Raw genomic sequence first — 288,358 nt, 5'->3', positions numbered from 1 at the left:
CAGAAGTTTTAAATTTCGATTAAGTCAATTTTCTCAATTTGTTTCTTTTATGATTAGTGCTTTGCGGGTCCTGACAAAGAAATATTTGCAAAGATAACCCCCTGTGTTTTTTTTCTAGAAGGTTTATGGTTTCTGCTTTTATATTAAAAGCTATGATCATCTCAATGTATTTTTTGTGTTCGGTGTGAGGTATGAGTTGCAATTGATTTTTTTTTTTTCCCCTAGATAGCCAGTTGTTTCAGCACCATTTGATAGAAGTAGTTTTTTCCCTTATTGAGCTTCTTTAGTACCTTGGTCAAAAATTAATACATATGGTTCTACTCTTATACAATGTTCTGATCCAGTGATCTGTTTGTCTGCCTTTATGCTAATACCACACTGTCCTGATTACCATAGGATTTTAGCTATCTTGAAATAGTGTATATCCTCCAATTTTTTTTTTTCAGAATTGCTTCATCTCTTTCAGACCCTTAAAATTTCCATAAAATTTTTATAGTCTATTTGTTAATTTCTACAGAAAAAAGTCCTCTGGGATTCTGATTACAGTTGTGTCAAATCTTTAGGTCACTTTTGGGGAATTGACATCTTAACAAGAGACAGTAAATATTTCTCTCCATTTGTTTTTGTCTTCTTTGATTCTCTTAGCAATATTTTGTAGTTTTCATGGTATATATCTTACATATGTTTTATTAAGTACATATCTGACTTTGGGGTTTTTATGTTATTCTAAATGGCATTATTTTAAGCTTAATTTTTCAAATGTTTATTAGCTAATATATAGAAATACAACCGAGTTTTGTATATTGATCTTGTATTCTGAAACTTTCCTAAATTCACTTAATAGTTCTAGTAGCTTTTGTTAAGTTGTCTAAGGTTTTCTATGTATAGGATGATGTCATCTGCAAAGATAGTTTTACTGCTTCTTTATACTTTTATGCCTTTTTTTTCTTGTCTTATTACACTGTTGAAGACCTCTACTAGGAGTGGTGAGAGTAGAATACTTGTCCTGATCTTAATCTTAGGGGAAAAAGTTTTAATCTTTCACTAGTATGTTGCTAGTTGTAGATGTCCTCTATTGGGTTAAGAAAGTTTCCTATTATTCTGTGTTTGCTGAGAGGTTTTATCATGAATGAGTGTTATATTTTGTCAAATACTTTTCCTGCGTCCATGGAGATGATCACATGATTTTTCTTCTTTATTCTGTTATTGCATCAATTTGTATTCAAATGTTAAACTAGTGTTGCATTCCCAGAATAAACCCCATTTGATCATGATAATTATTCTTTTTCCATGTTACTGGGCTCAATTTGCTAAAATTTTGTTAAGGACTTTTAAATCTATGTTCTTGATAATATTGGTCAGCAGTTTTTGGGGGTTTTTTTGTAATGTCTTTTTTTGGTTTTGATATAAGAGTAACTCTGATCTCATAAAACAAGTTTGTAAGTGTTCCCCCCTCCTCTATTTTCTAAAAAGGATTGTGTAGGATTAGTATTATTTTCTCTTTAAATGTTTGAGATAATTCATCAGTCAAGTTTTTTGTGTGTATATGTAACTTACCTTGTTTGTTTCCCTTCTTTCAGGAATTACAGTCCTCCCAGACTATTGTCCAGTGTCTATTTTATATACTGTACCTAGTTTTGTGGTTGTTTATAGTAAGAGGGCTGTGTGGTACCAGTTTCTCCATCATGGCTAGGTCAGAGGTATCTAGTAAGAAGCTTGTCTAAATTGATGTTATTATTAGGGAAATTCTAAATTCAGTAGATTCAGTATATTGCCCCAGTATTGAACCTCCCGCAATAGATTGTCGTAATTGCATTTCTATTGAATCTATCCCCAAATTAAATATTAATGTAATTAGTATAATTCAATATTAGCAAAGACTAGTACAATGAACAGAAGTCTAGATTCAATATTAATAACATTGCTTTTACTTACTTCAATATTGATATGCTTTCTTGTAAGGAGTGCAAAGTAGCAAAGTTATAGGTACAATTATTTTGTATAACTCTGATATGCTTCAGGAGAGTGTTTTGCATTCCATCTATTATGCTTATTAATAGGAGATTAAAAGTTTGAAAGCCATTATTTAGAGACTTATATGTTTCAGACAGGTTATTGCTTAAATGTGCTAAACTTTTCTAATAAAAAAGTGTGTATAATTCTGGTATCTTAGCAGAAACAAGGTGTTTCCCAGTAGAGAACTTTGCCATTACATCTTCTGCGTGGCTTTGTTCCTGCTGCTTCTCATCACGGGATTAGACCATGTAGAAAACATTTTACAAAATGATACATAATATTTAGGTTAAGTGGATTTTTTAGGCTCATATCTCTCTGCATAAGGAACCATGCTGGAAAATGAATACTTTGCTTATGAGGCCTATTTTGGGCCTAAATCTACCTTCTTAGACAATCAAATTACTTCATCTTCCTTTTTGGAATTAAGTGGCAATATTAAACAAATGATAAAGTAAAATTAAAAACTACTTGGCAATTGTGGTTCTTGCCTTCAGTTAGGATAGGTGAAATAGTTTAGCCTGTGCTTGCTTGAAGCACCCCACCCTTTGGACAGCCCCAGGGTCTGAAGTCTGCATCCCAAAGTGGGTCCAAAGGGAAATCCTCAGAACTAGGGGTCACCATAGCTATTCCAGTGGGAACTTAGAAGCAGGAGTAGATTAAAAAAATAAAACCCTGACATTACAGATTGTACATATTGTTATAGTGACACTGTAATTAAGGGTAATGTTACATCCTTTGAAAAATCTTCTATGATATTGCAACAGGGAGAACATGTAAGAACAGCCAACTGATTAGCACTGGGGAAAACTGTTTTTTAAAAAACACATTATAATGAATTGAAACAATATATCCCTTTGTTGATAGCACTGGTGAATTCCGACACTGGTAAATTTTAGCTACGATTACTCTAGACCTTTTCCTACCATCTGTCCCCATCAAAATTACCACTAGAGCCATGAGTTCAAAGAGTCTTGTTAATCTCTGCCAACAAATTCACAATAAAAAAAAAAAGACTGATGGTTTATTTAATCCAGTGGATTACAAACCGCTGGTGCTTCAGAATCACCAGGGTGCCTTTAAAAATTTAAATGCCCTGGTCTCATGCCCAGATATTTGGATTTAATTGATCTGACTAGAGACTAGTCATCAGTATTTTTTCATAGAATTTTTTGAGATATGATTTACATACCATAAAATTCACACTCTCAAAGTATGCAACTGAGTGGTTCTTAATGTCTTCACAGAGTTGTGCAACAATCACTACTCCCTAATTCCAGAACATTTTCATCTCCCCCAGAAGAAACTTGTACCTATTGACTCCCCATTCCTTCTCCTAAATCCTGGCAACCACTACTTTACTTTCTGTCTCTGTGGATTTGCCTATTCTGGACATTTCATAAAAATGGAATCATACAGTATGTGGCCTTTGGTGACTGACTTTTTTCACCTAGCATCATATTTTCAAGGTCATACTTAACTGTAGCATGAATCCCTACATCATTCCTTTTTATGACAGAATAATATTCTATTGTATAGCTACACCACCTTTTGTTTATCCATTCATCAGTTGATGGACATTTGGATTGTTTCCATTTTGGCTATTATGAATACTGCTGCTATGAGCATTCGTGTACAAGTTTTTGTGTGGATATATGTTTTCAGTTCTCTTGGGTATACATTTAGGAGTCAAATTACTGGGTCAGATAGTTACACTATGTTTAGCTTTTTGAAGAACTGCCAAACTGTTTTCTAAAGTGGCTGCATTATTTTACATTCCCACTAGCAGTGTATGAGGGTAATCGTTTCCCCACTTTCTCCTCAGTAACACTTGATATTATCTGTGTTTTCAATTATAGTTTCCTAGTGGGTATGAAGAAGTAGTATCTCATTGTGGTTTTGATTTGCATTTCCCTTGTGACTAATAATGTCAAACTTCTTTTCATGTGTTTATTGTGCATTTGTATATCTTCTTCTGAGAAATGTCTATCCAGATTTCTCATTCACTTTTCTATTGAGTTATATGTCTTTTTATTGTTGAGTTGTAAGAGTCTTTATATATTCTTGATACCAGAGTATAGATTTATTGGTATATAATGTCTAATATATGATTTGCAGATATATGATATATAAATATTTTCTCTCAGTTTTTGGTGGGTTGGCTTTTCATTTTATAGTGCTCTTTGAGGCACAAAAGTTTTTATTTTTATTTATTTATTTTCTGGCCGCGCTGCACGGCATGTGAGATCTTAGTTCCCTGACTAAGAATCAAACCGTGCCTCCTACATTGGAAGCACAGGGTCTTAACCACTGGACCGCCAGGGAAGTCCCAAAAGTTTTAATTTTGATGAAGTCCAATTTATCTGCTTTTTCCTTATTGGTTGTGCTTTTGGTATCAAATCTAAGAAACCATTACCCAGTTCAAAATCATGAAGATTTACACCTATGTTTTCTTTTATAGTTTTACCTCTTACATTTATGTCTCTGATGTATTGCGGGTTAATTTTTTATTTATTTATTTATTTTATTTATTTATTTTTGGCTGCGTTGGGTCTTTGTTGCTGCGCACGGGCTTTCTCTAGTTGCGGCAAGCGGAGGCTACTCTTCGTTGTGGTGCGCGGGCTTCTCATTGCGGTGGCTTCTCTTGTTGCAGAGCATGGGCTCTAGGCACGGGCTCAGTAGTTGTGGCTCGTGGGCTCTAGAGCGCAGGCTCAGTAGTTGTGGTGCAGGGGCTTAGTTGCTCCGCAGCATGGGGGATCTGCCCAGACCAGGGCTTGAACCCATGTCCCCTGCACTGGCAGGCGGATTCTTAACCACTGGGCCACCAGGGAAGTCCTGGGGTTAATTTTTGTATATGGAATGAGGTAGGAGTCCAACTTCATTCTTCTGTGTGTGGATGTCCAATCATCTTAAAATTCTGAATCTGGTCTTACTTTTGATCACCAACTACAATTCTGCACCTAATTCCAGTGTGTGAGTTTTCCCCCTATGTCACCAAGCAATTCTCTGACACCAACTGGGTGTCCTACAATTCAACTCAATATCAGACCCACAAGTTAAGGGCTCAGTCCCCTAAGACCGCCCCCTCCCTAATTTCAGATGCTAATAGCATGTCCGGATTATCACCTGGGCTCTGGCTATACATCAGAGATTCCCACAACGCCTGCTTGAGTTCTAGTAATTGCTGGAGAAGGTCACAGAACTCAGGAGGACATTTGCTTACTAGGTTACTGGTTTATTATAAAAGAATATGATAATGAAAAAAAAAGTCCTCTCCATCTGGTTCTATAAGAATTAAATCACTAGCCACTGTAGTCACTGACCTTTAACACACCCTGAAAGGAGTTCAGGATGGAGATCAGAAATGAGGCACTCTTTGCTCTGGAAAAACTGGCAGAACGGGCCTTTAGATAGTTAGATATTTTCAGAAGAAAGTTTTATGAACCCAATTTTTGCATCTTCTCATATCAAGAAAAGCACTAAAATCACTAACAGAGACATCTGCTCCTTGTTACTAGCAGCAGCTTTCCACCAAGATCTGTGCTTGATGGCATGTACCCCCTTCACCAAATCATGAATATACTGACCTCCATCCCTACCTCTTTGGAGCAGTTCCTCAGAGGCATCTGAGAAGCTGTCTCCACGGCTGTAGTCCTCATTTTGCCCCAAATAAAACTGAACTCACAGCTCTTGAGTTGTGCACTCTTTTTTCAGTCAACAGATATAATTCAGGAATAGCCAGATGGAAGAGATGCCTAGGGCAGGATACAAGTGGAAAAGGGCATGGAAATTCTGTGCCCTCCAGGCGTGCCACCCTCCCTGCTCTCTGGATTGATCCCTTGATCATCATGTAGTGTCCTTCTTGGTCTCTTGTAACAGTCTTTATTTTTAATTCCATTTTGTCTGGTATAAGTATTGCTACTCTGGCTTTCTTTTGATTTCCATTTGCATGGAATACCTTTTTCCATCCCCTTACTTTCAGTCTGTGTGTCTTTAGATCTGAAGTGAGTACCCTGTAGGCAGCATATATACGGGTCTTGTTTTTGTATCCATTCAGCCACTCTGTGTCTTTCGATTGGAGCATTTAGTTCACTTACATTTAGGTGATTATTGGCATCTATGTTCTTACTGCCATTTTGTTAATTGTTTGGGGGTTGTTTTTGTAGACCTATATTTTTTCCTTTCTTCTTCATTTGTTCTCTTCTCTTGTAATTTGATGACTATCTTTAGTGTTATGTTTGGATTTCTTTTTTGTGTATATCTATTAATAGATTTTTGGTTTGTGGTTACCATGAAGTTTTTATAGAGTAATCTATCTATCTATCTATCTATATATATATATATATAGGTGATTGTTTTAATTTCAAATGCATTTTTAAAACCCTGCATTTGATTTGTACTCTCCTCCCCTCACAATTACTGTTTGATAATCATATTTTTCATCTTATTGTTTTATCCCTTACCTGCTTATTGTGAATATAGATGATTTTACTACTTTTGTCCTTTAACCTTCCTACTAGCTTTGTGCATGGATTATTTCCTACCCCGTCTGCATGTTTGCCTTTACCAGTGAGCTCTTCCATTTCATAATTTTCTTGTATTTAGTTGTGGCCTTCTTTTTTGCCTAGAGAAGTTTCTTAACATTTGTTGTAAAGCTGGTTTAGAGAATTCTTTTAGTTTTTGCTTGTCTGTAAGGCTTTTGATCTCTCCATCAAATCTGAACAAGAGCCTTGCTGAGTAGAGATTCTTGATTGTAGGTTTTTCCCTTTCATCACTTTAAATATATCGTGCCATTCCCTTCTGGCCTGCAGAGTTTCTGCTGAAAAATCAGCTAATAGTCTTATGGGAGTTCTCTTGTATGTTATTTGTTGCTTTTCCCTTGCTGCTTTTGATAGTCTCTCTTTATCTTTAATTTTTGTCATTTTGATTACAGTGTGTTGTGGTGTATTCCTCTTTGGGTTAATCCTGTATGGGACTCTCTGTGCTTCCTGGACTTGGGTGACTGTTTCCTTTCCCAGATTAGGGGAGTTTTCAGCTATTATGTCTTCAGATATGTTCTCAGTCCCTTCCTCTCTCTCTTCTCCTTCTGGGACCCCTATAATGCAAATATTACTGCCCTTGATGTTGTCCCAGAGGTCTCTTAAACTGTCCTCGTTTCTTTTCATTCTCTTTTCTTTTTTCTGTTCAGTGGCAGTGATTTCCACTACTCTGTCTTCCAACTCACTTATTTGTTCCTCTATGTCATTTAGTCTACTACTGATTCCTTCTAGTGTGTTTTTCATTTCAGTTATTGTATTCTTCATCTCTGGCTTTTCTTATATTTTCTAACTCTTTGTTAAAAACTTCTAAATTCTTGCTTGTGCATCCATTCTCCTCCCAAGTTCTTTGATTGTCTTTATGATCATTACCCCGAACAGTTTCTCTGGTAGATTGCCTATCTCCACTTCACTTAGTTCTTCTGAGGCTTTATCTTGTTCCTTTGTCTGGAACATGTTCCTCTGCCACCTCGTTTTGCCTAAGCTGCTGTTTGCATTTTTATGTATCTGGTAGGTTAGTTACGTTTCCCAACCTTGGAGAAGTGGCCCTCTGTAGGAGACATCCTATGTGTCCTAGCAGCGCACTCCTCTCTCGTCCCCCAAGATACATGCTCTCAGCGTTCCCCCTAGGAGGGCTGCGTGGGTCCGTCTGTTGTGGCAGGCTGACTATGTGGGTGGTCTGGTAGGCTTGGTTGGCCCCTAGTCTGGTTGGTTACTAGGCCCTGCCTTGTGCAGATGCTGCTAGCTGCTGGGTGGCGGGACCAGGTCATGAGGTGGCTGACTGCAGAACCTCTGGGGCTAGTGCTGGCTCACTGGTGGGTGGATTCAGGGTCTAGAAGACTCCAGGACAGTTTCCTACCCACTGGTGGGTGAAGCCAGGTCCTGGGATTAGTGCCAGACTACTAGCAGGCAGAGCCAGGTCCTGGAGTCTGGCTGCAGGGCCCAGGGATCCCAGAGCTGGTGTCAGATCTCTGGTGTGGGGGGCTGATTCCTGACACAGTTGGGTGTGGAGTCCAGGGTGTCCCAAAGCTCGAGGCTATGGCCCAGCTGGTGGCAGGGCAGGGTCTGGCCTGCTATGGGCAGTCTGGGTCAGCAGGCTGTGGGACTGTGGTTTTCTTGTGGCTTGTGTCTACCTCCTGGTGGGCGAAGCTGGTCCAGGGGCTAGGGCAGGCTTCCTGGTGGGTAGGGCCATGTCTAGAGGCATATCTAGTGGTTGCTGTGGGCTCAAGAAGCCTTTGACAGCCTGGATGCTGATGTGGGATGGGCTGTGTCCCCTCCCAGTTAGTTGTTTGGCCTGAGGCATCCCAGCACTGATGTCTGCATGCAGTTGGGTGGGGCCAGGTCTTGGTGCTAATGAGTATTTCACAGTGGCGCCTGCCAGCACCAGTGTCCATGCTGTAAAAGAAGCTCCCAAGATGGCTGCTGCCAGTGTCCATGTCCCCAGGGTGAGCCACAGCCGCCTACTGCCTCTCCGAAGACTCTCCAATACCAGCAGGTAGGTCTGGCCCAGGCTCCTATCACATTACTGCTTTTGCCCTGGGTCCTGGAGAGTGTGAAATTTTGTGTGTGCCCTTTAAGAATGAAGTCTCTGTTTCCCCCAGTCCTTTGGGACTCCCAAAATTAAGCCCCACTGGCCTTTAAAGCCAAATACTCTGGGGGCTCATCTTCCAAGTGCAGGACCTTCAGGCTGGGGAACCCGACATGGGGCTCAGAACTCTCACTCCTGGGGGACAGCCTCTGTAATATAATTATTCTCCAGTTTGTGGGTCACCCACCTGGGAGTATAAGACTTGATTATATCATGAGTATGCCTCTCCTACCCATCTCGTTTTGGTTCCTTCTTTATGTCTTTAGCTGTAGAAGATCTTTTCTGGTAGGTTCTGGTCATTTTCATTGATGGTTGTTCTGCAAATAGTTGCGATTGTGGTGCGCTCGTGAGAACAGGTGAGCTCATGGTCTGTCTACTCCTCCATCTTGGCCCCATCTTTTCTCTACTCTCTGAATCCTGTCCTTTTGGGGTTTTATGGAGGCTTCATTGCTTAGACATGATGGATTAAATCACTGGCTATGGACAATCGATTCAACCTCCCTGGAGTTCAGGGGAGTGGGACTGAAAGTTCCAACATTCAAATCACAGGGTTGATTCTCCTGGCAACAGCCACCATCCTTAGGTGCTTTCCAAAAGTCTCCTCATTAACATAACAAAAAACCTTTATGGCTCTCATCACTTAGGAAATTCCCAGTGTTTTGGGAGTTCTGTTTTGTCCAGCAAATTATTCTCAGAGACTGAGATTGTCTTTGCCAATAATTTGTTTAACACAGGTTCAAGGCAGTAATATAATTTATAATAGTAATATTTCACAAGCCAATAGCATATAGGATAATGTCTCAATAAGCCAATAAAGAGATTTCGTACTTCAAACCAATGATAGATGAATTACAGTACTGCTCCAGGCAGAGGGGAGGTGAAAGAAGTAAGTCCAAATTTAGTTGAGGTGTACCTTTCTACAAGCTGGTTCTCAGTAGAGTCAGCTTAGTCACCCAAGAGCAGATATCCAGCTGCCAGCGCAAACAGAAAGTCCCTTTTGTTGCTAGAGCTCAATGCTAGTGGAGTGAAGGTGCCAGTGTTGGCCAGTAAGGTGGGCTGCTCCGGGGACCCTTACACGACTTGCACCAGTCCTCTGAGGAGCAGCCTCGCCAAGGCAGGAACAGATGTCCCTTCTTTTCCTGAGACTGCTGCATGGTTTAACACCACTGCTGACCAGGAGTGGCCATGGCAGGAGCCAGTGTCTTAAGCTCTTCGGAGAGCTATTTTGTTCAGCAAAGAATAGCCTTGCACAGACTGAATCCTCTCGGTAAACCTTCACAGATACTCGGTATTTAAAGTGTAAATGTCCATCACGTGTTAGCCACTCTTCCACATGTTCTGATCCATGACCCCTCAGCGACACCTCTCAGTAGCTGAACTACTGCATGCTGATCCACAGCAGACGTCAATGACATCACCTTGGCACAGCTTCCTCAAGATAAACAAAGTCACCCTTAGATCAAACGACTTCACTAGAGTCATAAACAAGTGGATTTGAAATCATAACCAATCCACAAGTTTTGTGCCAGAAATGGGGATGAAGACCAAACATATCTTAGTGTGAATCACAGTATCACACGTCCTATCACTATTTGTTGAAAAGACTATTCTTTGCCCACTGAATGTCTTGGCAGTCTTGTCAGCCGACCAGAGACACGTGGGTTTATTTCTGGACTCTCAGTTCTATCCCATTGATTTATATGTCTAACCTTATGCCAGTACCCAACAGTCTTGATTTCTGTAGCTTTGTAGTAAGTTTGAAATTGAGAAGCGTGAGTCCTACAACTTTATTGTTCCTTTTCAAGATTGTTTTGACTATTTTGGGTCCCCTGAATTTCCATATGAATTTTAGGATAAGCTTACCACTTGCTGTAAAATAGCCAGACTGGATTTTGATAGGAATTGCATTGACTCTATATATAAATTTGAAGAGTATTACCATCTTAACAGTGTTAAGCCATCAAAACCATTAACATGAAATGTTTCCATTTATTTACTTCTTCTGTAATTTCTTTCAATGGTGTTTTATAGTTTTCAGTGTACTGAAAATTTTGCAGCATCAATTTTTTTAAAGCTCTTCAGATAGTTATAATATGCAGCCAGTGTTAAGGATCATTGTTTAATGTCCTGAAGATTATCCCCCCAAATCACAAGTCTTAGGTTATATGTCCATGTGTGGCTGTGTTAGGCATAAGGAAGTGGGGTTTACTTTGACCAGGATGATCCACTTCTGAGAGATGTCCGTTTCATGACATTCCATAGGAAAAATGTGGTAGTAAACTTTTATTACACCCTATAGAGAATGATAGAGTTGCAAAATCTTAAGAGGCCTGAGAATTAATTTGTATTGGCCAAGTGGGGTGAGATTCTATCCTGTTTTAATGTCTGCTGAGAACAAATGTCCTTTGAACAATCTTCATCAATATAACCCATTCCAATGTTAACTAACTCTCTCCTCTGAAAATCTTACCCACTTCCCTATTTATCACTAGATTTTTAATCCCCTGGGCTCTCTGTCGCATCTGTACCAAAATTATGGTATGTCTAAATTCTGATTGTTAAAACTTAAGGCCATTTCTCAGTGATCTGAGGAACAATCTGTTCACCGTCTCTAGTACAAAGACTAGAAGGACTTTGTTGCTTGTTTTTGTGTTGTTGGTTTGTTTGTTTGGTTTAGTTTTGGTTTTTTCCTTTTGGCTCTTGATTGTCACCCTTCTGACACACACTGCCTTCTAGGCTTGACAAAATCACCATGAGATCTAAAGGGAATGAAGTGACCTCTCACTTTAATCCTACATCTTATGATCCCATCAGTGGCTGAGTTAAGCTGTGTATAGCTGGAGGTGTTGACTTAAAATGCTTTCCTGACAAATGGTCAGTCTATCTCTGGGGAAACTGGAACAAGTCAACACATCGACTTACTTGTGACTGTCATCTATTCCTGACTCCACACCTCTCTCCTTCCCATCACTCAGCCTCAGGGTCCCTCCAGGTCCTGACACCATCTGCACTTCCGAAAGTCCAGTCCACGTGAACTGCCTGGAGATTGAGGATCACTCTGGATTTCTGGGATACCGATGTAGAGATGATCTCTTCAGATGGGACTGAAATATAGGCCCAAGGTTCTCGTCTTTTTCCTACTGCAACATGAATGATGGGTGATGTTCACAACCATGCCGCTCTTTCATGATCTATCCAGATATTGAAAAATATCTGAAAATATTTTACAGAAAAAAAATAAGAAAGTAGTACTACCGACTTTTTCTTCTTGATTTGACATTAATACAATTTTATCCATCTGATAAATCAGTCATTTGGATTTTTAAAAATTATAATACAACATAGAAAACCACAGCGTTTGTCTAATTTTTAAACTTTATTTACAATGCAAGGTGAGTTGTTTTTCAGCTCATTTCTTTACATGTATATTACAATGGCAAGGAAATAATACAACTGAAGAATAAGCTTAGATAAAACTTATCTTAATATGCCATATGTTGATTTTTTTAAAAAATTAGCATTAATATAAATAACATGAGGGACTTCCCTGGTGGCACAGTGGTTGAGAATCTGCCTGCCAATGCAGGGGACACGGGTTCGAGCCCTGGTCCAGGAAAATCCCACATGCCGTGGAGCAACTAAGCCCTTAGTAGAGCAACTAAGCTCTACTGAGCCTGCACTCTAGAGCCCATGAGCCACAACAAGAGAAGCCACCGCAATGAGAAGCCTGCACACCACAAAGAAGAGTAGCCCCTGCTTGCCGCAACTAGAGAAAGCCCTCACACAGCAACGAAGACCTAACACAGCCAAAAATAAAAATAAATAAATTTATTTATTTAAAAAATTTTTTAAATAAAAAAACGGACCAAAGACCTTAACAGACACCTCACCAAAGGACATACACAAATGGCAAGTAAGCAAATAAAAAGATATTCCAGGGCTTCCCTGGTGGCGCAGTGGTTGGGAGTCTGCCTGCCGATGCAGGCGACGTGGGTTCGTGCCCTGGTCCGGGAGGATCCCACATGCCGCGGAGCGGCTGGGCCCGTGAGCCATGGCCGCTGAGCCTGCGCATCCGGAGCCTGTGCTCCGCAGCGGGAGAGGCCGCCACAGTGAGAGGCCCGCGTACCGCAAAAAAAAAAAAAAAAAAAAAAAAAGATATTCCACATCATATGTCATCAGGGAAGTGCAAATTAAAATAACAGTGAGATACCACTTCACATCTATCAGAATGGCCAGATTCAAAACACTGACACCACCAAATGCTGGTGAGGATGTGGAGCATCAGGAACTCTCATTCACTGCTGGTGGGAATGTAAAATGATACAGCCACTTGGGAAGGCAATTGGCAGTTTCTGAGAAAACTAAACATACTTGTACCATATGAGCTAGCAATCATGCTCCTTGGTATTTACCCAAAGGAGTTGAAAACTTCTGTTCAACAAAATTCTGCACACAGATGTTTTTGGCAGCTTTATTCATAATTGCCAAAACTTGGAAGCAACCAAGATGTCCTTCAGTAGATGAATGGATTTGTAAACTGTGGTACATACAGGCAATGAAATATTATTCATCATTAAAAAGAAATAAACTATCAAGCTATGAAAAAACATGGAGAAAGCTTAAATGCATGTTGCTAAGTGAAAGAAGAAAATCTGCAAAGGCTACATACTGTATGATTCCAACTATAAGACATTCTGGAAAAGGCAAAACTATGGAGACAGTAAAAAGATAAGTGGTTGCCAGGGTTGGAGGGTGGAGGGAGGGATGAATAGGCAGAGCATAGAAGATTTTTAGGGTAGTGAAAATTCTCTGTATGATACTATAATGTTGGATACATATGGTTAGACATTTGTCCAAACTCATAGAATGTGCAACACCAAGAATGAACCCTAGTGTAAACTATGGACTTTGGGTGATAATGATGCGTCAGTAGAGGTTCATCAGTTATAACAAATGTGCCACTCTGGTGGGGGATGCTGATAATGGGGAGGCTGTGCATGTGTGGGAACAGAGGTATGTGAGAAATCTCTGTACTTTTCTCTTAATTTTGCTGTGAACTTAAACCTGCTTTAAAAAATAAAGTCTTTAAAATTAAAAAAAAAAATAAAGCACACTACCTGTATAAGAACTGAGAGTGATAAACTGAATCTGCTCTGATTTTTAAAAATCCCAATCCAACTTTTTTTTGCACATACCCCTACCATTAAAAATGTGAGCATGAGCATCCCATATGTGTATGTATATTTATTTTAAAAGTACATTCATGTACCACTGTGTTGATGTAGCCTGTACACAGGGGGAATAGAAATTTTTAAAAGGTGACATGAAAGTAAATACATATCAAAACTCTAATATGTTCTTGCTCCATCTATATGGATTGTGCTGCACAAACCTTGGCAAGTTTATTTTCCCTCCAACTTTCAGTAAAAATAAAGCAGAGAGAGAGAGTTATTTACAGATCCACCAGGGAATACAGGCCTTAAATTTTGCTCTTTGATAAAGAACTTCCAAACTACTAAAGAGCAGGTCAGATGTTTGTTTCTTCTGTGTCATCTGTGTTCTGTGGGTGTCAGGAGGACTTTGGGTCCCATCCAGAAGCTTCCAGATTGGATTGGTTTTGACATCTCTTGTGAACTCTGGAAAGAAGATGAAAATGAGTCATTATAGAGACTTGGGATTTTTCTTTTATTTCCGCCTTTCTTTCCATTGTAGGAATAGCACAGAATTTTATGTAGCTTTCACAGTCTTTTCCTTTTGACAAAACATTGAAATGATGAGCCTTTGTCAATTGTCTGTAACACAAGGTGTGTCATGGGATTCTTCACAGATGTCTGCATTTGACTTTGATCTATCTGTACTTTGTTGTTTTTGTTATTTATGTCTCCAGTGTAAATTATATGGGAATTGCAGTTATTTCATCCTCAAAGGAACCGAACCAATGATATTTCTTTCCTAACTTACTTTTTCTGATTATAGATATCATAAGATATGTCTATATATCTACATATATCTTTTTATATATATTCTCTACGTATATAATCGTGATTATAAAAAATTTGGAAAATATAAGAAGTAAAAGAACAAAATAAAAATTTCCTATATGTTTATCAGCTAGAGATAATACCAAGCTAGTTTTTTTTATTATTTTCAAAATTAGTATCATGTTGAATTTCCCATTTTATTTCATCCTTATTAATTAATACCTAATGATTATGAGTATTTTTTCATGTAATAAATTTGTTAAAAACCTAATTTTTAATGATTGCAAACTATTTCATCAAGTATATATGTTAATATCTAACCATTCCCTTGTGATGATTACTTAGGCTATTTCTAGTTTTTTGTGTGTGCTTTATTTTTTCTCTGGCTTTATTGAGAAATAATTGACAAATGTAATTGTATATATTTAAATTATACAACATGATGCTTTGATATACATTTACATCTTGGAATGATTACCAAGATCAAAATAATTAACACATCCATCACCTCACATAGTTAACTTTTACAATTTTTTTTTTAGGGAGAATGTTTTGTTTAAGATCCACTCTCAACAATCTTAAGTATACAGTACTGTATGAATAACTGTAGTCACTATGCTGTACATTAGATCCTCAGAACTTATTCTTCTTTAGCTGAAAATTTGTACTCTTTGACTTATATCTTTGCAATTTCTAATTTATTGAAAACATTTTTGCAGTAATGAGCATCCTTATATGTATATGTTTTATTAAATCTCATATTATTTGCTTAGGATAGACTCCAGGAAATTCAATTCCTTCCTTAGTAAAGAAATTTAAGAATTATGAATACTTTGGATAATATTATAAAATTGCCTTATAGAAAGCATCCACTAATTACACTCCTATTAATGATGTACAGAAGTGCGTGTCACACAACATAATTACAAGTACCGAGTATCAGCTCCAAAACATTCTCAAGAGGGATTGAGTGGGAAGGGAGCATGAGAGAGTCTGCCACGGTTTTGGAAGTGGTCTGTATCTTGATTTGTGTGGTTTCACTGTGTGTGTGTGTGTGTGTGTGTGTGTGTGTGTTGCACATAGGGGTCAAAATTCATTGACTATTACATTCAAGATTTTGCCCTTTCCTGTATGTATATTATTTCTCAATATGGTTTTTTTACATTGTATTTATGTTTTAAATTTGACAACTTGATGGGAATAGTATGTTTGTTTGTTTGTTTGTTTGATCTTACTAAGTGAGTCATTATGCCTGAAAGAGGAATCACAAATTTCTTTGATTATCAATACATTTTTTTTAACAATTATAATTTCCCACTCTGGCCAATTAGTGAAAGTCTTATTTGTATTGTATCTGCAGATCAACATTAAATCTTCTTGGTGGATGCTACTTTTGAACGTTGTAATTCATTGTCTCTTTCCATCTTATTCATTGCTTTGTTCAAACATTGTTTTGTTATATTCTCCAGACCACATCTATAAAATAATTTTTAAGGGTATCAAAGCTTTGAAACTCTAGGTACAATTTCAGGGTTTTTAGAATGTAGAAGAATGCAACTCAAACTTGAATGCATGTACAAATCCACCTGGGTTTTTGTTTTCTGTTTTTGTTTTTCATAAAAGACATATAAAATTTACCATCTTAACCATTTTTAAGTGTACAGTTCAGTAGTGTTAAATATATTCATATTGGACAGCAAATCTCTATAATTTTTAATCTTGTGAAACTGAAACTCTAAACCCATTGAACAATAACTTCCCATTTCCCCCTCCCCCTAGCTCCTGGCAACCACCATTCTACTTTCTGATTCCGTGAGTTTGACTATTTTAGATACCTCATATAAATAGAATAATACAGTATTTGTCTTTTTTGTGGCAGGCTTATTTCATTTAGCATAATGTCCTCAAGGTTCACCCATGTTTTATCATGTGACAGGATTTCCTTTTTATTTTGGCTGAATAATATTCTATTGTGTGTATATACCACATTTTGTTTATCCATTCACCTGTTGATGAACACTTTGGTTGCTTCCATCTCTTGGCTATTGTGAATAATACTGTAATGAACATTGGTGTGCAAGTAATTCTTCTGGATATATTATCAGTAATGGGATTGCTGGATCATAAAGTAATTCTATTTTTAATTTTTTGAGGTACCTCCATACTACTGTCCATAGTAGCTCCACCATTTCGCATTCCCACCAACAGTACACAAATGTTCCAATTTCTCCACATTCTCACTAACACTTGTTATTTTCTGGTTTTTTGATAGTGTCCATCCTAATGGGTGTGAGGTATGGTTTTGATTTGCATTTCTTTGATTAGTGATGCTGAACATCTTTTCATATGCTTGTTGGTTGTTTGTATATCTTTGAAGAAATGTATATTCAAGTCCTTTGACTATTTTTTAATTGGGTTATTTGTTTTTTTGTTGTCGAGTTGTAGAAGTTCTTTATATATACTGGGTATCAACTCCTTATCAGATACATAATTTGCAAATATCTTCTCCCATTTTGTATGTTGCTTTTTCGTTATGAGAATTGTTTCCTTTGATGTGCGGAAGTTTTTAAGTTTGATGTAATCCCATTTGTCTATTTTTGCTCTTATTGCCTATGCTTTCAGTGTCATATCCAAGAAATCATTGCTATATCTAAAGTCATGAAGGTTTTCCCCTGTTTTCTTCTAGGAGTTTTATAGTTTTAGGTCTTACACTTAGGTTTTTTATCCATTTGGGTTGATTTTTGTATATGGGCTAAAGTAAGCATCCAACTTTATTATTTTGCCTGTGGATTCCCAATTTTCCCAAAGCCATGTTGAAAGGACAGTCCTTTCCTTTTCGAAGGGTCTTGGCATCCTTGTGAAAAATTCCTTGACCATATATGTGAGGGTTTATTTCTGGGCTCTCTGTTCTATTACATTGGTCTTCATATCTGTCTTTATGTCATTCCCATATTGTTTTGATTACTGTAACTTTGTAATAAGTTTTAAATTCATGAAATATAAGACCTCCAACTTTGTTGTTTTTTTCAAGATTTTTTTGGCTATTAGGGGTCCCTTGAGATTCCCTATGAATTTTAGGATGGATTTTTCTATTTCTGTAAAACACACCATTGAAATTTTAATAGAATTGCATTAAATGTATATATCGCTTTTGGATAGTACTAACACATTAACACTATTAAGTCTTCCAATCCATGAATGTGGGTATCTTTCCAGGCTTTCTCCCTTTTAAGAATAGTTTTTTTCATATCCCCTGCCTTTTCCAGGCAGTGTTAATATCTTTCATTTTTCAATGTTATTGAACTCTTTATATATTCAGAACATTAACCTTTTGTCATATTGTGACAAATATTTTGCCCAGCAGTATACTAATTTAGACTAAATTTGGGCTATAAATGAGGTCAAATCCTCTTTAAAATGTATTGGACAGTGGTATTTCCTTTTTTGCAAATTATGTTTGTATCATTTTCATTTTTAAGTTAGGGGGTGGCATTTTAAATAATTGATCTGAAAGAGTTAATTTTATATTGTAGCAGACACCTGTTAGCTTGTCTGCATAACACATCTCGTTAGTAATTGCCCTCTCCTCTGCCCATACGGTTGCAACAGGGAAGCCATGATTTCACGTGAACTTCTGACCCACCTCAGTCAGTTGGTCACCTGGCCACAGTCAGTTGGTCCTGGGATAGACATCAATCCAACCAAGTTAATCACAGCCTTCCCCAGGGAGTTGGAATAGAACCAAGAGAGTCAGGTCATCTTCTCCCCAAGTAGCTGGACAAGTTATGGTAAAACTTGGGTGCTTCTGGGGGCTCTTTGACCACAATGTGCTCTGGGAAACAGAGATGGAGACCTGCAGGGAAACATAAGTATGAAGCAGAAGAGAGAGAAAGAGAGCAGTCTCAGATTCTGAAAATGTTCTCATGCTGGTTCTAGTAACTGAGGTCTAGCTGCCTTCCCACCCTTAGTCAATTTTAACTTAAGGTAGCTCAAATGGTTCTCTGTTGATTGTAATAAAAGTACTAATTAATAAGTATATTTATTCTGAGTACTATATGCAGATACTGTTCGAGATGCTGGAAATAGAGACGTGATCAAAGTAGACACAACACCTGCCCTCACAGAGGGTATGTTCAAGAGGCATGTAGACAGAAAACAGAAGAACAAGTAAATATGTGGAATGTCAGTGAGGACTGGTGCCATGGAAGAAAATAAAGCAAGCCCCCAAGGAGGGGTAACCATTTTTAAAGTGACATAGGGGTCTGAAAAAAATGAGGGAGAGAGGCTTAGACAAAGGGAACAGCAAGAGCAAAGGCCAGGGAGTGGGACTGTGCTTGGTGGGTTCAGGGTACAAGATGGTCAGTATGGTTGGAGTGAGAAATAGAGGGAAAGAGTGGGAGGAGATGAAGACAGAGGTGGCACAGCCTTGAGGCCGCTGGAAGACTTTGGTCTCTGCTTGGAATGAGATGGAGTTCTTGGAAGGATTGAAAAGAGGGAGGTGGTCTCCTATGCTGTAAAAAGATCACTCCATCTGAATCTCTTTGTCACGTATGTTGAAGAAGTGCTTTTCAGTTCTGCCTTCATTTCATTTGGATGGTGGTGGTTTGATATGCAGAAGCAAGGCTGTGGGGCTGGGCAAGCTCCAGCAGTCACCATTCCTCCTTAATCATGTAACTCAGAAGCCCCGTAAAAGAGTTTTACTTTTTTCTATGCTCAAAACATAATCTTTCCTCTTATGACCTCTTTTTTGTTTATGTTTAGAATGTCCTTCTCTCTAAATATCAATTATATCTTAATCTACATTTTCAAATAAAAATTGTATGTCTTATGGTTATATGGAAATTTTGAGGCCAAAATTTCTGGAATTAGGCTTGGCTTTATCATTCTTTTCATATAGCCAATTAAAAATATATATCATCTGTTGAATAATCTTTCCTTTTGTCATTGGATTGTGATATTTATCTCACATACATATATTGATAGAACTGTTTCAGGACAGAAGTTCTATTCTGTTGTATTAATTCTTCTTTTCTTACAACAATACCACAACATTTAAAAAACTGACATTCTGTGTTATACTTTAATATGTAGTGGAACAAGAAAAATCTTAATTTTTCTCATCATTCTGTTCTTTCAAGTGAATTTTAGAATCATGTCCTCAAATTCCAACAACAAAACAAAATTCCATTGGGATTTTTTGATGGGATTGGCTTAATCTTGTAAGTTAATTTGAGAAGGATTTGTTCATCCTTTCCAACAGTTTGTTTTTTTTTTCACCCAGCAACATAATCTACCTCTCCATTTACATATTTCTTAATAAAGTTTTGGTCATATCATGCCTGTGTATTCTAGGATGCTTTATGCTCTGCTGCTGCTATTATGAACATAATTTTTTGCATTAGTGTCCTCCAATCAATAATTAATCGTATATTGGAAAACTAAGCATAGCTCTGGATAATTTACTCAATTTCACTTTATTCTATGGGGGGTTGGTTCTTACTTACTTCTAAGTTTACTCATTAAGTATGTCCCAGTAATAAAGGTTTTCAGAAAGAAAGTCTTAACAGTTTCATTTGGTTATCTGTTTTGTAGTCTCAAAACACCAACTAGTGGAAAACATGGTTTCTTAGTCTCAATAACACCAGTGGAAATTCTTCCTTGAGAAGTCTAAATTTCCTTAAGAATTTTTTGTTTTCTTTTTCCTACATGAATTTGGCAGATAGCTAAGTGAGATCCTCAGTAACCCTAAAGCCTGTTGTCTTTCAAGTGAACTTATATTTTATAATTAATACTAATTTATAATTATACAACAAATGCATGAATATATCTGCTTATAAAAACATTATAGGGCTTCCCTGTTGGCGCAGTGGTTGAGAGTCCGCCTGCCGATGCGGGGGACACGGGTTCGTGCCCCGGTCTGGGAGGATCCCGCGTGCCGCGGAGCGGTTGGGCCCGTGCGCCATGGCAGCTGAGCCTGCGCTCCGGAGCCTGTGCTCCACAACGGGAGAGGCCACAACAGTGAGAGGCCCGCGTACCACAAAAAAAAAAAACAAAAAAAAATTATAAATAAAACTGAAGACCCCACTTTGCCCTCACCCCCTATCCTGTTCTCCTCTCCAGAAGTGATCACTCATCCATTTGCTATGTATCTTTCCAGAACTTTTTCCAATACATTTACTCTCAGAAAAGATATAGCATTACTCAAAGTTAGTTTTACCTTCTCTTTTTTAATACTTAAAGGTTGTCAAACTGTCCATATTATCCTGCAATTTACTTTTTCCACTCAACTGACAAGGAGACTTAGCCGCCTGAGTACTTATTAGTACCCATTAGTACTTCCTTTTCCTCTTTGTATGATATTCCACAACATGACTACACATGGGTCATTAATCATGACCCATGATTAAAGGGTCTTCTCCCATTAATGGATATTTAGGTTGTTTTCTGGGTTTTTTCCAATCACAAGCAATGTTGTGGTAAGCATCTGTGCACTTGCTTCCTAGGGCAGATAGTAAGTAGCGGGATATCAACTGAAATATTGACTTCTCATTGAGTTGCTAACCTATTTTCAAGGTCTTGGATCATTTTCATTGTTTTTTCCATTGTTAAATAGTTAAACAGTGTTGAGGCCCAGAGTTATCTTCTCAGACTGGAATTGGTTAACAAGCAGACTGGGCCGTTGTTTATTGGGCAGGGTGATTCCTGGAAACCTCTGCAAGCAAGCTGCTGCTGTTTGCTTTTTACCCTGGGCGGTTTGACTTGGAACATTTCTGAAGTTGTTCAGTTCCTGCACATCTAAATGAACGGCTGTTTCTGGGTACAGGTTGGTTGGTGGTTTTTAAAACCTGGACATGGGCCTCTGTGTTTGGAGGACTCCGTTCTGTGTACTTGTGTTCTTCCATACAAGGGAGCCTTATGTAAGGAGCCATTCATCACGCCTCCCAAATGGGCCATAGGAGAGAAGCAATTTCCCTCCAACCAACTGGTTATTACTATAAGGTGTGGGCCTGAGTTGAAGTCAGTGGGGGAAGCATTAGTCCTCCTCATTTTGCATGGTTTAAATTCTGCTCACCCGTATCTCATCAGTACAAATCACCCCAAAACACCCCTCACCCTCTTCCCTGTACATCCTTCCTTTACTTGTTTCTTCATCCAACGCCATGTGTATCTGTTATATACCTACCAATCTAGGCAAAGCATAGAGCAGCCTATACACCTGGACATATGAGGAAGGGTGACAGAGAGGAAATATCCTAAAACATCTTTGATTAATACAGAGTTAATTTCAACTAAACAGACCTTAAAATTACCTGTTCTAGTTCTGGGTTCAAATTCCAGCTTTCTTTGTTCATAATAAACAAATATTTACAAGCAACCCTAAGACCTCGAGCCAGTTGCTTAAACGGAGTCACTTTTCTCATCACTAAAATGGATGTAGTAGTAGGTATCTCACTCAATGTCATGTGAGTGTATGAGTTTGTAGTGAGCACTCAACCAGCGATAGCTATTATCTTTATGGCAAGAGTTTGATAGGAAATACCACCAGGTGATAGACTAGTCTCTGTATTCATTTAGGCAAATCTCCTATATTATTCTCTTAAGGCCCTATAAGAGCTTGGATTCTCAAAGACTGACTCAGTTGGATTTCTCATACTTTTAGGACTAATGCAGGGAAATTGATCAAACATCTTAACAAGATCATGAACAATAATCCTAGAAAGGAAGACCTTACTTAACGCTCCCAAGCACTCCACTTCGGATTTGTGGGACTCGGGTACAGCATTCTCTAGATGAATCTGCTGCTTCAAACCCATCCAGCCTAAACCTGTTAGCCTCATTGATGAGATCTCCAGTGATCTGGGCTTGCTTCCCTCTTCAGCCTCTCTTGCAATTTCCCTACACACACCACACACTTGTTTCATATTCCATTCTGATTCACATTCTCTAAGTTACTCAAACCCAACCTGTTCTCATCACCAGGCCATTGAACACACTGCGTTTTCTGTCTGGTACACACTTTCTTCAACTTCTTGCCTAACTGCTCACTTTAGATGTCATTTTCTCTGAGTGATGTTCCTTGACTTCAGCAATGCTGGATTAGCCGTGGTTCTGTGCTCCCGTCACATCCAGTGCTTAATTCCATCCAGTGTTCCTTCTGTCATTGTCATGGTCAATTCATTTGGCTGTATCCTTGTCTAAAGAATAAGCTCTTTGAGTGCAGAAACTGTACACCATCCTTTATCATAGCACTGCCACACAGAAGATATCCAATTCATTCTTGACTAGATGAATAAATAGACTGGACATAGAATTTTAGCATAATAATCTGACCAATTTGAGCAGAAAATTTATAACGAGGAGTTGTGGGAAGAAAGATCAGAAAATAAGTTAATTCCAAATTTAGAAGCTCTTGATCTTGAGTTAAATTAAGAGTTTGATCTTTATCCTGTAAGCAGTGAAGAGCTATGGGAAAGTTTTAACTCCATGAAATGACATGATTAAAATGTTTATTTAGGAATCTTATTTTGGCCAGTGGAATGCTTGATAGAGAAAGTAGATGAGATTTCAGGCAGGAGATTCAAATTGGACCTTTAGTTTCTCACATGTGAGGAAAATACCTGAGAAATATTTGATAACTGTGACGCTTCAGAAGCTTTGTAAACTTCTTAATGGCGAGAACCAATTCTTCTTATTTCTGTCCACTTCTTAGTCTTATTTTTATCCACTGCAACCAATACAACGGTTTGGATTTCACTGATGCTTAGTAATTGTCACTAAGTAAATGAATGAGGTGTATAAAAAAGGACAAATGCACAGGCTTTGGAAAGGAAGACTTGATAAGACTTGACTGATTGCCTCTGGAAAGGTGTCAAGTAGAAAATGGTCCCTTTGCTAGAAACAGAGGAGACGGGAAGAGGATCCAGTTTATGGAAAAAGTGAGTCCAGAAATGCACACTTTTTGTGGATCTTTTTTCTAGAAGGGATGGACATAAAGCACTACATTCTCATAATATCCTTAGGCCTGAGAAGCCATTCGTAATATCCTCACTCTCCTTCTCACCTTTAATGGCAGGAAGAAAGTTGCCAGATGGTTGAGTGAGTCACCCACAATCATAAAGCCAGGAGAGGCTGTCCTCAGAACAGAAGCACGTTATCCAGGGTGGAGACCATGCCATCTCCTTGCTCGCACTAAAAAGCAAATTCCGTCTTTAAATAAGCACATCGTCATACTCTGGTTGTGTTACCTGCTCTTCAATTTTTCACCAAGGTTCAAGGAGATGAAACTCTTAACTGCCTGCCATCTTAGTAAATGGCAAAAGTTGGAAGGAAAAGGAAATAAAACCACTCACTGCTCTTAGCAGAATCCTCCGGTGGGCTGTTTTCAGGAAATGCTTTCTAGGGTAAAGAAGTGAAATGTGGTAAAAATAGCTAACTTATAACTAAAGGAAAGGGTGCAAGTGAAGCCTGGTGATGTGTAGTCCAAACTGGGATTAAGTAAATGGCAATCACCCTCGATATAGGTTCAATTAGGGGCGTTTCTTTTTCTTTCTGTCTGTCTTTTTTTTTTTTTTTTTTTTTGAGGCATAAAGATGTTAATTTTCACATGTATTTGACCAGGCGTCTGTGGACGTTGCCTGCCAGCTGTGAACCACCTGCAGCCCTCCCAGACTGCCTCCTTTTCTCACAAATGCCCCGGCTGGGTCCCCTCATGTCAGGGAAACTGGCTGCGTAATACACAGGGCAGGCCATGGTTATTCATTCACACACAAATATTTATAGAGTGCCTACTTGCCTGACACTGTGCTAAGTCTAGTGGAAATGGCAAAGAGCCATAACTTCCAATATGGGGAAAGCATTCCCTGAGCCTGAAAGGAGCTTACCATCTACTCTGGTAGTCAAAGGCATCCCCTGAGAAAAAAAACAGTATAAAATTGTAATCAACATTATAAAAACAAGGTAAGAGGTGTAGGTGGCCCAAGAGAATATGCTAGGACCTTACAATGTGTGGAAAAATCCAAAGGTAGTTTGAGTTTGTAGGACAAAGACAGAGCTTATTTTTCTGTTGGAAGGAAGATCTTGGGAGGAGGAGAGAGTTGAGCTGGACTCTTTTGCTGTTATTACCCAAACCTGGCCTGAGGCTAAGCTAAAGATGTATGAGTCACCAGAGATAAAACAATTAAACAACAGACTGCCTGGCTTGCACAGCCCAGCATCCGGGCCTGAAGGCTTTTCCTCTGAATGACCAGTTGTTCTGATATCACATAGCGTCAGCATACTGAGGCTATGCAGTATGCAATGCATATTGCATCCTTTACTATTTTAAGACTTTAAATTTACTGAATTTACTGTTTTAGGACTGGTACGAGCTTTTAGTTGTTGTTAGGAATGATTAGTCAAATCTCTGCATAGTTACTTAGCAAATGGAAGGCAGCTCTCCCTAGAATTCTGGACTGTCAAGGCCCATCAGGGAGAACCCCAGAAGCCAACAGAACATGCTCGACCTGATGAGTGACCCCAGTCTAAGACTCTGACAGCAGACAGGAGGTCCACTGCCCCTTCTGAAAGGGCCTTGGTTGGGAAGAAATGCTCTAAGGTGGGATACCCAGTGTTCCCTGCTCAGTCCCTCTACTGAGAAGTTTGGAAGGACAGTTTGGGGTCTTCAACTATGTAAAGTTGCTCAACTTCTATCTCAGTCCAGGAGCTGTGCGAAATTAAAACCCAATATGAACTTACACCATGGTTGTTATAGGACCTGGGAGCTCACTCAAGGCCTTTCTACTGCAAGCCTAGGGCTTTTCTTTTAGCCTAGTGAGAGGGGGTACCCCATCTAGATGGTGAGATCTGAGAGGTACAGGGGGAAGGGAGTGATTTCAAGGGCAAATCCTCAGAGACAGGTATCGCCAGGCCTCTTGTTCACCTGCAAACTCCTCTTCACTCAAGCTTCGTCTACTCCTGAAGTCTTTTCTGCGTGTGTCCCCTTTGAGCCACCGTGGTTCCCTGCCTTACCCTCTGTAATTGCACATCACATGTAATGCAATGCGATGAGTCATTCACCCACGTGAATCCCTCCTTAGTGAGTTCACGGAGGGAGGAGACTGTCTTAATCACCTTCCTTCATATGCTCAGTGCCTCCCTCATGCCTGATACACTGTAAGGGTTCAGTAAAGGTTTATTGAAAGAATGAGTCCTTGGGAATAATACTTGGCAAAGTTGTGACTGAGGGACATGTTTCTCCAACTAGGATTGTCAGAGTCCTAGAGCCCCAGAGAGGTGTCTTGGGAACCCTTGTGGGAATGTGGGGAAAGGTGTTCCCAAGGGCACCTTCTCCTCCTGTAACTGTCTGTGATCTGAGTGGTTCTGCTTTTGTCTGTTTTACATATTAGGGGTCTACATCTGGTTTTGCTTGAAAACCTCTAGAAAAATCCTATAGGTGGGAGGAGGAAGAGCTTTTGGGTCTATATGGGATATCAGCAGGATATCATCACAAGATAAAGAGGAATGAGGCACTCAGGTGCATCTGAGCATGGTCACAGCCTCAAGACTGACTGCAGGCCAGTAGAGAGAAGACCTCAGGAAGAGAAAAGTGGCCAAAGGGGTCTCCAGGTCACTTCTCAAGGGCCTCCTTGAGAAGGTCACTGGCCATGGGCCAGAATCCTTAAGACAGCAGACAAGGCCTCACTTCCTTCTCTTGCTGTTCCTGTTCTCTCGACACTGCAGCCACTCTTCCCTCAAATACAACACAGTCTTTCCTGCCTCAGGATCTTTGCACAGGCTGTTTCCTCTGCCTGGTAAACTTCCTTCCTTCTCTGTCCTGGGCCAGTCCTTCTTTAAGTCTCCACTGAAATGTCCCTGCCTGACATCCTACCTCCCTCAACCTAGACCGGATTGGAGCTTTTATTCCCTGTATTTCTAACTTAGTGTGTTTATCACCAATTGCAATAATCTATTGAATGTCTGTTCCCTTTCCCCCAGATAGGTTGTGAGTTGTGATGAGAGAAGGGTGGTCGTCACTATATCCCCGGCACCTGGCACAGGGTCATGAAGCTAAGAGGGGCTCAACAAATTCTTAACACATGTGATTGGCAACCTCCGAGATGGCCCCCAAATATCCCCACCTGCTAGTACTCACAGCCTTGTGTCTTCTCCTTACCTTGAGAAACTTGCTTCTAGACCATGGGATATGGCAATGTTGAGGGTATCTCACTTCCATTATAAAAGTGAGATATAAAAGAGTGTAACTTCCATCTTGCTAGTTACCTCCTCAGCTTACATGCTTTGATGAAGCAAGCTGCCATGTTGGAAACGGTCATGTCGCAAGGAACTGAGGGAGGCCTCAGGAGGAGCTGAGGTCCAGTCCAACATCCTGCAAGGAACTGAATCCTCCCCACAACCACACGAGCTTGGAAGTGGATGCTTCCTGACTGGAGACTCCCAGCCCTGGCCGACGCCTTGATTACAGGCTTGTGGGGAGACCTTGAAGCAGAGGACCCAGCTAAGCCACGCCAGACTCTTGACCCTCAGAAATCAAGAGGTCATAAATGCATGTAGTTTTAAGCTACTAAGTCTCGGGGCGTAATTTGTTACACAGCAGTAAATAACTAATAAGACAAATAAATGAATAAATCAGTACATGAATGTATGAAACTGAAGACCTCACCAAAAAAAGGGGAACTTCAGACTTGGGGGAATGAACTGAGGTGCTAAGTCAAAGACAATTGCTAATGTTTCCTGTTTGTTTGCTAATGTTTCCTGTTTGTTTCTCCCGGCTACAGAATCTGAAGGTGGGATTTGGGGGAAAACTCTTCCAGAGTTTTCAGGATCAGAAATTCACCAGGTCAATGGACATCTTATATGCCCAGATCCTATCTGACATCACTCACGAGAATTTGTGTTTGTAGATGAATACCAGAAATACATCCTCAGTGATGCCAGTTTGGATCCAATTTATGTCAAAATGAACAGTCTGGCTTGGAAGGCCTTTATTGTAAATGGTTGTATTTTAAATCTTGATCCAAGTGACCCTCTCAAAGCATCTCTGTCTCGTGTATTTGGCTGCAAGAAGAGTCTTGTGTGACTTTGAAAATGGAAACAGCACTAATTACCTGGAATGGATTAGTGGGCGTTGATTGTGTATATAGTCTAGATGTAAATAATATAAAATCCTTGATGGAGCTATAAATACCAGCTTTATCAATAGCTCTCATAGTTTATAATTTCCCACTGCATTTCAAGATGCCAACTCTCACCTTTTCCCTAGATTGATTTCCTTGCTTCAAAGTAATAAAAGGATGCAAAAATAAATAATAATAATAAAATAATGATATACTTTAAAGTGCATTTGGGTTCCAACATCTGATTTTAATAGAGGTGTACAAAGAAGTTCCTTTTCCACCTTCTTAAATCTCATATTTTTTCCTGCTCAGTTTCACATGGAAAATATAATTGCCTATTGAGTTTCCCTGGGTTAAGCTTATTTCAATAGGAACTACTAATTACTTGATCACCGTGGCACTGTAACATGCAACATTTAGAGTTTCTTTGCCCTTGGGCTTCCGTGGTGGCACAGTGGTTAAGAATCCGCCTGCCAGAAATATAGATCAATGGAACAGGATAGAAAGCCCAGAGATAAACCCACGCACATATGGTCACCTTATCTTTGATAAAGGAGGCAGGAATGTACAGTGGAGAAAGGACAGCCTCTTCAATAAGTGGTGCTGGGAAAACTGGACAGCTACATGTAAAAGTATGAGATTAGATCACTCCCTAACACCATACACAAAAATAAGCTCAAAATGGATTAAAGACCTAAATGTAAGGCCAGAAACTATCAAACTCTTAGAGGAAAACATAGGCAGAACACTCTATGACATAAATCACAGCAAGATCCTTTTTGACCCACCTCCTAGAGAAATGGAAATAAACCAAAAATAAACAAATGGGACCTAATGAAACTTAAAAGCTTTTGCACAGCAAAGGAAACCATAAACAAGACCAAAAGACAACCCTCAGAATGGGAGAAAATATTTGCAAATGAAGCAACTGACAAAGGATTAATCTCCAAAATTTATAAGCAGCTCATGCAGCTCAATAACAGAAAAACAAACAACCCAATCCAAAAATGGGCAGAAGACCTAAATAGACATTTCTCCAAAGAAGATATACAGACTGCCAACAAACACATGAAAGAATGCTCAACATCATTAATCATTAGAGAAATGCAAATCAAAACTACAATGAGATATCATCTCACACCAGTCAGAATGGCCATCATCAAAAAATCTACAAAAAATAAATGCTGGAGAGGGTGTGGAGAAAAGGAACACTCTTGCGCTGCTGGTGGGAATGTGAATTGGTACAGCCGCTATGGAGAACAGTATGGAGGTTCCTTATAAAACTACAAATAGAACTACCATATGACCCAGCAATCCCACTACTGGGCATATACCCTGAGAAAACCTAATTCAAAAAGAGTCATGTACCAAAATGTTCATTGCAGCTCTATTTACAATAGCCCGGAGATGGAAACAACCTAAGTGTCCATCATCGGATGAATGGATAAAGAAGATGTGGCACATTTATACAATGGAATATTACTCAGCCATAAAAAGAAGTGAGATTGAGCTATTTGTAATGAGGTGGGTGGACCTAGAGCCTGTCATACAGAGTGAAGTAAGTCAGAAAGAGAAAGACAAATACCGTATGCTAACACATATATATGGAATTTAAGGGGGAAAAATGTCATGAAGAACCTAGGGGTAAGACAGGAATAAAGACACAGACCTACTAGAGAATGGACTTGAGGATATGGGGAGGGGGAAGGGTAAGCTGTGACAAAGCGAGAGAGTGGCATGGACATATATACACTACCAAACGTAAAATAGATAGCTAGTGGGAAGCAGCCGCATAGCACAGGGAGATCAGCTCGGTGCTTTGTGACCACCTAGAGGGGTGGGATAGGGAGGGTGGGAGGGAGGGAGACGCAAGAGGGAAGAGATATGGGGACATATGTATATGTATAACTGATTCACTTTGTTATAAAGCAGAAACTAACACACCATTGTAAAGCAATTATACTCCAATAAAGATGTAAAAAAAATAATAATAAATTTTTTTTTTTAAACAACAACAAAAAAGAATCCACCTGCCAATGCAGGGGACATGGGTTCGAGCCCTGGTCTGGGAAGATCCCACATGCTGTGGAGCAACTAAGCCCATGCACCACAACTGCTGAGCCCGCATGCCGCAACTACTGAAGCCCGTGCGCCTAGAGCCCATGCTCCACAACAAGAGAAGCCACAGCAATAAGCCCGTGCACCGCAACGAAGAGTAGCCCCTGCTCGCCGCAACTAGAGAAAGCCCGCGTGCGGTGACGCAGACCCAATGCAGCCAAAAATAAATAAAATTAAATAAATAACTTTAAAAAGTGAAGTTTATTTGCTCTCAAGTAAAGGACATTTTTTTCCTGTTATTTATAATCATTTTCTTAATCTCCTAGCAGCCAAATCCCATTTCAGTTGCTCATTATGAAAAACTCATATTGCTTTGTGAAATGCCGAAATGCATCTAAAGGCATGATGTACCTTTGTGTGTATCCAGAGAGAAAAGGAGAGGGCTCATTGAAGAAATATGGATGGTGAAATCCTGAACTTAAAGACAGGTTACAGACTGCCTATTTGAGTAACAAACTTTTTATTTATTTATTTATTTATTTTTGGTTGCATTGGGTCTGCGTCGCTGCGTGCGGGCTTTCTCTAGTTGCGGCGAGCAGGGGCTAGTCTTCGTTGCGGTGCGCGGGCTTCTCATTGCGGTGGCTTCTCTTGTAGAGCACAGGCTCTAGGCCCGCGGGCTTCAGTAGTTGTAGCTCGCGGGCTCTAGAGCGCAGGCTCAGTAGTTGTGGCACACGGGCTTAGTTGCTGCACTGCATGTGGGATCTTCCCGGACCAGGGCTCGAACCCATGTCCCCTGCATTGGCAGGTGGATTCTTAACCACTGCACCACCAGGGAAGCCCTGAGTAACAAACTTTTAAAAATCATTATTTGCAGAGAAATGAGTTGCACTGTTGGACTATGGTTGCGAGACCATGATTCTTAAAGCTGCAGTTTTAGAGGCTACTGTCAAGAGGTAATAGATCAGAAATTAAGATAAAGTGGCTGTGAAGTTGTAATGGGAGTGCACCGGGGCTGGAGATTTATACACATTATGCTCAAGTTAGCTGAGAAAACAACTTTTGACTTCCTCTCAAGCTCTCGCCTACTGACTCACCTTAGTCTGCTGCAATAATTCAAACAATAATTGAAGGAAAATGCTTAGGCTTTCTTTCCGATTTTGTTGCCCTCACCTTTGTTTCCCCGAGATGGGATTGCGGGGAGGGATGTGCTGACTGAGTCATCATGGGACTAGGGTAGAGGGGTTCTACAATCCAGAAGTGTCCCTGGTGCTCGATCCCCACCATTGCCCATCGCCCCTCCCTGCTGACCTTTGCATACAGCCAAGTGGACTGCAGATGCACTCAACATATGGCCTCTTGGCCAGGGTTTGGGGCTGATTCCTGGCTGCCTGGCTTCTGCAGCCTCTTGTTGGTGTTAAACCCTCCAAGCCATGTCCTCTGTCCAGCCCCTGATCAGGGGATTAGCCCATGATCCCTGCTCTAGGGTCACCTCCCCTGGTCACAGTGGGCCACTCTTAACTCAGCTGCTTCTTCTCCTTCCCCTCCACAAGGGGACTTCTGGGGCCCCTCCATGCCACATGGGAACTGAAATAGTTGTGGTGCTACCAGGCTTACTGAGGAGTGGTTACCTCCAAGGTTTGGGGCAGGGAGGTTGCAAGGCAACCTCATCCCGGTGTCCAAGCCATGAATTGAAACAAATAAATGAAATGCCCCTGCCCTTGGCATTCCTCTCCACAGCTCCCCAGACCTCCCCTAAAATGGAGAGATGGAGAGCCATGTGACTCACTTCCTGCCTCACATGACTCTCTCCTCCTCCCTTTATCCATTCAGGTAAGAAGGGGAACTTGTGCTTCCCCTTTCTGAATACCTGAGATCTCCTTGCCAACCCCAGACTCAAGACTCAGACTTAATGACTGATAGACAGTGTATGAGAAAAACCCACTTACCCATAAAGGAACTACTCGGGAGGCATTTGAGAAAATTGTACCTCTTCTATAAGTCAATGGGAAACATATCATCTGATTTGGAATGAAAATTGTATCTTGGTTCTTTAAATCTACTTAGAAATGTATTGGATGTCAAGTATATGCCAACCTTTAAACATGATGAGTTTTCTCCTACATACTGTATGGTTCCATTTATATGACATTCAGGAAAAGGCAAAACTATAGGGACAGAAAACAGATCAGTGGTTGCCTGGGGTTAGGGGTGGGGAGAGGAGGTGATGACAAAGGGGCACAGAGGAACTTTGGGGGGTGATGCATCTTGATTGTGGTGGTGGTTACATGATTGTATGTGCTTGTTAAAACTCAGAAATGTACACCAAATGGGGCAATTATCGTACATAAATTAGACTTAAATAAACTTGATTTTTACCAAAAATGGTGAGCTTTCACATTCCCAGGGTTATAGTTGACATGTATTGAACATTTATTAAATAGTGTACCGTTCTACCACTTTGACTGCATTAGCTCATTCAGCCCTCAGAATAACTCTATTTGGAGGGTACTCTTGTTATCATCATCTCCATCTTACTGATAAGGGAACTGAGACCTAGAAAAGTTAGGTAACTTGCCCAAGACCACACAGTGAGTATAGCTGGAATTCACATTCAGAGCTGTCTGATGCCAAAGCCTGTGAGTTTCACTGCTATGTTATATATGGCCTCTCCAGATAAGCACGTTTGGGGACTTCTCTGGTGGGCCCGTGGTTGAGACTCCGAGCTCCTGATGCAGGGGGCCCAGGTGTGATGCCTGGTCAGGGAACTAGATCCCACGTGCTGCAGCTAAGAGCCCACACGCCGCAACTAAAAGATCCCACATGAGGCAACTAAGACCCAGCACAGCCAAATAAATAAATAAATATTAAAAAAAAAGTTTAGGCTGATAAATATTTAAGAAGTAAACTGGTAATGTTTATGTTTGCCTGTAACTTGCCTTACCTAGAGCCTTTTTCGGTTCAATCACATTTGCTCTCCGATCAGAAAGTACGTGGTAAGCCCCATCCCCAACACACACACACACAGACACACACAGACACACAGACACACACACACACACCAGGAATGTATTGATATTTCTCCAGTTGCCCCAATCCAACATCCTCAGTTAGACTGAGAGACCCATTACTGACAGTGAGCTAAGAATGTGTCAGGGGCTTCCCTGGTGCTGCAGTGGTTAAGAATCTGCCTGCCAATGCAGGGGACACGGGTTCGAGCCCTGGTCTGGGAAGATCCCACATGCCGCGGAGCAACTAAGCCCGTGTGCCACAACTACTAAGCCTGCACTCTAGAGCCCGCGAGCCACAACTACTGAGCCCATGTGCCACAACTACTGAAGCCTGCATGCCTAGAGCCTGTGTTCCGCAACGAGAGAAGCCACTGCAATGAGAAGCCTGCGACTGCAACAAAGACCCAATGCAGCCATAAATTAATTAAATAAAAAAGAAAAGAAAGAATGTGTCACACTGGGGGACTGTTGGTGAGGAAGATCCCCTGGAAAGTTCCAGGGTCTGTGTGGCCCACCATAGCTCAGACTCCTGACCAGGCCTCCAAACTATACTCTCAACTGGGGGTCTTGCAGTTCCAACCCAGATACCACCGCAGCCTGGTGTAACAACAGTGGCAGACTTCTCCTCTGCTTATAAGAGTTTCCTTCTCAAGTTCTTATTTGCTTGACTTGGGTCTGAGAACTCCAGCTTATGCTGCCTCTGACAGCAAATGACAGTAACTGTTCTCATTAGCTGCTGGTGCTAGCACAGTGGGATTTCTGAGCGTCTTCCCATCTGCTTTTCTCTACTGCAGAGTGCTTTCCATAATAAATTATGGAGCTTGATGTAGGACAGTGGTAAGATATGGCAAACTGTGGGAACTCGGGGCTGGTTCTTGCCAGGGGAAAGGGGCACCTGGGCCCACATCTGGTCTTCTGGTTCTCCCAGCCTGGTACGTATGGTGCAGAGCCCAGTTACCATTAGCAAGGCGGTCAGTCAGGGAGTGCACAGCATTATGACAGAGGCTTTGGGCATGTGCTGAATCCACTGCAGGGAGAATCTAACTGGTCATATATCAATTTGCTCATCCAGGGACCTTGGATCAGAAGTAGACAGTTCAAACATGCTGAAAGGGCAGTGATTCACCCCAGCAAATACCACCTTGTGTTTCTTCTTATCTGCTTTACTTAGGGAGCAATTTGGTCCTCTGACGCTCCTGGTGAGTCACCGATGTCCGTAGGGCCAGAGGAAGGTGCTGTGCAATTGAGGGAAGATCACGTAGGCCCCAGCTTCACTTACCTGTCATCAATCTTTATGGGGCCCATGGACCCAATGGCAGGGTTGCTTACATTGGGTCATTTGAAGGTCTATCATCTCAAAAATGCACTTGTCTTTAATTCTCACTATTAAGGGGCCTGTTGGTACATTTGGTCAACTTATGACAAAGATGCTGAAGGCTGGGGCAAGGTTGGGTAAGTTCAGATAGGATGGTGAGAGGGGGAGAGGTATGGGGGTCAGGGTGAGTCTGCAGGTCGGGAGCCTTCCCTGAGGTAATAGAGAGCCTCAGAGATGTGCTCTGGAGGCCAGAGACACCCTGACACTAAAAACAGAGGATCAAAAATAGTCAAGGAGAGCCTTAGGAGACAAATTGGTCTGCTCAGAGTTTGGCCTGGAATGCAACCTCTCTGGGCTACTCTAAACTTATCAGTTGTTCATACCTGCCTATAAAGGAGTTTTTCCTTTTTCTAGAGGAAGCCATGAAAATAAGGGACAACTGATTGGCAGGGTCGTGGGTCTAGGTCAACAAAGGACCCAGAGGAATGAAGACTGGAGACAAAAGAGCGAATGTCACTTACATTGACCTTTGCAGGATGAAGGGTATTCAAATCTGAGTAGGCCTGGCAAGAAAGCAGCAGAGAGATCGGCCAAGTTGGTAACAGAAGGCCAGTCTTCATTCCTGAACAGAGGGTTGAGGGACCTGAGAAGGCAGCCCTCCTATAATTTTATTTTCTCAAACATTAGAAATTACATGTGTGAAAAATATAAAGCCATCTTATATGTGTAAACATAAAAGAACATTGCTACATTTTAGAGCCAGCTCTTTTCCCGTTTCGTAGCAATCCATTTTGTTTTTTCAGACCTCCTAAATCTTGTCTCTTCAATATTCTTTTATTCTGTTTAACAAATAGGTATTGGTGACTGCGTATGTAAACCTCTCTGCAAAGCTTGTTGCTACCAGTGGGAAAAGATGGCAATTTCCTAAAATTGCTCTGTGCTTTATGCTCAGACCATTATGAAAGAAACATTAGGGTATTTTTTAAAAATGAGTATCTACTGTGTACAAAGCACCCTGCTGATAAGGAGAGGACTGTGTTTATCCAGAGTTACGTGCACTATCTCTTCCAAACATTGGGAATCCCTGAAGGAAAGGAAATGCCTTGGAAGGGAAACTGAGTTATGAAGTTTCCATTTCCGTGATTAATTCTACCCTCTCCAACCTCCCTACCCAACCTGCCTTTTCTCATCTATAAAATGCGCACGATCACAGTTCATTGATTTTGGTAGTCTGCTCATTGATTTGTAAACATGGATCAAAATGCCAGACCATCATTTATGCAAACTGGCCTTGCTCACAGACATAGAAACTAAAATAAATCAGACCTTGGGCCACAAGCAGTCAGCATGACCTCAGGAGGCAGAGGCTGGGTGCTCCCCACGCGCTGTCTCCCTCCCTCCTTCAATGCCAAATGGTGGCTCAACGCCCACCTGCCTTGCCAGCTTGATCTCCTCAACACCAGAAGATCCTAGCCCTCCCTCCATCCCCAAAGGTTCAGTTATCTGCAGAATGTACCTGTCTAGACAGTATCAGCTCTTGAATGTTAAAGATTCCATTCTAGTTCCCAGTACCAGGGAAAAGGCCTGTGCACTTCCACAGTCCAGAATGTTTCAAGCGTAGCCTTTAAAAAAAAAAAAAAAAGGAAGCAACATACGTTCGTTTGTAGAAGATTTGGGAAATACAGAAAAGCACAGAGAATCAAATTTGCCTTTAACCATGTTTTCTAGTCATTGTTATGCTTATATATCAGTCCAAGCCACCTTTAAGAATGTATTTTAGAGCAAAATCTGGTAGTTTTAATACTGTTGTTTCTGTTTTTTCTTTAAGATTGCCGGAGACTGTCCATGAAATCGTCTTCATCCTTTGCGCTACTCTCTGACCTGCTCTAGTGTAAGACCATTCTTGGTGGGCGGGAGCAGAGGGGACAGTTAAAACCCTAAATACCGTACGGCAGTCCTTTCCCAGTTATTTGGGGTCATGTAAGACACTTCCAGGAAATGCAATTCCCCGGTTTTATTTTAGGTTTTTGGCGGGGGTGGTGTGTGTGGAGGAGAATGCCAGGACGGTACAGGAGTATTTCTTAATCCAGAGGACAAGCCTCAGGGACACGTCGGAAACACAGACTCCCGGGCCCCACCCCAGAACTACTGGTTGAGAATCTGCATTTTCACGAGATTCCCAGCTGTTTCCAAACTGTGCCTCTGAACTTTGAGAAGCAGTGACCTGTGCAACCCCTTTCTGGCCTTCCTCAGGTGGTATTGATTGTCAGGATTTGTATGTAACGTTCACACCTCCTTGATGTTGAAACTAGCAATAAAAATCCCACCTCCAAGGGAGTAAACACCTTTTGCTAAGGCCACAGCCCACATTCTTCTGGGAAAACTCCAAGTGTGTTGCCTTCTCAATGCCCTGGAGAGTTGCGGAGTGCTCCAAATGGAACTCGAAGGAGGCGGCCAACCTTTTATTTTGCCCTCCCCTCAAAGTCCATTCCAGGGTCAGAGCTGTCATGGTAAGTCATTCACCCAGGGGGGCAAGAGAGATTCAGGACAGCGCTCTGTAAATTCTGTTGGAAAAAAATCCACTGTCCCCCGCCTTCCCCTCTGCACCACCACAGCTGCCCCATTTTCGGCCTCCACTGGTTCCTTTAACGTTGGTGCATCCACCAGGGGGCCCCAGGAGGCACAGGCAGGGCCCAGGGATTGTGACGACCCTAATCAGGCTGACTGGGATCAAGGACTTTGAGTGCAATGCTGCTGATAGAGGGAGAAGAAGAAACGACAGAAGCCCAAACAGTCGTGTCTGTCTGCGTCACCAGACACAACCACGTGTGTGCATCAGGATGTGTGTCAGCCCAGCCTGGGCAAAGCCCCCATGGGGCTGCTTCCCTTAGGTCTCTGCCTGACATCCCCAACCAGGAAGGTGTTCCCAGGTGGCCGTCTGAGCAGCATCCCCGCTCCCCCAGGACTACCTGCACCAAAAGAAGTGTCATTCTTCTCTCTCCTCACAGACATGAAAGGTGTCACGAAGCCTTTGTGCCCGGGCACTACAGTTCCCTCTGGGTTCTGGCATCGGGTTCTCCTCTACCTGTTCAGCAGCATCAGACAATCTCGCTGGCACCCGGCCCTGGCCTTGGCTATAACGCTCTCATCTGGCGTCTCTCCTCTCCCAGGGTTGGCTTCCTAAGCTCTGGTGTCAGATCTGCAAATCCTTCCGTGGGAGCACATGGGACACTTAGGATGAAGGATGGTTAGGAATGGCTTCTTCCTGAGCTTACAAATATCACCTGATCCATCCTGGCAACACCTGGTTTATAAAGCAAGCAACTACAGTGGTCATCTTCTTTCCAGAGGTTATGGTACATAAAGGGTCGAAAACTCAGGCCCTGATGCTGCAGAGGCCTGCACTCAAATCCTGGCTTCCCATCACTAGCTGGGTGATTCAGCTCTAAAATGGGGATCCCAAGACCTCACACGAGGATTAAATGAGATGCTGGATGGAAAGCACTTAGCACAGTGCCTGGCAATTACTGAGTGCTCAGTGAAAGGTAGCTGTCGTTGTTGTTGTTACTATTACCTAAAAGGGACAGCAAGTCAGGCCAGATAACCCAATGAGTCTGTGCTGTAACCCACAAGGCCTGGGTTTCCACTTCCACTTTCCACTTCCAGAATTGTGAAGTGAAAATTTTCTGTTGTTCTAAACCATCCGGTCTGTGGTACTTTGTATGGCAGCCCTAGGAGACAAATAACACTAAGATCAAGGGGGAGGAGGTGAGGCGAGAATGGAGATGAATGGGAAAGTCAAGGCTGACGATGGGTGATGAGAGGCTGCTGAGAGGGGCTCGACACTCCCACGTGTGCCTGTGTGTGTGTGAGCACAGGCGTGTGTACACTTTGACTGTGAAATCTGATCTGTGGGCTCACCAAGCCTGCAGAACTTTCCTCTACAAGATCACGGGTGAGGCAAAGCAAACATTAAATCTATTCCATCTCCACTGAAGCAGGTAGGAAGAGGAGTCTTCTCTGGGAGAGCATTTCATCGAATCCCACCCCTTTGTTCTGCAGCGGAGGATGTGAGAAGTGGGGAGCTGGGTTCCCAAGACCCTTTCAGCGGTGAACAGCAGCAGTGGGGTCGGAGCCAGTGTCGCTCTGCGCGTTGTGCTGCACTGACCCTCGGGGCTTATTTTTGGTTGGCACAGAGGAATTCACTGTTTTGCTGTTACAGGTTACTTCATAAGATTACATTCTGGTTGTGCGTGTGTGTGTGTGTGTGTGTGTGTGTGTGTGTGTGTGTGTGTGTTTAAAGCAAACGAAGGTTTATTTAGGGAGATACACACTCCATAGACAGTGTGGGCCATCTTGGAAGGCCTGGTTTTTGTGGTTTTTTTAATGAAACTTTTGAATGAAATATTACAGACATACAGACATGTCATAGATCCTAAGTGGACATCTCAGTGTGTCTCCATCTGTGTAAGCAGCACCCAGACAAAGAATGAGTATATCACTCGCACCCCGAAGCCCTCCTGCCCCTCCCAGGCACTAACGCCAACAAAGGAACCACTATCCCGAGTTCTAGCAACACAGATGGATTTGCCTGTTTTCGAGCTGATATGAATGGGATTCACAGGCCTCCTTTGTGTCTGCTTTCTTTCTCTCTACCTTATGTTTGTGAGGTTTCTCTGCATCTCGCATATGGAGCAGTTCATTCTCACTGCCAGAGAGTAATTCATGCTTCTTGTCTTTTGAATCAAATCAAGAGGTGCACAGAGAGAGAAGTGTCCTGAAATAATTCAAACTGGTCCTTTAAGAAAAAAGTTAAAACCATCCAATTGCTGAAACAACAGCAAAACAAATTAATCTTTACAAATTGGATCCAATTTATTGGCCATTTATTAAAAGCCACTTTCCCAGATCACTTCCAACCCACCCTTTCCTTTCCCCTTTCCCTGGATTCCCAAGGCCCAGTTGTGTCACCCTGGGCTGACCCAGTCTGGACCTAGGGGATGAGGTTGTGGGTTCACTAGCTGGGGTTTACCTGGGTGAACCCATCTTGACCCCAGAGTAACTGGGAGCCTGGACTGTTACTGAGTGCACCGTGGCCGAGAGTCACTCCCACAGCTAGCTCAGGCTCTGGCCTGCTCCCAAGAGCAGCTTGGCTGGAAAGGGGCGGCACCCCCTTCCCTCCTCGGTCCACGCCAGACCACAGTTGGCCCGATTTCTTTATGCTGACAAGCCTTACTGGGGTCTTCCCTTTTGCTGGTAGCAATGACCTAATCCCAAAATGCAATTTTCAGGGAGCCCCAATGCAAATCAGCGGGACTGCCGTCCTGAGCCTGAGTCCATATATGGTGCATTCTCTGAACCGGGACAGGGATAGTGCTGAGTGCAGTGCAGCACAGCTGATTCTCCAGCTGGCCCTCTCCCTCCCTAAGCTGTGCCTGCCCACTCCAGTTTCCAGTGATGTCAGCGCTGTACCCATAAGGCAACCTTAAGACAGTCCCAGCGCAGCACTTCTTTGTGCCTTTGGGAGGAGCAATCTAGTTGTTACTTCTTTTTAGGCTCCCCAGTTCCTGGGGGGGGGGGGCTGTACTTTCTGGAATGTGATAGAATAACAAGATGACTGGTGCTTTTTCTTCAGTACTGCTCTGGCTGTGGGTGTAGTCGGAGAGAGGACAGTTGCTCAAACCCAGTTGCCAGGACTGTTTTGAACTGGAAGCAGTCACAAGGCCCCACCCTGGCACTGGGCAGAGATCAGTTTTCACAGACCTTAGTTGGAGCCTTGGCTGTTCTTTGGTCTCCACCCTCAGCTAATTTTTATTTGTTTGGCCTTCTGTGTGAGCGGTGGAACTAAGGCATTCTCAGACATGGGAAGGAATGCTGAAGTCTGGTTACCAGCTCTGTTCCAAACTCATTAGTGGATGAGCATGTTCTTTTTATTAGCATACCCACCACCATCCTAGAACCAATTAAAAGCAAAGCCTCGGACTAGACTCCAGCAGTGCACGCTGGAGCTGGCTCTAACCAGTTAGGAACCTAATTGTTAAGTTTCCAGGAAACTTGCAAGCCGATTGTTAAACACAACAATTTTAAAGATTAAGTTACATAAAATTAAAATAGAAGCAACAGGATTTAAAACAAAGGTAATAAATGATCAAAACTCATTCATTTCCTAATGATTTTTACTACATTTTGCTGTTATCTGTGCTCTCTTTTTTAAAGCTATTAATTTTTTAAAATTTATTTATTTATTTTTGGCCGCGTTGGGTCTTTATTGCTGCACGTGGGCTTTCTCTAGTTGCAGCGAGCGGGGTCTACTCTTTGTTGCGGTGTGCGGGCTTCTCATTGCAGTGGCTTCTCTTGTTGTGGAGCATGGGCTCTAGGTGTGCGGGGTTCAGTAGTTGTGGCACACAGGCTCAGTAGTTGTGGTGCACGGGCTTAGTTGCTCCACGGCATGTGGGATCTTCCCGGACCAGGGCTTGAACCATGTCCCCTGCATTGGCAGGTAGATTCTTAACCACTGCGCCACCAGGGAAGTCCCTATCTGTGCACTTGAGGTTACTCACATCTGTTGTATATCTGTACGGTGGAAACATCCTATAACACTGTGCACTGTTCACTCTTCCCAGCCCCTGGTTCAGTAAGGTCACATTGGGACATTGAAATCAGCCACTATGGGGTATTTACCCCATGGAAAACACTACAAATCAGGGCTACCACCTCCAACCCCCAAGCCAGTTTTTGACCTTGACCTGCACACCACTGACTCTGGGGGTCAATAAGGAATGACTCACTCCTTGCCCTCAGGGTGTTTATAATACATGGAAGGGGATAAGTCCTTCATGACTTGAGTTGGGCAGTGTCTTCTCTAAAATGTCAAATGGAGGAGTCAGAGGACATGGACATTGAAGTCAGAGAGACCTACATCAGCATCCCAGTTCTGCCACTTGCTGGCCACATCCCCTTAAATACGTTACCTAATGTTTTTGAATCATTTGCCAGATGGGAATAATAGCATCACAAGATGGTCGCGAGGATTTAATGGTGAAAATATGAGAGTGTCGAAAGAGCATTTCCAGTTGAGGGACCAGCATGAAGGAACAGCATAGAAGCAGGAAAGTGGAAGGACTATTCAGAGAATGGCCAGCAGTCTAGGATGTTTGGATATTACGATACACCAGAAGCATCAAAGTGGGAAGAGCACAGGTAGGATGTGACCCTGGAAATGCAGGATTAACAGGGAGGAAAGAGCTGAGACTCCTTGGGGCAGGGCTGGGGAGACTGAGCCACTGGGAGGGCAGCCAGCAGTCCAAGCCACCAAGTTTGAAGGATACAGCAGGTTCAGGCATAATTCAGACAATCCTCTCAACCAGGAGGTGCAGTCTAGCAGGCAGCATCAGGCACTATGGGCAGTCTGTTCCTCTAAGACGAATCCCCAGCCGTAACTGGAAATGCAGGGTCCTCCTCCAGCCCTAAAGAGGGGGCCAGTAGGAGCCAGGTTAAATATGCTAGGTTGGCTCAGTGGCTCAACACTGTCATCCAAAGGCCAAGCACTCTCTTTTCACTCTGATATTCCCACTACTACTCTCTGTGTGTCAGCTTGTATTCTTGGTGTTGATGCCTAGTGTGGCACAATGATTGCCATAGCTCATAGCCCCTCAATCAAAGCAGGTAAGAGTGCGGCAAGCCTCAGAATCGTTATATCAGGGAGCGAAATCTTTCCCCAAGCCCCAGCAGATTTCCCCTTGTATCTCATCGGCCAGGGTGGGTCACATGCAGTAGCAGGCGGACAATGGCCTATAAAGACCCTCACACTCTTGTCCCCTGGAGCCCGTGAATTTCTTACCTTACACGACCACAGGGACTTTGTAGATTAAAGGTAGGCTCTCGGGGGCTTCCCTGGTGGCGCAGTGGTTGAGAATCTGCCTGCTAATGCAGGGGACATGGGTTCAAGCCCTGGTCTGGGAGGATCCCACATGCTGCGGAGCAACTAGGCCCGTGAGCCACAGCTACCGAGCCTGCACGTCTGGAGCCTGTGCTCCGCAACAAGAGAGGCCGAGATAGTGAGAGGCCCGCGCACCGCGATGAAGAGTGGCCCCCGCTCGCCGCAACTAGAGAAAGCCCTCGCACAGAAACGAAGACCCAACACAGCAAAAATAAATTAATTAATTAATAAACTCCTACCCCCAACATCTTCTTTAAAAAAAAGCAAAACGGTAGAGTCTTTCTCTTTTTCTTTTTCGTTTTATTTATTTATTTATTTATTTTTTGGCTGCGTTGGGTCCTCGTTGCTGCATGCGGCCTTTCTGTAGTTGCAGTACGTGGGCTTCTCATTGCGGTGGCTTCCCTTGTTATGGAGCACGGACTCTAGGCGCGGGCTTTGGTAGTTGCAGTGCGCAGACTCAGTAGTTGTGGCTTGCAGGCTCTAGAGCGCAGGCTCAGTAGTTGTGCCACTCGGGCTTAGTGGCTCCGCGGCATGTGGGATCTTCCCGGACCAGGGCATGAACCCGTGTCCCCTGCATTGGCAGGCGGACTCTCAACCACTGCACCACCAGGGAAGTCCCAGTCCCCACTTAAAAAAATATATTTATTTATTTAGCTTTACAGGGTCTTAGTTGTTTCGTTGCGGCAGGCGGGATCTTTAGTTGTGGCGTGCGGGTTCTTAGTTGCAGCATTTGGGATCTAGTTCCCTGACCAGGGATTGAACCTGGGCCCCCTTCACTGGGAGTGCTGAGTCTTAACCACTGGACCACCAGGGAAGTCCCAAAAGAAGACTCTTGAGATGGGGAGTTCAACATAATCACATATGGGACTTACCGGTGGTCCAGTGGTTAGGACTCAGAGCTTCCAGTGCAGGGGGCATGGGTTCAGTCTCTGGTCGGGAAACTAAGATCCCTCAAGCTACGTGTAGTGGCCAAAAAAAACCCCCAACAAAACAAAAAAAACAAACCATAATCACATAAACCCAGCTGAGTGACGGAGATGGCCGCAGGAGGGGGATTTGTCGCTGGTTCTGAGAGTGAGGGGGCTATGTGTAAGACCTGGAGAGAGGCCACGAGACACTAATAGAGGCCCCCTGCTGACAGCCAGCAACCTCACTCTTACAGCTGCAAGAAACTAAATTCTACCAATACCTAAAGAGCAAGGAAACCAGTTCTTCCCCGGAGGCTCCAGGAGGGAACTCAGCCCTGCAGACACCTTGATTTTAGCTCAGTGAGATATGTACCCGACTTCTGTCTTACACAACCATAAGATAATAAATTTGTGTTGTTTCATGCTCATTTGTCACAGCAGCAAGACTAAACTAATATACATGCCCATCCCTTAAGCCAGTAAAGGCAAAGGAGACTGAGATAACCTTGCCTGGCTTAATCCAGTTGGGGATTTTCCCCTGGGCCTGGGTGACAGGCCACGTTCCCTGAGGGTGCAGGCAACGGTCCATAAAATCAGGAAAGAGTACCACAACCAGGGTGGGGATCAAGTAAGCTCCAGGACAGACATGCCAGTGGTTTTCAGCCTTCTGTTTTGATTGGTCTAGTCATTAAACATTTTAAGGATCACCCGTGGTTGCAACCAGAGATCCATAAAGGCCCCCAGAAATCACCCCCATGACACCAGGACCCAGGCCTGATTGGGGGAAGAAGATGCAGAGAATGGGCAAGCAGCTTCCAGAGCTCAACTCTGGAAAATGCTACTTACCATACTTCATCAAACCCGAGATGCCTTCATTTGTAAGCTACGTCGTTATTCCATGAACCAACAAAAGAAAACAGTGCTGCCAGATAAACAACAACATGCCATCGATTGCATGATCAGTGTTAAATGAGTAAGATGTTAAAATGAGAAAAAGGGTGCATCTTAGATTCAACCAAATAGGATGCTACAAATCTGCCACCAACAGTCATAGTTAATTCTTTTTTTTTAATGAGACCTCTCTATTTTTATTCATTTTTACAAATTTATTTATTTATTTGTTTATTTTGGCTGCACTGGGTCTTCTTTGAGGCGTGCAGGCTTTCTCTAGTTGCGGGGCACAGGCTCTAGAGCTCGCAGGCTCAATAGTTGCAGCGCATGGGTTTAGCTGTGCTATGTGGGATCTTAGTTCCCTGACCAGGGGTCGAACCCGGGCCCCCTGCATTGGGAGCACAGAGTCTTATCCACTGGAACACCAGGGAAGTCCCAAGAGTTAACTCTTATGATGCTGCCAGCTCAGTCAAAATTGGCAGGGGTGGTACTTATGAGTTTCTAGGGAAGATGGAGGCCAAGGTGGGAGGGTGAGAGTGTGCCTCTGGTGTTCCTTGAAGCCAAGACAAAGGATGCGGGCTTCCCCCTGTAGGCAATAGGCAGTCACTGAGGGGCTTCTGGCAGGAAGGAGGGGAGTAGGACATCTCTGGTCACACGGCCCCTAGTTTCTGAAACGGTATTTACAACTCCATCTCATAGCAGAGCATGAGAGACCATTCCCCTTTTGCCCAAGAAACTTGGCCTAGAGCAACCTCTAAGCTCACCTTTGACTAGCACTGGTCACCCCTGGCACAAGTGAGGACGCATTCAAAGGATAGCTCTTTTTTAATAAGGAGCTTGGATTTACCCATCCTGATGTGCATGGTCTGTGTGTCCTCTGAGTTATTAGGTGACGGACAAACCCTCTTTTCCTCCACCCCAGGACTCTGGGGCCTGGAGGGGTAGGAGGGATTGCACCAGAGGCCTGGTCTGGACAGAGGGAAACATTGCAGATGGAGCCCTGAGGGGTCACCAAGCATCGGTTTTGCCACAAACTCCATCCCTTTACCTGGGGTTGGCCCCGAATCCAGAAAGTTTGGAGATCTTTCTGACTACCTTTATTTTATTTTAACTTTTTATTTCATATTGGAGTATAGTTGATTAACAATCTTGTGATAGTCTGAGGTGTACAGCAAAGTGATTCAGTCATACATATACATGTATCTATTCTTTTTCAAATTCTTTTCCCATTTAGGTTGTTAAATAATATTGAGCAGAGTTCCCTGTGCTATACCTGACTACCTTTATAATTAGGAAAAAAATCACAGCGTTACCACCTGAAAGTGCCCCAAGAAATCACCTCATTCTCTTAATTTTTCTGATTGGGAAAGAGTGCAGCTGGCCTGAGGTCACCCACCTGCAGAGTGGCAGAACCAGGCTGGAATCCAAATCTCCTGCCACCCCCAGGGCACGTCTGGAGAGGCAGGGATGGGGACAGGAGTGCCATCCCCAGGCACACCCTGCTCTGCCTCCTACTGGCCTGGGGCCTTGGGCCTGTTACTTAATATCTCTGGGCTTCTATTTCCTCGTATGCAAGTTGGGGCTACCAGCAGTACCTGTAGCCGAGGTTGTTGTGAGGATTAAGTTTAGAAGTTCGTGAGAGGTCAGAGACAATTGCCTGCCAGCTAGTAATTGCTCCACCCAGAGCGATCGCTGTTGCTATTATTTTTCTGTGCTATCTCAGGCCGCCTCCATCACTTAACTCCTGCTATCAAACTGGAGGTCTGAACTTTGAGACTTTGGAACTGAGGCATCCGTGGAATTTGCTCCCCTTGCTAATCTGGCAAAGTCAACAAACTCTTTCCGTCCAACCTGACGGGAGCCTCTTGGAGATGTTAGGTCATGGCATGGAAGAGTTTGGTGTGAGGTCCCAGGGAGCTGGGCGGAGGGAGAGTGGGCAGCCCCACTGGGGGAAAGAGGAGGCTTTCCAGGGGCTGGGGGAGACCAGCTGAGGGTGCAGGAGCCAACAAGCGCTGGGTGGGGCACTTGGCATGTGAACTGAGTGTGGAAGGCCAGGAAGGGGGGTGTGATTGGGCCTTCACGCTAGAAAGGAAGGGGACTGGAGTCGATGAAAAGAAGCATTTTCTGTGGCGCTCAGGAAGGGCCTCTCACTGGGGATTTCCTACCCGGGGCCGCAGGCCTTGGCCGCCTTCCCGGGGAAGGTGGCGCTGGTCATGAGGAGCTTGCACACTGCGAGGCTTCCGTCTAGGGACGGAGGGTGTCCACTCCTGTCTCTGGCGCTGCCGGGCTCCCTGGGCCTTGTTCAGCTGGGAACAAAAGGCTCTTTGCTTGAACCGCACACTTCAGACGTCTCCATGCAAGACAGGGACACTGAGGTCCAGGCGGAAGTGGAAGAGGGGACTGGAGACGATGAATAGTGGGGAGTAGGGGAGGTCAGGGCCTCGCAGGGCGTGCCTTGGAGGCTGAGCAGAGGGGCTGTTTCCAAGGAACAGGGCTTGGCACAGGGTCTAGCGTGGCCCTAAGACTGCAGGCCAGCCCCAGACCACTGGTCATGCCGACGTGGCTGGTCCAAGGAGCTCGATGTGGTCTAAGGCGAAACCTCCTTGGAGAAAAGAATTTCAAAATTAAAAAAAAAAAGAAAGCACAATCAACTCCCTTTTTCTCTTTTTCCCAACCGCAGTCAAAAAGTACTGTATCTGCTATTGAAAAATCACATCTCAGAAGCAGCACCACTTGCTGACAGCATCTGCCAAGATTTCCGATGAGGCTGATGGAAACTCGTTCCATTTTCATGCTGTATAATGAGTAGATAGAGTCCTCGCACATCTGCTCAGGCGAGATAATGATGATATTATTACTAGAAGCATTGTGCTGCAAAGAGAATCTATTTTTTTCCTCTCTCCTACCCCCTGCCTATATCTAGCCTCACTTTCTTTCCACTCTTCTCTCTTTACTGTCCTGTGTCTCTCTGCTTCTCGTGTTTATTTTCTTGCTCTCTCTCTTCCTGTTCTTTCTTTCTTTCCTCACCTCAGTGCCCCACCCAGCTTGTGGAAACCCAGGGGACAAAGTGAGGAATTCTTCTCCTATGGAGGAGGGACCGCTGAGAAGGCGCTGGGGCCAGGGGCTGGCTGCCGAGATCAGGGGAGAGGGGTCTTGGGTCCCTCCTCCGAACCCTGGGGCCGCCTGCATTGGAGGGCCCTCTCCCACTCCCCAGCAAGAGCCCTTCTGCCCTGTCAGAGAAACCTCTGGGCTTGCCCTGTGCCCAACCTCATCAGCAAAGAATCAAGTGAGACAGCAGTGTGACCAGCTCACTTCTGCCAGAGAGACAACAGATGGAAAGGGCTTCATGTATTTAGCATCCAGGAATATTTTGCATCATAACTGGACACTTTCTGGATACGTGACTGATTTACAAAGGGATGAAAATTTCACGTTGGAATATAGTAACAAAAAATCAGAATGTGGGGGGGAGTATCAGGGTCGGGGGAGCCTTCCTTGTGTTTCTCAGATCATTCATTCATTCATTTTTGTCAACAGTCTCTCAGCACCTATTCTGCGGTAGGGAATGAGCTGGTTGCTAAGGCACACAGATGGAAAGCTATGGCTCCCGTCTCCCAGGGCCATAAATCTACCCCACGGCTAAGTTCTACCCAACCCAGATATATCTTTGTTCTTGAACATGCCTCCTGTGTGGAAGCAGGATCCCCTTGGAGCCCCTTCACTATGCAGTTACCTTGGGCACCAGTATAAAGATGGAGTGGTATGAATTCCCTCACGTTGATCCATTAATCCATCCGTCCATTTGCTCATCTACCTACCCATCCAACCATACACCCTTCCACCCATCCATCCATCCATCCATCCACCCACCCTTCCACCCATCCATCCATCCATCCACCCACCCTTCCACCCATCCATCCATCCATCCACCCACCCTTCCACCCATCCATCCATCCATCCACCCACCCTTCCATCCATCCATCCATCCACCCACTCTTCCACCCATCCATCCATCCATCCACCCACCCTTCCACCCATCCATCCATCCACCCACCCACACTTCCACGCATCCATCATCCTTCCAAGCATGCAGTAGGAGGTCAATTAACAGCTCAGTGAGGAGCGGGGCACCCCTAAACCATTATTGTGGTTGGGAGCTAGGCAAAGACACACCCAGTAGTTGCATGTAGTGTTCATGATTGACAACTTGCAAGTGAATGGTTCCTGAATCCTGGGCTGTGATGTGAGAAAGAGAGATGGGATGAATTTCAAGGACTGATTACAAAGGTTCACAGGGAGCTGCTAAAATTTAATCAGAAGAGTGTCTGCCTTTCTCCCCAGACTGGGCGAGAGCTGCTCGGGGAAGGCAGAGGCTCGTGTAAACTGTCCTTCCACAGAGTTCTTGCTATGGAGCTTTTCCTCGCAGTGATGCCCACTGCATCACAGAGCTGCCATTCTGATAGTTCTTGCTTTCTTCTTAAACAAACTAAGGCTAAGTTCCCCAGAGAGTTTCCATTGAAAGATGCCCCCCAAATTGGAGAACTCGGTGGAAATCAAGATCTGAAATCATTCCTTTGCTCCCCAAATGTTGTATTCTAGTATTTTCCTGGTTGCAGGAATTCTGACTGAAATGTACTCATTTCTTTTCTTTTCTTTTTTTTTGGCCGAGCCGTGCAGCACGTGGGACCTTAGTTCCCCAGCCAGGGTTCAAACCCACACCCCCTGCATTGGAAGCACGGAGTCTTAACCACTGCATCGCCAGGGAAGTCCCCTGAAATGTACTCATATCTAATGTTAATTTGAGTTGTGTTTCTTTTTAAAAATGCCCCCCACTTCCCTTCTGAATGTCAGGTGGCACACTCATTAGTCGTCTGGAATAAGTCTGTCTCCAGCTGAATGAGACTTGGAAAGAGGAAATAGGGGGCAGTGGTTAGAGCCCTGAGTGGTCAGGAGTCCTGGTTCCCATGTCTTACTCTGCCACTGAGTCACTTGCTGCCACTGGACAAGCGACTTGGTTTTTCGGAGTTACCGCCTAACTGCCTAAGGTGAGTGAGTGTGGCAAGCAGGCATTTTGTACTCTGTTACTGTTGTCTTACTGTTTACATTTTAAACAAAAATAAGAGCTGCCAGTGGTCACAAAGAATGACAGAATTAAAGTAACAAGTTCTGTTTCTTCATCTATAAAATCACTGTTATCATTGTTTGTTTCCAATTTGTGGTTCAAACCCAAGCTTCTGTCACAATGGAGACCTGGCTGTGCTGGAAACGAGCTAGGCTGATTCCAGATGGGTATGAACTTACTGGAAACAAATATGTGCATCTGAGACCCTGTGTATTAGGAGTCGGCTGTATATATGAGAGTTACTAGAATTAACTGTCATGTAGGATGCAGTGTTTATTAAAAGATAAATAGTAAAAATGGGCAAGGTCGAAATTTACATACATATTATTAAAACTCAACAGCAACAACAATTGTTCAGAATTTAGACCAAAAGATTAGGGGAAGTATTTTTACCTCTAACATTGTTTAGAATTGCCATGGTGGTAATTAAAAAACAAAGAATTTTAGTCACTTTTGTCATTTAAAATTTGCTTCGAACTTTGAAATAATTTTGGATTTACGTGAAAGTTGCAAAAATATTATGGAGAGTCCTCATAAACCTTTCACTCAGCTTCTGTAACCATGGTACATTTTTCAAAACACAGAAATTAACATTGGTACCATACTATTAACCAAACTACAGACTTTGTTGGGATTTCAGCCATGTTTTCACTAATGTCCTTTTTCTGTTCCAGGGTTAAATCCAGGATACCACATTGACTTTAGAGGTTTATCATTGTTTTAAAATTCTTTATAGATCATGCAATGCCTTCATGCGTGCCCCCAGGGCTGACTGCTTCCACTGCCCTGACCTTAGTATACCACTGATTCCACTAAACCGCTGTGGTATCAGAGGCAAGAATGTTGTGCCTGATATGATATGCTGGACCATCGGAGCACCAACACTACACTTTGTCAAGCTGGAGCTCCATCAGTGAGACACTTCAACAGTGACTGGTAGGTGTGTGACATTTGCAAAGCTCATGTGTCTACTGTACGGAAACTAGAAAGCAAGACTCATTTTGGGCAAGAGTGCCATGAGTCCCTTGAGGAAAAGAGGTGAAAATATATAGAGTAAAAAGCCCTGACAAAAATTATGGTGCAGATGCTTCTGGATGCCTGCTCCATACAGTTCTCCACCTTTTTTCTTGCCAGGACCTAGTCAGGATCTTCAAAGCAGGCTGAAAGTCTCCTCAGCTCCTCTGAGGATGCCTTCCTGGTGAGGTTAATCTAGTCATGTCAGTTCCACTCACCTTGCCAATGACTGGTTTAGGAATGGGCATGTGATGCATTTCGGCCAATGAGGCATGAGGGGAAAGTCTGGGATTTCTGGGAAAGTTTTCTTCACTCTTCAAAATGCCCCCCTCTTTCTTGTCTGAATTTTGGGTCTTGTTGTATGAAAGATAGAATGCCTGGAGCTGTTGCAGCCGCTTTGTAACCATGAGGGACAAGTCTGAGACAAAAGCAAACACAGAGTGGCAAAATGGCAGGACAGTGAGAATCCAGGTTTGGATGAATCACTTACCCCTGGGAATGAACTAATTCAGGACTTCTTGTTATATGAGAAAAGACATTTTCCATTTCCTGGGGTTAGTGGTCACTCTTATACCGGCCATGGCAACAGCATCTCTCTTTCAATCGTTTATTCACTAAAACAACACTCAGTGAGAACACACCATGTGGGATTATTGTGTTTGGTGCTGATGGAATATGAGAGCGAATGGCTAGATTCCTGCCCTAAAAGGTGACACCATCCAAAGGGTGTGTAAAACTCATAGACAAATCCACTGATTGCAGGAGAACTTGCTGCTACCTGAGAGGTGTGCACAGGTGCTATGTGACCCCTCCAGCCTAAGTGCCCTGAAGACAGCTTTGTGAAGGAAGAGGTACACACCCTTTATCTTCAAGGATAGTTACCTTTATAGGCAAAGGGACATAGCACAAGGGCCTTGTGAGAGGAACAAAGACACAGAGATTGGAAACTGCAGGGTCTGTTCTGGAAAGAGGGGCTACTCCAATCTAGTTAAGCACTGGTGTTTCAGAATTATCAGCTGCCATGATGGGACAGGTGGGGAGAGGCAGATGGTGCTCACTTGATCAGTGCCATGCTCTAGGAAGCCTGAAAGGCTCCAGTTTGGGTGGGCAGAGGGGACCCTGTGCTGGTCTCTAGTCTGAGTCCTGTTTCAGCTACCTGCTAATTATGTGGCCCTTTGTCTTTCATGAGTCTCAGAACAGCTATAAGAAGGGGCTGGTAATCACTGTCTTTCCTCCCTCACAGGGTAACTGTAAAGCACAATATAAACATGAAAGGTTATTATCTCCTCCACGTCCAGACCTAACTATAGATTCACCCATCTTAGGTTGTTGCCCCAGCCTCAGAGGAGTGACCCTCAGGCCTCCTCCTTGGTTTCATCCATGATCTCCCATATTTCTAGTATTTTAAGTATTTCCCTCTCTCTCTCCTGAGTGTTTTTTCTCTGTCTCCAAATATGCTCTGATCTTAAAAAATAAAGATCCTTCCTTGGATCTTCTGTATCTCCTAAGACACTATCCATTTCCCTTGTTCTCACCAAACTTCTTAAAAGAATAGACTATTTTCTCACCTTTTCTCATCTTCTACCCACTGTTAACTATGCCTCCTCCAATGTCCAATTAAGAGTGGGCCCTCAGAACTCTCCTACAGTGTTGGTGGGAATGTAAATTGATACAGCCACTGTGGAGAACAGTATGGAGGTTCCTTAAAAAACTAGAAATAGAGTTACCATATGATCCAGCAATCCCACCCCTGGGCATATATCTGGAGAAAAACATGGTTGGAAAGGATACATACACCCCAATGTTCATTGCAGCGCTGTTTACAATAGCCAAGACATGGAAGCAGCCTAAATGTCCATCGACAGATGAATGGATAAAGAAGATGCTGTATATACACACAATGGAATATTACTCAGTCATAGAAAAGAATGAAATAATGCCACTTGTGGCAACATGAATGGACCTAGAGATTATCATACTGAGTGAAGTAAGTCAGACAGAGAAAGACAAATATCATATAATAACACTTATATGTGGAATCTAAAAAAATGATACAAAGGAACTTCTTTACAAAACAGAAATAGACTCACATACATAGAAACAAACTTATGGTTACTGAAGGGGAAAGGGGGAGCAGGGATATATTAGGGATGTGGGATTAACAGATACACGCTACTATATATAAAATAGATAAAAAACAAGGCCCTACTGTATGGGACAGGGAACTATATTCAATGTCGTGTAATAACCTATGATGGAAAAGAATCTGAAAAAGTATATATGTATATATATATATAACTGAATCACTTTGCTGTATACCTGAAACATTGTAAATCAACTATACTTCAATTAAAAAAAAGTTTTTTAAAAGAGTGGGCCCTCAAAGGCCATAATGCCAGCACCTAGGGGCTTCATCCTCTTATCCTGCCTGGTTTAACCTGCCCTGGTGAAATGCTTGCATTATGGCTTCCTCAACCCGCCCCCCTTTCCTTTTCCTTCTCCCCCCTTCTCGGAGTTGGGGGTCCCTCAGATTCTGCTGACCTCGGGCTTTTCCTCACTCAGCACACTCTGCTGGGAACACTTAGTTAACCTCATGGCTTCCACAGTCCTCTTGCAGATGAAGCACAAATACCTTTAATTCTGACTTTCTCTCCCTTAATCCAGTCCAATGGTTTCCAACTGACCTGTCAAAGCATCGATTTGAACATCCTGAGACTCCTCAGGCTCAGCTTGTGCAAAGCTGAGGCCAGCTTCTCCTCGCTTGTGACTGTTCTTTCTCTGTTGTTCCATATACGTGGTTTTTTTTTTTAATTTTATTTATTTATTTATTTATGGCTGTGTTGGGTCTTCATTGCCGCACGTGAGCTTTTTCTAGTTGTGGAGAGCAGGGGCTACCCTTTGTGTGGTGCGTGGGCTTCTCATTGCGGTGGCTTCTCTTGTTGCGGAGCACGGGCTCTAGGCACGAGGGCTTCAGTAGTTGTGGCTTGCGGGCTGTAGAGCGCAGGCTCAGTAGCTGTGGCGCACGGGCTTAGTTGCCCCATGGCATGTGGGATCTTCCCAGACCAGGGCTCGAACCCACGTCTCCTGCATTGGCAGGCAGATTCTTAACCGCTGTGCCACCAGGGAACTCCCCATATATGTTTTTTAATGGTCCCACCATCATTTATGTCATTGTAGCCTAAAGATTTGACTCCTCCAACTCCTATACATCATATATTAAAGTAATCACCAAATCCAATTAATTAACCCGTACAATTGTCCCTGAAATAATTCACCTCTCTTTTATTCTTATCGCCACTATTCTTTGAGAAGGGGTTTGTTTTGTTTTGCTTTGTTTTTAACTGGGCTGTTCTAATAGTTTCTCAAGTGGTCTTCCTGATACCACTCTTTTTACCTTTTTTTTTCCTGCGGTACGCGGGCCTCTCACTGTTGTGGCCTCTCCCGTTGCGGAGCACAGGCTCTGGACGCGCAGGCTCAGCGGCCATGGCTCACGGGCCCAGCTGCTCCGCGGCATGTGGGATCTTCCCGGACCGGGGCACGAACCAGCGTCCCCTGCATCGGCAGGTGGACTCTCAACCACTGCGCCACCAGGGAAGCCCAAGATACCACTCTTTTTAAATCAAAACAATCTTTCACATTCCTGATGGTTCTCTCTTTAAAGACAGATTTGGTCCTGCTTAAAAAATTCCCATTGTTTGCAGAATAAAGTCACAATTCTTTAAAAAAAAATTTTCAGCTTTATTGAGGTATAATTGACAAATAAAATTGTAAGGTATTTATGATACACTGAAAGTCACAGTTCTTTATTATGGCATTTGAAACCTGTTACAACCTAGCTCCATCTTAAGCCTCCAAAATTCATCTCCCACCCTGCTCCTGCATTCTCTATCAGTAAGATCCTACCAGATAAAGGTCCAGCCCAAATGTCCTCTTCCCATTACCCCAGACAGAATTAAGTTACCTTTTCTTTGCACTCATAGGGTATGTATTTCAAGTTGTTCTTAGAGTCACCATCATCACACTGAATTGTAATGATGTCTCTGTCTCTTCTAATAGATTGTAAGCTCCAGCATACCTCTTGCTGCATAACCAGTGACAACAAGATTCAGTGACTTAAAACAGCAGATATTTATTAGCTCACAGCTGCTGTGTGTCAGGAATTCGGGAGTGGCTACCTGTCTGGCTCTGGCTAGGGGGTCTCTCATGAGGTTGCAGTCAAGAGGTCAGCAGGGCTGTGGTCATCTGAAAGCTTGACCGGGGCTGGAGGATCTGCTTCCAAAATGGCTCATGCAGAAGCCTGGCAAGTTAGCACTGGCTGTTGGCTGGAGGTCCTGGTTCCTGTCCATGTGGACCTCTCCCTAAAGCTGCTTGAGTATCCTCGCAACATGGCAGCCCACTTTCCCCAGAGCAAGTGATCAAGACAAGAGAGAAAGGAGAAAAACAAAATGCCTTTATGACATAGTCTTGGAAGTCACACACCATAACTTATTCTATTTGTTAAAAGTGAGCCACTAAATCCAGCCCACGCTCAAGGGGAAGAGGGGAATTAATTGCTATCTCTTGAAGGTTGGAATATCAAAGAACTTGAGGACATATTTTAAAACCACCAACAGGGGTTGTCCTATCTTTGTCTTCAGTAACTAGCACAGCATCTGGCACTTAGCAGGTGCTCAGTAGATGTTTCTAATGGAAAGATGTGTTGAAGGGGGAGATACTGGAGGCAGTGTAACCATGGGTAATTTGTGTGGGCCCCGTGAAGAGTGGTGGAGGTGAGAGTTGGTGGGAGAGATTCTGAGGTAAGAATTCATGGGACTCCATGACCGATTGCATGAGAGGGGTTGGGAAGAGATCCATTTGGGGTTGAAGGTCTTGAAACTAGGACTTGAGAGATGGTTGCGATGGATGAAGTAGGCATCTAGGACTTCCTCCTTGGGGTTTCAAGGTAATGAAATATTAAATCATACAGCTAAGAACCCCGTGTCTTTGGGGTTCTTTGGAAGGGTCTGGAGCTGGCGGTCATCAGTATGAGCCCTAAGTCATCCCCTTTATTTCATGTTTCTCATTTATAAATGTGGAGGTTCTAGTACCTAACTATGTCCCAGGACTTCCCAACTAAACTCTTAATGTTAAGGGGATAGCAACATCCCACCTTTTTCTTTTCTTTTTAGCATCCCACCTTTGCAAGAAATTACCACCACCACATCCTCTACAAACGGTCATGTGGAAACACAAGGGAACTATTAGGTTGAACCATCTGAAATGCTAGTGTTCTAGTTTTGACCTATAAAGAAGTCAGTTTCATAGGGTTCAACCTAATAGATATGGCTGCAGTTTGAAGATTTGAACACCTTTTCACAGATGGAAAGTTGAGATGTTCCAGAGTTCTGGATCTTTCTATTCCTCAGGAGATTAAGGTCCAACTTTAAGAAAGGTCAGTCTTGAAGTTAAATTAGCTTTAGTCCGATATAGGCATTACTTTCTCATTTCCTTATGTCAGATAAAGGAATTAAAGACCAAAGACTAAATACTGGAGTCAAGAAACTTAAGATGGAAAATTTATCTCGGAACTCCAGATAAGTCCAGACTCAATCACATTTCATACACTGTGCCATTTCTAAGAAATTGTATTTACTTAGAAGTGAAATAGCTGTGGACCTAATAAAAAAGGGACTAGGAATTAAATAGTTCTTTTCTCATTTTGTACCTCTGGAAAGTGATTAGTTGACTCCTTCATTACTGGCAGGACTAAATCCAATATTTGCCAATTTAATTTATGAAAAATACCTTTCGTCCTCCATGAGTAGTTTTTTTTTTTCTTTAATTTATTTATTTTAGGCTACATTGGATCTTCGTCGCTGTGCACGGGCTTTCTCCAGTTGCGGAGAATGGGGGCCACTCTTCGTTCGGGCACTCAGGTCCTTCATTGCGGTGCCTTCTCTTGTTGCGGAGCACGGGCTCCAGGCTCCCGGGCTTCAGTAGTCGTGGCTCGGGAGCTCCAGAGTGCAGGCTCAGCAGCCGTGGCGCACGGGCCCAGGGCCCAGCTGTTCCGCGGGATCTTCCGGAACCAGGGCTCAAACGTGCGTCCCCTGAATTGGCAGGCGAATTCTCAACCACTGCACCACCAGGGAAGCCCTCCACGAGTACTTTTCAAACTTAATATTAAACAGAAACTTTCAATGAGAAAGTTCTTTTCTTCTTCAGTGTTTATTCTTCCACTTTTTCGGATCAATTAACATCGAAGGTAGACTTTGGGTAAAACGTGTAAAACTAATTTATAGTAGCACAAAGTTCTCAAAAGCTAAGAGAGCACAACTGCACCGATCCATCCATTCCCGCCCATTGGAAAGCAAGTTCCCCGAGGGCAGGGTCTTTGCTGCATATTCCTAGCAATCTGAACCGTGCCTAACCCTCTCTAGCTCTCAGTGAATACTTGGTTAACCGTCCATTCATTATCATCCGTGCAGGCCGCTGTGGCCAACGAGGATGCCGGCCAGCACCGAACCTGAGCGGCTCTCAGCCCCTCAAGGCCACAGCCCGCACCTCCGGAAGCACCGAGCTGAGCTGCCCACCCCGCAGCCAGCCCGCGGCCTCCGCGGCCCTTCCCTTCCCGCGGAGGAAGGAGCGGCCGCCGAGGAGTGGGAAACCCGGACCCACTTCCTGTCCGGGTAGGGCCGTGCGTCCTTGCGCTCCTCTGCCAGCTCCCGGCCGGGAGAACGCGGCGGGGCGCGAGCGCCGGGCAAGGGGAACCCAGCCTGGCGCACCGCCCTCCGGCCCCGCCCCGGCCCCGCCCCCTCGCGTCCCCGGCGGCGAAAGGGTTAACCGCGCGGGGGGCGGGGCCCGAGCGAGCCAGGCGCACCGAGTGCGGGCCGCGGGCGGCGAGGGGGCTGCGCCGGGGGCGGTTCCGGACGGCGGGGGCGGGGGCGGGCGGAGGAAGGGGGCGGGCCCCAGAAGTTGTTGGGCGCTGGGCCGGCGGCGGGAGGGCGAGAGGGCGGCGGGCCGGCGGGCGGAGTGGGCCTGGGCTCGAGAAGTTTGCGCGGCGGCTGGTGAGCGCCGGGTGCGGGCCCCGCCGGCCGTGCGCGCCCGCTGCCATGGCTTTCCGCCGGAGGACGAAAAGTTACCCGCTCTTCAGCCAGGAGTTCGTCATCCACAACCATGCGGACATCGGCTTCTGCCTGGTGCTCTGCGTCCTCATCGGGCTTATGTTCGAGGTGAGCGACAGCGGGGCGGTGAGCGCCCCTCTCGCGCGCCGCCCGGCGTCCCCCTGCGGGTCTCCGGGGTCCGCGTCTGCGCCTGGGCGCCCGGCCGCCGTGTCGGTCCCCCGCACCCCCGGCTTTGTGCACTGTGCGCCCCTCGGCCTCCTAGTCAGCCCAGACACCGCCGCCAGCTCCGCGCCGTGCCCGCCTGCCCTGCCGCCCTTTTGGGCACCTACCGTACCCTGCAGCTCTCCCTGCAGCCCCGAATCCTCAGCCTGGCCTCGAACCAACCGCAGAGCTGCCACCCGGCCCGCCCAGCGCGGGTTCCTTTTTGGTGTCCGGGAGCCAAGCCCGGAGACTCCCAGACCCGCAGTCATTGCACAACTCCCCTTCCCAAGCCCTGGCTGCTAGCTCCTCTGGGCTTTTCCAGTGGGAGGGACCCCTGCCCTTTACCTCCTCCCACTTGATTTTCGGGGTCTTTTGCATCCTCCGCTCTGGGCCAGACTCGGGGTGTTCACGTGTGGCCCTGACCCCATCCCAGCAGTGCACTTCTGCCGTCCTCCCGCCACCCTCCCCACCCCCCCTTTTTTTTTTACTCTTGCCCAAAAGGCCAGTTTTCATAAACCCTGTTTCACTCTGTGAACTGTTCATTCAGATCCAGCTGTGGTGGACCCAGAGCTTCTCCTGTGACAGGAGCAAGGCGTGGGCCAGGGATACCCTCTGCTTTTAGGGGAAAGGTGATTCTCTCAAAGCTATTCGGGTAGGGGGAGACCACGGGGTCCTGCTCAGGACAGCTGGGGCGGGCCTCATAGAGCAGGGAGTTTTAGTAAGCCCGAATGGGGTCAGAATCCAAGGGGGCTGATGGGAAGGATTCCCTACTCCCGACAGCCAGAAAAATGTGATATTCACAAGTAGGGAGAACTGGCAAACGCTGAGTATAGGACTTGCTGTGGTCTGTCTTGTCTCAAGGGTCAGATACGTGAGTGACACTTCGTGGGCAGCTTATCTGCATTCTCAGGAATGGGTTAGGAAGCTGTAACTCTCTATAAATTGCCTTGAAGATGGAAGATTCCCGGCGTGGCTAATCACCTCTTCTGTGTGCCTCTGTCTCTGGGTTCCCTATCTCCTCTCTAAGGATGACAAGGGCCCTGCTTGGTCAGCGAAGCTGCCCTCAAGCTGGGGACATTCTTGTGGCGGCCGAGTCAGCGTTGGATGTCTGCATGTGTCCTTGGCTGGGCTTCAGGGTCTGCAGGCCTCCTTTACTCCTTCCACCCACCCCGACAGCTCTCGTGATGTATCGGCGGCGAGGGCTTTGTCAAGCCAGGGTGGTCCCCGTGTCACGGTCCCTGCTCTGTCACTAATTTGACGAAATAAAAAACAGATGCAGCCTCAGTTTCCCCATCATTACAGATGAGTAAAACCTGTCTTCCTCACAGGGTTATTGTGAGGTTTAATTGAGATCATGTGAGCAGCAAAAGCCATAACAGGTTCTACCAATGTGAAATCAGGTCCTTTGCTCCTGAAACCCTGTTACTGTTGATCATAATAGCTTAGCGGGATAGGAGAAAATTTGTTTGGTCCAGCCAGTGCTCTCAGTGTCTCCTTGCTGCCCTCCATTCTAAGAGGCCTCCCAGTGCCTTGTCACCAGACTTGGAGGGTGTGGTTGGAAAGACACGTGACAGCTGTAGCCCTCACAGCCAGCGACGTCTCTTGCATAGCCTGGTGGGTCTCTGCTGTGTGTCTGGCACTCGTTAAGGATGGTGGCTCTACCTGCTTTTACCTTTGCTCAAAGAGAGCTGCCGAGTATTTGAGCTCGGTACCTCCTTCCCTCGCTGCCTCTGGTCTGGTGGAAAGTCCTGTTGGTTAAACCTGGCCGTCCATGGGAGGTGGAAAGTGCAAGGAGCCCTTAATTCCAGTACATGACAAGAGGAAGGCCCAGGGTGGGAAAAAAACCCCGAAAAAACTGCCCTGCCCTCCTCCCCCTTTTGGGATTGGACTGGGGAGTGTGGAAAGGGCCAGGGCTGAAATGCCTGCCTCACGGCTCCCTGTCCCACCACCCTCTTCTGGTAGAACCTTCGCCCCGCGGCATCTGTACGTACAGGACAGGTTGTCTCCTCAGGAAGGTGCACTGGAGGTACGTTGTGGGTCGGTGCAGGCTGGTCTGGGAGGAGGAGGGCCGTGTCCAGACCTCCCTTATGAATCACGTGTGTTCTGCTGCACTAGGCACACAGTAGGTCTTCATTGTCTGTACCTACCAACTGACTCTCCACAGAGACAGGTATCTGCGGGGGGGACTCAGATTTCTGGAACTCTGCTCTCCCTACCAGATGAGAGCAGGACCTCAGAGAAACACATGTGGGCATCCTCACAGTTGGGGTAAACCAGCCAGGGACTTACAAGCTATCACTCAGGGTCATCTGGGTTCTTCCCTGGAGGGGTGTGTATGTGTGTGTGTATCTAGGGATGCAGATGGTGGGGGGCAGGCCAGCACTTAACACGACTCACTTTTTCTTAGGAGTGAGGACAGAAGGAGATGGAAAGGGGAGGGGAAGGCAGGGAGAGAGGACGGCAGGCTTTTGGGTTTCTAACTTGGGCAGGGCTAGGATGCCTTCATTCAGAAGCTGAATCAGGAAAACTCAATTATAATTCTTCCCACAAAGAGCGAGTCTCCTGGCTACTTCTCCCTCTGGGGTCCCCTGCCTAGCCTCTGCCAATGAGCTGGGGCCCTCTCCCCCCCACCCCAGCCAGCCACAGCCTGGCCCTTGCATCTTAACTGGTCTCCACTTCTTCCCTGCCTCGCCCCTTCCCCAACTCACTGGTCAGCTTACCAGCGTTCAGAGGGGCTTTCGTTCCCCTGCAGGAACCCCAGGACTTTAGTTCTGTCCCCTGGGAGATGATGACTCCAAGTTCCTTCCCTTGGGATCACTTCCTTTGGGGAACACACATGAAAGGGTTGCCCTCCCACCTCTGTGTGGTTCAGTTTTGAACCCTCCTGAGGTTCCTTCTCCCATTTCCGAGGCCAGGGGCAGGCTCTTCCCCCTGAGCCCAGGTTTTCTTTCCATCCTGCGGGCTGTTTGGAATAGAGCTGTTCTGTGCAGCCACAGCACTTGGCTAAAAAATGTCAGGAATGTGGAGCTTTATTTTCCCCCCTCCTTCCCTTCCAGCTTTCTCTTGCTTGACTCTGCTGGGGAGAGGTGGTGCAAGGGGGATTTCTACTCCACACTTTGGTCCTTCAGGCCTGTCTGAGGTGGAGCCCGGCCGGAGCGGCCTTCAGGGTGTGGGCAGCCAGTGGGGTGTGTGTCAGATTTGAAAGCCGCCTCCCCTCTCCTTTCCCTTTCCAATGTCCTGTTCCTTTGGTGCCACAGTGCCACGTTTCAAACTGAAACAGGCAGGGGGAAGAGAGAGGAAAAGGCGCTCATTAGCGAGAACAGAGAATGAGAACAAGGGGGCACATCCAGCAGAGAGGAAGCCACTTGTACATTACCTACAAAATGTCATTTCGAGACAGACTTTTTCTGTTTGTTGCAAAGCTCATTTGCAGGCGCTGCTGGCTCTGCAGCACGGAAATGGTTCTGAAATTCTGGGCCCGTCACTTGGAGGTTGGGTTCCTGTTTGGTCTGTGATGACTTTAAGAATTTAGGGCCCAGAGAACTTTGGGGGTAGTGGTTGGTGTTTGCTTTTTGATTGTTTTGGAGGCAGATGTGGTGGAGCCACCTTTTCTCCAGGAACTGCCTTCTTCCCGGTTGCTGACACCACGGTCAGCTTGTCGGGGTGATGTGTTTGCAGTGTGCACGGTGGGAGCCCGTTGTGTCACGACCTGGCAGGACACGGGTTCCGTGGCACCAGTGCACATCCTCCCAGGCATCCCTGCAGACATCACAACCTGAAGGGAGGCTGCTGGTCCTGCCCCTTAGCATTAGTGCTGTAAGACAGCTCTGCTTACATTCTGTTATTACAAAGAGCCGTGCACAGGGCACAGATGTACATCTGAGGGCAGATGTCGCTTTTACTTTAATTCCTAATCGCTTTTGAAGATGTTCTTCTGCCAGCTGTTACAGTTCCTGACTTACGCATCTTCCTCTCCAGCCTCTGACGTGGCTCATCAGTGGCGTTCTAGAGAAATGAGTCAGGGGAAGCCGAGAAGGGCCACTTAGTCTCTTAGGTGCCCTTGTTCTGTGGTTGGATTTTTACCCGCATTTCAGTGATCTGAACAAAAGAGCAGAGATTTGGAACTAGTGTACCTCCTGGTCCAGCCTCAAGTGTAAGTAACCCTGTCCTGTGGGATGTAAGGGCACCTCGGTGATCCCCGTTTCTTCTTTTGGCAAAAATGTGACATCCAGAAAGGTGGTGTTTATCAGTGAGTGAGTTTTTAACCCTCACAGCACGATGAAGGTACAGGTGTCCCGCACTGGGCCTGGCACACGGGCGCTTAATTGCTGGTCTCAGCAGCCACGCTGGTGGCCCCTGTTATTGGCGTCATTGCTGGGTGTGTGAGAACACACATCAGCCTGGCTTGAATTTCAGTTTAGATAGGACCTGATTTTTCCATGAGACCTTTCCCCCAAGTTCTCCAGTGCCAGCTGTCTGCTCCAAAGCGGGCGATCACTCTGCCCTGGGTGCCTCTTTCCCCTGCTCCACAGAGAACATCTGTTGTCCCTGTGCCATCCATCTTATTGGAAGGTGGGCTGGGGGTGCTGGAGGGTCTCAGAGCTGCCGCTGTCAGCTGCCCCGCCCGCTCCGTCGGTGCCACTTTCCTCTTGCTCCCTCTGTTGTCTGCACCCTCGGCCGCTGCTTCCTGGGGGCACTGTCCGGCCTGGTCTAGTCCTGCCTGTTTGCAGAGTCGCATGTGTTGCTATGGAGAAAACTTCACTCTGGCAGGCATGAGCTCCTTTCTGATCTGCTTCGTCGTGGGCAGGGGCCCCAGAAATCAGTCTGTGGCAGAGCTGATATATCTCCCGTTCCCACCCTGATAAATGCCTAAGCTGGAGGGTTGATAAGAGCGGATTAGAGTTCCCAAACTCCAGAAGTGCTTTCTAATCAGCCAGAGTGCTATTAGCAAGCTTTGGTGGGAAACTTTACTGATACGATCTCTTAACCTTTTCATCCAGCACTGTGTATCTGGTGTCCATTGGTACCTAATGGTTAAAGAAAAGGGGGCAAAAAAAGGGAAAAGAAAACAGTAAAGCTACTACCACGGCTCCTGACACAGCCCGTCTCGTTTCCCGAGCAGACCTTTGTCTCTCACACAGCCTGTTGCTTTGCCTTGACTTACCTCAATGTCTCACGTGTCCCCAGTGGAAGGAAACCCAGCCCAGCTTAGTCACCACTGGTTAACATTGGGAGTTGACGTTGCAGTTTGAAGAGCTCTGCAGGCAGGTCTCCTGGACAGTGTAGGTTCACACAGCTTTCCTGCGTGAAGGAGCGGAGCCCGATTGGGAGTGGGGGATGGGGAGGCCCCTGGAGGGAACTTGGGGGCACGCAGGGTTAGGTGAGCCGCTGCTCTGTGGCTCTCCGCCCGAGCCACGTTGCCTCTTGACAGCTCCCCTCATCTGTCTCGAGGGGTTGGCAGCATTTTGCGTCTGCGAAATGCTTTACTAGCCTCACCCTGTAATCTGGATGGTTTATGGGGGTTGTCATACCCATCCAGAGCCTGGCTTCTAGAGGAGAGACTTGGCCAGGGACCATCCGCTCCGAGTTAAGAGTTGGAGCCAAAACAAGAAGTCAGCCACGTCTGGCTCACATTTAGAGCTCAGCCCCGATGCTTCCACCAATGGGGCGTCTGCAGAACGTAGCCACAGGCCGCTTTAGTTTTCTCTGTCTGAGTGGAATCTGTTTATTACCTGGAAGTAATGTCTGCGGGTCACTGTTCCACTTGGAGGCTTTTCTGTCTGGAAGAGTCGTTGCCATTTGCAGTGACTCCCTGAAAGACTCCAGAGAGTGACCCAAACGTGTGTATCACGTGTGACCGTGGGCGAGTGGGCAGAGGCTTTACCTCCTGTTAAAGTCACTGTCTGCTGTTAGCCCACATCTGCGTGAGAGTTGCTGCTTCTGCCTGCTGTATCCTCATTGCCCGTCTCATCAGGTGAATATCATGGCCATAGCTCAAGGGCACATCTTTTCTTCACGTTTTACAAGTCTAAGGGCTAAAGGGAAACCTAGATGTCATCTACTATGTTTACAGAAGCGGAAAATAAGACCCCAGAGGTTGGGTGATTTGCCCAGGGCAGCAGAGTGAATTTCTGGTAAACTTGGGGCTTGCACCCACATCATCTGACTCAAGCCCAGTGCGTTTTTACACATCTGCTCACTGGCTTTCCCGACGCTGCCTTTGAATGCCGTTGTGTGTGCAGAAGCCTCGAAATTGACAGATCCTTCCTAACTGTGCTGCGTTTGTGGACTGGGTGCCTGCCGTGTGCTTGTGTGGAGCTCTGGGAATGCAGATGAACCAGGTGGGGTCCCTGTCTTCAAGGAGGTCACGATGTGGTAGCTTAAAGCTGATAGACTGTTTGTGGATAGAAGTGAGGTCTTGAACTTGATGAAAGTGGCAGGTGCAACTGACAGATCATTGGGCCTCACCCTCAAGCCATTGCCGTTGGTGGAGGGGGGAGTTTATTGAATAGAGACCCAACACCCTGAGTGGTCAGCAGGCAGAAGACAAGCACGGCGGTAACTCCTGGGCATCTCGTGTGTCACAGCCTTGCAGATGAGTGAACTGACCAAAGGCAGTGAGTGTGTATGTGTGTGCAAGGTGTGATTTCTGGCACTCGGAGGCCTTCATTGATTGGAACCTTGCTTGAGGTTCAGAGAACTCTTCCATAGGGTTTCTTAAGATTTCCAACATCAGACCCCAGCGGGATCTGTGATGTGCCGTTTGGGTTAGTGGGGGTGAGAGTCGCACCTGAGGTGAGAAAGGACATCATCCTCAGAGCCTCAGTTGTCCTGCCTTTGAAGAGGGTTTCTTAATAAAGTTCCTTAAGTTTTAAGGACAGAGTATCATTAGTTTAATCAGTTTGTTCTTTCGTCTTTATCATAAAGGCGCAGATACTCTGTTTTCACGGAGAACTTTAAAAAGAGACTTTTTAATGATGAAGACTTCCGTGGCTCTGGGGAGGGAGAAGGATGTGCCTCCCTATGGGCAAAGCGTGGGGACGTAACATATAGCAACATGCCTATTCCTGCTCTGTTAACCTCTGCCCTCTTGCTTTGAGGAAAGCCCGCGACCTCACTGGTTAGTTAACAAGTGTTTCTGGTCTGTTGTGCATGCCCAAGCGCAGTGCTGGCATCTTCGAAAAGATAGCATTGAGAGTCAGTGAGAACGTGGCTTTGGGGTGAGAGGTGACAGGGGATGTATTATCAGCTCCTTTCCTGAAGGTTAAGGGCAGTCTGGGCGCTCCTGACCTGGAGGAGCGATCCCAGGATAGGCAGGCCTTCGCTCCGTGATTCCCGGAGTCCTGCGGGAAGTCGCGGCGTCCCTTCACGATGCCCTGCAGAGAAGGATCTCCTCTCCGAGGGACTTCTTCCTCGGGACTTGGGACGGGATGGGGCTTTTCAGACCCAACACTTCTGGAGTTCAGAGTGTTTGGTTTGCTCTCTGACTTTGTACCGGGTCAGCTTTTGACCTCGATGGGCAGGGAATAACTTGTTTGTATGCTGGTTGGAAGAGGGGGTGGAGGTGGAAAGGAATGAGGGATCGCTGATTTTTTCTTTTCTGTAATTGCAGTTTGGTCTCTGGTTTGGCGTGACGTGCGGGCACGAGCTCCTCTTCCAGGGTCCCCGCGACAGAGCCCGGGCAGGGAGCTGTGCGGTGGAGGGGTGAGGACTGGGCCCCGGGGCCTCTGCCCCTAAGTAGCTGTGCGGTCCCTTCTCCAGTCTGGGCCCCGCTGCTTCCTGGGAGTGTCAGTTGCTCTGCGTCTCAGTCATGCCTTCCTAAGATGCTGATGCAGAACAGGGCTGGGACATATGGGTAACACTCCAGTTGAAGGAGCACCTTCCCCACAGCCACACAGATTCAGGGTTAATGAGAAAAACGTTGCCCTCCACTACCTTCTGAAGTTGAGGTAGTGGTCTCAACTTCTGCTTTTGGTTTCATTTCTTATTTGAGTTGAAATCTAGCCTGAATTTGGGTTTGACATGTCATGGAGCTTAGTGGAACCAGTGGTGAGGGAGGAGAAAACCCATATGTTAGAAAGGAATCACCTGGGATGGGAGAGGGGGTGGGCTCTGTCTGTGACTTTGGAGTCAGAGGCCGTGTGGCCCCTGCCAGGCTGACAGGGGACCCGGGAAGAGCTAGAAGAGGTCTCTGTCTTGGGCGGCACGGCCAGCGCCTGCCCTGCCCACTCAGCGTTCGTTGTGCCGGTGCTCAGGGTGGTCCGGGGCCCTGGCTGGAGCGTGTGTGCACGTTCAGGGACCCGCTCGTTCCCGCCACCCCTCGCGCCCCTAGGGGCCGGTTTATTTCAGTCAGTAGGGTGAGCCTAGAGTGTGAAACGCCCCCCAACCCCGCACCTACAGCAGCGTGCTTAAGGCGTTGCCCAGCCAGCTGATAACACTCCCACTCCATCTGCAAGGCCTGCAGCTCCTCTACCCACGGGCATGCTTTCTGCCTCGAAATTATGAGAGGGAATTAACACCAGTACTGGAGGGGGAGAGATGTGAGGAGATGCATCAGCACTTAGTGACTTCCTCCTGAAGCCTAGTTTCAAGTAGGAATTATCTGCTATGGTTAACGTTTGAAATGTCACAGTTTTGGACTCACCAAATGTAGGCCTCACCTGTGCCATCCAATAGGCAGCCACAAGCCACACCTGGATATTTATTTATTTAGATTAATTAATTTTTGGCTGCACTGGGTCTTCGTTGCGGCGAGCAGGGGCTACTCTTCATTGCAGTGCGCGGGCTTCTCATTGCGGTGGCTTCTCTTATTGCAGAGCATGGGCTCTAGGCATGCGGGCTTCAGTAGTTGTGGCACATGGGCTTAGTTGCTCCGCGGCATGTGGGATCTTCCCGGACCAGGGCTTGAGCCCCTGTCCCCTACATTGCCGGGCGGATTCTTAACCACTGCGCCACCAGGGAAGCCCACACCTGGCTATTTAAACATAAGCTCGTCAAGACGAAATGAAACGAAAGATTCAGTTCCTCAGTCACACCGGCCACATTTCAAGTCCCCAGTAGCGCTGAGATGGAACATTTTGATCATCACAGAAAGTACTGTTGGACAGCACTGGTCTCCACGTCGCTTCCTGAGAGTTTGGTTTTCGTTTGTGTAGTAATAGGAAATGAGGGGTCCTTGTGGTGTGGTTCTGTTAGGGACTGTTAGAGGCATGGATTATAGGGCTGAGGTCGTGGGCCTGGAGCCACATGGCCTGGGTCTGAATTCTGGTTTTCCATGTCCTAGCAGTGTCATCTTGGTAAATTATTTAATCTCTCTGTGCCCCAGTTTCCTCATCAGTAAAATGGGGATAATACTATGTCTGAGAGTCGTTGGGAGGATTAGAAACATCAACACAAAATAAGAAATTTAATACAGACACAGCGCTCGGAAGACGGCCTGTTGCAAGATGAGAGCCCAGTGCGTGTTCCCCATCGTTCCTGTTACACTCGGGAGGTGTTGGAGCGATGCCTCGACCGTGTGGGGCTCCCTCAGCATTTGGAACACAGCTGGGAACGGGATGCATGGAGAGGTCAGCCCTGTGCCCTGTCCTGTGACCTCCACACCGGGCGAGTCACTCAGGCCCTTGCTGACAGCCACCTGCACTCACTTTACGTACAGTTACAGGAAGCTTGGGTATCTGGTCCAAGGTTACAGAAGAAAGAATACGTTAAGATGGGAGCAGTGGCTGGGGCAGGTGGGTGGTGGTGGCCGACAGCTTGAGACTTTCTCCCGGAGGCAGCGGGGGTCTTTGAAGAGCTTCGGGAGTACAGTGATGTGAGGCTGTGTCCCCTGTTCCGGAGATACTTGGAGGTGAGATTGGAGGTGAGTCTGGTGAGGAGGCTGTGGCACTGACCCCCAGGAGAACTCCCCCAAACCCCCGACACAATTTCAGTCTCCACCCCAACTGAGAAGTATGCCCCGGGACCCACACACCTGAACTCCCTGGTGTCCACTCGGTGTGGCAGGCACGCTGTGCGCCCCGGCAGTTGTGAGGGTCAGACTAGGGCGGGGGTGAGGGGCAGGGAGGGAGGAGGGCTCCGCCTGGGAGCAGCTGTACCCCGAGGCTGCCCGGTGCGGGGCTGTCCTTGAACTCCGGTGTCTCTGTGCCACTGTGTGGTGCCGGCTTCGCGTGGCTTTATCACCAAAGTGTCCTTCGGACTTATTCAAACAGTATGTTTTGCATCTAATGTGATTTCTGATTTTTTAAGAAGTCGGGCCTCAGCCAGGTGGAACATCTCCCCCCCCGCCCCCCGCTTTTTTCTTTCGGCTGCATAAGCCGTGAAGAGGCTTACGCTCAAGTATGGCGGCCTGACCCGAGGAAGCCGGGTTTGTTCCAGTGCCAGAGGATGCGGAGGGCGGGGGGGCTCCTCTGGGGAGGTTTCCTAGGGATGGGCGGGAATGGGGCTGCAGGGGGTTGACTGGGGACAGAGGAGGGAGCCTTGGCCTGTGTGCAGCTCCGTTCACAGAGTTGCTGCCCTCACTGTACGTGAGGGGCCGCCCGCGCTCTGCCAGGCGGTGCTGACAGGTGTCAGTCGTCATTCTTTGACGTGTGCTGGACAAGGTGAGGGCTGCCTGATCTGCCACATGCCTTCCATCTCTGAGCTGGTGCCAGGCCCCTGGGAACAGAAGGAGGAGATTTGCCCCTTGTCTGATTTCTCGCCCCCTGGTGGAACCCTGGGAGGCTTCTTCCCGAGGCCTGGGGGTGATCACCCATGATTTTATTAAATCCCCCTGACCCCCAGTGCCTGTAGTTTACATGGTGTGCAGAGGAGGGAAATGCTTCAAAGCAAGTGCATGTGTCAGAGCAGACCCCCGCGGTCACTGCTCCCTTGGCCTCGCCCCCGCATCTGGTCACTAAGTCCCACCAGCTTGACCTTCTGCGCTGCTCTGTGTACCCGCTCGAGCGCTGCTCTTCGGCCTTGGCTCAGACCCTGGGCCTCTCTCACCTGAACAGTGACAGTGAGTCCTACCTTGGTCCTCAGCGTGTTGTCTGGCCTCCCCTCTGGCCCCTCCTCCACGGAGCTTCCGCTGATGTCCTCAGACTCGGAGCTGGGCCTGGGTCTCCCTCCCTTACAGCCCTTTGGTGGTGCCCACCCGAAGTCTGGGCTGCTCGGCATGGCATTCAAGGCTCCCCTGGAGTCTGACCAGCCTTTGTCCTCCACGCTCGGCCCGCCCCTGCCCTGACCCCTTGTCACAAACCATCTAGTGGTTCCTGAACACTTTTCTTTCATGCCTCCCATTTGCTTATGCACCCTTCCCCCATCTTCCCTCTCCCCCTTTCATTGGACTGACTCGCGCTTCTCCCTTGATGCCCACCTCCTGTATCGCACTGGTACCACCTGCTCAGACGCTCTCCCTGGCCCCTAACAGAGTTCACACTTCCTTGCCACCTGCCTCTGTATTTCTCTCATTTATTCATTGAGCCCGACTCGCATTGAGCATTTGCTCTCTGCCACGCACTGTTCTTGGGGCCAGGGTCACAGATGACGAGGCAAAGATGCTGCCGTCACAGAGCCCGGAGTCGTCTGGGAGGGGGCGGTATCGTAGGTGCTCTCATGTGCACGGGTACAGTGTGAATCAGAGGGGGGCGCAGAAGCCCCCGGAGGGTTGGGGACAGTTCACTGTAGACAGGAGAAGTTTGCGCTGGGCCTGGAGGCCTGAGGGATGCTGGCCAGGCAGATGGGCAGGGGAGAGGGTGTTCCAGGCAGAGGAGGGACCTGTGTAAAGGCCAGAGAGGTAAGGGGGTGGAAAGTGGCTCTGTGTTGCCAAAGCTGGGGAGGTGCTTCAGGAAGGAAGTTATGGAAGATGCGTCTGGACTGGCAGGCAGGGCCGCGGAGGCCCAAAGTTTGGATTTGCTCCCCGGCTTAGGTAATAGGGAGCCACTGCAGATTCCTGAGCACGGGAGTGACTCTATCAGAGTTGTACCAGGAGAGTCACAGGCAGAAGGGACAAGGCTGGCTCCTTGCACTTGCTATGAGTGCCCCCTGGAAGGAAGGTTGCTTCACATTTTCTCGGTGTCCCCCACCCCTCTGTGCCTGACACGTAGCTGGCGTGAAACGATCAAGGCTGGGCCAGCGCACACACAGGGGAGTGCGTCTTGAGCTGCCTTTCTGCTGCTGCTGGTGGTCGTTTGCAGCCTTTCCATCCACGCTTTCTTCTCTGGGTTCTCAGCTGCTCCTGAGCTCACTAGGAATGCTGGCTACTTTAGCGTGTGCGTACAGACGGAGAACCTAGAATCCTGGCCTTTTAAAGCTTAAAAAAAGAATGTTTTTGAACAGGTGATATTTGGCAATACAGTCACATTGTTCAAAAATCAAAAAACATGTAAGAAGAATAGATTGAGAAATGTCCCTCCCCTACCTCTTCCCATCCAGCTCCCTTCCCCTGCCCCCAGGTAACCACTTTTATTAATTTTTGCATATCCTTCTTAGGTTTTCTGGAAAGCCCCCTTTGCCCTGGGTGGGGTAGTTGCTGCTGCCTCAGCGCTCCGGCCCCTGTGCCCCCCCCATCTCGGCCCTTACTGCCCCACCTCCACCGTCTGGGACAAGCAGCTATAAATATATGATAGATTTTCCACATACACACATGTATATATGTATGTGTAGTTATATGTGTATGTATGTATATGTGTGTGTATACACATACACACGTATATATAGAGAGAGGTATATGTATACGTATTCCTGCCTCCTTTCTTACATGCCTTGCCTTTTTCTGCTTGCACAATATCCCTGAGATCTTTCCATGTCAGCACACAGAGAATTTCCTCATTTGTGTCCAGGGTTGCTTAGTCTTCCATTGTATAGATTCTCTGTACTTCATTTAACCAGTCCCCTTCAGATGGACACTTGGGTGGTTTCCAGTCTTTTGCTCTTATAAACAATGCTGCAGTGAATATCTTAGTAAGCACATCATTTGGTACCTATACAGGCATATCTTGTAGCATATTTTCCCAGAAGTGGCATGATTGGTTCCAAGCATAAGTTCATTTGTATTTTTGATAGATATTGACAGATTTGTCCTTGTCCTTTTAAAATACCATGTTCAAACCAAGGAATCAGTTAGCCGTGGCCCATTTATCCTGTAGCCGTGAAAATACACGTTACATACTAAAAGCTGTGCCAGTGTCTGCATAGATCTGGTTCCCTGTTGTATTCTCAGCATCTAACCCGATGCCTGGTACATAACAGGAGTCAAGTACTTGTTGCATCTTTAAATTACATCATTTGGCACGTTTGAGTAACAAGGCCCTTCCCTATTGGTTATCTTTCAGCCCCGCTGTGAGGTTTCTCTCGCCTCTGTCCCTTCATACAAATTCTTCCCTTAGGACACTCTGGCTTTGCATTTGGTCAGCTGGTCCTCGATCCTCAGGCCACAGCCCCCTTTTTGTGGAAAGCCCCCCCTTTGCCCTGGGCAGGGTCGTTGCTCCTGCCTCAGCGCTTCATCCCCTGCGCCCCCCCATCTCGGCCCTTACTGCCCCACCTCCACCGTATGGGACCTCATCACTAGGGCAGGAGAAGGGCTTGCTCACCGCGTGTCTCCAGCGCCCGGCCCAGCACTTGGCGTTCCAGTGGTTTGCACGTCGTATTCTTTCAGTAAAGAAGTGGTAAAGTAGAATCACCTACTGATAACCAGTTTTGAAAGAATCTTTTTTGCATATTTAATGGAGATATAATTTGTATACTATAAAATTCAGCATTTTAAAGTGTATAGTTCAGTGGTTTTTTTGGTATATTCACCATGTTTTGCAACGATCACCGTTATCTAATTCTACGTTTCCATCAGCCCCCAAACAAAGCAGTTAGCAGTCACTTCCCATTGGTCTTACCCCAGCCATGAATCTACTTTCTTTCTCTTTGGATTTGCCTGTTCTGGACGTTTCATGTAAGTGGAATCATACAACATGTAGCCCGTGACTGCCTTCTTCCACTTAGTCTAACGTTTTCAAGGTTCATCCATGTAGTAGCGTGTATCAGAGCTCATTCTTTTTGACGGCTGAGTAATATTCCACTGTGTGCAAATGCTGCATTTCCTTTATCCCTTCGTCAGTTGGTGGACATTTGGGCTGTTTGCATCACATCACATGAATAATGCTGCCATGGACATTTGTGTACAAGTTTTTGTGTGGACATAATATTTTCAGTCTTCTTGGGTATATACCTAGGAGTGGAATTGCTGGGTCATCAAATAATTTTAATATGGGAAAGCAGCCGGCATGGAAACTATATTGAACTATTTGTCTTTTTGGTCTGAGAGTTAAATCTCAGGGCCAGCACTGCAAATATTGCCCACTACTATCCAGGCTTCACACAGCAGCGCTGGCTTTTGAAATTTATATTAGGTGGACTGCATCCCAGTGACCATCTGCGACCCAGAGGCAAATACTTTTGGAGTTTACACAGTAGGATTTACTGAATTCTCACCATGTGCACAGTGCCACCTCTATGAAGATGCGGAAATAGAGGGCACAGATCTTGCCCCAAAGTCGTCATTCATTTGAAACAACCTAAGTATCCGTTTATATTGAACCAGTTAAGTAAATTATAGTATAGCCATATGCTGGAATACTCTATAGCTGTTTAAGAGAGAATAAGGTCAATCTTTATGTATTGACATGGACTGATATCTGAGGAAAAAAATAGATTAGTATACAGAGCATGAGTCCATTTTAATAAAGAAATTATGTTTATATATGCAAAATCTGGAAAGATCACAGCAGACTGTCAACATTGATTGTCTCCAGGAGGTAGTTTATGGAAGACTTTAGCTTTCAATGTTATATCTTTCCCTTAAAAATTTTTTTTTACAGGAGGTAAAAAAGTAGCTTTTACTTATTTTTATTTAAAATTTATTTTATTTTTATTTATTTTATTTTTTAATGCATTGGGTCTTTGTTGCTGCGCGCGGGCTTTCTCAAGTTGCGGCGAGCAGGGGCTACTCTTCATTGCGGTGCGTGGGCTTCTCGTTGTGGTAGCTTCTCTTGTTGTGGAGCACGGGCTCTAGGCCCGCGGGCTTCAGTAGTTGTGGCTCGCAGGCTCTTGAGCGCAGGCTCAGTAGTTGTGGCTCACGGGCTTTAGAGCATGGGCTCAGTAGCTGTGGCGCACGGGCTTAGTTGCTCTGCGGCATGTGGGATCTTCCTGGACCAGGGCTCAAACCTGTATCCCCTGCATTGGCAGGCAGATTCTTAACCACTGCGCCACCAGGGAAGCCCCGTTTGTAGCTTTTAAATTCATTTAACCCCCCCCCATTATGTTTTGGAAAAAAAGGAACTTGACATAAGATTTCTTCTATCTGAATCACTAGATACCAATGTAGGATATAATACTAGACATCAGTGTATGCCTAAACGCCAGATACATTTGTGGTGAATATAGTGGTCTTCCACACCGCGTAAGCCTGGAGGTGAGAACGCTTTTAGATTCCCGCAAGGGAAGCTTCATAAGAGAAGAGTGGGACTTGGCTTGGACCTTATAGGATGCTGACATTCATATAGCACTTTACAGTGTTTAGGGTCAAAGAATGAAGTGTGTTGAGTGCTGACCTTGTGCCGAGCACTGCAGTGAGCGCTTTCCCTGTATCCTGTCATCCCACCCTCACTGTCACCCCTGGGGTGGGTACCGTGACTGCTCCCATAGTACAGTGAGAGAACTGAGGTCTAGAAAGACCAGGGAACCTGACCAAGCTTCCATTGGTCAAGAGGCCAGAGACAGAATTCACAGCCCACTTGTCTGATTTCAGAGCCCGAGTCCTTACTCCATTCTAAAGGGAAAAAGACTGAGGCTGAGAGAATTCAAATAACTGCCGGCCATCACACAGGTAGTAAACCGGGGAGCCAGGTCTGCGCTTACCGATATTCCGAATAATCCGTCACGTCTGTGACACTGATGTTTCCTGTTATGAGGTCCAGGCTGTTGAAATCCCCAGGGGTGGTAACAGGAGGCTGTAAGGTTCTGGGTCACAGAGGTACGTGAAACTCTTCCTTCCAGGCCCCCTTCCTTGGAGATTCATACACCACATATACTTATTAAAGAAGCAGAACCTCTCAGACCTATCGGCCATCTCTTTCCAGTAGGATTTAGTAACATCCACAGATCTGCTCTGTGGAACGCCACCCTTCCATCCTATAGGGAGATGGGAGTGAGGGAGGTTTGTGGACAGCTTTCTCTCTCCCGTCACAGGTGAGAGTGCCACCTCTAAGGTCTGCGGTTGGCAGGCTGTGAGGAAGAGTCCAAATTCTTGGGTGGATTTGGGGCCTCCTCGCTAATGCTTTAGGACACCAGGAAGGACCTACTGAGTGTCGTATTTGACATCTGTTTGTGACATTTTGTTTCAATGAATCATGATTCACCATTGATAACAGTTACCTAATTAAACCCACCCCATACTTCTTAAACTCCAATTATTCAACCCACACAATGCCAGATTTCATACAATGAGTATTAGAAGTATCTGAGTGCCACCACTGTTTTTTTTCTGTAATACATGCTATTATCGTTTTCTTTAAATTGTGGTAAAATATATATAACATAAAAGTGTCTTACCATTTTAAAAGGTTTTAATTATATTTAATTGAATGAAAAATTCTTTAAATTCTGTAGTGCTTTACAATATTCAGAAGTTTCACACTCATGATTTCATATAACCCCATAATAACCTTTTTCCCCCTACTCCTATATTACCAATTTTCAAGTGTACAGTTCGGTAGCGTTAAGGACATTCACATTGTTGTACAACCACCACCAGAACTCTTTGAAATTTATTCCCTAAATATTTATTGAGCGCCTGATAATTGAAGGTGCCTGGGACCTGGAGATGGTTGAGACAGGCTCCGTGCTTGGGCTCAGGCAGGGAAGGGGTAAGAAAACCAGTGGTTACCGTTCAGTGTGGCCATAGTCATGAGGGGCTCTGTACAGGTTGAATCCTTGCGGGGCTCTGTGCCTGGGGATGGGGCCACGTTTCCACCTCGTGCTGCAGGGCTCCCTCCCTCCTGGCTTCCTATTGGCTCCGTGCTGGTTGGTTCTCACCCCATCACTCCCTGGAGTGGTGGTACTACCTCTGCTCCCTAGAGCCCGGGGAAGAGTTGGGGATTGTGCCTGCGTGAGAGCCAAGCCCTAGAGCCACGCGGCCTGGATGGGGCGGGTGGGAGAAGGGCGCTGCCGCCCAAGCCAGAGCTCTACCAAACCCCCAGTCAACGGTTTGCCCAAATACCGTATCCTAGCCCTTCCACCCGGCACGTTTAAGTTAAATAGACTGTGTTTCAGCTTGCAAGCTCTGCTGCCTCCAGGAATGACCTCTGTGATTAGTCATGAGTGCCTTCGCTCCACTTTACTGCTAAAAAATGACCATGGTGACGTGGCCGAAGTCCCAGACGAGGGGCACGTGTAAACTAAACTAAATAGATCGGAGAGGACTGGCTCTAGGGCGCATTTGGGTTTGTGCATTTCCATGGTGACCTCCTGGAAGTGAAAGGCAGTGGTGGATTTCTTGTATAGGTTTATTACGATGGTTCGCTCCCAGGCTCTCCTCCCCCTGGAAAACAGACTGCAGGTGTGAGGCTTGGCTGCCCTCGACGTCTGGGTGGGCACCCCGATTCCCAATGTCACGTTGCTAGATTGTGCCGGGCTTGTAAATACCATGAAGTGTGTACAGGTTGGGGGTGCAGGCTTTGCGTTCACATTGACTGGTCCTTTACCAGCTCCCACACTTCGCTAGATAATTTAAATTACTCAACTGTACCCCATTTTTTTGGTCAGTAAAATGGGAATGAAAGTAATTGTGCCTACCTCATTGAGTTTTTGGAAGGATCAAGTGAGCTAATAGTGCCTGTACATACAGTGTTTTTTTTACAGAGCTTGATATCAAGTAAGGACTCCATCGATGATTGTTGTTCGTGAATATTAATTAATTCCATGACCATCGCAGCCGTCATTAGGCAGCTACTTTTCTGTGCCTCTCATTTTCATGTTACAGTTATATATAGTCCTGGTGCATCCATGCCACACCAGACACGCCATGTGCGCTCAAATGCTGCTTCCAGGGCCACCAGGACTGCTAAGAAATGTGGACGTGGAGTCCATTTGCTGAGGGTTTCTCCTGGGTGGGCTCTGAGCCCCCAGCCCGTGGTTCAGTGGGCTCCCTCAAGTGCTCAAGCCTCAGAATTACCCCTCACCTCTTCCCCTTCTTCTCAAAGATCATACGGCTTCAGACCACGGTCTCCTTTTCCCCTTGGGAAGAAAACTGTGAGGTCCAATGAAGTGGAGATCAGCTGCTTGAAATATTTTATACTAAGGCATGACCTATCATAGCATTTTTTAAGATAATGAGGCGTTTGCGTTTTACGAGCTATTTTTGTTGAATGACTTTCTTTGCTGTTTGAATACCACTTTTATAAACATTTCTTCGCGCTCTCCCACTTAGCACAGTTGGTTTAATTATGCCTGGACACTATGGTTTTTCATGATTGTAATAAAAATGCACAGACCAAATTCTGACCTTTCCCCCACTCAATGGTATATCCAAATATTTTGAGACGTTAGCATTTTTAAAAGATGAGCTTGTTCCTAAATGCCTACCAGCAAGGGATTGGTTAGATCAGTTGAAAATGGTGACATAAATCTATATGCAGTGTCACAGAAGGATTTCCATAACGTATGGGTGTGCGGGTTTTTTTTTTTTTGCTTTTTTTTTAAGCAGGTTATAGAATGTCATGTCAGTGTGGTCCTCTCTAAAAGTTTGGATTTGTTTTATTTTTATAAAAAGACAGCTGTAAGGATAATGATCAAAATATAGTCAGTGGTTTTGTTTTCTACGTGTGGTAGAATTTCAAGTAATTTTAATTTTTTTCCCATGCTCGTATCTATCATACATGTATATATTTTCAACGAAATATATATCGTTTTGCTAATCAGAAAAGGCACATTAAGGCTGTTATCATTTTGTAGATGGAAAGAAGGAAAGTTTGGATTGGTGCAGAGCCTGTTGCTTGGAGAGCAGGAAAGGCGAATGGAGAAATGGGAGAGAGGCTGGAGGTGGAATTGGGGTGTGTGTGTGTGAGGGAAGCTGGAGGAGGGTGTCCGCAGAGTAGCCAGGGGATGCTGTAAAGATACGCTCGTGCCCGGATCTTAGAGATGTCATTCCCACCTGCTATAAATAAAAATCTGCTTTTCAGAAGCCTTTTGAAGAGTGGCTCAGAGGGTGAAATGGGGGTATTTTAAACCGTTCAGAGAAGCATCTACAAACGCATTAAGAAAAACACAAGTTGGGATTGACCAGAAGTGGAAATGAAACTTCTCAGTTCCAGTTATTAACTGAACAAGTCACATGAATGAAAAGGCCTGTGGTGAAAATTTAAGCTTTTAAAAACAGCAGTTGAAAAGTTCAAGTTTAAACCCTAACCCGCACGGCAGCCCATTGTTGCCCAGCGTGGGCCTGTGGAAAGGGGCCGCCTCGTCCACTTTTTGGGTGAGACCCACTCGCTTTGGTTTCCTGAGAGCCTCCCCACCCTTCCAGGGTTGCAGAAGGTGGACAGGTGGTGGGGGGCAGGGCAGGATGGTAACGCCTCGGGGGAGGGGTTCTGGGAAGTTATGGGACTTGACTGCCTTGAAGATTCTTTGGACAGCCTCTCCTCAGTGCTCATAGCCCGGGGCTGCTGAGTCCTCTTCCCTGCCCAGGGGTGCACTCACCTGCGACCTGGTGGAAGGGGAGCTGTTGGTGGTGGTGGCCTTATCAACACACTATTTGTTAAACCTGATTATGTAGAGGGGGTCGGGGGAGAAGCCTTGGGGCTTTCAGTGGTTTCCCATGGAAAAGACGCACAGAAAATGATAAATGACAAAGCATTGATAACAAATTAGAAGAAAAATGGCTAATTGTTACTTAGTGAATGTGTGGTGTGCCCGGCCTTGTGCTGGATCTGACCTTCTAATTGCACTAATCCCCGTAACAGTTCTCTTTAATAGATCCTGTTATCTCTGTCTACACAGAGCAAGCCGAACAGCTCCATCTGAGTTGCTGAGGGCAGAGCTGGGATTTAACACAGTCTCTCTGAATTCAGAGCCCAGGCTCTTCACTAGGCCTGGCAGTGCGGGCTTCCGGGGTGACGGAAGGAAGCAGCACGGATGGCAGGGTGGGCAGAAGGCTTCCAGAGGAGGTGAGGCCAGAGCTGGCCCTCAAAGGGAAGTCGAAGCAGAGACACAAATGGAAGGCAGAACAGAGGGCTGGCGTTCTGGGCAAGAGAAGGCGTTCAGAGAACCGAAGAAAGCAGTTAAATAGAGGAAATGCTACAAAAGTTCCTGGGGCCGGGTACTTTTGGGAAATGTGAGGCGAAACAGATTTATTTACCGCAGGACTTGTCAGAGCCTTTAATGTAGTAGTAAGCAGTAAGGAGTCTTGTATACCTGCACCAAACATGTTTGTTGACCTTGGAGAGTATTTCATGGAGTAATATTCTAGAATATTTTTTAGGACATCCGGGGCTGTTGTACTGAGTTTGGGGGGTTGTGATAATCAAGGGTGGAAAGGGAAGGAGGTTCAGGACTGTCAGATTGAAGGGTTAGACATTATCTTGAAAGCAGAAGTGAGCTTGGAAGGGGGTTTATATTGTTCATATTATATATAGCGTGGCTGTTCTATCTAGGATGGTGGGAGGAGAGGGAGGAAGGTTGAGTCCTAAGGGAGAGAATCCAGTTAGAAGCCTCTTCTGTAGGCTGGTGAGAGATGAGGGTGTGACTGGAAATAATGGATTTAATAACATAATAAAGGAAAAACCCAGCAGGTGGCTGTAAGGGACGGTGGGACTCCTTGCCTGCAGCCCGGGACATGGGCAGATATAGGGATGTCTCTTGGGTACCAGTTTTTGGAATAAAGATGCATAGCTTGATTTTTGGCATGCCGAATGGAGTTGATGGTGTGATGTTTAGGTAAAGATGCAGGAATGTCCCCCAGCAGAAGATCTGAGTAGGAAAAGTAGATTTGAGTGTCACTGGAATAGAGGTGGTCACTGGGGCAGGATTTCTAAGGGAGAAGGGCCAAGCCTTGAACCCTGTACCTTGCGGGGGGGTGTGTGTGTGTGTGTGTGAATCTCTGTCCTGGAAGCATCTGTGTGTGAAGGAATCCGAGGGAGCAAAGGGACTTCAGAGAACACCCTTTAAAAGAGGAGATGGGGCTTCCCTGGTGGCGCAGTGGTTGAGAGTCCGCCTGCCGATGCAGGGGACACGGGTTCGTGCCTCGGTCTGGGAAGATCCCACGTGCCGCGGAGCGGCTGGGCCCGTGAGCCATAGCCGCTGAGCCTGCACGTCCGGAGCCTGTGCTCTGCAATGGGAGAGGCCACAACAGGGAGAGGCCCGCGTACCGCAAAAAAAAAAAAAAAAAGGAGACCCCCCCCCCAAGGCCTTGTGAGCGGGGTAGTAGCCTGAGGCTCACATCTGGTTTGCGGCTGAGCTTCTAGGAACAGCCCCCCGCCCTGTGCTGTTTTCCTTCTGTTCTGCAGGGCCACCTGTTTCCTCTTCTTGGTGGTGTGTATTGCGTTGTGGTGACATGTTTGCAGGTGCTTCAGGAGGGCTGCGGGTGGCTTCCTTGCAGGTGTGGCCACCGGTACCCACCAGGACTTTGGACTTGGGTCACTTCTTGTCCTCCGCACGCTCCCCCTGGGCAGCAGAAGGGCGTGAGGGTCTGGTGGGCTTGTGGTCTCGTCCAGTGGCCCGTCTCCTCCAAATCCTTGTCTTCTGGACTTCGCATGGGGGAGGCTGAAGCCTCTGTCTTTAGGGCTGGAGATGGGCTGGCCGCTGGGACTGCGGAGTCTCTGTGCCCTGCCTGCCTGGCCTCGGGCTGGGGCCCAGTGTGGCCCGGGGCCTGCTTGTCAGCACGTGGCTTGGGTTTCCGCGTTAACGTTCCCACGTGGGGATCGCAGAGGATCGAGTGTCGAGCTGGCTGATCGCGCTGAGCCTTCTGGAGCAACCAGCTGTGGAACTTCCAAAGGGCCGTGTGTAACCGGCTTGGGAGATGTGGTGGGTGCCAGGGGCACCGAGATGGGGACAAAGAAGCCAGTTTGTAGAAGGAAAAAAATAAATGAGCATAACAGTCTTGGGCCGTTTGGGTGGGGCACGGCGCTTGGGCACCTTGGAACCCCTTTCCTCTTCCCTTCGGATTTTTCCGCTTCCAGAGCCCCCTTTGGCCAGTGACCCCTGCAGACCCCCTCTGGGTAAATACAGCCCCTGTCTCCCACCACCTCGCTCATTACGCATTCCTTTAATCCGGCCCATCTCCAGGTCGCCAGCTGGCAGAGACTCAGCAGATTCCAAACCCCAGCTGGTGCCAGAGTGTTTACACGGGGAAGCTTGGCAGACAACTTGCCCCCAGGGTGCTCAGCTGGAGGAAAAGGTAGAAGGACGTCCCAGAGCTGAGGGCCAGTTTGTTTGCAGACTTTCCCTCCTCCCTCTCTCCCCCTCCCCTCTCCCCCACCCTCCTTCAAGGCACGCTCTATCCCCACAAAGTAAAAGGGAAAAGAATCCCCTGTGTCTGAGGAGGTGCTGGGCTGGGGATTCCCCGGCTCACCCCTTCCACCCACTTTCGCAGCGCTTGGAGCACATGCGAGCCGAGAGCCTTTTACTTCCTGTCCGGAGCAGATTGGATTATTGAGACCTTATTTGTCAGTGTAAAGTCAGACCGCAGAGTGGGTGTGACTTTCCAAAATCAGGGCTAGAAGCTCTGTGGTCGAATATCTGTGGCCTGGGATTCCTTCCTGCAGCCTGAGGGCAGTGGTGTCCTCAGTAAAGGCCCCTGAACATGCAGGCGGGTGGTCGCTGGTCCACAGCGGGGGCTTGTCTTGATGGGAGTTTGTGAGAAGCCAGTCCCAAGGCTTCCTGCACAAAGAAAGCGGTTTCTCTTGGTTGTCAGCATCGTCGGTCATTGGGAACTCAGAGAGTGACTGTGCCTGCCTCCCCCTAGTTTCCCAGGTAATATTCCCAGCATGTGTGGATGGGAGAGCATTTTGCTGATTGGAAGTGCCCTGTTGCCAGAGGTTGTATTGATGAGGTTAATGATTATCATGTGGTGTTAGTATTAAGCCTTTTATTTGAGGAGCCAATCGGCTTCCATCAAGGTCCCACAGGAAACAGATGGGGTGATTGAAGGTTATTGAAGGCATTCTTAACAAGGGTGGGGACGGCATGAAGCAAGACAGATTAGGGATGGTAAACCCCCAGGGCTTGCAGTCGTGGAAGATAGCCCTAAACCTGAAGAGACCGGGGATGGAGTGGATGCAGAACTTGTTGAGATGTAAAGGAGAGGGAGAGGGAGAGGTCGTGGCCGCGGGAGCTGTGGCTGCAGGAGGGGGGCTGGACCTTTGGTACTGGATCTAGCCACTGCCACATCGCCCAGTGGGGAGGGAGCCAGGCAGTGACCCCCCTCCTTGTGCCCTCTCACCTCCTGTGGATTCAAGCGAAGCCAGGGGTCCAGGAAGCCCATTGCTGCACTCCATAAAGGTCATCCGCCCTCTGCTCTGGGCCCCGGGCCAGGATGGAGACTCAAGCAGCCCAGTAGCAGTTGCCGATTCTCTTCCATCTCCTGTTTGAGTCCTGCCTCCTTTATGCCCACGGGCAGTCAGAAACGGGGTGGGGAGGGGGCGAAGCGAGACCGGTGCTCCTGAAATACTGCAAACGCTGACAACAGCCCTTTGGGGCAGATGTTTCCTAATTGCAATAAGCCAAACCATGTAACGTGTTTACTTTAAGCTACTTATTACCCTGATCTCTGGTGAGACCAGAATTGTCCTGGCTTCTGAAAAGTGGCAGCGTGTTAAATGCTTCCGCATCCCCCTTTTGCCCCAGTTCAGACAATACTCAAGTACCACTTAAACCCATTTCCTTCTCGGCCAGTGAGTGCTCTGTGCTCCCGGCCCTCTGGGACCAAGAGGAGGTTCCAGGGGAGCATAAATAGGATTCTGATCATGTGTCCGGTTACCACTAGTCTTGGAATATCTGTATCCATTGGGAAATTACTTCCCTGACAGTTTCAAGTGGGGGAGCTCAGACTCACTAGACCGTCAGGTAACTGATAAAATTTAATTGGTAAATTATGAAATGCGGGACAGCCTGTAGAGTGTTGTGGCTGGAAATGGAGTTTGAATTTCTATGCGACAGTGTTGCCTCCCTAATTGAAGGAAGCAGTTGTTTTTTCATCTGGGCTTGGCTATTTGGGGAAGCAAGATGTTGAAATGCCCACGACGCTGGAATGGACAGCATCCCATTGATGAACCCAGTAGGCGAAAAGTTGACTTTGGAGCCCGGTAGCTTTTAGAATGAATGGCTGCATGCAAGCTCCAAGGGGTCTGAGGGCCAGATTTCCTTTCCGCTTCCCGGTTTAGACGAGCTTGTTTGAAACACAAGGGGATCTCAGCTGTTCTGAAGTTGGCCCATGCAGTAGATGGCCCCCCAAAGCCGCCATGATGCACTAAGCCAGCTGGTTCTATGTGGAGGCCTCCCGCACTTTCCCAGCACAATCGTGATTCTTCTCACCCTCCCCCCTCCCCTCTACCACAGTCTTGTACATCTTCCTGGCTCAGCTCACCCCGTCCCAGAAGTCTTTCCTGAGGAGATCCATAGATCTCCATACCCAGAGCACTTACTGATATTTACTGAGACCCTCCTTTGTGCCAAGGACCCTAGGGGTGCAGAGATGAATGAAGCCATGGTCTACTGCCTTGGGGAAGTGAAAGAGCCCCGACTTGTCCTTTGTCTATTCATGTCCCGATTCATGACATCTTTTCTTGTTGTCTTACAAATAATTCTTCACTCGGCAAAGTCCCCATCATTAGTTTTCAGGCCCATTGTTCAGGTGCACGTGGTTAGGAGTCCACAGGTCGCAGTCCGGTGAACCTTGGGTTCCAGTCCCACTTCTGGGGCGTATTAGCTGTGTGCCTTTGGGTAAGCTTCCTAAGCTTTTTGAGCTTTGATTGTTCTGTATAATAGGGCTTCTGGGAGGATTAAATGAGAGAGTTTCTGTTAAGTGTTTACAGTGATTCCTGGCACGTAGTAGGAGCACGATAAATAGTAGTGGTAGTAGTGGCAGTGATAGTAGCAGTAGTAGTTTCTCTTAGAGCTGGAGGTTAAATGAGGTGCAGCTGTTTGGTGTTTAGCACAGGGCCCAACATTTAATGAGATCTCACACTTTCAATGTTGTTCCTTACAGACTTGTTGAGGTAATCACATAAAATACCTCAACCTGGTCCAACTTGCAGTAAATGTTCAATAAAGGGCGGTCAGTTTTGTCACCTCTGAAATTGAGGAGTTGCGCTAGATTGATAGCTTCGCTTCTGATTTTGGTCTCTGAGCCTTTGAGGGAAGGAAGTGGGTCTTAGAATGTTTTTCATCTCCAGTGGCATTGTGCCTTGCCCAGGGCATGCACTCAGTAAATATTCTGTGATTGACGGGTTGCTTTTACATTTTTAAAAGTTTTTAAAATTCTTTAATTTTTAATTCTTCAGTTCTAACCAAAGGGACGTTTCTGGGGTGTGAAAGTCTTACCAGCCTGCTTTGCGTGCACACGTGTGCATGCGTACACGCGCACTTCTAATGCTTTCCTGGACACATCCGTTAGAAACCCCAGTGGGACCACTGGCAGATCCAGGAGAAGGCCCCAGGAGTCCCCTCCGTGGCAGTAGTGACAGGCACTGCAGGCCTCAGAACGAGGACCCTGGCCCTCGGCCAGATGCTTATCTGCGTGTCTGAGGGCTCTGATTCCGAACCCCATCAGCCCGGCTAGAGATGGTGAAGGCTGACGGAGGGATGGGAAGCCGGAGGCCTCCTGTGGCCAGCACCCTCACGATTCCCCCGGAACCCGCGGAACAGACATCGTCCTGTGAGTCCATCCAGGTGGCCCTGCCTCTCCCTCTTGGGCCATGACTGAAGGTGAAGCGATGGCCTCGGAGAGGGGCAGAGGAAGCGATTGACGAGACAGAGATGGTGCCAAGCCCTGTAGCGCCGGACGGGGAGGGGGTGTTAGTTTTGGTTTTGCCTCTCCCACCACGTGCTCCACAGCCCTTTGACTTCCTGTTTCCCCCTCTGAATTACATCACTTTAAGGCGTGCTGGTGGAGCCTCTGCTCTGGATCTAGACAAGTGTCAGAACTTCAGAGGGGGCGGGGCCTGAGGGGGGAGCTGCCCAGGGCCGGTGTTCCCCTCAGCCATCCCTCTCGTGTGGTCCTGGAGCTCATTCCCTGAAGAGAGCCCCCTTGAGTAGATGTATTCCTTGCAGCTCTCCCGTTTCCTGCATATCCAGTCCCTTTTCCTCCAGCGGTCTCTCTCCTCACCACACGGAGGTTCGAGTTCTTGCATCCCTCCCTGACCTCCCGACCGCTGGAACAGGCGGTGCAGGCTCATTTCCCCTTCTCTCTCCCCTTCACACTCACCCCGTGCACCAGCTTCTGCCCCCTCCTTCTCTGCAACATTTACTCAGCAAGGTCCCTGATGACCTTCCCATCCCCAGATCGGATAGACTCTTCAGGTACTCTTTCATTCCACAAATATTTATTGGGCTTTCGCTGTTCCAGCTGCTCTGGATCCATCAGGAAAAAAAAAAAAAAATTAAGACCCCTGCCGCCTGCAGCAGGCATCTCAGCGCCAGGCTGACTGGTCCTCCCGGAGCCCGGACTCCTTCCGCCGCTCTCCTGCCCTGGCTGCTGGGCCCCTTCTGCTTCCTCCTGCCTCTGTGACTGGTCCTCCTCGGCCCACTCCCTCCCTCCCCTCCCCCTCCCAGCCCTGGACCACAGCTGTTTTCCCTCTCAGTTGATGATCCCACCACGCGCAAGGTTCGGAATAGCCATCCTAACGCCAAGCACGTCTCACTGACGCTATAGGTTTCTACGACCGTTTCCTGAGCAAGACGAGAGCACTGCTCCTGGCTACTCCCCGCCTGAACTTACTGTGCCGTCGAGCCCTCGGAGAACGACCCCACGCCGCCTGTGTGTGTGGCCGTCACCTTCATGCAGGCCTGTGTTATCCTTCCTTCCTACTGGCTTCCTGCTCCCACGCTTCCCCAGCCCGTCCTCTGCGCCCGGAGCGGCACGAGCTCTCTGCAGTGGAGACCTCATCGTGCTATGCCTTGCTTAAAGCCCCCTGCAAGTCGGATAAAGCCCAGTTTTTATACTTGCCATAAAGGGCCCTTCACAGGACCTGGTTCTTGCCAGCCTTCCCGCCTCATCACCTTCCTCACACAGATCATCTCCCGGGAGTCCTGTTTCTTCTGCTTCTCTGCCTGCCTGCACGCAGCCCCTTCCTGCCTTCTTCCAGCCTGTCCATCCCTTTAGGATACAGATTGGGCAGAACCTCCTGGCTGAAGTGCTCCACGGCAGGTGGGACCCCCCTCTGGTCTCCCAAGCTGCTGTAAGGTACCCTCTAATAATGACCATGTTGTGTTGCAAATGAGCTTTTCCATACTGATTTGTCTGGCTGGGCTCCAAATTTGGGTAGTGCCTTTCCTGCCTGGGTTGGCGTTTGGGGCGGGGGCATTCCTGTGTCTGGGAGTTGAAGGGGCAAAGCTTAGAAAGCTGAGGTGGGGTAGCTGTGGAGTCCTGGGATCCAGGCAGGGGGCCTGATTCCTTTGTAGGCACCAGGGAGTCATGGAGGACTCTGGAGCGGGGCCTGTGGTATTTTAGGAAGGCAGATATGTGGTCTTTCTCAGTCAGGGAGGCGGCGAAACAGTACTCAGGGTGGTTCCCCTCTGCAGGCCGTGGCCTTGGTTCCTACCATAGGGTGTGGGTGCAGAGCAGTGGCTGAAGAGCTGTCCCCCCTCCCAGGCCTCGGCAGGGAGGAGTCCCCCGCCCCCTTGCGTGTGCCTGTGTGCTGCGTCCTCCCCTCCTGCCTCTTGCTGTGTGGTTGTCTTGCAAGGAGATCATCTGTGCTTCTCGGCCAAAGCTTAAGGTCACTGGTGGCCCTGGCGGTTCCTGTTCCTTCTTGTGTTCCCCTGGAATAGAGTGGGGCACACCTGGCCCCTGACTCTTGCTCCAAGGCCTGGCTTCACCAGCAGGTGCGGGCGGGGCGTTGCACACCGAGCGTCGGATGAGGGTGCCTGCAGCCTCCCGTCAACCTCTGAGGACCCACTGTGAGTTCAGACTCGGTCCAGCCTCTCCCTCTGCGGTGTGGCTTTCTTCCTGGGCTGCCTTCGCCTGTGTGAGGTCACAGGCAGCCTCCTGGGGTGCTGAGAGGCTGTGATGGAGGCTGGCCTCCGGGGCAGAGAAGAAACACCACACATTTTTAGCTGTCATTTAAAATACCACTTTCAGTTAGTAAAATGAGATTTTGTACTAACATATATAGCTTTATCTGTGTGCGTATGTGTGTGAGTGTGAGAGAGAGAAAGTATCTTAGAATACAACATGTAACCTAGATATCAGCGTTTGCCTGGGCTTTATTCATTCAGTTGAGGGGTGTGGAGGGACTCTTGCGGCAAAGTGTGGGTAGTGTTTACCTCAAGCAGTGCCTTTGGGGTTCGATTTGTATTTTCTGTTTATCTGTAGCACATTTTTCTGGGAACTCTTGCCTTTTATGTTGTTATTTTCCTTCTCCACTTTGAAGACGATTTGGGGCATCCCCTTGTGAATATTATTGGCTGACAAACAGGGCTGTTTGAGTGCTGGGTGTTTCTTATTCACCTTGATGGCCTTGATTGAATTCACCTGAATCGAATCATCATCCGTTAAGTTCTCTCAGGTGCTCTCCTGCAGGGGGTCTTTGTAGACTCAGGCAGAATAGTCTGGATGCCCGCCCAGGGCGGGGTTATAAGGCACGTCCCGCGAGAGTGGGAAAGAGGCAGTTCAGAATTAGGATGCGCAGAGCAGAGCTCCCGGCCTGGCCTCAGTTTCCTGCGAGGGTGGAAGGTAAGGCTGGTGTGAGGTGGCACCACAGAGGCGGTTGCTGGGGCCCGTCACCTAATCCCTCACCCCTCGGTGGGGTAGGGGTGTGCAGATACGGGACGCCAGAGGAATGGCGTATTGTAGAAACTCGCTTATTTGCCGTAGTTTGCTCGGTTTGAGCGTGGGCAGAGGTGGACAGCCTGGGTCAGGGCCCTCCCTTCCTGTGCCCGACACAAGCCAGAGAGGAATCTGAGGGTTCCCGTGGGAATCAGCCTCTGCCCCGCTGACGGGCCTGGTTGGTGGCCCCTGGAGACGCTTCTTTGCTGTCTCAAGTTCGTTTTTCTAGCAAGCGCCGCTCCCCACGCCTGGCTCTTCCGTCAGAACTTGGGGATGGACGTGCTGATGTTCTGAGTAGGAAACTTTCCAGACGGTGGAGAATAATTAAACACGGTGGCCGTCGGTCACTGCCTGCTCTTTTCCTCCTAAGTTGTAAATAAGCAAATGAAGGCAAATCCACCTGGGCCCCGCCTGGTCCAGCTACCTGGCTCTTCAGAGCTCCTGGATAATCCTTTCGCTTCCCCCATGCCGGGCAGCCTCCCTTGACAGTTGCCAATGATGAGTGCCTGGCCGTTGCAGACACATCTGTGCTGGTTAGAATTGCCCCGCTCTTTGTGCTGATGGAGTTAAAGCTTCTTTAGAAACTGAAACTCAGACAACCTGTGATGTATTGGTGCCGTGGTTCCTTTTCTGCAATGAAATCTAAAATGTTACTTAATCGGAGCCCTCCAAAAATCACTCGGAGCCTAAAATTCTACACTCCAAAACTCTTTCTTTTTTCTTTGTTGATTTTTAATTTATTTTAAAGATCATATTGCATCTGAACAGGTGGCTTTTGCCCAAAAGGTAAAGATATTTTGTCCTGACCCAGATGGGTGTTTTAGGAATAGCCACAAAGAATCTGAACTGTGCTATGTGGTGCAAGAGAAGCACATTTTAAGAACACTGACATTCTAAAAAGTTATTTTGTGTGAACACTTCCTTATTTTGTTGTTATTTTAAAAATTTTAATGACCAAGCGCTTCTTTTTTTCTTTAGTTTTAGCTTCTGTGAGGAATGGTTTATGAGTATATGCTGACCCACCCAAACAAGCGGAAAGCTCCTGGGGTTGGGGGTGAAATATATAATCAAGTAAGAGTGTTTGAAATATTGACCCAGGGCTCTTTTTTGAGGGAGCAGGTGAGAGTGTATATATCTTAAGGCCTCCAGAGAAGAAGTATATTTATTACATGGAATGTAGGTATTTTATCTAAGGCTATCGGTAAGGCACATAGTAGGTCAAGTTCAATAGGACTCGGTGCTTTCACTGCCGAGGGCCCAGGTTCGATCCCTGGTGGGGAACTAAGATCCCATGGCGAGGCCAAAAAAAAAAAAAAAATTAAAAGCTCAACTTCAGAGATTTTTAAAACTCTATAAGTGACCCTTTCTAAATTCCTCTTGATCCCAAAATAAAGTTTAGACCTTGGAACCAATGAATGTCCTAAAGCAAGCACTATCATTGCATTGCAGCTGCTCCGATGATACAGGTTTTTCTCATAAATATACAGTGTCGTTTTTTAATCCGATACAAAACTGCAGTCGTGACCGTTAATAGGGAGTCTTCTCAGCCTGGTGAACACAGGCTTGTAGAGAATCTGTTTTGTGTGTTTGGGTAGCTTTGCCTAGTTCTTACATTAAGGCAGTTTTTCAAGTGAGAAAACTGAATCTCCAAACGTTGCTAAAAGCCACCCAGAAGGTCCTGTCAGCATCCTGCCCCTGGCTGCAGGCACTCGGCCCTCCCCGCCAGCCCCTGGTCATCCAGACAGAAAATTTCAGAAAGCAAGCATGAAAAGCATCTTTGTCTCAGCTGTATCTGCCTTTTACTGAGTGACAGTGAGGCTGCAAACCTCATACCTCAAGTACTGGCCCTAAAAAGGTGTGTGCAGGTGACCAGCCCAACTCATAAAGCCAATACTTCAGGAGAGAAGGGCTAAAAGACTTTTATTAAAAAGAAAAAAGAAAAAGACAAAAAAACCCTTCCTCGTCAATTGGGCATGACTTTTATTTATTTTTTTAATCTTTTTTTCTTTGCAGTTTTTTAAAATTGAAGTATAGTTGGTGTACAATATTATATGTTACAGGTGTACAGTATAGTGCTTCACAATTTTTAAAGGTTATACTCCATTTATAGTTATTATAAAATATTGGCTATATTCCCCATGTGGTACAATATATCCTTGTAGCTTATTTTATACATAATAGTTTGTACCTCTTAATCCCCTACTCCTGTGTTGCCCCTCCCCCTTCCTTCTCCCTGCTCGTAATCACTAGTTTGTTCTCTATACCTGTGAGAGGCATGACTTTTTTTTTTTTTTTTTTTTGCTGTACCCGGGCCTCTCACTGTTGTGGCCTCTCCTGTTGCAACGCGCAGGCCCAGAGACCATGGCTCATGGGCCCAGCCGCTCCGCGGCACGTGGGATCCTCCCGGACCGGGGCACAAACCCGCGTCCCCTGCATCAGCAGGCGGACTCCCAACCACTGCGCCACCAGGGAAGCCTGAGAGGCATGACTTTTAAATGTTCTCCTGTCTGACTGAAATTTTTCTATCCACCGCCTGGGCAGAAAGATGCAAAATCAATTTTGGGAAATTCTGAGTGGGGGTCATTTGGCTTCCTGAGAGCAGGCTGGGCCGGGAGAGGGGGACAGGTCACTTGGCTCTACTTGTGCCCCTGAGGACCAGAGCACGAGCATCTCTCAGTCAGAGGGGTTCCGGGTCAGCCACTTGGACTGTGTTTCAGCCCCGGGGTGAGAGAGGCGTTGTTCGTGGCACCGAGCAGTGTGGAGAAGGGCTGCCTTGAACAGGGGTCCTCCTCCCCGCTCCTGTCCTTGGGCTCGTCTTGCAGCGCAGCCCCTTGCAAGGACCAGTGCGTGAATGTGGCCAAGAAATAAACAATAAACCAAACCAAAGGTCAAATACTGCTTACCAGGAAAACCATGAGACTGCCTTCATGACATCTTTCCTTTCTTATCTTTGGTGCCCAGATATCAGCTTGCAGTGTAAAAGGGCAGATTGGGGTATTGGGAAGCCCAGGTGTGCCCGGTATCTGGGGCTTGCGGGCTGGCAGGTTGACTCGAGAGGCCTTGTTTTCTCGCTGTTGTATACAGATGACACCTGGGCCTCATCTTCACAACCTGCAGAAGCAGGAATATATTTTAAACTTGTGGGAAGACCTCTCAGCAGGCTGTCAGCGTGAGGCTGTGTTTTTGGCATTGACAGGGAGTGGAACCAGGAAATGATAGCCTTTTGGAGCTGAAGGTGGAGAGGACCTTTAAGGACATCCGTTCTGACCACCTGCTCCTTTCTATGCTTATCTGTAAAATGGGAATGTTACGAGTGTCTGCCTCTAGGGTGGTTGTGAGAACCGCCTCAGAAGTAATTTCTGTAAAGCACTTAGAAACGTGCGTGGCACTGAGTAAACCCTTGATAACATTCACAGCCATTATTTTTGTTGTCCATGGATGAGAAGACTGGGGTCCAGAGAGGTAAAATGCCTTGCCTGAGGTCTCCCAGCTGCCGCCCCAGCAGAACTGGGACTGGAGTCCAAGTCCACTGTGCTCTTCTGGCATCCTTGGTCTAGCTGCAACTGAGAGCTCAGATTCATGTGCCCCTAATAGAACATGGCATGTGGAACGGTTTTGGTTTTGTTATGGCTACACAAGCATGCTCGGTGTCACTGCCTTTGTGCTTGATGCCCTGTTTGAGTTAAAAGTTCAGTGAGGCTTCCTCTGTGTGTGCGTGCGTGTGTGTGTGCGTGCGTACATGTATGTGTGCGTGCATGCATGCGTGTGTGGTGGCCCTGCTACATAATTTAGTGTTCTCCTTTGCATTAGTGTATTAGCATGTTTCCACTTTTAACCTTTCACCCACTGATCCAGGCATTTAAAATGCTTTAAACTCAATAATGTTTCCATCAATAGCCTTAGAGGTATGGGAAATAATTGGAATGACATTTTTAATGGGCTCCTGTTTCTCAGCCCTCTGTGTTACACAAACCCAGCCAGCGCTGGCAGAGGGGGGCTTGTTGGCCGTTTCGCCCCTGGTCTGAGGTTGGGAAGAGTTGGGAGTGAAGTTTCGGGGTGCCAGAGGACCTTTTAAAGCACAGAGAGTGGTTTTTGTGCTGGAAAGGTAGAGTTGCTTTTTTAGGGCAGTCTTTATTTTTTTCTTATTAATGGGCGAGGTAAATCCAGGAGCTGATCCCTGCTGCCTCCTGATGGCTTCGAGAAAGCTTAGGGCCAAATTTCTGGGGACCTTTAGCCAACAAGTTGGACTTTCTTGAATGAGGTTTTGTGGATCAGCCTCATTCCGACTCCTTTGCCTTCAATATATATTTTTGGTTGTCCTCTCCTGCTTCTGTTTTAGGTCACCGTTCTATTTTATGTGCCGTATTGTGTGTCTCCGAAATTTGTTTTTGGAACACAGTTTTAAAAAATCAAATTGAACGTTGTCTTTTCTGTTTGTAAAGTTGTGAGGTCCTGCTGGGGAGGGGACCTCTCTGTGCCCCAGGTTTAGCCTCTTCATCGATAAAACAGGGAAATGGACATTATCTTAATGAGACGTGTAACGTGGGAGTGAGCACAGCTGCCTGAAAGAAGGTTGCACGGTTTGGAATGGTTTCACCTGCTACGATGAGGGGCGTAGGGATGGAAAAATGCTGGAATCTCAAACTTTTTGCTTTAATCAGAGTCCCAGGTCCTATTCTCTTAGAATCATGTTCAGAGAGCATTTGTTAAGCATTCGTCTGCGGTTATTAAATATTATAGCTGCTTGCAGTATTCGCTTATCAAATAGGCATTTATGAGAGACCTACAACGTGCCCAGCACTGGGACGGACCCCAGGGAGAGAGAGGGGACATGCACAGGGGAATGAATGAGGGCAGAGGACAAGCTGAGGGTCAGGTGACAGTGCAGTACTGGCTCCCCTGCTTAATCATGTCTGCATTTATCAAGTGCTTGCCGAGCACGGGCCGTTTCTGGGCACTGTTGCAGGCAGTGGGTTGAAGTTAAGATGAGTGAGATCCCCACTTTCTTAGAACTTACATTCCAGTGAAGGGAGAGTTTAAAAACGAGGAAGGACAAACCCCATAAAGCTGTCTACTTACCAAGGGTGAATTTTATGGTGTGTAAATTACACCTCAATAAAGGTTAAAAAAGAAAAAACCCTCGGCCCTCATTGGCCTTTGGGTTTGCCGCAGGGCAGCTGACCCTCACTCTCCCGCGCCTCTTGGGTGTGCACTGGGGCTGCTCGCTGACATGTATATGTGACCTCAGAACCTGATCTCCGGGTTTTGCGGTATCTGTGGACGTGCACAGGGCGGTGAGATGTGTGGCTCACCCAACGAGATGTCCCCGGATGAAGGGGAACCCGGCGACACTCTGCCTTCCTGGTCCAGCTCCTTCCGTGAGCAAGTGGCTTTTTGCCGTCTGTTTAGTGCCACGTTCTTGCATCTTTGTGCCTTTTTGTCAATGACTTGGCTGCTTATAAAATGGCCCTCACGCATGGTGCTAGGCCGCCGCCTCGGGGTCCTGAGCATGGGGAGGCCGGGAGGGGCCTGGCGGAGAACAGAAGCGTGTTAGAAGGGCTTCCTTCAGGTGCGAGCCCCAGGTTCAGTGTTCACACTTCAACAGCCTGCGTTCCATACAGCGTCTTTCAACAGGAACACACGTAAACCAAGGTTACATGTTGATTGGTTGATGGAAATGGACCAGAGGCCTTTAGGAACCTAACCCCTAGGAGCAGGGGTCCTTTGTCGCTGGGATCACGGTAACTTCCAGAACAGAACGACTGGGAGTAACAAGAATTGACTGGATATGCAGGGCCAGACCAAGGACATCTGTCCAGCCCATATGCCAAACGGCTGTCCTCATTAAAAAAAAAAAGGGGGATTATTCTTCCAGCAGTTACAGGCTGATGCTCTGTTGTGTTAACTCCTGTGTCAATAGCTGTTCCCCTTAATTCAGGGTACAACTTCTTGTGTAGGACAGCATTACTTCACATACCATTTTTGTGGGTGTTATATATCTGACTTGGGGCTAATTGAGACAACACAGCTGCGTTGTGGTCTTTGTTGCTGCGCACGGGCTTTTCTCTAGTTGTGGCGAGCGGGGGCTTCGTTGTGGTGCGCGGTGTGGTGCGGTGGCTTCTCTTGTTGCAGAGCACGGGCTCTAGGCGCGCGGGCTTCAGTAGCTGTGGCTCGAGGGCTCTAGAGTGCAGGCTCAGTAGTTGTGGCGCACGGGCTTAGTTGCTCTGCGGCATGTGAGATCTTCCCGGACTAGGGCTTGAACCCGTGTCCCCTGCATTGGCAGGTGGATTCTCAACCACTGCGCCACCAGGGAAGCCCACAGCTTTTTTTTTTAAATTGAAGTGTAGTTGATTTACAATGTTGTTTCAGGTGTACAGCAAAGTGATTTAGTTATACATATATATATATCTTTATATATTCTTTTTCAGATTCTTTTCCATTATAGGTTATTACAAGATATTGAGTATATTCCCTGTGCTGTACAGTAGGTCCTTGTTGATCTGTTTTATATATAGTAGTGTGTATCTGCTAATCCCAAACTCCTAATTTATACCCCTCTCCCTGGCTTTCCCCTTTGGTAACCATAAGTTTGTTTTCTAGGTCTAGAAACACAGCTTTTTAATTTGTTTAAAACAGACTTTCTGCCTGTTGCATTTTGTGCTTTTAACCAATTAAAGAAGCCAGTGGCATTCTTAGTTTTATCTTGTCTATGTTTTCCACTAGTATATCCCTGTGATTTTTTTTTGTGCCCTTTGTTAACTGCCATCTTCCAAAATCTTTTTCAATAAAAAGAAAGGATGCAAAAAAAAAAAAGTCCACACATCTGTATACACTTTCACAGTGAGCCCGTTTTATTTGGCCAAGCTTTTCAGTGTTAAACATTAGGGGTAGCCCTGTGGGAAACAGTAATGAAAAGCACTAGTATGTATAGGAAGTTTTTATTATATAACCACTTATCTCTACGTTGACATCAGTAAACGAAAGGTTGACCTACATGTTTTCTGTGTCACTATACTCTGAATACTTTCATGTACTCTGAATATTTTTGTGCCTTGGTCTTTATGTTCCTGTAACAACCATTAGATTAACAGAGCTAAGAAAGTGATTTAAATAGTATTTAATAAGTTGTAGCTCTTATACTAAATAAGTCAGAAGGAGAAAGACTAATACCATATAGTATTGCTTATATGTGGAATCTACAATATACAAGTGAACTTATTTACAAAACAGAAACAGACTCACAGACGTAGAAAACAAATTTATGGTTACCAAAGGGGATATATTAGGAGTTTGGGATTAGCTGATACAAACTACTTTGTATAAAATAGATAAACAACAAGGTCCTACTGTAGAGCACAGGTAACTATATTCAATATCCTGTAATAAACTATAATGGAAAAGAATTTGAAAAAGTATATATGTGTATGTATATGTTTATATATGTGTATATGTATATCGCTGAATCACTTTGCTATACACCAGAAACTAATACAATATTGTAAATCAACTATACTTCAATTAAAAAAAATTAGAAAAGAAAGTTGTAGCTCTTGTCAAGTGGCATAAACACAATCCAAGTTATAATGTCAGTGTAAAATGAAATAAATTCCGAGTGTAGAAATGCATGGGAAAAGCTCTCAGAGAACTGACCCCATACATGTGGAGAGAGGAAAACCAAGACCGTAAGGTGAATATTTGGTTTTTAACTTTACGTATTTCTGAATTGTTTCACTTTTTAAAAAGTATGTTTCTCTTGAAGTTAAAATAAAAACTGACCTAAAACATAAGTTGATTAAATGAAATGAATTCTCTGGAGGACACAGACAGTGACTGGCCAGAGAGGCCTGCTTTGCGAGGCTGGTGAAGGTGGGGCTCCCAGGCTGGGCTACGTGTGGGCTGCTCTGGGGAGCTTGACGACTCCCTGATGCCCCTGAGGGGCAGGGTTGATTGGCTGGGGCAGCCCAGGCGTCGAGATTCTAGAAGCTCCCCCAGGGGTTCGAATGTGCTCTACGCACGGGATTCTGATGTCTCTTAGGAATGGACTCTGGCCAACTTCAGGAGGCCGTCTGCGGTTCATACAGGTGATGGGGTCTGTGCTCCAGGGCAAGGCTGTGGGAACCCCAGCAGAAAACTCTGGAAGGCACTCAGGGCTAACCAGCTCTTCCTCCATCCCTGCTCAAGATTCAGAGCCCAGTAGAGGGGGTCTGATGGGCTGGGGAGAGGGTCTGCTCCCTGTATCCTCCTGGGAGGGCCGTGGTCACCACAGTGACACCCTCACAACACACAGCTGGGGAGAGTTGTCTCCTCTGGAAGTCCTGGTATGTTGGGAAGGGGCAAAGGGGTACTGTTCAGCCAGAACCCCACAGAGGTCCACTTCAGCCCACCAGCTTAAAAGACGAGTGTGTTTCCTGAATGAAACTGAAGGAGAGATTGTGCCTTGAGCATGTACAGCGTTTGGTGGAGGGGCTGGAAGGCATCATCCAACCATTTCTCTGCTGCTTCTGCCACAGTCCAGTGCGTTTCCTCCACACCCACAGTGCACCCTTCACATCTTTTTGTTTAGAGGAGAACCAGTAACGCTACTGATGAGATGTCCCCAGGGGCCTCCCAGAAAAGACCTGGGGTCTGGCCGCCCCTCACCTGGCCTCCGCACCTGCTCCAGAACCGTGTGGGGGCGCTTCTCAGCCCCAGCTGCACGTCAGAAACATCTGGGGAGCTTTAAACAATGCTAACAGCTGGGCCATCGCCACCCAGACCAGCTGGAGTAGCACAAGTATCCCGCCTTTAGAGACACGGGAAGTGAGGCTCCAGGTGTAAGACCACGGCTCCTGGTTGCGAGGTGGGCAAATGCAGAGGCAGCGTCTGAACCTAGGCAGTCGGTTCTTGAGTCCAAGCTTCGAATCCTGCACCTTGTAGTCTCTCCCCTGCAGGCTGAACTGCAAGAGGACTGAGCTGCCTACTAATAACCAAGTGACGACCTCAGTTCTTCCACAGCACAACCGAGATTTGAAAGGCAGCTTTCGAAATAAACAGACCAACAGAGTGGAGTGTTATGTCCTGCCCCCCAGTAGGGCGTATGTGAAATTAGCAGCTGGAATTCTCTGTTTCTGAGGCTCAGGCCTCAGAAACTTTGCGGGCTGCCGCCCACGGTGCAGTTAGCCAGCGTGCTGGGGAACCTCGGCGAGGTCCTAAGTTCTGGAAACCTCTGGAAGGCTGTGACCTTCATCTTCTGTTAGTTTCTGACTTCACCAATGCTGGGGACTAAGAACCAACTTGATAAACACTTGAATGAATGAATGAATGAATGGCAGACAGATTTGCACCCTTTGCTGGTGAGCTCTCGGCCGGCCGAGCACACCTTGTTGTATTCCATCTGCAGCGAGTACAAGTCTAGATGCCATCCAGGACTTGGGATTGTTTCTTTTGCTTTTAGTGCAGGTATTGGGAGGGATGTCATTCAAGAAAATGGGAAAAAAACAAATGGTGCTAACTTGTGCTCTAGGTGAAACCCTTCATTGGAGAGGCCTGTGGGTCTGAGATGTGAAAGGCGTGGCCCGAGGGCTGGTAGCAGGCTTTGCTTGTTTCTTTTGATGTGGACAAGAAGCTAACGTGGAACTTTTTCCCTCTATTTCACAGGTCACCGCCAAGACTGCCTTCCTATTTATTTTACCTCAGTATAATGTTAGCGTGCCTACAGCAGGTAAGAAAAGCACTGGTCTCTATCTTTCCCGGGCCCTGGTAACCCCCAAGTTCTTGGAAAACGTCCTTTTCCTGTGTACGTGTATGATCATTTTAGATACTTAGACTCAGCATCCAACTCCCTGTTGCTGTGAAGATGCAGCTTCGGGCCACGTCTAGCCCTCAGCCCGAGGCTCTGCAAGCTTGAGGTTCTCGGGTCCACCTCCAGGAACTGGGCATCGCCGGTGCCCTCACGGTGAATAAAGGTGGAATGTTCTTCACTGAGGCCAGCCCTCCCCTCTTCATTCTGCAGTGGACAGGAGAGTTGTCTGGACTTGGAGGTCAGATTCCTTTCCTGGCCTGGCTCCACCAGCGGCTAGCTGAAGGTCGCTGGGGCCAAATCCCTCAACCCATGGTCTCTGCAGGACGTGGCCGGAGTCTTTCCTGTACTCTCCTGCCCCTGCAGTCCCTGTAGCCAGGCTCTGGGGGAAGTCACCCCTCTGGGACAGCCAACTCGGCCCTTCATCTAGAATCAGAGCGAGGGACGCTGGCAGGAGAGGGACAAAACTCCACACTCGTGAAGGAAGAGACAGGAAATGCCATGGCCAGCGCCGTAGTCAGGAGACTAGGCAACACCAGCTCATCCCCAGGCACACGCCAGCCTGGCAGGCACACACACTGTCTTGTTTGATGCTGTGTGGTCCAAGGTCAAATTCAGCCTTCTCTACTCCTGTCTCTTGAAAATCCTAATAACTAGGACACCTCTAGACCCAGCTGTACTTATGATTTACGGATTTAAATTTTTCTTTAAGTTTTTTTTGGTTTAAAAAAAAATTGGGGTAAAATACACATACCATTTACTATCTTAGTCATTTTTAAGTGTACAGTGACATTGAAGTACCTTCACTGTGTTGGGCTGCCATCACCACCATCCATCTCTAGAACTGTTTCCATCTTGCAAAACTGAACTCTACCTCTTAAACAATAACCCCCACTCTCCCCTCCCCCACCCGCTGGCAACGGCCATTCTACTTTGTCTCTATACATTTGACTCTTCTAGGGCCTCATATAAGTGGAATCATATAGTATTTGTCCTTTTGTGACTAGCTGCAGTTTATTTTTAAATAAACATTTTCCAGAGTATATTTATGACTCTCACAGGAAATTTCTAAAATACAGCTAAACATGAGAAGATAAAAATCACACATGACCCCATCACCCAAAAACTGCAGTTAGCATTTTGGAATCTTGAGTCATAAGCAGTTCTTTGCTGTTAGCAGATGGTGAACCCTTTACCACGTCCTTCAGTATTCTTCCGTTCGGTAAGACATTCTGAAAAGCTACAGAGTATTAATAGGGATTACTACAGTTACTTACTCAACCCATATTGTTGGATATTTCTAGCTTTTATAGTGCTACAGTAAACATTCTTGTGACTTCCTGCATTCATGATTATTTTTTAGGATAAATTCCTATTACTGGAATTTCTGGGTCGAGTAGTATGTACATTTTAAAGGTTTTATATACGTACTGCCAAAATACCCTCGGTCATCTTCTTATGACCCATAAATCCTGTTTTTTGGTAAATATAAAATGCATAGGCTTCTTTTTTTAATGCCAAAATGCCAGTTTATTAATTGATAAAGAGATAGCCACCTATCAAAGGTTGTGCTCGTATTTTCATTACATTTCTGACCAAAGTCAATTTCCTTTTATTAATTTTTAAAATAAAAAAAATTTTTTTGGCCACGCCATGTGGCACGTGGGATCCTAGTTTCCTGACCAGGGATTGAACTCGTGCCCCCTGCAGTGGAAGCGCGGAGTCGTAACCCACTGGACCGCCAGGGAAGTCCCTGGATTTAGAGGGGATGCGAGATCATAGCCCAGCACTGCTTTGTTAGCTACCAGGAGGAAGTGTTGTCCTGGGGACCATGGCAGTTGAAGTACATGTGAGCGGGACATGCCTTTATTGTAGGAAAGGCCTGTTTGTAAAGCCAGATCATGACCAGAGGGTTGATTTTTTTTTTTTTTTTAGTTTGAAAAAAGACTTTCCCAGAGAAATTGGGAGACAAGTGATATCCTAAACGCTTCCCTCTCACGTAGCGTGAAACAAAGGCTTCACGTGAAGCTCCAGGGCTGCGGCCAAAGCTTCTGAGCAGGAGTGTCCCCCCAAGTTCCTATCATGCCCTCAATTTGTTTGTTTTAACTAATTAATTAATTGATTAATACAGACATATTTGTGTGCCTGCTGTGTGTCAGGCCTGGACTATAAAGTAATTATAAAACATGTCTGATCTGTGACTCACGGAACTTACTGTTTATTAGGGAGAGAATAGATAATACACAGCAAACAATAAATAATTATAGTTGTGATAAGGGTAGTGAAGGAAATATACAAGGTTGTGTGGTAAGGAAAAATCAAAGGGTGATGACCAGGTGTTTCTGGGAAACTGCCTTCTGAACCGAGCGTGTGTGCAGGTGGTGTAGGGGGGTTTAGGGAGGGGGTCTGGGCAGAAGAAAGAACGTTCCAGGCACAGGGATCGGCATGTGCGGAGGCCTCAAGTGAGGCACAGACACCTTGGCGCACGCTAGTCACTGAAGGAAGGCCAGTGTGACAGGAGCCTGCAAGGTTCGGCATTTGTCTAGGGTGGGGCGATGCAAGTCTACCCCTAGAATCCTCCTCCAGGCCAGAAGAAGGCCTGGGTAGAGGTGAAGGGACATAAAATCCATACTGAAAGAGAGGATCAACTGTTGCTACGGAGCCTGACTTCTATTTAAATCTTGCCATTAGGGGCTGTTTGAAATAGGACAAGCAAATCATCCAGAGAGACGGTGCAGTCAGAGTAGCCTGTTTAATTTTGTTTTGAGCGCCTTGATCACCAAACCCAGGGTGGTGATGTTTGGTTTATAAGTTGCAGAGGAGGGCAGATTTCTCACGGGAAAGAAGCGGTTCATAACCGAGGCCCGTGGAGGTTGCGAATTTAAAGCCCTCCGCCCACAAATCGCTTTAAGGCTGCAGGTGCCTGGGAATGGATCCTGTTTGTATAACCAGGGTCAATTCTGATTTCTAAGCTTCTTCTTTAAGTGGCCTGTAACTCGTTCAACTCAGTGTTTAAAATGTGAATTTTAGGAGAGCAGTAACGGTTTTCATACAGCGTGATCTACTGTTTCTAAATCCCTCATCCTCCCTCAGCAGAGGTTTTCAAGTTCTATAGAAAATAGCCAGTGGGAATGCTGATGAGGTTTTTTACCTGTTTCCTTTCCTCCCTCTCCTTCTCTCCTGTCTTCTTCCCGGCTCCCAGCACATGCCTATAGGCCAGTGGTGACAAACATACCACAAGGTGAGTGGCTTAAACAACAGAAATGTAACGTATTGTACAAGTCCAAGATCAAGGTGTCAGCAGGGCCATGCTCCCTGGCTTGTGGCAGCGGGACACCAATCTTTACCCTGTGTCCATGGTAGCCTCTGCGTCCCGTTTCCCCTTTCTAAAGGGACACCAGTCATATTGGATTAGGACCCATTCTACTCTACTATGGCCTCATCTTAACTCTTTACATCTGCAATAACCCTAACTCCAAATAAGCTCACATTCTGAAGTGCTGGAGGTTAGGAACTCATGGGAGTTTTGTGGGGACATGGTTCAACTCATAGTACTAGCTGTAAATATATGATTCTCTCACATTATAATAGCTAGTTAAGAAGATTAAGCTCCGTTCAGAGAGATGAACTCAAAGAGGAGATGGGCACAGTTCTTGCAGTCAGAAGTTGTGCATCTTGGGGCAGTGCCAGCGTCCTTGGGGTTTTCTTTAAGGTCAACAGCGATGAAGCAGGAAATGTTTTTTTTTTATTTATAAATTTTAATTAATTAATTAATTAATTTTTGGCTGCATTGGGTCTTCGTTGCTGTGCGCGGGCTTTCTCTAGCTGCGGCGAGCGGGGGCTACTCTTTGTTGCGGTGCACGGGCTTCTCATTGTGGTGGCTTCTCTTGTTCTGGAGCACAGGCTCTAGGTGTGCGGGCTTCAGTAGTTGTGGCACGTGGGCCCAGTAGTTGTGGCTCACGGGCTCTAGAGCACAGGCTCAGTAGTTGTGGTGCACGGGCTTAGTTGCTCCGCGGCATGTGGGATCTTCCTGGACCAGGGCTCGAACCCGTGTCCCCTGCATTGGCAGGCGGATTCTTAACCACTGCACCACCAGAAAGGTCCCTAAGCAGGAAATGTTCTTGTCACCACATCCTGTCTCTCATTCCCACCTGTTAGGGTTGCCAGACTTAGCAAATGAAAAATCCAAGACCACCTGTTAAATTGGCATTTCAGATAAACAGCAGGTACTTTTTTTAGTGTAAGTATATCTCAAAGTATATGTGGGGCATAATTATACTAGAAAAGTATTCTCTGTTTGTCTGGAATTCAAGGTTCACTGACTGTCCTGTATTTTATCTGCAACCATACACCCAGCCCAGCTCCGGCAAGGAATAAAATGTCATGTGTCTGGTCTTGCCATTACACTCCAAGTCTTTCTGATTCAAATACCACAGAGTATCTGCTATGGCCAGAAGTATATAGACTGTAAAAGGTCAGCAAAGAATAGAGGCTTGAGTCTTCCCACAGACAGACTCATGGCCTGCTGGCTCCCCTTCTGATGTAGAACAGGTGACCCCAGACAGGCTAAAATGTACCAGGTTCTTTTGAGTTGTGCTACTAGTTTGCTGAGTTGTCTTGGGCAAACTGTGTAGCGTCTGGGTCTCCATCCCCACCTGTCAAATCGAGGGTGGAGGTCGCTGTGTCAACCCCAGCGATTCCTTAAGACAGGAGTCCAGGAGGCACTTGCTACGCAGGTTGTCCACAAACCAGCATCACCTGGGAACTTGTTAGAAACACAGACTCCAGGCCCCACTTCAGACCTTCTGCACCGGAACCTTCATGGTAACGAGATCCCCAGGTATTTGAAGTGCTGCTGCCCTGGGTGAAAAGCTCTAAGTAGACTTGCGGATGACCCTGTGCTTCCAACCCCAAAGGTAAGAGAGGGAAACCCTGTAAATCCAGTAACTCATTTGCATCTTTCTGTTCTCGTCCAGTTTTGGTTTTGCTATAACTGTTGCGTCTAGGAGCGGGGGAGGGGGTGCCGTCACTGGGTGGATTTGGTTTCCAGCTGGGCCGCTGCTGCCCAGAAGTCATGGGCACCTAGAGCGAGACGGCTGGGCGCGAGGGGCCTCTTGGAGAGAAGGGTTGGTTTCACAGTAAGCAAAGGGGACAAGGACCCATCCCCTGGCTCTGTTGGTCCGGGTGGTTTTATCACCACCAGCTGCTGTGTAGCATTTAGCAGCTGGAGATGAAAAGCCCGGGACCCTCCCACACCATAGCGTGGCCCTTGTTCTCACAGCCCGTCCAAGATGAGACACACGGCCCCATCAAAACAACCTCAGACAGATGGTTTTCGGTTTTTTTTTTTTTTTTTTGCTGTAAGCGGGCCTGTCACTGTTGTGGCCTCTCCCGTTGCGGAGCACAGGCTCCGGACGCGCAGGCTCGGCGGCCATGGCTTACAAGCCCAGCCACTCCACGGCACGTGGGATCTTCCCAGACCGGGGCACGAACCCGTGTCCCCTGCATTGGCAGGTGGATTCTCAACCACTGCGCCACCAGGGAAGCCCAGACAGATGGTTTTAAAGCCTTATTCAGCGAAGGCCTTTGTCCAGGGCTCAGAGTGTGTTTTGTTCCCTTGCTAGCTGGTGGGAGTTAGTCTTGTCTTGTCCTTGTATCATGTACTCGGAAGATTGGCATCACATATCAAACCGAGCCCCTGTTTGTAAGATGAGCTTGTGGGGGACAAAAAGGGAAGAGACAGGTGGACGACAGGGGCTCCGGAGGAGGAAACCTGACTTGATTACAGACGAAAGCTGCCCAACCCGGACCTGTGGTCTGTCCAGCTACAGGAGACTTGAGACTCAAAGAGCCTGGCCTTGTCCTTTTATACCAAGGGAGAGAGTTGCTGGACATTCCCAAGGATACAGCAGTAAGGGCAGAGGAGGGGGCTGGGCCCCTCACACCCCGTGCAGCACCAGGACCCAGGGTAGCTGTGGGAAGGTTGGGTTGCCAAACGGGCTGGTGGGCATGGCCCAGGGGACCCAACGAGGAAGACAGAGATCTGGGTCCATCCTGGGCCCTCGGACCACACAGCGGCCAGGATCCCCTTTGGCCCTAAGGTCCTGTCCATATGGATAAGAGAAAATAAACCAGAGTCTTCACTGCCGTCACTGTATTGGCTGGCATCTGAGGAAGAGTGGGGCTTATAGCCAGACCTGGACTTGATCTTTTATTTTATCAGTAAGCAGAAACTACTTATTAAACTTCTTAGTCTGTTCAGGCTGCTATAACAAAATACTGCAGACTGGGTGGCTTATAAACAGAAATTTACTTCTCACAGTTCTGGAAGCTGGACGTCTGAGATCAGGGTGCAGCCTGGTCAGGTGGTGAGGACCCTCTTCCAGGTCACAGACTTCTTGCTGTGTCCTTACGTGGTGGGCGGGTAAGGGAGCTCTCTGGAGCCTCTTTTTTTTTTTTTTTTTTTTGCGGTACGCGGGCCTCTCACTGTTGTGGCCTCTCCTGTTGCGGAGCACAGGCTCCGGACGCGCAGGCTCAGCGGCCATGGCTCACGGGCCCACCCGCTCCGCGGCATGTGGGATCTTCCCAGACCGGGGCACGAACCCGTGTCCCCTGCATTGGCAGGCGGACTCTCAACCACTGCGCCACCAGGGACGCCCTGGAGGCTCTTTTATAAGGGCACTAAGTCCATGCCTGAGGGCTCGCTCCATGCTTATGGTTTATAAACACCTCCCCAAAGGCCCCACCCACTAACACCATCATCTTTGGGGGTTAGGATTCCAACGTGTGAACTTGGCAGGGGACACAAACATTCAGACCATAGCAGTTATTATTTAAGTATAACAGTCGTGCAGGAAAGTGGAGGCACTGTAAGAGGTCACCTCCAGGTAACAGCACCTCGGAAGTGTGTCCCCTTCCCGCCTAGACTTGATTTCTGTCCAGTCCCCTGTTACAGCCCGGAGAATTTATCCCACGTGGAGCTTCTAGAGGTTTCAGCAAGAACCACTGAGTTGAGTCACTGTGGCTAATTGTTAACCAGCTGAAGCTGACCAAGCCGGTAGCATCTCTGAACGGCTGCCTCCCCTCCCCTGCACTCCCATTTCTCCTGATCAAATCTTTTCTTCTCCTGTCTAGCCAGGATCATGTTTTTTCCTTACTCGGTTGTTCTTACTGAAATAGTGTTTTGTCCTTAATTTAACAATGAACTTGTTGATGTTATTTTTATCCAAGTTAAAAAAAAAAGGCTGTGACTTTAGACATTTTTTGGTATGTGATCTCGAGGAGCTGTTTCCTCTTTATGGCTCTCAGTGAATTAACGGAAAGTTCACACTTTCCGCCTCGCAGGTGCTCTTCACGCGCTGCATGTTGTCTGCCCAGGCCGGTTGTAAGGCGAAGCCTCAGACTTAGAAACAGCCGTGGGGCTGAGTGTGGGCCTGGCACCAGGAATTACTGAGATATTTCTTTCTTGAAGGCCACAGGCCGGGTTATATTAGCCTTATAAAAAGGAATGGTACATCAGGAAAACTACGTAGAGGCTGGGCACTCTTATTTCCAAATTCTCTTTAGTGCATCTCTCATTTTTGCTACATCTCTCATTTTTTGCTACATTTTTACATCATAAAAATATCCTTGTCTTCCTACCTTCTATAAAACTGGAGAAAATAGATTACAAATCATGCAGTCTGGGGTTAAAATGGTAGCTCTGCAGATTCTTTAATTCTCCGGGCAGCCTGAGAGAGGGAGGGAGGGAGGGAGTGTGTGTGTGTGTGTGTGTGTGTGTGTGTGTGTGTGTGTGTCTGTCTGTCTCTGTGTGTGTGTCTGTGTGTATTAGTTTGCTAGGGCTGCCATGATAAAGTACCACAGACTAGGCGGTTTATACAATAGTAAAGCACACACATTCTTAAGGGCACAGTGTGATGAATTTTTACATGTGTGCGCACCAGGTGGGGAGACAGCGCTCCCGACCTTCTCAGGCCCCTGCAGTCAACACCCCCTCCCAAAGCAACCGCTCTTCTGTTTTCACGTTTCCTGCTTAGTTTTACCTGTTCTTGCCCTTCAGTTCTCCCTGATTTTTAAAAATGGCTCCACTGTTTATATCAGTACATGGGTCAGAATCCCCTGGGGAATTTAAGCACAGATCCCTGGGTCATGCCCAAGTTCCTGATTCACTGGTCCTGGGGTGGACATACATGCAGCAGTGTGCACCCCTGGGATCCACGGAGAGGCTGGCACTGTGGTCCACAGCCACAGCTTGTTACAACTGCGTGTTATAAGCCCCCGTGTTTATAACTCTGGTCTGTTTACCCGGTCCTCCCTAGATGAAAACTTCTTGGGTTGTTTCCATCAGTTTATTGTCAAAAACCATGCTGCTGTGCGCAACCTTGTGCATGTGTCATTTTGAACGTGGCAGGTACGGCTGTGTGATAAATTCCCAGAAGTGGAATTGCCACATCCAAGGGCTGATGTGTTTGTAATCACGATGGAAATTACCAAATTGCCCTTCCGAAGAGGTGGTCCATTTTGCATCCCACCAGCAGTGTGAGAGCCTCTTTCCCCGCAGCCTCAGCAAGAGTGTGTGTCAAGCTTTGGATTGCTGCCAATCTGATAGGGATGACGTGGTATCTCATTGTAGTTGTAGCTCATTTCTCTTCTTTTTCTTTTTTTTAAACAGCATGTTACAGAGAAGAGTGGCATTTTTTTTTAATAATTTTATTTATTTATGGCTGCGTTGGGTCTTCGTTGCTGCGCGCGGGCTTTCTTTAGTTGCGGAGAGCAGGGGCTACTCTTCGTCATGGTGCGCGGGCTTCTCACTGCGGTGGCTTCTCTTGTCGTGGAGCATGGGCTCTAGGCACACGCGCTTCTGTAGTTGTGGCACGTGGGCTCAGTAGTTGTGGTGCACGGCCTTAGTTGCTCCACAGCATGTGGGATCTTCCCCGACCAGGGCTCGAACCCACGCCCCCTGCATTGGCAGGAGGATTCTTAACCACTCTGCCACCGGGGAAGTCCGGCATATTTTTTTTAAATATATATTTTATTTTATTTGTTATTTATTATTTTTGGCTGCCTCGGGTCTTAGTTGCGGCACACGGGTTTCTCTCTAGTTGTGGTGCGCAGGCTCCATAGCGCGTGGGCTCTGTAGTTTGAGGTACGCAGGCTCTCTAGTTGAGGCGTGTGGGCTCTAGAGCACAGGCTCAGTACTTGTGGTGCACGGGCTTAGTTGCTCCGCAGCATGTGGGATCTTCCTGGACCAGGGCTGGAATCTGTGTCCCCTGCACTGGCAGGTGGATTCTTTTTTTTTAAAAAAACATCTTTATTGGAGTATAATTGCTCTACACTGGTGTGTTAGTTTCTGCTTTATAACAAAGTGAATCAGCCATACATATACATATATCCCCTTATCTCTTCCCTCTTGCGTCTCCCTCCCACCCTCCCTATCCCACCCCTCTAGGTGGTCACAAAGCACCGAGCTGATCTCCCTGTGCTGTGTGGCTGCTTCCCACTAGCTATTGATTTTACATTTGGTAGTGTATATATGTCCATGCCACTCTCTCACTTCATCCCAGCTTACCCCCACTGTGCCACCGGGTAAGTCTGGCATATTTTAAAAAAATACTTATTTGTTTGTTTGTTTATTATTTTTGGCTGCATTGGGTCTTAGTTGTGGCACGTGGGATCTTCATCGTGGCATGTGGTGTCTTTCATTGTGGCATGTGGAATCTTTCGTTGCAGCACGTGGGCTCTTCGTTGCGGCATGTAGGCTTCTCTCTAGTTGTGTTGTGTGGGTTTTCTCTCTCTAGTTGCAGCGCGTGGGCTCCAGAGCTCATGGGTTCTGTAGTTGTGGCACGTGGGCTCCAGAGCATGTGGGCTCTGTAGGTTGAGGTATGCAGGCTCTCTAGTTGAGGCGTGCGGGCTCAGTAGTTGTGGCGTGCGAGCTTAGTTGCTCCGCTGCATGTGGGATCTTAGTTCTCGGACCAGATATCCAACCCCTGTCCCCTGCATTGGAAGGTGGATTCTTTACCACTGGACCACCAGGGAAGTCCCTTCATTTCTCTTCTGTGTGAGATTGAGCATCCTTTTAAATGTATAAGGGCCATCTGTGTTTCTCTGTGAACTGTCCGTTCATACCCTTTGCCCATTCTTCTGTTGCGTTTGTTATCTCTTCATGCTTAGGTTCTAGGTGCTCTTCATACATTAGCGAGATTAGCCTTTGTTTATGATCCGAATTGTAAACATTTTCCCCTTGGTCATCACTTGCCTTTTGATTTTGCTTATGGTATTTTTTCATACCTAAGTTCTGGATTTGTATATATTGTAAAAGATTCAAGATAATGGGAAAACAGAGTTGGCCAAAAGCACAAAAAGCAATAGAAAGTAACTTTTACAAATCCAGGTTTGCAGGGCTTAGGAAGAAAGCCGGGAGAGAAAGGAGGCATCCACATTGTGCAGTGATGCTTTTTAAGCCACCAGGTTTTCGGACAAAGGCAGAAGCCTCGTTGGCAGGTGCCCAGACTTTAAGGGGATGTAAAGAGCAGATGGAGCGTCAGCCACAGGTGGCCACGGGCCAGCTGAGGTCCCGGGGAGGAGGTCAGAGACTGCACAGCTGTATCCGGACAAGATGGGACCTGTGAAGGCATGCGGGAGAAGCTGCTTACAGGTGACACCAGGGGAAACAAGAAAATGTCTATTAGTCATAGGAAACAAAACAGGAGGCCAGGGCTTCCCTGGTGGCACAGTGGTTGAGGGTCCGCCTGGCGATGCAGGGGACACGGGTTTGTGTCCCGGTCCGGAAGGATCCCACATGCCGCGGAGCGGCTGGGCCCGTGAGCCATGGCCGCTGAGCCTGCGTGTCCGGAGCCTGTGCTCCGCAACGGGAGACGCCACGGCGGTGAGAAGCCCACGTACCACAAAAAAAAAAACAGGAGGTCAGTAAGAGCGCTGCTCCTAAAGGGCCAGCTCCACCTGAGGTTGTCAGGACAGCCAGGTCCTTATTGATCACGTTGACTCTCTTTTTAAACTTTGATCAGAGATAAACAAAGCAAGTGTCACTTTTGAATGAAGACAGGATAACATCCACAGAGTGTGGGTCGTTATTGAAGGTGTTCCTTCCAGGGTGAGGTTAACCCTTCAGGGGAATATACTGACCTACTCCATGGTGTTGCATAGGAAAGAGGGCTCACAGAATATGGGTGTTGGGAGGTGTCAGGGGTCGTCTGGGCTAGGGATTGCAAATTGGTGGCCTGTGGTCAGAGTTGGCTTGTGTATTTTCCTTAGCCAGTTTGGTGTTGGCCCATAAAGTGTTTTTACAATTTTGGAATTAGTCACCGGCATTTTAAAATCAGATGATTCACGTAGGGATTTCTCTCTTTGCTTTTGAAATATGGGGCCACGCCCCTCCCAGCGCCTTCCCCACTCCTTCCTTCACCCCTTGGGACATGCACTCTGCACTTTGCCACAGTCTCCACTCCTCTCTAATGTCTTCCCAACATTAAGACTGCCTGGCAGCCACCATGTATCCCAGTTTGAATTGTTTTTCTTTAAGTAAGGTTGAAATGGAAGTGGATCTTAAACTTGTTTCTCTCTCAAAGTGGAAATGTGGAAGACAGACCAAGCGGGCCCTAGAGCTAAGGAAAAACAGTGGGGAGCATATTGTGGCACTGAAGACCGTTCCCTGTTTAGTGCAGCGGCCTCTGTGCTGAAAGGATTTATCTTAAGACGCACGGACCACTTTGCTCATTGCATTCCCCACCTGGTCTCTGCGGGCGTTTTGCCGTGACTCAGGGCCAGAATCGCTTCTCTGGTCTAAGAGCTCAGAGATGTGCTGAAACATACTCTTCTAAAAAATCATAGTCGCTCACTGCCAGACCATCGCCGTTCTTTCTGAGACCTCATGCAGGATAGGGGCACTGCTTAAAGGGTCAGAGCTCTAACTTGGGGAGTGAGAGGATTTTTATAAGAATTAGTGAGCAGCCAAAAATTTAAAAAGAAAAAAAACCCCAAAATATCCATTTGTGTATAGCCTCTTGGAAAAACACAAAGTTCCAACCTCCACAGCTCTGTGGCAAGCAGAAGGGGCCAAACCAATCTACTTTCCTGCCCTGTTGAAAAGCAGGCAGGCAGCAGACAAGGGGCAAGCAGCAGAGGTAATCTGCATGCATCAGAGCACAGCCCGTGAGTATCTGGATACCATGCTGCTTGTTCTGTTGTAGGGAGAGAGATCAAAGCAGCAGCTTCTTACCAGCAGGGGGGCGGGGCGGCCGGACACTGGGAGATCTGAGAAATGGCCCCTGTCCCTTTACCCTGTGAACCCTGTTTCTTCATCCCCTCTGCCCACGCTGTGGGTGGTTACAGGGATCAAATGAGACAGCACGCTGAAGCATTCTGAAAGCTCGGGGGCTACAGAGGGCAGACAGATGCCAGAGGGAACTTCAGGGTCTTTCTCCACGGCCAGTCTGCCAGCTGGTCCTTTTGGTTCCATCACCCACACCTCTCCCAACTTGTCTTCTCCACCACACTGCCGCCATCTGAGTGCAGGGCGCTCCCACCCCCCAGCCTGGGCTCCTGTGAGTGCCTCCTGACTGCCCTCCCGGTCCCATTCCGGCCCCCCAGCCCATCCACCTGGCAGGAAGAGCGCGTCTGTGACTCAGTCCTCCAGAACCTTCCCTTGCCTTTGGAAGCGTGACTTACCACGACCTGTCGGGGGAGCCCCCCGTGGCATGGCTTGCCCACCCCTGCTCTGCAGGTCACGCCAATCCTCTGTCCAGCTGGACCTTCCCCGGATGCCTCCGCCCGGACCACTCCACCCTCACCAGCTCTCTGGCCTGCGTTCAGTGACCCTTCCTCCCCAGGGCCCTGCCCCTCCTCATTTCCTGCCACATCACAGCACTGATCACACCTGGCCTGGTGTTTTTTTTAAATTATAGCGAAATACACATACTGTGAAATGGACCATCTTAATCATCTCTGAGTGTACGGTTCAGTAGTGTTAAGTACATTCACACTGTTGTGCAACCTCCAGAACTCTTCATTGCAAAACCGAGACTGTATTCGTTAAACAGCAACTCCCCATCCTCCCTGCCCCCAGCCCCTGCCAACCGCCGTTCTTTCTGTCTCTGTGAATTTTCCTCCTCTGGGAAGCTCCTGTGATGGAATCATACAGTATTCGTCTTTTAGTGACGGCTTATTTCCCTTAGCGTTATGTCCTTTAAGTTCATCTCTGTGTGGCATGTGACAGGATTTCCTTCCTTTTTAAGGCTGAATAATGTTCTGTTGTACGTATAGACCACATTTTGTCTTTCCATTCATCTGTTGATAGACACTTGGGTAGTTTCTACCTTTGGCTGTTGTGAATAGTGCTATGAACCTGGGTGTACAGATATTTCATCAAGATCCTGCTTCCAGTTCTTTTGAGTCTGTATCCAGAAGTAGGATTGCTGGACCATCTGGTAGTTCTATTGTTAGTTTTCTAAGGAATCATCTTGCTGTTTCTGATAGTGACTGTACCATTTTACATTTTCACAAACAATGCACAAAGGTTCCAATTTGTCCACACCCTCGTCAACACTTGTTATTTTCTGTTTTTTGTTTGTTTGGTTTTTTCTGTTTTAAATTGTGGCTATTCTCATGGGTTTGAGATGGTTTTATCTATAGTAGGTTGTATTTGCTAATCCCAAACTCCTAATTTATCCCTCCTCTCCCTCTCCCCTTTGGTAACCATAAGTTTGTTCTCTGTGTCTGTGAGTCTGTTTTTGTTTTGTACATAAGTTCGTTTGTATCATATTTTATTTTATTATTTTTTTTGCGGTACGCGGGCCTCTCAATGTTGTGGCCTCTCTCATTGCGGAGCACAGGCTCCGGACGCTCAGACTCAGCGGCCATGGCTCACGGGCCCAGCCGCTCCGCGGCATGTGGGATCTTCCCAGACCGGGGCACAAACCCGTGTCCCCTGCATCGGCAGGCGGACTCTCAACCACTGCGCCACCAGGGAAGCCCCTGTATCATATTTTAGATTCCACATATAAGTGATATCACATGATATTTGTCTTTCTCTGTCTGTCTGACTCACTTCACTTAGTATGATAATCTCTAGGTCCATCCATATTCCGGCAAATCTATGCCCATTTTTCAATCTGGTTGTTTTTTGTTTTTGCTGTTGTTATTGGCCTCTGGTTTTTAGGTGTAGAGAATTTGGTGTGCACTGGCTAAGCTCTGAGAGGGCAGGGCCATGCCCTCGTACCCTGCTGTCCCCCAGCACGGGGCCCTGCATGTGGTTTATTAGTGGATGAATAAACATGCAAGGAGCTCTCATCAGCAAAGGAAAAAAGAATGTATTAGTCTATCCATCCATTCTTGTTTCAAGGCTCTGGTCACATCTCTTTGGAACCATAGTATATGGGGTGACGAATGGAGGTGACTTGAAGAGGCTTTAAGATGGATAATCCAAAGTCTTGACACGTCATTTAACTGCTTTGGGACCATGCTCGTTTGATTGAGGATAAATCCTATTTTGCCTCATAAGGCTGGTCTCGATGGTGAAACTTTGCATGTGTTTAGTTATTTTATAGTTTCAAAATATGCTGCCATCTAATTAGTCTCCTTTGATCCTCCCTTATGAAGAAGGCAGGGCAAGGGTAATGCCAGCCCTATGATGGAAGGGCAGGAAGGAGAGGCTGACCCATACGCCCATCTCTTCCCTTCCTCGCATGTTTCCTCCTCGGTCCTCGGTGCTGATGCCCATCTCTTCCCTTCCTCGCATGTTTCCTCCTCGGTCCTCGGTGCTGATTCCCCTCCCTGATCTCAGTCCCTTCCCGGGTCAGTCACCTAGTCTTACCAGGTCTCTGCCGCTGATGGCCCTCCTCCCTCCCTGTTCCGTTTTCCCCTTTAATTCAGGTCCCTGTGGTTCCTTACTTGCATCACTGGTGTCTACCTCCAGGCACGATGCTGTTTACTGCTGCCAGAGTAAACTTTCTGAAGCCCAGATTTGTTCATTTTCCTATTGAGTTTGAATTCTTTGATGTTTCCACCTTGCCTTCAGGATAAAGTCCACACCCCTTGACGTGGTACCCTGGCTGCCTGCAGCACTGCATCCTCCTTGCCTGCATCCTTGAGATGCTGCATCCTCCGCCCAGGATGCCCTCCTCCCCACACCTGACTGCCCCAGCTTGTTCTCAAGTTTCTATATCTTCCTGTTTACCCTGAGGGGCTGCCCCAGCTGGAGTCGGCCCTCCATTGCCTTGGCTCCCTGTGTGGCTGTCTGCCTGTCTGTAGGTCATTGTACATTTATTTGTCAGTCTCCCCACTGGTCTATGCTCTCTGAAGCCAGGGCAGCGTCTTTTATCTCCGTGTTTCAATAATTAGCCCAGTGGCTCTCACAGAGTAGGGTCTTTGTGGAAGGTAGGAGGGAGAGGGAAAGCTTGTCTGATCTCAAAGTTCATGCGCTCCATGTCTTTACTGCCCCCTCCCACCCCACCCCCACCCCCCGACCACCAGTGCATTCTCCCAGTCCAGGGTGGCGGGTCATGGGTTGACTCCCAGAGTGACCCAATCAGCTCTGCTTCGCTCTGCAGCCACCCTGAAACTCACCCACCCTGGCCTGCCTTCTGGTAAACGCATCCCAGCAAAGAGAGATGACTCGTGTGTGACTCAGCACGAAGGCAGCACAGCTGGAAAGGGGGCCAATGTGTCTGCTTGGGGGAGGGCGGGCCACAGAGCACCAGGGATCCAGGCCTGCCAACTGGAACGAAGGCACGAATCCTCCTCTGTCCGCGAAGAGAGAGGCTGTAGTAGCAGAGCTTTACAAAACTTAGATACCTGGGATTCCATCTAATTTATTACTACGAAATAATATTTTATTAAACTACTATTTAGTGCATGCCTACCATGGTTATAGGCACTGGTAAGTATCTTGCATACAGATTATCTCGTTTAATCCTCACAATAGCCCAACAACCACAAAAATAATAGCAAATACATGTATAGCGCTTACTGTGCACCAGATACTATTCTAAGTAAGCACTTTGCACTTTTGAAGTCACCTCATTCTCACAGTAACCCTGCAGTACAGGAACTGCTGTTATCCTCATTTTACAGATGAGGAATCTGAGGCACAGAAAGGTCAGAGGTGCTCCAGAGTCACACAGGAAATAAATGACATTTTCTTTATCCATTTGTCTGTTGATGGACACTTAGGTTGCTTCCATGTCTTGGCTCTTGTAAATAGTGCTGCTGTGAACACTGGGGTGCATGTATCTTTTTGAATTAAAGTTTTCATCTTTTTTTTTTCTGGATAAAGAAGGAGTTTTATACACGCACACGCACACACAATGGAGTATCACTCAGCCATAAAAAAGAATGAAATAATGCCATTTGCAGCAACATGGATGGACCTAGAGATGATCATACTAAGTGAAGTAAGTCAGAGACAAATATGGTATCACTCATATGTGGAATCTAAAAAATAATACAATAAATCTGTTTACAAAACAGAAACAGACATAGAAAACAAGCTTATAGTTAGTTACCAGAGGGGAAGGTGGTGGGAGGGATAAATTAGGAGTATGGGATTAATAGATGCACACGACTATATATAAAATAGACAAGCAACAAGCATTTAATGGATAGCACAAGGGACTATATTCAATATCTTGTAATAACCTATACTGGAACATAATCTAAAAAATATATATAGCTGAACCATTTTGCTGTACACCTGTAACTGACACAATATTATAAATCAACTATACTTCAATTTTTTTGAAAAAGAGGGAGGTGTGGGTTCCCTGGTGGCCTAGTGGTTACGATTCCGGGCTTTCACCCTGGGTTCAATCTCTGGTCCAGGAACTGAGATCCCACAAGCTGCGTGGTTTGGCAAAAAAAAAAAAAAAACCATCAATATCAAAAAAATAAAAACAAAGAGGGAGGAAATAAATGGCAGAGCTTTGATACAAGCTCAGGTTTCTGAGTCCACACTCTTTTTTTTTTTTAAATTATTTTTATTTTTGGCTGCGTTGGGTCTTCATTGCTGCGCGCTTTCTCTAGTTATGGAGAGCAGGGGCTACTCTTCGTTGTGGTGCGTGGGCTTCTCATTGCGGTGGCTTCTCTTTGCTGCAGAGCACGGGCTCTAGGTGCGCAGGCTTCGATAGTTGTGGCTCGTGGGCTCTAGAGCACAGGCTCTGTAGCTGTGGCACACGGGCTTAGTTAGTCCGCGGCATGTGGGATCTTCCTGGACCAGGGATCAAACCCATGTCCCCTGCATTGGCAGGCGGATTCTTAACCACTGTGCCACCAGGGAAGTCCTGAGTCCACACTCTTAACCCTGCATCATGCTTCCTCGATGAAGTATAACTGCAATCCCATTTTTACAGGGAAGGCGATTACGGCTCAGAGAGGTTGGTCACTTTTCTATAGTCACACAGCCAGGGAATGATGGAGGTTGGTGGTCTCCAGTTGCTGGCTGCAGCCACTGTGCCTTCCTGCCCCGATCAGGAGACATCGTCATGATATGCCGTGTGCTGGCTTCTCCTTTCCCCTCTGCACTGGTGCTCCCAAGGGCCAAGTCCAGAGGGTGGGTGGGGTTCTCGGGAAGAACATCCTCTAAGTCTGGGGTTACAGCCAAAGGGAAGCGTTTGATAGCACATTCTGCTCCAGATCTCCTTTCAGTTTTGGGTCCCAGAGCACTTCCTCACCCAGGGATGCTGACGTGGCTCTCGTTGCCTCCACAGATGGCGAGACGGTGCACTACCACTACGGGCCGAAGGACCTGGTCACAGTCTTGTTCTACATCTTCATCACCATCATCCTGCACGCTGTGGTGCAGGAGTACATTTTAGACGTGAGTGACGTGTCTGGATTCCGAGATGGGAAGCTGGGGGGTTCGGCGGGTGGAGCAGCTGCAGCTGTGAGGCCTTCGCTTTGTTTGGAGGCCCTGGTTGGTCCTATAGCAACAGGATCTCCTGCACCACAGTTTGGTCTCCGTCCCCCTCAAAGCCTTCGTAGCACGTGGGACCACAGTGTTTATTACACGGGAGGGAGCTGCCTGACGTATGACGACACGGTGTCCTCAGGGGTCGAACACAGCAACCCTTGGGGGATGTTTTCTTTACATCTCAGCTAAAGACATTCATCTCGCCGCTTTCTCAAAATGCTTGCCTTAAACTAAACACTATACGCACACACGAGGCTTCCATGAAATAACTTGGATGAGGCTGGCTTCAAACTTCAGCCCTTTTGTGGGGAGAAAACAGGAGTTTGAAACCTGCCGTTACCTGTACACTCATGTTAATATGCAGGATTCTCTTCTTTAGAAAATCAGCAAACGGCTTCACCTCTCCAAGGTCAAGCACAGCAAGTTCAACGAATCTGGACAGCTGGTCGTCTTTCACCTCAGCTCGGTGATCTGGTGCTTCTACGTGGTGGTCACGGTGAGTGGTCCTAGGGGCTGCTGATGGCTGGGGCCCGGGCTGCCATGTTATCGCCGGGAGAGAGGAGTCAGTGGTTTAGATGCTGTTTAATAGCTGGGGAGCGTCCTCTGGTCCAGAAGTAAACACTTGTTGTCGTTATGATGTGATGTCACGGTGATGACAGCGTATAGCTCCACAGCTCTGTGTTCCGTCCTGGGGCCCTCGCACGGTGCTGTTCCCTGAGCTGAGTTTTATGTTCATTCCGGTACCTGTGTTATGGATTGAAGAAATCCAAGCTCAGGCCCCATGGTCACGTGGCTCTGAAGTGGCCAGGCCTTGGACTTGAGGGTCTGGTTCTGTTGCACCACACCGGCCTGCCGAAGCTCGGCCAGCATCCCCCTGCGTGCACGTCAGGTCCCGTCAGAGTCAGTGCTGTTTCTACGAATGCCTGGAGGACCAGACAGTTGACTCACCTCCCCTTTTGCACAAGAATACTCTTATTTCAAGCAACCTTTGATACAGCAAAATTCCTTCGTACAAAGGAATGTGGACAGCCTTTCGGGGTCCTTTGTAACAAGCCTGTCGTCCTAGGAAGTGTTTAATCCCCTCCATCCCCCCCAACCTGGAGCACCTCCTGTCTGTAACCGGGTCTCTTCCTCAGGAGCTAGAATTGTCCTGTGAGAAATCCAGGGCCAGGGCTTGGAAAATTCAGCAACCCTGTGACCTCCTAGAAGCTTCCTTCCCTGCCTCCCCTGACCTCTCACCCCCTTCCCCTTCCTTAGCAACAGTGATGAGCTTTCCCGTCTTCAAGACCAACTTATCTGTCTGCGAGCTGAACGCTGAATCCATATTCTCAAAGCGGGACTCAGCATGCCCTTTTGTATATTACCTTTATTTCTATTATCATTTAATCACAGAACAATAGGAATTTTAAATGCAGGGCCCAAGGCCTCTGTGCTCTGGAGCAGGCCTGCCACATTATACTCCCCCTGGGGCAGACTTTGTGTGTGGTCTGTGTGAGTAGCGCCCCCTACCTTTGTGCAGCACACGTGCGGCCCCGGGAAGTCTAGGTACGGCTGGGCTCAGGCCTCTCCCAGCCACTGGGTGTTTGGTTTACGCGGCCTCTGGAGACCCCGAGCTGCCTTGAAGCAGAACAGCCCTCGGGTCCCACGGACATTTAACTGCTCTTGCAGGAGAAGCGTTGCCTCATCTCTGAATCACTTTTGCCCTTTCTGCCTCAACCCACCGTCCACCCCAGCTGTGACCCAGTTTCACCAGATTCGCAGGCCAACAGCCAAGGGACTTCCCCCCAGTTCCAGAGTGTGCAAGGCTCCTGGGCCATCCAGGGCTTAGAAATGATGCTCGTTAGTCTGGAGCTGCTACGCTTTTCTGGGGACGTTTATAACAGGCTTTTACCATGGTGATAGCCAGGTCTCCACTCAGCATCTCCAGAAGGAGAATAGAGACCAAGGGAGCCTGGAAAGTTCCAGTGACCCCAGGTCCTGATACATCGTGTGGCTCTCAGACCTCACCTGCTCCCTCCAGGCCATTCTGCACGGAGTGAAGGTGACTGAAGAACAGAGGGTCGTTTTGTAAAAGGAGTGAAAACAGCTAGTTTTTTAAATCCTATGTTTCTGTTATGATGAACTCGTTCTCGATTCTTCTCTTTCGCTCTCCGGTCAGTCCATCGGCAGGTTCCCCCACCCACTGCCACCAGCACATGGAGCGTCTGTCGCTGCTCTCTGCCTCTGCCCCCGGGCCCATGGGTCTCTCCAGGGGATGCTTGACAATATGCTACCAGCATCTCGTGGGTCGAGGCCAGCGATGCAGCAGAATGTCCTGTAGTGCCCAGGACAGTCCCCACAGCAAAGACAGTCTGGCCCCAGGTGTCACTAGTGCCACGGTCAGGAGGCCCTGAGCTGCATCTCTTGCTGGACCACTTCTGGAAGGAGGCCGTTTCCACTCCTGTGTCCGCTCACCCCAATCCATCGTCTGCCCAGCCAGACAGATCTTTTTAGAACATAAACCAGGTCTCGCATCCCCTGCCTCAAATCCCCTGTCGCGCTCGTGCTGAAGTGGGTCTCCCTCCTCACTCCTGTGCTCCGGGTGCTGCTGGCCTTATCTGTCTGGCTCGCTGGCCCCAGCCCCACTGTTCCTCTGACTCTCCTGGCTCTCCTGCCTCCTGCGCTTTGCAGGGGTGCTTCCTCTGCTGCAGTGCTCTGTCCCCTGACACCCCGTGCCATCCAGGTCTCCACCTACACGTAACCTCTGCAGAGAACTCCCCGCACACTTGTGTCTGCTGCACCACGCCTGTTGCTGTGGCATTTTCTTGAGCTGTGTGTTCTCTGCTGCCTGCCTCTCCCTCATACTAGCCCCCGAGCTGCTGGGAGCAGGCACCGTGCGCACTGCTATCCCCCAAGCGCAGTTCCTGGTGCACGCTAGGTGCTCACTCAATATTGTCCTGAGAAGGGAATAAGTCGACTGCGAATGCCTCTTCTTGTTCCAACCTTCAACAGTTTTTAAAGTAATGAATTGCTTGTTTTTATGAACATCATAGATGATCATTTAAAAAAAAATAAGCCATACATAAAAGTTTGAAAAAGAAAGTAAAAATTGACCCTAAACCCCTCCCCCCACGAAATAACCAGCTTGATCTTGGTGTTGAATTCAGACATTTCTCTCTGCATTGATCCAGGCAGGGTGATGGGGTCGTAGATGGGCCAACTGATAATTTAATAAGAATGTCGACCTCCTACCTTTAGTCTAGCTCTCAGCTACTGTTCATCGTTCAGGGGACGCAAAACGCTGTGCTGGGCAAGCAGGGTGGGAGGGTGCCTGGCTTCCCAGGGTGCCTCCCTTCACAGTTTAAACCTGCAGCCCAGCGCTCAGCGGGAGCGCCTCTGAGGCAGGGGCTCAGGTAAGGGCTGCCTTCTGACACACAGACTGCCTGCAGCAGAACCTCAGCAGTGGGTGTTCCTGAAGGACCACTGGGTCCAGGCAGCAGCTGGCTGTGTCAGGACTAGATGCTGCTCTCTCTTCCTGTGGTGCTTTTTGTTCATCCACTGGAAAGGAAGACTGCAGGGGAGGGGAGGGGGTGTGCCAGCCCGCTGAGGCCTCCCTTGCTCCTGGTTGATTTGTAGAATCAGGAGAGAACAGAGGATCTTAAAGGCCGCCCCCCCAGACGGCAGGCCCACTGGCGGGTGGGATCTGGGGGCGAGCCCACACTCGGTGTGCTGTGCTGAGCTCCGAGGGGCCCCGGCCCAGCCTCCCTGGGCGGTTGCCTGGCCCGAGGTCTGGAAAAGACTGTTCTCAGTGAGTCATTCTTCCTCTGGCCGCCTTGCTTGCCTCCCTCCGCCCGGGACTGCCCCTCACAGGCCGGCAGCATTGTTCTGGGGCGTTTTCTCTGCTGGTTGGCTTCACAGTTCTGATTTCTTTGTCTCCTAAGTAAAGCGCCAAGCTGGGGAGGGTCCCTGTTTAAAATCACAGGATCGTCTGGGCTTTTTGAGCTCTTAGATTGCTGTCAGGGCTGCTTTTCTTGGCCAGTCTTTTTGGCGGAAATTCTTCTCCCACTTCGATCCCAGAAGTACCATTTTCATCCTTAAATACATTGGTGTTTCCTCTAGGAAGGAATGGCCTCCCCACTTCGGTTTCCCTGGAAAAGGGGGTAGGGAGGGCGAAGGCCGTGAACCTGTGTGCCCGGGGCCGGCATCTGATGCAGGCGGCGTGTGGGGGGCAGAGAGGGGTGGCCCCAGTGTGGGTGCGGAAAAGCCCTCTCCTCCCACCCCCGCGCGCCCCAGAGCCTCTGCCGGACTCTGAGGGGGAGATGGAATGTGGCCGGGAGGGTCTGGTGGGGAGACCCTTTCCTTCAAACCTAAGTTACTGTGACTGCCCTGGGGCCTGTGCCTGATGGGACCCGTCTGTTGAGTCATTGTGCTAATGAGGCCCTGGTCGTATCTGAAATGTCCAGGGGCACTTAGGGACTCAGGGTCTGGGTGGGAGTATGACTGAGGCTCCAGTAGTCACCTGGAGGCTCCTCTGGGAACTGCTGGGCCTCCTCCCCGCCCAGGGCAGCCCCGTCCTCAGTCCCGGTGGGAACATCTGAGGCTCTGGGCCTCCTCATCAAAGCCACCAGTCGGTTGGTTTATTTCTGACTCACCAGGACAGCCAGGCCTGGGGCGCTTGGACCAGGAGGCTTGAGGCGCAGCTCAGAATTCAGTCGTGCTGCCAAGAAGCCCCCTTGTTTTGGGAACTCCCTCCTTTCCCTGTTTCTAAAAGGAGGTCAGGCTGGCGTCACCTCCTCCGCCCTCTCTGAGCGTCGCGTGGCGTCAGCCTCCTTTTGCTCGTGGTGGGCCGTTTCCGCGTATGTTCTGTAATCTTGGATTATAAACTCATCTTTGGCAAGGTTGTGTGTGTGAGAACCCTGTATGTTCTCGGATGGAAGTACGTCCCGATGGCCTCACCGGCCCACAGATACTGTTAATACCAAGTTCTTAGCGTGAGGGCGCCTAGACACACAGGTGATGTCCATTTGAGCTCCAAACCCACGTGAACGTGAATCTGAAGTTACAGATTTTCAGGGGGTCATATTTTTGTTTCCATCCTGAGCCCCGGGTGAGCAGACATGGTCCTCTTCTCCCTGCCTTGCTCGTCGGACCCTTCCTAGTCTCCCTTTTCTCTGGGGTGCTGGCCCTTTAAGGGTCTTCTGTTCCCACGCAGGCGCGAAAGCTCTGGCCCTACAGCCTCACCCGCTCAGGCTTTTAGCTCCCTACCCTCTTGGGCCCTCCGGTTTTCCCTTTCTTATTGTGAGCTCAGCTTTGCATTGAAAAGAACATTTGTTAGATTGCATCCAGCATGTCCAGATGTTTTGTAACAGGAGGGTTTTCAGGTCACCTCCCCTACTCTGTAAGAGGACCTGGGCTAGATACTGGAGATGCAAGGAGGCGCCAGAAAAAGAAGCCAGAAAAGAAGGCACGAGCAGAGCCCTGGCGGCCGGCAGTGATGGTGCTATGTGATAAGTGTCACACGTGAGGCCCGTTGGGGAGGCCTGGGGGGTCCTGCCATACTTTTTATTTGTGGTGGTGTGAAAAGCCAAAGTAGGCTTTTCGTTTTTCCGGGGGACGGTGGCTCTGGAGTCCATTTGCTCATTCACTCTACAAGCATTTCCTGAGTGCCTGCACGCCAGGCATAACACTCGACGCTGTCACGTAAACATAAACTGTCACATTTATTTCTAACAATAACTCTGGAGGGTATTTTGATCCTCGTTTTACAGAGGAGCCAGCTGGAGCCCAGGGAGACAGACTCGCTCAGAGGACGCAGCTGATCAGTGTCAGACCCACAGTCAGACTCGGGTCCTCCGACCCCAGAGCAGGGCTCTTCCTCCTACATCACGGCTCTCTTCCATAGTAAAGAGACGGGCCAAGTGCCAGAGGGGTTCCATGTTCATGTTTCCTGTTCCTTCCTCATGCTGGCAGCTGGGGACTAGGTGCAACCCTGACCCTGACCCCTGACCCCCGGGCCCGCCCAGCAGGCCTCACGTTCACATTTCTAAACGCCGTCTCTTCCCGTCCACTACAGGAAGGATATTTAACAAACCCAAGGAGCCTCTGGGAAGACTATCCGCATGTGTACCTCCCGTGAGTATTGTCACCCTCTGTCCCCAGGGAGGAGCGGGCTGGTGCACTGGCTTCTCGCCCCACAATGTGGGCAGAACACAGGCCGGCGAGCCCGAGGACCAGAGCGCCCCCGAGCCTGGCAGGGCCCAGTGTCGTGGAGGCAGACGTCTGGGAGCTGCTTCCTCCCCGTGTTCTTATGGGCAATTCCTGAAATGACACGTCAACTGCAGGAGCCCGGGCACAGGGTCCTGTCTCTGCCCAGGCTGCCCTCACAGAGCACCGCAGGTGGCAGGGTTCCCAGGGGCTTATAAACAGCAGACATCCCCTCCTCACAGTTCTGGAGGCTGGCAGACCCAGTGTCTGGTGAGGCCGCTTTCTGCTTCATGGATGACATCTTCTGTGTCCTCACGTGCAGAAGCAGAGAGGGGCCTCTTTCACAAGGGCACTAATCCCACTCTGGGGGGCTCCAGCCCCGTGACCTAATCACCTCCCAGAGGCCCCACGTCCCGGTACCATCACCGTAGGGGTTAGGATTTCAACGTGTGAATTTCGAGGGGGTGCAAACATTGGGTCTGTAGCAGGTTCCTACAGCGCCTGGGAGGGGCGGGGAAGCAGAGCCTCTGCACGGAGCTTTCTGGGCTGCGCCCTCCTGGCACCTGCACACGTCTGCACACATCTCCCCTCAGGCCTCCACGGGAGGCAGTGCCCCTCCTCTCCTGCGCCGACAGGACACCGGGAGGGCAGAGCTGGGCCCACATCCCCCAGAGACCACGGCCCTTAGAACAGCAGCACTGGGGACTGAGCAGAGTTAGGTCCTCCCTCTGGTGCTGAGACCCCTTTATTCCTCAGCTCATTCCTGCCACCTGCCATCTCCTGCCCCGACAGCGCTCTGGATTCAGCCCCCTCCTCAGCCTTCCCTCCTCTGCTCTCTCTTCATCCTTCTTGTGTCTTTTCATGGACTTTCCATGTCCCTCCACGTGCATGGTCTTGTGTGTGGAGCAGTGTCCTGGGCTCGGGCGTGGAGCTCACCATCCCCCCGCCCCTCCATTCCTCCCTCTCGGCCCAGCTCCTCACACCGCCTGGCCCTTGCCCCCACCCCACCCTGTGCTTGGCGAGCACCTGTAGGCGCTTCTCTCCATCCCTCTGGGTGACTGGTCCCCTTGTCTCCAGCTTCCAGGTGAAGTTCTTCTACCTGTGCCAGCTGGCCTACTGGCTGCACGCACTTCCTGAGCTCTACTTCCAGAAGGTACGGAAGGTGAGTACTGGTGGCCCCTCTGATACTGGTGGCCCCTCTGATGCTGCTGGCCCTCCCTCTGGCCGCCCACGTGTGGGGGTGGACACGGGGGTGTGTTGGCGGGTTGAGTGAGATGCTGAGCCAGTGCCTGTTGGAATCTCCCTGATGACCTCCAGGAGGGGGGCTGCCTTGTCAGACTCCCACACGAGACATGTGGCTTTGGGGGGCCTGACTCATCTTCGGGGGAGCGGATGGAGAGTTCTTTGCCTTTCCTTCAGTTTTGTTTTTTTTTTTAAAGCTTCTCTCTGGCTGATTTCCTAAAGCCCTGTTCCCCAGTCCCTGTCTCTTCTTTCTCAACCTAGTCCCGCCCCCTGACCACTGAGTCGCCTTCAGACTTTGTGCAGCCAGGTGCGCGTGTCCCCGGTGGGACCTGGGGCTGTCTGGCAGCCCCGCTCCGCAGGCCTGCCATGTCCTTCTGCACTCCCCCTGTTCCTCTGCCTCCCCCTGCATCTCCAGTTAGGGAATGAGCACATGTCCTGTTTGCCTCTCTTGTCTGCAGGAGGAGATTCCCCGGCAGCTCCAGTACATCTGCCTGTACCTGGTCCATATTGCGGGCGCGTACCTCTTCAAGTGAGTGACACCCGGAGCGGGCCAGATCTCCCTGCCTTTTATGTCTGTGCCTCTCTCCACACAGTCATTTAATCAGGAGGCATTTCTTAGACACTTACTGTGTGCCGAGCACCATGGTAAGACCTGGGAACACACAGATGGATAATGGAGGGTTCCTTTATGGTTACTGGATCATTCTCTGCCGAGCAGGAGAGACAGTTACAGACAAAGGTAAAGACGGTTAGTGGGATGAGCACTGTGCTACCGTAGGGACCACCTGCCGTGGGAACCCAGAGGAGCGACTACCTCAACCCGAGACAGGGCCAGGGAAGGATCCCAGGGACGCGGGCCGTGAACCAGGGCTTTGCCGGTTGAGGGCAGCCTGAGCGGGGCTCCTGCCCCGTGCATCCCGCCGGCGGCGCTGTCAGAGCTCGTGGCCCCGGACTCCCCTTCCCTTCGATTTGTAATGAAGGGTAGAGTCATCACTGCTTGGTTGTCCTCACGTCAGCAGAGTTGCTGTTGCCTTGAGTGTCTCTGTTGTGAAGAGAATCACTGCTGAGCAGGACCTGTCCTTCTAGTTTGGACTTTCCTTGGGCTTGGCTTTTGCGGTATAGGAGAGCACGCGCTGTATAACCTGCTCAGGTGCCCGGGGTCTCCTCGGTCCGCATGGCAGGCATCCCGTGAGAATGACTGACCCGGGGGACCGGAGCCAGGTCTGCTCTGTGGTCTCTGGAGGCCGAGAGCGGCGTCCGTGCCTGGCTGGGCCTCTGAGGGGCAGAGGCCGTGTGGGTGCAGCTCTGCTCTTGTGTCGCAGGCTCCTGTACGGGTGGGTGTGAGGAAGCTGTGCCGCGAGGATGGGGACGGAGAGGAGCAGGGCAGGGTCTGACCCTGTTTGGGCCGAGTTCTTGTTCTGGAAAGAGGCTAGAACAGAAGGCGGAGCAGCCGGTCCTTCGCAATCACGCTGGCCCGGCCCCAGCGAGGCCGGCCCGGCTCAAGGTGCAGCCGCCTCTCTCCACTCCTTTTTTTTTTTTTGCGGTACGCAGGCCTCTCACTGTTGTGGTCTCTCCCGTTGCGGAGCACCGGCTCCGGATGCACAGGCTCAGCGGCCACGGCTCACGGGCCCTGCCGCTCCGTGGCACGTGGGATCCTCCCGGACTGGGGCACGAACCCGTGTCCCCTGCATCGGCAGGCGGACTCTCAACCACTGCGCCACCAGGGAAGCCCCTCTCCACTCCTTTTAATCTAGTTTTCAGAAGTGAGTGAGTGTGGGGAAAGGAGAGACCCTCGGCTGCAGGATTTCCCAAGGAAGACAGAACTTTGAAGTGGCTAGCGATGCGGGGTCTTGTTTGGGGAGAGCTGGGCCCTGGGGGCCTTCACTCACCCGTGGGCCCAGCCCTGCTTCAGGAGGGGCAGTTCCATCTGGGTGAAGGCAGACAAGGCCCTGCTCTCCTGCTCTGTGGGCCGGGGGGTGGACCATAAATAAGGAAATGAGAGAGTTTCCCCAGGTGGTTAAGTGTGAGGAGGAAAGTAACGCAGGGTGATGGGACGGCTGACTCGTCCACTTGGCCCCCTGTGGTGAGAAGAGCTCTCTGAGGAGGGGACTCGGGTAGAGAGAGGCGTGAGTGACAGAGCCAGGCAGGTGGATACCTGGGCGGAGCTGTGCAGGAGAGGGGACCACAGGGTCAGGGCCCTGAGGTGGGAGCAGAGCTGGGTGGTAAGGCTTGAGATGGTCAAGGGCAGGATCCTGCTGGCCACCTTCGGCTGTGTGGAGACACTGGGTTTTCACATCATTCTCTTGACCGTTCTCAGAATCCAGTGACTTTGCTGAATGACTCCACACTTCTTTGGTCCCCCTGGGTGGAATCACGGGGTCCCTCTTCAGCATGGCCCGCGGGTTCTCCACCCAGCCCCCCAGTATCTCCCTGACTTCCCAAGGCCCTGCCTGCTCAGCAGCACCTGTAACTTCACTGTGCAGCCTTCTTGCGTCTGTTTGAACCACAGCCAACCATTGGCAGCAGACTGCCTGGGAAAGTCAGTAAGAGCATCGTGACCGGAAGTGAGCAGGGGGCATGGGAATGGGGGCTCGTGTTTGAAGAGGTTGGTTCACTAGCACATATTTTGATGTTGTGTTGAGTTTTGCTTCTTCGTATACCTCTTGGCTGTGAAGACTTGGATGACAAAAAAAATCAGACTGTAGGAATCTCCTCCCGCCAATCCCTCATATTTCTACACGCAAAGCTCAGCAGTTTGTTCTGAGCACCTTTTCTGTGCGTGGTCCTGTGCCAGGTGATGAACACAGAGTGACAGGTGCTGCGAAGGCAGCCAGGGCCACAGTGGGAGCAGGAGGGGCGCTGGGCCCAGACGGGACAGGTGACATATCGGTATTAAGGAAAATTCTTGAAGGTGTGGCAGCAGATCTGAATCCTGAAGGATGAGGCGGGGCTCGCAGGGAGGGCGGGAGTGGAGAGAGGAGCCCAGGCCCCTTGCCCCCCGCTCTCGCGGTGCCTCGTGGGGACTGTGAGGCTTGTCTGTGTCTCCACAGCCTGAGCCGCCTGGGCCTGGTCCTGCTCCTGCTGCAGTACTCGACCGAGTTCCTCTTCCACACGGCTCGGCTCTGCTACTTTGCAGACGAGAACAACGAGAAGCTGTGAGTGATGTGGACGGGCTGAGGCCCGGCGAAGGGGAGGGCCCCGCGCTGGCGGTAGGCAGGGCCCTGGGGTTATTTTTTCCTGGAGCGTCTTACTCTGGACACCTCGTCCCTCAAGCACCCTCCTCGGCCACCCTTGGACCCTCTCCCCGCTTGCTGCCTGAAGGCTGACGTACGTCCCCCGCTCCTCGGGCAGGTTTAACGCCTGGGCTGCTGCATTTGGAGTCACCCGCCTCTTCATCCTCACCCTCGCCGTGCTGGCCATTGGCTTTGGCCTCGCTCGCGTGGAAAACCAGGCCTTTGACCCCGAGAAAGGGAACTTCAACACGTTACTTTGCAGGTGAGTTGGGCAGGAGCCTCCCGAACTCGGCACAACTTCTGCCGAAGGTCAGGAGGCCGCAGACCGCTGAGTCTCCCGCACCGTGATGTTCAGGGGGGGGATCTCAGACATCTGGCCCGAGGGGAGAAGAGATGCCAGCCTCCTGCTTCCATCACATCCGTCTTCCCTCCCTGGCCCCGGTCCGTCAGGCTGCAGGCCTGGTGCTGGTGCCGCTGGGAGCTCCTCCCCTGGCCTGCGCCTCACTGGGGGTGCCGGGTTCACGTCCAGCCTCTCAGTTGGCTGTTACAACCACGCGTGGGCTCTTTACAGCGTGTTCTCAACGGTGTGGCCAGTGGCCTCGCACAGCGGCCAGGAGGGCAGCGAGGAGGCCACGGTCTCCATGACACCCGGGGCCCAGCAGGGGTCAGAGGTTTGTCCAGGTTGCTCAGCTTCTACGTGGCTCGCTGGGTGAGAAGTCGCACTTCTAGAATTATTTCTGCTGCATTGTAGTTCAGTTCACTTGAATCCTTCCGACGTACACGGGGCTTACATGGGCCGTGCTCTGCGCTGTGGGTCCAGCAGGCATGGGGTGGTGTGACAGGAGCTGGACCCACATCTGTCACCTCCTCCCGCTGGTCCCTCCGCCCGCCCTGAGGCACTGGAGCGGAGCCCGGCACGGGCCATGCTCTTCCCGGAGGTGGTGGCGGGCCGGGCACCGCGGGGTCCTGGCCTGCCCCCTGCCCAGGGCACGTGCAGCCAGAGCCCACCGAGCCCTCTGCCCACAGGCTGTGCATGCTGCTCCTGGTGTGCGCCGCCCAGGCCTGGCTCATGTGGCGCTTCATCCACTCCCAGCTGCGGCACTGGCGCGAGCACTGGAGCGAGCAGAGCGCCAAGCGCAGAGTGCCCGCCACGCCCAGGCTGGCAGCCAGGCTCATCAAGAGGGAGTCGGGTGAGTGCCGGGTCCGGGCGGGGCGGGCGGGGACCCCCCCAGGGCCCTGGACCAGGCCTGCCCCGTCCCACCTCCTCCCAGGCCCCAGGCTCCTCGGCTCGTGCCAGGGCCTGACTGGCACGTGGCCGGGCACACACGGCTTGTGGGTGGGGCTGGCCGACGCGGCCGCGGTGGGCAGGGCAGCGGCTGGGTGGGGAGCTCTGGCTGGAAGCATGTCCACAGGGTGGCCTCAGGGACCCCATCAAGGGCGGCTGATGCTCTCTGGGTCCTCATCCGCCCCCATGCTCCGCATCTCGGCCTGGCCGTCTCCCAGGATGCTGGCTCTGCCTCTCTCTTCAGGGGTGGCCTGAGGGGACACAGTGCTTGGGGGGCAGCGTTCGGGAGACAGCCGCTTCTCCTCTGGCCCCCGCCAGGTCCTGGGGCGCTCGCTGCCAGCCCCGCGCTCTCTGTCCAGCCTGGGGGCCTGTCTGCACCAGGCTCTGTTTCCTGAGTCGCCGGCCTCTCTCCAGGTGTGGCCTGCTCGGCAAGGGCGCGTGCGCGGCTGCGTGTGACAAGGAGTCAGGCCCGGCTGGCGGTGGGGCGGGTACAGGGTGGGGGGGGCTGCAGCCAGGTGTGCCTGACTTTGAGCGAGCAAACGCGGTGTTTAGGGCAACAATGAAAAGCACGCTTTTGCTGTCAGAGGAGCGCCAGGTGAAGAGTAAGGCCTTGTCCCTGCAGCCTCTCTACCTCCTCCTGACCGTTCCGTGTCCTGGGACCTTTGCTGAAGGGGGCTGGTGCCCCGCAGGGGCCCGAGAGGAGCTGAGGCCTAGGCTCTGGCCCCACCTCAGGCCTGGGCGGGTGGCGGGTGGGCCTCTGCCTGTTCCCTGGTGGCTGTGTGTCGTCCAGCCCCTCCCGCGGAAGGACAGTCGGAGACCACCCACCTCAAGTGAAGCAAGACCCTGGGGGGGGGGGGCAGGAGCCCCTGGGAGCCGCCTGCTGGTGCCCTTTGCTGTGGGGGCTGCAGCCTAGGTCCCCTCGGCTCATCCTGTGCGCAGCCTCCCGCCCCTGCCCCAGCGGAAACACTGCGTTTGTCTCCCTTCATTCCCAGGTTACCACGAAAACGGAGTGGTGAAAGCAGAGAACGGAACCTCCACACGGACTAAGAAACTCAAGTCTCCTTAAGGCCGAGGTGCTGAGAACAGGAATGCTCTCGCGGGCCCAGCAGGGAGGCCCCCCTCCTGCTCCGATGCCCCATCTCACACAGCAGAAACCTGTCTTCACACAGGGCCTTTTCCTCTTCTTTACGTCTTGGCTTTCTCTTCTTTCTCTGTGAACCATCCTCAATAAAACCAAAAATCTTCCTCTTTCCCTCCCTCCAGCCACCTCACATCCTCACCTCTGTCCTGTGTCGGGTTTTCTAGAAGCCTGGCCTCTCACGGTTACCTTTCTGCTGGCCTCCTCTTTCTCTTCCTTCACAGCTGTTTCCTTCTCTTTTTACTTGTTAATTTACCTTACTGTGCAATTTTTCTGTGTCTGATTTTTACAACGAGAGGAGGCGAAGCCTGTAGTGCTGGCCGTCCCCCACCCAGATCCCCAGGACCTGTCCGGGTCGGCAGCCTCGTGCCGGGGAGCCTCCACCAGGGCCGGCGGCAGATCCCCGTGCGGATGGGCAGCAGGAGGGGAGACTGGCCCTCCTGGATCGTCGTCTCCTAGGTGCTGAGGAACTGACGAGAGTATGATTCCAGTTCTGCGCGCACCATCTTGAGGCCCCGCGGGGCCGCTGCTAGTTGGAAGCGCCAAGGCATTTGGCTTTGGGACATGATGACTCAGTCCAGAAGGATGGTGCTGTCTCGGGTCCCATGACTCGGGAGAGCTCACCAGTGGCCGGTCCTGGACACCAGCCCGCTCTCTCTGTCGGGGATGTGCTGAAGGAGGGTGAGTCTTCCCACTCTGCAGCAGCGGCAAAGCGACCAGAGCGGCGGGCCCTCCCGGAAAGTAACGCAGCAGAAACAATGGAGGCGCCAACCTAGCCTTTCTTCGGCAGGTCCAGCTGCATTGCTCTTCCCACTGTTCACCAGCGTCCAAAACCAAACCAAGCAGCAGTTAACAAAGCAGCCTGGCCGGGGACGTGCTGGTGCTAAACCCCAGGCCCAGCAGCCCAGTTGGGCGCCGGCCTTGCACCTGACTTCATCTCTCTCGCAGCAGGAACACTACGCCCCCCGTGGCCCCTGGTGCCCCAGGGTCGGTCACCTGGGCCCCCTGTCCTCACTTGCTGAGTGTCCTTTGGAATTGTCGTTGTCCTCTGCTGAGCACACCCACAGCGTTTTAGATGGTTTGAAACCAGGCTGACTCAGAATCGCTCTGCTGGTTAGATAGGCAGACAGCCGTGCTGATGTGCATATTTTGGCCCCCTTCCCGCACATGGTCTCCCCCTCTCCCCAAAGACAAGGCCTCCAGCAAGGAGCTAGGCTCTCAGCAAGGAGGCCTGAATGCTGTGGGCACAAGAATATTAGTGTCATTTGATGTGCTGGTCCTCTTCCTGACATCACAGTAGAAACCAAACTGGATTATTACCCAGAAGGCAGGGAAGTGGGTCTTTTCATCAAGGCAGCTCCCTTCTCCAGATCACTTGCATCAGAGAGAAGTTTTAATCTACCAGTGCCTGGGGACTTGCTTCCTGACACCCTGGTAGACCCTCATCTCTCTGTTCAGGATTAGGCCGGGGAGATGGGAAGATCTTCTCTTATTTTGATTACCCTTAGGAGAGGGACAGCGCTTTTGAAAATGCGAATTCTTCCCATCTTTCCTTCTCCTTCCCTGACACTTATCTGGGCTGCAAAGCAGAATGTTGGTGGAAGGGCGGCTTGTACCAACCCCGCAGGCCCAGTCTGGAACCCCTCAGCCATTCAAATGGTCCTCCCTCCCCGCTCGAGGCTGTGGCTGTGACTGTGACTGAGCCGGTGTTCCTACTTGGCCCAGGGATGCTGTGCAGCCCACGTCAGCCTGCAGCCTCCTAAGCCTGGCCCAGTCCTCTCCAGGCTGTGTCCCTGGCCTTGGCACTGCTCCTGCTGCGTGCAGGAGGCCGCCCCCCCACCAGGGAGCACTGCTGAGTCATGCCTTCAGCGGGTACCTGGCCTCCTTGCTGTGGGCTCGGGAGGTGGGAGCTGCAGCCGAGGTCCTGCCATCGGGCAGTGACTTTTCTCACGTTCAGAGGTGATCGCCGCCAGAGCACACGTGCTTGGTGTGCCCTTGGTCTCTTGTAAGTTGGCCCCTCATACTGTGCACCTCCTCAAGGTAGTACCACCAGCCCGGGGCCGGGCTAACTCTCGCCACCTCCTAAAGGACGGGGTTGGGTCCCTGATTGAGAGTTGGGAAAATCTTTCCTGCTGCGTGAAACCCCTGAGACCATGCGTGAGGCTAGCGTCCCACCGGCCAGTTTCAGGAATGGTTTGAGGGGAGGGTGAGAGGGAAACTGTAGGTGTTCTGTCACCCCGGGCGTGCCTGACATGTTTGCTTCAGAGCAGAGCCAAGCCATGGCAGGCTGGCTCGAAGCATGTTACCAGGGGCCAAAAGAACTCACTTCCAGTTCGTCCTGAGAGCCTGTTGGGTTGGCTTGTCCTGATTTGGCCGTTCTGTGTTCTTCAGTCTTAAACACTGTGAAGGCCCGGCCAGACCCCCAAGTTTGAGAGGCCACTCAGTGCCATCCGCCAGGAGGAGAGCAGATGCTAACCTACCTCAGCAGCCCCCGCCCTCCCAGCATCCCTGGCTGGCACGCGTGCAGGGGCGCCGGGCAGGGTGGCGTGGGAGAGGCTGGGGGATGGACGGGTGATCCCAGCTGCCAGTGCCCCTCCTTGGAGGCTCCGTGATGGGAAGTTATTTTTACTCTCCAGGCTCTGATAGCTACACTATAGTAGGTTACAGGTGCCCCTTCTGAAGGCAGGGCAGGTTCTGGGGGAAGGAGAAGCAGGCCGAGCCAGACCTGCATCTTGGGGAGAACCTTTTCCCTTCCTGTCCCAAGGTGGAGCTACCAACGTTTCAGAAACCAGACTCGACACCCGTGCTCTGGCCACCTCTGCAGATGCTCCTCTTGACTTGAAAGCCTTGGCGCCGGGCGGGCTGCTCTGGGATGCGTGCAGCTGCGTTTGCTGTGGGGACCTTTCTCCGTACCTTCGACTTTCTCCTAAGTGCTGAGTAAGAGGTATAGGGTGGAGAGTGCGCCCCCTCCCGATTCCACACAGAATTCTAGTCCCTGGGAGCCTTTTTAAACTCAAAGTGGCGCGAAGCCCCCCCACCACGTAGGGTTTCCTTCGGGCTTCAGCCTCCTTGGTGGTCTGTGCTAGGCCTGGGGGCCGGGGAGGCAGGGAGGTCTGCACGGGACTCACTCCCCTGCTGGGGCGTCAGCGTCCCAGTGAACAGAACCCGTTCCTGATGGCCGGGGCCTCTGCTTCTGTGGGGAGTGGCCTTTCTCCCCCTCCCAGCTGCCATCCTAGCTCACAGCCCAGCTCCTCAGGAGGGACTGGGCAGGACTGGAGAACTGGGTCTTGACAGATCACTTGGAACTTAGGCCGAGTCTCCGGCCCCGCGAGGAGCCTTCACCAGCTCCCCCCTGGAGCCTAGTTCTCTCCTGAACAGTGACTCCTCTCAAAAGGCTGAGGGTGACCGCCAGTCCCCTGCCCCCTCCCCCCAGCGGCTCGCTCTCTTTACGGAGGGCCCCGAAAAGCACGGGGATTCCAGCTCTCTGCAGCCCCTTTTTGCCCCGAGCTGATCCTGTATCTTTTTGTGTCAGAAGTGCCTTATGTGCCATGGTCTCCTGGCCTCCACTTGCACTGTGTGGCCAGCCTCCCGGGCCCTGGCACAGTTACATGTTAAAGGGACCGGATTGTGACAGTTTCACCTCATTCATCTTAGCCTCACCGCCACTGTCCGGGTCTGGTGGTGTCCGCTTTCTCCCTTGTGTCTGGTGGCTGTGAGGGCCCCTTCACGGGCACCTACCTGTCAGAGAAGCTCAGGGCTCCCAGGGGCACCAGACCTCCGCGCCTCGGCCCACGTGGTAAGCCTTGCTCATCCAGCTCCCCTTGCACGTGAAAGAGGAGGCACCCTGGCTCTAGCCTCTTCTCATCCATACTGCTTCCCGTTCGACCCCGCGTTTTTGCGGTAAGGTGTTTACTCTCACTTCCCGGTCACAAGCGGCGCTCACAGGTGCCCGTCTGACGTGGGTCCGGGGGGACTGTTGCAGGGCACCCCTCCCCCCCACGCAGTGTGCCCGCCCCTCGCCTGCCTCGTCCTTGCTCTTCCGGGTTGTGCAATACCTCTCCTAGCCAGTGGTCTTTCCCACAGGCCGTCTGTCCCTTCCAGTGCCTGGCCACTGGGGTGGACAGGACCCACGGGAGGGTGGTCGTCATCCCCACAGAAGAAAGTAGCCACGCTCCCTCTGTTGCTGTCATTCTTGTGACCCTGGTGGCACTCTAAGTGGAACACTGTAGCATCATCTTTGAAGTCCATATAGTTTTAAAACTGTTGAAAAGGAAAAACATCCTCATGATGGGGCATTAGTAAGTCAGCATCTGGGAATACGATCCGTGTGACACCTGAGGCATCACCATCAGTTCGCTGTAAGGGTTCTAGAGTTTCTTGTTCGTGTGGAGAGGAAGGAGGTTTTCCTGGGAATCGGCCACACATGGACAGCCCTGGTCATCTGATCAGATGTGACTGGTTGTAAGTACCACCATTTCCTTGGGTACAGATTCAAGTGTTTATGTAATGAGACTACACACCTCATTTTTTCAGTTCCTCTTGTTTAACAAACATCTGAAGGATGAGCTGAGGCTGCCGGTGCCCTGAGCAACTCATAATGCAAATGTGGACAAAGCGTTTTTTTGTTTTTCTACTTTAGCCTGTTCATGTTATGGACCAAATTTCAACAAGGAACTCAAGGAAAATTTGTACCTGCCATATTTATAGTTTCATGTAAAAGGGTTTTTTTTGGGAGGGGGGGCTCTTTTTACTTTCAGTGAACATTTTTCCAAATCCTTTTTTTTTCTGTCCGGTTTTAAAACAAATTACGGTTTTGTATGGATTTTTTTAAATGTACATTTTGAAACAAATGATCGACAAATATTTTTGAAATAACTGAATAAAAGGCCTTGAATTATTCACCTGTTTGTCTCGGGTATAATTCCTTCTATTCCTTTTTATCTGGATGCTCACATTTGCTTTTTTTTTTTTTTTTAAGTTGCAAGCATTATTTTATTCCACCTCTTAGATGGCTATCTGGGAATTGATTAGAGTATGTTTCTCCCCTGAAGACTGAAAAGGATAAGAGCGCTTTAAAATAATGATATTGCTGGCAACTTTATTTTTTGCAAGACTTTGCATCAACTAGTCTTGTTTGTATTGCTCACATTTGCTTTTATATGAAGAACGAGTTTGCATCAATTTCAGCCTCATTTCTAACATTTTTCACTGTCATTTCTTGCATATCTTTTGAGATATATATTTGTTCGTGTGGTCATGTGAGTTAGGGAGTTGGAATTAAGGACGGAGAAGGAGTCAGTTACATTGAGTGGTGGGTAGTAATAAGCCTCATTTTTACTGGTGTCTGTAACAGGGAAGTGTGAACGTGGAAAGGAGTGTGGTGACATGGGGTGTGTGGGCAGGAAGCGCCACAAGGAGGCGCACTGTGCCTGATGCCTGCTGTACGGCTGCCCCCATCATCCATGGGAATGTTCCGAGACCCCCCCCCCAGTGGATGCCTGAAACCCCAGAGAGTTCTGGGCCCTAAATATGCTATGTTTTTTCCTACACGTACCTACCTATGGTGAAATCTATAAATCAGGCACAGTAAGAGATTAACAATGATAAGAAAATAGAACAATTATAACCATATACCATAATGAAAGTTATGTGAATGTGGTCTCTAAAAACATCTTACTGAGCTGCACTCACCCTTCTTCTTACGATGTGAGGTGACTGAGTGCCCAAGTGACAAGGTGGCGTGAGCTGGATGATGCAGATGCTGTGGTGGAGCGCTGGGCTCTACTGGCCTTCTGATGACGCGTCAGGAGAGGATCACTTGCTCCAGGTGACCGTGGATCACTGAGCCCTGACAACGCCGACAGCTGGGGATCCCGGGAGGGACAAAGTGGGAGGGCGCAAGATCTCATCACGCTACTCAGAATGGCACACAGTTTAAAACTTAAGAATTATTTCTGGAGCGTTCCATTTAATATTTCCAGACCATGGCTGACCATGTTTAACTAAAACTGGAAAGTGAAAGTGTGGATAAGGGGGACGACTGTGTTATGATGTCACTTGGCTAGGAGAGGATGGGGCTAAGTCTGTGTGTAAAAGCCACCAGATGTCACTGGAGGTGCTGAATAGATGCTGAGTGTTGGTACCAGCAGTGGGCACAGGACACTGCTGGCATCAGATGGCCTGTTGCCCATGGCTGTCTGCTGTTTTTCCAGAACCATCTCCAGAGAGAGCTCAGGAGATGAGTGCAGTTAGTTGAGGACAGGCATGGGCTATGAGGACCCAACAGGAACCATGTACCTGAGACAAAGGCACGGTGCCAACAGAGAGCAAGCGGCTCAGCCGGAGAAGCTGGTGACCTTGGGCAGTCGGCCTTTCTGAGCCTGCTTGCTCATCTGGGCTCAGCATTTTGGGGGTGTGTCGGCTGGCTGGTTTGCTTGTTTTCACAGGGAATGGTGGTGGTAAGATTTAGGGATAGTAAATGCTAAGTTCATGGTTCATATAAAGCACTCAATAATTTCTTATAGGAACATGCTCGTGCTCCTACACCAGCAGGCTAGTCACTCACCCAAGTGACCCTTGATTTTCTGGAAACATCTAGAGACATCTTCTCAGGTACCCCTAAAGCCTACAGATACGGGCTTGATACACCCTAATTAGATGGTATTTTCAGGCCCCTGGTGGTACAGACAGAGTACAGGTAGGAAGGAATCAGAGACAGCATTTATAAAGATGAAGTTGGTGGCTGACTTCAACTAAGGAGCAGCCCTGCTTCTGAAAAGTCCATCAGAGCTCAGTCGATAACCAGTAGCTGCTACTAGTCTTTTCTGCCTATCTTGAGGCCAGGCTCTCTAAAAGCAGTTTTTCTAAATTTTTTTTTTTTTAACTACAGCCCACATAAAGAAATGTTTTACATCATGACCCAGTAAATACACACTCATTTGAAACAAAAGTTTCATGAAACAAATCAGTGTACCACACTGTGATATTTTCTATTATCACAGTGTCTGCCTGCCAATGCAGGGGACATGGATTCGAGCCCTGGTCCAGGAACATCCCACATGCCGCAAAGCAACTAAGCCCGTGCACCACAACTACTGAGCCTGCGCTCTAGAGCCTGTGAGCCACAACTACTGAGCCCGCGTGCCTAGAGCCTGTGCTCCGCAACAAGAGAAGCCACTGCAGTGAGAAGCTCACGCACCACAACGAAGAGTAGCCCCCGCTCGCCGCAACTAGAGGAAGCCCGCACGCAGCAACAAAGACCCAACACAGCCAAAAATAAATTTAAATAAATAAATAATAAAATGAAATAAAATGCAGGTCTACTAATGGGCCTAGAACTGCAACTGGAAAACATGGTGTCTACTTCCTGGCGGGGCGGGCAGCACCGTCTGCAGCACCACACCCGACCTGATGTCTGTCTGAGCAAATTCCATGCATCCTCCTCCTGATCTTGGTCACTCTACACCTGCACTAGTCAGGGTTCTTTCTCCAGAGAAGCAGAACCGATAGGCTGTATATACAGAGAGAAAGAGACTGACGATTAAGGAATTGGCTCCTGTAACCGAGGAAGCTGACAAGCTCCAGTATCTGTAGCCAGCGACCTGGAGGCCTCTGAGGGCTGACGGAGTAGTTCCTGTCTGAAGGCCAGCGGGCTGGAGCCCCAGAAGAGCCGATGTCTCAGTTTGAGTCCAAAAGCAGGAAAAAGCCGATGTCAAAGCAGGCCGGAGGAATTCTCTCTCATTAGGGAAAGGTCAGCCTTTTTGTTCTATTCAAGCCTTTAATGGAATGGGTGGGGCCCACCCACATTGGAGAGGGCCATCTGCTTTACTCCATCCACCAACTCAAATATTAACCTCATCCAGAAACGGCCTCACAGACACACCCAGAAATGTCCAGGCACCCCATATCTAGTCAAGTTGACACATAAAATTAACCATCACAACACCCCTATCTCCCCTCCCTAAATAAGGCACCAACCTTAGCTCCTACAAGATCCAATTTAATTTAGACTTCAGTGGTAAAAGAACCAAAAAGGAAATATAATTTCAAGAGCTCTGTAAATGCCTCTATGAAGAGTACAGGTATACGTAGGCCCAACCTCAAAATACTGTGCTTTCTGTCCTCAGCAGGTCAGTTGGAGAAAGCACGGACGAAGTTATAGTAGTCAATCTTGTCTTCTCCGTGAGAGCACATCCTGATGAGCTGTGGGAGAGAGAAGGGGAGCCCGTGAGAGACAGATGGGCTGCCTTCAGCTCAGCTGCACAGCGCTCTTTAGTGCCTGTCCCTGCCTTTGTAAACCAGCTCAGGCTTTTTATATATCCTTGGCTGATTCTGAAATGATCCTGTAAACCGGGAAGGTAGGTCAGAGTATCCCCATCTTCACGAAATCAAAGCTCAGATGGAGTAAATGGCCTGCCCAAGGTTTCAGGTTTGACATTTATAAGAGCACTGTCATTTCCAAAGCATTTTTGTTCTTATATTCAATTATAAGACTTTGTCCATCCAGTCAGCACAGAGTAAGACTTAGAATAGCAGAGGTTGCTGCTATCACAGCCTAAAAGAAAAATCTAGTCATGTCACTGCTCAAACCAAGTCCCCTGAAACACCTGCGAGTGGCAGTAAGCACACCGATCTGCTGTGGCTACTTTAAGGACGTGTGCAAATCCATCCCGCCCCTGCTTTCCCTGTCCCACCTCCCCTGACTGCAGCTCCTCTCTCCCAGGTCAGGTCACAGATAGCACAAATGACCTAAGAAATCGAAGGCTGGGTGTGCTGTCAGCCTGAGACTTGGGAAGCTAGATGGGCATTTGGCCCACTTGAACTGTTATCCTTCTACCTGCCTCCCTCACTCCTTGCTAATGTTCCCATCTGAAAAACCCTCATCTCCAACCTAGTCACACTGGCCCCAAACAGAAGGCTTCCCTAAATGAGACCTAACTTCCAAACATCCCTTTTTCCTAACGTATCATTAAGAAGGACTACAGCATCACAATGTTCTTAATCAGTGAGAATGTCTCAATAACATTAGCCACCATCGTTGGCAACGGTGGGAGAAAGTTTGTCCCGACTTCTAGGGGAACCATGGTCAAAGGGGTTTATAACGAAAAAGAGGTATGAAATGCCCTCTTCAGCTCCCTCATGGAAACTCTTGGAGGAGATCGTCCATGTCATCCCTCCACTGGCAGCTGACCATGGACCCCTACTGGCGGATGCTGCTGTCCAGGGCAGCGGTCACGCCCTCTCCCACGCCAGCCCTACTGATGGGCTAACGTAGGCTGTGAAGCTGTCAAAGGTTCCCACCATCCTGCTCAGTCCACCTTTTCAATCTGCCCTTGGCAGCCACCCTCCTTTAGCCCTGACATGGTTCACTGGCTGCTCTGTGCTGTCTGGCCCCTGCCCACTTAAAGAGATGCCCTACAGCAGCAGTTAGGAAAGGATGCCAATGCTAGAGTCGAGGGCAAATGCCATAATCAGGACCAAACAGCAGATCTGATGTGAACACCCCAAGTCTTCCCCAGTTAAAATGAAATACAAATGCAACTGCCTTTGGGAACGAGTGAGCGGTGCCCAGCCTCTGCAATCAACCCCGAACAGGAAATCCTACTCACCTCCTTAACCAAGGAATCATCAACTGGGAGGTGAAAAGAGTCACAGATTTTAAAGAACGTCTCCCTGTCCACATGTCCTGAAGCTTCCTTGTCATAAATTTGAAACATCTTGCAGATGTTGTCCCTGCACGGGTGATCTTTCCCTTGCCTCTGGATCGTGTCTATCAGGGCCTCCAGTTCCTGCACGCCTGGGTCCTCTTCCGTTTGCTGGCTGTGGAGAGAGGAGATGGATGGATGTGGTGTTTATTCTCGAATGGTCTTACCTCAGTGACCAAAGTTCTCACTTGGTGAAGTTGGGGGAAGCATCTGACGACAAACAGCTCTGATGCTGAGCCGATCAACACTTGCCTGCAGGGGCTGGCAGATGGCTGAGCTCACGGCAGGAACCTTGACTAGGCTCAGCCTCCCTTGCTGCCGTCTATTAAATCCCTGCAAAGAGCCAAATCTACCACCACTACCACCCCCAAGTCTGGTGTTTGTGGGAGTCGCATGATTGTCATCATCTATGTTACAGAATCTAAAAATAAATGTTTTAGAAACAGACTTAAAAGTAGTATGATGGGGACTTCCCTGGTGGCGCAGTGGTTGAGAGTCCGCCTGCCGATGCAGGGGACACGGGTTCGTGCTCTGGTCCGGGAAGATCCCACATGCCGCGGAGCGACTGGGCCCGTGAGCCATGGCCACCGAGCCTGCGCGTCTGGAGCCTGTGCTCCGCAACGGGAGAGGCCACAACAGTGAGAGGCCCGCGTACCGCAAAAAAAAAAAAAAAAAAAGTAGTATGATGAAGAAATCGAAGAGGATCAAAAGGGAAACAAAATATCTAGAAGCAAAAATGGAAATACAGTTGACCCTTGAACAAAGCAGGGTTTAGGGGCATCAACCCTTCACACAGTCAAAAATCTGCATATAACTTACGGAACCACATATTCGGAGGGCTGACTGTATCTGCAGATTCAACGCATTAAGGATTGTGTAGTAGTATAATACATATTTACTGAAAAAATGTGCATATAAGTAGATGACACAGTTCAAACCTGTGTTGTTCAAGGGTCCCTTGTACTACACACCAAAATTTATGGGATGCAGCAAAAGCAGTTCTAAGAGGGAAGTTCACAGTAATAAATGCCTACATTAAGAAAAAAGAGGGAGTTCCCTGGCGGACCAGTGGTTAGGACTTGGTGCTTTCACTGCTGTGGCCTGGGTTCAATCGCTGGTGGGGGACCAAAGATCCTGCAAGCCGCATGGCGCAGGCAAAATAAATAAATAATAGAAAAAAGAAAGCTCTCACATAAACAACCTAGTTTATACCTCAAGGAACTAGAAAAAGAAAAAACTAAGCCTGAAGTTAGCAGAAGAAAGGAAATAATAAAGATCAGAGCAGATATAAAGAGAGACTAGAAAAATTATAGAAAAGATCAGTGAAACTAAGAGCTGTTTTTTTAAAAAAGATAAACAACTGACAAACTTTTAGCTTGACCAATTTTTAAAAAAAGAGAAAAGACTTAAAATCAGAAATGAGAGGAGACATTACAACTAATACCACAGAAATACAAAGGGTTGGAAGAGACTACCATGAACAATTACACATCAACAGATTGGATAACCTGGAAGAAATGGATAAATTCCTGGAAACATACAACCTACCAAGCCTGAATCATGAAGAAATAGAAAATCTGAACAGACCAATAACAAGTAAGGAGATTTAATCAGTAGTCAAAAACCTCCCAACAAAGAAAAGCCCAGGACCAGACAGTTTCATGGTGAATTGTACCAAACATTTAAAGAATTAATACCAATCCTTCTCAAACTCCTCCAAAAAAGTGAAGAGGAGGAAACACTCCCAAATTCGTACTACAAGGCCAGCATTACTTTGACATCAACACCAAACAAGGACACTACAAGAAAAGAAAATTCCAGACCAATATCCCCGGTGAACACAAAAGTCCTCAACAAAACACTAGCATACTGAATTCAACAGCACATTAAAAGGATCGTACATCATGATCAAGTGGGATTTATCCTTACCATGCAAGGATGATTCAACATACACAAATCAATACACCACATTAACAGAATGAAGAATAAAAATCGTATGATCATCTCAATAAATACAGAAAAAGCATCTGACAAAATTCAATATTCTTTCATGATGAAAACTCTCAACAAATTAGGTATAGAAAGAATGTACCTCAATGTTATAAAGGCCACACATGACAAGCCCCCAGCTAACTTCATACCCAGTAGTGAACAAGACAATGATGCCCACTCTGTAAGATCAGGAACAAGACAAAGATACCTACTCTTGCCACTTCTATTCAACACAGACCTAGCCAGAGAAATTAGGCAAGAAAAAGAAATGAAAGGCATCCAAATAGGAAAGGAGGAAGTAAAACTTTGTTTCCAGATGACATGATCTTAATACCATATATTAGTCTTTAGAAAATGCTAAAGACTACCAAAAAACTGTTAGAAGTAATCAACAAATTCAGTATACAAAACCAACATACAAAAATTAGTTGCTTTTGAACTTCCCTGGTGGCACAGTAGTTAAGAATCCACCTGCCAGTGCAGGGGATATAGGTTCGAGCCCTGGTCCAGGAGGATCCCACATGCCGCAGAGCAACAAAGCCTGTGCGCCACAACTACTGAGCCTGCACTCCAGAGCCCGTGAGCCACAACTACTGAGCCTGTGTGCCACAACTACTGGAGCCCACACACTTAGAGCCCGTGCTCTGCAACAAGAGAAGCCACTGCAATGAGAAACCCGTGCACCGCAACAGAGTAGCCCCCACTCGCTGCAACTAAAGCCCGTGCGCAGCAACAAAGACACAATGCAGCCCAAAATAAAATAAATAAAATTTATTTAAAAATTAGTTGCTTTTCTATATACTGACAATGAACTATCGAAAGAAAAATTAAGAAAACGATTTCACTTACAATAGCTTTTTAAAAATTACTTAGTAATAAATTTAACCAAGAAGGTGAAAGGCCTATACATTGAAAACTGTAAGACATTGATCAAAGAAACCAAAGAAGGCAAATGGAAAGATACTTTGTATTCTTGAATTGGAAGAATTAACACTGTTAAAATGTTCATACTATGCAAAGCCATCTATAGATTCAATGCAATCCCCACCAAAATTCCAATGGCATTTTTCACAGAAATAGAAAACAAATCCTAAAATTCATATGGAACTACGAAAAACAAAATAAAAACCCAAATAGCCAAAGCAATACTGAGAAAGAAGAACAAAGCTGGAGGCAACACACTTCCTGATTTCCAACTGTATTACAAAGCTATAGTAAGCAAATCAGTATGGAACTGCTATAAAAACAGACACATAGACCAAAGGAATAGAACAGAGAGCCCAGAAATAAGCCCACACATATATGGTCAACTAATCTTTAACAAGGGTGCCAAGAATACACAATGGAGAAAGGATAGACTTCAGTAAATGGTGCTGGGAAAACTGGATATCCACATGCAAAAGAATGAAACTGGGGGCGGAGTCAAGACGGCAGTGTGGGAAGACACAGAGTTCCTGTCTCCCCACAACTAGGGTGCCTGCTGGACGCTGGTGGGGGACCTTGATGCCCAAGGAGACAGGAAGAACCCCCAAGCGAACTGGTAGGACATCAGGGGACTGAGTGGGGAGGAGAAGTGGAGGCCAGACAGGACCAGAGCCCCTGAGGGGCGGCTGAGGAGGGGGGAGGGGTTCGCACACCTGGAGGCACCCTCAGGGGCTCAGATCGGTGGGGAGGGCACCCAGCATTTCCCCTGCCCAATGGGCCAGGGAAGTCTGCCCGACTCTCAGGCCAGGTCCTATGCCCTCAGAGGACCCCTGCAGGCTGAGGTGGCCCTGGGGGTGTAGGGGGAGAACAGGAGAGGCAGGTGGGAGAGACCCTCCAGGACCAGTGGGTGTCTGCCCCACCCACTCGAGCCCAGGAAGCCTACTGGGCTCCCAGGTGGGGTCCCCTGTCCTCTGAGACTGGAGGCAGGAGGGACGCCTGGGCCCCCTCTGTTGAGCCTAAGCCCCACCCCCAACAGCCTCCAGGACCTTTTCCAGCCCTGTGGGTCCTAAGCATAGGCCCTACCCACCACCCAAACCCCACTCCTGTTTAGGCCCTGCCCTCCACAGCCAAGGCCTTTTCCACCTTTTTTTAAAAAAAATTTTATCCTCCTCTTTTTTACTATTGTGGTTCTGTTTTATCTTCTGGTTGTTGTTTCATCTATATTTTTATTTTTATATTCTTTCTAACATATCTGTTAGTTTCCTAGTCTAATTATATTTTTTACTTTGTTATTGTTCTCCTTTCTTTTGTTGCCGCCCCGCACGGCTTGTGGGATCTTGGATCACGAGCCGGGGTTCAGGCCGAAGCTCCTGTGGTGGGAGCTCTGAGTCTGAACCACTGGACTAACAGAGAACCTCAGACCCCAGGGAATACTTATAGGAGGGAGGTCTTCTGGAGGTCCTCATCTTGGCACCAAGACCCAGCTCTACCCAACAGCCTACAAACTCCAGTGTTGGAAGCCGCAGGCCAAACAACCAGTAAGACAGGAACACAATCCCACACATTAAAAAAAAAAATGAGATGACAAAAAAATATGTCACAGATGAAGGAGCAAGGTAAAAACCTACAAGACCAAATAAATGAAGAGGAAATAGGCAATCTACCTGAAAAAGAATTCAGAGTAATGATAGTAAATGTGATCCAGAATCTCAGAAATATAATGGAGGAACGGATTGAGAAAATACAAGAAATGTTTAACAAAGATCTAGAAGAACTAAAGAAGAAACAGAGATGAACAACACAATAACTGAAATGAAAAATACACTAGAAGGAATCAATAACAGAATAACTGAGGCAGAAGAACGAATAAGTGAGCTGGAAGACAAAATGGTGGAAATAACTGCTGAGGAGCAGAATAAACAAAAAAGAATGAAAAGAATTGAAGACAATGTCAGAGACCTCTGGGACAACACTAAACGCACCAACATTCAAATTATAGGGGTCCCAGAAGAGGAGGAGAAAAAGAAAGTATCTGTGAGAAAATATTTGAAGAGATTATAGTTGAAAACTTCCCTAACATGGGAAAGGAAATAGTCACCCAAATCCAGGAAGCACAGAGAGTCCCATGCAGGATAAACTCTAGGAGAAGCACACCAAGACACATATTAATCAAACTAACCAAAATTAATTTCAAAGAAAAAACATTAAAAGCAGCAAGGGAAAAACAAAAAATAACATACAAAGGAATCCCCATAAGGTTATCAGCTGATTTTTCAGCAGAAACTCTGCAGGCCAGAAGGGAGTGGCAGGATATACTTAAAGTGATGAAAGAGAAAAACCTACAACCAAGATTACTCTACCCAGCAAGGATCTCATTCAGATTCGATGGAAAAATCAAAAGTTTTTCAGACAAGCAAAAGCTAAGAGAATTCAGCACTACCAAATCAGCTTTACAACAAATGCTAAAGAAACTTCTCTAGGCAGGAAACACAAGAGAAGAAAAAGACCCACAAAAACAAACCAAACAGTTGAGAAAACGGTAACAGGAACATACATATTGATAATAACCCTGAATGTAAATGGATTAAATGCCCCAACCAAAAGACACAGACTGGCTGAATGGATACAAAAACAGGCCCATATATATGCTGTCTACAAGAGACCCACTTCAGACCTAGGGACACATACAGACTGAAAGTGAAGGGATGGAAAAAGATATTCCATGCAAATGGAAATCAAAAGAAAGCTGGAGTAGCAATACTCGTATCAGATAAAATAGACTTTAAAATAAAGACTGTTACAAAAGATAAGGAAGGACAGTACATAATGATCAAGGGATCAATCCAAGTAGAAGATATAGCAATTGTAAATATTTATACACCCAACATAGGAACACCCCAATACCTAAGGCAAATGCTAACAACCATGAAAGGGGAAATCGACAGTAACACAATAATAGTAGGGGACTTTAACACCCCACTCACACCAAAGGACAGATCAAACAGAAAATAAATAAGGAAACACAACCTTTAAATGACACAACAGACCAGATAGGTTTAATTGATATTTATAAGAACATTCTGCCTGAAAGTAGCAGAATACACTTTCTTTTCAAGTGCACACGGAAGATTCTCCAGGATAGATCACATCTTGGGTCACAAATCAAGCCTCAGAAAATTTAAGAAAACTGAAATCATATCAAGCATCTTTTCTGACCACAACGCTATGAGACTGGGAATCAATTACAGGAAAAAAACTGTAAAAACACAAATACATGGAAGCTAAACAGTGCGCTACTAAATAACCAAGAGATCACTGAAGAAATCAAAGAAGAAATAAAAAAATACACAGAAACAAATGACAATGAAAACACGACAACCCAAAACCTATGGGACGCAGCAAAAGCAGTTCTAAGAGGGAAGTTCATAGCAATTCAATCTCACCTCAAGAAACAAGAAAAATCTCAAATAAACAATCTAACCTTACACCTGCAGCAACTACAGAAAGAAGAACAAAGAAAACCCAAAGTCAGTAGAAGGAAAGAAATAATAAAGATCAGAGCAGAAATAGAAACAAAGAAAACAATAGCAAAGATCAATAAAACTAAAAGCTGGTTCTTTGAGAAGATAAAATTGATAAACCCTTAGCCAGACTCATCAAGAAAAAAAGAGAGAGGACACAAATCAATAAAATTAGAAATGAAAAAGGAGAAATCACAACTGACACTGCAGAAATACAAAGGATTATAAGAGACTACTACAAACAACTATATGCCAATAAAATGGACAACCACGAAGAAATGGACAAATTCTTGGAAAGGTACAATTTTCCAAGACTGAACCAGGAAGAATTAGAAAGTATAAACAGACCTATCACAAGTAATTAAATTGAAACTGTAACTAAAAATCATCCAACAAACAAAAGTCCAGGACCAGATGGCTTCACAGGCGAATTCTATCAAACATTTAGAGAAGAGCTAACACTGATCCTTCTCAAACTCTTCCAAAAACTTGCAGAGGGAGGAACACTCCCAAATTCATTCTACAAAGCCACCATCACCCTGATACCAAAACCAGAAAAAGATATCACAAAAAAAGAATATTACAGACCAGTATCACTGATGAAGACAGATGTAAAAATCCTGAACAAAATACTAGCTAACAGAATCCAACAACATATTAAAAGGATCATACACCATGATCAAGTGGGATTTATCCCAGGGATGCAAGGATTCTTCAGTATACTTAAGTCAATCAATGTGATATGCCATATTAACAAATTAAGGAATAAAAACCATATGATCATCTCAATAGATGCAGAAAAAGCTTTTGACAAAATTCAACACCCATTTATGATAAAAACTCTCCAGAAAGTGGGCATAGCTGGAACCTACCTCAACATAATAAAGGCCATATATGACAAACCCACAGCAAACATCATACTCAATGATGAAAAACTGAAAGCATTTCCGCTAAGATCAGGAACAAGACAAGGATGTCCACTCTCGCCACTATTATTCAACATAGTTCTGGAAGCCCCAGCCATGGCAATCAGAGGAGAAAAAGAAATAAAAGGAATACAAATTGGAAAAGAAGAAGTAAAATTGTCACTGTTTGCAGATGACATGATACATAGAAAATCCTATACCATCAGAAAACTACTAGAACTAATCAATGAATTTGGTAAGGTTGCAGGATACAAAATTAATGCACAGAAATCTCTGGCATTCCTATACACTAACAATGAAAAATCAGAAAGAGAAATTGAGGAGACAATCCCATTTACCACTGCAACAAAAAGAACAAAATACCTAGGAATAAACCTACATAAAGAGGTGAAAGACTTGTACTCAGAAAACTATAAAACACTAATGAAAGAAATCAAAGATGACAGAAACAGATGGAGAAATATACTATGTTCTTGGATTGGAAGAATCAATATTGCGAATATGACTATACTACCCAAAGCAATCTACAGATTCTATGCAGTCCCTATCAAACTAACGACGACATTCTTCACAGAATTAGAACAAAAAATTTTACTATTTGCATGGAGACACAAAAGATCCCGAATAGCCAAAGCAATCTTGAGAAAGAAAAATGGAGCTGGAGGAATCAGGCTCCCCGACTTCTGACTATCCTACAAAGCTACAGTAATCAAGACAGTATGGTACTGGCACAAAAACAGAAATATAGATCAATGGTACAGGACAGAAAGCCCGGAGACAGACCCACGCACATATGGTCACCTAATTTATGACAAAGGAGGTAAGAACGTACAATGGAGAAAAGACAGCCTCTTCAATAAGTGGTGCTGGGAAAACTGGACAGCTACATGTAAAAGAATGAAATTAGAACACTCCCCAACACCATACACAAAAATAAACTCAAAATGGATTAAAGACCTAAATGTACGATCAGACACTATAAAACTTAGAGGAAACATAGGAAAAACACTCTGACATAAACCACAGCAAGATCTTTTTTGACCCACCTCCTAGAGTAATGAAAATAAAAACAAAAATAAACAAATGGGACCTAATGAAACTTAAAAGCTTTTGCATAGCAAAGGAAAACATAAGACAAAAAGACAACCCTCAGAATGGGAGAAAATATTTGCAAATGAAACAATGGACAAAGGATTAATCTCTAAAATATACAAACAGCTCATGGAGCTCAATATCAAAAAAACCAAATAATCCAATTAAAAAATGGGTGGAAGACCTAAATAGACATTTCACCAAAGAAGATATACAGATGGCCAAGAGGCACATGAAAAGATGCTCAACATCACTAATTATTAGAGAAACTACAGTGAGGTATCACCTCACACTGGTCAGAATGGCCATTATCAAAAAATCTAGAACAATAAATGCCAGAGGGGATGTGGTGAAAAGGGAACCCTCCTGCACTGTTGGTGGGAATGTAAATTGATACAATCACTATGGAGAACAGTACAGAGGTTTCTTAAAAAACTAAAGTAGAACTACCATATGACCCAGCAATCCCACTACTGGGCATATGCCCTGAGAAAACCATAATTCAAAAAGAGACGTACAGGGCTTCCCTGGTGGCGCAGTGGTTGAGAGTCTGCCTGCCGATGCAGGGGACACGGGTTCGTGCCCCGGTCCAGAAAGATCCCACATGCCACGGAGCGGCTGGGCCGTGAGCCATGGCCGCTGAGCCTGTGCGTCTGGAGCCTGTGTTCTGCAACGGGAGAGGCCACAACAGGGAGAGGCCCGCATACCGCAAAAAAAAAAAGAGAGACGTATGTACCACAACGTTCACTGAAGCACTGTTTACAATAGCCAGGATATGGAAGCAACCTAAATGTCCATCGACAGATGAATGGATAAAGAAGATGTGGCACATATATACAATGGAATATTACTCAGCCATAAAAAGAAACGAAACTGAGTTATCTGTAGTGAGGTGGATGGACTTAGAGTCTGTCATACAGAGTGAAGTAAGTCAGAAAGAGAAAAACAAATACTGTATACTAACGCATACATATGCAATCTAAAAAAAAGTGGTACTGATGAACCTAGTGGCAGGGCAGGAATAAAGACGCAGACATAGAGAATGGACTTGAGGACATGGCGGGGGGCCGGGACAGAGGGGGAAGCTGGGGCAAAGTGAGAGTAACATCAACATGTAACAGTTAGCTAGTGGGAAGCAGCAGCATAGCACAGGGAGATCAGCTTGGTGCTTTGTGACGACCTAGAGGGGTGGGATAGAGGCTCAAGAGGGAGGGGATATGGGGATATATGTATGCATATGGCTGATTAACTTTGTTGTACAACAGAAACTAACACCGTATTGTGAAGCAATTATACTCCAATAAAGATCTATTTAAAAAAAAAAAAGAAACTGCATCCCTATTTTATACAATTCAAAAAAATTAACTCAAAATGCATTGAAGACCTAAACGTAAGACCCGAAACTGTAAAACTCCTAGAAGAAAACATAGGAAAAAAGGTCCTTGACACTATCCTTGGCAAGGATTTTTTGGATATGACACCAAAAGCACAGGCAACAGAAAACAGAAATAAACAAGTAGGACTACATCAAACTAAAAAGCTTCTGCATGGAAAAGGAAATAACCGACAAAACAAAATAATCAACAGAGTGGGAGAAAATATTTGCAAACTGTCTTCGTCCATTCGGGCTGCTATAACAAAAAACTAGAGACTGGGTCGCTTATAAACAACAGAAATGTATTTATCACAGTTCTGGAGGCTAGAAGTCCAAGATCATGGCGCCACAGATTCCATGTGGTGGCTAGTGAGGGCTCTCTTCCTGATTCATGGCCAGTGCTTTCTCATTGTGCCCTTGAAAGGTGGAAGGGGGCTAGTCAGCTTCTGAGGCCTTCTTTATAAAGCCATTAATTACCTCCCAAAGGCTCTACCTCTTAATAGCATCACATCAGGACATCAAAATGAATTCTGGGAGGACACAAACATTCAAACCATAGCACAAACCATATATCTGATAAGGCCTTAAGATCTGAAATATATAAGGAATTCACATGTATCAACAGCAAAAAACCCAAACAATTCGATTAAAAAATGGGCAGAACTAAAGAGACATTTTTCCGAAGAGGACATACAAATGGACAATAGGTACAAGAAAAGATGCTCAGCATCGCTAACCATCAGGGAAATGGAAATCAAAACCACAGTCACACCTCTTAGGATAGCAATTCCCAACAGTGGTGGGAATTGGTGCAGCCACTATGGAAAACAGTAAAGAGGTTCCTCAAACAATTAAAAATAGAGCTACCATATGCTCCAACAATCCCACTTCTGGGTGTGTGTGTATATATATATATATATATATATATACGAAGGAAACAAAATTAGTATCCCAAAGAGACATCTGCACTCTCATGTTCTTTGTAGCATGATTCACAATAGCCAAGATATGGAAACAACCAAACTGTCCCTTGAGAGATGAACGGATTTAAAAAAGAAGTCCTGCCACTTGCAACAACATAAATGAACCTGAAGGACATTACGACTAGTGATTTTAGACATATTAAAAAATGCTGAACTCATAAAAACAGAGAGTGGAAGGGTGGTTGCCAGGGGCTGGAGAGTAGGGGGAAAAAGGAGATGTTGGTCAAAGGGTACACTCAGTTACAAGGTGAATAAGTTCTGGGGACCTAAGGCACAGCATTGTGACCATATAGTACTGTATACCTGAAATTTGCTAAGAGAGTAGATTTTAAGCATTCCCGCCACTCGCCCACAAGAATAAATGGTAACTATGTGAGACGGTGGATGTGTTAACTGACTTGACTGTGATAATCACTTCACAATGTATATGTATATCAAATCATCACATTGTACGCTTTAAATATATACGGTTTTGTCAATTATACCTCAATAAAATTGGCAGAGGAGAAGTAGTATGATGAATTTGGAGCCAAGTTCCGGGATGACTGGTCTGGTCACTGTGTGCAATGGATTAAGGAAGAGCGTGGAGGTGGGCAGATGAGTCAGGAGGTGCTGTGGGTGCCTCAGCAAACACTGGTGGGTACCTGCCCAATATTCACCCTCTCCTTTTTCCTAACAGAGCCCTCACTTTGTCTGGAGCAGCAATCAGGAGCGGCCGAGTGATACAGCCCAGACAATGAGATGTAAGGAGAAGTTGCTAGGTGGTGCTTCTGGATAAGCCCTTTAAAAAGAGGAAAGACATGGCAAGATTGGCTTTTCAGTCTCTTACCCCTTTGTCCTTCCCCTCTTCCTGCCTGGAATATAGATGCAGTGCTGGAAATGGAACATTCACTTGTAACCACAGAGAGAAAAGCATGAGGACAAAAGCTACTTGCTCAGAACATCTGAGGAGAGAGAGAAGTCAGGTCTCTGTTGGGCTGGGAAAGCTCTGGACCACTGACCTCCAGACATTGTGTTCCATAAGAAAACATAAAACTCCACTGGGTTAAGCTAACATAAATTTGTTTCTGTTGTTACTGCTGCTGTTGTTAAGTTCAGATAAATGCAATTCCAAACTGACTGAGTGCTTTAAATTAGGAAATGGTGGTGAGAATGAAAAGAAGTCAGAGGCAAGAGATATTGTAGAATAAAATAAAAGAATTTAGCAGCATATTGAATATGGTGCAGAATAGAAGAGGAGGTTTCAAATCAAGGTAAATGGAGCCTTGAGGTGACCAAGAGAAAGAGGGGAGCTGACATTCACTGCTTGCCTCCTGTGTGCCAGACACCAGGCTGGTGCTTTACACACATTATCACAACTCACTGTCATCGCCACTTGATGAGACAGATGAACAGAAAGAAGGAAGAAGGATGAAGGAACAGCAGGTGTGCCAGGAAGGTGAAGACAACAGTGGTCTCATTTTTAGCTGTACGAAGTGAGAGGTGCTGGTGGCTCAGATGCATGGAGACCCATCGAGCAGGCAGACAGGAGTCTGGGAGCAGAATCAGGAGAACGTCAGGATGGAGAGCGACTTATTCAGATACTCTACGATGTGATGAGATCGTCCAGAGTTTAGAGAAAGAGAACAGGAGGACCAAAACCAGAACCTTGAGAAACACCAACCTAGTAGACAGAAATAGGAAAAAGAACAAGCTTCCAGGGAAGTAGGAGGAGTATCAGAGACTCTGACTTTCTAGAACTCAAAAGAAAGGGTTTCAAAAAGGGGGTGGTAAAGAGTAACTTACATTATATGTAGATCAGAAAGGCTCAACACTAGACCAGGGGGTTGGCCCAGAGGCCAAAGCCAGCCGGCAGCCTGTTTTTCTAAATAAAGTTTAATCAAAATACAGCTACACCTACTCATTTACACATTGTCTATGGCTGCTTTCACCCCACGGGTGCACAGCTGAGTAGTTACAACAGAGATTCTGGTATGGCCTACAAACCTGAATTATTTACTACTTGTAGCAAAAAAGTCTGCCAACCTCTGCCCTAGACAGTGAGCTCCTATTCCCTCACCTGGCTGCCTAGATGTTTATTAAAGTCTGGCATATGGTGCAGGCGCCAGTATCACTGAATTAATGAATAAATGACAAGAGACCATTAGATTGGAAAACAATCAGTAACCTCAAGTAAACAACTTCTGAAGAGTGTCTGGATACGAGAGCAGTCAGAGAGGAGGCGGTGACAGACACAAAAGAATTAAATTTGGAGAAATGGGAGCTACTTAGCTGTGACAAGAAGGTAAAGAGATAAGTAAAGAAACACTCTAAGGTGAAGAGTAGGAAAACAGAAGCAGCTCACACTGGATCACTGGGTCTGTCTGAGACCATCTGCAAAGTGAATATGGAGGCGCTTGGGGCTTCAAGAAAATGGAAAAGAAAGTGAGAATATTTGGAAATGCCTATATGGGAAAAATTGCTGGAAGTGAAAAAGAGAGGATGAAAAGGATCGTCGAGCAGGGGAGGAGGGTCCTCCTGAAGCTGAAGAGCACAGACGGGCAAGTCAACCAAACAAGGACAAGATATGCGAACACACGGGTGTTCATGCTCTTCACACGGGGAGGGTTTGTGCAGAGGAGTGGGCTTATGAGCAATCTGTTATCTGTAAGTCTGAGTTCAGTGTACAGCAATGAAGACACAAGCCTGAAAAGAACTTCAGATGAAGTCAATACTCCAACCACTTGTGCACTGTTTTAATCTTCCAGCTCAGAGAAGGAAGATGGCTAACTGCAAATTTCATCATCCTGTAACTAACACTTGATATAAAAAGTTCTCAGGCCTGACAAATACTCAGGATCCCTTTTCATTATTCTTAGCAATGATTACTCAAATACAGGATTTGTATTTCCTTAGAGCATGACCTTTGTATTCATATCACCTTCAAGCATCTTCTCTCATTCACCTCTCTGACCCATCACAAGAGAAGAGGGGTAAAGTGAGGATCAACACAAGGATAGCCATGGATTTCTTAACCCAGAACTTGAATTTCTCTTTATCTTATTCTAAGACACCAATACCTTCTCTTGACCCCACTTCGCCGGCCAGCTACTCCCCCATTTTTCTGTTCCCCTTTGCACCAACTTCCTCAAGAGGGGGCTATACTTCCAAGCTCGAATTCCTCTCCTCCCATTCTCTGAAGCCCACTCCCGCCCCTCCTATTCCAGTGGAAGTCTGCACTGAGGTCCCCAGTGTCCCCTACACATTGCTAAATCCCCATGTGACACAATGAATCACTGTCTTCCTTGATTTGCAGGCAATTCTTGTTTTTGCAAGGCTCAGATATGCATGAATTTCACTTACCACCATCTGGTTAAATAACCCAGTCCCTCAACAACACAGTTCAAATTTCAGTTAGTAACTGTGAGTAACTGCCTCAAGTGCAAATTGTCAGATTTTCAGTCCACGAATCATTACACAAATAATAGATGTGCATCACAATCAGCGACAATCATATCACTTCTTTGAAAGTCTGTCAGTGACTGATCACTGGGCATCTGTTTTTCAAGTCACACACAGACAGCAAAGTGTGTAGCTTATGTTGCCTCCTTTTCTCTAAAGGATAAACTCAAGTGACATTTTACAAAAATGGATAACTGAAGAGAGAACTGGTCAACAAAGATGAGAGCGTGGCAAAGAAACCAAAAGAGGTAGAGCTAGAAGCAGAATTCAAGTCAAACACAACGGAGTTAGAGAAGAAATAGCTGACCGTGGGAATGCTGACACTGCTGTGGTTTAAGAGACTCTCGATGTGCAGGCAGAGGACCCTAGCAAAGGCTGGCTTATTGACATAAATGAGGGAAGTGGTCGTAACGAAAAGGATGAAGACACATGCCTTGGAGCAACTAAGCCCGTGCACCACAACTACTGAGCTTGCACTCTAGAGCCCTCAAGCCACAACTACTGAAGCCCATGCACCTAGAGCCCATGCTTTGCAGCAAGAGAAGCCACTGCAATGAGAAGCCCGCACACCGCAATGAAGACCCAATGTAGCCAAAAAAAGAAAAAAAAGGATGAAGATATCCCAGATGCCAGCAAACAAAAAACTTCACATTAAAAGAACTCTGAGATATTTCACTCATTAAAGGAACTCTAGGATGTATTTCGCAACATTGAAAGCAAAAATAATAAAATGTTGGAAGTCAATCCAAACTTGGAAAGGAATATGACAATTTGCTGAGGCACAGAAAAGACGTTCACTCTGTATCATAAGTTACATGACAAGAAGGCAAGCACTGTTCCAACTACTCTTAATATGCTTTTTATAAAGAAATAAAACACTTTTAATTCTCAATGTTGCCAATGTCTTAAATTACAGTGCACTAATAAAACTCAATTTTACTATTTTTCATTTCCCTATACATTTATAACCATCAGAGCTTTTCATGTTTTGACAAAAATTTTTTAAAGTTGCAGAACAGCAGTAAATTTTCCCATTGGTGCTGAGATTGTTCTCATGGTCACGTTTACAGTCCCTACTGTGCAAAAGGGGACAGCCTGGATTCAGGACACCACACCCACTTGGTTTTCTTCCTGCCTCACTAGTCGTCCTGCTCAGTTTCTCTTCCCAACTCAGTGCTGGAGAACCCCAGAGCGCAATCCTTGGAGCTATTCTCTCTTCTTTGTCTATAATGACTACCTGAGAGATTTCACCCAGTCTCATGGCTGAAAATATCATCTATATGCCCACAACTCCCACAGCCCCAGACCTCTCACCTGAGCTCCAGATTTATATATCCAACAGCCCGTTTGATCTCTCTACTTGAGTATCTAATAGGTATCTTAAACCTAGTACATTGGACTTCCCTGGTGGCGCAGTGGTTAAGAATCCGCCTGCCAATGCAGGGGACATGGGTTTGGAGCCCTGGTCGGGGAAGATCTCCAGACCCATGGAGCAACTAAGCTCGTGCGCCACAACTACTGAGCTTGTGCTCTAGAGCCTGCGAGCCACAACTACTGAGCCCGCGAGCCACAGCTACTGAAGCCCGCGCACCTAGAGTCCATGCTCTGCAACAAAAGAAACCACTGCAACGAGAAGCCTGCACACTGCAACGAAGAGTAGCATCCTCTCGCCGCGACTAGAGAAAGCCTGTGTGCAGCAATGAAGACCCAATGCAGCCAAAAAATAAATTAAATTAAATAAAAATTAAAAAACAAAACGAAAAAAAAAAAAACCCTAATATATCCCAAACTGAAATCCCTCCTGCCTCCGCCCTGCCAGAAAAAACCCTCCCCTACCCACAGTAGACTTCTTCCCCATCTCAGTTGGTGGCAACTCCTTTCCAGCTGCTCAGGCCAAAAACCTTAGTCATCCTTACCTACTCTCTTATCTCCCCTATATCATCTGTCTGAATCCTTATTAGCTCTACCTTAAAATATACCCCAAATCAGACCACTTCTCCCCACCTTCACGGATACTACCCTGGTCCATGCACCGTCATCTCTTGCCTAGATCACTGCCACATTCTCCTAACTAATCTCCCTCTGAATCTATTCTTAACACAACAGCCCCTTCTTTTAAAACACATGTCAAATGGTGCCCCTCCTCTACTCGGAAGCCCCATGGTGGCTCTCGCTTTCACTCAGAGGAAAGCCACCACCCTTCCAGAGACCTAGCAGGTCCTACACAACCTGGGCCCTTGCTAACTTCCTACCTCCAGCTTCTGCTTCTCTTCCTCACTCCTCCACTGCCGCCACTCACCGGCCTACTTTTTGCCAGTGTTACCTGTGTGCTCCAGGTGTGCTAATACGTAGGGTCTTAGCACTCACTGCTCCCTCTTCCTGGAAAGCTCTCCCGCCACACGTCCACGCAGCTGCCTCCTTTACCTTCACGTGTCTGCTCAGTGCCACTTTCTCAAGGTGTGACCACCTCCCCCAACCAACTGCAACCCACCCTCACCTTCCAGAACCCTTATCACCCTTGTTTTGCTCCACTTTCCCACAGCACTCATCACCCAACACACTGCATAACTAACTTACTGGTGCTGTTTATTAGCTATCTCCCGCTGCTTAGAGGGTCAACTCCATGAGGGCAGCAACTTCTGGTCTATTTTGTTTACTGATAAAAGCCTAAGGGCCTAGTGATAGTGTCTGATACATATAAGGCACTCAATAATTATTTGCTAAATATATGAAGTTGAAAAAGTTCTAAGTTACTAGTTATTATATTGGACCCAGGTAACCTAGGTTGTCTAAGACCTTCCATTGGTGAGGGAAATCTGAAAATCTAAAATGTGATCATCCATTCATTTTAAGAACTGCTTCCTGAATATCTCATTGTGCCAAAGCCAAAATGGACCTTAGATGGTCAAACATACTTGTCCAATTCTGGTGCAGGGGCTTCTTGCTTTCGAACACGGCTCTGAATTGACAGGAGTGCTTCTGGTGAATACTGGGCAGCATTGCTCTCCATGTATTTCAGAACACAGTCGTCTGTATCAAGGATGACGAACCGGTGGCCAAACACTGGGGAAAGGGTAGAAATACACTTTGCCTGGTTATGTTCTTATCAGGCAACTGAGAGTAAAAATTCACAGATATGTATTTGTGACCTAGACTAATGAACTTTCAGTTGCTCTCTAAACTAATATGCACTAGTTCGCTCGGTGTTTAGGGAGCTCAGAGTTTCCATCTACAGCCAACAAATGCAACCAATTTACAGTTTAATTGATAAAGGAGATTTAGACACTATACCACATGTACAGCTGGACTGCAGACTAACTGCTTCCTACAAGGGTTAACTGAATTAAATTCCCAATAAGAAGAACCCATTCACTTGGCCAGAAAGAGAGCCTAAACTGTGTTGAGACTTACCCTCAATCACAGCACCAATGAAGAAGTCACTGGGGCTATAATAGATGGGGTTTTCCACCGAGGAGCCTGGTTTGACAACTTTAGTTCTGCCAAGATACTTGCCCCCAATGATACCAGAATTGCGAACAGGAGGCTCAAAGATACTGATCATGTCAGTGGCTAGAAAATAAGAGAAGACAAATCGGCGGTCTTTGTCTTCTGGGATGGGGGATTCCTGGAAAGGTGAAGAAAAGAGGATATTACGAAGGTACGTGATTTACGCAGAAGCCTCAAACTGAAATATCTACGGGGACTAGGGTACAATATAAGCCTAACATATGAAGTATAATATAAATGAACAGTATGGGGTGGGGCTCCGGGGGCCGGGAAAGGACATACCTCATCTAAGGAAGGCTGCTGCCATGTGGGAATGAATATAGGCCCAATGTTGCTAGATCCAATTTTTCATGAGAAAACAGAAATCTGGATTACTATATAAAAACCCTGACTTTAAAATGTTGACTTCAACACTTTAAAAGCACCAGGCAGGCCAAAGAAAACATATAGGCTACATTCTGTCCACAGGCTGCCAGTCTGAAACCTCGTGGCTGACATTATGTTCAACTTCGAGGACACTAAAGTGATTATGCAAAGCTTATGCCTTTAAACAAATCCATTTTTATACATAATTTAAAAAAGAAAATTTAAGAAGGGAGGAAGGAGTAATATGTCATAGAGTTGAAGTGATTCTGAGAAACTACGTTGTTAAGACTTTTCCTAAATCAAATCACCGAGAAACAAATTCCAGACTGAACAAGCCTAAATACAGACATGCTTATTCTTGACTAAAATCCTCTCACATCACAATTTCAGCACATACCTTCTCATTCAGACCATGGAATTATTTGTGTCATAATTTCTCACTTAGTTGAGAAAGTCATTGGATTTCCTCTTAGTAAAATAATTTCCTCATACCATTCCCTAACTGACAGTCTCCAAACTTTTTTTGTTGAACACCCTTATAATAAAAAAATTTTTTTTTTAACAAATAAAAATAAAATCACATCATTCCTCTCCTCTCAAACCTCCAGAGGATTCCCATCACACTTAGAATAAAATAAAGTTCTGAGCAGGACTACAGGCACGGGTGTACAAGGGGGTTGGGAGCAATAGCTCACCCTGGCAGGAAGGAGTATTTAAAAATTTTTTAAAAATTGTTTTTGCCATTTTATTTTGAAATAAGTTTATCAGACTTACAGAAAAGTTGCATAGTTGAGAATTCTCGTAAGCCCATCACCAAGCCTCACCTAACAGTAATATCTTACATAATCATAGCACAGTTATGAAACCCAGAAAATGATGGTATAATGCTTTAAATAAACTACTGTCCTTATTCAAATTTCACCTGTTTTCCACTTATGTTCTTTCTCTGTTTCAGGATCCTATACTGCATTAGTTGTTATTTCTCTTCAATCTCATCCAATTTGTGACAGTTCCTCAGTCTGCTCTTGTCTTTCATGACCCTAACATGAGTACTGGTCAATTATTTTGTTGACTGTCCCTCATGCATCTCACTTTTGCATCTTTGGCAAAAATACCACAGGGGGAAAAAAAAAAAAACCACGTCCACCTCTGTGCATACCAAGGAGTTCATGATAACAAAACATCTTTTTATTGGTTATGTTGAACTTGATCACTTGGTTAAGAAGATGCCTGGTGGGTCTCTCCCCTGTAAAGTTACCATCTTTCCCTTTGCAGTTAGTAAATATCTTGAGGGAGATACTTTGAAACCATGAAAATCTTGTTTCTCCTCAAAGGTTTTCCCACTAATTTTAGCATCCGTTGATGGACCTTGTCAGCAACAAGGACTGCTGAGGTGTGTGCTTAATGGTAATTTTCTATTGCACTCTTCTCTTCTCCATTTGTTCATTGTAATTCTACTGTATGATAATCTCCAGGTCCATCATGTTGCTGCAAATGGCATTATTTCATTCTTTTTTATGGCTGAGTAGTAGTCCATTGTATGTACGTATGTGTGTCTGTGTGTGTGTGTGTGTATATACATACATACATACATATATATGCCAGAACTTCTTTATCCATTCATCTGTCAATGGACATTTAGGTTGCTTCCATGTCTTGCCTGTTGTAAACAGTGCTGCTATGAACATTGGGGTGCATGTACCTTTTCGAATTATATTTTTCGTTAGGTTGAGCGCTAGTCCTGCCTCTGTCTAAGCAGTTAAGACCTGGGACACACCAATTAGTCTCTGATTCTTATGTTTTGAAACATAAAATGAGTATATTATATTGCCTGACTCACAGATAGTGTATGTGTAAATAAATTCATTTACCCATTCATCCAACAGTTATTGAGTGCCTACAAAGTCTAAAGAGACATGACCCCTGCTCTCAAGGAGTTCATAGTTACTATGTCATAATTCAACAAACCTCTTGAACTTTAACAGTAACTCAAAGAACTTAGCAACAATGCAAAACCTTCATTAATCAGAATTCTTAACGTATGGAGTGTTCTAGTTGACCTAGAATTTGCTAGAACTCCCTTGTTTCAAAGCTTTTTCAATATTTAAAAAATACATTAGTCAACTATGTTCTCATTTAATTTTTATTTTTTCAAATACATTTCTATTCCCAGAGTAACTTATTTCAATTTCTATTTATGTCTATATTTCTAAATAAAATGGTTATATTTCTATTTCTGCTTTTTTTTCTATTTTTAAAGACATTATCCTTTGAATTCTTATCAGTAACTTGCTTCAGGTAATTCAGCCAGTGAGTGGAACACTCAGGATTTGAATTTATGTCTGTTTCCAAACCTCTTAGCCACTAGCCATATGACCTCTCAAAGTTCACATCTATTAAATTAGTATGATTCCATTTGTTACATTTAATGAATATAAAATACATCAAGCTAGATATCACCAATGATAAAAATTAGTAAGACATGGTCCCTACCCTCAAGAAAATCACAGTTCACTGGAAAGGCACAAAAATAGATAATTTGAATGTAAGTCAAGCTTTCATAATTGCTTAATAAAAAAGGCCAAAATGCCTGTCAAAATTTGAGGGATAGAGAGATTAATGATTTAAGAAAGACTGTGAGGGCAGATAGGACTTGAGCTAGGTCTTGGTTCAAGGGCACCATACTTAATACTATCCAACCTGCCTGAAGGTTGGAACCAATGGTTGTTTAAATAAACACATAACTCTGACAGCTGTTACTCTAGAGCTTACAGCCAAAACGGACAACTATGCACAGTACTGAGACAGAACAGATTCTTAGGATATAAAAATTGTCCTTGGGGCTTCCCTGGTGGTGCAGTGGTTGGGAGTCTGCCTGCCGGTGAGGGGGACGCGGGTTCGGGCCCTGTTCCGGGAGGATTCCGCATGCTGCGGAGCGGCTGGACCCATGCGCCGCAGGTACTGAGCCTGCGCTCCGGAGCTGGCGAGCCACAACTACTGAGCCCGTGTGCCACAACTGCTGAAGCCCATGCACCTAGAACCTGTGCTCCACAGCAGAGGCCTGTGCACCACAACGAAGAGTGGCCCCTGGTCACAACTAGAGAGGGCCCCCGTGCAGCGGCGAAGACCCAGTGCAGCCAAAAATAAAGTAAATTAAATAAATTAAAAAACAAAAATTGTCCTCACCAGTGCAGCCAAATAACGAAGCACCTTGTTCTCATTCATCAGCATTTTAATAACATCTTTTTTTGGAGGTTTTGGAATGAGCGCAAAGCAATTCTGAGCAGAGTCCTCAACTAGTCCATAACCGTTATAGGGAGGTAATTCCTGAAGAAACACAGAAAGCAAGAAATAAAGCAGATGCTCCGTGTTCTAAAAATTAAAGGTAACTGTAAGTTTCTTTTTAAAATCTAGAAAACATTTATTTTAAAAGCAATTTCTACATATACAAATGTAATCAGAAAAAAATAACATATCACATACTCCATTCCTCTTTATAGATTTTACACCATGATCACTGCTCATAAAAGTGACTGATGATGCTACAAAGTAACCCTCAGGGCTGGATTTAATCTATCATTGATGTCCACTGACCCCTTACTGCCAAAGCAGAGTCTGGCCCTGCTCCCAGCCCCAATCCTGGCCCCTGTGGCCCTCCAGCACGGTGAAGCCCATGGGTCTGTCTGTGACTTCTTTGTCTGGGGTGTGGGTCTCAGCCTGGCAGATCTGGAAACTGTTTTCTCAATTCACCCAAAGTGGGCACGTGTGTGTGTCGGAGGTAGGGGTAAGGTGGGGGTGTCAGGACTTGGTTCATGCTACTTACTTCCGAGTTACCTCCGTATTTCTAATATTTTAATTTCTTTTAAAAAAAATTTTAATTTTATTTATTGATTTTTGGCTGCGTTGGGTCTTCGCTGCTGCGCGCGGGCTTTCTCTAGTTGCAGTGAGCGGGGGCTACTCTTCGTTGCGGTGCACAGGCTTCTCGTTGCAGTGGCTTCTCTTTATTGCGGAGCACGGGCTCTGGGCATGTGGGCTTCAGTAGTTGTGGCTTGGGCTCAGTAGTTGTGGCGCACGGGCTTAGTTGCTCTGAGGCATGTGGGATCTTCCCGGACCAGAGCTCGAACACGTGTCCCCTGCATTGGCAGGCGGATTCTTAACCACTGCGCCACCAGGGAAGTCCCTATTTTTATTTCTTCATTTTTGCCTCAGAGAATGATAGCCATACTTCACTGAGAACTCACACCCCCCTGTCCACACAGGATTCCCCTTTCCTAGTGAAGGAGCAAACTCATGGAACTAAATTCCAGATGCAAAGGTTATTTGGTGAGTGTGAAAATTTAGGATGAACGTATGTTTTTCATTTAGGTTCCATGAAGGGCTGAAAGCACCGCTATAGGATGCTAAGATGTTTGTCTAAAAACTTAAGTAGAGAGCTTCCCTGGTGGCGCAGTGGTTGAGAATCTGCCTGCCAATGCAGGGGACATGGGTTCGAGCCCTGGTCTGGGAAGATCCCACATGCCGCGGAGCAACTAGGCCCGTGAGCCACAACTACTGAGCCTGCGCGTCTGGAGCCTGTGCTCCGCAACAAGAGAGGCCGCGATAGTGAGAGGCCCACGCACCGCGATGAAGAGTGGCCCCCACTCGCTGCAACTAGAGAAAGCCCTCGCACAGAAACGAAGACCCAACACAGCCAAAAATAAAAATAAATAAATTTTTAAAAATAATAATAAAAAATCATGTATCTAAAAAAAAAAAACTTTAGTTCAGAGGTTATTTTCCTCCCTCTCATCAATGCTAGGCGGACTGCAGCTGAGTTCTTTTTCTCTGACTCCTTTCTGCTATGCTTTCTCAGCAAACTAGCTTGTACCATGCTTTTACTTGTAGATACCCTCCCCAAATCTTTTAATATACTGTATTCAGGGACTTTAACAAGTTAGTCTATATGAGCCCTGCTCCATCTGCAACAGGGGACTCCCTCAGGAACCAGGGACTCTGCTATGTTCGTCCAAGGTGGGGTGCTTAGAACACTGATCCTTCACCCACTTCCTGGGCTGTAGTTAACGTGATCTTCATTGCTGGAATATGACTAATGGATCCAGTAGATGGACGATGACTTAATTTGCTCCAAATACAAAACCACTACTCAGTGAATACACACGGTTGCCAATGGACAGAAGGACTTGGGGTGAGACACTGCATGCTAAGCTCTGGCTTACTCTGGAGGTGGGCGGAAACGCACAGTGGTGGAGACCAATATCAATACACAGTGAGAGCAGCCTGGTTGGGAGGTGTGGGGGGAGGTTAAGGAGTTTTAAAATAGCGAGGTAAGTTCCTGAGCACCTTCCTCTCAAACTCCTTTTGTTTTAACAGGCTTCTACCTAGTTTTCCCAAGTTGCATCTCATTTCCTCTGCTTGGAATAAAGACCTTCTCTAAATATCAGCCCCTGTGCCTGTGGTGCTGGCACCATGCTCTTCATGCTCCAAGCTACCGCCTGGGTCCTGTTCTAAACTAGAACCATTCCTCTGACTGGACATTATCACGCCTAGACACTCCTATTCGTATGACCCACCTTCCAGAGCTTCTGCCCAGGCTTTCTTAATGATGCACGCACACACAGTCTTACAGTCCCTCATCCTTCAGATGCTGCCTTCAGAGGCCAGCTCCACGGCAGATGAGCTCTCCTGGTCCTGGCTTCTTCCTCCTTCCTACTAGCATGTCTCCAGATGGATCCAGCACATCTGGCTTCTGGATCCATGTGGACTTACTCCTGATCTGGCAGATCAGCCTGACCTGGGTATCGAGATTCTCAAATTAATATATGCACTGCATATCCACTTCTGTCCCTGCCCATCAGCTTGACTCTGGCTTGGTCCCTCTAGAACCTGCTACGGCTCTCATCCCTGTGTTCCAACTACATTGTGTAGAGTTCAGATGACTGAGAGGTAATGATTGAGGAGAGCTAAAAGGTATTTGCTGCTTGGTAAGTGGAGCTTTCCTACTCATTTCCAACAAAGACTTTCATGGACAAGCAGAGAGGATTTATTTGTAGCAGAATTATTTATTAGAGAGAATATAAACTGACCAAACACTATAATTAATGTGCCATATGTAAGGATGGAGAAATCATTGTATTATACAGAGTAACTGAGACAGGGCAAAACAAACCAAAATCTATAGTGGTTCTCCAGTTCTCTCTGCTCTCTATCCAAGTCTTCCCTCCCTTTCTTTAGAAGACAAGTTTGGGGGGTAGAAAGGTGATAGTAACGAGGATGGAGAGCAGGGCTCTTCTAGGACTCAAAGCTTTTATCAGCTCAAAACACAGATCAAAGCCGTCCACTAGGAAAAGTGCACCAGTGTGCTACAAGCCCTCCCCATCCTACTTCCTGGTTAGGTGAGACTCCTCCTTATGAGAATGTTTGACATTTAACAGGATTACCCTTGTACTTTTCATTGTGATGCCTGGACTGCAACTTCACACAATACTCATCTATAAACTCAAGTGGTGGAGTAGTTTGGCTGATTAAAATCTAGATCTGTTCACATGGTATTTTTCCTGCAGACTGCATCAAATGCTGCCCCCAAAACTGGTGCATAGGGACATCGGTTTTATTATAATTCTTAATCCATGAGCACATTCATGGGTAAGGAGTTCTATCAGAGGAAAAACTGACAGCAAGAGGCACTATCATCACCCACACTCCCTTCTGGAAGTTTTATTGCCCCAGGAACGCCTAGCACCAAAATCCAAATCCTTCTTTGTAATTGTTTTTATGAGATGTTGCTTCTAAAAGCCTTGCCTAAGATATCACTTGCCTTTGAGGGGAACAAATACATACTGCCTAGGCAGTCTTCTTCAGTCTATCCAGGAAACACACCACATACCTCCTATTTGCCAGGCACTGTGTTAGGTGCTAGGAGCACAAAGATGAACAGTGGTCCTGCTGTCAAGGAACTTAGTCTCATAGAAAAATTCATAAACAGATGTTTTAATACGACAAGTGCTAGTGGAGGGAGGCACAGAGTATCCCAGGAACACAGACGATGGGGTGCGAGCCCTGCCTGGGACTTCAGAGAAGCCTTCTTGGAAGAGAGAAAGCCTACACTGAGTTGTGAGAGTTAAGAAAAAGCCGTGTAGAGAAATGATGGAGAAGTGGTTCAAGCAGGAGAAAGAGCATTAGCGGAAGTCCAGGGGAATAAAACAGGATGCAGAACCACCTGTAATTCAGTAGAATTGGAGGCTAAATGCAAGCAGCATGGGCAGCAGATGCGGGGAAGGCAGGGGCCCAGGCTGGAGGAATTCAATCATTCCATCATTCCAGTAGTGTCTTTCAAAAAGGAAAAAGCCCACAGACATTATTTTATACACACGCTGGCAAAATAAAGATGGGCCACAGGTGCTAACACACTATTTTATACATGGGCAACAAAGAGGTTGTTTGAGTTGTTCCTGCCCCAAATAGGTACAACAAGCACCAGTGTTTTGGTCTACGACACTGTGGCCTTAATACTTTAGACGCTTGTTGAATCTGCTGTGTAATGTGGAATTTTGAAAACATCCAATTGTCATTTCAAACTCTAAAATATGTGGCTGAGCCACTCTGAAGGTTCAAGTTTATTAAATTACTATTTTGGTGCATTAAAGACACCATGAACTTACTCTGAGAGTGGACTTTGAGGTGCACAGAACTGAATTTTGGGGTTCTGCGTGATTTTAAGGAGAGCGATGTTGCAATTAAAGAACACCGTCTTCCAATATCTTCAGTGAATCAGTTTTTGTTTTGCTCCCAATCACTTTTTTTTTTTTTTTTTTTTTTGTGGTACGCGGGCCTCTCACTGTTGTGGCCTCTCCCGTTGCGGAGCACAGGCTCCAGACGCACAGGCTCAGGCATGTGGGATCTTCCCGGACCGGGGCATGTGGGATCTTCCCGGACCGGGGCACGAACCCGTGTCCCCTGCATCGGCAGGCGGACACTCAACCACTGCGCCACCAGGGAAGCCCTCCCAATCACTTTTTAAGTAAAAGGGTTTGATAAATAGGCAAGAAAAAATGAAATGCCTTAGGGGTCTGGAATTTTAAAAGATGCCTTTTTTTTAATCAAAAAGTTTTTAAATTATTAAAGTAACACAAGGCTTGGTATAAAAACTGAAATTGAGGGAACTCCCTGGTGGTCCAGTTGTTAGGACTCCATGCTTCCACTGCAGGGGACATGGGTTCAAGCCCTGGTCAGGGAACTAAGATCCCATAAGCCATGTGGCATGGCCAAAAAAAAAAAGCAAAATTACAACCACACAGTACAGAAAGAAAGCTCCCTGGTCATCTCCCACTTCCCTCCCTCCCTCCCCTTCCCACGGTGAACTAACCACTGTTAATAGTCTGGGGAAACATTCCTCCAGGTCTTTTCCTCAGTAATATACACAGATGTTGTATACAGTAATCTACAAAAATAGTGCCATGTCATGTATTCACAATCCCTTAAAAATGTTATGGACATTTTCTCCTGTTAATATGCATAGACTCCCTCTTTTTTTAACAAGTCTTATAGTCCTCTAATTATATGGATGGATATACTATAATTTATTCTGCCAATGTCCTTACACTTTATTGTAAGTAATGCTACACTACACATCCTCACATATATCTATTTATAATCCCCAAACCAGATTTTCTGGGTCAAGAGATACGTGATATTCTATTTTGAAAAAGTTTAAATGAGACAAACTGCCCTTCAGAAAAGTTTTTCTCATTGTTCGCCTATTAACAGTACACGATGCCTACTGCATCACACCAGGGCAAACACTGGATATTGTGAGTCTTTTTAGAGCAAACAGATCCTAAACCTCATTATTTTCATTTCTCTTTGTTTGATTATCAATTGAGGGTCTTTCCGTATGTTCATTAGCCATTTGTAGTTCTTCTTTTGTGAACTGCTCTATTTCACATGCTTTGTCCATTTTTTTTATTGGGTATTCACATAAGAGACTTTTTTATCCTTTTCCTTAAATTTCTATTAACGCATCAGAAGATGAACTCTCTCTCTAACCTCAGAACCAGTGTCCTGTTACCTGTTTCACAGGAGGTGGTTCCTTCTTGCTCACATCAATGCGTGGTAAATCAGTGATTCCAAATTTTTCTTTGTAATACTGCCGAGTAAATGGATCACAATCATAAATGAAGAAAGTTCTCCCAAGTATAGTGAGTGGCTTCCCAACAATGAAGTCTTTGGCAGTATACCATTCCAACACCTCCTTGTCTGAGATTTCCAGCACACACCGAGGGAAGTTCTCTAACAAAAGACAGCAGGGAGAGGAAAGAAAAGGAATGAGGATGGGAAGAAAGACTGACACACGGCAGCCAGGCATTCCTGAGAACCAGAGGGAGTGCAGGCTTCAGCTCTGACCGAGGGTCAGGGACTCCTCCACACTCCCTGCAGAACACAGGGCTGAGTACTTCCATCTGCGAACAGGACACATAAATAATAACCCAGATTGTTTCTGTAAAGTCTCTCTCCCATATTCGGCTTGAACTATCCCTAGAGGTCACCAATCTTAGTAGAATTAATGCTTAGAAGGAATCATTACAAGAGAAAAGAATAAATGTCCTTCTATAAAGACAGAGTATTGGATCTATGGTGGGGGGTCCAAGTCATTTACTTCAACCACCCACCCATTTATCCGTTCATCTAACAAATTGTTAGTGACCACATATACCGTGTACCAGGTACACTGCTGAATACAGAGATTATAACAATTAACAGTATGGATAAAATTCCTGCCTTGATGGAGAAAACATTCTATTCGGGGCCACAGACCCTAAACACACAAAACATGGTTTCATTTCAATTGTGGTCACTGCTACGAGGGCAGTCTGATCTAGTCCTGTGCCAAGAGGCAGGGACAGTCAGCACAATGGTTCCGGTAATCCGTTCATCTGGGAAATCAACAGATTTTCAAACGTAGAATCAACCTTCCATTTTTGGAATAAATCTAATTTGTCACACTCTCTTATGAAAACTAGGTGTTGATTGTTTAAGACTGATTCCCTGCAACTTGGCCTCCATGGAAACCATAAGATCATCAGTCAGTTCTAGTAAGGTGCCACACTTTGTAGCTGGAACCACAAAGCTTGGCCCCAGAACTCTGATGACAGGGAGCATGAGAGGGGGGTTGGTACTATCCTAACTGATAATTGCTAAGAAAATAAGGAAGGAGACTAAGGTTCTGCTACAGCATTCAGAAAACCTAACGCTCCAGCCCTTGATTTGCCAAAAGAAAAGGGTTGGCTGCTTCCCAATCACGCATCTTAAACGCCCTATAGACCAAAGGTTCCTTCTCCCAGTGTCTAGTGCCCAACCCTACTAGAGCTCTCTGAGTTACCCCAGGAAGTGATGGGCAGTGGAGGACACAGCTCATGACTCTGTGGCATTGTTTTCTTTTTTTTGGCCACACCATGCAGCTTGTAGGATCTCAGTTCCCTGACCAGGGAACAAAGCCACGCCCTTGACAGTGAAAACACAGAGTCCCAGCCACTGGACTGCCAGAGAATTCCCCAATAATTATTACTTTAAATGTAAGTGGACTAAATGCTCCACTCAAAAGACATGGAGGGGCTGAATGAATAAAAAAACAAGATCCATCTACATGCTGCTTACAAGGGACTCACTTCAGACCTAAGACAGACAGACTGAAAGTGAGAGGATGAGAAAGGGTATTCCATGCAAATGAAAATGAAAAGAAAGCTAGGGTACCAATATTTATATCACACCAAGTAGACTTTAAAGCAAAGCCTGTAAAAAGAGACAAAAAAGGGCATTACATAATGATAAAGGGATCAATCCAAAAAAAAGTAATAATTGTAAATATATATACAGCCAACATAGAAGCACCTAAGTACATAAGGCAAATATTAACAAACAAAAGGAGAAACTGATGGTAACACAATAACAGAAGGGGACTTTAACACTCCAGTTACATCAATGGACAGATCATCCAGACAGAAAATCAAAAAGGAAACACTGGCCTTAAATGACATTAGACCAGATGAACTTAATAGAAATATATACAACATTCCATCCAAAAGCAGCAGAATACATTCTTTTCAAGTGCACATGGAACATTCTCCAGGACAGATCACATGCTAGGCCACAAAACAAGTCTCAGTAAATTTAAGAAGACTGAAATCATACGAAGCATCTTCTCTAATCACAACACCATGAGACTAGAAATCAACTACAAGGAAAAAAAAAACAAACTGTAGACCTTGAGATTACCTTACTAGTTAAGTCAGAAGGAGAAAGACAAATATCATATGATATGACTTATATGTGGAATCTAAAATACGACACAAATGAACCTATCTACAAAACAGAAACAGACTCACAGACAGCGAACAGACTTGTGGTTGCCAGGGGCGGGGTCGGGGAGGGATGGATTCTGAGTTTGGGGTTAGCAGATGTAAACTACGATATATAGAACGGATAAACAACAAGTTTCTACTGTATAGCACAGGGAACAATATTCAACATCCTGTGATAAACCATAATGGTAAAGAATATAAAAAGAATGTGTGTGTGTGTGTGTATATATATGTATATATATGTATAACTGAACCACTTTGCTGTATAGAAATTAACACAACATTGTAAATCAACTATACTTCAATAAAAAAAAAGAAAAAACACTGTAAGAAACACAAATGTGTGGAGGCTAAACAATATAGTACAAAACAACCAATCGGTCACTGCAGAAATCAAAGAGGAAATAAAAAATACCTGGAGACAAATGAAAATGGAAACACAATGATACAAAATGCTATGGGACACAGCAAAAGCAGTTCTGAGAGGAAAGTGTATAGCAATATAAGCCTACCTCAGGAAATAAAAAATCTCAATCTAACCTCACACCTAAAGGAAGTAGAAAAAGAAGAATAAGCAGAATCCAAAGTGAGTAGAAGGAAAGAAATAATAAAGATCAGAGAGGAAATAAATGAAATAGAGACTAAAAAAACAACAGAAAAGATCAATGAAACTAAGAGGTGTTTCTTTGAAAAGATAAACAAAATTATAAAACTTTAGCCAGATTCATCAACTAAAAAATGAGAGGATCCAAATAAATAAAATCAAAAATGAAAGAGAAGTTACAACTGACACCATAGGAATACAAAGAATCAGAAGAGATTAGTATGAACAATTACACGTCAGCAAAATGAACGACCTAGAATAAATGGATAAATTCCTAAAAACACACCATCTCCTAAGACTGAATCAGGAGGATATAGAAAATATGAATAGACTGATTATTAGTAATGAAATTGAATCAGTAATCAAATAACCCCAAGAAACAAGTCTAGGACCAGAGGGCTTCACAGGTGAATTCTATTAAACATTTAGAGAAGAGTTAAAACCTAACCTTCTAAAGTATTCCAAAAAATTGAAGGAGGAGAAATGCTTCTGAACTCATTCCATGAGGACAGCATCACCTTGATACCAAAACCAGACAAAGGCACCACAAGAAAAGAAAATTGTAGGCCAATATCACTGATGAACATAGATTCAAAAACCCTCAAAAAATATTAGCAAACAGGATACAACACTATGTTAAAAGCATAATACAATATGATCAAGTAGGATTTATCCCAGGGGTGCAAGGATGGTTTAAAACCCACAAATCAATCAATGTGATTAACAAACTGAAGAATAAAAATCATATGATCATCTCAATAGGTGCAAAAAAAGCTTTTGGTGAAATTCAGCATTCATGTATGATAAAAGCTCTCAACAAAGTGGGCAGAGAGGGAACTTTCCTCAACTTAATAAAGGCCATACATGACAAGCCCACAGCTATTCACACTCAACAGTAAAAAGCTTAAAGCATTTTGTTGAAGACTAGAAACAAGAGAAGGAAGACCACTCACTCCAATTTTATTCACCATAATATTGGAAGTCCTAGCCATAGCGATCAGACAAGAAAAAGAAATAAAAGGAATCCAAGTTGGAAAGGAAAAAGTAAAACTGCTACTGTTTGCAGATGATATGATACTATATATATAAAATCCTAAAGGTGCCACAATAAAACAGAACTAATAAATGAATTCAGTAAAGCCATAAGATACAAAATATACAGAAATCTGTTGCAATTCTATACACTAACAAAGAACTAACAGAAAAAGAAAACAAATCCATTTACAACTGCATCAAAAAGAATAAAATACCTAGAAATAAATCTAACCAAGGAGGTAAAATACTTTTACTCAGAAAACTGTTAAGACTCTGAAGAGAGAAACTGAAGACAACACAAACAAATGGAAAGATACACTGTGCTCATGGATTGGAAGAATTAATATTGTTAAAATAAACATATTACTTAGCCTGCAGATTCAATGCAGTCCCTATCAAAATACCAATGGCATTTTCCACAGAACTAGAATAATTCTAAAATTTGTATGGAAACTCATAAGGTTCTGAATAGCCAAAACAATCTTGAGAAAGAAAAACAAAACTGGAGGTACCACGCTCACTAATTTCAAACTATACTACAATCCTACAATAATCAAAACAGTATGGTACTGGCACATAGATCACATAGATCAATGGAACAGAACAAAGAGCTCAGAAATAAACCCACACTTATATGGTCAATTACTCTATGACAAATCAGGCAAGCATACACAATGGGGAAAAGACAGACTCTTCAATAAGTGGTGTGGAGAAAACTGGACAGCCACACGTTAAAAGAATCAAACTGGACTACTTACACCATATACAAAAATTAACTCAAAATAGAATTAAAATTTACATGTAAGAATTAAAACCATAAAACTCCTATTAGAATACATAAGCAGTACATTCTTTGACATCAGTCTTAGAAACATTTTTTTTTGGATATGTCTCCTCAGGCAAGGGATACAAAAGCAAAAATAAACCAATGGGACTACAACAAACTAAAAAGCTTTTGCACAATGAAGGAAACAAGGAACCAAACAAAAAGGCAGCCTACTGAATGGGAGAAGCTATTTGCAAATAATACATCTGATAAGGGGTTTAATATCCAAAATATAGAAAGAACTCATACAACTCGACATCAAACAAAAAACCCACCTGATTAAAAAAAATGGTCTGAGGACCTGAAGAGACATTTTTCCAAGGAAGACCTACAGATGGCCAACAGGCATATGAAAAGATGCTCAACATCACTAATCACCAGAGAAACACAAATCAAACCCACAATGAGATACCACATCACACCTCTCAGAATGGCTATTATCAAGATGACAACAAATAACAAATGTTGGCGAGGATGTGGAGGAAAGGGAACCCTGTGCACTGTTGGTGGGAATGTAAAATTAGTGCAGCTACTATGGAAAACAGTATGGAGATTCCTCAAAAAATTAAAAACAGAACTATCATGAGATCCACCAATTCCACTTCTGGGTATTTTTCTGGGGAAAAAAACCCCACTAATTCAAAAAGATTTATGCACCCCTCTGTTCACTACAGCATTATTTACAATAGCCAAGATATGGAAGCAATCTAAATGTCCATGGATAGATGAATGGATAATGAGAAAGTGCTGTACACACACATACACACACACACACAATATTACTCAACAATAAAAAAGAATGAAATCTTGCTATTTTTGACAACATGGACCTAAAGGGTATTATGCTAAGTGAAATAAGTCAGACAGAGAAAGACAAATACTGCATTTCACTTGTATGTGGAATCTAAAAAAGTAAAACAAAAGAATAAACATACAGAAACAGACTCATAGATACAGAGAACTAACTGGTGGTTCTCAGAGGGGAGTGGGGTAAGATGATGAGTGTAATTGATGAGGAAAACTAAGAGGTACAAACTTTAGTTGTAAAATAAATAAGTCATGGGGGTGTAATGTACAGCATAGGGAATATAGTCAATAATACTGTAGGGACTTCCCTGGTGGCGCAGTGGTTAAGATGCCATGCTCCAAATGCAGGGGGCCCGGGTTTGACCCCTGGTCAGGGAACTAGATCCCACATAAACGCCACAACCAAGGAGCTGGCAAGCCACAACTAAAGAGCCCACGTGCCACAACTAAGCAGCCAGTGAGTGGCAACTAAGGAGCCTGTGAGCCACAAATAAGAAGCCCACCAGCCACCACTAAGGAGCACACGTGCCACAACTAAGACCCGGCCGCAACCAAATAAGTAAATAAATATTTAAAAAAAAAAGCCTGGCTATGCATTAGAGTTGTCAGGGGAACACTGAAAATAACAATACTACTGCAAAAACTTTGTGTGGTGACAGATGATAACTAGAATTATCCTGGTGATCATTTTGTAATGTATAAAAGTATCAGATCACTGTGTTGTACACCTGAAACTAATATAGTATTGTAAGTTAATTTTATTTCAATAAAAATAAATAATCCATAAAAATACCCAAACATTTTTCAAAATTTGTTCTTTTTTAATCCTATCACTGCTCTAATATCATTACTGTAATATACTTTAATTTTACTTTGATATGTTTTAAGCCCCTCAAATTTAACATTGTTCCTTTAGTTTGTATAGTCAATGTTTATTTAGATTTACCTACATTTTACCATTTTCTTTATCACTTCTTATATCTCAGATCTTACTTCTGGAATCACTTCCTTTCTATACATTAGATTTTTCCTAGTTAAGGGTCCATTGTTTAGGTCCACACCCAGCTTTCCTGCAAAGCCTTTAGTCTTTCTAGCTCACACCTCTTCTTCTGAGCTTTGTCTACATGACATAACTAGTTAGCAATCAGATAATCTGGAGCACCTGTGTTACTGTTTAAGCGCTTTGAGTATTTATATTACTTGTCTCCCCAGCCGCTAGAAGTGACTGAAGGACAGGGATTCTAGGTCTAGGAGTTACATTTTCATCTTATCCTCCATAGCACAGCACTTAGCACATGACATAGTTCCCATAGCAGATATTTAACCCTTGTTTAACCGAATTCAATAAAAATTATCCATTGGATTAATGCCTCTGGGAGTCAGTCAGACACTTTTAACACCGTGGTTCCAGTTAAAGGAATTATTTAGCTGATGGAAGCTTAGCCTTTTCTATCTGCAAGACTAACAATAACTTTCACAAAAAGATATGTGTCCTACCTTTTCAAAGGACCCTACATAGGTCACCAGGCTGCCTTTCCATCTACCCCTGCTGAAAATTGTTAAAATTTGGAAAGTTATAGATGAGGATGATTACATCTTGAAAAGTCTAAACATAGGCCACAATGATAAGGCACATTGATAAGGCAGACACAAACATGGAACCTGAGAGTTCAAGAGATTTACTGACACTTTTTTCATGCCATCCTGAATACATCCCCATTCTTCTTCTTAATCATAACTCTGACGTTTGTTAGCTCCAGATGGCAGGCATTGCAGGCTCATTTAAGCATTCTGGAAGGCCAGAATTAGTATATTAGTCCCAGTGTCACAGAACTCTAAGAGGGTTCTATGGGAGCTAAGTAGAAGAAACACGGCAGGCAGCAGCCGGACTAAGTTGAACTAGGGCATGGATCCAGTTATCGCTATTTGAGAATGTAAACTGTGTTAGCAATTATTCTCATTTCTCAAAAAAAGAGGTGCTTAATGTTAAGTCTCTTAATTTAAAAATGACAATTTTTACTCCCTTTTATCCTTTTCCCCAATCTCATTCTCCTCTGCCTCACATGGAACCATGCTAATGAGCAGCTTTCTGATTATCTGCATATTTACACTGTTTTGTGTGCATTTTACTTCAGGTAAATGGTATTGCGTTATACATCTCCTTTTTTTTCTACACAGCACTATGCATTTAAGATGCATCCATTTGCTTTCTTGTACATTTTCCTTCTATTACATATTTATCAGGATATACCTTCACCACATTCTGATTATCCACTCTCCCAGTAATGGAAATCTCCACCTCCTTGCCCCCAGATAACTGCATTTTTAAAAAACACTGTGCAGACCAAGCAATACATGTGAGTAGGCTGGATTTAGCTTTCAGACGGCCAATTTGTTTATAACCTCTAAGACAAATCTCTTGCTCAATACCTGGAATTTCTTATCTCTTAGTTCCAAAAAATAGAGTTAAAAAACAAAACAAAAAAAACCCAAAGTATTTATTACAGAGTTCTGTCAGCCATCCAAACATTGGTCATTACATGTGACCAAGATGACACTTTTGTAAGAGAAAATTCTTAAACTATTAAGTCAATAACTAAAGCAAGTCTACTTATTCCAGAGAAGTAGTGACAGACAGCCTGTCTCAGCTGCACTTTGTTTGCATTCTCACACTCCCATTGATAAGGTTATTTTATATCAACAAAGAAAGACCAAGGGTTGATACAATGGGGACCCACCATTATGAACAACAGACATGCCTTTTCCCATCTGAAGTTATGGGAAGTGGTTGAGGTGAGAAGCAAAGTCTGAAAAGCACATAAGGAAATGGTAAGCTGTATCTCTGAATGAAAACAAGCTTGTTTCAGAAATGCATTAAAAATCTGACATGAAATTGCTTCAGCTCAGAAGCCTTGCTCTTCCACACTTCAAATAAATCTTCCACTGCTCTTTTGGTTTTGTTCCCCTGATCTTGGTATCAGTCATCTCTGCCAGACCATTTCAGATACAAGCTTGGATCGAGGGGCCAGTAAAGGAGGGAAGTTATGGGAAGGCCGCTTTTTGAGTACCTAAGAGAACACAGCAAGCACCTCCCAAGTGTAAAGGGAATGACCACACTGATTAACTCCTTTGAGATCCAGGAAAGGTCCCAATTAACAGAGGATAAACTGAATCACACATACTTGCATTCTCCACCAAAACCTTGGGCATGCGCTGGCGGCTCATGAGGAGTGGGAAGGGATCTCGTCCATCATTCCGTTCGTGGACCTCTCGAATTTCCACTGTATCATCCATAAGATAGTAATGAATAATGTAGGTCCGACATTCACCAAACATGCTGTCTGTATCATCCCAGATTGCATAGAATCGAAGAACCTTTGAGGAACCCAAAGCAGTGACTTAAGTAAAAATTCTACAGGTGGAGAGTTTAACTTAGCTACTTTGGCATTTCTGTATCAGACAATGATGAAAAGATTAACCAGAAAGACTATGACATAATCTCAGATGGTTAAAAACAAAGTATTCACCAAAGATACAAAAACATCTGAAATCATATGCCAGATGTCAACAGCTGGAAAGTATTAAATAATAGTCTTACAAGCTTGTGCTGAGAAAGAATGATTCATTTTGATCCAAAATATTAGTCAGCGAAAGAGAAGCTGAATTAAAAGAGCAGTGGGCCCTTTGTTCAGTGCTTTATGCATATTAATAAAGGTACATGTGAATGGTTTGTATATAATTAGTATGGAAAGAATTTTCATTTATTAATCAGTCTTTTTTTAGTTCTTTCAACTGTTCTTTCTAGTAACAGTATCAACAATACAATCTTTAAATACAAAATAATGACAGACATATGACTGATATAAAGAATGTTCTTAAAAGACCTTGCTATTGCTAGGTAAAATTTTCTGAACTAAAAGGAATTAGATGTCTGAGAGAAAAAAGCAGCAAAGAAACACTGAGGGTGATCTGTTTTCTCTTTCCCTTTAGTACAGTAAAGGAGAAGACTCAAATACACCAGTCCACAAGGGGAAGATAGGAAGGTTGGAACAGAGCTGGAAAATACCCAGAACATTCTGTACTCACACATCAATATAAAATTGAACAAGGAAGCATCTGCAATCGGAATGCTGTGAAATTACTAGTTTAACACTAGAAACCTACATATATGCAATAGCTTTGAAATATCCCAATAATTCATTTAAGGTTTCCCAGAGGATTCTTTGATATTAATTCATATTTGAGAAAAGAAGTAGGTGGTTAGAAGTAAAAAGCAGGGAGCAGATGTTGCTCAGCAATTGCTTTAAGATTTAAAAGTTTGGTGGAGCTCACAAGACTTAACTCCACAATCATCTTTGAACCTCTAATATGAAATTTAGGCATTCCTGTACCTCTAACCCCAGAAAGATAGCACTGTATCTGACCAGTTAAATTACAGATATAATGTTTCAAAATACACATCTACCAAAATAACTTGCTAATAAGCAGTGCTGCATTTGGAAACAAGTAAACCTACTGGGTCACTTACTTGTTTGTCAAAGGTGAGAAACTGCTTGAGTTGATCAAAGTCTGTTGGGGTCACATACTTACGAAGAGGCTGTTTCCGGAGTTCAGTGTAAGGATCGAGAGCCATCTTCTCTGGTGGATTTAGTTCAATTCCTTGACTTTCCAAAAATACCTACATAATTCAAAATTAATAATGATTATCTTTCTTGAAGCTTCTCAAAGTAAATATTAAGTGATGCTGTAAAAATAAGTATAATAAGAATTTCTAAGCTACTGCCCACCTTAACCATTAGTTTGCAGCTTGAACATGTCTTAGCAGTACTAAGCCTTTGATTGACCCAGTTCTATAATGCAGATAATAATTGATAATTACCTTAAGTATAAATGGAAGACATGATGGTAAGGTAACTGGCTTCAAATATGAATTCAGATCAATTAGATTTAAGTAGGTGCCCAGGAACAGAGGGAGTACTAGGACTGCTTACATACGTACATCGGGAACCTAACCATAGTTTGAACAAAACGTAATTCATATCAGGTTTACGGGCAAGCTGCAGAATGGCAAAGTTAAGGTGAAATCAAATCCCCAGCTTTCCATCTCATTTAAAACAAATATATGATTAAGTACTTCCCGCAAAAAAAAGAAAGCATACCCACTAATTATTTTAGACCAAAAAATATTTCAGCCAAATAGGAAAGACGAATCAAGTGCTCAAATCTCACTAAAAAAGTTAAAGAAAGCATCTGAACTTGATGTGATCACTGAATTTTATTTTGCTAATTATGAGTAAATAAAATATTTTAAGTCACTATATATTTTAATACAACTTGACAATTCTTCTTAAAAGCACAATAAACTATCTTTTTTGTTGACCAGAAAAGAACAATTTCCTGGGATCTGTTTACATTGTGGAACTGGAAATTAATCTGAAATCTGGGTTTCTTTTGGGAATTGTGTGGTTTGCTTTTGGACAATAGAAAATATACAGAACTCAGGGCCAAAATACATGGGTTCTAGTATCAGCTCTGCTAACTAGCTTATAATCTTAGTATTTAAAGTTTTATTAGGCAGTCGCCAATATCCTTTCTTTTTTTAAAAAAATTATTTATTATTATTATTTTTTGGCTGTGTTGGGTCTTCACTGCTGCATATGGGCTTTCTCTAGTTGTGACGAGCAGGGGTTACTCTTCATTGTGGTGCGCGGGCTTCTCACTGCAGTGGCTTCTCTTGTTGTGGAGCACGGGCTCTAGGTGCGTGGGCTTCAGTAGTTGCGGCAGGGGCAGGCGGGCTCAGTAGTTGTGGCTCACAGGCTCTAGAGCGCAGGCTCAGTAGCTGGGGCACACAGGCTTAGATGCTCCGTAGCACGTGGGATCTTCCTGGACCAGGGCTCGAACCTGTGTCCCCTGCGTTGGCAGGCAGATTCCTAACCACTGTACCACCAGGGAAGTCCCCCCAATATCCTTTCAATATTAAAATATTATGATCTCAACATCTACTAAAAGTACTGAACTGCAGATGACAATAAAATTCTCCCCTCCCTTGAGATGGTCTACTAGTGTAGCAGGATTATTGACTGAGAAATTTAATGGGTGTTTTACTCCTTTTTGTTGCTTACAACTGATAACCAGGCCCTTTGTTAACCTTACTTTAGGGATTTCGGGAGGAATGTAGAAGCTTCCTGAGGTTGACTGTTCTTCCTGTCTCTTAGAAAAAGCCTAAACTCTTTGAAGTGATTATTCTAAGGTGTCCCAGGAGGAGGGGAGAGAAGGGAATGTCTTTGAGGGCAAGAAGACAGAAAGAGGGAGATTCCCCCAGACTGGAAAACAGACACAGGTTGGTGGGCCTTAGAAGAGCAAGACTCCCCAGGTCTCTGCAGGGACGCTCGGAGAACAGGTGCAGCCAGTCAGCACAGGTGCTCAGAGTCCAGTCTCCTACTCAGCACCAAGCTTCAGGGAGGTGCCCTTGGTCACTGGACAACCTAGGGACCCTGCATAGATAACCCCTTTGGGTCTGCGAGTGCTGCTGCTTACTTGCTATCCTTAGGGCTTAGAATCTTTGGCAAAGCTGAGGGCGAACAGAAACACCAGGTCAGTTTGACTGGGGCTCAATTAGGTCTTAAGTTACTTTTAAAAAACAAAATAACATTTCTTGTGCACCTGTATCTGTGGAGTAGGATTCACATCTGTGACACCAGCAGTAATACTTTAGTGAAAATAATAAATTCTAGCTGAGTTCTGGAGCTCTATTTTTTAATGTGTTCAGTTCATTCTGTCTATAGGACCATTTATGTGGAGCCATGAGTAGGGGCGTGAGAAGGGATGGTGATGATGATATGTGTGAATGGAGGTGGTTCCTTGTCCAAATCACACTATAAAGCCAGTCTCCTCCTTATCCACTCATAGGTCCAGCTGTAGTGAAAACCATCAAATTAGATAAGATGTGAACAAATCTCAAACTGTTATAGAAGCCAACTTGTAACCTAACATCAGTTATTGAAAACATAATTCAATCTAATCATCAGTGCCTGAAATACTCAGCTCTTGTCTATCATTAGTAATTAAAATACAGCTGATCCCCATTATTCACAAATTTCTGCATTTACAAATTTGTCCGCTTGCTAAAACTCATTTGTAATCAACCCTTGTGGCGCTTTTGTGGTCCTTTGCAGCTGTGCACAGAGCAGTGAAAATTCTGAGTTGCCAGCTGAGGCTGAACAACGTGAAGTTCTGCCTTCTTGTTTTCAGCTTTCCTGGTGAAAAAGTGTCCTTTTCATGGTCTACTTGGAGCCACTTTTTCTCACTTAAGTGCTTTCTGTTGGTGATTTTGCTGTCTGAAGTAGCCCCCAAAGAGCAGCGCTGTTTTCTGTTCTCAGTACAAGAAGACTGTGATATGTACTCAGTGCCACTGCACTGTACATCTAAAAATGGTTAAGGTGCTAAATTTCAGGTTATGTATATTTTACCACAGAAAAAAAGGCAGCTGTGATGTATCTTAAGGAAAAAATACAAGTGTCAGCTAAGCTTCATTCAGGCATGACTTACAGTGCTTGGGCCATGACCTCAATGTTAATGAATCAACAATATATTTTAAATATGGCGTCTGTAAACAGAAAGAACACACAGAACAAGGTAACATTTTGACCAGAGGCTTGTAGGAACCTAACTCTGTATTTCTCTTAGGAGCAATGGTTCAGTATTTGCTAACTCAGTGTTGGTGGCGACTGCACTGAACGTAACTACCATTAATAATGAGAACTGACTGTAACTGGCTTAGATCAATGGCTCAGTGATCAACTTGCAAATGTTCAAACTGTCTGTAAAGACACAATTGTAAAAACAATTGTAATACCTTAAATTTATACATTTCATAATTTTTCACTGTCGGCACAATTCTGGAACTGCCTATGATAAAAAGAACTTCAAAACCTAAAACATAAGAGATCAGAACACATTTGAAGGGGACAGTATCTCCAAGATGGTCTGGCACCTCCACCTTCTATATGGTTTTCTCGGCAGCTCTGGGGCGACAAGCCAAGGATGCCATGGCTCCTTTCCTCACTGCCCTGAGGTCCTGTCCCTGCATCATCTCATCAGTGAGGCCCTCCCTGCCCAGCCTTTACATATCGTGCCCCCTCCAACTCCCACCTCCTTTACTCTCTTCCATAGCTCTTAGCAGCATCTGACATATTATACATTTGTTTGCTTATTATTTGTCTCCTCCAACCAGAATGTAATAACCTCCATAAGGGCAAATACTTATACCTGGCACCTAGAACAGTGCCTGGCACACAGCAGGCACTCAGTAAGCATTTGCTAAATAAATTACTAAATGAAAAAAATAAATGAGTGAACTCACAGGAGCTCAGTGCATGGTAAAAATTAATCACATTTGGCATTAGGTCACATGGGATTAAAGGCATAAAAAATTCAGGAACTATATTTTTGCTACTAAAATTTATTTTAAGTGAAACAAATTTGGAATTGATTTCCTAATACCTACACTTTGTGCTAAAGAAAGTGCTCTCTCTCGCTCGCTTCTTCCTCTCTCTCTCTCTACAATTAAGTATAAGTTATCAAAAAATCCATATTTATGAAATAGAGAAATGGAGGATTTTTCTCACTATAAAAAAGTGTTTTCCTTTAAAAATGTTTTTATTCCAAGAATTCTTTAGATAGCAAGTTTCCCTAGAACAAAGCAAGTATGAGTTACGGAAAAAATACGAATTGTACAAAAAATTTTAGGCTCATATCTGCTAATAGTGGTAGTGCTATTTTTGTAAACCCAAACTTCAGCTAAATTGCCCAGTGCCTCTTCCATATTTCTACCCCATCAAGGGAACTAGCTCCCCTATTCTCTATCTGAACTGGCATGTGAACTGATTTCTTATCAAATGATTCAGCTGTGAAGGGAATTTAACTTTATTTGAATGGATATGTAGCAATATCATTTTGAAAAAAATGATGTCACTACATAGCGATGGCACATAGGACATAGACAAATGCCAAATTAACCTACACAATAATCCACTCAGGACAGATGATCAGTGCCCTCCTCTTACCCTAACAAGTGACATGCATCCTTCCGTAGATTAGAATAATGCCTAAGCACCACAGCTTCCAAAAACATATACTATACCTGTGTGAACTTGTCACAGTCAACAATGCGGAAAGTTCTGCCATAAATTGTGATGTTTATTCCTCGGTTTAGGTCTTTCCAATGGTAATGGTCTCCCCGGTCATTCTTGGCTAGGCGCTGCCGTTTGATTAACTTGCCTTGAGGGATCCCGGAGTTTTCCACAACAGGCTCTATGACAGACATGCTGTCATCTTCCAGATGGTAGTAAATGTTCACTTGGCGGATCCTGTAATGTTCCTCAGTTGACAGAGGAACATCTTCTTGGAAATAGGCATCAAATTTCAGCACCTGTAATACAAAAAGGAGGGAAAAATGGTGTATTAGTGTCTCATCCAAAAATACCAAGTACCTTCCTGTGCCAAGAACCACTCAGGGAGATTCGAATACTCATCACTCCCATCTTCTAAGTCAAGGGCTGCCAAACTATGATCATGGGACAAACCTACCCCTGCCACCTGTTTTTGTATAACCTGCAAGCTAAGAATGTTTTCATATTTAAATTGTTGAAAAATCAAAAGAAGAATAAAATTTCAAAACACATGGAAATTATACGAAATAACACGTAATTGCTAATGGTTGCTTTCCCATTACGAGGGCAGAGCTGAGTAGCTGGGCTGCTGCTATGGACTGAACTGTCTCCCACCCCCACAATACTCATATGTTGGAACCCTAACCCCCAACGTGACTGTATTTGGAAATAGGGTCTTTAGGAGGTAATTCGGATTAAATGAGCCCTAAGGGTGGGGCCCTAATCCGACAGAACCGGTGGCTTTGTAAGAAGAGGAAGAGAGCTCCCCGCTGTTAGCCCACAGGCACTGAGGAACGGCCACGTGAGGACACAGCAAGAACGCATCTCTCTGGAAGCCAGGAAGAGAGACTTCACCAGAAACCAAATTAGCAGGAGTCCTGATCTTGAACTTGAAGCCTCCAGAACTTTGAGAAAATTAATTTCTATTGTTTAAGTCACCTGTTTGTCTGTATTTTATTATGGCAGCTCGAACAGACAAAGACAGCTGCAAAGCCCAAAATATTTATTATTTGGCTCTTCACAGAAAAAGCCTGCTGGCCTCTGCTCTAAATATTCAAACTACGTGTAGACTGTTTATTAACACGTTCCTTGACAAGATGGCTTAAAGATCTTAACTCTACTAGCTTTACTTCAATGTCAAAAATCCCTCTTAGAATTTCCAGAAAGAATAAGAGACTATGACTTTTGGTTTCAAAATGAAAATGAAGTCTCCAGTCCGTTTCTTTAGGAGTGCAGTCCCTTGTAGATGCACATTAATGACATATTCATTCTTAGAGACTTTGTATGAATGACTCTCAAATCAACAATCCACCACAGACTCTTGGGTGGCATGTCAATACCCTCATTGTGCTCAGAAACATCTATCCTAGATGAAGCAAATCCTAGGTCCTCTGGAAGCATCAGCATCAGTGTAAAGTCAAAATGACACATCTACTGTACATTTGAAAAAACACTTAAAAATAATATAAAAAGCTTATGTTGGGAATTCCCTGGTGGTCCAGTGGTTAGGACTCTGTGCTTTCACTGACAAGGACGCCGGTTCGAGCCCTGGTCTGTGCACTAAGATCCTACAAGTGGCGCGGCGTGGCCAAAAAAAAAAAAAAGCTCATGTTGACATGCGTTGGGATTTTTAAATGTCTATAATTCTATTTTTAATACTTCTTTTCAGGGCAAGAACGTATTAGAATGATGCTTCAGGGAGGCAAGAGTGTTAACCCAAACCTCTACTAGAGTAAGAGGAACAAACCAAGGAGACTCTTTAGTGAAGACAATTATGGTTCAATGGATGGGAAGATGAGATAATGTATAATGTCTGCTGTGGAAGAACAAGATAAAAAGCAAAAGAGAACGGGCAGTTGCATAGGAGAAATATGAATATAATGGAGTCAAGACCTTAAAACTCCTAATAAAAAGATGAGATGGATGAATGTAATGGAATGTTTAAAGGAGAAAAATCATATGGTAAAAGCAAAAGACAAAGATCCTTTTAAAGTAACATTTTACAACAGTTGCAAAGAATTGAAAGGGGACATGATCAGTAATTCACGTACGAAATGGTCTGTACCTGAGCCACAGGCTTACACAGATTTACCTGAGAAGATAACTCTGTAGAGCAGACGGTGAGCTGGATTTTAGACTTCCTGAATTCAGCATGCACAGTTACTGTGGCAGGAGGCAACCTGAGACGCAGGGCTGGGTTTTGGGAAAGAAGTCAGTATTAGAGGAGAATCAGGATGACTCAACATTCTGACCTGAGCAACCGAGAAAATGGAACTGCTATCAATCTGATACAGAGCAGAATGCAGTGGAGCAGGTTTGGGGGGGTGGGAAACAAAATTAGGGGTTCGGTTTTGAACACGTTTAGTTTCAGATATCCATTGAACATTCAAGAGGAGATGTCAGATAGGCAGTTACATGTAGAATTCAGGACACAATTCACTGTGTAAAGCAGGGGTCCAACCCCCGGGCCGCACAGCAGGACATGGGTGGCTGGCGGGCAACTGAAACTTCATCCGTATTTACAGCTGCTCCCCATCGATTGCGTTACCACCTGAGCTCCGCCTCCTGTCAGCAGAATTATTTCATTATATATTACAATATAATAATAATAGAAATAAAGTGCACAGTAAGTGTAATGTGCTTGAATCATCCCAAAACCTTTACCCGCCCCTCTCCCCGGGGTCCGTGGAAAAACCGTCTTCCACGAAACCGGTCTGAGGTGCCAAAAAGCTTGGGGACTGCTTGTGTAAAGGACATTTCAAGGCATGAGTCTGGACCAAAGTAGTGAGCATAGACAAAGAAGAAAACGAAAGATTGAAGCCTGGGGCACCTCCAGTTTCCTATGCCATCTGTTTTCTAAGATGAAGGGGATGAAAATACCTTTGGCAACAGGAACCCGGCCTCAGAATGGGAGGCTGGGAAAAGATACACACACATTTTAAAGGCTCAAATAATCAGAATTTTTTGCATTCTGTTTTTTAAAATGTTAATGATAATGAGTTATTTAAAAACAAACCTTATAGACTTATGCCATGTGATCAGTACAAATGAATCCTAATCTCCTATCTTTGTACATTTACAGTAGTGAATTGTGACCACATGATCACTTTGTAAAATCCAAAACATTCCTTTTGAAGCAAAGAAAAATTAAATAATGCAAAATTAATGCACAGTAAAAGTGTTCGCTTTATATTCATTCTAGTACATTCAAATTGTGCAGGGAAAAGAAGTAACTGATTATGTATATATGGTATATTTGGCATTTATTGAAGAAACTGACTATTCAGTTAACTAGGGCACTAAATTCTTATGTTCTCGGTTATTTGGGAGTTTGTTGTCTGACATAAACTGTAAGTGGTAAAAAATTTTACCCATTAAAAAAAAAAAACCCTAGAAGTTTTTTTCTGTCTGTACATTTATCTCTGATTTTTTAATATGAATCAGTTTGTGCAATAAAGTACTTGGGTTTCCTCTGGCATATGATCTATACGTATGGCTAAAACTACATGTTTTCACCACGTAAGTCATATTACAGAGAGCCAGACCAACATGTGAAGACTCAGGAAGAAATACTCTAACCCTGAATGTACTTATTTATTTGACTGTTAATCAAAAAGGCACTTAGGGGCTTCCCTGGTGGCGCAGTGGTTGAGGGTCCACCTGCCGATGCAAGGGACACGGGTTCGTGCCCCGGTCTGGGAAGATCCCATATGCCGTGGAGCGGCTGGGCCCGTGGGGCATGGCCGCTGGGCCTGTGCGTCCGGAGCCTGTGCTCCGCAGGGGGAGAGGCCACAGCGATGAGAGGCCCGCGTACCGCAAAAAAAAAAAACCCCAAAAAACAAAAAGGCACTTAGCTACTTATTAAGAACAGAATTAAGAGTTCTGTGCTCCACCCAGAAAGAAATGACTAGGAAAGAGTTAATCTAGGAAAACTGTTTAGCAAGTAGTTAAGATAACATTAGCTTTCCCAGGTAGAATAAGAAGGAAATATATTAAAAAGGAAGGAAAAAGTAATATTTAGATACTGTGTTTAAAAATTTATTTTTCATGGTATTTTACAGCTGGATAGATTCCTACATGTATTCTAACTAATTATATAGATGAGGACACTAAATACCGAGAGTCCTCAAGGTGCCAACACAACACCCAGAATTAGAATCCAAGTCTCCTAACTCCCAGGAAGTGCTCAGAATGCCCCAAGAAACTTGGAACTACTCGCAATGATGTCAAATTGATGGGGAAGATGCTGAATATTTTCATATCACATACAATTATAAAAAGCCTAGGTACACTTTTTAAATTATTTTTTAGTTTTCTCTATTATATCTGAGCATTGCATGCTCAGCTTGCCAATTTTCAGCATTGACACTAATATGTTAATTTTATTTCTTAAATAATGATTCATCTCATTTTTTTCAACTAATATTTATTGAGTACCAATCACAGAATAGACCAGATGAGTCCTTGCGCTAATGAAGTATACACTCAAGTAGGACAGATAAACACTAAACAAATCAGCAACACAAACTGTAATACACCACTGTGAAGGAAACAAAAAAATGACAGAGAAAAATACGGAGGGACCACCTTAGCATAGTGGCCAGAAAAAGCTTCACAGTAAGTCACACTGAAGGATGAGATGGAGTCAGCTGCTTAAGAGCAGAGGGAAAGCTATTCCAGGAACAGCACATGCAAAGGTCCTGGGGTGGTGTATTACAATCTCAAGAAAATAAGGAAAATAAATCTAGTGTGACTGAAACACAGTGGGTGAGGAAAAGAGAGGCCCAGGAAAAAGCTGCAGAAACAGCAGGGAGGGCCAGGTCTCGTGGTGACTGCAGGGAACCTGTACAGTTGTATATATGATGAGAAAGCCGTGGAGAAGTATTTTGGTCAGTACGTGACATGTTCTGATATTTATTTTTAAAAGACAGGCCTGGTTGTTCTGTGGCAAATGAATTAATGTTAATAGTGGAGTTGGAAATATGTAAATGGATTAGTTATATATTTTAGAGACAGAAATGACAGAGCTTGATGATAAGATTGGATGTGGGTTTTGAGGGAAAAGAAGAGTCAAGGATGACTTTCAGGAAGTGGGGGATAAATTAGGAGTTTGAGATTAACAGATACATACTGCTACATGTGAAATAAATAATCAACAAGGACCCACTGTATAACTCAGGGAACTATACTCAATATTTTGTATAATAACCTTATAATAATGAGGGAAAAGAATCTGAAAAAGAATAGATATATATATATATGTATAACTGAACCACTTTGCTGTACACCTGAAACACACATTGTAAATCAACTATACTTCAATTAAAAAAATAAAATTAAAAAAATTTTTTAAAAAGGATGACTTTCAACTGGGGGCTAGAGCAGCTGGGTAGTGGTAATGTCCCCCCAGAGAAGTGATATCATCAGAGCTGTGCTTTGGGGAATAAAGCAAGCAGTAGACCTGTTATGAGCATAAAAAACATGAGACTAATACAACAGTTAACGACATGTTAGCTGTTAACACGCTGCTTGTCTGGACTAAGATAGCGGGAGAGGAAAGGGAAGTGAGAGATACTCGACTCGGCAAATCACTGAATGTGGGGAGTGAAGCAAGAAAGAGCCAAACGCGGCTCAGGTTTCAAGCTCTTCAAGCTTGGATTACCGAGGGGAACACAGAAAGAGCACATTTGCGGGAAAAGGTGATGAGCTGAGCTACAGACACACAGACCCTGAGGTGCCAACAGCTCATCAGGTTAAGAGATTCCGCGGCAGGTCTGGAGTTTCAATAAGGTCAGAATTGGAAATAAACATTGATAGTTGTCTACCTTGAGATGACAGCTGAAAACACAAAAGTGGGTGAAATCTCTCAACAATACAGAATAAGGAATGAGAACAGAACCTTGAAAACACTTACCGTTAATAAATGAGAGGAGGAAGGAAGGCCAGAGCAGGAGCATTGAGAGAGATAGAGAGAAGAAAACCAGGAGAGTGAAGAGTCCTGGTAGCAAAAGAAAAGCAGAGTTTCAAAGAGGAAAGGGGGTCAGCAATGGCAGATGTTGTAAACAGGTAAAAGAGAATGCTGGTAAAGAAAACCTCTCCAGATCTGACAAGTAAAACAACACTGGCTACTAAGAAAAAGTAGTTTGGGGCTCGAGGGTGAAGAAGTCAGCTTCTAAGTGAAGTGACAATCAAGTGAGGAAAAAAGTTGCTTAAAGGGTTACAAGTAGAAAGAAGGTTTCTTAAGACAGGATGGTATGACCCTAGGTAGAGAAATACTCACCTGAGTGTTTGAAATGGCAGCAGGATGGAAGTTAAAGATGAAGAGGATGAAAGAAGAACACCAGGAACACAGAGTGGGAAGTTAGCCTGGGAAATGGATACAGTGGGTGATGATGACGAGAACCGTATGGGAGCAAAAGAGAAAGATGCAGGCACTCCTTGGAGATATCCTGGTCTTTATAATCTGTGTAAGAAATACTTACATTCTAAGGATGAGGAACGGTACAAAGAATGTCCAAAACATGGACAAATATGTTGGCTAGTATGTGGACTTCTGGGTATTACCAAAAAATTTAAACTCTGATCTAATTCAGAAAACCCATAGTTTTCTTATCACAAAAAAAATTCCTAGTTTCAAAACCATGCATTTAACTACTCTACCTCATTATCTATGGTAAGAATCATTTATAGAAAATGGTGATGATCCAAGTAAAACGAATAGGAAAACAAAAATGTAAATATTCAAGAGCACTATCTTTAAAGAAATGAATTACAAATAATATTTTAAAAGTATAAATTAAGTAATGACAATTAGCATAAAATTACATAGAAAGACAAAAACTGAGAAGCTTATTTCCTATTCTGGCACAATTCTCCCTCTTTGAATTTCATTAATACTTTTTTTCTTAAGTCTTTACTGAATTTGTTACAATATTGCTTCTGTTTTATGTTTTGGTTTTTTGGTCGCGAGGCATGTGGGATCTTAGCTCCCCGACCAGGGGTCGAACCTGCACCCCCTGCATTGGAAGGCAAAGTCTTAACCACTGGACCATCAGGGAAGTCCCTCATTAATACTTTATCACGTTCTAGTTTACGATAGTTATTTGCGATTGTTTTCAGTAAAAACTGAACCTAACCATTTGTATCTTGATAAACTGTTAAATGCCTATCCCACTCCTCTCTTGTATTTTCCCCCCTTTCCCTTTTCTACTGGTTTTGCAGTGCCTGTCACAGCTGCAAATAAACAAGAGAAACAAGAAAAAGGTAAAGAAATACCCAATCATATCATTGATATGGATGTTTAGGTTCAGCCTATAAGTGGACATGTCAACGTGTTTGTATCAAATGAGTTAGTTGAGATGGGGAAGGGGAGATGATATAGATTATGTCTGATACATTAAAAAAATTTTTAATTAAGTGATTATTAATGTAAATGGCATATTTTCACCACTAGATTATTTTGTACCTTCCAGCCTCTAGCTTCAACAGAGGCTGGAAGGTACAAAATACCTTTATTAATAAATTTTTATTTATTAATAAAGATTGGCCAGCTGGATGAAAATGGTATAGACATTTAACAAAAATAATAAAATGAAACGTAAGACCAAAAAAAGAGAGAAATAAGATAGGCTAGGAGTAAATGAAGAAAGCTAACTTGTAAAAACTAGTCAGTAGTTCTCACAGCCAGTTATACACAAAAATCATCTAGAAATTAGAATCAGTGAGGGCTGGGGCAACATTCAAGTTTCTTAAAAGTCCCACCAGTAATTCTGCTGCATGGCTAGGGTTAGGACAAGCTCACCTTAGTGAAAAGAGGAAGCTCAGTGACAAGGAAAATCAAGGATGCTGTGGAAATGTTAACAGACGGAAATAAAGTAACTCACATTACAAAAGCATAAGGGTAAATAAGACACAAACAAAAATGTTATACTACCCTTTGGTTATATTATGCCAAATCTGAAATGTTCCCTGAAAAACAAAACTTATGGAGACAGCCTGGAGAAAACCAACAACAGATGAAGTCATTGTCACGATGACACTCTGCACTACACAGAGATTAAGGATTTGTCATTACTACAGAATACAGGATTTTTAAAAAGTAGAAAACACAGAACAGGTAAACATAGCAATATGAACTCAAGAATTCAGAACTCATCCAACTTTTTTAAACTGTATTTAGAAAATATTTCAGTGACGTCTACAGGGAATTATTTTCTGTAATCGGCTTCCTGAGTAAAGAAAGGGTCTTTCAATCCTGAGTTCAGCTGTCTATGACTAAGGGTTGAGGCATTTGAACAATTTTCTCCTCAGAGTATCTGGAAAGGCTGTGGTTTACTGTTGACTTTTCTGCAAACAGTTGGCTCTCAGAGATTTGAATTCAAGGGGTACCCTTCCATCCCAGATGATACCTTTTTGTCGAAAGCCACATAGGCAGGAATGAATTCTGCGCGCGGGGCCTGCTTGGGCTGGCCGTATGTGAGGATTGGTGCCTTGCTGGCCAGCTTGTCCAGCTCAGCCTGAGACAGCTGGCTGACCTGGAGCCGGTCTCCGCTGATCCCAACTGTTGGATGTCGAACAACTGCATAGCCATTCCTATAGCCAAGCGTCTGGCTTCTAGGAAATGCTGTTTTCTGAAGAAAAAAACGAAGTGTGTCTTTATATTATAAATATTTGTTGGGTAAAAAAGCTAACTTTCAAAAATATAACTTCAACCTTTGTTTATAAACATCCACAAACCTTACATCAGAAAGTTTACCTACTTTAGAAGGCTCTTGTATTTTAAGCTAAAACACTCGGCCAGAAAGGAGGAGGGATGCAGCAGCCTGAGCTTAAAATAAAACTTAAAGCCCTGCTGCTGAAAGTCCAATTTAATTACCAGCTCACTTTCCACAAAAGGCTAAAATATTATCTCACGTATACTCCTAATTTTGTACTAGTCTTCCCATGTTTTTCATTTTATCTGGTGGTCATAAACCATGGAACTGAGAAGATCTAGTTCTGTGAAATGAATTTTTACCTGAAATGAAACAATGGCCCTCTTGCTACAGTGATGCTAATATATTCATATAACTTTTTGGAAAGCAAATGGATATTACAGACTTAAATTGAACAGACTTGAACTCAATAATTCCACCCCCAGTCCTTTAAGGATATAACCCAAAATTACAGGAAAGAACAATATGCCTAAGGCTGACCATTATAATGTTCAATAGTTATAATTATAATAGTAAATTATAATAGTTATAATTACAATACTAAAACACGCCATGGGAAACAATCTAAAAGACAAGCATGAGTAACTGATGGAAAGCTCACCTAACGGGCTATTATGCAGCCATTAAAGACCATGTGGTAATCTGGGAAAAATATTTATGATTTAATAAGTCCAAAAAAGCAGCTTACAAAATTATATGCATATTAATTATAAGCATGCAAACACGTGCACAAAAAAGGCTAGACTTGGAGAATGTTCTCTGTCTGTACTATACATTTCTGAATTATGGTTTCTTTTTTTTTTTTTTACAATCAACACATTTTTATTGGTAAATGGAAAAAACAAAAGATTACAGAAAAAAAGTGGAAAGGAAATATTTTTGAAGGCAGAGGAGACCAAAACAGTGGCATAGGATACCCAGCCTCCCCATCCCTCCACAAAGATCAGTGGTTGGACAGCTGTCCATGAACACCTCTGGAAGAGGTCCAGAGTCCATTCAGGAGGTTTCAGCAACACAGTAAAACAAAAAACTGAGGATATTCACACAGCAAGAGAAGGAAGACAACCCATTTTCTCTGCATCATCCCATCCCCCAAGCCAGCACTGTTCAGCCCCAGGAGGCAACTTCCCCTCAACCAGGAAAGGAAAAGCAGGGTGGGCAGTCAGCTCTCCAGTCGTTTGGAGACACTGCATGAAGGTCCCACCTCAGTTTCACCCCACAGACTAGTGAAGTAGAAGTGTACAGAGCCAGTTAGGAACAAGGAAGAAAAAGGTAGGGGCTACTGGCAGCACCCATTCAGTGGGAGCCACTGTGGTTCACAGAGACCTGCTTGGCAGACAAACAGCAGATTTTGACCCACAGCCAACAGCCAGCATAGCTGCAGCTGCCATGTAGCCCCTGCAGACTTCACCAGCTTTTGTCCCACAGGCATTCAGGGTTGCCCAGGCCACCACCTGAGTCCCTCCTGGCTCCCTCCTCTCCCCTGTCCCCAGCAGAGCCCAGGAACCACACAGGCAGCCAGCTTAGGCCTCTAGAAAGCGATGAAGAAAAAAACTGCCAACCAAGAGTACTTTACCCAGAAAAGTTGTCCTTCAGAAATGAAGGCAAGATAAAGACTTTTCCTAATAAGTATAAGCTAAAGGACTTCGTCACCACTAAGTCTGCCTTACATGAAATGCTGAAGAGTTCTGAGCTGAAACAAAAAGGTGTTTATTAGTAACATGAAACTATACAACACACTGGTAAAGGTAAACGGAGACACCCTAATACTGTAACATGGTGATGTGTTATCTACTTTACTATAAAGACCACTTAACCCTAGCTTCAACAATTTGTTAATGGATACACAATACAAAAAGATGTAAATGGTGACATCAAAAAAATAAGGGGCGGGGAGTAAAAGGGTAGATTTTTATGTGAACAAATACGGTTGATCTGAAGGGCGAAATAGACAACAAAACAATTATAGCAAGGGACTTCAATACCCCACTCTCAACAATGGACAGATCAGCCAGATAAAAAAAATCAACAAGGAAAACACTGCACTTGAACCATACTTTAGATCAAAGAGACCTAACACACACATACAGAACAATCCATTCAACAGCAGTACTCTTTATTCTCAAGCATGTGCAAAACATTCTCCAGTATAGATATGATAGGCCACAAAATAAGTCTCAGCAATTTAAGAAGACTGAAATCATACCAAGTGTCTTTTCCAATTACAATGGCATGAAACTAGAAATCAGTAAGTGGAGGAAAGCTGGAAAATTCACAAATATGTGAAAATTAAAAAACACACTCCTGAACAACCAATGAGTCAAAGAAATCAAAGGGAAATTTAAAAAATCTTGAACAGATGAAAATGGAAGCACAAAAATGAAAATCTACAGGATGCTGCAAGAGCAGGTTTAAGTTTATAATGATATATGCCTGCATTGAGAAATAAGATCTCAAATAAACCACTTTGCTTTATACCTCAAGAAACTAGAAAAAGAAGAACTAAGCCCAAAGTCAGCAGAAGAAAGGAAATAATAAAGATCAGAGCAGAAATAAATGAAATAGACACTAGAAAAACAATAGAAATGATCAAAGAAACTAAGCTGTTTTTTTGAAAAGACAAAACAAAATTGACAAACCTTTAGCTAACTGATTAAGAAAAAAGAGAGAGGACTCAAATAAAATCAGAAATGAAAAGGGAGACATTATAACTAGTAGTATAGAAATACAAAGAAGCATGAGAGTCTACTATGAATAATTACATGCCAACAAACTGGATAACCTAGAAGAAATCGATAAATTCCTAGAAATGTACAACCTAGCAAGATTGAATCATGAAGAAATAGAAAATCTGAACAGACCAATAACAAGGAAACTGAATCAGTAATCAAAAACCTCCAAATAGAGAAAAGCTTGGGACCAGGTGGTTTCACTGGTGAATTCTACCAAACATTTAAAGCAGAATTAATGCCAGTCCTTCTCAAATGCTTCCAAAAAACTGAAGAGGAGGGAACACTCCCAAACTCATTTTATAAAACTAGCATTACCCTGATACCAAAGCCAGATAAGGAAACTACAAGAAAATTACAGACCAATATCTCTGATGAACACAGATGTAAAAATCCTCAACAAAATACCAGCAAACCAAATTCAACAGCACATTAAAAGAGTCACACACCATGGTCAAGTGGGACTGATTTCTGAGATGCAAGGATGGTTTAACATGTGCAAATAAATAAATGTGATACATCACATCAACAGAATGAAAGATAAAAATCACATGATCATCTCAACAGATGCAGAAAATGCATTTGGCAAAATACAATATCCTTTCATGATAAAAATGCTCAAAAAATTGGGTATAGAAGGAACATACCTCAACACAATAAAGTCCATAGATGACAAACCTACAACTAACATCATACTCAAAGGTGAAAGGTGGAAAGCTTTTCCTCTAAGATCAGTAACAAGACAAGAATGCCTACTCTCACCATTACTATTCAACATAGTACTGGAAGTCCTTGTTAGAGCAATCAGGCAAGAAAAAGAAATAAATGGCATCCAAATAGGAAAGGAAGAAGTAAAACTGTCTTTGTTTGCAGATGATATGATCTTATACTTATAAACCTTAATGACTCCACCAAAAAACTGTTAGAACGAGTCAACAAATTCAGTAAAATTCCAGGATACAGAAATCAACATACAAAAAATCAGCTGTGTTTCTACACACCAACAGTGAACTAACTGAAAGAGAAATTAAGAAAACAATCTCATTTATGATAGCATCAAAAACAATAAAATACTTAGGAATAAATTTAACCAAGGAGGTGAAAGGCCTGTACACTGAAAACTACAAGCTTTTGATGAAAGAAACTGAAGATAACACAAATAAATGAAAAGAAACGCATATTCATGTTTTGGAAGAATTAATATTACTAAAATGTCCATACTACCCGAAGCCATCTAAGAGTCAATGCAATCAGTATCAAAATTCCAATGGCATTTTTCACAAAAATAGAAAAAAAAAATCCTAAAATTTTTATGGAGCCACAAAAGACTCTTAATAGCCAAGCAATCCTGAGAAAGAACAACAAAGTTGGAGGCATCCTGATTTCAAACTATACTTCAAAACTACAGTAATCAAAACAATATGTATTGGCAGAAAAATAGACACATAGACCAATGGAACAGAATGTAGAGCCCAGAAATGAACCCTCACATATACAGTCAACTAACCTTTGGCAAGAAAGCCAAGAATACACAATGAAAAAAGGATAGTCTCTTCAATAAATGGTGTTGGGAAAACTGGATAACCACATGCAGAAGAATGAAACTGGATCCCTATCTTACACCACTCACAAAAATTAATTCAAAATGGATTAGACTTAAACGTAAGACCTGAAACTGTAAAACTCCTAGAAGAAAACATAGGAAAGCTCCTTGACATTGTTCTAGGCAATGATTTTTTGGATCTGACAACAAAAGCATAAGAAACAAAAGCAGAAATAAATAAATAAATGGGATACATTAAAAAGCTTCTGCACAGCAAAAGAAACCATCAACAAAATGAAAAGGCAACCTACAGAATGGGAGGAAAATGTGCAGATCATGTATCTAATAAGGGGTTAATATCCAATATATAAAGAACTCATACAACCCAATAGCAAAACAAAAACAATCCAAATAAACAAAGTCTGGTTAAATAATGGGCAGAGGAAAAAAAAAATGGGTGGAGGAACTGAATAGATATTTTTCCAAAAGAAGACATACAAATGGCCAAGAGGTATGTGAAAAGGTGCTTGACATCACTAATCATCAAGGAAATGCCAATTAAAACCACAATCAGATAACATCTCACACCTGCTAGGATGGCTATCATCAAAAAGACAAGAGCTAACAACTGTTGAAAAGGATGTGGAGAAAAAAACCCTTGTGGGAATGTAAATTGGTACAGCCATTATGGAAAACCGTGTGGAGGTTCCTCAAAAAATTAAAAACAGAACTACCATACAATCCAGCTATCTCATTTCTGGGTATATATCCAAAGGTAATGAAAAGAGGATCTTGAAGAGATACCTGCACCCCCTTGTTCAATACAGCATTATTCATAATAGCCAAGTTATGAAAACAATCTGTTTCAAGCAATGGATAAAGATATGACATATATGTGTGTATGAATGTGTATATACATATTTATACATGTATATACAATGAAATAGTATGCAGCCATGAGAAAGAAGGAAATCCTACCATTTCTGACAACTTGGATGAAACTTGAGGGCATTATGTCAAGTGAAAAACTTCAGCAAGAGAAAGACAAATACTGTATGCATGATATCATTTATATGTGGAATCTAAAAAATCCAAACTCATAGAAACAGAGAGTAGAGTGGTGGTTACCAGGGGGTGGAGGTAGAAGAAATGGGGAGAGAGTGGTCAAAGGATACAAACTTCCAGTTTATTCAGTTATAAAATGAAATCATTCTGAGGATCTAATGTACAGCATGATGATTATAGCTAACAATGGTGTATTATATACTTCAAAGTTGTTAAGAGAGTAGATCTTAAATGTTCTCATCACAAAAAGGAAATGGTAATTATATGACTGGATGGAGGTGTTAGCTAATGCTATGGTGGTGATCATTTTGCAAAATACAAGCATATCAAATCAACAGGTTGCACACTTTAAATTTATACGTCAATTATATCTCAATAAAGTTGGAAAAAAGTGAAAGGGAAAATTAGAGATTATGTTAATTTTATGGAAATTTTTTTCCTTTTTCTGTTCTTCGCAATGTTGCTTTCAAAATCATATTTACACACATACATATATATACACGCATAAATCATAAAATGTTTTTTATGAAAAAAATTACTGACTTACCTACCTAATTTCTTTGCAGCCCAACCAACCATCTCTCAGGATCTGTACTAGCATAAAAGGTGCAATAGAGTAAACTTCTTTTGCTAAGAGTTATGGACTGTGAACTTTATTTTATGGGTTGTACATTCAGGGTCACATATCAGTTGACAGGACATAACACAAATGACACAGAACAAAATGGGCTGAGTTGACTTCATCACTGGGTAACCTGTGTAACTTCAAGCTCCTCTTCTCCCACCTCTAAAGACAGAAGCAACATCAGCTGCTTCATTTGCTTTTCCCGTTTGAGACAGACATCTCTACCATCACTCAGCTATACGACCTTTATCAGTGGACTTCAAGGGCACCCCAGGCAAGACCACCTCAGGCTCCCCACCTTAGTTCCTGTGGTTCATCTTCTGAAGGTCTTGAGAGTTACACACACCTAGTCTTTCAGGGCTGAAGATAGTGATCATGTTTTTCACATATCAAAATAAGGCAAATTGGCTGACACTTGGCCAGTGTATTTAAAATTTGAAATATGTCCAATGCACAGTTCATCTTACTTGTAGTACGGCAATATATGTTCTCAGAGCCTGGCACCTCCAACCCACACCTCTGTAATCCCAAATCAAATCAACCCTGCCCCATGGGTAACCCACACTCACCAACAGCAAATGGTAAGCTGTCCCTGCACAGGGCAGGAACGTGCCTACAACATTTTTAAGTTTCATAAAACTGAAAAGTCCACTGAAGCAAAAAATCTACAATGCTGTGTCTTAATGCAGGAATAACTGTGAAGAAGAGATTCAGAATCCAAATTCCCTCACCAAACATTCAATTTCAATTCATTCTCCCAAAGAAAATAAATTGACTATGTATTTTATCTGACCTTCATGATCAGGGAGAGGAACTTATAGTTTAAATTATTAAACTATATAAATATAAATTATTATCGTTTCATCTCTGATAATCAGCCTATCGGCCTACTGAATCTTAATGTTGATATTCCAACATATATTTCAGTAACCCTGAAATTTCAGAATTAAATAATAATTTTGTCAAGGGCTAAACTATGTCAGAGAAAAAAAACACAAGCCTATTTTTTTTTCTCTTCAATTTTGTCTACAGGATGCAACTAAAAACACAAAGTAGGGGAAGAGTGAAACAAAATCTAAATAGGAATCTTTTAGAAAAATGTTAAAGCGAAAAGAAAAGGGCTAGGAGAAGAAAAAACAGCAACGAATCAACAGTAGTGGAGGGAATTTATGTGGAATTATCTCCTACAAAGCACCTGAGGATGGTTTGGGAGGAAGACGGCCAAGTGCTGAAAGCCTAACTTTTGGAGAAAGAACAACTGGGAAAGAAGGTTAAACAAGAACAGGGTGAAGGTGGGACCAGACTGTAGAAAAGGGATGAGGTGTGGTAGACGCATAAGTAAGAAGGGAGGAGACTGCAATAAAGGACCTGGCAGAAAGAAGCCAATGGGTGGAAGTGGTAAATAAGACAGGAAATGCAGCTGGGAGTGGGGGCCCTTACTAGGTCTAGGATTCAGAAGAGGAAGAACGCGGGCGAGAACGATAGGCCTGGGGAGAGTGGGTGGGATGGGGCTGTGGAAATAAGGATGAAGGTGTAGAGAGGCTGAGTCGGGGAAAGGGCCCAGACTAGGAGGGAGGGTTTAAGGGTGGAGCTCATCAGAGAAGGGTATGGGGTGGGAGAATGAGCTAGGGAGAGGACCGAGGGAGAGCTCGGGAGCAAGGCGGGGAAATCAGTGATCTAGAGGAGGCAGAGGCTTGAGGAGAGCAGGAAGTAAGAACGCTGGGAGGCCAACGCACTGCCAGGGTGGAGTGGAAAAACTAGAGAGGGATGGGCGGAGGGCAAAATGGGACAGGGAGGGTGAGGCTGGGTGAGGGAGAAAAGAGAACAAGGTTGGGGCAGAGGGACGGGTTTGAAGGGAAAGAGGACAAACTCGAGCGGACGAGAAGGGAGACGCAATCTTTCGAGCAGCTGCAAGCCCTCCGAGGCCGCCCGGGGGTGGGGGCAGGGGGGTGGGCAGAGAAGTCCTCACCGTGGAGTCCTTAAAGGACATGCCCGGGAGACAGGGCAGGCCATGCACTGGGTTGGACATCATCGCAGCCGCTCTCGCCGCGGCCACCTCGGTCGGGTTTGGTCCTCCCGCCTTGCCGGGGGGACCAGCGGCTCCTTGGTAACGCCAAACATTCCCAGCGCTCGCGGCAGAGTGCCCGGGCCTGAGGCGCAGGCGTGCTGGGTCTGCGCGTGCGCAGCCCGCGGGACTGGGCGCTCTCGCGGGAGTGTGGCCTCGGCGAGCTGGCCCCGCCCCTCCCCTCTCGGGACGCAGCGAAGTGAGAGCGGGTGGGAGGGGCGGGAGGAGGCTGTTGTGATGACGGGATGGTTCTCGCCTTGAGGTCCGGGGTCGGGGCGGGCCCTTAGATCAGTTAGAGGGGAAGGGGCGGTCCTTCCTTCGCTCCAACGCAGTCCTCACCGCGCTCCGCCCGCTCTCTCTTCTCCCACCTGTGGGAAAAGGGCTCTTGTCCCAGTTCACACTGAAGTGTCAGTGGTTGGTTCCGGTTGAAAGTGTTACCTTTCTCGGACCCGTGCTTCCCTGGGGCCAGGGGTTGCGGATTATTCGTGGTTATAACTCTGTTGCTCAAGGATGTTCAATGAACAAATGCAACCATCTGGTCCCTAATCCTCCCACTACAGCATTCTGTTTTTTTCCACTTTACCTTTCTTTATTCTACTGTCAATCCCTGCACTTCTGCACCCTCCCAGTTGTTGGCCGGGCCTTTGGGTCTTACACATTCACCGCAGGACACTCAATATTTGTTGACTGAAGAGCTACAGGGCGCTTGTGTCAATTCTCCACGTCTCTAGTATCTACCTACTTGCAGCTGTAATGAAAAGATCAGAACCAAGAGGGGAAACGCATCTCCTTCAAAGAGAAAACTAAGTCATAAGAAAAAAGCAAATAAGTGTGGCGACATATTATCAAAATCATAGGTACTCTTTTTACAAAACTTGTTTAAATTACTATCCCTGAAAAGAAATGTAATCCTATTCCTGAAACATTTTCAGGAAAGAAAAAACAAGCTATCCAGCAGCACTGAGGAGCTTAAAAAGAAAAAAAGCAAACAAAACCCAGCTGCCCAGACATTGGATTCATCGGGTCTGAAATGAGTCTCAGGCATCTGATTTTTATAACAGCTGTTTCTGATAATGAGCCAGTTTAGGAACACGATAAAGTAACAGACCTCAATCAGAAGGCATCCGCGTCATGGGGTAGTTTACTGCCAATACAGACACAGCAGCTTTAGTTTTACTGCTTCTTGTCCAAGCAAATCCCCCTGTTGGGTTTCACTAATAGGTGTAAACCTCATGGGGCCCAGGACATCAATCCACTAGTGGTAACTGAAGCAGTTATTGGTGGCTGTCTCCACACCCTGCCCAAAGAATTTCTTTCCTTTTTTTTTAATTAATTAATTTTATTTTTGGCTGCATTGGGGCTTCGTTGCTGCACGCAGGCTTTCTCTAGCTGCGGCGAGCAGGGGCTACTCTTCATTGTGGTGCGTGGGCTTATTGTGGTGGCTTCTCTTGCTGCGGAGCACGGGGCTCTAGGCACGCGGGCTTCAGTAGTTGTGGCACGTGGGCTCAGTAGTCGTGGCCTGCGGGCTCTAGAGCCCAGGCTCAGCAGTTGTGGCCCATGGGCTTAGCTGCTCTGCGGCATGTGAGATCTTCCCAGAACCAGGGCTCGAACCCGTGTCCCCTGCATTGGCAGGCGGATTCTTAACCACCACGCCACCGGGGAAGCCCCGAGTTTCTTTTCTAATAACACTTCCTCTCCCCAACTACTTCTAGTTCCCATTTTTGTCCCCTCTCTTTCTCACCTTTACAATTTTTTTTAATTTCTACTGGTGTAGTACCTTAATGTAGGTGTTTAAAACATATTTTTTAAAAAATCAATGCATTGTTGAAGATACTGAAGACTTTTTTTTTTTTTTTTTTTTTTTTGCGGTACGCGGGCCTCTCACTGTTGTGGCCTCTCCCGTTGCGGAGCACAGGTTCCAGACGCGCAGGCTCAGCGGCCATGGCTCACGGGCCCAGCCGCACCGCGGCATGTGCGATCTTCCCGGACCGGGGCACGAACCCGCGTCCACTGCATCGGCAGGCAGACTCTCAACCACTGTGCCACCAGGGAAGCCCCTGAAGACGTTTAAAAGTATCTGTCCATTGCATTATATCTTAGCCACTGACCTAGAAGGGAAGTGTGGACAAAGCATGTCACCTGCCATATCAGTAAATAACGTATCTCTCCAACCATCAAGTCAGCAGCCACTGCATCTCCCCACAACTGTGCACCCTGTGGGAATTCAGGATGGAGAAAAGCAGGCTACTGGCCCAAATAGCTAAGGTGCATATAAAAGGAATGAGTTCAATGAGCCCAGACTCTGGCACCTTCTGATACAAAGAAAAGCACTAAATTCATTAACTTGAGATGTCTGCGTTTTGTGACTAGCAGTAATCTTTTTTTTTTTTTTTTTTTTTTTTTTTGCGGTACGCGGGCCTCTCACTGTTGTGGCCTCTCCCGTTGCGGAGCACAGGCTCCGGACGCACAGGCTCAGCGGCCATGGCTCACGGGCCCAGCCGCTCCACGGCACGCAGAATCCTCCCAGACCGGGGCATGAACCCGTGTCCCCTGCATCGGCAGGTGGACTCTCAACCACTGCGCCACCAGGGAAGCCCTAGCAGTAATCTTTTGATGTTCCAACTACCTGGCTTTTGTTGCAAAAACTATGTATTGGGGCTCCTCCCTTACCTCTTTGGAGCAGTCCCTTGGAGCTATCTGAGAGGCTGTCTTCCTGGCTGGAGTCCTCAGAAAGTCCATCGAATAAAACATAACTCTCAACTTTTAGGTTGTGCATTTTTTTTTTCATTCAACAGAAGCCAGCCACTGGGAGAATATTTCAAAATGGCAAGTTCAACCTCAGAATCACTGGGAACTGTAATCCTTGCTGACTCTTCATGGTAACCTTACTCTTCCCAGTTACATGATCCCTTCCTGCCCTTTCTCTTAATAAAAGTAAATCCATGGCATTAGCATACACTCAGAAGAGCCCTCCTGGACTAACTGCAGGGTGGCACTTGGGTCTGTATTCCCTGGGCTGGATAGGGAAGGAGCCAGTGGGGCTTGGAAAAGGTGAATCGTGCCTAAATATATTGTTCTTTGTGGCATCTGTTTCTATTGGAGGAGCGCCTTCTGCTCAAATGTCTTTCTTTCCCAGAAGAGCACACTAGTTAAATGGTTAACAGAGCGTTTTAACTACTTTCACGTACACACGTAGAAATGTAAGGTGAAGGAAAATTCTCTTGGCCTGCGGCCTTGTAAAAATGCCATCACCTCTGAGGAGGGGAAGCCAGGCCATACTGCATCAGTGCTAAAAAGCGCCGGTACAGATCTGTGAAGAGGAGGGAAGAAAGGGCGTCAGAAAACTGCTTGAACCCTGAGAAGGGTGGGTGTGATTAAGAGTTTACAGCCTACTTCTCCCAATCAGGATGACTCAGCATGGATTGCACTCACCATCAACCTGCACTCACCACTTCCCACCTGTGGAATATATAGGAGAGGGCGGGAGCCTGACCATCCCCAGCAGCTAAAGTAGAAAGTGTGATGTTTGGAAGACTGTACATAAAGCCTGGACTCAGAAGGCCACAGGGACGTTGCATGACCTTAGAGGGTGCTACAAAGCTTGGGGAATGGAAAAAATGGGAAGATCAGACTGCCAGGAGGCCAAACCTGAAAGAGGGCCTCTCTGGGGCTGGATGACGTCTCCCAGGGACTCCTGATGGGAGGGGTCGGAAGGCAGAGGCTGCAAGCAGCCACCTAAAATAAAAGTCTCCTTTTTCAGCATTTTTCCCGGAGCTCGCTTTACCTAGAATTTGTTTAAAATCCTGGGACGTCCTTATTCTTCAGTACCTAATATCACAGGACAGATATCAAGCAGGTTGCATGCGCGCGCGCGCGGGGGCCTTTCTGCAGTGATTGTGGTGCATTACTGTCCTCTGCTGAAAAAAAGCGGTACAGCAAGGTTTCTGGAAAGCAAACTCAATGACCCACCTGCAGGTTTGGAAGTACTGGGGGTGTGGCTAGTGAGTGACTATGGAGATGACACCTTGCAAGGGCGTGTCCCTCAGTCAGATGCTTTCTACCCTTCATTTCTATCACTCCGTGGTCTCTGGAATCGATTATCTGAAAAGCGTGCCTGTCAACCACTTTGATCTTTGCAATGGAGAAAGGTGAGAGAAGCCCTGATTTCCAAGCAGATTCTGGAACAGATTTAGGACCCACAGGAAATCTTCATTTGACACAAAAATCACACAGTTTGGGTTTAGACTATTTTAGTTTTGCAGTGGGCTCCTGCCAGGGGGTTGAAAAAACTTGTGTTTCTGACGCTTTTTCCTCTAAGTCAAACCCATTCTATGACTTTAGCTGATTTACTCAGAATTCCCTTCCCTCTGAAAAATCCTATCAAACATGACCTCACGGAATTAGAGTTTCCATAGGATGTAAGCACAGGATAAGTGCTTTGTTTTGTTCAGTGCCATTTTCTCAGCTTCCACCACAGTGTCTAACACCTCTTAAATACTCAATAAACAGTTGTAAAATGACTGACCAAGTAAATGAATAAATGATGACTTGAAAATCACCCAGTATTTTTCAAATAGCCAGTGGATCCCCATTACTAGGTCTTAAAACCATCTTAATGATTGTGACAACAACTAGAATTTTTTAAAAAAAGAAATAGAGTATAAATGATCAGGACGCATCCCATGTTGAATGGGTAAGAATAATTCAGTGAAAAAGTATTTTAAGATGTATAAAAACATACGCGTTGGCATCATGGATATTAGTGCGGTCAGAGTCAAAAAACTTGGAAAGTGATTAACACAACCCAGCCCCTCATTTTACTGATGAGAAATCCCCAGATCAAAAGAGATTAAGAAACCATGGGTTAATGACTGGTTACTAATCGGGTATTTCTTACACTCAACCTCAATCGTCACACAGCTGGGAAGGATATTCTTCCTTCAGCACATGAGGGATCATTGATCTTAGCATCCAGCTTGTAAGACATCTGTGCCTTAATCAGGTTCTTCACAGGATGGAGAAATAGAAGTGTTAGAGTGATATGGCAGTAATATTGATTACAGGTTTAGATTCCAAATGTGGACAGGGCACGAATCCATTGATCCAGGTCAATGGCAACCTTGAACATGGGGAAATGCCTCTGATTCCTCCTCTCCCTCTGAATATCTCAATCCACTCATCCTTCTCTCCTCTCACATATGCGGCATGGAACAGAACGTGAAATGCCCGTTTGGGAGTCCTGAGGGCTACATTCATGTCCTCACTGTGTCTTGAATATTTGTGTGAGCTTGGACAACTTACCTACCTGCGTTTCTGGTTTCTTCATCTCTAAAATGAAAAGCCTGGACCAGAATTAATGATCATTAATCGTTTTGAAAACCTAGTGAAAGCTATGGGTCCTGTCTCCCCCAAATGTGCATACTCACAGGTATAAATGTTAGTTATGATTTTATGGAGCCCCAGTGGGTCTAGGGTCTAGAACTGTTCCCTGTCTGAAATACAATACAGAAGGAGTCCGTATCATAGCTCCCCAGAGGCGGAACGACATGTAGGTAGAGAGTACTGACTGTAGGAAGCTCTTCAGGACAGATGACCCTTTTTTTGCCAACAAATGAATTGCAGGGAGGGGGGCAAAGAGTGAAGCGGAAGGGAAACCAATAGTTTAAAAGAGACAAAAAACAAGTCGACCGACTGCAACTTGTGGGCCCTGTTGAGATCCTGATTCAAACAAATACACTTTAAAAGTAACAATGCCATTTATGAGACCGCTGGGAATTTGAGTGTGAGAATGTTAAGAAATTGTTCTTCAATTTTTTAGGCATGATGGTTTTGCAAGAGTGTCTTCATCTTCTCTAAAACCTTTTAGAGATACATACCCAAGTGTGTGTCATGGAGAAAATGATAAGATGTCTGGAATTTGTTTCAGAATAATAGGAGAAGGAACAAATAAGTGAGCATAGATGACACCAGACTGCACGTGAGTTGACCCTTGTTGACATGACTAAACGCTTCATTAAACATTTCTGTCTACTTTTGTATATACTGAAATTTTCTATAATAAAAAAGTTAAAAAAATAAAAAGTATGGACTCTGGAGCCAGATGGCCTGGGTACGGGCCCTGATTCTATCACTTACCAGATCCGTGAACTGTGGGAGTGTCTTAACCTTTCCTTACTATAAACATATAATAATAATTATTTGCAACTCATAAGGCTGTTGTGAGCATTAAATGAGTTAGTATATTTAAGTATGAAGCATGGTGCCTGGCACATAGGAAGTACCCAGGGACTATTTGCCATTAGTGTGGTCGAGGAGACTCTTCTGAGTGGACTGTTTGGAGAGTGACTGGGGACTTGGAAGAATTGTGGATGATCAACTAAGTACAGGAAGGTAAAAGGAAGACAGAGAAGGGGGCAAGTGTGTTAGGCCTTTTAAAGCCTGTGTAACATTTAGAAGGTTTGGCACATGTGACTTAGGTCTTTCCTCTTGTACCCTCCAAACATCTCACAGAGACAGACACACACACACACAGACACAGACACACACAGACATACACACACAGATAAACACAGACACGCAGACACAGAGACACAGAAACACAAAGATACACACAGACACAGAAACACACAGATACACACAGACACACACACAGATACACACAGACACACCCACATACAGACACAGAAACACACAGATACACATAGACACGCAGACACACAGACACAGACACACACAGATACACACAGACACAGAAAACACAGATACACACAGACACACACACACAGATACACACACACACGCAGACTCACAGACACACAGCCACAGACACACACAGACACGCAGACACACAGATACACATAGACACAGAAACACACAGATACACACAGACACACACACAGATACACACAGACACACACAGAGACACACACAGACATGCAGACACACACACAGACAGATACACAGAGACACAGACACACACAGACACACACAGATACAGATACACAGACACACAGACACACAGACACAAAGATATACAGAGATACACACACACAGATACACACAGACACACAGATACACACAGACACAGAAACACACAGATACACACAGACACACACAGATACACACACAGACACACACAGATACACAGATACACACACAGACGCACACAGATACACACACAGACACAGATACACAGACACGCAGACACACACACAGATACACACAGACACAGACACACACAGGTACACAGAGACACAGAAACACACAGACACAGAAACACAGACACACACAGACACACACACGCACCCCAGACCCCTTTAGGGGGTGGGGCTCCAAACTCTCCTTGCGGTTTGGGTTACAGAAAAGCAGCAGCCTCCTCCCGTGTGCTGTGGAGGAGACTGGGGACCAGAGCTTCCCACAGCGCCCCGACCTTTGCCCTGTTCCTGTGGTCACCACCTCCCTTCTGTCACCACCGGGATGGAGAGCAGACCGTGGCTTTGCAGCCTCTGCAGGCGAAGGTGAAGGCACGCAGGTGGACGGGTCGCTGTGGAAGCTGAGAAGAGGCAAGGACCTGGGAGGGAAGCTGCCACGGGGCCCGGGGGCCCCTGCTTCACTGGGTGGAGTACTGGAACTGGCCTTTTGGAATTTCTTCTCTGTATTTAACCTCCTGCCACAGAGGTGCTACTGCATCACACGAGTGACAAGCTTCCCAGGAGTATTTCCACTGAGTTCACCCATGAGACCACAAATCCCATTTCTCCCTTTAATGGAGTGTGGGTGGGGACAATGGGGTCTCCACCTTCTCTCCTCCCCCTGAGGCCGCTGAGCCCAGGGCCACTGGACAGCCAGATTGTATCAGCTGATAGAAGTAAACACTGAGAACAGCCTTGAACCAGGTGTTAATTTCCTAGGGCAGACATCACACAGCACAACGGAGGGGCTTAAACAGCAGAAAGTTCTGCTCCGACAATTCTGGAGGCCAGAAGTTGGACATCATGGTCCCAGCAGGGCCACACCCTCCCTCCTGGCCTCTGGTTGTTCCCGTCCACCCCTGAACCTCCCTGCCTGCATAACTCCAGCCTTGGCCTCTGTTGCCGTGACTGTTCTCCCCCACGTGTGTCTCTGTGCTGTCACGGGGCTGTGCGTCCTCACCTTTTCTCCGTGTCTCTCTCTTCCTATAAGGACATCGGTCACCTTGGACTAAGGGGCCACCCTACTCCAGTATCACCTCCTTACATCTGCAGCTGCCATTTCCAAAGAAGGCCACTTTCTGGCTTCTGAGGAGACCGTGAGATGCAGAGAATGCTTTATTTGATATCCAAGGACATCCACGATGTACTTCTTAGCCCCCAAAGAAGTGATACGACCCTGGCTATTCTCCGAGGACGTCAACATATCTTTGGGGGGGGATGTAATTCACAACATCACGGATGTGAATCGAGAAGTAAAAAAGGAGGGGAGGGATAAATTGGGATTGACATATACACACTACTATATATAAAATAGATAACTAATAAGGACCTACTGTATAGCACAGGGAACTCTACTCAATACTCTGTAATGGCCTATATGGAAAAAGAATCTAAAAGAGTGGATATATGTATATGTATGATTGAATCACTTTGCTGTACATCTGAAACTAACACAACATTGTAAATCAACTATACTTCAATAAAAAAAAAAAGTAAAAACAGTGAGTGGAGCAGTGGGGTTTCCTCCATAGGCTGAGAACCCCTGGGGACCACAGTGTAAAAGGACCAGACTGCTAACCTGTCCAGGTGGGTCTGGCCACTGCAGGAAGGTTCTCTGCCGATGCTTGTGAGGGTCTGTGACATGCAGACAGAGTGACGAAGGAGGAACTCCCACCCAAACACACGCAGAAACCTGGGGGAATGACACACGCCTGAATCTGTCATGGGTGGAGAGCGACCCTTCCCCAGGGCATTAAGCTCCCACTCTGGAGAAATTTCGGGAGCTCACCGGGCGGGTGGGCGAGTTTGCATAGAACCCACAGTTTCCTGCTCAGGGGAAGTGGTGGAAATCATAACAATTAAGACAATTGCCACTTGGAGTGATTGAGCACAAACTTTGTGCTGTTTTTTCCCCCAGAAGCAAAATTAGTCAGATTCTGAACTAATTTGTTCTTGTTGGAAAAAGAAAATACACTGAATGGAGATGTTTTGCATGTTGCTATTAAGTTGCTTTTAAGAAATTGTTTTAACTGGAATAGTGTTCTGATTGACTTTGAGGACTATGGTATTTTTAACAGGTTCTGAAGGCAAAGAAAGCTTCACGGGAGAAGCATAGGGAAATGATGTGAGGAGAATCGGTGGTTCTTCGAGCTGCCTGGAGTCCTTGGAGGTCATCCAGGTGGTTACAGATGGCCTCTGAGACCTACGTGATGGCCTCTGAGACTAATGTGACCAGGTGTGTGTTGGAGTCCAGCACAAAGTATATTTAAGAATCTCACCATTGGCATCACATCAACGGTCACAGCCTAGGGAATGTTCTTGGCCAAAGTGTCTAGAAATGAACCAAAAACTGCCTCTTTCGGTTTATTTCATTTATCAGAGGAAAAAAAAATCCTCATTACATTTCCCTTTCATGCTACAGTTTTTCCAGTTCACCCAATTGGTAAAGGTCTGAGTTTCTGTGAGATTCTATTACTTAATAGCAGGTAGTTTGGGGGAAATTTATTTAATCTACCAGTTTCCTCATTTATAAAGTGCGAGCAGTAACAGTACCTACCTCCCGAGGATTACATGAGGGTTAAAGGAAAGAATCTAAGCAAACAGCTCCGTGAAGGACTTGGCAAGGAGTGAGCACGAAATAATGTACACTGTTCACGTTGTTATTATTCCTGGTTTGCAGGTTCTGCCCTGGATGTTTCACTGCATTTCTGCCTGGAGGATTACCCAGAGCGCAAACCGGGGTCAGTAGGACTTAAGGAAGCATTCAAAGCCTGCCTGGAAAGTGGAGGTCAGCGTTCTGTGAGTTTAAAAAATGCTCTGAGAATTTGGGAAGAATCGTGAGCACGAGACTGTGTCCACAGGAATGCAACCTATAGGGCTAAGCCCACAAGGAGAATAACTTAATGATAACCTGGTTTTGGGTAGATGGCAGGCAGCAGAATTTGCTCTACATTCTGCCAGCAAAGGTCATGTGCAATTAGTAATTAGTCCACATAGATAAATGGCTATCCTGCAGTTTTCTTGGGCAGGATTCTTCCCCAGCATTCCCCATCCTGAAGTTACAGTAAAAGCCGGGTCCTTACAAGGATCTCACAATCTGTCCTCACCTCTGTCTGACTCTTCGACCCCTCTCGACCCCTCTCTGTTCAGGCAGGCTCTGGCCTCAGGGCCCTTGCAATTCTTCCCTCTTCCCCAGGGGAGAAACACACACACACACACACACACCTCTTTCTGTAGTCTCCCCTGATTCTGGTTAAAGTTGCACACTCACTCCATCCCTCTGGCCTCTCCTTCCTTGCTTTCTGTTTCTCCTTGGCACCAACACTTTCTAACACCTTAACTCTCTGATGTATTTCTTTGGTTTGTCATTTTTTTTTTGGCCGCGCAGCTTGTGGGATCTTAGTTCCCCCACCAGGGATTGAACCCATGCCCCTTCGCAGTGAAGGCACAGAATCCTAACCACAGGACCGCCAGGGAAGTCCCGGTTTGTTGTTTATCTTGCCCTCACCCCCCACTGCTGAGGGTAAGGCTCTGTCAGGGCTGGGATTTGTTTTATCCATGGCTATATCCCTGGTGCCTAGAACATGGACTGGCACCTGTGGGCTCAGTGTTTGTGGAGTGTGGGGCTGGATTCACACAGAGTTCTTTCAACTCAAGATAATGTATCATTGGCTGTGTTTCATGAGCCCTTGTCCCAGCCACAGCATCAGCAAATTACCTTCGTAAATGTCAGAAGGGAGTGTCATGTGACTGTAAACTGAGCCAGACTGTTGATTGATTTTTTTTTGTACTTTACAGAATCAAAGTATTAGGTTGCCTAAAAATTCCTAACTTCTGGCTTTTCAGGAAGCTTTATATCACACTGCTAATTTACGTATTGACAACATTTTGACATGGGCTTATTCTTACTCTGAAGGGACTCATTTTAGTGATGTGTTCATGAATTATCCTTTTTCTCCATTTTTTAGCATTTTCTTTAATAAGCCTTTATTACTTGGAAATGAGAAATAACCAATGACTTTCGAGGGGGCCTTCCTACTAATGTGTGCAAAACTCTTTTATGAGGCAGAGAAACATTACGTGGGCCTTTCACTGTTGTGGCCTCTCCCGTTGCAGAGCACAGGCTCCGGACGCGCAGGCTCAGCAGCCATGGCTCACGGGCCCAGCCGCTCCGCGGCATGTGGGATCCTCCCGGGCTGGGGCACGAACCCGCGTCCCCTGCATTAGCAGGCGGACTCCCAACCACTGTGCCGCCAGGGAAGCCCCCAGAGAAACATTTTTAAAGTCATTGTCACTTGTCAGAATCCCTGGGAGAGCCAATCGTTTGAAGAATTGACAATCCCAGTGAAAGAGCAGAGGGCAGGGTTGTATCATCTTGGCGAGATTATCAATACTTGGTTTCTCTTCCCAGGATTCAAAGGTATTTTCAAGAAGCCATGACCGGAGAGTGAGATTTGACTTTAAAATCTAGGCCACTGAGGGCCTACAGCCAATGGAACTTTCTGGCTTCTGAGGAGACCATGAGATGCAGAGAATGCTTTATTTGATATCCAAGGACATCCACGATGTACTTCTTAACCCCCAAAGAAGTGGTATGACCCTGGCTATTCATGAGGTATTTAGGAACAAAAGTTAAAATGAGATTAGGTAAAGTATACACAATACGTTAAAAAGTGCTTTACACACTGCAAAGGGCTCTGCAAATATTTGGTGTTGACGTTCCGATTTAGCTGACCCCTGAATTTATCTGAAGGAAAAAGGACTTTGAGTTTAAACATTCCTAGTTGTGTGACTTTGAAGCAATCGTTCTACTTTCTCAGTGTGTTTGCCGGTTTAATGGAGCTCTTTTTGGTTTTACCTCACATGACTCTTTAGGAAAGCAAATGGTTGTGGAAATGTTTGGGGACGCACAGTGCTCTATATAACCTGAGCTGTTATTCTGGAGCCTTTGAATTGGCCAAGGCCTCCTAGAGTCTAAAATACAGTGCATAATTTCCTACGAGAATCATGTTGGTAAGAAGTGCTCTTACCTTATATAAATATGCTCCCAAAGTTAATATCTAAATGAATTTTCTCTTTAATGCAATGATTTTCCTTCTATATTAAATAGTTCTAAAAAAATTCCATAAGGGATAAGGTGGATTTTTTTTTTCCCCAAAGGAGGCAGCCAGGGTGTAGCATGCTGTTTCCAACTTACCAAATCAGGAACTTGCACTCAGGTTGGAACCCTACATCCCTTTCCCTAAAGGATGGGCTTTATGGGAAGTCTATACAACCTGTGGAAATATAGGGCTTCTCTCTGTGTCTGGCTGTGTCAAGGATTCCCCAGGACTGGATTAAATCAAATAGAGGGCAGGAAGATGGGCTGGGGAGGCAGCAGGAGTATCAAGAAAGGTTGAGGTGACTCTAAGGTGACAGCCTTGCTGGAGTGGGAAGTGTTTCCAGCCTCTGGAGGGGAAAGGAGAGAACTCAATGCTTTAGAAAAGGGGCTGGCCCAAAGCAGGTCCCAGCCTCCCGTGGGTTTGGCAGGCCATCTGACCCTCAGGCTGTGACTGGAACCAAGTCCTGGAGTGGGGCCCCCGTCATGGCCCAAGGTGGGAAGACACTGGTCCTCCGTTAGCATGGAGGGTCCCAGTTTTTTACCCTCACTGTGGTATCTCCAGAGCCAACATGGAGTCTGCCACCAAGAGATGCTCATAATCAGTAACTGAATCAGTAACTGAAAAGTGGTTAAACTATTAGCAGTGACAACAGAAGTATTTGCAAACTGCCCAGGGTCCCTACTGGTGATAAAAAGCATTTGGGCGAGAGGGGTATCCGTAATTCTATCAGTGAAACCTCTAGCCAGAGAATGCTGTTTTCTTCCTGTTATGGTGATAGTGGAATCACCTTTTCCACAGCTATTTAAATCTAATAGTTAAGGCCACAGAATCCTTTGGTTGACAGGTGCCACATTTCACAACCATAGTACCTGTTATGGTATAACAACAGTATAGTTCATAATTTTTAGGTTTCAAAAAATACAGTCTATCAATTCAAAAGTTTGGAAGATTTAACACTATTGTCCATGAGATTAAAATATTTATTCAGTTAGACTGAAAATCCGTAGAGAAATCAACTCCATAGCTTTTGGGGAGGGGGCCCAATTTGATCTACTCACAAATGGGGATTTGGGGGAGAATATTTTGGGATTTGGGGTATGGAGGTTTTTTTCAAAGCTTTTATACTTTCCTACTTCCAGGTGGCTATGAAGTGTCCTGATCTCCATCTGGTAACGTTTGTCTAGATAAAACCTTTTTTTAAGATAGGCCTTGTCAAAGACACAAGGTAGCTGTTGAGAGTACAATAATGCATTTACAAAATCTGTTAAATGGTCATTTGTGTAAGTAGATTTATATAAACAGAAAATAGTTCTATTTTTTCTTTGCCAGGCAATCGAGCAAAACCCGAGGAACAACAAAATGAGGCGGAGGCCTTGGGGACAGTGGCCATGCCTTCTCTGAGTAAGACACAAGCACCACCTGGAGGGCCCATTTGAAACTACAGCGTGGCAACTGAAGAACCTAATGTTTTCAAGCATCAGGGTACAACTGGTGAACAGGTGGGCAACAGAGGCAGGAAAGAACTACCTCCATTCCATGGCTTGAGCGCCTACTATTTCAAGCTTCCAGTAGAGGACTGAGAATAGTGTTACTGAGTGAGGTACTTTCAGCCAAGGTGGGAGATGAAACCCTAACATCTGAAGAGTATTAACATTAGCTCCCTAGTAAATATAGGTCAGGAAGTGCTTGCAAGAGGGAAACAAACAGGCAAATAGGTCCCCAGCTCGCTGCATCCTGTTATTCCCTCTGTCTACCCTGAGTAGGGGGTCACATACAATACGCATTTTATTCCCAAGACGTAAATGACTAATAGTTTAGTTTAGTTTTTTCCCCAGAGGCATTTACATTTTAATAGGTTGAAAGCCTTAGTAAAAAAGAGCAATGACAGCAGAATTTCCAATAGACGTCAACTTTTGGCTTTGGTGGAATAAGAAGAACCATCCCCTTTATCAAATACTTATTATTCCTTTTAAACAAACTAGGTCTCTTCCTTACTGATTCAATCGTTTGAATGAAAATGTTTTAAAAGGAGTATTTAACCCCTCAAGAGTCTGAGTATTTAAAAACGCCTGCATCTCCTGTTTCTCTATTTCTCATGAGATACTGGAATTTCTAACCAGATAGTAGTCCCTCAACTCAACACTTCTCAAATATCTCTGGTGAAAAATTTTTTTTTAAATTTCCAGTACTTGAGGGACCAATACTTGGGTAAATTAAAATCAAAATGTTATGAATTTTATGTTCATATCTAAGAGTTTAGTGTCTCTCTGTACGTATCTTGTCACAGACCAGTAAGTGTGCAGACTGGCACTGGGCTGCGGATGGCGTTGGAAGATCACTGCTATACCTTGTATTTTCTCCCTTAAAAAATACCTGCATTTGGCCTAAAGATCTCTGCCCACCATGGCCACCACGGTTACATGCAAGAGCTTGCCTTACATCTTCCTTCCAATTTTTAAAAGAAGATAGCCTCTGAATCCATAATTACAGACATTTCAGACACTTTCTCATCTCCACTTAAACTGACCCTCGGGCTTCCCTGGTGGCGCAGTGGTTGAGAGTCCGCCTGCCGATGCAGGGGACACGGGTTCGTGCCCCGGTCCGGGAAGATCCCACATGCCACGGAGCGGCTGGGCCGTGAGCCATGGCCGCTGAGCCTGTGCTCCGCAACGGGAGAGGCCACAACAGTGAGGGGCCTGCGTACCACAAAAAAAAACCTGACCCTCTACTTGCAGTGTTGTGTGACACAACTTTCCATTCCCCTGTTCATCAGTTCAACCAGTTTGGTGTTGCTCACTTTATTGGCGGTGAATTTGGCCTGGATGCCAGAAGCCCGTGTAAGATACTTGGGTAGCACAGAAGTTCAGGTATTTGAGGATTCCCAGGAGAAATCCATCTAGGAAAACAACATAACTGACAAGACATATGCTTGCTTTTTTTTTTTTTTTTTTTGGCCACCCCATGGCATGCAGGATCTTAGTTCCCCGGCCAGGGATCAAACCCACACCCCCTGCAGTGGAAGCGGGGAGTCTTAACCGCTGCACTGCCAGGGAAGTCCCGACATACGCTTTCTTGATATAAAGATTACAGGAAAGGCTCAGTTGAATTTTTCCCTCCAAAATACAGGTTGAAAGAGTCTTCTGATGGATAAGCAATTCTGATATTCATAAGTTTTTTCATCCATGGTTTGGAAGGCAATTAATTCTTTTTTTCTTATCCCTATAACCCCAAACTGAAAATTCCACAAGGCCATGTATTAAGTGTATTAAGTTCGTACATTTCCATTTATAAGGCACAAACCCTACACATCTCTCAAGAGAAAGGAAGAAAACAAAGATATGAAGACAACAAAGTAATCTAGGAAGAGAGGAGGTTCATCAAACTGGAATGAAAACCCACCTCCCTTTTTAGTAAACAGACCTTATATTGATAGGAAATACAGCCTCTGGGGAGGGTTCCAATGCAGCCCCCTTCACTGGATCAGTGCAGAAGGCAGTCCTCAGGGGGGCTGCGTGGCCAGAACACATCAACCGCAAGCCTCCCTCACCCCATAGAAGCTGCTGGGCAGCTATGTCCTAAACAGAACATTCTGCCTACAGGGTGCCCAGTTCACCATCCTCACCCAAAGGAGCCTTCAGGGACCAATCCACCATGAATGCACACATGTGCCTGTCCTGGGGCTTGATTAATTTAAGCTGCTCTAAGCTGAGGTACAACTGCCTCCCCGAGGACCCTGAACCAGGGTAGTTATGCGGGTCCTTCGTGGGGCAGCATCTATTTAAGAGGCTGGACCTTGAGTTCCTCTTGAAATAATCAGATCCCTAGTGGGACTCTCAGAACCAATTCACTCTACCAGGGGCTTTTTGAACATGCTGGTCAAAATCTGGAGAAGATGCTCTGGAGAAAGCTCCAGACCTTCTGGCATGTAAGGCAGCCCTAATAGATCTCAAGTAATCCTGCAATGCACAGGTATAAACCAGAAGGGTCCCATGACACCAAACGGTATCCACGCTTGCTGGCTGGACCTCCTGATGGCTCTTGGCACTGTATTTTCTACTACCGTTTCCATTAGTATTATATGAGAGTAAGTTTCCTGAATGTCCACATGGATCCAAGCATTTCCTGGAAGTATGACTGCTTCATCGTCCTCTCTATCATCATGCAAGGTACAGATGGGAGTGAACAGCACTTGGGAGAAAACAGCCAGGCAGACATCATCCTGAGAAAAGGGTCGGTGCTAGAGTGGGCCAGAGAAGGGACCGGAAGTGAGACGAACCGAGTAATTCACGAGGTCTGAGGGTTTTACGGAATCTTCTTGAAGATTCTGACTTCTCCACCCAGGACGATCTGAAATCCAAATGAAATCGGGTCCTTGGGTCAAGGTACCCAATTACCAAAGACCAGCATCACAGAAGAATGCTCATTTCAATACAGTGTGGTCCAGCCACCTCCTAACTTCCCCAGTCCAGTTGGATTATCCCTTTACACCAGGCCTTGCCCCTGGCGGCCACAGTCGGAATTCTACTAAATTTTCAGGCATGAAGATGGTTCTTAATTCAGTGTCCGATGAATCTTAGCCAAGGTCCCTTCCCTTCCTGTGTCTCGTAAGGCTACAGCCCAGAGAATAAAGGGATACTTTCATTCACAACAATAACAGCAAAACTCTTGGACCCTTTGGCTTCCTAAGGCCATAGCCACAGCCACCCTTGGAAATATGTACTCATTTAAAAGCCTGCTCTAAAAAACAAAAAGTCAACTCCTACTGCTGATTCAAGTTTTCCCCAAATCATATCAGGCCAGCTCCACACCGCACCCCACCTGCCGGCCTCAAGAATCTTTCTTGGTCAGTCTGGCCTTGATTTTTTGCCTCAAGAAGGCTGCAGTGGCTGCACTGCAGGTGACCAAGAAGAAGAAGGAGAGGCAGGCCATGTAGATGGACAGGGGGCTGTGGCGTTGCAGGAAGATCTCCTGTCGCCCCCTGTAGTCTAGGAGGATGGCCTCCAGCTGGGACAGTGTGCAGACAGACAGAAAGGCGTGGAAGATCTGATGCCCGTGGCCCACGATGTCACAGGAACCCGGGAAGTACTTCTCCGGAACCGGGCAGGAGAAGAAGTAGGCACTGACCAGGAAGAAGACAATCTGCAGGGAGTGGTACCAGACCGCCTGCTCCTGGCAGCCAGACAGGTGGCACAGAACCACGCGATGTGCCACAGGGCTGATGTCCAGGATGAAGGCCAGCCCCGCCGGCACCACCTGACAGATCTTCCTCATGACTGGGTAAGGCCTGCGGTACCGGTACTTAGCGTAGCAGCAGCCGGCGCAAGATAGCCAGCCACAGAAGGCGGCTGCGGGCAGGAAGAAAAGCCAGAAGTGCTCGTACCAGGCCTGGTCGGAGGTGTAGAAGAAGTGGACCAGGGCACTGCCGTACTGGTAAACGCTCACGCCCACGTAGTCCACAAAGTAGAAGGTGTAGTGGGAGAGCTCGGACTTGGACTGCAGCAGGTGGGCCAGGAGGCTGAAGGTGAGGTAAGTGATGGAGGACAGGACGTAGAGGAGCAGGGGCAGGGCGTGGGCAGAGGTCCACGGCAGGCCCTCGGCCTCCACAAAGGCCCAGAACCGCAAGAGGACGGCCAGAGCCGCCAGCAAGTGGGTCCAGACGTTGACCACCTCGTTGTGTTTCTGGAAGAGGCTGAAGAAGTAGTAACGCCACTCGTGGCCAGTGGGGCGGTACCCAGCATGGATGTAGGGCTCCCGGAAGAGCTGGGGCACGTCGGTCTCCAGGACAGTGCCGGGCATCTTGGGCAGCCCATCCTCCAAAATCTTGGGCAGGCGGCGCAGATGCTGTCCACTCACGGACAGGGTGCTCAGACGCTCCAGGATGGCAGTCGTCATGGCTACACGGGGATGCAACCTACAGGAAACAGAGTAAAATGGGCAAAGATGCGGTGAGGGGCTGCTGAGCAAAGACAGCAAGGGAACTATGGGTTTGCTAGTGCAGCTGGGGAGGCGGGACTGCAGACAACTTCTTTGAGCCTCCTTTTTTTTTTCGTATGTAGAATAATAGAGTCGGACCAAGATCGCTTACTGCTCTGACATTCTCTGACTTTGTCTCTACTGCTCACTACAGAGTGAAGCAAAGTCACATCTTGTAAAATGGGAATGTCAGCCACCCCATTTTAATGACATCTAGAAGGTAAGTGAGGGTACCTTTAAAGCTTTCGAGTTTGCTAGATGACATTAAAATGTAACCCTTGGGCCTTCCCTGGTGGCGCAGTGGCTAAGAATCTGCCTGCCAATGCAGGGGACACGGGATCAAGCCCTGGTCCAGGAAGATCCCACATGCTGCAAAGCAACTAAGCCCGTACGCCACAACTACTGAGCCTGCGGTCCAGGGCACATGAGCCACAACTACTGAGCCCACGTGCCACAACTACTGAAACCCATGTGCCTAGAGCCCATGCTCTGCAACAAGAGAAGCCACTGCAATAAGAAGCCTGCACACCACAATGAAAGAGTAGCCCCCGCTCGCCGCAAGTAGAGAAAGCCTGTGCGCAGCAATGAAGAACCGACATGGCCAAAAATAAATTAATTAATTAATTATTTTTTAAAAATCACAGTGGGGCTTCCCTGGTGGTGCAGTGGTTGAGAATCTGCCTGCCAATGCAGGGGACACGGGTTCGAGCCCTGGTCTGGGAGGATCCCACATGCCGCGGAGCAACTAGGCCCGTGTGCCACAACTACGCCCGTGTGCCACAACTACTGAGCCTGCGCGTCTGGAGCCTGTGCTCCGCAACGAGAGGCCGCGATAGTGAGAGGCCCGTGCACCGCGATGAAGAGTGGCCTCAGCTTGCCACAACTAGAGAAAGCCCTCACACAGAAACGAAGACCCAACACAGCAAAAATAAATAAATTAATTAATAAACTCCTACCGCCAACGTAAAAAAAAAAAATCACAGTGAGCTACCAACACAAACTCACTAAAAATCGCTCAAATAAAAAAAAATGCAATCATCAGACAGGCTCTATCAGTACAAAAGTTTTTTTTTTTTTTTTTTAAGGAATGGTATAGCAAGAGACACTGTTCCATTTTATTTATAACAGTAAGAAATTGGAAAGAACTTCCTTGTCCAACAATAGGAAACTGGTTTTAAAAAATCATAGAACCATAATTTAAGCCGTAAAACAGAATTGTGAGCAAACAATAGAAATATGCTGTGAATGTATTTAATGACATGAAAAGATCCAGCTGTATATTCATTGTCTATTATCCCAATGTCTTCCTAGTGGAACCTAGTAGTTTTCTCTCTTCAAATCTCCTATACTTCTTCATCCATCCTCACTCAGCCTAACCTTCTTCCTATTTTATTGAGAAAATGCAATCAATCAGAAGAGACTTCTGCAATCTACTACCACAACATTTACCCACCAGCCAGCATTTCTGTCACATATGCTCCTCCCCTGTTTCAATGGCTGGAACCATCCTGGTGAAGACCAACCCTTCACTTAGACATTATATTCTGTCCCTTGGCGCCATCCATTGTAGAGTTGCACATCATTGTAATGACACAAGAGGGCGCTTTAAAGGAGGGATCTTGTAAACCACTCCAAATCAAGTCTCAAATAGTCTTGAACTGGCAAAGACAAAAGCACTCTTCATCCATACAAAGCTTTTTTATGTATTTTATTTAGTACGAAGTATTATATCGAAATACAAAAATTATCAATGTTGATATTAGTAATGAGAGCCTACATTTCTTGAGCACCTAATCTTAAATTACCCACTAATTTCACTGGGAACTTGAAAATCTGAGATAAGCAATAGTTACTTGAACCTCAAGGTCAAATGAGTCATCAATCAGGTTGGTAAAAACCAAGGCATATTCTGAGAAATCTTTTTTTTATAATTAATTAATTAATTTTTGGCTGTGTTGGGTCTTCGTTGCTGCACGCAGGCTTTCTCTAGTTGTGGCAAGCAGGGGCTACTCTTCGTTGTGGTGCATGGGCTTCTCATTGCAGTGGCTGCTCTTGTTGCGGAGCACGGGCTCTAGGTATTCAGGCTTCAGTAGTTGTGGCACACGGGCTCAGTAGTCGTCGCTCATGGGCTCTGGAGCGCAGGCTCAGTAGTTGTGGTGCACGGGCTTAGTTGCTCCACTGCATGTGGGATCTTCCCGGACCAGGGCTCAAACCTGTGTCCCCCGCATTGGCAGGTGGATTCCTAACCACTGTGCCACCAGGAAAGTCCTATCCTGAGAAATCTTAAGAGCTGAACAAAATTAACATGTAGCCTAAATTTAATGAAATCTAATTGCAAAGACTGTGTGTGTATTTTTTTTTTTTAATTATGCTCTGGAAAGCAAGTGGTTTTGGACTTGCCTCTCCTGAGAACCCAAATCTGTATGCAACAAATTTCAGCCCTCACAAATGTTTAACTTGGGCTTCCCTGGTGGCGCAGTGGTTGAGAATCCGCCAAGGACATGGCAGAAGTGTCTGTGTGAGAGGTACCAGAGGCAGAAAAGGGGGCCGATGGTGGAACCCTGGGGACAGACGCCACAGTTGACAGGGTGATGGAAGAAGAAAGCAGAGGCGGGACCACAGAGGGCGGTGTCACTTAAGCCAGGAGAGGAGGTACCGGTCTATAGCATGAGTCCCCCGAGCTCAGGTGACATAAGGATTGAACAAGAAAAAACCCCAGGGATGGGGCTTCCCTGGTGGCGCAGTGGTTGAGAGTCCGCCTGCCGATGCAGGGGACACGGGTTCATGCCCCGGTCCGGGAAGATCCCACATGCCGCGGAGCGGCCGGGCCCGTGAGCCATGGCCGCTGAGCCTGCGCGTCCAGAGCCTGTGCTCCGCAATGGGAGAGGCCACAGCAGTGAGAAGCCCGCGTACCGCAAAAAAAAAAAAAAAAAACAGAAAAACCCTCCACGGATGAGAAACCTCCCCTCTTCCTTCTGCAACATCAAACCTAAACTCACGCCACCCGCCGCACTCACTTCCTCTGTCTTCCGCAGCGGCCCCTCTGCTCGTGGGCCCACAGAGGCCGTAGCATCCTGGGTCGTGTTCTGCCCCTTTCCTGGAAGGCCCGCCCCTCACCCCTTCACATGTGTAAGTCCTATCCTCCCAGGAGCAGCTCTGCTCCGTAGAGGCCTGTTTGTATTTCTCTCCACTTAACACTCCGTTATGTGCGGTCTGGTGGTGGCTGTTGATTCGTGAAGTTTGACTCTTCTTGTAAGCGGCTTGAGGTAGGTGGTCTTATTTTATTCTTCCTCTGTGGCCTTGGTAGCCTGGAATATTGTTGAGCAGACAGTCCTTGCTCTGAAAAAGCTCTATGGTTGATCCACATTCTTTTTTTAAAACTTATTAATTAATTAATTAATTTTTGGCTGTGTTGGGTCTTAGTTGCTGCACGCAGGCTTTCTCTTCAGCCAGGCCCTGTTATCACAGGATCCCCAAATACATGCCTCCAGCCAGATCTTTCCTGAGTTTGGATTCAAATATCCAGCAGCTCTGGTTTTGTCCAACTGAATATCCCACGGGCATTTCAAACTCAACCTCTTCAGCCTCCTCCTTCAGCCCAGACTTGACCTGTCCCTACCTCTGATCAGTCATGGAGGCCTGTTGATTTTATCTCAATGTTTCTGGAATCCACTTGTCCTTTCCATTTCTACCGCTCCCCCTTGATTTGGGCCTTCAAGATGAACTTGTGTTGATGAGGAAAACAGCGGTCTCATAACTGACCTTTCTTCCTCAAGAGATGGTTCCCCCACCTCATATCCCCAAACCCGCCCTCTAGTCTCCAAACCACTTCACGGTGATAGTTTAAAAGCGGAGACTGATCACTACTCCCCTCCCCGAAGTCCCTCAAGAGCGCACCATTGTTTACCACGCAAACTCTCAGCCTGTGCAAACAGGCCCTTCTGTAGACCTCCTTCCCAGGTCCTATTCCAGCCTCCTTTCCCAGAGCCCACACCCAGGCCACTTGGATGGCTTGGATCATAACACTGGGAGTTTTTCAAAGGTACAACACTCTCTATCTCCCCTGTATGCTTCTGCACACAAGGGCGGCTCCAGCAACCCCAGCTCATCAACACTCTGCCCAGGCGTCAGCTCTGCCTGTGGGCTTTCCTAACCCCAGGCTGGATGAAGGTGCCCCACCTACCCTGGCCTTGCCTCCCCATCACACTTCTCTCCTGGGGCCCTGACCCTTGGTGATGAGCTCACTTCCCACCACACCCGGCTGCTTTAAGGGCAGGGGCTGTGTGGCATGCAAGTTCCTATGTCTGAGATGATATGTGGCATATATAAAATAATCATACACCTAATCATGATTTACTGAACAAATAGTTCTTTAGGCCCAGACGTATGGCACCAATTTCCTCCTGTTCTGCCAGGGTAAGGGAAAAAAAGAAATAATGGTTTGCAAGTCGGGAAGTCTGGCTGTTAATATTTGCTCTATGCAATGAGCTATGTGGCCATGCCCAAGACATTCAGCTACTCAGGGTCATTTTCCTCATAAACAAGGGTGGGTGGGAGATGATTTCCTGTCTCTCTACCTCTCAGGAAATAAAGAGAGTGAATAATAATAAAATGGGCAGTGGCTGAATGATGCTTTGAAAAGGCAAACCATGCACATTAAAGTACCAGCAATATTTGAACTAAAGAACACACAGAAGGGTTATAATTTAGTAATATATATATATATATTTTCTACCTTATAATTGATTTTAATGCAATCTTTGAAAATTGAAAAGGAATTTAATGTTTTTGGTTACATTTCTGGGATTCTTCCAACTGCTTTATTAAGAGCTTTAATTAGATTTAGTTTATAATGGGATTGGAATTAAAAGTTCTATTTCTTGAGTACAACATCATCTACACCATGAATTCAGTTAACATTCATAAGAAAGTGTTATAAAATGTTACATCATGCCTTGGACTATTTAGGGGTCCAATCTTAAAGTTTTATCTCAGGTCCTCCTTTAAAACTATTAATAATGCTAATAGTTTTACACCTAGAGTATGCCGTCTAAAAAAACTAAAAGCTCCATGTTTGCGAAACGGACATAGTTTGGTACTGATGACATTTTATCTGGAGGTCAAATAGAGGACTCTAAAGCAATCGTGTTCCCTGATCTATTACAAGGGCCCTATGGGAACTGACCACAAACTTGGAATAGCTGATTCCCTGGAGAAGCCCTGGATGAGGCATTAGCAGTTCCAGCTCTACCACTGACTATGGGATTTTAGGCAAACCACTCAACTTCTCTACCCTTGTGTCTTTGTCCATAAAACTGAGGGTATCATCTCTATACGTTCTAATGCTAAGAAATTCTATAATTCATCTGGACTATGTTTTGCTTCGTGCTGAAGATCCAGCAGTGTGCTGAAGTCACCAACAAACAGATCCTGTGACATCACCTCGTGTCACGGCCTCATGCAGAGTCAGGAAGGTGGCCTGCTGGTTGCTGGACAGAGAACAAAAGAGCAGCAATTTCCATCAAAGACGGCAGAGAAACTCTTCCAGAATCCACAGAAGCCCAGCCTCCCACAATGCAGCAAAGCCATAAATGGCTGAGAAGGAACAGAAGCCAAAATGCCAGCTTGATGCCCATTTATAAGGCCTGGAACCCTGCTGTGAGCAGCCTCTGGTCTGACCAGAGACAGAGGTGGACTTGCAGTGGCCTCAGACAACCCCAGGACCTCCTCAGTCATCCATCAAGTGAGAGGCTGCTGGGCCCACACTGATCTTTGCAGGCACATCTGCCAAGTATCATACCACTGTTTATAAAGTCATATTTTAAAGAGCGGCAGAATCCTATTATGAGCGGATACAATTTTAACATGGATTCAGATCCACCCACCGTTAATGCATATCCACTCCGTATTTAAGAAAACCTAAAACACAAACAGCATTTCAACATCCAAAAATGGGAGATCTGATTTAATGATGATAAAATCTGTACAATAGAATACTACACACCCATTAAAATAATTATGTAGATATATTACACTTATTGTTATAGAGAGATACACAGGACATAAACGTGTGCTCCGTTTGTTTCTCACTGCAGTCTCCCCGACACTTAAAACAGTGACTGACCAGCACATAGGAGATGCTCAACAAAGATTTGCTGAATAAATACATGAATGAAAGACATTAGTACAAGGAAGAAGCAAATTAAAAGTATGCATCCCATTTTTGTAAAGATATACCTATGGCACAGAAAAAGTATGGAATTGCAAATAATCAAGACATTGATACAGATATTGCTAAGTAGTGGGATGATGGGAATTTTACTTTTCATCTGGAGTCGATATTATTGTTATAGTACTTTTGACGATGAATATTTACTACTTTTGTAAATGAAGTTACTGCTATTCAACAAATAGGAATATTTGACAGAAATCTGTAAAAACTGGTAAAACGATTAATTAGTACAGTTAATTAGTACATCCTCCCCCCACCTGCCAAAACACCCCAGCATTATAAAGGAATACATACTTATTTGTATGATTCTGTGGATTTTGAGCTCAACTAGTTAGCAGATCATGTAATAAAGTTATTGTCAGGAGTGTCAACTAGAGAAAAAACACACAACCTAAAAGTTGAGAATTATGTTTTATTCGGGGACCTTACTGAGGACTATAGGCCAGGAGTCAGCCTCTCACATACTCTGAGGATCTGCTTCAAAGAGGTGAGGGAGGAGCCTGGATACATAGGAGTTTCTGTTGGAAAAACAACAACATGTAGCAGAACATCGCAAGATCACTGCTAATCTCGAAAAACAGACATCTCAAGTTAATGATTTTAGTGCTTTTCTATGTATAGGCAGATGCAAGAGTCTGGGCTCATTGAAATTATTCTTCTGATATGCATCTTAACTATGTAGGGCCAGTATCCAGTTTTTCTCCACCCTGAATTCCCCTCAGGGCTCACCGCAGGGGCAGCTGCAGTGGATGAGGGCTTGATGGTGGACAACATTCACTGTTTACTGGAATGGCAGGCAACACTTTTTGTCCGCAGGAGTAACCTAGCTATACTTGCCACCACGGAGGTAAGCTAATGGTCATGGGGCTGGGGGCGGGGGGGGGGGGGGTTAAAGGGGAAAAAAATGTGTAACATCTGCTGATAAGGCAGCAACCATGTTCTCTTAGCTTGGGAAAACCAGTATATGCAATATTGTCACAAGACTTTTCCCGCAGCGCACAAACCCAAACAGAGTTAAGAAGGGAGTCAATCCCCCACCTTGTGGGCACCTGGCGCGGCTGAACCCTGCCTAAAAAAAAAGCGAGGCACACCTCTGTGCCAGTGTGTCAGGAACACGTGTCACCTGGGCTCAGTGACCCCTCCACCTCTGAACCTCTTCCTCTGTGGCTCCGCCTAACATGGACAGGAGAAAGAAAAGACAGCCTTATAATTTGCTGCTCTGCCCTGGGGATTTTTCTCTTTCTCCAGTTGGAACTCTCAGCTGGGATTCCTTGTATTTTCTTTTGTGTTACTTCCCATCCTTCCCACATCTCAGCTCACCTCCTCACTTGAGCAGGTACTATTTTCAAAACGCATCACTACAGACCCAGAATGCACCACCCACATGCAGTAAGGAGTATCTGTGTTTAATTCTAGCGGGAGAATTTGGAGGAGCTGGGAACAGTTTAGAATGCGTTGAGCAGTCTAAGGTCAACGGCCAGGCTGGCTGGTATGGTGATTCCTTTCCTTCAGAGACTGCTTGTTTGGGTAAAGGTAAGCTCTGATGTCAGAACGGCCTGTCAATTAAAGCCTGGGGACAGGAAGCCTCCCAGGACTTTCCACAAGAGTGTAACCACTGGCTTCATTCGGCATGGTCTGGCTTCCGCTATGGCAGCCTCTCGCCTGTAGGAAGCTTCATCACCTATCGGCAAACCTGCTGGGACCCGGGCCAGCCCAGGTGAACTCCGAAGAGAGCCGCAGATTGCCATTGGCAGGAAATCAATATTGGAAATGTACTTTCCATAGAAGAATCTGATAACCAAGGAAAGCCGGGTTGGTGCGCTGTGTAAGGAGTTCGGCGTTTCCTAGCAATTCAACGTTAACCCCTTTGCAGCTAATGCTGTACACTCTCCTGGTGGTCCCAAGACCCCAGCTTTTTATTTGCTACCAAGAATCACGCAGGTCGCTTCATTCTCAGTTTCCCTTTAGACAGCCTCAAGGCCGTAGTTCAATCCCACATTGGCCATGAAGTTTTCTCCAGGTCATCTTAATTTCTCTCCTCCCAGAGTGCTTACCTACCTACTCCACACGTTTCGGTTAGCAGAACGTCTGCACTTATGTGCTACTTCCCTGCTGTGTGTGCAGAGAGCCCTCCTGGGTTGCAAGTTCCCTGAGACAGAAACACGGACCTGCCCATCCTTTATTCCTCCTATCAGCAATTATCAGAGGAAAGGTGGCCCAGAATGTGTCAATGGATGATTGTTCAAAAACAGAGTGAAAGAAGACTCTCCTTTGGCCCTCTTTGCTTCTAAAGGTAAAACCGGTGAGATTTTAGACAAGGAACATGTTAGGGATTTTTCAACAGGAAACAACATCTGACTTGGATGTTGTTTATCTGGGTGTAGTTCACCCACTTGGGAGGTATCCATAACAATATTTAAATTGTTCACCGGATTTCCAATCACCAGATGACTTTTAGTCTATTTCCTCCTATCATTGGTACTTTTGTGCCCAAGAATGCCTAAGCAAAGATGCAGGGAAGGGAGGCCAGGCAGAAGAAAACTAAAGTAAAAGAACATTGAGGCAGAAGAAAACTAAAGTAAAAGAACATTGGAGCAGGAGTTAGGAGACCTAGTTTTTTATTCTCATTGCATAGAAAAAAGCAGAACAGACTGTCCTGGTTCCCTGAACAAGACACACACTTTGCATCGCCAAGTACCCCTCTATGCCTGGCAAACCCTGCTTCTCTCTCAAATCCAGGCTCAGCTATAACCTCCTCTGTGAAGTTTAGCAACAGACTCAAGCAGAATTAATCACAACCTGTTATACATCCCCTTAGCCTTATGATATAGCTGGTTGTACGTGTGCCTTCTTTACATTAAATTGTGAAATTCATTGAGTTGCACAAGGAAGTCACTCAAGGCATTAAAAAAAATCTATGTTTGTGTTACTTAATTGTGAGAATAACTGAGGCATGGAGAATTTTTTTTGAGTTTCCACTATTATCTTTTTATGTATATAAAAATTTGCATTTTTAATTTTTTAAAAATAATTTTTATCGAAGTATAGTTGATTTACAATGTTGTGTTAGTTTCAGGTGTACAGCAAAGTGATTCTGTTATACATACATATATATATTCTTTTTCAGATTTTTTCCATTATAGGTTATTAGAAGATATTAAATATAGTTCCCTGTGCTATACAGTAGGTCCTTGTTGGTTATCTATTTTATATATAGTAGCGTGTACGTGTTAATCCTGAACTCCCCCGCCCCGAGACACAGAGAATCGAAGTGATCTATTCACAGCTCTAAACCGAATCAGACCTAAGGTAGGGGCGCTGCTTCTGACTTTCGTGCTCAAGAGCCCAGCCACCTAGGTCTCCGAAAAAGAAAGCCCATAAAACACAAATGGAATAGGAAGAGCTGGATAAGACGTGGGAGCCCGTCTGCCTGTGAGCTGAGAGCAGGCTAGGAATCCTGACTCCCGCTGGGACATCTGGCTATGTTGTCCAGAGCCCTCTCCCAGGACACTCCAGGAGGCTCTCCTAAGGGAACCCCTCTCCACTATGGCCTTTTCTACAATTTGAAGGAGAAACTCATAATCAGTAGCTGAGCTGGTTAAAAATCCTTAGTTATTCCACAGGCGAGTTTCATCGGAAAAGTTGATTATTCAGTTCAGACCAACAGCTGTGAACCCTTGCACTGCTCTGGTCTTCATCTCCATCCTGTTACAACCCGGCTTGCAACAAGGCGGTCGTGGTTTCTCACTCGGAGTTACTCGAGCTCCAGGATCTCAGATTTGACATTCCTCCTTCCTGATCACAATGCTCCTAGTTTCCACCTGGACTATTTCCTCACACCAGTTCACACGCTCCAGGCTCCTCCTAACCCCAGCCCTTCTGTCTTACTTCACCTGCTTCACCTGCCCCACTGCCATCCCAACGTGCCAGCCCCTTTGCTTCTACCCTGGAGCACTCCACGCCTGCCACCCAGCCCCACCCTGATGACATCGAATTTTTCTGTTTCCCTCACTAGTACTGTGTACTGCTACAAAAAGGCATCAAACATTATGAGACCATGTTGTATCCGTGCCTTTTAACCTCAACAAGACTTCACTTTATCCATCTGGAGATCCCATCAGCATCTTAAGCTTTGTGTGTTTAAAACCAAACTTTTGCTGGGACTTCCCTGGCAGTCCAGTGGTTAAGCCTTCACACTTCTACTGCAGGGGGCGTGAGTTCCATCCCTGGTCAGGGAACTAAGATTCCACATGCCGAGTGGCACAGCCAAAAAAAATAAATAAAAAGCAATCAAGGGCTTCCCTGGTGGCGCAGTGGTTGAGAGTCCGCCTGCCGATGCAGGGGACACGGGTTCGTGCCCCGGTCTGGGAAGATCCCACATGCCGTGGAGCGGCTGGGCCCATGAGCCATGGCCACTGGGCCTGCGTGTCCGGAGCCTGTGCTCCGCAATGGGAGAGGCCACAACAGTGAGAGCCCCACGCATCGCAAAAAAAAAAAAAAAAGCAATCAAAAAATCAAACCTCGGCTGTGCCTAGTTCTGTTACGAGTATGACCAATCTCCTAGTCACCAAGCCTTGAAATCAAAGTGAAATTTCTCCTTTTCCTCCTTCCCTCACATTCCAGTCATCAAATCCTGCCCCCTCCCTTTTTGTTTAAATTGCAGTATATTCCTTCTCTCACTCCCCTGCAGGCCGGTACACTGTCCCAGCTAAACCATGATGATAACCTCCTAAACGACCTCGCCTCCTCCAATCTCTGGCCACAGTTCCGTCTGATTTGATTCAGCTAAAGTTCAGCTCTGATGAGGATAATGCCCCAAAGCTGCCGGGAGCCCTCTCCTCTCTGCCAAGTAAAGCTCAAATCCCTGAGGCTGCCGTCAAACTCCTCCCTGCCCTGATCCACAGCCTTAACATTATCCACTGTCGATTTCATGAAGAACAAAACAGAGTGAAGAGAACAGAACATGTCAGGGTGCACCTCACACATTAAGGATAAGTACTGTCATGAAACTCCTGGTTCCTAAAATAAAATAGATCTCTTACTAAGGGTCACATTAAACTTCGAAAACCACTGATCTATATACCATTTACTGTTCCTAAACATGCCCTGTGACTTTCATTTTGAAATTACAAAATACTTCAAATATACAGAAAAGTATAAAGGATGATACGACAAACAATTGCTTGTCAAATCTTATGTCATATTTACTTCAGATTTTATTTTTTAAAAAGTTTTTTAAAGGTATTTAAAAAAATTTTTATTTATTTTTGGCTGCATTGGGTCTTTGTTGCTGTGCATGGGCTTTCTCTAGTTGCAGTGAGCGGGGGCTACTCTTCGTTGCGGTGTGCGGGCTTCTTGTTGCGGTGGCTTCTCTTGTTGCAGAGCACGGGCCCTAGGCGCCTGGGGTTCAGGAGTTGTGGCTCGCGGGCTCTGGAATGCAGGCTCAGTAGTTGTGGCGCACGGGCTTAGTTGCTCCGCAGCATGTGGGATCTTCCCGGACCAGGGCTGGAACCCGTGTCCCCTGCATTGGCAGGTGGATTCTTAATCACTGTGCCACCAGGGAAGCCCTACTTCAGATTTTAAAATATATTCATGATCCAGAGAAAACTCTAATTCGAAAAGATACATGCACCCAGTGTTCATAGCATTACTATTCACAATAGCCAAGACATGGAAACAACCTAAATGTCTATCAACAGATGAATGGATAAAGAAGATGAGGTAAATATACAATGGAATATTACTCAGCCATAAAAAAGAATGAAATAATGCCATTTGCAGCAACATGGATGGATCTAGAGATGATCATACTAAGTGAGGTAAGCCAGAAAGACAAATACCATATATTACTTATATGTGGAATCTAAAATATGCTACAAATGAATTTATTTACAAAACAGAAACAGACTCCCAGACATAGAAACAAATGTACGGTTACCAAAGGGGAAAGGGGTGGGGGAGGGATAAATTAGGAGTTTGGGATTAGCAGACACAAACTACTACATATAAAATAGATAAGCAAAAAGGTCTTACTGTATAGCACAGGGAACTATAGTCAATATCCTGTAAATAAACCATAATGGAAAAGAATATGAAAAAGAATGTACATATATATACATATATATATATATATGAATCACTGCTGTTCACCAGAAACTAACATAACATTGTAAATCAACTATACATCAAGTAAAAAATATACATATGCATGTATATAAATATATGCGTGTACGTATATATGTGTATGTGTGTGTATATATATGTATGACTGTGCGTACGCATGCCTGTATGTATCATCTATGCCTATAACGCAGGTAACTGGGACCTCGCCTCCTATAATCACTCATTCCTTTCCTTCCTCCCCAGCAGCAGCCACTATACACTGAACCTGGTGTTTTTCATTTCCACTTATGTTTTCATATGAAAACATTATGAGATTATAAAATTATATAACTACATGTAACGATATAATAAAAAATCATAAAATTAAAAATCCAGGGCTTCCCTGGTGGCGCAGTGGTTAAGAACCCGCCTGCCAATGCAGGGGACACGGGTTCGAGCCCTGGTCTGGGAAGATCCCACATGCCGCGGAGCAACTAAGCCCGTGCGCCACAACTACTGAGCCTGCGCTCTAGTGCCTGCGAGCCAGGACTACTGCAGCCCATGCACCTAGAGCCCATGCTCCACAACAAGAGAAGCCACCACGATGAGAAGCCCGCACACTGCAACAAAGAGTAGCCCCCGCTCGCGGCAACTAGAGAAAAGCCCGCGCGCAGCAACGAAGACCCAATGCAGCCAAAAATAAATAAATGAATTTTTAAAATTAAAAATAAATAAAAATCCATAAACTATATATATTGTTTTGGATATTTTAACCTTTATATAAATTTTGCACCTAACCTCCTGCAGCCTTCTTTCTTTCATTTAATGTTTTGTGTTTTTTCCATATTAATTGCTACATGATTCTCTAATTGATTCATTTTCTCTGCTGAATATTTTCCAAATACCCCAATTTATTTGTCCATCCTCCTGTGGACAGACATGCAGGTTATTTCCTGTATTTGCTATGACAAACAAGGCTGCAGTGTGGTCTTCTTAGCTGTGGGTCTAGAAGGGGGATTCCCCTTCAGGTCTTAGGCCAGGCTGTTCCCTTTACCTGGAAGGGCCTCCTCCCTATCTCTACCTTAGAAAACCTCACCCATTCCTGAAGGCACCTCTCAGAGGGTGATTCCTCCATGCCTTCCGATCTACCCAAAGCAATATCCCTTCTCTTGCAACCTGCAAGTTTGTGTCACAAAATGATGTCATCACATATAACTTTGTCCTGTGGTTGTTTGGGTACTTCTATATCCCTAGCAGGCCTTACGGGCAAGCACTGTCTCATGTGGCATTAAATTCCCTCCCCGCAACTTAGAGCCTGGCACGTAGACTTGCCCAGAGTAGACCCTCAATGAATGAATGTGGAGTCCACTGAACTTTCCTTCCTTCTTTTGCTACTAAGTACTGCTATCACCACGGAATGACTTATATCTAATGACAACAGTATATACCTAAAGGGTGCTACCTTCCCATGAATTATCATTTCACCACCAAGAGAAGCCTGTCTCTACCGTCCACACTCTGTGTTGGGAGAAAATGGATGTAGAGGGGGACACTCAGCTTGATAACCACCAAGGGCCAAATGCCTGTAGGCAGCTGCTTGTGCATAAAGTTCAAGGAAAATATTCTTCCTCCTCTCTTCAAAGCTCCCAAGATACCACGTTTATGCCAAAAATTTTATAAGAATTTTGTTCAGGGAGTTCTCTGGTGGCCAAGTGGTTAGGATTCCGGGCTTTCATTGCCGTGACCTGGGTTCAACACCTGGTCGGGGAACAGAGATCTCACAAGCCGTGTGGCATAAAAATAATTTTGTTCAGAACTAAAAGCAAACATTGGGCAGATAAGAGTGTTACCAAAACACGGGTTGGGGGGTGAGGATGGGGCTAGTTTTGAGCTTGGTGCTGTGCTTCTTCAGTCAACCTATGCTCACTGCCATCAGCGTAGACAGGACTTAGAGAGGAAGTATGCTTCTCCTCCCTTCACCTCGCCCCTGCAACTTTAGCAATGATCGTGCAACTTTAGTCTGGGGAGAGAGTCACAAACAGCATGTGTGTTTTCAGTGGCTGCTGGTGTGGCTTCAGAATCCTCGCCTGGGGCCAGGATCGTGAAGGGGCAAAGGTGCCTGATACCTACAGATGTTCATCTCCCCTCCAAGTTCAGTGCCGTGGAGGTGGGGGCATGGTGACAGATTTCTTCCTGATTCCAAAGTAGAGATTCATGCTCATTGTACTTCTTTTTGATGGAAAAAAGATTAAAAAATGAGATGTGAAAAAAATCAATTCAAGAATCCACTGCTGCAAACCTCTTTCAATTTTTTTCATGAGTACAGAGTAGTGGCTTAAATGATGGTAAGTTGATACCTCTTTATACCAGCCTCATAAATTAGTAATGTAACATGTCCAGATCACAGGATTTTTCTAAGCAGCTCACCATTCCATGCCATATGACCTACCAGATGGAGAAAAACAGAAGTAAGTACTCTTGAGCTGCACTGCCTAGTTTTGGGTTGACAGAAAGCTCAGCTGAAGCCCTGAAAATCCTAGTCTTATGGAGTTTAAAACATGTATTGGAAATGGGCTAAACAACAACATGCAAACTTAGGTGTAATTAAAAAATCAAACTCCTGACTGTTGTTTCTAGGTTATGGAGTTTGACTGTAGAAAGGGCCAAGTATAAGAACAACCATTTCTCTTTACTGTAATATAACCTCAAGTCTCAGATGACATCTGATTATAATCTGTGCAAAGTGCTACCGGAGTGCCTGGATTGTTTTTCCAGTTGAGTTGAAATGCCCATGTCCACAGTTTCTGCGTCAGCTGCCCACCGCTCGTGAACTTTACAGATACACACCACGTGATCATTGCCCGGGTCTCGCCACACATCATCTGGGGGCCCCGGACGATCTAGACACCGACTGTAATCACAGCCGAGGGACAGACAACTCCTTCCAGGCCTTGCTCAAATCTCACCTTCTCAAGGAGGTGCAGACAAAAAATGTTGCCTGCCACTGCAGTAAACAACGAATGCTGCCCACCAGCAAGCTGTCAGTCACTGCAGCCGCCCCTACAGTGAGACTTGAGGGGAATTCAGGGTGGAGAAAAACAGGATACTGGCCCTACAGAGTTGAGATGTACATCTACAGAATAATTTCAATGAGCCCAGACTCTTGTATCTTCCCACAGATAGAAAAACACTGAAATCATTAACTTGAGATGTCTGGTTTTTGTGACTAGCAGTGATCTTTTGATGTTCAACTACGTGTTTTGTTTTGTTTTGAGCAAAAATTCCCATATATCCTGGCTCCTGCCTTACCTCTTTAGAGCAGATCCTCAAAGCTGTCGGAGAGGCTATCTCCTGGGTTATAGTCAGCCCTCGGTGAGGCCCCTGAATAAAACTTAACTTGCAACTTTTAGGTTGTGCGTTTTTCTTCAGTCGAAAGGGGCCTCCCCACTTCCCTATTGATCTAATACTGCATTTGCACCCTCCCGAGCTCTCTAGAACCCCGATACTCTGCTTTACTCTTTTTTTGGTTTTCTATTGTACTTTTCACCTTGTGACCTAATGTATTATAGTCTTTCTCATATTTTTTAAAAAATTGTGGTACATACACCTAACATAAAATTTCCCATCTTAACCCTTTTTAGCTGTACAGTTCAGTAGTGTTAAGTACATTCACATTGCTGTGCAACCATCACCAACATCCATCTCCAGAACTCCCTTCATCTTGCAAAACTGGAATTCTATACCCAGTAAACAACAATTCTCCAATTCCCACTTCCTCCACCTCCCGGCAAACATCCTTCTACTTTCTGTCTCTATGAATTTGACTACTCCAGGTACCTCATATAAGTGGAATCATACAGCATTTGTCTTTTTGTGTCTTATTTCACTTAGCATAACGTCCTCCAGGTTCACCAATGTTGTAGACCATGTGTCAGAATATCCTTCCTTTTTAAGGCTGAATAATATTCATTGTATGTATACACTATATGAATATGTATATACTCATCCACTGATGTACCTTTAGGGTGCTTCCACCTTTTAGACTATTGTGAGTAACACTGCTATGAATGTAAGCGTGCAAGTATTTCTTTAAGATTGCTTTCAGTTCTTATGGGTATATACTCAGAAGTGGAATTGCTGGATCATTGGTAATTCTATTTTTTAAGTTTTTGAGGAACTGCCATACCATTTTCCACAGTGAGTGCACCATTTCACATTCTCACAATAGTGCAAAAGAGTTCCAACTTCTCTGCATCCTTGTCAACACTTGTTATTTTCTGGCTATTGACTGTAGCCACTCTAATGGGTATGAGGTTAATATATTATTTTTATTTATTAAGTTTATTGTCTGTCCTAGCCCTGCTGCTGGCCCAGAATATAAGCCCCATTAGCAGAGGTATTTTTGTCTGTTTGTTCACTTATGTATCCACTGGTACCTAGAACATTACTTGGCTTATACAAAAAGTGCTCAGTAAATATTTATTGAGTGAACAAATGGATGAATGAAAGAAAGACATACTAAAAGTATACTGGCTTTTACCTTCCTTGTTTCTATGTCAAAATCTCAATCTTGGCTTTGACCATCATAATATATATATATGAACCTCCATGGATGAACCTGGAGGACATTATGCTAAGAGATGTAAGCCGGAGACAAAAAGACAAATGCTGTATGATTCCACTTATATGAGGTACCTACAGTAGTCAAATATATATATATATATATATATATAGATGTGTGTGTATGTATGTGTGTGTGTGTGTATATATATATATGTGTGTGTGTGTATATATATATATATATATATATAAAAAACCTTTATCCAAGCTACTTAGGACATTTTTCTTTTGGCTGAGCCATGAGGCTTGTGGGATCTTAGTTCCCTGACCAGGGATCGAACCCGGGCCCCCTGCAGTGGAAGCACGGAGTCCTAACCACTGGATCGCCAGGGAATTCCCCCTTAGGACCTTTTGAAAGCATTTGCTGAGTTTACTATGTGCCGTTATTATGTTCAATATTATTCAGATGGAAATTCTGAAGCACCTGGAGTTTAATTTGTTTTTGACAGCTCACAAGAAATCCATAAGAAAACCAAGGAGAGAACCCGTAGTACACAGAAAACTTAGTCATTACATGGAATGGGGCTTATTTAATGCCCACAAGGTTATCTCTGCTCAGCTGTAACAAAGATACCTCAAAATGAATACAACCCACAGAGAGAATTGAGCTTCCTCCACTAAACCTATTTCTATCCCATGTTCCTTGTTTCTGTTCAGTAAATCGCTTCAGCCAGGTGCTCAAGTCAGAAACCAGAGATATATTTTTCCCTCATCTTTACCTGGTGCTCCTCTTTATCCAGTCGCCAGTAATAGTTATTATAGTAACTCAGTATAAGGAGCACTTACTCTACGCTGGGCACCGTTCTAAGTTCTTTGCATGTTATTAACTCACAATCATTCCTCACAACTCTATGACATGGGATTTATTCTTCCTACCTACTGTACAGATGAGGAAAGAGGTTAAGTGTCTTGCCCAAGGTCACCTAGACAGGAAGTAGTGGAGCCAGAATCCAGAACCAGGTAGGCTCACTCCAGAGGCCATGCCCTGAATGTCTACCCTATTCAGGAAGTGCTTTCTGTTCCAATCTCATTTATTGAACATCATTCTAAAATGCATTAGTTCACTTTCCTAAATGTGTAAGTGATAATTTTGATAATTCAGAACTGTCTAGGTCCTTCATCTCCTTCTGGATGTCAGTGGTCATGACGCAGCTTGGATGATGGAGGTACCCATGGTCAAGAAGACTGGACGGTGCCTGTGGTGAACCTAAGGATTTACTGGGAAGTTGTTCTTAAATAAAAGTTCTAACAGGACTTTATTTTCTTGTGTTTTGATGTTTTTGTCTTCAAATTAGAATATGTCAGTAAATATTAGTTTAAGTGAAGACTTTGATTAATCAAAGCTACCCTGAAGTAGATACTCGGTCATTAATATCAACAAGCCACAGCCATTATAAACACCATTAAGAAACAGACTTCTCCTTCTTTGAAGTTGTATTGATCTTGGAGGTAAAGTGAGCTGCAAGGCAGAAGGCCCAAATCCTACTCTCCTCAAATTAAATGAATCACATACTTAAAAATAAACCACAATCCTTCTGGCACCAGTAGCGCCATCTGTAAACTTAGAATATTAAAGGCCAACAATTTGATATTTCTGAATTAAAGTTGAAGGAAAAAAAAAAAGAATGTCATTACAAGCCTAAGACAAGATGACTACAGGTCCAAAAAGTGTCACTTCCAAGTTTTAAGCTTATTCAGTGTCTAATAGCCAATTATATAAGCTCACCATCAAGTCAGCATTCAAATAAGATGCTTTTAAACTCCAAAGAGTGTGTTCTCAAGTCCCAGGGTGCCGGTAGAAAACAAAAGACACAGTACCAGCCAGAAGCTATTCCAGCAAGTTCCACAGATCATATGGTCTTGGGAAGAGACAAGTACTTATTGTTACGAGAAAAGTTCAAGGTCAGCACAGTACTTGCAGTTCCACTGCCCCAGTGCTCCCTTCCACAAAGGATTGTAGTATCTACTGAAAAGTTGCAATTATTCCCCAGCTCGCTATTTCAGCCTCACAGGCCACTTATCCACACCAGAGAATTCAAATACTTTGGACGTTCCTGAATAACAACAGCAAATGATGTTTTTTTGGCTTATTTTATATGATGTCCTAAAAGATGGAGAAAGTAAAGAATAATAGTAAGCCAGGGGCCTTCCTGGTGGCGCAGTGGTTGAGAGTCCGCCTGCCGATGCAGGGGACACGGGTTCGTGCCCCGGTCCGGGAAGATCCCACATGCTGCGGAGCGGCTGGGCCCGTGAGCCATGGCCGCTGAGCCTGCGCGTCCGGAGCCTGTGCTCCGCAACGGGAGAGGCCACAACAGTGAGAGGCCGCAAAAAAAAAAAAAGTACACACTTAGGAAAGGGATTCTAAATCTAACCTGATTTTTTGAAAAATGCCTTTAGAATACTTGGTCAATCTAATGCGTTCTTTGACCTATACGGTTTTCCCCCTCTCCCTTCCTCTGCCCTCACTATACTGTTGAGATTTCTGAAATGGAAAAAGTGCCTCTGCCGGTCCTTGCTGGTAAGTCAGAGCACTCCAAGATGAGCTTTTTCTTGCGAAAAGACTTTTCTTGACGTTTTCTTGTAAAAGAATGTACTGTTGATTAAAGCAAGAGAAAACCACACTCACGCACACCAGCCTGATCTTAACCTCCCAGACAGCAGCTCGGCATCCTGTTAACCATCCTGGAGACAGCCAGGCCTGCAGCAGCCCTTGCAGCTTCTGCCTGACCAGCTTATCAGAGGGTAACAATTTCTGGTGACTACAGATGGGCCCAAACCATTCCTTACAGCCCTGTACATTATCTCCAATATGGTCATAAATACTTATAGCATCTTCTGTCAAGGAAGTCCTGTTGCTTCACAGGCATTATCTTAATGCCCTCCAAATGTCTTCAAACGGATGTTAGTCAGCTGAGAGTGAGTTAATTATAACCAGGCACTACATTTCTCCTTGCATCTCATTAAACTACACTGAATCTAAATTCAACTTAATACAACTGCTCTACCAGATTAGGAACTCCTAAAGGACAGGCTTTGGGCTCCCATTTCCTTTATATTCCCCCTGGGCATTAAACATTCTGGTTCTCCATAAAAAGGATGACTTTAATTAGTCTTACTGACTCACCAACCAAATTACAAACCCAATCTACAAACCCACTATGGGTTGGAAAGGAAGAGTCACGACCTCCAATTCCTCCGTGAACCATCAATGTTTAAAACATTTTCCCCATCATCTGCTTTCCAGAAAGGGTTTAGCATGCCTGAGTGGTGACACATCCCCCTTTAATCTGATTCTTGGTGAAAGAGGAGAGAGCTGGCCCCTTGCTGTTAGGGACCCAACGTGACCACAGGCAGAAAGGCTCAAGAGATTTTAGTGTGGGAAGGGCTTTAAAGACCACTTACTTGGGAAAGGGCACAGAGGTGTCAACCCTAGGCCACACTCTTGGTAACTGGCTTCCTGGGGTCCCGCACTGAGAGGCATTCAGGCCCTGGCGAGCTCCAGAGAAGATGCTGTGATCGATGTACAAGTCTGCCACTGCTCCTGGGGGACACCAGGCTCAGAAGGGGGCCGTGGCACAAAGCCATGTATTTGCCATCCCTGAGCTGACTCTATGATGAAGAGCTAGCAACTCACAGTCTACTATTTTCCTTAGTTTTCAAAAAGTAGAAGTCCCAGCAATCATAAAAAATTATTTCAGGGACCTCCCTGGTGGTCCAGTGAGTAAAACTCTGTGCTCCCAATGCGGGGCCCAGGTTTGATCCCTGGTCGGGAAACTAGATCCCACATGCATGCTCCAACTAAGAAACCCGCATGCTGCAACTAAGAAGTCCACATGCCGCAACTTTAAAAAAAAAAAAAAAGATCCCACGTGCCACAACTAAGACCTGGTGCAGCCAAAATAAATAAATAAATAAATAAATAATTTTGAAGATTTGCAACAGCAAAGGTTTAAGGAAAACAGATGTTCCCTGAAAAAGACACAGGCTGAGGTCCTCACGGACCCAGAAATTGTTACCGTCTGATAAAGTGGTCTCATGGTGTTCCCAGAGAGAGTCAAAGGTGGAATTTCTAGGCTCGTCCTCACCTGCACCCTGACAAGGACCACCATTTAGTGCTTCACAGGAGAGAGGATTAAGAAGGGCTGGGTAGTCCTCCAGTGATTACATGGCTTCTGTGATTGGACTTCATGGGGAAGGGGGTAAGAAAAGAAACTGAGGTTTGAGAATCACTTAAAAGTCAGCGATTCCCAAAGCCAAAGGAAAAGTATTAAACAGAAAAGTCAGTGTGATGCTTGTTTTGATAGGAAAAAATGGAGAATCAATTTCTTGAACTTGAACTAGCAAAGCTCCTTGATCAGCCAATCAATAGTATTCATGTGTTTTCTGCTCTGTTCTTAACCCTGATGGGCCAAAAGGGTAGCCACAAGGCAAATGACACGGTTCCTTTCCCCACCAGCTTATATAATCCCCACCCTGAAGTGGGCTTGGACGCCTGAGGCCAGGGCAGATCTCTGGAGAGACAGGTGGCCTCCCAACATCTACTCTGTGTTGTCAGCCAACCGCTCCCAGGTGAGGGGAACGTTTTTTGGCAGCAACCGTAGTACACAGCAGGCAAGATACCTTAAGGAAAGGCCAGGGAGAGGAGGCAGACATGTGATTCTGGAGACAAATAAACACAATTAGCTGTGCTAGAAACGAACTGAAAAGACTCAGTGGGAAGACTATGATTCCTTCTGCCAAGAGAGAAAACCAGAGGAAAATTCATTTTAAAAGAAACCTTTTACTTCCCTTGGCAGCCAGAGCACGACAGTCATATTCTCTGTGAAGTCCTTTTCATTGTGGGTTTCTCCACCCTTTCAAACACTAGCACGATAAGGGTTTGACTGCTTTGTCAGATTTGCTGCCCAAAGAGGATCCATTAATATTTCAGGCCAGTCCTTTCATTCCTTGAGATGACAAGTCTAAGACTTTCACAGCCATTCTAACCCTGTGAACCTAAATATACCCTGCTTGCAGCAATGACTGGGTGGTTGAATTCACGGAAATCAATACTGTTGTCCCTGGGAGTTTATTTTCCTGCTTCCAGGATCCAATTCCACAGTGTAGGATTAGCTAGAGCAGAGGGGTCTAATGGCTACCTTAACACAGTGTGGTGGTTAACAGGACAGGCTTTGGAGTTCGGCAACTTGGGTTTGAATCCTGACTCTGCCTTGGATGACCTTGGGCAAATAATTTAACCTCCTTGTGTCTCACTGTCTTTACCTATAAAATAAGGATAGAGTGGTACCTAATAGGGTTGTTGTCATGTTTAAAGAATTATGATAAAAGAGCCCTCATCTTTTAGAAATGCATTCTGAAATGCTCCCAAATCATGAAATGGTGGCTTGGGTTTGCTTCAAAATCATTTGGAGGTAAGGTGTATGTAGAGAAGTTGGCCATGAGTTGGTAATTGTTGAAGTTGGGGATGGGCACATGGAGGTGTATTCTACTCTTCTGTGCACCTCTGTCTGTCTGAAATATTCTATAATAGAAAGTTTAAGAGAGAGAGAAGATAATACAGGTAAAACTGCTAGCACACAACATGTGCTCAACTAATGCAATCTGTCCTAGATCAGAGAGGGTCTTGAAGCTGTCATTTCTACGTCCAAAAGGAACCAGGATCACAGCTTGCCTCTCTAGAGACATGAGTTGGCTCTGGGGCCAGCAAGATGGGGGGTCAGGGGGTTGCAACTGAGAACTTCACTGTCACTCTAGGCCATCCATTATTGCCCAATCTTTTCATCATCAAACCTGTTTTTTTTTTTGTTTTTTTTTTTTTGGCCAAACTGTGAGGCATGTAGGATCTTAGTTCCCTGACCAGAGATCAAACCTGTGCCCCAGCAGTGGAAGCGCAGGGTCTTAAGACTGGACCACCAGGGAAGTCCCATGAAACCTGTTTTAAAGTGATTATTATAAGTTCTCCATGCTTTGAAAGTTTTCTAAATCAACAACATCCATTAAATGATTCATCACCCTGTATCTTTCAGCCAGATACACCTAATCACAGGCCAGAGTTTAGATGAGCTGGCAGGTGGCTCCAAATGAAGCTACTATCACCGCAGCCTAAAGCAGAGGACTTTCAAGTTTTAATGGTCTGTGCAGCTGTTTGACACACATATACAGTATGTGGTTTTGTAGGCATATGAAATCATGAAGACGGGCTCAACGCACTACCCCCAGCCCCTGCCCCCCTGAGCCTATGCTTTCAATAGGTTCAGGGAACCACATATATAAATTTAGTAACTCCGAGCTTCCGGAATCCCTTAAATAGGGTGATGAGCTGGGCGGACAGGAAATCCCACCCTGGACCCATTCCAGGTTACAGATGCATTGTAAGGGAGCCCTTTATTAAACCCAAACTCATCTGCCCCAGGCCCTCTCAGAAATGAGGAATCTGTAACCAGCTCTGATACTTACTAACTGTAGTGACCTTGAGCAAGCCACTTCATTTCTTTTTCTCTTTGGTAAACTGGGATCTCTCTCTCCTAAACTTGTTTCGGGGAGTAGAGATAAGGTTAAAAAAAAAAAAGCGCATTGCACAATGCCTGACACACAGGAATTGTTCAATACACAGTAGGTATTTTATGTTTCTGTATGCCTTCATGCACACGTGGGTGTATTATCATTACCCCCTTTGGAATTAGGTCAATATATCTAGACACAATGGTCCTCCAGGCCATAAGACATATCACAGCCACATAATTATAAATAGTTTTTTTTTTCTTTCATGGGACAAAACTGTGCACGTACTTCATGAATTAACCTGAACCTCTTTGCCACAATGAGATTTGATGAACCAGTTTCTACCTGCCTGAAATGCTGCCCAGTTTCAATGAAATTCTTGGTGCTTTACCTGAACCTGTCTGTTTGGGTGACATTCTACCACTGCAGCCAATTCCAACCCAAGCATTAGCCCATGCATGAAACTGACTAATGCTACTTTATGAAGTGCTCATGCTTCCTGGCAACTCAAGAGAACAATATTGATGCCCTTATCTTGCTTAAGTGCAGGAATAGAAAAGCTAAGATGAGACTCCTGGAATGAATTCTTTGGACGGAGTGAAATACACCAGGGAGAATATAAATTTCCTAATTCAAGAGCCACTACACTCATCATTGATTTCACATCCTCCTCCTTTTTCTCCCATATTTTATACAACCAATTTGAGTCTAAAAGGAAAATGAGAAGATAGTTTTCACCAACAAAGTTTCATTTCTCACAAAAGTACGATCTACAGGCAATATTCAGCAGAGTATGTGTATTTTCATTCCATCTTCAAGTGGTTTGGGTAAGGGTAGCCCTTCTCCAGTTTCTAGACTGTAGACTTATCTTGAACCTCTTGGGAAATTCTCTCAGACTCCAAAGAGCAGGTGCAAGAATAGGGCAAATACATAGTTTCAAGCTACTGGTGAAAAGCAACAAATTATCTATTCCTTAAGAATTGAGGGGTTTTTTTTCTTCTTTGCTTTTCTTAATCTTGGACTACATCACCCTAAGATGCCCTTAATGCTAGTGTCTCAAGACCAACAAAAACCTCTTAAATCAATAACCCTAGCTCTGATCTCCTTTAGGTTCTTACAGTCCCAGGAACCAGCTCAGCCTGGAAAGGGGGGAGAGCTCAGTTCTTCTCTGGGTGTGTTCGTCTCGAAATCTTGAAGTCTCCCATTACCTCTATCATAGACTAACATTTATTATAATTATTATTAATTCACTCATTCAACAAGCCCTGCTCTGCTATAGTATGGAGTCTTCGTCACATAAGACAACAGGGTCAGTTTATTAGCAATCTAGATGGCTTGGAGCTTGTACCCTTCCAGACACGCTGAGGACGAAAAACTTCCCTAAGCCCCAGGCTTTACTCAACCTGATTGTCCAACCCAGGTGACTTCCAGCAGAGGGCGGTTCCCCACCTTTGGGGAAGTGGGGTTCTGAATGTCATGTGGGATAACATGAGGTCTTTTTTTTCTTTTTTAATTAATTATTTTTTAAACATCTTTATTGGAGTATAATTGCTTTACAATGGTGTGTTAGCTTCTGCTTTATAACAAAGTGAATCAGCTATACATGTACATATATCCCCATAACATGAGGTCTTATTCTTCCACTCTAAGCACCTGAGTACAGCCAACCAGCACCTTCTACTTACACATGGCCTGAGCTTCGCTTCAGCTCTGTGCACAGGTATGAAAAAGCCTTGAGGAATCCTTTCCCCACCTACCTCTGAAGCAAAACATCCTCCCTACAACTCAACTCCAAACTGTCACCTCTGTAGGGGCAGGGACTGCATTTGGGTTCAACATTCCATCTTTACCCCGTGTTCAGCATAGACCCTGGCCCTGGTAAGCCCTTAATACTGATGAATGAATGAACAAACAAACGAATGAACGAACAAGATATCCTTTGCTTCTCAGACCACTTCCCAGAAGTCCATCAAATCTCACTCCACAGGGTCACTGTTCAGGTTCCTCCTCAGCCAGGACTACCCAGGCCACACATGAGGTTGGCGCTCCTAACCCCCAGGTTGCTCAAGGGTCAACTGTACATTTCCTGACATCAGTAGATGTTCAGTCAATAGTTATTATTTTGATGTATTATTTGAAGTTGCATCAAGTTCATGCTCCATCTACATCAGAAGAGACAGAAAGGTGTGGTGGATGGAGCCCTGTAGCAGTAATCGGAAGCTACTCAACCTGGGTTTGAGTCCCTGTTTTTGCCCTTTTCTCACTGTGACTTTGACAAATTTCTTACCATCTCCAGCCCCAAGTTTCCTTCATCTGTAAAAAAAAAAAAAAAAAAATCAATATGGTATCTGCCTTCCATGCCTCACAGGGTGGTTGCAAAAGTTGTATCTGACAAGGTATATAAAAGCACTTTGAAAACTGTCCAGCAGGGCTTCCCTGGTGGCGCAGTAGTTGAGAATCCATTTGCCAATGCAGCAGTCACGCGTTAGAGCCCTGGTCTGGGAAGATCCCACATGCCACGGAGCAACTAAGTCCATGTGCCACAACTACTGAGCCTGCGCTCTGAAGCCTGCGAGCCACGACTACTGAGGCCACGTGCCACAACTACTGAGGCCCACACGCCTAGAGCTGGTGCTCCAAAACAAGTGAAGCCACGGGAATAAGAAGCTCGCACACCGCAACGAAGAAGCCCCCGCTAGCTGAAACTAGAGAAAGCCCGCATGCAGCAACAAAGACTCAACACAGCCAAAGATAAATAAATAAATAAATTTATAGAAAAAGAAAAATGAAACCTGACTTGGTTCTGTACACAATGGGTTCAAAAGCCAAAGCTGTCTATTTAAAGCATAGTCCCTGGATTTACCAACCAGACATAATACTAAGAGTTACCATTTACGGGGCACCTCTGTGAGCTAAGTACTTTATATACACCATCTCACCTATTCCACAATAGCACTTCAGACTTGCATTTTATAGACACTCAGGTTAAGGAACTCACTCAGGGTTGTTCCAGGATGCTAACCCAGGTTGGCCCCCACTCCAGGTCCCTTCCTCTAGTCTAGGGTCTCTCAGCGCTACTGACATTTGGGGCTGGAAAAGTCTTTGTTGTAAGGGGATGTCCTGTGCATTATACTATACCTAGCAGAATCTCTGGCCTCTACCCATTAGATGTCAATAACATCTCTCCTCTTCCCAGCTGTGAAAATCAAAAACATCTCCAGACATTGCCAAATGTCCTGGTGGGTTGGGGGGCGGGAGGATGCAAAAACACAGCCACTGCTCTTTATTAAGAACCACTGCTCTAGTCTAAACCACGCTGCTGTATTGTTTTCTGGGTGTAAACCACCATTCAGAAGAGAGATAGAGCAAGGGCCAAACACCGCTATGGAGGTGATAATCAGAACACTCTGGGAAAGTATGGAACAACAATAATAGCCCCCTATCCTATGGTTATACAGTGATCCCTCAGTATCTGTGGGGGATTGGTTCCAGGACCCTCCTCAGATACCAAAATCTGTGGATGCTCAAGTCCATTATACACAATGGCATAGTATTTGCATGTAACCAACCCACATTCTCCCATATACTTTAAAACATCTCTAGATTACTTATAACACCTAATACAATGTAAATGTTATGAAAATAATTGTAAATACAATGTAGATGCTATGTAAAGTAAATGCTACAGAAGTAGTTGCCTGCGCATGGCATATTCAAGTTTTGTTTTTTGGAATTTTCCGGAATTTTTTTCCTAAATATTTTCCGATGTTTATTTCAATTCACAGTTTAAGGCAAGACAAGAAAATTTTAAACATGAAATTTTTCTCTGCCCTTTGGCCTCCTCCCTCCCCTCTACCGTGCATTGTGCATCTGCATTATGCATTAACCGGACTCGCCAGTGGCAGAAACACCTGTTCAAACATAAAGATCAATTGTTCTTCTGACTGCCACCTAACTCTTTAGAAGATAACATTCCTTTGTCAAAGACAAAGGAATTAATGCAGCAATTAATGCAGAACAGACTGCTGAGATGACCTGGGGAGATACTGGGCCACACCTAATGAAAGCTCTTCACTTAAATACTTATGACCTTGTTAATGTTACTAGCTATATTACTCGTATTCTGCCTATTGTACAGGATTATTGCTTCTTGCATGACCAAATGTGTGACTGAGCCTCCAACAAAATTAATGATGATTAGTCAACTTGAAACGACTGATCAAAGATATAGTTCTACAAAATCAATGATTATAATAGTGTAACTCTAGATGTGGGAAGAAGCAACAAGAGGGAACCATTTCCTGGACTATAACGGAATGTAAGACAGGTGATCCAGAGGCTTTTGGCCACTGGTAACAGGGCCTAGTCCAGTAATAGCACACTGAGTGGCTTATCAACCAAATCCTCGCCTGACCTGGGAATGAGCATTCCTAGAGCTGTGGGACAAAGTGCTCACGAAATGCCTCCTAAGCCTTGATCAAAATTAAGACTAAAAGGGAAGGGAGTGTAAGACGAAGAATGCTGCCCACTGTCCATTTCTACAAGGAACAAGTCATTGGCCACTGCAGTCGCTGACCTATGCAGAACACCCTGAAAGGAATTCAGGGCGAAGATCAGGATGAAGCCTTTTGTGCTGCGGGAAAACTGACAGAACCGGCCCTCAGGTAGTTAGATATTTTCGGGAAAAGATTTTATGAATCCAGTGTTTTGCATCTTCCCATACTTAGAGGAGCACTAAAACCATTAACTAAGGTACCTGTTCCTCGCAAATAGCAGTCACCTCTACCAAGATGCGTGCTTGGTTGCACGTACCCCCTTCTCCAAAATCACACCTATACTGGCCTCCCCCTTTACCTCTTTGGAACAGTCCTCAGAGCTCTCTAAGAGATTGTCCCCTGGGTTATAATCCTCAGGTTGGCTCAAATAAAGATTTTCCATTTCTTTCTCAGATTGACTATGGATTAATTTTTTTTAACATCTTTATTGGAATATAATTGCTTTATAATGGTGTGTTACTTTCTGCTTTATAACAAAGTGAATCAGCTACACATATACATATATCCCCGACTATGGATTAATTTTTTTGACATTTCCATCCACAGTTGGTTGAATCTGAGGATGCAGAGCGCCCCCCACATCCAGCCCCCACAGGGAAGGCAGACTGTGTATCACTTTACAATTCACTAAATACTTTTAGAGCCCTTATCTCCTTTTATGGCATGTGAGTGCATAGCAGGATCTAATCCACGTCAAAAAATATGAACACTATTGAGAGATCTATATATTTAACCTTCTCCAAGAAGTTGAGGGAAAAGAACATGCAGTGAAATCCATATTAATCCTTAGCCCTATAAGCCATTAGGAGAAAAAATACTCTTGCTAATGCATTGTCCTAAGAGAGCACGTTATGTGAACTTCTGGAGGAAGAAATCTGTTTCTTATACCTCTGTCTCCTGAACAAACTTTGCTGAAATGCAGAGAACTCTCACTAAATGTCGAACATTCCATGAAACCTCTATTTCATAGTAACCCCGAACCATTGGATTAAAAATTATGATAAAATTATTTGTATGCAAGTATTTTTAATAAAATTCATAAATCTACAAAAGATTAAAGTCGATATTTATGGAAGAGCTGAGAACATAGTGCCAGGTTCTTCCTCCCTATCATTTAAAAAAAGCAGAACAAAACTCCAGTTTAACTGAAACAAACGTTCCCCAGAATCATCCCTTTCAATATATGCCAAGAAAACTATAGCTACGTCGTTAGAATAATATTTTATTGGATCAAGGGAAAAAATTATAGGAGAAGCTTTTAAACAATTTTCCTTTAGCTTTTGACCAAACTCTTATACCTAACACACAATCAAAACAGGACTGTTCGTTTTTTAAAATATCAGAATTCAAAATAAAGTAGCTAGCTCTGGTTGCAGTAAAGGTGACTGTTTAAAAACTCCTGAGAGGCTAGGAGAGTAAAAACCAGGTGTTCTCATTGACATGTTGATTTGCAAAGCCCAGCCAAAGGGAATGTCATTACTTGGAAATGATAAATTTCTACATGGCTTAAAAGGAATTTTAATACATAACTATCAATAAGCACTATTAATAACACAAAGAGCAAGACTTTATGTATGGGGCACTGATCTCAGGGCTCTATATGCATAATCTTATTTCATCTTCATCACAGTCCCATGAGGTACCTACTCACTATATCTTCATTTTAGGGTAGAAAAACTGAGGCCAAAAGAGATGAATAACTTGTCCAAGATCACAGCTAAATCAAGATTCAAGCCATGGCTATATGAAGCTTTGGGTTAACAACCTGAAAAAAAATTGGGAATTTATGGAACCAATGGAAGAAAAAGGATATGTTAATTTTTCACGCTGTGTGCTATGGAATCACAAAACTGAAATGGATTTTCAGAAATCATTCTCTTCCGCTTGATTCTATATAGATTCCTTCACATAAAAACTCAGGTACCAGGCATTAATGACCCATGGGGTAAGTGACTTTCTGACTACATTTTTTTCTGAAAAAACAAGTCTTTTGTTCATCTTGCTTTCTGTAAAAATGCAAAGGGATGGAAACTGCCTGGTAAAGAGTACGTGGAAGGGGAAAAGAAAGGCTTATTTTCTCCAGGCCAATAAGCCATAAGGTATAGCAAGGTACTATAGGGCCAGTTTTTTACACACATGCCAGAGCACGAACATCCAAATGAAGGTTGCATTTCACAGCAACTGCTTTACAATCCTAAACACATACATATACTCTTTACTGGATGACCCCTGTAGACCTGCTAGTCCTTCAAGAAGACTTTCATTACCTTAATGGACATACTTCCTATTACAACCTCGATTCTCCACCACAGTTGGCTCCACACAGTGCTTGGCTGTTTCCCAGCTTCAGAAGGTTTGCCATCACAGAGGCAATTCAGTCACCGTGTTGCCAGCTCTGAAGGCAACTCCAAAGCAGGAGCTCCAAAATTATTCTCAGCAATGACAGCATCACTAGAATTAGTACACAGCTGGCCAAGCCGAGGCTTCTGAAGGGGAGAAACATGCATTTATTTGAATGTATAAATACTGGCGTATTTATCCTAACATTTGGATAAAGAATTGGAAGAATCAGCTAGCTCTACGTCCAAGTGGATAAATATGCTAACGCAATAATAATAATGCAGATTTTGGTTCAAGGTTCTGACCACCCCCTGGTGAAAATAAAAGAAAAGCTTCTCCTGAAATGATACCTGTGAAATGAATAGATCACTCTTCCACTAACTTGCATAATTACTGAAGAGCTTTCCTTTTCATGAAGGGGGGAAAAAAAAGGGGCCCAACATATGCTAGTTGCCAAAAATCTTTGGTCCTCCCAGGAAGCTCAAATCTCAGGGTACATCAGAAGATGGACCTATATCTAGGGCAGAAAAGAAAGGGAGTGGGAGGCATCTCTCACCCACTGCCCCTTAAAGCCTAGGAACCTTCTAAGGGAGAAATCCACTTAACAGGATTCCCAGGGCCCTGGGTCTTCCAGAATTAGCTGTTATATCAAATAATTAAACTAATTACAACACATAATTAACCATACAGGATATGTTAATATGTCGATATTATTAAACTAATTAAAGGGAGCCAGGCACCCAAGACAAACAACAGAAAAAAACAAACCAGACAGGGTACGGGTCGTTTGTTTATCTTCAGAAAGACTCTAGAATGTCCATCCACTGAGGTCCTAAGCCGCCTAGTGCCCTGCCGGGTGACTTGTTCAAGGGTGTAGCAGCTCCGGGGTGGGTATAGGCTGTGCACATCCTAAGAGGGCAGTCAAGGGCAGTCCACCTTCCACGCAGGTAACTCCTATTAACTCCAGTAAAGGGAGCCCTCGCCAAAAGAAACAATCCAACACTGTACAGCACTCCTCGTGTTTACTCGGCTGTGGAATGCAACGCATTTGTGGGCGGTTCGGGTGTGCATGTGTGCATGCGAGCGCCTTCCTGATTTTCTTCCAGTTTTTACTCAGAAACTGCCTCTCAAGAGTACAGGAGAGGGGGCAGCAAGTAGCACATGTGCGTCTGAAAATTACACACACACACGTAGAGCTTACCTGTACATTTGAAAACTCACTCCAGAGCTGTTCTTTTAAGCCCAGACTCTTCTCATCGGATCCCCGGGCAAAATCACTTCTAACCCAGCTCAGAAATACGAGGTGCAACCAAAAGCCCGTCCGGCCCGCGGGTCTCCCTTTTGTGAGTCTGTGCCTGAGGGCCCACAGACGCACAGGGCGCTGCGGTGCCCGCGTGGGGTCAGCGAGGTTCGCCCCTCCCTGGTCCCCCCGCCCAAGGTCCCAACACTCCCCGAGCTCGCTTGGTGCGGGGTCCCAACCTGCCCCCGTCTGGGGTGGCCCGTCTTGCTCTCTCGAGTGGGTGCCCTCTCGAGATTGCCATGACCCCATTCCACCAAGGGGATTGCGTTCCCTAGGCCGAGATGTTTCCTGAGTCCCCGACGCACCCCTCAGCCCGCCACCTCGGACCTCCGCCGCGGCGTTCCGGCCCTCCAACCCCCTATCCTCCAGAACAGAACCCCAGGCTCCCCGCACGACTCGGCTTCCCGCGCCCGCCCTCTCGGAGAAGCCCCCTCCATCTTTCCCCGGAGAAGCCACTCGCCTCGCCCCACCCTACGCTTTCCGGGGCTCCCCTCCCGCCCCGCCCGCCTCGGGCTTCCTCTCTCCGCACTCCCTTCCCGGGTTCTGCTCCCCTCCGCCCGGAGGAGGGCGCCCCAAGAATGCCGACAGGGCACCCCTCATTCCGCAACCCTCCGGACCTCTCCAACGTCAGGATCCTGACCGCTCAGTCCTCCAGGCTCGGGCTTCGGGACGCCCCAACTTCGCCTTCCTGACCCGCCGCCTCGCCCTCAGGGCTCCCGGACTCCCCAACCCCGGGGCACTGACTCCCCGCCCCCGGGCTCGGGTTTCTCCACATCGCGACGCTCCTCCGGGCTGGGGTCTGGGGCTCCCCAACGTCGCGAGCCTGACATCCCCGAGCTTGCGCCCGGGGTCTCCCCACAGCCCGGTCCTGACGCGCCTCCCGCCCCGCCCCGCTCCGCGCCGCCCGCCCCGGGACTCACCGGCAGCGGCGGCCGAGCCCGTGCACTCAGCCCAGCCCGCACTCCCGGCCCGGGGTCCCGGCTCTCAGCTTCCTGCAGGCTGCTGAGTCTGAGGCCAGCGCTTCTCAGTGGAGCAGCAGGGAAGAGGGGACCGCGGGGGGCGGGCTCCGCCCGGCTCCGCCCCTTCCCGACCCGGGGGCGGGATGCGCAGACCCGCGCGCCCACGGCCGCCGCGGGTGCAGCCGGCGAGGAAGTTGACTTACGCCTCTTCCTTCCAGCCCGTGTTAGGTCCGCGCAGCCCCCATAAAGGCCCAAGGGGACGGGAGAAAAAGAGACTAGTCTACCGCTGTCCTGTTCTTTCCAAGACACATCCCAGGGGGGCACTGCCGAAGTCTTTCGGGAGGGGGAACAAACAACAAACTTCATCTTTTATCTTAAGACTGAATTCAATCTACTCTCACCACCCGAATCTGCACATTAAGGGTCATTCTGCCTATGAAATCATGTTTTGACACACCCAGGAGGGCTCTTGCAGACACACTTTCACACCCCTAAGATACACCCTCGAAGGACTTATGCACCACAGGAACACACCTCTTATACTGACATGCTAGCACCCACTTCTATACTCCTGTCTCTTCTAGCGGGTACCGATAACAGTGACCTACTTAAACAAGGGGGGGAGGGGTGGTCAGGAGAGGAAATTCCACATTTGGTCCCAGACTTGTCCTCCCCACCCACAATGCTGTCCATATTTTACCATAAGAAAAATACACTTAAGATATAGGAGCATCGGTACATCCCTGGCGGTCCAGGAGTTCAAGACTCCGCACTCCACTGCAGGGCGCTCGGGTTTGATCCCCGGTGGGGGAATTAAGATCCCGCATGCTGCGCCACGTCAATTAACATATCAAATTGGCTTTTCTGTTAAAAAAGCAGTCTTCATTATCCGGAAAAAAAGAGAGGCCCATCAGATCCTCGGAGGATGGTCCACACCAGCGGTGTTCTAAGAGATTCATTTAATTCATTTCATGACTCTGCTGAGACAGGCAGGCCCGACTCTTGTCTGTTGAAACCTGGCACTTTTCCATTATATACTGTATGAAATCACTTATATGTGGAATCTAAAAAATAATACAAACAAATGTATATGCAAAACAGAAACAGACTCACAGGTATAGAAAACAAACTTGTTACTGAAGACGAGGGGCAAGATAGGCCTATGGGATTAAGAGATTCAAACTACTGTGTATAAAATAGATAAGCAACGAGCATATACTGTATAGCACAAGGAATTATAGCCATTATCTTGTAATAACTTAGAATATATTCTTCAAAAATACTGAATCACTATGCTGTACACCTGAAATTAATGTAATATTGTAAATCAACTATACTACAATTTAAAAAATTGAGATCGGGCTTCCCAGGTGGCTCAGCAGTTAAGAATCTGCCTGCCAGTGCAGGGGACACGGGTTCGGAGCCCTGGTCGTGGAAGATCCCACATGTCACGGAGCAACTAAGCCTGTGCGCCACAACTAGAGGCCACGTGCCACAACTACTGAAGCCCACCCGCCTAGAGCCCGTGCTTCACAACAAGAGAAGCCACTGCATTGAGAAGCTCGCGCAACGCAAGGAAGAGTAGCCCCCGCTCGCCACAACTAGGGAAAGCCTGCGCGCAGCAACGAAGACCCAACACAGCCAAAAATAAATAAATAATTTTTTTTAAAAAGGTAACTATCCTTTAAAAAAATAAAAAATTGAGATCAAGCCAAAAAGTAACAACAAAAATAAAATTTGCTTTGCTAAATACACATAACAAAATTTAAAACATTTTAATTGTGGTAAAATATGCATAATATAAAATTAACCACCTTAACCATTAAAAAAATATACAGTTCAGTAGTGTTAAGTACTTTCATATCCTTCATGCCTTTTAAAACTACTTGGATCTCATACTGGCCCCTTTCATTTCCTACTCTGAGATGATGGCCCACTTTGGTAACTCTGGAAAAAAGAGTGACCTTATTATTATTTTTGAGTCATTATAAGAGGCTCTTGGATCTTTCATAAAAGAGATGACATAAAATTCATATTTTAAGCCAAGAAAACTTTAAGCATAAACCTTTTTCTCTGTCCTTTGGCCTCCTCCCTCCCCTCTACCATTCATTGTGCATCTGCATTCTGCATTAGCTAGACTCCCCAATGGCAGAAATACCTGCTCAACCATAAATGCCAGTTGTTCTTTGGATGCCAGCCATGTAACTCCTTAGAAGATAACATTCCTTTGTCAATCCTTAAGGGGTCACAGTGACCCACCACTCACCTTGTACCTGCAGATGTCTTTAGTGAACTTTACATACAATAACAATATGTCATTTCCCTTAAAGACAGCTATTGATGCAGAGCAGACTGGCAGACTGGTCAGATGACCTGGGGGGATACTGAGCCACACCTAATGGAAGCTCTTCACTTAAATACTTATGACCTTGTTAATGTTACTAGCTATATTACTCGTATTCTGCCTATTGTACAGGATTATTGTTTCTTGCATTATCAAATGTGTGACTGAGCCTCCAATAAAATTAATGATGATTAGTCGACTTGAAACAATTGATCAAAGATATAGTTCTACAAAATCAATGATTATAATAGTGTAACTCTAGACGTGGGAAGAAGCAACAAGAGGGAACCATTTCCTGGACCATAACGGAATGTAAGACAGGTGATCCAGAGGCTTTTGGCCACTGGTAACAGGGCCTAGTCCAGTAATAGCACACTGAGTGGCTTATCAACCAAATCCTCGCCTGACCTGGGAATGAGCATTCCTAGAGCTGTGGGACAAAGTGCTCACGAAATGCCTCCTAAACCTTGGTCAAAATTAAGACTAAAAGGGAAGGGAGTGTAAGACGAAGAATGCTGCCCACCGTCCATTTCTACAAGGAACAAGTCATTGGCCACTGCAGTCGCTGACCTATGCAGAACACCCTGAAAGGAATTCAGGGCGAAGATCAGGATGAAGCCTTTTGTGCTGCGGGAAAACTGACAGAACCGGCCCTCAGGTAGTTAGATATTTTCAGGAGAAGATTTTATGAATCCAGTGTTTTGCATCTTCCCATACTTAGAGGAGCACTAAAACCATTAACTAAGGTACCTGTTCCTCGCAAATAGCAGTCACCTCTACCAAGGTGCGTGCTTGGTTGCACGTACCCCCTTCTCCAAAATCACACCTATACTGGCCTCCCCTTTTACTTCTTCAGAACAGTCCTCAGAGCTCTCTGAGAGACTGTCCCCTGGGTTATAATCCTCAGGTTGGGTCAAATAAAATTTTCCATTTCTTTTTTAGATTAATTATTGCTTAATTTTTTTTTTATCCACAAAAGACAGAATAGTCTCTAGTATATAGAAATTCATAGGTAATGTCCCTCCATGCAACACTCTCATATGGCAACAAAATTTTGACTTGTGGTTTTTCAAAAGCTGGAAAGAGGCCAGATCTTGGATTGCAGTGTTTCCTCTAAAATAAGAATGCTAAACTCTTACTGCAATCCACATTCTATCAGACACAGTGCCCTTTCAGACTGCTCTTGAAAGCCACAGAACAGGCATATGCAACATGATTAAAAAATAAATATGCAAGACTAAGGGGCTATTTTTGTCCCAAGCTCTAAGGAATTAATTTGGTCCATTTTATACTGTGTACATACCACACTGACAGTGTTTTTCTGTCATTTCTACTGTGTGTTTATATAGAATTGCTTTTCCAAGAAGTCCAAAGTGCAAGTGATGACAACATATCCCTAAACTTCATAATTTTATGTAAAGTAGGAAAGGGGTAAGAAATGTTAGCCTTACTGTAACATGGAGACATGGAAGTGTGATGTAGTTAAACCATCTGCCTGGAATGTCTGGTATACTCGTTTATACTGGTCTATCCTAAAAGAAGACCAACTACAAGACCTACTTGTGAAAACTCACACAAGAAACAGAGCTGTTTAAAAGTCCTAGTTATTATTGTTTTCTTTTCACATCTAACAAAAGACTGAGGGCCATTGACTTCTTTGTGATGTTGGCAGAGAAAAAGAGAGGCACTTTGCGATGAGGTTAGAAGTGTGGTCTTGGAAGTGAGACCATTCTGAGTCTGTGACCCAGCCCCACCACTTAGAGCCTTTGGTAAAGTACTTAACCTTTCTGTGGTTCAGGCTCCTTATTTGTAAAATGGAAATAATCATAGCCATTTCATGCAGTTATTGCTAGAACTGAATGAAAGGCACACATTAGACACTCAGCATTGTGCCTATCACATAATAAGGGCTTGATAAACGTGGGTAAAAAGGCAATAGTTTCATGTAAGTGGTTGCTTATAGGATCCCTGATCCAATTCTACTTGAAGGAAAGATGTAGGGAATGGCATGGGAGGAACTGGGGAAAGTTAAAGATCTATATTTTTTAGCCTGTCAACTGAAATAAAAACAGATAATGTGAGTTTCAGTTTTATTTGGGGACTTACTGAGGACTATAGCACAGGAGACAGCCTCTCAGATAGCTCCAAGGAACTGTTCTGAAGAGGTCAGTGTCGATGTGATTTTGGCGAAGGGTACGTACAATCAAGCACACATCTCGGAGAAAGGGCTGCTAGTCACGAGGAACAGGTATCTTAGTTAATGGTTTTAGTGCTTTTCTAAGTACAGTATGAGAAGATACAAGAATTTGAGTTCATAAAATTTTCTCCTGAAAACATCCAACTATCTGAGGACCCGTTCTGCCAGTTTTCCCAGAGCACAGAGTGCCCTGAATTCCTTTCAACTTGTACTGCATAGGTCAGCGACTGCAGTGGCTACTGACTTGATTTTTTTTCTTTTTTTTTGGCTGTGATGCATGGCATGGGGGATCTTAGTTCCCCCACCAGGGATTGAACCCGCGTCCCCGGCGGTGGAAGCACAGGGTTTTAACCACTGGACCTCCAGGGAAGTCCTGACTTGATTTTTGTAGAACTTGATGGTGACAAACACTCTTTAGCTGGCAAACCCTTAAGTCAAATCTATCTATTCCTTAACATTCCACCATCAGATAGCTGCCCGTACTTAGCTTTTCTATTTATATTCCCTGCCATCTGGCCAACTGGGAAAGTGACCATGACACTAATTTCACCAATTTCACACACAGGATGCTGATGAGCTGTGGTTGAATCAGATTGAAAATGAAAATAATGATTTTCTTATATTGTGTGTCTATGTTATCTCATTTAATAGTGGAATGATAAGTTTCATTAAAGGCTAGCTTGATTTCATCTGGTGTGGTTCATTCCTTTTAATTTTTTCCCTTTTATTTCTTTTCCTTTTTTTAAAAATAAATTTATTTATTTATGGCTGTGTTGGGTCTCCGTTGCTGCAAGCAGGCTTTCTCTAGTTGTGGTGAACGAGGACTACTCTTCGTTGCAGTGCATGGTCTTCTCACCGCGGTGGCTTCTCTTGTAGCGGAGCACGGGCTCTAGGCGCCTGGGCTTCAGTAGTTGTGGCACGTGGCCTCAGTAGTTGTGGCACGTGGCCTCAGTAGTTGTGGCACGCGGGCTCTAGAGCGCATGCTCAGTAGTTGTGGCACGCAGGCTCAGCTGCTCCGCGGCATGCGGGATCTTCATGGACCAGGGCTCGAACCCATGTCGCCTGCATTGGTAGGTGAATCCTTAACCACTGCGCCACCAGGGAAGCCCCTATTTTTTCCCTTTTATTTCTTAATAATAACTATTAATTAACAATTCCGGGAGCAAACCAATTAACACAGGTAGACAAGAGAGACAAGATGCAAAAATTGCTCCTGGGACCTCAGTAAACCTGAGCATGTTTGAGGTTGTGTGGCATTGCATCTGATCTCCCCTCTAGGTAACTAGTTCCTGGTTGAAGAGTTACCAATGGCAAACTGAAAAAAAATGAATGATAAAGTGACCAAACAGGAAATCTTCATATTATTAATAAAATAACATGAATTGCTAAATCCCAGCAACATTTGATGTGTACAAGGGTTAATTTTAAAATTTGTTCCTAAATGAGACTTAAATTTAAGACATACAGTATGTAATTGGATTAATTGGATCAATTGTAAATTACCATTTACAATTACAGTATGTAATTGTAAATGGTAATTTAAAGACAAATAAACATGTGGATATTAAAATATGAGGCCTTTTCTTACTCTTCAGTAGAAATTTGCAACTAAAAATCCTCAGAGTAAAAAGCCCAATGGCTCCCCTCTTCAAAGGTCCTGAAAACTGTGTTTCTTCCATTCACTTTGCTCCTGATTCTTAATCATTATATCCTGGGGTAGGAGTGTGGGGGTGGGGGGGGGTAGGGGATGGGGAAAATCAGAAAAATTGAACTTCAAAGACTGATGTCAAAAGTTTTGAGAAGTAAACGTTTTTCAGTCTGCCCAACTCCAATTCAATTCAGACTGAGTTCTAAACGAAGATTTTGGAAGGAAATTTCTCAGATTTACTAAAGAAAGAAAACCATGTGAATTTACCCAGGATGGAAAACTGAGGTTGAACCTTTGGACTTTGCCACTCCTTCGTTGGTGTGTTGCTAGGGGTGGTACATACACTCTGATGGTTCATTTTGGTCAATCATCTGTCATCTAAAATAGGCCGATGAGCAAAGCCATCCACCATCCTCTGTTGAACAGCTGGGGCTCAGAATCCCCTGCAGTGGCAGTGTTCAGTCCATAGATTTTTAGCTGATTTCTGTCTGGAGGACTTATCTTGGCTCTCAGTTCCTTTAAATAGGATGGAAAAATGAAAACGGCAATTTTGGACAAGAAGAGTAACAATTGCACTATTCATGCTTGCTTCTGGTTTGGTTTCAGAGTTTTAATGATTTAAAAAAGAAAAAAAAAAGCATTGCATCAATTGACCAGTTTAATTCAGCTGGTGTTTACTGAGTCTCTTTTCACTGCTTAGGGGGGAGCTAGGGGGCAGAACTGGCCTGTGCAGATGAGACTGGGATGGGACAGATAAGTGTTGGAATCTTCTCCAGTTCATATTTATGCCTCTCTGGATGAGCTCAGGGACTTGGGTAATAAGACATAGCATCTTTTTTTTTTTTTTTTGAGACATAGCATCCCAAGCTGACTTCTCTTACATCGTTACATCATTTTGTAATTCCCCATTTACTTCTTTAGCTCCTCCATTGGACTGTACGCTTCTAGAGAGCAAGGTTTATGTACATGCTATTAATTGCCAAATCCACGTGACCTAACACATAGTACACGCTGGAAAAATATTGTTGAATGAATGAACCAAATAACATTAATGCTTAGCATATTTGGAATTCAGTTAGACGAGGAGTCCACGATCATTTACCCCAGAACTCTTAGAGGATGCTAGAACAATCTAGAAATGGACTAGGAGGGGATGTGTCCTAGGGGTGGAAACGACGACAAGAAAAAGCAATTGAGGTGAAATGCTTTCCCATCTGGGAGAAGGGGAGAGAGGAGGACAAGTAATGAACAGGGTTAATTCTGGGTCTCTAGTAGGATGTGCTGCAGAAAAGACCACTCAATTTTTTTTTTTTTTAAGTAACGAACTGAACTGAAGTAAACTGAGTTGTAGGCATGCAGCCTACAGAAGGGGCATCCAGAAGAGTTCCAACTAAAGCAAAAATCTCCTTCCTCGTCGAGTTGAATTTCTCTATTTCTCTGATTACCCTTCCCACTAACCTGGGATCCTTCAGCCCTGAGGACAACAGGGAGGAACCTGAAAGCCACTCATGTGTGGGACCCAACTTCACTAGGTCTTTCTCCCCAGATGTTCCTGAGAGACTCCAAGAATGATGTGACAGCCTGGGGGTCTGTACCAGAGCCTTAGAATCCTGGCAATGCCAACCAAAATTTCTAGCAGGAAGCTTACAAGGCAAGTAGTCCCTGGGATAAGATATAACCACTGAGGGAGGCCTGACCAAATTAACTAGGGTCCGTGCATGAGACGGAATGCTGTACAGTCTTCAAAAATTGTAGGGACTATATGGCACAGAGAAACACGCTCCTGCAGTTCTGTGGTTTGGTAAAACAAAGCAGGTTATAGTGAAGTGTGATCCAATTTTTTTAAAGACATATATGTGCTACAAAAAAAAAAAGAAAAAAGGTTGTACCCTCATAATGATTATTTCTAAATGGTGATATTCCCAGAAAACGTAATTTTCTTTTTTATAATTTTCAATATTTTTCAAAAATAGCCTTAATAAAATGAATACACAAATGAATGGCTGTTGTTCATAGTTCTGTACCAAAGTATACTTCTCATGGACTATAATTAAGTGTAGATTATTACAGGACAGAAATATAATAAAGTTAATTATAGCAATTGTAGGGTGCTTTGTGGGCACTGTGCTTCCGAGCTCATAACAACAACAAACGAGAATCTTTATTCTCTTTTTTAAATAGACGTTAAAAGAGGTAACCTGCTCAAGGCAGCAATGAACTGTGTCAGTCACTTCATCATCAGTGGTACCACAGGAGCAGGTGGCAGGGAGGTCAGCCTCAGCGCGCTCAGATTCCAGGATCCCGAGGCTCTTGGAGGGGACATGCGTGCAATGGGCAATGTGTCCCTTCTCTTCACAGCCACTAATGGACATGATTTTCTCCTTTGACCTGCTCCTTTGGATCCCTTCCTCCCACATACCCTGTTTTTGTTTTGTTTTGTTTGCGGTACGCGGGCCTTTCACTGTTGTGGCGTCTCATGTTGCGGAGCACAGGCTCCGGACGCACAGGCTCAACAGCCATGGCTCACGGGCCCAGCCACTCCGCGGCATGTGGGATCTTCCCAGACCAGGGCATGAACCCGTGTCCCCTGCATCGGCAGGCGGACTCTCAACCACTGCGCCACCAGGGAAGCCCCCCACATACCCTTTTAATGGTGCATTCAACACTTGTCCCTCTATTAAACAGGGCTGGAGGACAACTGTGCCAGCTGATCCAATTTTATTGAGATTGAGTCCAGTAAACTCTGCAGCAAGATGAGGCTTGGCTGCTTTAAGTCTCTCCCCCTCATCATTCTCTTCCCTCTCTCTCTCTTTTTCTTCCCGTCTTCTGTTTAGACAAATCCAATTAGCCCTGACCCTTCTACATTTCTAATAAGGGGGTCAGCAAATTGTTTAGGTGAGAAGGGAAGCTCCTTATTAGGATGCTGTGAGGATACTAAATAAGATTTAGTCTCGTAACAAAAGGATATGTGGCAATCATTCAATACGCAGTATTCTGTTCTTAATTCTTTCATCTCTTCAGAAACTATTTATTGAAAATGACCTAGGTTGCTAAGAGCACTTTGCTAAGACCTAAAGATAAAGAGATAAACATGATACAACCCCTCAACGTCCATCTAGTGGAGAGGACACACAAACAAATAATTACAATACAGTGTTACAAGGGCTGTAAGAGAGGCACACTGGATGTTACGGAAAAAGCAGAATAGGTGCTAGTCACCTAGCTTTTTAGTGTTAAGAGGGTCAGCAAAAGCTCCAAGGTGAGCCATGAAGGATGAGGTCGAATAAGCAGATAAGATGGGAGGGGAGCATTCCAAGCTGAGGGAACAGCTGGTGCGAGAGCACAGAGACACACAACAGCCCGGTTTACAGGGAATGGCGATGGCTAGAGTGTGGGCATATATGGGTGCAACCCCTGCTCACACCCCTCAATGGAAGGATGCGATGGTACTGTCCACAACCAAGTAGTTTTAGTGTTCCTAGCTATCAACACACATGGATCATAAAAGAAAGTGAAAGCAGTTCTTTGCTTTGGGCATGTTCCAACTTGTATAAAATGCTCAAGAGAAGAGATGTTTTGGGGCAGCTCTTCTTACCCAACCAGTTCCTCTAAATTGCATCAGGACTCAGTGTCAACATGCCCAGCGGCCACATGGTCCACACCCAGAGGAAGCAAGGGCAGGGAGCCATCTCTCCTCTTCCGGTTCTCTCTGTCTCCTCTCTCCTGCCTCCTTTCCTTGGTCCGTTTAAACTCTTCTGTTTCTTCCTCTCCCTGCACTGCCCAGTGTCCCTCCTCTTCTTGAGCTGAGTCTTACGGAGGTAGTCAATCACTCAGTCCCATCCACTTCTGCTGCTGGACTGGATGGGGGCTTCAATCAAGTGGATGGCGGATAGAGACCATGAACTGGCCCCAGGGTCAAATATCTGAAAGCTTTTCAGAATTTTAATGTGGCCTTAGTTCAGCTACCTGGCAACAAAGAATTGATGAATTTTTATAATAAGTCTATCAATGTCTCTGCCTCAGGGAGCATTCTCAACTTGGTGATGAGTAGACTATGGGGATTGGGAGAAACTGGAGAAAGAAAATCCATCCTCCAACCACATGGGAGGAGCCATGGTAGTGAGATTGGAGAGGTAAGCAGGGGTCACCTTATGAAGGACATGGCATGTCCTGGGAAGGAATCTGAACTACACAGTGATTCTCCACCAGAGTTGAGGAAGAGGGTCAACCCTCTTCATGTCATACGTCACTCTAGCCTTTTCTCTGATGGGAGCATGTTAGAGCCTTCAGGTGTGTTGGGTCACTACAGGAGATAGAATATTATAAATAAGGAGATTTCATGAGAAGGTGTTTTGTTTTTGAATGATCTTTCTGGCAGCAGGGTGGGAGAAGGATTTGAGACTAGCAAGGCTGGAGGCATGAGAAACTAGGACAAGGAGACCAGTTAGAAAGCAGCTGTGGTCATGTAGACTGCTGATGAGGCCTTGAAGGAAGGCAAGGCTGCTTTGAATGAGGAGCAAACACCAGATTCAAGAGGTACTTAGAAGGCAAAATCAATAGCATTTGGTGAGTAATTAGGGGTAGGAGTCAGCTCCCTGTACCCCTGGGCCATTGTTCTCATCTCACTGTGATTAGTCTCCCCAGGGCCCTCCACAAGGGCCAGAACTATGTGTGTCTCATTCCCAGCTATGTATCCAGCACAGAGCCCTGTGCCTGATATGTGACAGGTCTTTTTAAAAGATTTGCTGAATTGATACACAAATGATTGAATAAGGAATGACTCACACACGGATGGCTTAAATGATAGGATGGTCAGGGGAGCTATCAACTGAGGGAGGAAATACAGGAGGAAAAGGAGGTTAGGGTCCAACACTGGAATTTTATTTTCATCAGGTTGGGTTTGAGGTGCCTATGGGATCTCTAGGGTGTCAGCTGCAGGGGAGTCCTAGGCTGGTGTAACAGATTAGGGAGCTGTCAGTGAATAAACAGACATCCACACACAGGTGTAGGTAGGACAAGTATAGCAAATGAAGCAAAGAACAGAAAGAAGCTTTTTCTAATCAGAAGGCTGGTGTTTTTTAAAATTTGTCCTTGTATTGTTTTTGTTTTATTGAGATATAATTCACATACCATAAAATCCACCAATTTGAAGTATACAGTTAAATTTTTTTTGTATGTTCGCAAGGTTGTACAATAGTCACGACTAATTCCAGAACATTTTCATCATCCTCAAAAGAAATCCTGTACCTGCTAGGAGTTACTCCCCGTTCCCTGTTCCCTCCAGCCCCTGGCAACCACAAATTATCTTTCTGTTTCTATGGATTTGCCTACCATGGTTATTTCATGTAAGTGGAAACATACAGTATGTGGCTTTTGTGCCTAGCTTCTTTCACGCAGCATGTTTTCAAGGTTCATCCACGTTGTAGCATGCATCAGTACTTCATTCTGAAGGCTGGTGTTTCACCTTGAGAAAGGTTCCAGCGCAGTCCCACCTTTGACTTACAAAAAGCTCTCTCGGACCTTTTGAATATAACCTTCAAAGTCCAGATGGGGGGACTTCCCTGGTGGCGCAGTCGTTAAGAATCCGCCTGCCAATGCAGGGGACACAGTGTCACGCCCTGGTCCAGGAAGATCCCACATGCCGCGGAACAACTAAGCCTGTGCGCCACAACTACTGAAGCCTGCGCCCCATGGAGCCTGTGCTCTGCAACAAGAGAAGCCACTGCAATGAGAAGCCCGCGCACCGCAACAAAGAGTAGCCCCCATTTGCCACAACTAGAGAAAGCCCGTGCGCAGCAACGAAGACACAATGCAGCCAAAAAAAAAAGGTCCAGATGGGGTCCCTTCATTAATCTATAGAATCTGGAAAATCTTTGTGCTGAAAGGAGACATAGAAAGCATCCTCAGCCTCTCCCCGATGGTGTCCCTGACTCTCTGGTCCACAGGGAGCTCTCCTCTCTCTGATTCCCAGGGCGCTCACTGTGCGCCCTGTACAATTAATGCCTGGTTCTGTAAATTTTTCGTGTCTAGAATGAAAGCTCCTGAAGGCAGAGGGTAGGGAGTGTCCTGTGCTGTATTTTTCTTTCATTGTTTGCAACACTTCGCACACCGTTGTGCTAATAGAAACCAAAATGGCACTTAAATAATCCCTCTACTTGCTAAAAAAAAAAAAAAAAAAAATTCCAGGAACACGATTACTTTGTTTTTAACATGGGCTCGAATATTTTTTTCATAGACTCTGGACAGACCACTCTTGGATTAACAGCCCAATTCATGATTATTTTTCATTTGCTGGGAACTTGTCCTCTTCTTTCCCCATCCCAGGCTAGACTGGTCCAGCTGCACTGACTCTTTATGGCTGGTGTCCATTCTCAATGACTGAAGCCCATCTCACACCAATTGTTAAGTATTTTCAATATTGTTCCTGTGCTATCATCCACATTGTAAGAGCAACAGGCTCCCAGTGGCTATTTTTTTCCCAATATGATGAAACCATCCTGGTCACAGGTATATAGTCCAGGAAAAGGAACCCGACCCAAGCTTTGCCAGTTAGACCCCTTTCAAAAGGAATTTGGATTTGGTTCATCCCTAGTCTACGTGATATATAGAACATATTTATTTGTTGGGTCTTCGCTGCTGCATGCGGGCTTTCTCTAGTTGCTGCGAGTGGGGGCTACTCTTCGTTGCGGTGCCCGGGCTTCTCATTGCGGTGGCTTCTCTCGTCGTGGAGCACGGGCTTTAGGAGCGCGGGCTTCAGTAGCTGTGGCTCACGGGCTCTAGAGTGCAGGCTCAGTAGCTGTGGCGCACAGGCTTAGTTGCTCCACAACATGTGGGATCTTCCCGGACCAGGGCTCGAACCCGTGTCCCCTGCATTGGCAGGCGGATTCTTAACCACCGCGCCACCAAGGAGGCCTCTGTACATTTCTTAAAGGCAAATACTATCAAATATATACTGTATACTATATATACTGTGTATCAAATATATTTCTATATACCGCCAGGATAAAAGCATTTAAAAATCCATTAAAACCTTGAGTAGAACTTCTTAATGATACCTCAATTCAATTTAGCAGCAGTGTACCAACTCCCTTCTGTAGTGGTGGTAGGTTTCTACTTGGCATCTTTTCCTTTAGAAGCTCAACCTCCCTCGCATGGCAGTGCTGACAACCACATTCTCCACTTTCCCTGGCCTGTGGGTCAGGAACGGATCCGGGCTGGCCAGAGTTTCCTAACCCTTGGCAGCAGGGATGAATACGGAACCCAAACTGGACCATTTGGTGTTTTCTCTGGGACTAGCAGGACTCACTAGTAAAGAGACACACTTTTTCTCTGCATCATCTGCTTAGCAAGGACCATGTAAACTCAATGCTGCCTTTGGGATAATAACTGCCATTTTGAGAGAATCTGCCTGAGAATGAAACCATGTACCTCGTTCTGGCCTATGCAACTTAAAGAAAATCTGCTAGACTTGGCTCTGGAAAAATTTCTGTTAGTAAAGGAGACGGTCATGGTCCCTTTTAGTTTTCTCTTCTGACCTGAATGCATATGTTATGACTGGAGCTGAAGCAGCCACCTTGAGACCATGAGGGAAAGACAAAGGTCATCACAATGACATCAGTCCTGACATCTTCAAGCCACCCAAACAGTAACTAGCAACTACCTTACTCTAGTCAGGGGTTGGCAAACTACAGCCCTCAGGCCAACTTTGTGTTCCTATGCCTCAGAGGTACCGTAAGCTGTGGAGACCAAGCCGGGGCCTCATCCTCTGCCCCTACTCCCCCATCTGCCCTCCTCACGGCACAGAACATCTTGAACCCCCTGTATCTACAGCGACTGCAGCTCAGAGCGGCAAAGCAATCTCATTTCTCACTCTTGTGAAGAGAGAAGCTTTTTGACTACAACCAGCATTTTTTAAAAGAATGAATGTTGTAAATCAACTATATGCCAGTAAAGATTTAAAATGAAATAAAATAAAATAAAAAGAATGAATGGAACAAAAAAAGATAGCGTATTACACATAGTAAGGGTACGTATTGTTTTGTAAAACTTATCTTCTAGTTTTATGTGTGTATGTACATATATATAGGGTCATAATGTAAAAAATACACATATATTACATATATACATTTTAATTATAAATTATATATATATTACTTTATACATATAATATATATTTTATAATATATAGTGTATAATTTTATAGTGCATATATATTAGATATAATATATAGTTAAACATTATATGATATATAAATATATGCATATTGTGTGCATTTTTAACATTTAGACTATATATATAAACACATATGTAACTAAAACAAATGATTTACAAAGCAATGTTTACCCTTACTATATATAATACACAATCTTTTATCCTTTTTATATATTCTATATTTTATATATAATTTATAGTATTATATATTATGTTATAATATTTCTTGTTGTGGGTAATGATAAAGTGAAGAGTGTAAGAAACTCTGTAATAGAAGATGGTGAAAAGGTAGGCTGGGGCTAGATTGTAAATGTGAGTCTGAGGAGTTCTGGCTTAAAGCTGCCTTCCATGAGGTGCCCTGGGGGCTTTTCAGGAAGGAGATGGTGTAACCAGATACACAGAAGCAAGAGATTGAGGGGGACAGAGACCTACTAGTGGGCAGTAAATTCCGCAAGGGTACTGCAGGTACTAGAAGGCTGAAAAGAGAGTGTAGAATTTGAGGTTCTTTCTGTGAAAGTGAGAGAAATTCAACCCAGACCCAGGGAAGCAAGAGTTTGTTTATTGCTGGTACAGCTGAGAAGAACATGCTGGTATTCCAGAGAATCAGATGGTATGAGCTGCAGGAAAGCAGAGCTTTGGTGACAGTATGGGGACTCCTTGCTGCTGAGTCTCTCCTTCTCTCTCTGAGTTTGGCCTTGCTCTTTCCTCATTCTCCTTTTCTCTGTGAGTTTGGTACAGAAGCCCTCCGAATGTGGTGGTAAAGACTGTTTCCCCGGCTTAGCAAGCCTACAGGACTTTGTCCAGAATCGGGACGTCAATCCCAGTAAATGACTCTGAGAGGCCCTGCTTTGGTCGCATGCCCATCCCTTGTTCTGAACGTTTTACAAGGTTTCAGTTAGAGTGTTTTGGGCTGGAAGCTGTAGAACATCCATTTTAAAGTGATTTAAATATGAGGATAACGTCATTATTTTACTTACAAGAAATTCTGAGGCAGGTTACTGTTTGTTAAAATAGCGGTTCTATGATGTCAGGGTCCCAGGTGGGCTTCTCTGCTGTTCTTTTGACTTTCCCTCAAGGGCAAGACAGGTTGCTGCATTTCCAAGAATCATCTCCTTGTATAACAGGTCCAGGGCAGGAAGAAGCAAGTCCTTGACTTGCATCTATATTTAGGATGAAGAAAGCTTCCCAGGAAGAACCCTCTTCAGTTTTGTTTGTTAGAATTGTGTCATAGACCCGTGTTCAACCAATCAATCATTGGTGAGGCAAATGGAATAAATGAGACCGGTTTAGACCAATCAACCTATACCCCATAGTGTTGGAGAGGGACCCATAAAGCACATGGTGCTCAAACCTGAAACACAGTTAGTGTCTGACAGAAAGAACATAGGGGAAAATGGCTGATAACCAACTCACATATTTGCCATGCAACAGGGAACGGGATACTGCATTAGTTTTCTATGGCTGCATAAAAATTTACCACCCATTTAGTGGCTTAAAACAAGACACATGTCTTATCTCGCAGTTTCTATAGGTCAAGAATTTGGGCAAAACATCACTGGGTTCTTTGCGAAGCTGCACTCAAGGGGTCAGACAGCACTAGGGTTTCATCTAGAGCCTAAACTTGGGCAAGGTCTGCTTCACTCAGGTAGTTGGCAGAATTAACCATCTTGCTATTGTGGGATTGAGGTCCCCGGTTTCTGGCTGGCTATTGGCTGGAGGCCACCCTAAGCTCCTAGAGGCCACCCACAATTCCCTGTCACTGGGCTTCCCCAACACGGCCACTTACTCATCAAACCTGCCAGAAGAATCTCTACAGCAAGTCTTCTAGCAAGACAAGTCTTATACAACACAATGTAAACATGGGAGTGACAGCTCATAGCCTTTTGCCATAGTCTGTTGGGTAAAAGCAAGTCACAGGTTCCACCCACACTCAAAGAGAGGAGACCACACAGGGGCATGAGCCCAAAGAAGTGGAGACCATGAGGGGTCACACTAGCATCTGTCTGCCACAGACATCATGAGTAGCCATGCCTGGGTCATATACCCGCTCAGTTACCAGAAGAAGACGGATGGGAAAGCTTTCTGGGAAATAAAAAAATATGGCTCCTTCAGTTCACATGAAAATGAACGAGATATTCTGAAAATGGAATTGCTGAGACTTGGCAACCATCGAGTATGGCACAATGGTGTAGGAAATGGAAGACAGAAAGGTGACTCAGGGCTTTAGAGCCCGTGACTGGAAAGAGGACAGCGCTATGACTGAACCTGGGGATTCGAGCAGAACGAGAGAGAAGGAAGATGAAGAGATTCATCTGATGTTCCCATAGGATATCCCCATGGAGTTGTGTATCTGGAGCTCAGGACAGAGGCCTGAGACTTAGATTTGGATATCATCAACCTAGAAGAAGAAGACATATACAGTTGTGGGAATGGATGAGACATTTGTGTACACAGCAGTGGGTGAGCATGTCCACACACTCCCCTGCTAAAAGCCTTTCATATTTCCACTCACACTCCTTAAGCTTGCAAGATCCTTCGTGGTTTAGCTCTTGCTTATCTCTCTCCACTTTTTTTTTTTTGCGGTACGCGGGCCTCTCACTGTTGTGGCCTCTCCCGTCGCGGAGCACAGGCTCCGGATGCGCAAGCTCAGCGGCTATGGCTCACAGGCCCAGCCGCTCCGCGGCATGTGGGATCCTCCCGGACCGGGGCACGAACCCGTGTCCCCTGCATCAGCAGGCGGACTCTCAACCACTGCGCCACCAGGGAAGCCCCCTCTCTCCACTTTTGATAGACCCTCTCCCTAGAACTCTATTGCACTCCCTACAAGTCTCCAAAATGGCCTGCTACTTTTCCTGAGCTTTGCTTACCATTTTCCCACTGCAGGAAATACTCTTCATCCCTCCCCCCTCTCATTGCCTCGCTATGTATCCTCTGAGTCTCCATGTAGATTATACCCCCAGAAAGCCTCCCATGATTCCCTGAGGCAGTTTACGTGTTCCCTCTTTGTGCTTCCATAACATGCTGTACAAACCCCTTCTGGAGTACTAATGGCACTATCTTGTCATTATCTATTTACTTGTCTCTTACTAGCTTACAGGCTTCTTGAAAGCAGAGATAGGGTGTAGCTTACAATGGCCTCCAGGTCCTAGCTCAGTCCTTAGCACAAAGAAGATACTTGATGAGTATTTGTGGTTGACCAGGAAGTGAACGTTAATGTACCTCTCTCTCAGTTAAAATTCATTTGCTTCTATGTAACAGAAAACTCAATCCAAAAGGGGATTAATGCTTAAGCAGAAAGGGGACTTAATGGCTCATGGAAGCAAGGAAGTTCAAGAGTTATGTTGCTTTCAGGTGTGAGCTGATACAGAGGCCCAAATAATGCCACCAGAACCCAGGTTTTCTTTCACTATATTTTGGCTCTGCTTTCTCTGGTTATTCATTGGCTAGGTCTCCCTCTTGGGAGCAGGATGGCTGCATTTGTATCTGGTCTTAAATCTTCAGGCTTTCAAGCCCAGTGGGAAAAAAGGGCCTCACTCCCAGAAGCCTCAGTAGATATCTCAAGGACTGCAATGATGCTGTGGAGTCTCCAGGCCATTTCTGAACCAAACACTATTTGTCCAGGAAGCTGCAAGACTCTGACTTGCCATGCCCAGATCTGCTCCATCAAAACTCGCAAGGGCTTCCCTGGTGGCGCAGTGGTTGAGAGTCCGCCTGCCGATGCAGGGGACGCGGGTTCGTGCCCCGGTCCGGGAAGATCCCACATGCCACGGAGAGGCTGGGCCCGTGAGCCATGGCCACTGAGCCTGCGCGTCCGGAGCCTGTGCTCCGCAACTGGAGAGGACACAACAGTGAGAGGCCTGTGTACCACAAAAAACAAAACAAAACAAAACAAAACACAACCACTCACAAAAGGGTGGGGGATAGGAGGAGGTCAGGCAGGGGGGAGGTTGGCAAGGGAGAGACTCTCCAGGTAGAAATCTTGGACTTGCCCTGGATTTTTGGTGAGGGGACCCCCCCCGCAAAAGCTAATTTCCACTAAGCAATGCCTGCAATTCAGGGGGATTGGGAGGATAAAGATCCTGCAAAGAAATTCTAAGAGAGATTAAAAAAAAAAACTAAGAAGACTGTGTAGTGCCATCAAAGGAAAAGAGACTAATATTTGTTTAGCATCTACCATGTGACAGGAACTTTTCACACAATATCTCATTTAATCCTCACAATAACCCTGATGCATAGAATTTTCAAATTCCCAGTCAATAGAGTCTCAGGGTAAGCATCCCACAAGAGGGCTGGAACAAGTGAGCACAAAGGTGAGGATTGGACATCTGGAAATAGGAAGTCCCAGCTGATGTTCCCCATGGTTATTTCTGAAGAGCTAGGAGGGGGCCACAGGGCGTGAGTAATGAACAGGTGGTTATTCTTCCAGGGAGTTCGACAATGAAAAGAAGGATAAAGGTGGCACCAAAATACACAGGTTTAAATGTGCTTCCTTGGGGCTTCCCTGGTGGTGCAGTGGTTAAGAATCCGCCTGCCATTGCAGGGGACACGGGTTTGAGCCCTGGTCCGGGAAGATCCCACATGCCGCGGAGCAACTAAGCCTGTGCACCACAACTACTGAGCCTGCGCTCTAGAGCCCTAGAGCCACAACTGCTGAGCCCGCGTGCCACAGCTACTGAAGCCCATCCACTTAGAGCCCGCGCTCTGCCACAAGAGAAGCCACCACAATGAGAAGCCCACGCACTGCAAGGAAGAGTAGCCCCCGCTCGCTGCGACTAGAGAAAGCCCATGCACAGCAATGAAGACCCAATGCAGACAAAAATAAGTTACAATAAATAAATAAATAAATAAATAAATAAATAAATAAATGTGTCTCCTCGACCACAAAGTGGGCTTCTTAAAAGTCAAGGGCCTTGGGCTTTCCCGGTGGCGCAGTGGTTGAGAGTCCGCCTGCCGATGGGATCCCACGTGCCATGGAGCGGCTGGGCCAGTAAGCCATGGCTGCTGAGCCTGCGCGTCCGGAGCCTATGCTCAGCAACGGGAGAGGCCGCAACAGTGAGAGCCCAGCGTACCACAAAAAAAAAAAAAAAAAAGTCAAGGACCTTATCTGTTCCTGTGTCTCCAGCCTAGGAGAGGGCCTTGCCCACAGTGTCCATCACTATGTATTTGTTAAATTAATGAATAAATGAGTGAATGAATGGAAGAAGAAAAACAGTATCCCAAGAGGAAAGGAAGAAAGAGAAAGAAATGTAGAGATAGGTTATATTTAAACATGTTTCTACAGCAAGTGCAAAGAGGTTGACAATGAAAGAGAAAGTGGATGAATGAAGCAAAATCCCCTGTGAGGTTCAAATCCCATGGAGGCATAATTCTCAGATAAAGATTTCCATTTTCTTCCCCCAAGGCAAGAGGGAGGGCTATGATCTTCAGAAAGTCTAGGGTGGAGGGGACAAAACCCAAATGCACTTGTGTCTACTGCCCTCAGTCTTCACTGTGAAATAGTAAAGGTGCTTATTTCTCTAACTCTGTTGAAGGTACTTTCAAGGCAGCCCTAATATTTTAATTCATGTCTCACTCGCACAGCGCCGGGCATAGAATAGATGCTACAATAAATGTATCAACTCAGTGAGTTGAGTTGAATAAAATTAAATTATCTTTTATAAAAGTTTGAATAGAGCCTGCAGAAAGGACAGCCACAATATAATCCTGATTTGGTGGCTTGTAGGGACTTTGTAGATGTGGGAAGAGGGAGGCAGGCAGTGCAACGTGTACATGTGATCTGCTCTCCAGAATGTCTCTGATGGGCAAATAGCTCCTTATCGTTGTGTTTTTTGTTTTTTTTTAGTACAAGCTTACACCCCGTTTCTTCAGAACATTTGGGCTTTAGCTGTGATTATGAGGTTGAGCATTTGTAATCACAGGTCTGTCTTGGGAAATTATAGGATGTGAGATCTCAGAGGTTCGCAATCAGGCGGGATTTACTAAGCTTCTTCTGGGACAATGCCAGGGCCATCCCTCTTAACGGACTGACTCAGCCATCATTGCCACCTATTCAGCAGGTGGCAGAGTTGGTCACACCGCCTCTGCCCACATGCCCATTCTGCCCGTCCCCTCAGGGTCTCTGACACCAGCCAAGTGAGTAAAGCCTAGGGCTGCAGGGTACCTCCACCTGCAGGGGGCAGCTTCACCTTGAACTCTAACACAGCTTTAAATGTTTCACCTCATAGAATGAGGTGACCGGGAAGATGGATGATTGCTGATTAGAACAATAGTAAATTGAAAAAATAGAATAATCCACAGTGAAAAACTCACTCTCCCGGCCGTATTTAGTCTCTAATAGGTACAAGGATAAAGTAAATGGATGGAGTGGGGGTGGGCTACAAGGTGGGGTGGTGACATCAGGAGGCCCCCTTTGGTGTGGGCACCTTTATGGATGTGTTCCTGGGAGGAGAAACAAGGAAAGGAGGCTGAAGAGAGTGGAGCTTAAGTCCACCCCTTTGCGGTCGTGAATGGTCAAGAACAGGCTGGGCTGGGCAGGGAAGCAGGAAGTCTCTTGCCCACCTCCAGGGATTTCTGCTCTTCTTCTCTGTACAAGCAGGTGGTTTACTTCCATGTAAGCTATTTTGAATTTTTACTTTGTACAGAGTTGGTGTGTCTTTTCTGCAGAGGCCCAGAAAGAGGCAGGGAGGGGAGGGAAGTCTGGCATTGAACCCAACCAGGATGGGGTTCTGCATGTATGACTCTTTCACCTAATTTCAAGTAAATATATCTGCTCCCTTTACTGTTCCACTTACCCAGCTCTACCAGGCAGGGTTCCCATCTGTACCAACAGGTGTACGTTCATCAGTTGCCCGTTTATGGGGGAGAGTCTATTATCAAAACAGGGGCCAGTCCTTGGAAAAACTGTACAATGATTGAAATCCACCTCAGTTCCTCCCTCTCCTGGCCCTGCCCTCCCCACCAACGCCCTAGCACAGTCTAGTTGTCAAGGAACTCAGTCAATTCCTGGTTGAAAGGGTGACCTTTCTCATTGTCTATATTCATTCTAATAATAGACCTTATACTTTGCTTTCCTGTACATTATCTCATTTGGCAGCAACCCTGTGAGGAAGGCAGTCATGGTCATTATTTCCCAAAAGGTATTTCTGACCACTTATGAAATGAACTGTCATTTACTCAGTACTTTTTGCTCGCCAGACCCTGTGCCAAATGCCTTACATACCTCGATTAACCATCATAACCGCTCTCGGAGGTTGACAATATTATCCCTATTTTACAGAGGAGAAAGCTAAGGATAAGCAACTTGCCAAAGGCCATGAAGCCAACTAGTGGCAAAACCAGGATTAAGGCCTGAGTCTGGCCAAGTCCGAATCCTGTGCTTTTATCTCCTATGCCATTCTGCCTGTGCAGGAGGCAGGCTAGATATTAGTACATCCCATTTTAAGGGATCTTTTTCTCTTTTAAAAATGGAAGTTCAGAGAATTGTTTTATAGAACCTGGTAGAGCTGGGGCTAGAGCCCCCTCGAATAAATGATACCAGAAGACAAATTACTCCATCTAGAGGGATTGGACTGCCGTGTTGGATTTCACGGTAATAAGCAAGGAATAGGGACTTCCCTGGTGGCGCAGTGGTTAAGAATCCACCTGCCAATACAGGGGACACGGGTTTGAGCCCTAGTCCGGGAAGATCCCGCATGCCGCGGAGCAACTAAGCCCGTGCACCACAACTACTGAGCCCGCGCTCTAGAGTCGCGAGTCACAACTACTGAGCCCGCGTGCCACAGCTACTGAAGCCCTCGCACTTAGAGCCCGTGCTCTGCAACAAGAGAAGCCTCCGCAGTGAGAAGCCCACGCATCGCAACGAAAACCCCGCTTGCCGCAACTAGAGAAAGCTTGCACGCAGCAACGAAGACCCAACACAGCCAAAAATAAATAAATTTATACGAAAAAAATAAGCACGGAATAATCTTCCTTGTACCTCTCAAATCATACAGTAATGCCTGACTATAATACCTTCCTCTTGCTTCGTAAGTTGAGTCCAAATAAAATAGAAGAATTTCCTAAACCTCCTGCAACTGGCTTCCTTCCCTACTATGTTCCACTGAAATTGCTCCTGTCAGGATCACCTGTGACCATCTGGCTGTGTTATTCTACCTTACATGTGTATCTCTCTTGGCCTCTCTGCAGCATCTAATTGCTGACCACTTTTTGAAATTCTCCCCTCCCTTGATTTGGGGGCAGCAGTCTGTTCTGGTTTTAGTGCTATTTCTCTGGCCTTTCCTTCTCAGCCTCTTTCAAAGGCTAAGGTTTCTGTGACCATACCCGTGATAGTTTAGGTGCAAAGGGCAGAACCCACCCTGGCTAGTTTAAGCGGAAAGGGATCATTACAAGGTATTCATTGGCTTATAGAATCCATGGGCGGCTGAAGACCCTAAGTTGAGTTACTAGGAACAAAGATGTTAGGATCGAGTTGCCAAGGGAATTGCAGCTCCTGCCACAACTGGGAAGTGCCTGCTGAACCAGGAGACTGCTGGGATGGTCGCCCACCTGAGAACTAGGGCCGCGCCCTCAGCACCAGCAAAACGGGTGCCCCCGCCCTGCCTGGCCCCACTCATTCCACTTGGCAGTTGGAGTCTTACATGAGGGCGTCTAATTGGCAGAACCTAAATCACATCCTTGGAAACCCTAGCTGCCAGGAGTCTGGGAAATGACGTTTTAAGCTTTCCAACTTTGCTGTACAGGAAGGCACGCTAAAAGGAGATCCAAATAGGCATTGAGTCACATAGTCCCTTATATTTTGGTATTCTTCAGACTTATGTTCTTGTCCTTTTCTTTTCTGGTGCTGAGACGTGTCAATTCATGGCGTCAACCACCAGCTGGGTTATCTCTAACCCTGGGCTCCAGATCTGAATGTGTAGCTGGCTACCAGATAGCTCCTCTTCCTCTGAAGTCAGTGTTTTCCATCTCAACAAGTGGTACCGCCATCTATACAGTAATCCAAGCTAGAAACTGGGGACTTTGCTCTGCCTCTCCTCTGCCTTGTGAAAAAGGTTTTTGGGGTATGCAGTTGGTCTGTGTTTTCCAGTCTTCCTGCAGTTAGGTGGAGCCATGTGTCTACATCCTGGCCAATGTAGTCTGCACATAGGTAGTGTGAGCAAAGTCCAGGTGAAACCCATGGAAACCTTTCACGCAGTATCTGCCAACTGAATGGAGAGATCTTTAGAAACCTGGAGGAGGGCAGAGCCATACAAATAAGGAGCCTGGGTCCCTGAATGACTTGATGGAAATCTGCAACTCCCAGAACTGATCCGCATGAGACCAATGATGAGGTGGGTGTGGGGTCATGAAAGCATGCTGTTCAGATCTCCTGCTGGGGGGAACAAGATGTACTATGGCTTCTGCCCCACTGGATCTATCTGCCCCACTGGATCTATCTGCCCCACTGGATCTATCTCTGTGTTTGTGCCAAGCCTATACTTTCCGTGGGCTGGTCTCTGCCAATGACAGCCTAGTGGGAGCACAGATTTGGACCCATTCCTGCAAGACCTGGGATTCCTCCAGCAGGTGACTTTGACTATGGATTCTCCATCAGTCTGGCTGAGTCTTTCTTGGGACTACACTGAAGTCCAGAAGGCTTCCTACCCATCCTCCTTTCTTGGCTTTCTCCTTTGCAGGTGTCAGAGCTTCACTGTGGTCTGAAAGCTCTCCTTGCCTCCCCTGGCATCCTCCTATTTATCCTTCACAGGCATTTCCCCCAGTAAATCTCTTGTATGTCTAATCTCATCCTGGCATCTGCTCTCAGAAGATCCGAACTAACACAGAGTGAGAAATAAAAACTGTATTATATTATACGATAGAGATTTGGGGGTTGACAATAGTTAGGTTACCCTAATGTAATCATCAAGTTTTGAATATTTCTAAAGGTATTCTCTTTCCTCTTTGCAACTGCCTCCTGAGCTAACTGCTCCTATTATTAGTAAGTCTTCTGTATCTAATCTTGGTAAGCAACCCAACTTCAGAATCCACATCCGAATCACCTTCACAGTGATCTTTCTACTATTAACCACCCCTTTTTTGTTTGCTTATTTGTTTTCTCTTTTTTTTGGTTTGTTTGTTGTTTTTAAATTATTTATTTATTATTAATTTTTACTTATTTCTTTTTAGTTTTTTGTGTGTTTGTTTGTTTAACCGCTACTTTTGGAACACCTATACAAGGCTCTGAATACATGTTCTTTCACTTACCTCAACCATCTTGCAAGGAAATTATTATTAGCTCTATTTTACATAAAGGGAACAAAGATTTAGAGAGGTTAAGTATCTTGCCCGATGTTATATCTCTGGTAACTAACAGAATTGGTTCTTGAACCCAAATCTGTTGCCAAAATGTGTCTTTTTCTTACTACCCCATCAGTGCTTGGATTTAAATGTTTTTTCCTGTTGCAATATACCATAACAAATGACATTCGCAGGCATTATCTACTCCTTTGAGTTGACCTAAATTCTGACGCAAATTTAGCTGGAAAGTAAAGCAAATAGACCACAGGCTAATCAGGGAAGGGGCATTATATTCATAAAAGCATATTATAAATACGTGAGTAAATAAAGTATCCATTTAAGGATATTGATGCTCTAGGCGTGTTTTCTTCATTAAAATTTTCTCTCTGTTTTAAACTAAAAATATAATCATTAATAAAACTAAAAAGAAAGTGGGAAAAATGTAAAATGAAAAACAATCCCAATATTTGAATCTCCGCTGGTATTAGGGGTTGCATTAGGTGCCAACTTGAAACATTGATAAGCTGGATGCGAGGTATGCATGCTACACCCACGGCTCTGGAGTTCTTTTGAACTCCATTCAAAAGAACATTTAAAAGCAAGCAGCTCAGAGTGCTGTTATGTAAAGGTACAACCAAGTACCTATTTGAATGCATTAAAAGCAAGTCATTTGTCATTTCCATTCATTATTATTGTTTTCAGGGTTTAAAAGCGTCTGATAGAGAAGCAATCTCTACGCGTAGGCGTGAGTACTAAAACACACTGCCACGCCACATGCAAATTTGATGACAACATGCCCTGATAAATACCTTTCAGAGGCTCCACATCCCACTGAGCTTAAGGAGTAAATTCCTGAGACCAGCACTGCAGGCCCTCTGCGAACTGACCCTTACTTCACCTCTCGCGACAGTCTCCATGGCCACGCTCCACACCAGCCCAAACACAGCAGTGACAAGCTCTCCTGTGCTTCCTCCTGCCTCTGGGTCTTTGAGAATGCTATCCCCTCTGGAGGGAAGATCTTTCTCCCACTCTTGTCATCTGAAAACTCCAACAATTCCCTAAGATACAGTTCATGTGCCTCCTTGTCCAAAGAGCTCTCCCTGAAACCACTCAGCCATATCCAACTCCCAGGCTGAATTCGGTGCCCTCGCCACCGACACCTCCCCTCACCCCTTTCTTTCCTGCTCCTCCAGGGTCCCTGTCACAGCATACAATTGTAATTGTCTATTTAAACATCAGTCCTACCCATTAACTGCCTTGATTCTTGAAGTTGGAGATTGATTTTACACAAAGGTGTTACTCCAAAATGGTAAGTGCTTAGCAAGCAAATGTTTGTGAAATGAATGAGTGACTAACAGAGGGAGGAAGGAAGGAATAGAAATGTTGGCTTCTTTGGTACACAATTCATATATGCTTTATGCAATTTATAAGGGCAATTCATTTGCCAATAACCAAAAAGAATGGATCTTTTATCTTGTCGTGGGCATCCAACTGTATTTTAGTTTGGCTAAAATTTGGGGATCAGAATTTTAGGAACTGAGAGTTCGGCAAAGAAAGTAATTAAGTGGTTATTAACAGGGATTTATTCAGGGGTCCCGAACTCACTGAAGTTATATGAAAAACTTCATATAACTTGTGTTTGTGTGTATATGCATGATGGAATAAAAATTCATACTTTAAAACAAGAAAATTTTGTTTATTTATTTATTTATTCTGGCTGCGCTGGGTCTTAGCTGCCGTACGCGGGATCTTCGTTGCAGCATGTGGGATCTTTTAGTTGCGGCATGCGAACTCTTAGTTGCGGCATGCATGCGGGATCTAGTTCCCCGACCAGGGATTGAACCTGGGCCGCCTGCACTGAGAGCATGGAGTCTTACCCACTGGACCACGAGGCAAGTCCCAAGACAGGAAAAATTTAAACATAAACTTTTCTTTGCTCTTTGGCCTCCTCCCTCCCCTCTACCATGCATTGTGCATCTGCATTATGCATTAACCAGACTCCCCAATGGCAGAAATACCTGCTCAAACATAAAGATCGATTGTTCTTCTGACGCTAGCCACATAATTCCTCAGAAGATAACATTCACTTGTCAATTCTTAAGGGGTCACCATGACTCACCACTCACCTTGTACCTGCAGACTTCCTGGGTGAACTTTATGTACAATAACAATGTATCATTTCCCTTAAAGATAGCAATTGGTACAAAACAGACAGGTCAGATGACCTGGGGAGATACTGGGCCACACCTAATGGAAGCTCTTCACTTAAATACTTACTTATGACCTTGTGAATGCTACTAGCTATATTGCTTGTATTCTGCCTATTGTACAAGATTATTGTTTCTTGCATTACCAAATGTCTGACTGGCCTCCGATAAAATTAATGATGATTGGGCGACTTGAAATGATTTACCAAATATATGGTTCTATAAGATCAATGATTGTCATAGTGTAACTCCAGGTATGGGAAGAAACGACAAGAGGGAACCATTTCCTGGACCATAACGGAATGTAAGACAGGTGATCCAGAGGCTTTTGGCCACTGGTAACAGGGCCTAGTCCAGTAATAGCACACTGAGTGGCTTATCAACCAAATCCTCGCCTGACCTGGGAATAAGCATTCCTAGCGCTGTGGGACAAAGTGCTCACGGAATGCCTCCTAAACCTTGGTCAAAATTAAGACTAAAAGGGAAGGGAGTGTAAGACGAAGAATGTTGCCACCATCCATTTCTACAAGGATCGAGTCATTGGCCACTGCAGTCGCTGACCTATGCAGAACACCCTGAAAGGAATTCAGGGCGAAGGTCAGGATGAAGCCTCTTGTGCTGTGGGAAAACTGACAGAACCGGCCCTCAGGTAGTTAGATATTTTCAGGAGAAGATTTTATGAATCCAGTTTTTCGCATCTTCCCATACTTAGAGGAGCACTAAAACCATTAACTAAGGTACCTGTTCCTCACAAATAGCAGTCACCTCTACCAAGATGCGTGCTTAAGTGCATGTACCTCCTTCTCCAAAGTCATGTAACTGGCCTCGCCCTTTACTTCTTTGGAACAGTTCTCAGAGCTCTCTGAGAGAATGTCTCCCAGGTTATAATCCTCAAATTGTCTCCAATAAAAATTTCCATGTCTTTCTCAGAATGACTATTGATGAATTTTTGTTGTTGTTGTTTGGGTTTTTTTTGTTTTGTTCTTTGTTGGTTTTTTTTTTTTGCGGTACGCGGGCCTCTCACTGTTGTGGCCTCTCCCGTTGCGTAGCAACAGGCTCCGGACGCGCAGGCTCAGCGGCCATGGCTCACGGGCGCAGCCGCTCCGCGGCATGTGGGATCTTCCCGGACCGGGAACGAACCCGTGTCCCCTGCATCGGCAGGCGGACTCTCAACCACTGCGCCACCAGGGAAGCCCTATTGATGAGTGATGAATTTTTTCATCAATGTTGTCTATTTATATATCACTTCTTCCCATTAACTGCTTTGATTCTTGAAGTTGGAGATTAATTTTATATATGAATGTATTACTCCAAAATAGTAAGTACTCAGCAAACAAATGTTTGTTAAATGAGTGACTAACAAACAGAGGAAGGAAGGAAGGAATAAAAATGTTGGCTTCTCTGGTACAAAATTTATATATGATTTATGAAATTTATAAGGATTATTCATTTGCCAATATCCAAAAGAAAATGGATTTTGTATCTTGTCGTGGGCAAGTGTATTTAGCTAAAATTTGGGGGTCAGAATTGTATGAACTGAGAGAGAGTTCAACAAAGAAAGTAATTAAGTGGTTATTAATTGGGACTTATTCAGGGGTCCATGAACTCATTGAAATTATATGAAAAATTCTGTTTTTGTGTATATGCACAAGCCTGTACCTCACATTGATGTGTTCTCATCAGGCAAGTCGACAAGCATTCTTTAAAAGGACAAGTGGACACATATATATGGAATTTAAGAAAAAAAAATGTCATGAAGAACCTAGGGGTAAGGCAGGAATAAAGACGCAGACCTCCTAGAGAACGGACTTGAGGTTATGGGGAGGGGGAAGGGTGAGCTGTGACAGGGCGAGAGAGAGTCATGGACATATACACACTAACAAACGTAGTAAGGTAGATAGCTAGTGGGAAGCAGCCGCATGGCACAGGGATATTGGCTCGGTGCTTTGTGACAGCCTGGAGGGGTGGGATAGGGAGGGTGGGAGGGAGGGAGACACAAGAGAGAAGAGATATGGGAACATATGTATATGTATAACTGATTCACTTTGTTATAAAGCAGAAACTAACACACCACTGTAAAGCAATTGTACCCCAATAAAGATGTTAAAAAAAAAAATAAAGCGCAAAAAAAAAAAGATAAAAAAAATAAATAAATAAAGGTACAAATTATGTCACAAAAAAAAAAAGGACAAGTGGAACAGCCAGGTTTATTCCAGACAAAACATGGTAGAAACACTTTGATAGACAGTGAAGAGACTGAGGAGGGGATAGGAGTTCATAAGAATATGAGATGGCAGCTCCAAAGAAGAGGTGAGTCATACATTTTAATTATTATTGGGTTCTTCTCATCTGGTGAAGTGTTTCATGTAAAATACAGAGTTAAAAAATACAACGTATTTGCCAATTCAAGGGTGACAGGGTCCAAGTTTACAGTTTCCCCCAACCCCAACCAGGTTAATGACTCTATGTTTGCCCTTTGCATGCTGTTGAGGGTAATGAGGACAGGAGAAGGGAGAAGTGCAGAGAAAGCCTAAACTGATTTGCATACATAAAATTGATTTGCATATATACTTGTGAAAGAAAACACTAAGTCCACAGGTAGAGGAAAAGGTCTTCGGAGTTTGCCAGCAATAGGAAAGAGGTCTGTAAAGCAACGCCTTGGATGAACGAAACCTAGGAATGAGCTGATGAAGTAAAAATTCACATTTTAAGGCAAGATGAGAAAATTTTAAACATAAAAAATGTTATTTGCCCTTTGGCCTCCTCCCTCCCCTCTACTAGGGGCATTGTGCATCTGCATTATGCATTAACCAGATTCCCCAATGGCAGAAATACCTGCTCAAACATAAATACCTGCTTCTTCTGACACCAGCCACCTAACTCCTCAGAAGATAACATTCCTTTGAGGAATGTTAACATTCCTCAATCCTTAAGGGGTCACCATGGCCCACCACTCACTTCGCACCTACAGACATCTTTAGTGAACTTTACATACAACAACAATATATCATTTCCCTTAAAGACAGGGATGGATGCAAAACAGACAGGTCAGACGACCTGGGGAGATACTGGGCTGCAACTAATGGAAGTTCTTTGTTTAAATACTTACTTATGACCTTGTGAATGCTACTAGCTATATTGCTTGTATTCTGCTTATTGTACAAGATTATTGTTTCTTGCATTACCAAATGTCTGACTGAGCCTCCGATAAAATTAATGATGATTGGGTGACTTGAAATGACTGACCAAATATATAGTTCATAAGATCAATGACTGTCACAGTGTAACTCTAGGTATGGGAAGAAACGACAAGAGGGAACCATTTCCTGGACCATAACGGAATGTAAGACAGGTGATCCAGAGGCTTTTGGCCACTGGTAACAGGGCCTAGTCCAGTAATAGCACACTGAGTGGCTTATCAACCAAATCCTCGCCTGACCTGGGAATAAGCATTCCTAGCGCTGTGGGACAAAGTGCTCACGGAATGCCTCCTAAACCTTGGTCAAAATTAAGACTAAAAGGGAAGGGAGTGTAAGACGAAGAATGTTGCCACCATCCATTTCTACAAGGATCGAGTCATTGGCCACTGCAGTCGCTGACCTATGCAGAACACCCTGAAAGGAATTCAGGGCGAAGGTCAGGACGAAGCCTTTTGTGCTGAGGGAAAACTGACAGAACCGGCCCTCAGGTAGTTAGATATTTTCAAGAGAAGATTTTATGAATCCAGTGTTTTGCATCTTCCCATACTTAGAGGAGCACTAAAACCATTAACTAAGGTACCTGTTCCTCACAAATAGCAGTCACCTCTACCAAGATGCGTGCTTGGTTGCGCGTACCCCCTTCTCCAAAATCACACCTATACTGGCCTCCCCCTTTACCTCTTTGGAACAGTCCTCAGAGCTCTCTGAGAGACTGTCTCTGGCTTATAATCCTCAGGTTGGCTCAAATAAAGATTTCCATTTCTTTCTTAGATTGATTATGAATTAATTTTTTTTGTAGACAGTGCTGTTGAAACAGGATTTTTAGGAACTATAATTTTTTAAGGAAGTATGATAAAATGTCCTTGCACACTTTCACCAGGCTTCAGTGAAGACATAATTTTTCAAGGTCTAGCGTGTCAGATTTATGCTTCTTTTATTGTGGGTGCCACTTCTCCTTCTCCAAGCAGAAGCTCTCAGGCCTCCATGTGTCTGTTCTGGTCACACAGGTTTGCCTGCTTGTCCAGCTACAGAGCAGCCTGGTGTCCACGCCCAATGCACCTGTTTCAGCTCTGGGTTGGGTAGATTAGGGGCAGGTGAGTCATGCCAGGCTGACCAGTCATTTATGACCCCTTATCACAGTTTCACTGATCAGGCCTCTCCCAAGTTTCTATTTATTTTATGGGACGTCTGGACCATTCTTTAGGTGGGGAAACTTCCCCAGGACAAACCATGAAGTCTCTGTGGACAAAATAACTCAAAGGATGTCACCATTTTTCTCCTGAGCATTTTTTTATGACTTGATTTTTTTTTTTTACTACTAAAAGACAATTATAACAACTTAAAAAAATGTAGTAGTGGACACTGTAGTGTGCTGCCCAAATCCAGCTCCTCCTTTCACACCTCTTCCTCCAGCTGCTTGGAGGCGGAGGGTGGATGGCTGGCAGATCCCATCGAAGCCCCCCCTCCCCGACCCCGATCATCCTCTGCTGAAGTGAGCAGCTTCATCCACAACTATGTCTTCTTCCCAGGGACAGCCCATATCCAAAGCCTGGTCCACGTCCCCAGTTTGAGGACAGCTCTGTAGGACCCTCACAGAATCTGCTGAGCCCTCTGCAGTGACAGACTCACGGGCTTTCTTCTCTGCTCAATCCTGCTTCTTCACACCCCTACAGATGTTGCTCCCAGAGCACCCCCCAGATAAATCTCCTGCGTGCTGATCTCCACTACAGAGTCTGCCTCTCAGGAAACCTAGCTTGTGGTGGCAGGATTGCATGCAAGAAAGCAGATGCTAAAGCTGGGTCACCCACCAGATGGCTGGAAATAAGGATCCCGTGGTGGGCGGGTGGCAGAGTGTGGGTAAAGCCAGGCACGCAGCAGCAGTGAGATTGGTGGCGCTTTCTGGGAGGACATGCCTTTGGAAGGGCATGCTTCGGCTGGGGCAATGGAACCAGTATTGGAGAAGCGTGAGCAAGTTAGTAATTATAAGGATAATGGTATCGGATAGCTGTTGCTGGGGGCAAAAGAAATTCTGGAGAAAGACAAGGAAAGGCCGAGGGTAGGGTAGTGAATGAGCAATTAAAGGCCAAGATGAAAGCCAGAGGGCCTCCTTGGCAGACTGCAGTGGGACTGGCATCTCATATAGCTGGAGGGCAGATGAAGCAGAAGCTCAGGCTCAGGATTTAAGCATAAAGTAGCAGGCTCCAGAAAAGACTGGATTCCCCTTGGCAAGGCTGCTACACCTAAATCCAAGCTCTCACTGGGCAAGAGTGAGGCCCTGATTCAAGGGATGTGGATGTTTGGGTGGATGCAATGAAGTCTTCAATTTGCATATTCCCTGAAGCCTCTTGGCCTCCAGAAACAGCCCACTTCTTCCTGTCAGAGGCTTGTGCTCCTCACTCACCTGAGAATGGTCTGGAGGTCTCTACACTGGAAGACAACATGTGGCCCCATCAGGATCTGCCACATTTCCCTTCCTGACACGAGACCCATCCTAACCCATCATATCCAATAGCATAACCCTCTATTCAGAACGAATGCCATCAGGGATATACTGGGTCTGCCGAGGAGAAAAGGGACCGTTCCTTGAAGGAGCGGCAGGACATGGTCGATATGTACCAGCAGAGATAAGAGAGCAAGTGTGGGGTAAAGGGGAGGCAGAATATAAAGTTGACTATGAGAGTGTTAATTGATATGGGAGCATTCTTTTAGGCGATGGGATTCTTTTTTTTTTTTTTCTTGGCTACTCCGCACAGCTTGCGGGATCTTAGTTCCCCAATCAGGGATTGAACCCGGGTCCTCGGCAGTGAAAGCATGGAAAGCTAACCACTGGACCGCCAGAAAACTCCCTAGGTGATAGTATTATTAGAACCTGGCAGGACCCCAGCACACACTGCTAAGATGGCTCCTTGACACTTGGAGAAAATGATGCCCACACTCAATGAGTAATAAATGCCAAACTTCTCTTGCAGACAGTGGAAAAAGGAACCAAATGTCTCATAGGAGGGGGTATGCTTGTGTGGATTTATTAGTTGAGGCTGGAAAAAATTTTAAATTAATTAATTGATTAGTTGAGGCTGCGTTGGGTCTTCGTTGCTGCGTGCGGGCTTTCTCTATTTGCGGTGAGTGGGGGTTACTCTTCCTTGCGGTGCATGGGCTTCTCGTTGCGGTGGCTTCTCTTGTTGCGGAGAACGGGCTCTAGGCGCGCGGGCGTCAGTAGTTGTGGCTCGTCGGCTCTAGAGCACAGGCTCAGGAGTTGCGGCGCAGGGGCTTAGTTGCTCCGTGGCATGTGGGGTCTTCCCGGACCAGGACTCGAACCCGTGACCCCTGCATTGGCAGGCGGATTCTTAACCACGTTGCCACCAGGGAAGCCCGAGGCTGGAAATTGAACCAGAGGACTATTTACCATGTGAGGGCTAAGAGGACCCTCCATTTACCAAAGCATCAAGGCAGGATCTGGTAAGAGGGATATCAGATTCACTGAGAAACGTACTGGTGGCTCTCCTTTATAGTCCAGAGCTCATGGTAAGCGATGGCATTATAGAACTGGGCTCTTTGATGGGAATAATAATAGCCTGAGATATTAGAGATCACAGGAGTGCTTTAACCATTGGAAGCAAAGTGCGTTCAGTTGTTGCAGTGAGAGGCAAGGCTGGAGAGGCAGCAAGAAGGGCCTGACCCACAGAAAGCTGTGGAAATGGTTAATAGAACAGAGCATGCTTATGGGCAAGACAGATGGGCAGCCAACAAAAGTATTGTTCAATATTCCCAATCACAATAATCAAGGATGAATGATCAAGAGGCTAAGGGCAGCTGCCCCAATACAAACTCATAATCCCTCACAGTTTCCATATCTGAGTCAGTTTTCATACCCAGAACTCTTAACTAAACTACAAAAGAGCCTAAGCATTAAGTAGACAGAATGACTCAGCCAGTTGACATCAGCCAGCCTCTTTGTTGAGCCTCATCTGTTGGCACAACAAAGTAGCCACAGTTTTAGGCTCAATAGCACCAGTTCCACTCAGCAAACCTGCTCTAGCTGCAGCTGCTACCAAAGTTCCAACCTGCCAGGGTAAAGACCAGCTCTATGTCCCTGATATAGTACCACCTCTTGGAGAAGACCCACCCGCCATTTAATGGCAAATTAACTTCACTAAACTCCTACTCTGGAAGGGGCAATAATTCATCTTGACTGGAATCAACAAATATTCCTCGGGGGGAGGGATGGATTTGGCGTCTGGGGTTAGCAGATATAAGCTATTATATATAGAATGGATAATAAACAAGTAAACAAAAACAATGGGTAAACAACAAGGTCCTACTGTACAGCACAGGGAACTATATTCAATATCCTGTGATAAACCATAATGGAAAAGAATATGAAAAAAGAATGTATATATATGTATAACTGAATCACTTTGCTGTACAGCAGAAATTAACACAACATTGTAGACAACTATACTTCAATTAAAACATTTTTTTAAAAAACCTAAATATTACAGCTCTGAGTTTGCCTTTCCTATTTATAGGGCCTGTTGCCCTGAAACAAACAGACTGCCAGATATTTCTCCAGCAGATGTGTTGATTCAGATCAGCAGAGAACTGCAGTTTGGGGTCCACATGGCCAGCCACATGCAAGTCCCAGCACAGCAAGGGAAGGAGACCCCTTTTATAGAGGGGGAAAAGGAAGTAAGGAGGGCTGTAGTAAACAAAGAGTCTGAGGCTTTTCATTGGCCGAGTCCTTGCCAGGAAAGAAGAGAAGTCTTGTCTTCTTCCTGTTGGGCTCTGCTATCATAGCAGGGTGTGAGAGCTCCCCCTTCTGGTCTCCCAACTCTACTTCACTGAGGTTTCTGTTTATTAAATTTTTACAGGCCTCAGCACTATTATCCAAGGGCTTACAGAATGTTTGATCTACTAAGAGGAGATCCCACAAAAGATCACATTTGAATAAGGGACACACTTTGTAGCAAACAAGGTGTGGTAGTGGATGCATGACCATGGGATCCGTGGCCCTATCCCGAACTGCACCACACAGAGCAATGGAATGGCTCGTTGAGATGCAACTGAGAGGCCAGCTGGGAGGTGGACCTTAGAGTACATTCCCTAGATCAACCACCATTCTATGGTGCAGTGTCCCTAATAGTTAGAATACACGGGTCTGAGAACCAAGGGGTAGAGAGGAGTGGCCCTGTCTCCCCAAACTACCAGAGACCGACTGGGAGTACTTTTTCTCCTGTTCCTGAAACTCTGGGCTCTGAGAGTTTACAGATCTTGGGTCCCAGGAAGAGGACGTTCCACTAGGGTGCAGCGCACGAACCCCATTCAAGTTTTGTTTGATGCCCAGTCACTTCAGCTTCCTCATGTCAAGAAATCATCAGGCTGGGAAAGAAATCACCTGCTGAAACAGGACCCTGTTCTGGAGGGACCCTGTTGTTTATCCATTTTTTTGTTTATTTGTTGATCCATTTTATATATAATAGCTTATATCTGCTCACCCCAGACTCCAAATCCATCCCTCCCCCAAGGAATATTTGTTGATTCCAGTCAAGACGAATTATTGCCCCTTCCAGAGTAGGACTTGGACCCTAATCGTCTGGAGGTAGGCACGTTGCTATATAATGGAGGCATGGGAGACTACATTTGACCTTAGATGATCCACTTGATGCTCCCTTGCAGCAGCCTTAGCCTGAGAAGGGCAAGGTGATCAGGAGCTCAGGCCCTGAAGGCATGAGAGTTCTGGTCATCCCACTTAGGAAAGCCACCTAGACCAGCGAAAGTGCTAGCTGGCGGGGAGGGGACCCCATCATGGATAGAAGAAGAGGGAGATAATTGACTACGACGTGGGTCTCGAGACCAGCTGCAGCAGTGGAGACTCTAGTTTTTCCCATTAACCTTCCTCTTAGAAGTTTCTCCCAAGGAAAGATGCCCACTGGGCTGGAGAGAGCTGCCTCACCCAAAGCCACTGCTGCTTCCCAGGGCCAGCCCAACTTCTGAGCTCCTCCTGGAATTCCACTGCAGTCCAACTTCCCCTCCACCCTCTTCTGCTGCCATCATTCCCCCTCAGGTGCTGATCTTAAGGGATCAAGAGGTAAAAAACCTCTTGCATTAAAATTTCCATCTCTTCTCTCTCTCTCTCTATATATATACACACACACACATATATATATATATATTTGGTTGTTTGTTATCTTTGTGTACATATACTTTTGTGTTTATTTCTTATTTTCTAACTTAACACTGTCATAAAGCACTCTTTTCACATATTATTACATAGTATTTCTAATTACAACTTTAATGTTCATATAACATTCCTTCATTTGCTGTAGCACAATTTTTTAAAACCATCTTTCTATTGTTGGGCATTTAGGTTTATTTTTATTATAGAGTACATCTTACATAAAGTTAATATCTTCCTTAAGATGGCTATCTTCTTCAAATGACTTAACTCCTTATATAAATTCTGCATACTCAAGTGATCCAGTGGAAGGGTGTGAACCACCTACCGAGGCCCCGTGGTATCTGGTACCAAAGTGCTTTCCCCCCAAATGATAGCAATTTATCTTGCTGTCTCAAGGAGGATTTGGGCATAATCTTCCCATCATTAGAAATGATCACTATAGAATTTGCTGTTAGTTTCATAAATGTAAAATAGTACCTCATTATTGTATTACTTTGTTCTTGGTATCTTTTTGGCAAATTGTGGCTGAGATTATGTTTGCTGTTATTTGAATTTCCTCTTGTGTATTACTGTTCCCGGGAATACTGACATTTTTATAAATTGGAAGGCACACTGTCACCTCCATCGCCAACTTAGTGAAAGGGTTTCTGATGAGTAAAATTCAAGTAGAAGCAAATTCCCAATCTATTGGAAAGAGTGCTGGACTTGGAGTCAGTGGATGTAGCCTCGAGTTCTGGCTGAGTCAGCTACTACTTGTGTTAATTTGAGAATGTTTTAGACCACCAATAAAATGGAGAGACCTCAAAGTAGGCCAGGCCCTATTTTGATTCCTTTTTTTTTCAAAGAAGGTTGGGAATGACAGAAAACAAAAATAGAAGCTGTTCAGAAGGATTTCAGTCTCCCTTTTTGCTCTGCAAAATGCTGTATCAAGCAATACCCAGAAGTATCCTCATTATTTCTGCCCCCTACCTGGAGGTTGGAGTTTTCAACTTTCCATGTTGTCCAGGGCCCTGGGGCTGACCAGCACAGCTCACTCAGTCTTAGGCAGATAGCGTTTGGTGATGGAGGGGTTGGTGGGCATCTGAAGTGGACACTTTGTTGGCAAAACAGAGGACTAAGCTAAGATGGGAAGGTGTTCTGATCTAAAAACATTATTTTATATTCCACGGTCTCAAAACATTTAAGAGAAATAGGGCTGGTTGACATTAATGCCGGTTGACATTAATGTCAGTTGACATTAACAGATTTTGCAAATAACAGTTATTTTAGCCTACTTAGGATTAGAGTATTGGTTTTTAAAAAGTTTTCAATAAACATTTATTGAGGCACTAAGCTAAGTGCTAGAAATATAAAAAGGAATAAAACAGTCCTCTCCTCAAAGAGGATCATTAAGTAAACAGTGGAGACCACCACTTGAAAGATTATAACTACAGAGAACTCCCTGGCGGTCCCGTGATTAGGACCAGGCGCTTTCACTGCCGTGGCCCCTGATCAAGGAACTAAGATCCCACAGGCTGAGCAGTGTGGCCAAAAAAAAAAAAAGATTATAACTACTACATGTAATTATAACTATAAGACAGTGTAGTAACCACAGCTGTCAAAGTATACTCAATGACTTTCTTGTTGTGAATTATATAGAGTTCTAGTGTTCTAAAATATCTTGTACTTTGGATTGTTAACCAAAATAAAGAAATCTGAGGCTGAAAAATTGGAAAAGAGGCCAAGATGTCATGATCCGAAAGTGATAAAACTGCATATCTGAAAACCCTGAGAATCAACTAAAAAACTATTATAAGCAATAAGAGAATATAATAAGGTGGTTGCATTTAAAATTAATATACAGAAATAATTAACCTTCACATATACAAACAACCAGTCAGAAATACCCAGAAGAGACCCCACTTACAAAAAAAATTTTTTTAAGATAAAATAGCTAGGTATAAATTTAACTATAGGTACATAAAACCTACATAAAGAAAACTTTAGAACACCACTGAGGAAAACAAAAGATAATTTGAACAAATGGAAAGTCAAAGCACATTCTTGGAGAGGACGATGACTCTACGTCATAAATATGTCTGTTCTCTCTAAATTAATCTCTGAATTTAATCCAGTCACCACCACCCTGATTTAATTAGCAAGCTGATCTACTAATGACATATGCCATTGGGAGACAAACTCAGAGTAGGTGGGGTGGGAGATGCATAGAGGCCCCTAAGATAGTGCTCAGTTTGTTAATTTCATTACAGTTGACCCTTGAACAATGTGGGCACCTACCCTACTGCAGTCAAAAATCTGCATGTAATTTATAGTTGACTCTCTACATCCATGGATTCCACCAACCTCAGATTGTGTAGCACGGTAGCATTTACTATTGAAAAAAATCCATGTATACGTGGACCCACACATGGGTTCAAACCCATGTTGTTCAAGGGTCAACTGTATTCTGTGGCTGGTTCTGCGACGTGCTAGTAAGAACATAGAGGCTTGGCAGCGATCCACACTAATAATTATACTCCAAGGGCATTGCCATGGGACTAAGGTAAGAGAGAGAGGCATGCAAGGGATTGGAGGGCATTGAGAGACTGCAGTCCTTTTTAGTAAAAATGCTAAGAAGGAAAGAAAAGCCAGAATCCCACAGGAAAGGAGCAATGCAAGGCAGGCGGCCCCATCACAGGCTGGATTCTAAGCCCAGGCTCGCTCGCTCTCTATTCGTGTGTTTGTCCTTGAAGAAGTTGCACAACCTTTCAGATCTTCAGTTTCCTCATTTGTAAAACAGAGATGTAGCAGTGCCTTCTGCACAGAATTCTCACTGGGATGAAAGGTTATAAAGCATCTAAGTGTCTGGCCCAATCCCAGGCACATAGTGTCTGCTCAATAAGCGCTGGGATTTTGTATTACTATTACTTTTCTCTCTTGTTTTAAAAGTAGCGTGATGGTGCAATGGGGGACATTGGTGGGGCATTTCCTCTCTCACAAGCAGCAAATAACAGTGAAACCACACTTCAGGGGTAGACATTCCTCGCAGATATCCTGAGAAAATGGAAGTTAGACCCCAAGGCCGTGACCGAAACCAAGACTTGGGTGTCTGAAGACCATCTGTTTCGCACCCTGTCTCTCTAATCTGAAGCCAGCAGAAGTGAAGGTAGCTTAGTGACTTATAACAACCATCTGCATGGGGGACAAAGGTGCTTTCTGCTCTGGTGGGAGGAAGAATTAGTGAGCTATTTTGTATTGCAAACCTCGCAGTCAGAATGTCAGAACTGGCTCCTTGCCTTGTGTCTGAATGGCCACCAATAACCCATTTTAATGGATTAAATCCATTATATTTAATCCCCTTTAAATTCTTAAAAGCTGCTTCAATGCCGGTGAGGGTTTGGGGGTCAACTTTTGAGCCTTAAATATGCACAAATAAATTAGGTGGCTATTTAATATTGGGCTTGTTAGTCTGTATTTATAATACAACTGATAGAATAGATACATTATTTACAGTGTCCTGTGGATTCAATTTTGTAAGATTTATGAGATGGTGGATGTGTCTGTACTTGAGTTAAATTAGAAATAGTGGTCATCATCTATCATGTAGACTTAACTTAAATCTCAAGGCTGTGCTCTCCCATTTTTTATAGCCAAGTATGCCTTTATCCCTCAAGATTATGCCAAGGTCACCAAATTATGTCCTGGTTCAGCCAGGATATTTCACTTCCACTAGGTGGTCCACATGGAAGACTACTGAATCTAAATGTCATCAGGGATGTCTGTTCTGCAGTGTGGTTTCTTAGCCTGGTTTTTGTACTCTGGAAAATTCTATGAATTTCCCAATATTAAAAAAAATAAATCCCTTTTGTGCTTAAATTAGCCAGAGTTGGCTACTGTTGCTTACTACAGAGAATCCTGATACATAACTTCTCATCCATCAGGTTTTTTTCATGTAGAATGTGGCTAGTGTTAATTAAACATTACTAACCCTAAGTTGGGTATTCAAATGTTAAGTAGGTTGTCTAATTATCTTTCTTGCAAATAATTACCAAGAAAATTACTGCACATTTAAAAATGAAATCAGGCCACTTTGCTTCTTTCTTCTTCTATTTTCTTTCAAAGAAATCTATAGGTATTAAAATAGGAAAAACTAATGTCTTTTTTTTTTTTTTTTTTGGCCGTGCCACGCGGCTTATGAGACCTTAGTTTCCCCAACCGGTGATTGAACCCGGGCCCTCCACAGTGAAAGTGCTGAGTCCTAACCACTGAACCAACCACTGGACCACCAGGGAATTCCCAAAATAATGTCTCTGAGTGAGCTGGAAAGTCACTGGTTTTTTACAAACAACTGTAAAGTATTTTGGTAATAAAAATATTACAATACCTTGAACACCATGGATGCTGAAATTCTGATTAATGAAAGAGGTATTATTTTTAAAAAACTTTTAAGAAGCTTTGATTTTCTAGGAAAAAGATGATAAAAATATAAGCTATTCTTATATAAAGATGTTACAATAGACATATAAAGGACTTAGACACGTATCTGTACCCAGCTGCAAGAGAGAGCATGAAAAGTAGTCTTTATTCCTAGTGGCCATGTAATCAGTTGATCACTGAGGGTTTGCTATATGGACCAAGGGGAGAATGGACATGTGGGTCTCTGCCACATGGGTTTCTTCCACATCAAAAAATACAGACAACATTGTCATTTTTAACAAATGCATGGACATTGATATTTCACATTCTCCTTTAATTCAATGCCATTTTAGTATCAGCTTTATGTTTTACATGGAGTAAGAATTTTTCTCACCTCATTAAAGCTTTGTTTCAAAGAGAAACTTTTAAGGAACTAGACAAGATGAGGAAATATATGGAGATGCTCAGTCACAGAGGCCAGTGGTCAATCCAGTGGCTGCCAGAGCCTCTCTATAATTAGTGATTAGTGTCCAGTGGGCAGGTGATGCTGTATCAGGCAGCATGAGGCACATGGCAGCAATATTTGGGCAAGAAACACAAAATACAGTCCTGACTCTTTCCCTCTATTTTCCATCTATGCAACAAGGATTGAGAAATTATCTCTTGATTTAGAGAGAAAAAATGTAAACTCATGCTCTAATTACCTCAGACACTTGATGATAAAAAAGATAAATCCAAGGTTCAAATTGTGCTGAAGTTTCAAAGGAAATATGTGCTTGTTTTTTCACATTTTTTCCAGTTAAAGATTATTTAGTGTATTTATGTCAGAGTATCTGTGCTTTCTCATCTATGTCCGCTATGGTTCAAACCTTGAATGCTTAGAATTTAATAAGGTGTAGTGGTGGCTATAAAGGAATAAAAAATAGGATCCCTGCTGTTGAGGAGCCCTTAGAATGTCAGCCATGGAAAAGGGGTCTGTTAGCTGATCTCCTCAAACCTTGTCTCTCTTCTTTGCCCAGTTCACCATCGACCTTGCACTGCATCTCCCACTGCTTTCATCATGTTTTCTCTTAGAATGGCTTTCAAGCCCCTCCACAGTATGGTCTAAACCTCCCTACCCAAGTTGGCCTTTCACCATTTCCAAGGGAGAAACAGGCAGGCAGGCTAGTGTTTCAACTGTTCTGAGACCAGCAAACCTATCTTTACAGCCCAGGCTTCTCATGGTGCTGCCCCAACTCAGAATGCAGCCCCCTCCTCCATCTACCCAAATCCTGTCCATCTCTCCTCTTCCTTGAAACTCTCTCAACTCTTCCCTTATATATACATGTCTCTTTTCTGGTTTCCTTTTTTTTTTTTTTAAGACTTTAATTTTTTAGAACAGTTTCAGGTTCACAGCAAA

The 288,358-nt window shown here is 45.3% G+C and overlaps 3 protein-coding genes and 1 long non-coding RNA gene across 16 annotated transcripts; 2 read left to right on the top strand and 2 right to left on the bottom strand.

Moving 5' to 3' along the window:
- Positions 1–47,877: 47,877 nt before the first annotated feature.
- Positions 47,878–56,078, top strand: LOC115860599 (uncharacterized). 2 transcript variants are annotated; one of them, XR_009565698.1, is made up of 3 exons: positions 47,878–48,894; positions 49,708–49,907; positions 55,821–56,078. It is a non-coding gene; the product is annotated as an uncharacterized lncRNA (long non-coding RNA). The 2 variants fall into 2 exon arrangements; XR_009565699.1 differs by lacking the exon at positions 55,821–56,078 and adding an exon at positions 53,443–53,681.
- Positions 56,079–56,983: 905 nt separating this feature from the next.
- TRAM2 (translocation associated membrane protein 2) lies at positions 56,984–131,947 on the top strand. Of its 3 annotated transcripts, XR_009565697.1 has the most exons (12): positions 56,984–57,193; positions 95,925–95,988; positions 113,784–113,893; positions 114,366–114,482; positions 120,039–120,097; positions 121,247–121,331; positions 121,870–121,940; positions 124,462–124,566; positions 124,763–124,906; positions 125,671–125,834; positions 126,922–127,748; positions 127,858–131,947. XR_009565697.1 is itself a non-coding variant. In XM_030870487.2 (11 exons), exons 1-11 carry the CDS (start codon positions 57,074–57,076, stop codon positions 126,993–126,995), a joined length of 1,113 nt encoding a protein of 370 aa, XP_030726347.2. In that variant the 5' UTR covers positions 56,984–57,073; the 3' UTR covers positions 126,996–131,947. The 3 variants fall into 3 exon arrangements, 2 of the variants coding, with proteins under 2 accessions (XP_030726347.2, XP_030726345.2); XM_030870487.2 differs by having other exon boundaries at positions 126,922–131,947; XM_030870485.2 differs by lacking the exons at positions 126,922–127,748; positions 127,858–131,947 and adding an exon at positions 126,248–126,404.
- A 601-nt stretch (positions 131,948–132,548) lies between these two features.
- EFHC1 (EF-hand domain containing 1) lies at positions 132,549–195,627 on the bottom strand. 2 transcript variants are annotated; one of them, XM_030870488.3, is made up of 11 exons: positions 195,340–195,627; positions 187,103–187,324; positions 178,667–178,954; positions 174,053–174,202; positions 172,707–172,899; positions 163,963–164,183; positions 158,085–158,225; positions 154,437–154,650; positions 153,941–154,088; positions 136,676–136,886; positions 132,549–135,269 (listed from the first exon to the last, which is right to left on the bottom strand). In XM_030870488.3, exons 1-11 carry the CDS (start codon positions 195,400–195,402, stop codon positions 135,198–135,200), a joined length of 1,923 nt encoding a protein of 640 aa, XP_030726348.1. In that variant the 5' UTR covers positions 195,403–195,627; the 3' UTR covers positions 132,549–135,197. The 2 variants fall into 2 exon arrangements, with proteins under 2 accessions (XP_030726348.1, XP_030726349.1); XM_030870489.3 differs by lacking the exon at positions 187,103–187,324 and having other exon boundaries at positions 195,340–195,623.
- Positions 195,628–207,151: 11,524 nt separating this feature from the next.
- On the bottom strand, positions 207,152–246,408 carry PAQR8 (progestin and adipoQ receptor family member 8). 9 transcript variants are annotated; one of them, XM_060308993.1, is made up of 4 exons: positions 246,272–246,372; positions 239,443–239,468; positions 225,966–225,995; positions 207,152–213,638 (listed from the first exon to the last, which is right to left on the bottom strand). In XM_060308993.1, exons 2-4 carry the CDS (start codon positions 239,466–239,468, stop codon positions 212,555–212,557), a joined length of 1,140 nt encoding a protein of 379 aa, XP_060164976.1. In that variant the 5' UTR covers positions 246,272–246,372; the 3' UTR covers positions 207,152–212,554. The 9 variants fall into 9 exon arrangements, 8 of the variants coding, with proteins under 8 accessions (XP_060164976.1, XP_060164974.1, XP_060164977.1 ...); XM_060308991.1 differs by lacking the exon at positions 246,272–246,372 and adding an exon at positions 245,253–245,802; XR_009566053.1 differs by lacking the exon at positions 207,152–213,638 and adding an exon at positions 220,855–225,453 and having other exon boundaries at positions 246,272–246,344.
- Positions 246,409–288,358: the final 41,950 nt, after the last annotated feature.

This window comes from Globicephala melas, chromosome 11 (genome assembly GCF_963455315.2).
Source record: "Globicephala melas chromosome 11, mGloMel1.2, whole genome shotgun sequence".
Classification (NCBI taxonomy): domain Eukaryota; kingdom Metazoa; phylum Chordata; class Mammalia; order Artiodactyla; family Delphinidae; genus Globicephala; species Globicephala melas.
The sequence above is the reverse complement of the archived record's forward strand: the minus strand, read 5'-3'. Positions and strand labels throughout refer to the sequence as shown.

Coding starts and splice junctions, on each gene's coding strand:
- TRAM2 (XM_030870485.2), top strand. CDS start 57,074: ATGGCTTTCCGCCGGAGGACGAAAAGTTACCCGCTCTTCAGCCAGGAG. Junction 114,483..120,038: donor GCTTCTACGTGGTGGTCACG/GTGAGTGGTCCT, acceptor CGTCCACTACAG/GAAGGATATTTAACAAACCC. Junction 120,098..121,246: donor TATCCGCATGTGTACCTCCC/GTGAGTATTGTC, acceptor CCTTGTCTCCAG/CTTCCAGGTGAAGTTCTTCT.
- EFHC1 (XM_030870488.3), bottom strand. CDS start 195,402: ATGATGTCCAACCCAGTGCATGGCCTGCCCTGTCTCCCGGGCATGTCC. Junction 187,325..195,339: donor TGTCCTTTAAGGACTCCACG/GTGAGGACTTCT, acceptor TTTTTTCTTCAG/AAAACAGCATTTCCTAGAAG. Junction 172,900..174,052: donor TTCTCACCTTTGACAAACAA/GTAAGTGACCCA, acceptor GGTTCCTCAAAG/GTTCTTCGATTCTATGCAAT.
- PAQR8 (XM_060308991.1), bottom strand. CDS start 245,600: ATGGGGTCATGGCAATCTCGAGAGGGCACCCACTCGAGAGAGCAAGAC. Junction 239,469..245,252: donor GTGAGTTTTCAAATGTACAG/GTAAGCTCTACG, acceptor TTTTTTTTACAG/ATGAAGGAAACTTGGGGCTG. Junction 213,639..225,965: donor ATAGTTCCCTGTGCTATACA/GTAAGACCTTTT, acceptor TGTTTCCTGTAG/GTTGCATCCCCGTGTAGCCA.